Source organism: Schistocerca piceifrons, chromosome 6 (genome assembly GCF_021461385.2).
Source record: "Schistocerca piceifrons isolate TAMUIC-IGC-003096 chromosome 6, iqSchPice1.1, whole genome shotgun sequence".
NCBI lineage: Eukaryota > Metazoa > Arthropoda > Insecta > Orthoptera > Acrididae > Schistocerca > Schistocerca piceifrons.
In genome coordinates this window covers 352,714,749-353,003,106 of record NC_060143.1, presented here as the reverse complement: position 1 = coordinate 353,003,106, position 288,358 = coordinate 352,714,749, and positions in this window count along the sequence as shown.

Sequence of the window (288,358 nt, the reverse complement as noted above, 5' to 3'; positions counted from 1 at the left end):
TCAAATTATTTTCCACCGCAATGTGAAATTCAAGAATATTAAAATAGATTGAACGTTTTCTAGTCCCTAAGACCGCTACAAAGAGACGGTCGGGAAACTACCAATCCAGGTGAATTCATCGCTAAAGAACTCCATTCCCTGCCATTCACAATGTTTCGACATCAGTAGGTGCATGTACTGGTCAAACGCAAGTGTCATATTTATGATGCACGTTCTTTCCTGAAATATAGTCTTTAGTTTAAAATCTCGTGTCTACTGAGAATGGCGTATTTCACTGTCAAATCACGGTAGTTACAAGTATTTGGAAACGGTGTAATTGTGAATAAGGCCACCTAGTATTTTATGATCTCCCACGAACAAGGGTATTCTGGTTAAAATACTTCGTTGGCGTCACTGCGTCAGCGATTATATAATAAAACAGTTGCCGGCCACGCAGCACTGCAGATGTGGCCGACAGCTGAACACAAATAGTGAGCCGGCCGGCCGCTCTCCGGAAGATAAACATTGGACGCACGGCGTACTGGGTACGTGGTCAGTGGTGAAGCACTGAATGGTCTATGAGCACTATTTTGCTCGAAAACAAGAACAGCTTGTAACGCCAACATTGGGCGTGGCGTACTCGGAGTTGCTCGCATGCTGGGCGACAGCTGGTTGGTGTGACGTAGCAGCTCTTTCTAATTAATTTACTGGCCTAACGGTACGAAATCTGTTGTCCCATTTAAGGACGGACCGCGTAGGACACCACAATCTTGCGAGTAGATGCTGCGTACGGAGCGAGTATGGTACTGAAAGTTGGACTAAACTTAAGTCATCAGATAACCGACTTCAAAAATTGAGTGTTATTCGATGTAAGACGCATGGATCATACCATAGAAAATAAACAATAATTAAGAATTGCGAGTTCACTTGTCTCTAGTGTGGCTGTTCGATATCACAATATTCCTGCAACCTTGAGGCGCCACGCGGTATGGTCGCAGGTGTTTCACGAACGGATGTCACGTCGCCTCGGCAGAGACATAACATGTCATCGTTGCTCATTTGAATGTATGGTATCAGGATCTCAATTCTATTAAAAATGTAATGACTCAGATCAAAGCATAAGCTTCAACAGCCGACGACCGAAAGTCACTTCCTCCTCTTGGCGCTTACCCAGTCAGTGTACCTTGTGGTGGATCATCATGTAAAACAAATAATCGACGTTGGCACTGTGGGTCTTAAATGATGGCTCGTTGGCTAGTGATACATGACCCTCCACCGAACTTCTCGATGTTAATGGCAACTGAAGTATTTTGGACGTTATTCCAAGCTTAAACATCACAAAAATTGCTAATTGTTTCCATACAATTTATTATACCAGTACAGCGGGTGAACAAAAGTAAGGAGACACCACAAATACGACATATTATCATCTATACTAAGGTATATGAAAACCTTTGGAATCAAAAGCAGCTTCTTCCAGTCATCTCTGCGTGTACTACGTGCTGTGAACGCATGCCATTCTTCTTGCAAAGTAGTGGTTAGCTCAGATAACGGTGATGGAGTGGATAGCGATCACGAACACTTCTCCTCATAATAGGCCACAAAGACTATTTGAGATCTGATGACTGCAGTGTCGAGAGGAGGTACAGCAATTCATACTCTCGCTCACAAAACCGCTCCTGGACGATGCTAGCTCTGTCAACAGGCACCCTCTCGTCTTGATACACAGAATAGCAATCGGAGATCAAAAATTGTATGGCTTCAAATGGCTCTGAGCACTATGGGACTCAACTGCTGAGGTCATTAGTCCCCTAGAACTTAGAACTAGTTAAACCTAACTAACCTAAGGACATCACACACATCCATGCCCGAGGCAGGATTCGAACCTGCGACCGTAGCGGTCTCGCGGTTCCAGACTGCAGCGCCAGAACCGCGCGGCCACTTCGGCCGGCTCAAAAATTGTAGCATGGGATGGACGTGATCAGCCAAAATTGTCACATACTTTGCAAAGTAACCATGAGGCCCTTGGAATGCCACTATGTTGTTGTTGTGGTCTTCAGTCCAGAGACTGGTTTGATTCAGCTCTCCTTGCTACTCTGTCCTGGACATACTTTTTCATCTCCAAGTATCTATTGCAACCTACATCCTTCTGAATCTGTTTAGTGTATTCATCTCTTGGTCTCCCTCTACGAATTTTACCCTCTACAATGCCCTCCAGTACTAAATTAGTGATCCCTTCATACTTAAGAACATGTCCTACCAACTGATCACTTCTTCTAGTCAAGTTGTGCTACAAATTCCTCTTCTCCCCAGTTCTGTTCAGTACCTCCTCATTAGTTACGTCATCTATCATCTAATCTTCAGCACTCTTCTGTAGCACCACATTTCGAAAGCTTCTATTCTTTTCTTGTCTAAACTTTTTACCGTCCATGTTTCACTTCCGTGGAGGACTACACTCCATACAAATATTTTCAGAAAAGACTTCCTGACTCTTAAATCTACACTTGTTGTTAACTAATTTCTCTTCTTCAGAAACGCTTTCATTTCCATTGCTAGTCTACATTTTATATCCTCTCTACTTCGTCCATCATCAGTTATTCCGCTCCCCAAATAGCAAAACTCATCTACTACTTTGTCTCCCTAATCTAGTTCCCACCACTACAACTGATTTAATTCGACTACATTCCATTATAGTCGTTTTGCTTTTGTTGATGTTCGTCTTATATCCTCCTTATAAGACACTGTCCATTTCATTCAACTGTTCCTCCAGGTCTTTAGCTGTCTCTGACAGAATTATAATGTCATCGACAAAACCTCAGAGTTTTTACATCTTCTCCATGGATTTTAATTCCTACTCCAAATATTTTTGTTTCCTTACTGGTTGCTCAATATACAGATTGGAAAACATCGGGGATAGGCTACGAACCTGTCTAATTCCCTTACTACCAGTGCTTCCCTCTCATGCCCCTCGACTCTTATAAATGCCATTTGGTTTCTGTACAAATTGTAAATAAACTTTCGCTCCCTGTATTTCACCCCTGCCACCTTCAGAATTTGAAAGGGAGTATTCAGTCAGAATTGGAAAAAGCTTTCTCTAAGACTACAAATGCTAGAAACGTAGGTTTGCCTTTCCTTAATCTACCTTCTAAATTAAGTCGTAAGGTCAGCATTGCCTAACGTGTTCCAACATTTCCACAGAATCCAAACTGATCTTCCTCGGGGTCGGTTTCTACCAGTTTTTCCATCCGTCTGTAAAGAATTTGTGTTAGTATTTTACAGCCGTGATTTGTTAAAGTGATATGTCGGTAATTTTCACATCTGTCAGCACCTTATTACTTTGGGATTGGATTTATTATATTCTTCTTGAATTGCCTCTAAAAGGCTGGCAAAATCATCCACGAACCTCCGTCATGTTTCACTCTTCGGACGTAAACTCGGCCAGTATTTGAAAGCAGTGTTAAATAACACTCATCCGGCCACACGACTTGCTTCCATTGCTACAAATGCCAGGTTTCGTGACTCTGGTACCACGTCAGCACGTTACGGGCGTTTGCCTAACTAGTGAGTGGCTTTAGAATTCCAGATCGCTCAGCAGATCCCTATTTTTAGATCTCCCTTCGTGTTGTTATGGTGCTGACAGTGTTCGCAGCTGCGACGTTTGTTTCTGCAGTGGCTTTTGCAGCTGTCTTCCTCGAAAACTGTCACGATCCTCTTCAATGACCACCTGTCACGAATATTCAACATACACTTTCCTCCGAGTTGTGACTCGGCGGATGATGTCTTTCCGATTTCCCTGCAAGCAGTTTAAATCTTCGATACGGTGCCTCTTGAAACGACAGACACTCGCTTCTCTTGGTTACGGAAGCACCCACCATACAAGCACAAAAAAATATTGATCACTTTCGAACTCACTTAATTGCGACTTAATGGACTCATAACTACTCACAACAGTCTTCTGAGCACATCTGCAACGTAGTGACGACATTGCACAGGCGTAGGTAGTGGTGAAACACAGCAGGGCAAGCTGCAGGCTTGGGCAGCATATGCATTTATATTCAAATATAGGTTTCTCCCTATGTTTCTACATTTTTATCGCCACACGTCAAACTTACTCGATTTACGGTACTGAAAATAACAGGTCGTTTTTGTTACGATCGCAGTAATTCTTAACAGCACTCTCTGAAACGCAGTCAGAACAGCCACACGTCTCACAGATGGAGCGTATTCATTCGGAACCGCAGACGTAAACTTTTTACTCAAATGACTTCTGTATTTATACATGATCTCGTAATTTGCGTCATCTAAATAACACAATGGATACTTTAATTACAGCCTAACGTAAAGCATAAAGTAATTTATTACATTAGTGAGCGGAGACTCCATTAGAGTATCAGTTTCTTATGTCTACAAATCAGTAATGTCGTTGAGCTTATGACACAAACACACACAGAGCTAATCACTTGTTACACTTAAAAGAACTTTTCTTTACGAAAGGCATTCCGTAAGTAGTTAAAAACATTTTTCTTGGCCAGTTTCGCTTGAAACAATGCAATTTTTTGTGGGGCATCGTGGACTGTTCTCACTTCAGCCTTTCTAGTTTCATGTCTTTCTGATAGGTGGTCGCTCTATTTGAAGCCTTCAGAATTGCTTCTCTAAAAGAGGATTGTTCCAAGCAGAGAGTTGTCACTGAGTTTCTTTTGGCGGGAGACGAGAGCATCGATGATATTCGTAGCCTCTCGGAGAATGTTTTTTGCGGAGACCTGGCAGTGAACAAAATCCCCATGAGTCATAGGGCGAAGCGTCTGCCATCATCGCTCTACGGTCATGCATACCTATCCGATCTCCCGCATGGCGGCCGGCCAGAAGAGGAAATGACTTCAACGTGTTCGTCGCCACAGAAATGCAAACTTTCCCGTCTTCATTACAATGTAAGACCTCACACAAGCGAGCGCACTCGGAGGAGCTCACAGAACTTCATCAGATTCATCCTACAGCCCGGATCTCCAACCTTCCGAATTCATCTGTTCGGCCCAATGAACGATGCCCTCCGCGGGAAGCAGTACGTGGTTGATGGCAGGTTACTTGATGGAGCAAGACGTTGTCTCGACGTTGACCAGTATTGTGGTACCATTTGGGTATACAGGACCTCCCAGTAAAACGGAGGTTACGTTGAAAAATAGGGTTTTGTAGCGAACAGAATGGGGAATAGTACGGTGTACTGGAAATCTTAATAGAACCAATCCGATTTCAGAAAAAAAAAAAAATGTGTTGCGTTACTGATTCAACGCCCCTTATACGTAATAGTGTGATTGTCATGATTTCAAGTATTCGTGTACAGCATACAAAAATCATTTAAAGAGGAGAGCATTAGTGAGAATCACTGTTGATGTCTTCCTGTAATCAAATTGAACCGATATCAGTTTCGTTAACTAAACACCATCAAGTATAGTATTCTGAACAAACCCTCACAGACTGTACAATAATTTTCTCATATATTTTGGGTATGTATAGCTACACTGCCAACAGTTTTCTGAACAAGTCTGACGCTACATTGATTTTCTCATACATTTTGACTATATATGCCTACTCTGCCAACAGTATTCTGACCAAGTTCTCACAAATTGTTGACAGCGTAACGGAATGATGTTCACTGAACGAGACCTGTCGTGACCTTCTTATTGTGCCGTACGTTAATAGAGCTGTTCAAAAACGGCTCTGAGCACTATGGGACTTAACTTCTGAGGTTATCAGTCCTCTAGAACTTAGAACTATTTAAACCTAACTAACCTATGGACATCACACACATCCATGCCCGAGGCAGGATTCGAACCTGCGACCGTAGTGGCCGCGCAGTTCCAGACTGGAGCGCCTAGAACTGCTCGGCCACTCTGGCCGGCAATAGAGCTGTGGTGGTACATTGTAATATTAACTAGAATCAGCTGTGGTGCTCAAGATGATCAAGATTATTGACAGTGGAATCTCGTTTATCTGGACTAATTGGAACCACCGGTCATCTGAATAACAGAAAATTCGTACATCACATGATTCAGAAAATAGAAACTGAATGAAACGTGTTAAACGCCATTCACATGCACTGTGAGTTTCATACTTTGAAATAACCACTAAGTTTCTTTCATACCAGGTCCGTATGTCTTTTACGGGGAGCACCAACAGTCAGGTATTTCGCTAACATTAGTTCAGCCGGAGGTGTTATCTACTGACGTTTCAAATAAATCACTATTTGGCTCAACTGTGTTACTGTCTTCCTATGTATGAGAACACCCTCAAATCAAGTTTCAACCTCGTCAACTAATTTAACGAGTGTCGGAGTGCAATATTGTCATCTCAGAAGAGTTAAATAATGTACAGTTATTGAACTTATGATTTAAATGAAGATCCGGATTAATGAGGGGCCAGATGAATGAGATACCACTGGACTCTTGCATGCAAATCTTGTTCAAGGCTACAAAAGGTTAAAATTTTCATTGCCCCAGAGCGAAGCTGTCACGCTCGTATTACGGCGGTGTCGACATGACACATAGGCGAAGAATAACACCACCGAGAGTAAGCGAAAACCGCTTATACACTCCTGGAAATTGAAATAAGAACACCGTGAATTCATTGTCCCAGGAAGGGGAAACTTTATTGACACATTCCTGGGGTCAGATACATCACATGATCACACTGACAGAACCACAGGCACATAGACACAGGCAACAGAGCATGCACAATGTCGGCACTAGTACAGTGTATATCCACCTTTCGCAGCAATGCAGGCTGCTATTCTCCCTTGTAGACGATCGTAGAGACGCTGGATGTAGTCCTGTGGAACGGCTTGCCATGCCATTTCCACCTGGCGCCTCAGTTGGACCAGCGTTCGTGCTGGACGTGCAGACCGCGTGAGACGACGCTTCATCCAGTCCCAAACATGCTCAATGGGGGACAGATCCGGAGATCTTGTTGGCCAGGGTAGTTGACTTACACCTTCTAGAGCACGTTGGGTGGCACGGGATACATGCGGACGTGCATTGTCCTGTTGGAACAGCAAGTTCCCTTGCCGGTCTAGGAATGGTAGAACGATGGGTTCGATGACGGTTTGGATGTACCGTGCACTATTCAGTGTCCCCTCGACGATCACCAGTGGTGTACGGCCAGTGTAGGAGATCGCTCCCCACACCATGATGCCGGGTGTTGGCCCTGTGTGCCTCGGTCGTATGCAGTCCTGATTGTGGCGCTCACCTGCACGGCGCCAAACACGCATACGACCATCATTGGCACCAAGGCAGAAGCGACTCTCATCGCTGAAGACGACACGTCTCCATTCGTCCCTCCATTCACGTCTGTCGCGACACCACTGGAGGCGGGCTGCACAATGTTGGGGCGTGAGCGGAAGACGGCCTAAAGGTGTGCGGGACCGTAGCCCAGCTTCATGGAGACGGTTGCGAATGGTCCTCGCCGATACCCCAGGAGCAACAGTGTCCCTAATTTGCTGGGAAGTGGCGGTGCGGTCCCCTACGGCACTGCGTAGGATCCTACGGTCTTGGCGTGCATCCGTGCGTCGCTGCGGTCCGGTCCCAGGTCGACGGGCACGTGCACCTTCCGCCGACCACTGACGACAACATCGATGTACTGTGGAGACCTCACGCCCCACGTGTTGAGCAATTCGGCGGTACGTCCACCCGGCCTCCCGCATGCCCACTATACGCCATCGCTCAAAGTCCGTCAACTGCACATACGGTTCACGTCCACGCTGTCGCGGCATGCTACCAGTGTTAAAGACTGCGATGGAGCTCCGTATGCCACGGCAAACTGGCTGACACTGACGGCGGCGGTGCACAAATGCTGCGCAGCTAGCGCCATTCGACGGCCAACACCGCGGTTCCTGGTGTGTCCGCTGTGCCGTGCGTGTGATCATTGCTTGTACAGCCCTCTCGCAGTGTCCGGAGCAAGTATGGTGGGTCTGACACACCGGTGTCAATGTGTTCTTTTTTCCATTTCCAGGAGTGTACATTCATAACAGCAAGACGTATGTTGTTATGACGAGTGATGTCGAGTAAACGTTAGCCACTAATTCGTTCCACAAATACCCCAGCACTTTAGCTCTTAAGGCAGTCGGTTAGACTGATCGATGGCGTGCACAACGCTCGCACTAGATTCCCTGATTACGGTAAACTGACGTGTGGTAGAAGCCTGTTGTAAATTTCCAGCACGATACTGACCAACGACAACCACCATTCGGAGAGATGGTTACTTCGCCATGATCACCAGTCGCAGAATTCAACACCACAGTCTGACACTGTCGCAGATGGATGGACCTGGGGTACTCCCTATCGTCCCACGTTAGGACACCATCGTTCATGACACTTCGCCGTACTGACCAGGGTCAACCTGAACGGCAGGCTAGGATCGTTGTACTACATGGCTACGCGGTAACCGTCATCGCAGCTCAATTGATGAAGTAGGGCGGGGGTGAGCGGGAGGGATCAGTACACCCCCTAAAACGTCGTGCGTAATTACAACACACACGCCGCCCTTAGAGAGCCTATACACAGGGAGAGAGTGGCTACATGTGAAATCGCACGTGGTTGGCTGAGCCGTTGCTATGCCACGTTTATGCCACAGGTCTCTCTCGATTAGTATATTCGCGGTGTTTTTCGAAATCAGATTGTTGTTTAGAAGACTTTTGGAAACTATTAGAAGGTAATTGACTAATTTACAGATTTGTTACGGAGTCTATATGTGTTTTCACTTTACTTGGATTGCTTCTTGCACAAACTTTACACGTGCGATATTAATTAGGAATTCAAGTAAGAAAGTATTTTGTTATGAAATCAGTACTGTTTTGAAGTAAGCACGATAGCAGTGGTATAATATATATCTGAACATCTTTAATTCATTCTGCAGACATTCAGAAACGACACCAGGTTGTGCTTCTTTCAGATGCAGCGAAAGAGGCGAAGGTGGAATTCGTATGATAATATTTCGCGGAATGAGGAAAGAAGACAGAAGGCATGGGACTGTTGTAGTTAATAGGGGTGATGTAAATTACGTAGGAACCGTGTGGAAACCGATGAACTACTCTTATCTGTGCGATGTAAGTAGTTTTAACTTTCCAGCGGCATTCTGCATGAGGTGTAAGATAGATGTTATTGTAATATGTCATTTGGCGTGTCTATTGACTGTGTCCAATTTTCTATAGCACACATAATACTTATAAGCATAGAATTAAAATGTAGTTATGAAGCAGATGTGGACAGATTCTTCTAAGCTAAATAATGTCTCTTTGAATTTTGACTAATTTTTAACACTAAAGTTTCCACAAATGCCTTTTGGTCTACATATTTAGTCGTTCCAAAAGGCTTGACTCTGTATTTATTAATTTACCATTACTTCTCTTTGAGTAGGAAGCTGTACAAGTTTTTTCCAGACTACTGCGGCCTTGTGGCAGTAGTAACACTGGTTCATGTCAGATCACCAAAGTTAAGCGCTGTTGGGCTGGGATGGCACTTGGATGGCTGACCATCTGGTCTGCTGGGCACTGTTGGCAAGCGGGGTACACTCAGCCCAGGTGAGGCCAACTGAGGAACTACTTGATTGAAAAATAGCGGCTCCGGTCTCGTAAACTGACATACAGCCGGGAGAGCGGTGTGCTGACCAAATGCCCTTCCATATCCGCATCCAGTGACGCCAATGGTCATAGGATGACAAGGCGGCCATTCGGTACCGTTGGGCCTCCATAGCCTGTTCGGGCGGAGTTTAGTTTAGTTTACTTAAAATTTGTGTAAACATGATTAGACATCACTTTATCACCGGCCGCGGTGGCTCAGCCGTTCTAGGCGCTCCAGTCCGGAACCGCGCGACGGCTACAGTCGCAGGTTTGAATCCTGCCTCGTGCATGGATGTGTGTGATGTCCTTAGGCTAGTTAGATTTAAGTAGTTCTAATACAAGACTTCCTACCAGTTTGTTCTCCTATGTTAGAAGTATTCAGAAGGTTCCCACAGCTCTACAGTTCATGAACAATATGACATTTTTTGTGTTGCTCAGTATTTAACGGATGTAGGGAAAGGATCCTATGAGAAGAATAATTCTCTCTACCTTTCAAGTTTTCTCGATCAACATTCCATTGCACACCTCATGTCATTTGTAACTCAGCCATCATTTAACCTTCCAGAACGTCGCAAAAAGCATGAAATCAGTTCTGAGAATGAATAAGTACGATGAAAGAGGTTCGTTATATCATATAGCTTGTTTGTTATAGGGAGGCCAATGAAGTTTGATAAGGTATTTGAGAAGTGCCCGAATGTGGTTGCTTCATGTAGCAGACAAAGTAAAGATTATTTTTGTGTTCAGATTTACAAGGTAAGGTTTCTCTGTTGTGCAGAATTTCATTGCTTTCAGATTATGTATGTAGCTTTGTTATTTATTGCCTTTGTTTGTACGACCATAGGTACAATTATTACTGCAGTAGTTCTAGTAATAAGCAGTTATTAAAAAGTTTCTGTCATCTGTGAACAGTATTGTGTCTGCCAGTTTGGCATGTTATCTATAATCGTTAATGAAAACTTGAAACAGTGTTGTACGCAGTGCACAGTAAATTAAACAGCAGGGTAAAGATATCTGCTGTTAATTACCGACAAATAAAGGAATTGCATTCTAATTTACTTACTTGCCTTCATTACACACATTTTCAATGATGTACACAATGTTATATACCTTATTGTTATACTGAAAATAAAGTAAGTAGTTTGGGTCCTTCTGCATATTCTTAATAGGACGAGTTACTTGGGATTTTCAGAGGATTTCCTGTTGCCAGTAGTAACCCTACTCATGGACAATCCAACTGAATATTTGAGGAAGTGCTTCATCAACTATTTGCTTGAATAATGTCATGTACTTTCACACTTATACATTCAAGCATCATTAAGTTCTGCACTTCCTGTTCTTTCTGTGTTTGACTAAAAATTCTTTAAGATGACGTGGAGGCAGTGTTTGCTGTCTGCCCACAACATTAGATTGAATTATTTGCTAAATGAGTCTAAACCGGCCTCGCCTTATGAAAATGAGAACAGAGAAAGAAGCACTGAGCAGCTCACAGGCAATCGCGCGATCTCGCACACACACACACACATACACACACATGCACCTACACACACACACACACACACACACACACACACACACACATACACACACACACAGTTCATTCTGGGTTCCAGTCTGCCCAGAGTGCATTTTCTGTCTGGTGGACACTGATCTGTCTGCGTGTGCAGTTTTTCGTCATTGTGGGGTCTATCGACCAATGCTTCTAATGTAATTCAGTACTGTTGATGAAGACCATGTGGATTGGAAAGTACATAGGATGGCAATGAGAAAAACAGTTTATCAAAATTCCAGGCCAATTCAAAGCTATGCACTGCATATGTCAGTTGGGAGACGCAATTTTTCATTGATGGTTGCAACTTAAATATTAATATTCTGTGTCAAAGAGAGTGAATGCTCATGATTTGTACTAGACTCAATATAAGTTTGTATATATGAAACTCTTGTCTCTAATTTGTATCTACTTGTTGCATTCTGTAATATCCAGTCGAGGGGAAGTGACCTGAAACTTCACGTATTTGAATGCAGGACACAGCTCATCTAAGGCAAGTCCTGGAAGATATGAATTCTTTGTATGTTACAGGTGCCAACGGCCTTGCCGCAGTGGTAACATCGGTTCCCGTCATATCACCGAAGTTAAGTACTGTCGGGCTTGGCTCTTACTTTGACGATTCACCGTCTGGTCTGCTGAGTGCTGCTAGCTAGCAGGGTGTACTCAGCCATTGTGAGGCAAATTGAGGGAATACATGGTTGAGAAAACTGACACCGGCCATGAGAGCGGTGTGTTGGCCATGCACCGCTCCCTACCAGCATCCAATGTTGCCTATAGGCTGAGAATGACATGGCGGTCTGTGAGTGCCGCTAGGATATTTTGACACATGTTCAGGTGGAATTTGGGTTAGCAGAGTATTATACGTTTGTATGTAGTCTGACATTTTGAAAACACCTGGAAAGTTTGAGAATTACTTTAAGACTCTGCACACCTGAGCAATACTCATGCTTTACTATTGTCATCTTTGTGATGACAAATGATTGTAAATGTGTTCTGCATCATCCTACAGAAAAACCTAAAGTGGGAACAGGCTGGGGCATCATCACCAACGAAAAAAAAATTGGCAGTTCCAATCAATTGTAATACGAAAGGAACCTGTATATAACACACATTTGGATTGTTAGCGTATTATCTCTTACAAATTCTGATAATGCAGGGCAGTTATTAATTCCATAGTAGCACATCTTCATAGATATTTTTGGTACTGCCTGTAACCAAAATTATTTGCTTCGCTACTTCACTGAAGTAACTCTCAGTTTCCTTGTGAGCACCATCCCACCATCACCTATTGTGTCCACAGCTTGTAGTCACGCGGTCGCGTTCTCGTTTCCCGAGCACGGGGTGTAGGGTTCGATTCTCGGCAGGGTTAAAGATTTTCACCTGCCTTGAGATGACTGGGTGTTTGTGTTGTCCTCATCATTTCATCTTCTTTCATGAAAGTGGTGAGACTGGACTGTGCAAAGATTGGGAATTCTTACGGGTGCTGATAACCACGCAGTTGAGCTCCCCACAAAGCAAACATCATTATCATCATCAACTATTGCAATGTGCTGATTTCTTATGTACTGTATTTCTTTAAATTTTAGTGCTTATCACCACCAATTTGTATAAAGATTATATCTGCCAGTTCTTACTGACGACGGAAAGCTTCATCAAATGCTTTGCAGTGGTCGTGGTAGACCAAATTTATGACGTTCATTTCAGCTTTATTGCGACCCAGAACAAAAGGAGTTGTATAGGTTTAAATTATATTATCGCCTGACGTAAAAAGTAGCTGAAGACATTAATATATCATAGTTCAGCCAGTATGCACGAAATATCTATAAAATACATAATTGAAGCTTTCTCGAGGATGGGTCTGTCTATTAGTGAAAACCTAATCAAAATCCACACATTACTTCCTGAGATTAGTTTACACATACAGACAAAAAGAAGCTGTGAGAACTTTAATTTATAATACATATACATACTACAAACAGCACTACTGGATGTTTCCGTTCATTGACTTTCCATTCCCTTTAAATTCCATTGCGCGTGCACCTTTCTTGCATCAATTCGACCACCATCCGTTTAAATTTTCCCACGTAGTGACGTTGTGTACCGTAAATTTGTGCCGGCCACTGTGGCCAAGCGGTTCTAGGCCCTTCAGTCCGGAACCGCGCTGCTGCTACGGTCGCAGGTTCGAATCCTGCCTCGGGCATGGATGTGTGTGATGTCCTTAGGTTAGATAGGTTAAGTAGTTCGAAGTCTAGGGGACTGATGACCTCAGATGTTAAGTCCCATAGTGCTTAGAGCCATTTGAAGCATTTTTGTAAATTTGTAATTCGTAACACAGTTTACAACGACAGATGCCTATCTAACCGCACCATCTACGCAGTCTTTGAGAAATAAACGAAATTAGTTATGGTTCCTGTGTCAACAGCAAGTACCACACTGTGACCTTTTCGGCATAGATTTGCTGCCTTGGTATCTGACTTCCACTTCTTTTGCGTCCACTTCTCTTGCATCCACTTCTGTTGCGATTCCGACAAACTGCCTGTTTTGCTGTTTTCCCCTATCATGTGTGGATAATCCACAAGAACAAAAGCCTCCACTTCCAGAACTTCTTCCTCTGCTCTGAAACTTTCTTCACCAGTGGGTATTACATCGTTATCCACAAGCAATTCAGACACTTAGTCATCATTATCTCTCTTTCTCATGTCGACGCCCAAAATGGATTTTCCTGGGCTAACATCTAATTTTCACTTTCGCGGGACACTTGTGTTAATTTTCATTCCATAGCGAACATTTTGATGAATATCTTCAAAGGTCGAAGAATAGGCTTGTAAGGAATTGTTTTGACAATTATCTCCATCAGGCAATTTTTTGAGGACTCTTTCAGGATCAAGCGGAATTAATTTCACTGCACGGAACGCACTCCTTATATTGTCTTCTTCAGTTGCTGCCACTTTTGTAATCATTTCCTTCAAAAGTGAGGGGAATGCGTGGTTTGATATTGGCACACGGTACCTTTTCTTCCTTTGCGTAAGCACTGCCCGACAAGCAGCCTTTAAAAGTCTGAAGAAATCTGCGTCTAATGGCAGTAAAATATGTCTACTGTTTGGTGGCAATAGAATAAAAGAGATTTAATTTTTCTCACATTCTTCAATTACTCACAGAAAAATGTGACTTGAAAGGGTGTCTCCTGTCATAACTTTCTTCCCCTCCATTGACCTCAGGTAAGGCAGCACAATAGTAATACACCAGTCTTCGAATGTAGACAGATCAAATCATTCACTTTTATTGCGGTTTAGCGGTTCTCTTTGGGATCTCCTTGCCAGGCGTCCCATAAATGCTCCGATTTGTAGGCCACATAGGAAGGTAATAGTTTTCAATCCCCAGTAGCAGCCATCATTATTGAAATACTAATATTAGAAGAATCTCAGATCCTTTCAGGGTGTTTTGTTCCCCTTCTAACTATTACATGCATCCTTCCAGGGTCGTCATACAGACTGGTGTCGTCATAATTGATTAAATTTTTTAAGGTTGATATTTTCCGTTTTTTCACCAACATTCTGGACATATGATTTTATTATAACTCACTTCAACACGCTACCTTTTACTGTTCTCAGATAATCAGACGCTTAATGTGGCAGAGTGACGCTGTAAGAATGAACGCAACCCCTCAATCCCTGGTCTGTTGCAGGGAAAGCGTTCTTACATTCGCCCACAGTTTTCAAAATATCTTTTCTCTATGTTCCTAACATCATCAGAGGTAAAAGGAAAACCCCAGTGTGCAGCCCTTAAATATCACGGACAAGTGTGTTCTCTTCGGTGGTACTTAAGACAGAAGGCCCTGCAATCATTAGAACGTTTGTATTATTAACTTTATTCCCTAACGATGAACGTGGTATATTAAATTGGCTTGACGCCTTTGTGTAAGATAGTTTTCCTGATCTTAGAGCAGCAACGGCCTTTTCAAGATTTTCAGGATCATAATTGCGCTACGGAAGAGCATCAAGCCGCCTTTTGTAAGTTTGCGGCATTGACCGATCGTGTGTAGTTACCAGACATTAGCGAAAGTGAGATGTGGAGACAAACTGTATTCACATTTCCTTCTTAATTTTTAGGTATGTAAACTATAAGCAAATGAAGCTTACCAATTTTTACTCTTCTCGTACAACGACGAAATTATTCGCATAAAGATAACTAGTAACAATTGTACCCTGCACTGTAAGTCGCTACACACCACAATTTCAACTTCCAGCTGCAACAACGTGTGTTCGTATATGCTTGACAATACGTAAGATATAAACAGCCAAACGCGCGCGAAATAAAAGCTTGCATTCAGTGATACCAACGTAAGAACTGAATTGCGCTGTTCCCGCCCGAAATTACCCCTGTGTTGGATATTTCCCCATATTACGGTAGTGTCGCTTTCGAGGTGACACGAGAGCAACATGTCCTTGCTTTTCCGATAGTAGGGGGAATATCTTGGTCTCACTCTTTAGAAGGAGTATTTCCGCCAAGTCAACATATCGTATGCCTCGAAGTGCGTAGGTGGTGTGGTTTTCCTCTCTCGTTACTGCCTATCATCTCTTTTAGTTCCAGCTACCCATTGTGTGATTCTCCGTGATGAGAAATAATGAAGTATCTCATGCTCTATACAAGCCGTGTCGTCTGGACGTGACATGTTTCATCATTTGAGTGGCATCTGCCGAGGAACAGAATTTCATGCAAATTTTTTGAAAGGGAGCTGAGGAATATTCTGTCTCATTGCTGCACTGCATTCCTATTTCGAATAATAATAATTTCACGTCACAATGGTCGTTACTTGTCACGCAGGCAGTCACTGTCGTAGAGAAAATGTGCAGAAATAAGATATTCGCAAGTCTGTTCTATTTGCATAACAGTAGCTGGCATACACGGTCCGAACAGAAATATGGAAATACCGTGATACGACAGTAATTGGTTGTCCATTACGGTGCTTGACCACAACGAACATCAAGCTCTCCTAAAGAACGATAAATGAAAATCCTCAATGTTGTGTAGCGGAATTTAGTAACACGTATTCTACAGAATTTCATAGTCTTCAATAAATAAGAGGAACGTGTGATGAGGGAATGCCATTCTTCGAAACAGACCAAAAAATCATTTTTTGCTGCTACGACTTAGCCTTGAAAGAATTATTTCGGCATAAGATCTTATTCCTAATTTCAAAGAACATTAGAATCCTTCTCTACAGAAATAATACGATACACTTCTGCCTCTATATTTTTGTGCAACAATATTGAAAACTGTATGCTCTTCTACATCTACATCTACGTTGATACTCTGTAATCACCTTAAGGCACGTGGCGCATGTCACGTGGCGGAGCGTACCCGTACTTACGAATATAAAAAATACGTGAAACATACCAAGACAGATTCCTAGGAAACACATGTTATCAATGTAATCTGGTCAGGTTTCTGCACGAAGTGATATAAAATATTATCAAAGTTATTGACAGAAAAATTATTAAGTTATTTCTTACAAATTCCGCAAATAACAGTTGTTAGTTGTGAGATATTGCAGTCGTAAATAAGTACTGAAACGATAGGATAAGGAGGGAAGTTCCTGCAGACATGATACATAAGAATTTTGTAGGACAACACTAATTAGAAGTAGGGACAGACTGGTAGGTTTCAGCAATAAGCTACTATAGCACTAGAGGTAACTGTAAAGGGTATAAATTGCAGAGAAAGGTAGAGATGGGAATACAACAAATAATGAAGGACTTCCAGTACAAGTGGAACAGTAAGTCAATCCGTCTGACACAGGAGAGGTTGCTGTCACGGACTGCTACATAGCAGCAAGAAGACAGATTACTTACAAATAAAGCAAAAGAAAAAAAAGAGCATTAAAAATAAATAGAAGCTAACAACTTGAAAGAGTACTGTTAGCTGGGACCGTGTACTCCCCAAGAGCAAATCGGTTGTTGTGAGATTTTCTGTATTTAAAAACATTGCGCTGACACTCATTGACCTCTTTAATTTTCACAGACAATAATAATTACCCGGAATACACAAAAACACGAAATTTCTATTGCAACTCATGCCAGTTCATAATTATTTCACTACACTTGTATTACAGTACTAGACAGTTGACTTTACAAAGTTTTCATTTCGTCTCTAGCGCGTTTGTATCATCGTGCAACGCCATTTACTTTACTTTACAGTTGTATTTTGGCTTTTTTAATAAGTTTCGCTAGAAGTTATCCCTTATAAGCCTCGCTTATGACTAGTCAATTAATAGTTGATGATGATGTCCACTGCTGTCCTGTTATAGATTTCACCTGTAATAATACATGAATTCAACTGTGGGGCGAGATTAGATAAAATTATATAAATATCTATGACCGTGGAAGTAAATTTCAATCGAGATTTAATATTCCATTCCTTGGGTGAAGATAGGACAGATTATGGCTGTAGATCAATTATGCGTTCTTTGAGAAAGAAGAAACTGCAAGTTAGTTTTTTAAGCGCTACTTTTTAGACGAATTCGCAAGAGTACCGGAGGCGATTTCTTCGGTTGCAGCACACTAATTTGGTCTGCAAAAGCCTGTATTTTGCAGATTTCAGTTACTGTAATAGGTAAAAGTAAATACTATCAACAGAACAGAAGTATGCACACAACGGACGTGCAATGGACAGACAGGAAATGTCGCACATACAATTACATAAAATCGAATTCGGTAAATACATAACATAATTGAGTGAAAAATTAATGATCATCCAAAAATAGAACCTAAAATATTAACTTCATTTTACTTTCGTGTTATTCTTCATCAGTATTGGTACGTATAATTGTGGCCGTAAGATTAATTGGTGGAATTGACTGACTGATTTAGAAATACTAGTGAATTATTTATATATTTATTGAGAACCTAAATATACAGCACCATAGTAATATAAATTAGACTCGATCACGCCGACTGGCTACAATGACATTTACAAATGCAATGTTTCCAAGACCTAATACTAATACTGCACAAAATTATTAATAAAGACTCAGATTAAGTAAAATGTAAATGAATTTAGTGTCATAATTAAAACCACATCAGAATAACCGGCTACAACCCCAAGACTTGTGAATGGAATGCTTCCTAAAAAAAATTAACAAGCGCACAGATTATTAATAAAGACAGAGATTACACGAAATTTAACTAAATTTACATCATAATTAAAGCAATAACAATATATGAAAGTGAGCTGGTACAAGATAATTTCAGAAATATAGTGTCTAAAGGATCACACGTTTACCACAAGTGCCAAAACAATTAAGAACGTTAACTTCTCTTTTGAAGGACCATTGGCGTTTACCACTCTAGAAGTTTCTGGTAAACGATCCTTAGTCTACATCGGCATACGCAAGGCACGAGAGAGTACCACAGAAACTAACCCTGAAACGAATTCGTGTAGTAAACAGAAAACAAACATGTGTGGTTTTATCAATAACATTACCTACTTACGATGCGCATTAGCAGTATAACAAAATCGTTTATCTTAACATAAAAATATCTTACAAACTGACAGTCCAGATGATAATAAACAGTTGATACAAAAGCTGTATCCTATACAGCAAATGTAGCTAACTGCGGGCAGCTGTCTCACGTCATCGGTGAGCTCTGTACGGGCAGTTGCTAGATAATGTCAGTTTTAGCAAACACCAGATTGCAGTTCCTGTTAACCATATCCTGCTGCTTGGACAGTTAATCATAGTGAGGCAGTTCACGTGTTTGAAATGCAAGGAACACCAACACATTGCAACCAATATCCATAAGCCACATGTGAGAGTACCTGAAGTGTGTTCAGCTCACAATAACTGCCATGCATGTGGGAAACCTAATATAGACACGCCCAGTCTAAATTTGTGGCGAAATTTCTACCGGCTGTCAACGAGCACCATCAAAATTCGTCGCTTAGTTTACAGTCTGTTGCTGTAGATATACGCTCAGTCGTTAGTTATACTAATTACAATCCACTGCAGTTGATGTTATTTTCGTAATTCTTGTTGTCGGTTCTTCTACATCGCACATTCTTTTCTTACATGTCAACTCACCACAATCCCAACAAATTACTTTAGATGAGACCCTTTCCACATGTTTTGAATTAATTTTGCTTCCTTGTACTTTACTATTAAACTCCTACTCCTTCTAATTCCCAGCAAAATCCCTACTCTCCCGACCTCTTCCCGTTATGGCGTGGCTGTCAGTGCATAAATCCAGAAATTCCGCTGCCTGGATTTCCTGGACAAATTATCTAATCGAGCCAACGTTTAGGGACCTAACAAAACACTGCTGTTAGCCTATTCCAAGTGCTTAGCCAACCCAAAATACGACTTGGCACCTGTTCTTTGGTATAGATCAGTTCCAAGGCAAACACGCTCCTTTTAACTGGTTCTGAACGTAAATAAATATAACATACTGCTCAGAAAAGAAATACACTAATGTGCTACTAGACTGTTGATGAGAAACTGCTGGAAGCAATATCTACCATAAAATAACTAAGAATAACTATCCAGAGTTCCCTTAAGTAGAATGAGCACATAAGACCAGCTGTGACAAAAGGAGATGCCGCACTAAGCTTCATATAAAGAATTTTAAGGAAATGTAACTCATACAGGGAAGAAGTGGCTTACAAGGCAATTGTTCAACCGAGTCTTCAGTGCTGCTCGTCAATATGGGATCCTCACCAGGTAGGAGTGACAGTAGAGATATAGAAGATCCAACGGAGAACCGCGCGTTTCGTGATTAGATCATTTACTCAGAACAATAGCGTCACCGAGATGTTCAACAAACTCCGCTGGCAGACGTTACAAGACTGGCGATGTGCCACACGGAGAAGTTAACTCTTGACGTATCGAGAGAGCACAGCCTCCTACATACATCTCACGTGATGAGCTCGACGAGAAAAGTTAATTTGTAAGAACGAATTCAGTTGCTTACCGACAATCATTATTCCCACACGCCACGCGCGAGTGGAACTATGTAGGGACATCATATGAGATACCGTAGCACGATACTGCTGTTATTGTGGTAATACGCCCTGCAATCGTGCCAGTTCGTACCGAACTGCAAGCCAGAGGTAGGCCATAGATATTTCAGGAATAATTTGATTTACTTATAACTGTATGAAATTTATTCATATATGCAGCTGATACACCACACAAATAAACGAACTTCATTTGAACGTGTCACAAGTCACCGTATCTGTTATGGGCTGGTGCCCATTAAATAACTCACATTATTGACGATGCAACAACCACAGGATGCTCTTTCTATACGTAATAAGTTTGACCGCACTGAGCTCTCCGTTACATTTAACCGCAACCGAGGAGGATGGCACAGGGGTAAATACTGGGAACATATTCGGAAAGTGGAATGTTGAAATACCCCTCCCCCCTCCGGAAATACAGGTGTAGTTTTTCAGAGGTTTCTTTAAAGTTCTTGTGGCAAGTCTCAGTATGGTTGCTTGGGAGGGGAATGACCAATTTAGTTCCCCATTCTTCCACAATCTAACAATTTGTCCCATCTCTGACAACGTCGTTGTCAGTCCGTTAAACATTATTCTTCTTTCCACCGTTTATGGAAGTTAACCACAGTCTGCCGGCTGAACGTAATAATAATCCGCAGAAACGTCACAGCTTGACTACAGTAACCAATTCCAATTGGACGTAACGTTAAATTGTCATCAACAAATGACGGAGAATAGACAAGTTAGGAGAACACCAGTATGAGATTATAGGCATGCATAGCTCTTTGCGCTTGTATTCTAGCTTTTCATCCATATTTGTCTGAACGTACATTACATTAGCATAATTACCAACGAAAAACTCGTGAAATATATAAAATATTCAGTAACAACGAACAAATGTCTAGTTTCCACTTAACTGCGTCCACAGTCCTGTAATATTCTAGAAATTACATGAAATGCTACGTTATCTTTTTCCCGGTCTCTGTGATTTAGACGTACTTTCCCAGTAAGTTTTTGCCCACGTTAAGGTCTATAGCTAATATTAATTTTTTCCCTTGTGCTAGTCTGTTTCTTGTATCCTCCTAGTGTCTTACCTCATGTGTTAACTTGGTCGAAATGTATCAACTCCTTTACTTCAGTTACAAAATTTCTGCTCAACAAATGCCCCAATAATAAGTTTTATTTCAAAAGCATTTTTTCAAAAATTTAATTTTTATTGAACTAAAGATTTCGTTGCACTTCCCATTTCACTCCACTTTTTTTAAAGAAAAATTTCAGTAAAATCACAAAAAAAATGGAATATTATTATTTGCAATGCAGTTCCTCCAAGCCGTGCGCACGAAAAAGAGCAGAAATTTGACATCCAGTTATTCTGAGGTAAGACTTTAATTCTGATTGTTTTACACAGGGCCAAAGACCGATATTTCGGTGTAATTGAATTAACATTATCGGTGAGATTTTGTTGTCACTGAATTGACTTTAATTTTTGTGAAGAATTTACATTTGAGTTAGATTGCTAATTTTTGTTTAATTGTCATTGTCAGTAGATTTCATTGTGCGCAAGGTTACAATTAGCGCAATGGCCATTAGGATTTCTAAATAATATTGTCATTATATTTAAAATTATTGTGGGGAGGTTACACTCGGCTCCCATTTGTATTAAGTATTGTCTTTTTTCTTTTAAATTACGGTGGGGAGGTTACACTTGGCGACACCCAGTCCAGGATCGTATTTCGTTGAGAGTCTTTTGAAAAACAGTCAGATATCTGCTCTTATTTGCTTAGATATAATTAGGATTTGGCGCAACGCTTTTATTAACTTATGACTTTCTTTCTACAGGTCAACGGCAATTCGTTGCTCTGTTGTATTTGTGTGTTGCTTTTGCATTGTGCTTATTTGTTTTGTGAATAATTCTGACTACTGTAAAAATGCCGCGAAAGACTGTGAATAGTGTATCGCGAGGTATTGTGAACGAAATTACCGACTTAAGCAACTTTACCGATAGGACATGTGACACGCAGTGTAATGATGACAATCCTGCGTTCATTAACAATCAGTGCATTACAACCACTAATGATGACTTTTATCTTAATGAGGAACAAACGAACTCGATTGTGTCTTGTGTTGATTTGACGACAATTGATGACGCGGGACGCTCCATTGTAATGAGCGCTACCCAGCTTAACACAACCGGTTTGGAAAATTTAAGTAACATACAAACAAATTTTTCGAATGAAAATGGTCAGTGTAGTGAAAGTACGACGGATTTATTTAATTCCGAAATAGGGACTGACAGTGTATGTTTAACGGGCAAACCTTTTTGTAAATTACAGAATGACCAAATGGTCACGCAAAACGAGACAATTCCAGATCGACCATTGAATAGCACAGAGAATAGAAATGCTAATTTTGAATCGGATCCAATTATGGCATTTTTGCGGCAAAATTTCAAACAGTTTAATGAAAAATTTAATAAAATTGATGAAAATTTCAAACAACAGAACGAAAAACAAGACAAACTTAGTGAACATGTCAAACAACAGAACGAAAAACTTGACAATAATGCCGAAGATCTCAAACAACTTAGGGAACAGAACAAACAGCTTAATGAAAAATTAGACGACAATTCCAGACAGCTTAGTGAACAAATTAGAGCCGTTGCCGCGCAGTGTCATGACACTAAGTAACAGTTGCGCACGGAAATTGAGGCTTGTTCACAAAAAAATAGCGAAGAAATTAAGTCTGTTGCGCAAGAATTAAGGGAAATGCAAACAGCCGCAACAGAAACACTCAGAGACGAAATTAGCGGTCGCCAAACAGTGCTCTGAAAAAGCTATACAATTACGGGACGAGTTTAAAGCAATGACGGTAGAACTTTCGCGCACAGTGGACGCAAAGATAGACGCGAAATTCGAACAGCAGAACACTCAGATTGACGAACGCTTTAATCTTCACATACAAAACAGTGATACGCGTTTCCGCAAATTTATTCAGAATCAAAATAAAATCAAACGTCAGGTTATGGAAACAATCACTGCACAAAGACAAGAAGACAAACGTAAAATGTTCGCGAAAGCGAAGACGTATGTAGACAATAATATTACTACAGTGTCCGACAAAATTAATACCATAGAACAATTGAACGCGGAATTACGGGATGAAATTTCTGATCTTAAATCAAAAACATATACACACACAGTAAATATTCAAACAGTGACAGACAGATTCGAACAATTAGATCTAACACAGGATTGCGATGTCATCAAAGCTGATGTTAAAAAACTGAGCGAAACTACGCGTAAGTTGCAAAAACAGATTAATGCGTCTGATTCTAAAACCGATGATCAGGTTAAGATACTGACTGAAAAATGTGATGAATTGGCCAGTCGTATTGATGTTATCGAAATTACTAATGATAATAAATTAGACGATACTGCACCGATTTCATTTAACCAAACACCTGAATTTCAAAACTTACAACAGACAATTAATGAGATCGATTCATCTAACAACACGTTACGTAGGAAGTTGTCAAGTTTACAACAAGAAGTAACAGAAATGAAAAACACTTCAGTTAATAATATACAACAGACACCACTTTATGAACATTTGTCAGACTCACGCAGCGCGTATCATGTGAGCAATTTACAGAGACTACGAGACGTAAAATCCGAAAAGCTACGCAACTTCAAGTACGAAACGACACAGACAAACAGATTCACACACAAACCCGAACGTGTTTTCAAATTCAATGACGAGAACGTAGATTACGAGCAATTTTTATCTGCCAGAAAATGTAAAGAATTTAATAATGACAGAACACAGGTACACGCTTTGAGCTGTATACGACAATTTATTTTTGTGCTTTCACCGCTATTGCCTGTAATGCAGAAGCTAGCTTTGAAACAGATGCGACAATTTATTTTTGTATTTACAACAGCATTGCCTATAATGAAGAAACTAGAATTAGCATGCAGACAGCAATTTATTTCTGAATTTGTACCGCCATTGCCTATAACACAAAAGCTAAAAATTATTTGCAGTACGTAATTGACCTCAGGGGATTCATTACGCTTTAATGAATATGTGCCGTAGCGAGCATAGGGCCCCGAGCTGTAGTAGTGCTGTTTCATCTTTAGTTTTCTGCACTGCTGCCTTTTCTTCTACTATCCTTTATATCTATCAAAACTGCTCTTTAACTATTGCTCTTTGTAGTATTAAGAAACATGTAATGAATATCCGATGTGACAAACTTTTACCGAATGTGACAATTTTCACTAGGCACTCCCGTAATGACAACTACCAGCGTAATTTTAATTATAGATAAAATCGTAATCATCAGTATGTGTAAAATTAACAGCAAACGCATTTCTTTGATAACAATAGACCTTTTTCACCACAATAGCATGAAAGTCAACCGCTTAGCATACCTAACCAACAATGCAGTCTACAAGGTCAACCAAACTTTAATGTTTCGCCGCGTGCACGTATAGTCCCAGCTCCAACAAATAGTAACGCATGGCAGCAAAGAAATAACCACGTACAGACAACACTCTATTTCAACTCGTATCGCAATGCGCCGTATAGAAATTACTATCATGACAGACGTAAAAATGATGAGCACAATTTTCAGCGTACATTTAATAACAGTCGATCTTATGAGCAGCAATAACATCAGCAACAACAAATAATCATGAATGGAACAGACAATAGGTGTCATCCATAGCGTAACACGTCAGTAAGAGATAACAGAGCTGTTCAAATAGTCGAGATGCCACAGCATCCTCCCGTAAATAACAGCACCTACGATAGAATTTGGCCATATACAGCACAGATTGCATATTACAGTAACGCAAACATTACTTTTGACACGCAGAATTTTGTTCACGAAAATGTTATTAATTTTGACGCCATCCGACGCACGTTTGCATTAAGGACAGAATTACGACGTATGTAGACGACATTCTTATCGCAGAAGCTAACTGGTCTGAACACAATCTGATTCTTGAACAACTGTTACAAACTTTTCATGCACAAGGACTCACAGTTAACCTCAGTAAATCGCACTTTGGCAAAACTTCCATAAAATTTCTTGGACACGTAATTTCAGCAGAAAGCATTGCACCAGATCCGGAAAAACTTCAGGCTCTAAGTGACATTACTGTTCCTACGACGAAGAAACAATTACGCAGTTTTTTGGGCTTAATTAACTTTTTTCGTAAATTTATTCATCACTCTGCTTTAGACACACCCAGATTATGCCAATTAACAGGTAAAAACAGTATTTGGTCTTGGGATAAGCAAGCACATTCTGAATTCATGAACCTGAAAAATGCTCTGTTGAATGCTCCACTTTTATCGCACCCAGACCTTACTAGAAATTTTTCCATTGCTACCGACAGTTCCAATACCGCTTTAGGCGTACACATTTTCCAGGAAATAGAAGAAGATGGCTCTACAGTAATTAAAAACATCGCATTTGCAAGTCGCATTCTGTCACCTGCTGAACGAAATTATTCCGTTACAGAACTGGAAACATTATGTGTTGTATGGGCTTTCACGAGATTTAGGCACTTTCTTTATGGCAGACATACCACCGTTTACACAGACCATAGAGCGATACAATTTTTACTTTCGGCCAAATTCACTCACGATAGATTAAGTAGATGGAAACTTTACTTACAGGAATTTAATTTTACGATTGTTCACATTCCCGGCACGCAAAATGTTATAGCAGACGCACTATCGCGTTCTCTCAGCAACAATCAGCAAGACGTAGCAACCAACTTCTGCAAAGCAAATTTCAGTGTCATGTACATTCAGCAAGTTGCATTTGAAAATTTTATTTCATCGTCATTACAGGACATAGCACAAGAGCAAGATAAAGACAACGTGTGGAAAGAAATTAAACACCTTTGGCAAGACAGGAAAAATGTTACGATTAGAAACCATTACACTGTACGCAATGACATTCTGTTTCGCCGCTCTCATCCTGACAGCAACAATTGGTTATTATGCATTCCTGACGAACTGGTTAACAAATTAATTTCGTACACTCATTTAAGTTACGCACATTACGGAGCACGAAAATGTTTTCTTATACTGAGACAGAACTGTTACTTTACCAACATGGAGAAACGTATACGGCGAGTTATAGCGTCTTGTAAAATTTGCCAGAAAGCTAAATCAGACACCACTTCACATATTCCTCCATTATATCCCATTGTACCTGTTAAATTAAGACACATGGCCGCAGTAGATATTCTTGGTCCGATTCCGAGAACTAACAGAGGTTTTTGCTACATCTTTGTCGCTGTTGAGCTCACTTCAAAATTTGTTACTTTCACTCCATTACGCAAAGCTACTGCCAAAACTGTTTCGAAAGCATTTGTAAAACATTTTCTATTTCATGTAGGGCATGTGATGAGAGTAATTTCTGACAATGGATCTCAATTTCGTAGTACCGTATGGACACGCATGTTACGAGCCAGAAACATTTCTCCGATCTATATATCCAAGTACCACGCTTCTTCGAACCCCTGTGAAAGATTAATGAAAGAAATTGGTAAGCTGTGTAGAATATACTGCCACAAAAGACATATTGATTGGGATACACACATACTCTCATTCCAAGATGTAATTAATTCCATACCAAATGAATCCACTATGCTATCTCCGTCTGTTATACTGAAAAACGTTGAACCGCCAAACAAAATTAAAGAATTAGTAGAATTCTCCAAAAGTCGTCGCCTACGACACCACGTAATAATTAACATTGCGCTGAACAACATCAAACGTGCCGCAGAGCGCCGGATAAGACAGCAAAAATAGGTTTGTACACGCCGCGACTTTCACGTTGGACAGAAGATACTAATACGTACACACTATTTATCCAGCAAATTAAAAGGTAAGTGCAGTAAATTTGAACTTCTATACGCAGGTCCATATCGAATTCGCAGCATCCCTCACCCCAATGTTGTACACGTCGAAACTTTGAGAACCAGAAAATCGAAAGGCAATCACCATATCTCAAACATTAAACCGTTTATTGAATGAAGACACTGTATGATTCAACACACTATGATGCCATTTACTAATGCAATTATTTCACCTGACTAATTACTGATGATTATCGTATTTTTTCTTGGCAAGTGCCCGGCAAGGTAAGGTTAGCAGGTCGCTTTTCTTGTCGTTACACATCAGACCGTGCATACTTTTCCAGACGAACTTACGTATTTTATGACTAATTATGCAATGTTATCTAATGACATGTTAATTTCGTTACATTTTTTTCCATTAAAGTCTTTAATTCTCGCCTCTATTAACTACACTCTATACAAGCTGAACACAACGAACGTCACATTTTTGTCTTTTTATGTACGATTGTATTCCAGTTTTGTTTGTATGCACTGTGAAATAGTTAAGATATAACACACACCAGTCGACTTTGACATTTTTTTTTGCCCTATGACATCTCAAGATCGTGACTGTTTTACATTTTTTGCTGCTGCATTGTGATATTCTGTGTACATTTTTGCATCTGAACACTGTCAATGTCTTTGACATATTACGTTTTCTGTCATGTTATGCTGTATGCTTAATTGTGTCACCATAAACCAGTCGGCATTTAGTGGGTATAGGATTTAAATGCAAGACATTAATCTTTGTTCATCAATTTCAGAAAGAAATGTTGCGTGTAAGAGATAAATTCAACAGAAATGGGAATTTCACCTACGGAATAAACGAAAGAAGGTGCAATAACTTTATGAGGAAGAGTAAATGGATCAGGATTGGCAGGCATTAACAAGAATATACAATACTCATCATAGAATAGCAGTCTTAACTAATTTTTTCTTTCAGAATACAAGGTGATTGATGCAGGCTGTCAGAGAGAACTACACATCTTAGTTTTTAGTGATGAAATATGCTAGAGATAAGGAATAGTTGTATAATGAGTAATGAAGTGATATTTTGCAGATGATAATGAATACTGATGAATAATGATGAGGGAAATGGTATTATGAATAATGAAGTTTTTCTTTACAGATGATGATAATAGTGAAGTTATGATGATATGGATAATGAAGTTTTCTTTACAGATGAGGATAGTGTTGAAGTTATGTATTTATGCTACGTAGTTATTTAAGTATTTGTTGCAGTTTGCTTTGACAGCAGGTGTTACATTGCATAGTAGGATGACAGAAAGTTTTGGAAAGGACAGCTATGGAACACATTTTTTACACATTTCACTACCTGTTAATTCGAAGTTCACTACTTTTCAGCATAGTGTGCGTTTCTTCTTTCAGGTCAATAATCCATTTTGTATTATTTTTCAGGAAAAGTTTTTCATGATACTTACTAAACCTGTTACTAATTATACCTGTTCTAGTACTTGCATTTTTATTTTTTACCCATTTGTGTTTATCATTTATAAATGTGATCACATATAATGCCTTGTTCATAAGAAAATTCAATTAAACCGAAATATCGGTCTTTGGGCCTGTGTAAAACAATCAGAATTAAAGTCTTACCTCAGAATAACTGGATGTCAAATTTCTGCTCTTTTTCGTGCGCACGGCTTGGAGGAACGAACCTCCCCACAAAAATCTTAAAAGAAATTGACAGACAATACTTAATACAAATGGGAGCCGAGTGTAACCTCCCCACCGTAATTTAAAAGAATGGACAATATTATTTAGGGATGCTAATGGACATTGCGCTAAGCGTAACCTGCCCACAATGAAATGTACTGACAATGGCAACAAAAATGTGAAATTCGCAATCTGACTCAAATATAAGTTCTTCAAAAAAAATTAAAGTCCATTCAGTGATAAGAAAATTCAATTAAACCGAAATATCGGTCTTTGGCCCTGTGTAAAACAATCAGAATTAAAGTCTTACCTCAGAATAACTGGATGTCAAATTTCTGCTCTTTTTCGTGCGCACGGCTTGGAGGAACTGCATTGCAAATAATAAAATTCCTTTTTTTTTGTGATTTTACTGAAATTTTTCTTCAAAAGAAGTGGAATGAAATGGGAAGTGCAACGAAATTTTTAGTTCAATAAAAAATTAAATTTTTGAAAAAATGCTTTTGAAATAAAAATTATTATTGGGGCACTTGTTGGAGAATAATTACAATAAATAAATTTTTACATTATCTAATGATTATATTAATTAACAGTATACCTCATTCAGCATCTTGACCAGTGTTGCCGACCGCCTACATCACACAACCGCACTGGGCTGCTACTACTGACCGACGGCTCTGCATGACGACTATTAGCGTACTGCACTACATGACGACTAGTAGCGAACTGCACTTCACAACTACTACTGACCGACTGCTCTGCATGACGACTACTAGCGTACTGCACTACATGACGACTAGTAGCGAACTGCTCGCAACTAAATCGAGCTACAGACTGCCACGACTACAGACAGAGTACTGCTCGTAACACTCGCGCGGTCAAGCGCATACTCTCTGGTCAGAGACGCTGCAATGTCTCGTCATCGCTGCTACGTTACATACGTGTTTCATAACCCTCCACTGGGGGGGCAAAAATTTGGCAGCGATGGTGAGTCATTTGGACTTGCCAATCGCGGCAAAATTTTTCTTTAATTAATAAACTTCTACAATTTACAGAATATTTAGATGTAGTACATGAATTAAATGTTGTGCACACGCACTAAGTACAAAATATATAAGACAAAGACAAGATATGAGTACAAAACATAGTAGCAAATCAGAAAACTGTATATACAAATTATTTGACAGATAACAAAGTGCACACGCACTGAAGAAATGTCTTTAGCATTTTCACAACAAATAAACATAATGGCAAAACATCATGTCGACCAGTGACATAAGTGTACTCGCACTGGAGTTTATCGAATCGAAAAAATGTATAACCCACGAACATAAATGATGTTACCAAAAAAATTATTTTCCTTATGTGACAAGAATTAGGATAGGAAAGGGAAGGATTGCATCATGGTTGTAGCACTTTAGATTGCACACAGCTGTTCTGAAAGTCCATATCTTTCCACAGAAGTACAACACCAAGTGACACAACTTGAAGTTCTTTTCCCATCAGAATTTATCAGTGTAGCCAAGACACTGAACTGTCGTAGTAATGTTCCATGTTTTCATTTTGGCAGTACATTACGTACACCAAACAGTGGGACCATAATAAGCTCTTCATTGCTCACGGTGGTGGACAGCATGTCGTGTCAACACCACGCTCTTACAAGGCACACCTACGTAGAATTAGTGCAAAACCAAAGATAGTGCTCCATGATCACTGGGATAGACAGGACAAATGGATATTGCAGTAATTCAGGGTAGTTAGCTCATGAGGTGAAGGACATTAAGTCACATAATATTCACAATTACAGTCTTCGTTAGTAGTTTGTGGCATTCATAGCCCAGTTATTGAACATTTCTGTACCAAGTATGTAGTATTACAGAAAAATGTTCATTAATTGTTTTACATAGAATCAGTAGTCTTCTTTTTCTAGTTACAAAGTATAGCATGGTTAATTAATCATTTGTCATTCCAATATAGTAAGAATCATTAGTCTTCTCCTGATTACAAAGCATTATGAAACAATCACATTCTTTTCCAGTTACAGAGTATAATTAAGAATCATTAACCTTCTCCTAATTACAGTTAATTAATCATTTGTCATTCCAATAATAATCATTAGCCTTTTCCTAATTACAGTTAATTAATCATTTGTCATTAATTAATCATTTGTCATTCCAATAGTAAGAATCATTAGTCTTCTCCTAATTACAAAGCATTATTAAACAGTCACATTCATTTCCAATAACAAAGTATGGCATCGTTAATTAATCATTTGTCATTTCAATAGTAATAATCATTAGCCTTCTCCTGATTACAAAGCATTATGAAACAATCACATTCTTTTCCAGTTACAGAGTATAATTAAGAATCATTAACCTTCTCCTAATTACAGTTAATTAATCATTTGTCAGTTAATTAATCATCTGTCATTTGAATATAGTAAGAATTATTAGCCTTCTCCTAATTACAAAGCATTATTAAACAGTCACATTCATTTCCAATTACAAAGTATGAACATAGAAAACAAGAACTAATTAATGGCATAATTAATAACAATTCATCGACTGACATTAATTATTGGCACTCAGTGGCCAGCAAGTATTGAATAGAATAAAAATATAGTTCATCATTCAGTATTATTCAGATCATTACGAAGTCATTATTAAAAATCAGCTAATTACAGTCATAGCATTAATAATCACAGGCATTACAAGTAGTCTCATTACAATAAACAGTGGCAGTTATTAGCTAGTGACAAAGCATTATTTTAAATATATACTTTTTTTTTGTCTCATGAAGAAGTCATTACTCAAGTGACATACTATTCAGAGCTAATCAGCATTACTCAGAATTTTCTCAAACTGGTATCACTACTTGGGACTGGTAATACATTTTTTTTTTTTTTTGTTAGCAATGCATTGCGTTGGGATCGATAATTAATTGCTGAGACATAACACTATTTGTTTTTTACCTGTTGCTGCAAATGAGGATAGGTAACGTCATTCGTCATGAGTCAGCTGTAGCAAGATTATGTAACAAGGCAGTATATGTGATCACATTTATAAATGATAAACACAAATGGGTAAAAAAAAAATGCAAGTACTAGAACAGGTATAATAAGTAACTGGTTTAGTAAGTATCATGAAAAGCTTCTCCTGGAAAAAATACAAAATGGATTATTGACCTGAACGAAGAAACGCACACTATGCTGAAAAGTAGTGAACTTCGAATTAACAGGTAGTGAAATGTGTATAAAACGTGTTCCATAGCTGTCCTTTCCAAAACTTTCTGTCATCCTACTATGCAATGTAACACCTGCTGTCAAAGCAAACTGCAACAAATACTTAAATAACTACGTAGCATAAATACATAACTTCAACATTATCCTCATCTGTAAAGAAAAAAAAAACTTCATTATCCATATTATCATAACTTCATTATCATCATCACCTGTAAAGAAAAACTTCATTATTCATAATACCATTTCCTTCGTCATTATTCATCAATATTCATTATCATCTGCAAAATATCACTTCATTACTCATTATACAACTATTCCTTATCTCTAGCATATTTCATCACTAAAACTAAGATGTGTAGTTCTGTCTGACAGCCTGCATCAATCACCTTGTATTCTGAAAGAAAAAATTAGTTAAGACTGCTATTCTACGATGAGTATAGTATATTCTTGTTAATGTTTGTTAATCCTGATCCATTTACTCTTCCTTCTTTCGTTTATTCCGTAGGTGAAATTCCCATTTCTGTTGAATTTATCTCTTACACGCATCATTTCTTTCTGAAATTCATGAACAAAGATTAATGTCTTGCATTTAAATCATATACCCACTAAATAATGACTGGTTTATGGTGACACAATTAACCATACAGCATAACATGACAGAAAACGTAATATGTCAAAGACATTGACAGTGTTCAAAGCTAAAGATGTACAGAGAATATCACAATGCAGCAGCAAAAAATGTAAAACGGTCACGATGTTGAGATGTCATAAGGCAAAAAAAATAACGTCAAAGTCGACTGGTGTGTGTTATATCTTAACTATTTCACAGTGCATATAAACAAAATTGGAATACAATCGTACATAAAAAGACAAATGTGACGTTCGTTGTGTTCAGCTTGTATGTAGTGTAGTTAATAGAGGCGAGAATTAAAGCCTTTAATAAAAAAAATGTAATGAAATTACCATGTCATTAGCTAACATTGCATAATTAGTCATAAAATACGTAAGTGTGAAAAAATATGCACGGTCTGATGTGTAACGACAAGAAAAGCGACCTGCTAACCTTACCTTGCCGGGCACTTGCCAAAAAAAAAAAAACGATAATCATCAGTAATTAGTCAGGTGAAATAATTGCATTAGTAAATGACATCATAGTGTGTTGAATCATACAGTGGTTTCACTCAATAAACGGTTTAATGTTTGAGATATGGTGATTGCTTTTCGATTTTCTAGTTCTCAAAGTTTCGACGTGTACAACATTGGGGTGAGGGATGCTGCGAATCCGATATGGACCTGCGTATAGAAGTTCAAATTTACTGCACTTACCTTTTAATTTACTGGATAAATAGTGTGTACGTATTAATATCTTCTGTCCAACGTGAAAGTCGCGGCGTGTACAAACCTGTTTTTGCTGTCTTCTCCGGCGCTCTGCGCCACGTTTGATGTTGTTCAGCGCAATGTTAATTATTTCGTGGTGTCGTAGGCGACGACTTTTGGGAAATTTTACTAATTCTTTAATTTTGTTTGGTGGTTCAACGTTTTTCAGTATAACAGACGGAGATAGCATAGTGGATTCATTTGGAATGGAATTAATTACATCTTGGAATGAGAGTATGTGTGTATCCCAATCAATATGTCTTTTGTGGCAGTATATTCTACACAGTTTACCAATTTCTTTCATTAATCTTTCACAGGGGTTCGAAGAAGCGTGGTACTTGGATATATAAATCGGAGAAATGTTTCTGGCTCGTAACATGCGTGTCCATATGGTACTACGAAATTGAGATCCATTGTCAGAAAATACTTTCATTACATGCCCTACATGAAATAGAAAATGTTTTACAAATACTTTCGAAACAGTTTTGGCAGTAGCTTTGCGTAATGGAGTGAAAGTAACAAATTTTGAAGTGAGCTCAACAGCGACAAAAATGTAGCAAAAACCTCTGTTAGTTCTCGGAATCGGACCAAAAATATCTACTGCGGCCATATGTCTTAATTTAACAGGTACAATGGGATATAAAGGAGGAATATGTGAAGTGGTGTCTGATTTAGCTTTCTGGCAAATTTTACAAGACGCTAAAACTCGTCGTATACGTTTCTCCATGTTGGTAAAATAACAGTTCTGTCTCAGTATAAAAAAACATTTTCTTGCTCCGTAATGTGCGTAACTTAAATGAGTGTACCAAATTAGTTTGTTAACCAGTTCGTCAGGAATGCATAATAACCAATTGTTGCTGTCAGGATGAGAGCGGCGAAACAGAATGTCATTGCGTACAGTGTAGTGGTTCCTAATCGTAACATTATTCTTATCCTGCCAAAGGTGTTTAATTTCTTTCCACACATTGTCTTTATTTTGCTCTTGTGCTATGTCCTGTAATGACGATGAAATAAAATTTTCAAATGCAACTTGCTGAATGTACATGACACTGAAATTTGTTTTGCAGAAGTTGGTTGCTACGTCTTGCTGATTGTTGCCGAGAGAACGCGATAGTGCGTCTGCTATAACATTTTGTGTGCCGGGAATGTGAACTATTGTAAAATTAAATTCTTGTAAATATAGTTTCCATCTACTTAATCTATCGTGAGTGAATTTAGCCGAAAGTAAAAATTGTATCGCTCTGTGGTCTGTGTAGACGGTAGTATGTCTGCCATAAAGAAAGTGTCTAAACCTCGTGAAAGCCCATACAACACATAATGTTTCAAGTTCTGTAACAGAATAATTTCGTTCAGCAGGTGACAGAATGCGACTTGCAAATGCGATGTTTTTAATTACTGTAGAATCATCTTCTTCAATTTCCTGGAAAATATGTACGCCTAAAGCGGTGTTGGAACTGTCGGTAGCAATGGAAAAATTTCTAGTAAGATCTGGGTGCGATAAAAGTGGAGCATTCAACAGAGCATGTTTCAGGTTCATGAATTCAGAGTGTGCTTGCTTATCCCAAGACCAAATAGTGTTTTTACCTGTTAATTGGCATAGTCTAGGCGTGTCTAAAGCGGAGTGATGAATAAATTTACGAAAAAAGTTAATTAAGCCCAAAAAACTGCGTAATTGCTTCTTTGTCGTAGGAACAGTAATGTCACGTAGAGCTTGAAGTTTTTCCGGATCTGGTACAATGCCTTCTGCTGAAATCACGTGTCCAAGAAATTTTATAGAAGTTTTGCCAAAGTGCGATTTACTGAGGTTAACTGTAAGTCCTTGTGCATGGAAAGTTTGTAACAGTTGTTCAAGAATCAGATTGTGTTCAGACCAGTTAGCTTCTGCGATAAGAATGTCGTCTACATACGTCGTAATTCTGTCCTTAAGTTCTGTCGGAAGTATTGTGTTCAAACCGCGAATAAAAGCTGCAGAAGAAATAGTTAAGCCGAACGGTAATTTGCGAAATTGATAACAGTCGCCGAAACAGAGAAAAGCTGTATATTTTCTGCAATTTGGATGAAGTTGAATTTGCCAAAATCCCGATTTCAAATCTAATGTAGAATAAATAGCTGTACCATGAAATTTTTGTAGAAGTTCCTCTAATGTCTGTGGTCGGTCTGTTTCATTAATAATAATGTCATTAATGTGACGAGAATCAAGTACAAGGCGAAGTGAGCCATCTTTTTTCTTAACAATATGTAGCGGGTTTATGTACGGACTAACTGCTGGTTCAATAATTCCTTGATCAAGCATATCCTGCAATTCTTTTTTAACTTGTTCTCTGTGGATATATGGAATAGGATAATGTTTTGCTTTAAATGTGTCGTGCTGTTTCACTTGAAATTCATACATAAAGCCGGACATAGTACCAGGAATGTTGTCAAAAACTGGAGCTTGCTGTAAAAGAATTTTGTGTAATTGCGTTCGTTCGTCGTCTGTAGTTGCACTGCTCTCTTTAACCTTATCAGAAATCAATTGCATTACGTCGTAGTCAGTTTCGTCTGAAGTATTATAGTTGTGTACGTACGTATCAGTGAACAATGTGGGATTACAGTCTATGTTACGTGATACGGAAATGACCTCTGTGCGGTTAATTGTTTGCTCTTCCGCAGATAGTGACTGCTGAAATTCTAAAGCCAGTTGTACATTTTCATCCTTTAACATTAAATAAGAATTCTGAAAATCAATCACTGCGTCGTGTTGCACGAGAAAATTCGTACCTAAAATAACGTCTGTTGTCAATAAAGGAACAATCCAAAAATTAGAATGAAAAGTATGACCTCCAATACAAAATGATAAATGCGTCTGTAATTTAACGTCTACTCCTTTACTCGATACTGCTCCCTTCACTTTTGTTTTGCCTAAAGGTAATGTCGGATAGGTATTCTCTTTGTTGCACTCGTTGAAAGTCTCCTCATTTATTACTGATATTGGTGATCCGGAATCAATTACTGCTGAGAATTTCGATGAACCAATTTTAATTTCGATAACAGGATGTGAAATGGTTTTCTGAATAACTGGTCTTTCCTGTAAAAGAGTGTCTCTGATGTCGTCAAAAGTAATTACATTTTCGTGAACAACATTTTGCGTGTCTAAGGTAGTGCTTGTATTATTGCAAGATGCGTCCTGTACATTATCTAGTCAGATTCTATCTGACGTGTTATTATTATTAGGAGGATTCTGTGGCATTTCGACTATTTGAACTGTCCTATTACTTCTTCCAGACGTGTTACGCTCTGGATGGTACCTACCGTCGGGTTCATTCATGAGAATATGTTCTTGCGTATGATTTTGCTGTTGGTGAGACCGACTGTTATTATATGTACGCTGATAATTCTGCTCATCGTTTTTACGTCTGTCGTGATAGTCATTCCTATACGGTGCATTACGATAGGAATTGAAATACTGTCTTCTTTGTACGTAGCTGTTTCCTTGCTGCCGTACGTTACTATTTCTTGTATCAGGGACTATACGTGCACGCGGCGAAACATTAAAGCCTGGTTGACCTTGTGCATTACATTGTTGGTTACGTATTCCAACCGTCTGACTTTCATGCTGTTGCGGTGGAAAACTTCTATTATTACCAAAATGTGGTTCCTGTTGCTGAAAATTTTGACGATATCGATAATCTGAACTTTGTCTGTGATTTAAGTTCTGGTAGTTGTCGTTCCTAAAGCGTCTGTTACTTTTCCTATTGAAATTACGTCCCTGATCATAATTACCGTTAGTTTGTTGACCTTGGTTATTATACGAAAAGTTTTTGTTTACAAAAGAATAATCAGATTGTTGTACTTCCAAGAGCTGTAACAAATCTCTGAATGCTGAAATATTTTCTTTTTGCTGACCCGTTAGAAGTGACACTCGTAAAGACCGTGGTAATTTGGAAATGCATAATTGTATAAGTGCGGATTCACTGTACGGTTCACTCAGGTATTGGTTTTGTTGTACCATGTGCTCAAAAAATTGCGTCACACTGGGAAAATTTGAGTTCTCGTAATTCGGCAAACTAATTAACTGATCTTTGATTCCGCGCTGTGTCGTCTTCGACCAGTACGCTGATAGAAAAGCATTCTGAAATTCCTCTACCGAGTAGCACTGTCTCGCGATCGGTCTCATACGAGTTGCCGGTTCGCCTTCCAAAAAGCTGCAAATAAATTCAAGTTTATGCGTAACAGGCCATGTCGGTGGAAGAGCAAAGCTAAATTGTTGAATCCAATCCAGTGGGTGAATCTGCGTTCTATCGTTTTTAAAAATTTTAAACTTTCTCACTGACAGAAAATGTTTGTAATCGAAATTATCATCTCTGTGTGATGGAACAGGTTCAGGATCGTAAGAGTATCTATTGAACTGTGGTTGATCGGAATCTAAGTCCCGTACCCTCTGTAGATTACCCAAATTATACGCGCTGCGTGAGTCTGACACATGTTCATAAAGTGGCGTCTGTTGTGGTATGTTATTAACTGAAATGTTTTTCATTTCTGTTACTTCTTGTTGTAAATTTGACAACTTCCTACGTAACGTGTTGTTAGATGAATCGATCTCATTAATTGTCTGCTGTAAATTTTGAAATTCAGGTGTTTGGTTAAATGAAACCGGTGAAGTATCGTCTGATTTATTGTCATTAGCATTTTCGATAATATCAAAACGACTGGCCAATTCATCACATTTTTCAGTCAGTACTTTAACCTGATCATCGGTTTTAGAATCGGATGCATTAATCTGTTTTTGCAACTTACGCGTAGTTTCGCTCAGTTTTTTAACATCAGCTTTGACGACATCTGAATCATGTGCTAGTTCTAATTGTTCTAGTCTGTCGGTCACTGTTTGAAAATCGGTTATGTATGTGTTTGTATTCGACTTAAGATTGGAAATTTCGTCACGTAATTCTGTGTTGGACTGTTTGATGGTATTAATTTCGTCGGACACTGTAGTAATATTATTGTCTACATACGTCTTCGCTTTCGCGAACATTTTACGTTTGTTCTCTTGTCTTTGTGCAGTGATTGTTTCCATAACCTGACGTTTGACTTTATTTTGATCCTGAATAAATTTGCGGAAACGCGTATCACTGTTCTGTATGTGCTGATTAAAGCGCTCGTTAATCTGAGTGTTCTGCTGTTCGAATTTCGCGTCTATCTTTGCGTGCATTGTGCGCGAAAGTTCTACCGTCATTGCTTTAAACTCGTCCCGTAATTGTGTAGCTTTTTCAGAGCATTGTTTAGCGACTGTACTAATTTCCACTCTAAGTGTTTCTGTTGCGGCTGTTTGCATTTCTCTTAATTCTTGCGCAACATACTTAATTTCTTCGCTATTTTTTTGTGAACAAGCTTCAATTTCCACGCGCAACTGTTCCTTAGTGTCGTGGCACTGCGCGGCAACGGCTCTAATTTGTTCGCCAAGCTGTCTGGAATTGTCATCTAATTTTTCATTTAACTGTCTGGAATTGTCGTCTAATTTTTCATTAAGCTGTTTGTTCTGTTCCCTAAGTTGTTTGAGATCTTCGGCATTATTGTCAAGTTTTTCATTTAAGTGTTTGATATCTACACTAAGTTGTTTGTAATTGTTGTCCATTTTCTCACTTTGCCTTTCATTCTGTTCTATCAATATTGCCATAAATTGCTCCAAGGTGACATTACCTACTCTATTCTCAGTACTGTTTGATGGTGTATCTACAATTGTCGCGCTTTGTGTGACCATTTGGTCATTCTGCAATTTACAAAAAGGTTTGTCAGTCAAACATACACTGTCAGTCCCTATTTCGGAATTAAATAAATCCGTCGTACTTTCACTACATTGACCATTTTCATTCGAAAAATTTGTCTGTATGTTACTTGAATTTTCCAAACCGATTGTGTTAAGCTGGGTAGCGCTCATTACAATAGAGCGTCCCGCGTCATCGATTGTCGTCAAATCAACAGAGGACATAACCGAGTTCGTTTGTTCATCATTAAGACAAAAGTCATCATTAGTGGTTGGAATACACTGATTGTTAGTGAACGCAGGATTGTCATCATTACGCTGCGTATCACAATTACTATCGGTCACGTTGTTTAAGTCGGTAATTTCATTCATAATACTTCGCGATACACTATTCACAGTCTTTCGCGGCATTTTTACAATAGTCACAATTTTTCACAAAACAAATAATCACAAATGCAAAAGCAACACACAATTACAACAGAGCAAAGAATTGCCGTTGATCTGTGGAAAGAGAGTCACAAAATTAGTAAAAGCGTAGCGCCAAATCCTAATTATACTTAAGCAAATAAGAGCAGATATCTGACTGTTTTTCAAAAGATTCTCAACGAAATACGATCCTGGACTGGGTGTCGCCAAGTGTAAACTCCCCACAAAAATCTTAAAAGAAATTGACAGACAATACTTAATACAAATGGGAGCCGAGTGTAACCTCCCCACCGTAATTTAAAAGAATGGACAATATTATTTAGGGATGCTAATGGACATTGCGCTAAGCGTAACCTGCCCACAATGAAATGTACTGACAATGGCAACAAAAATGTGAAATTCGCAATCTGACTCAAATATAAATTCTTCAAAAAAAATTAAAGTCCATTCAGTGATAAGAAAATTCAATTAAACCGAAATATCGGTCTTTGGCCCTGTGTAAAACAATCAGAATTAAAGTCTTACCTCAGAATAACTGGATGTCAAATTTCTGCTCTTTTTCGTGCGCACGGCTTGGAGGAACTGCATTGCAAATAATAATATTCCTTTTTTTTGTGATTTTACTGAAATTTTTCTTCAAAAGAAGTGGAATGAAATGGGAAGTGCAACGAAATTTTTAGTTCAATAAAAAATTAAATTTTTGAAAAAATGCTTTTGAAATAAAAATTATTATTGGGGCACTTGTTGGAGAATAATTACAATAAATAAATTTTTACATTATCTAATGATTATATTAATTAACAGTATACCTCATTCAGCATCTTGACCAGTGTTGCCGACCGCCTACATCACACAACCGCACTGGGCTGCTACTACTGACCGACCGCTCTGCATGACGACTATTAGCGTACTGCACTACATGACGACTAGTAGCGAACTGCACTGCACAACTACTACTGACCGACTGCTCTGCATGACGACTACTAGCGTACTGCACTACATGACGACTAGTAGCGAACTGCTCGCAACTAAATCGATCTACAGACTGCCACGACTACAGACAGAGTACTGCTCGTAACACTCGCGCGGTCAAGCGCATACTCTCTGGTCAGAGACGCTGCAATGTCTCGCCATCGCTGCTACGTTACATACGTGTTTCACGCGTTAAGAATTTCCCCTTTCTTCGGTTTACTCTCAGTCCCTAGTCTTGTTACATTCAGCAGGTCCCGTAATTGTCCCTCATTCCAATCAGAATAATAGTGCCATAAGTGAATACTTTCGTGGTTCACGTTTATGTCACTTCTGACCTTCCTTTTATATTCTTGTTATTTCTCCTCGATCCACATGCTGAGCAACAGAACATTATTGTTGTCTCACACCGTCTTGAAAAGGCTGCATTGGAATTCTGCTAAAGTGCTTAGGATATCTTGGCCAGTGACTGGATTCAGTCACTTGTTCCATAGATCAAATTCATGACAAACGTTACGGCGTGGAACGTGTAAACAAACATACAACTTTTACGTACAAGTAAGTAAACTATAATACTTATATGTCAGTATACTCCCAATTATTTTTTAAATAAGTGATTAGTTATGTTCAAAAATTCTTCTAGGTATAGGTGTTCCTGTTAAGTACAAATCTTCTTAACCCCTATATGAAACATTTCTGCTCACTGTCAGACATCTTATTTCCATGGGTAGAAGGCCAGAGAATTTTATAGTCCTATATTTCACCCCTTTCCGCGCCAAATGTAGATACTTTAAAGGGTAATGCAGATCATTTTTCCTTCTTGCGTTTTTACTCATAGACATTACCTGTGGAATATATTACCCAAGAGGACGGCGTCATCACTTAACGATACATCAGAGTTCGGGAAAATTTATGGCTGTATTTTCACCTTGCCTTCAGCCATTCGCAGAACCTGCAAAGTAAGGCCGTTTTGGTTGATGTTATAAGAACAGATTAGTCAATCATCCAGATTGTTGCCCCTGCAACTACTGAAAAGGCCACCGCCCCTGTTCAGGAACCACACTTTTGTCTGGCTCCTCAGCAGTAACCATCCGTTGTGGTTGCACCTACGGTACGGCTCAGCTATCTGTATCGCTGAGGCTTGCAAGTCCGATCACCTTAACGGTTCCTAAATCAAACCTGCTGACAAACATAGTGTAAAGAAAAATCGAGAGAAAAACTAAGGAGTCTTAGATAATGATCAGATTGGCTTTATAAAAACTAGAGGCACTGGACAGACGGTTTGACGTCGCACGTGCTAACAGAGTTTCTTTTTTTCTGTGTTCATTAGCCTTCTGACTGGTTTGATGAGGCCCACCACGGCTTCCCATCCTGTGCCAATCTCTTACATTCAGATTAGCACTTCCACCCATTTACCTCAATTATTTGTCACATATATTGAAGGCACTATCATCCCTACAATATGTATCGATCACGGTTCCGTCTATAATCATAGAAGCTACTCCCTGACGTTTTAACAGACGTCCTGCAGTCCTGTCCCTTCTTATATGATGTATAAATGAAGGGAGTAGTAACGGCATGCCGGAACCAACTGCGGTTTCTCTGGGAGAAAGAGGTAGCTACGCGATGTCAGCATCCACCTGCTCCAACCTACAGCAGTCGTTACCATTGTTTTGATTGTTCTGCTGTCTGAGCTATGTGCTGAAAGAAATATTTCGTGGTTGTGGACGTAAATTATTAATATGGTTGTACAAATGTTCATATTGTAATTTTGTCTTATGAACTGTTTTTGAATTGAGAGGGAGGTGATTGTTTGAAACATTTTTGGTTTATGTAATTGCATAGGGAAAGCGCCCAGTGCACAGTTCTATTAGTGAATGTTCGTATCACAGACAAAGACGAAATAACACTGGAATTTCGTGGCGTGTGAGCTTCCTACATAACACTGAAGAAACACAGAAAAATGGATTGTAAAGTATTTTAACTAAAGTTCAGTCTTGATAACAACACTTATGTCTCAATAACATAGGTTCCCGGTTTCGGTTATATTTATATAACCATCTTCAGACTTATGGCTTCCTTGGAGGATGGTAGGCAGCTGAGGAGAGTTCCGCCTACCATCCTCCAAGGAAGCCATGAGTCTGAAGATGGTTATATAAATATAACCGAAACCGGTCGCCTATGTTATTGAGACATAAGTGTTGTGATCAAGACTGCACTTTAGTTAAAGTATAATACATTATTGATCACTGTTCCAAAAATGTTTACCAAGACTGTAAAATAGACTTACTGAGGGCGTTCAGTATGTCGCTGAACAGAAGTCTGGAGTCACTGTATAGTTCGAAAATAAATGGGCATGATCTGATAAAATCTGACCAACAAGAAACTTTAATTTAAAAATTGTTTCTGAAATAACTTACCAAAATCGCTTGTAATTTTGGAAGTACAAAGGTATTTGTGGTATATTAACTCATGCAAAAACGAATGAGATGTAGTGCACTGGGTTTAAAAGGAACTCGTTGTTCTCTTTCTATTATTTTCATATGTATAGAAGTTTGTGTTTTCTTTCTAGTGTTGGTCAAATGCAAAAGTATTCAATATTTGTAATGGGGTCTAAGAATTTGATAGTTTATCTGACATGTACTAGGTTAAGTTACTCACAGCTTACCTGAATGCGTTAAATGGTTCTCATTTTACATAATTAAAAGAACTGAAGTTGTGATGGAATAACAGAGAACAAAGAGAGATAGAGTTGACGGTGTTTTTTTGCAAGTACCTGTAATTTGACACACACTTCTAATCACTGCGTAAGGCATGTATGAGTGAACAGCGATGACAATGAGGAGGAGCTTTAACATAAAGTTTGTTGCTTTCATTAGCACTCCTCCATTAGCCGTGCTATATAGTTGCATATTGCAGAACCTATTCGTACTTAAAGGACATGTATAAATTCTCTAGCCGACTTCAAGTTTAGGAACAGTACTGCTCATTAACAGTTATACTACAAACTGTCATTGTACAGATTGTTACATAGTTTTATCTTCTACACTAAATGCATTTAAGTGCGAAGACCTTTTTTTGTTTGCGTTCACTTAGGTGTACGTCTCAACTATGTCGCTAAGTTTAGGGGCTGTGTGAGAAGATTGCTGACCTGCAGAAGTGCCAGTGATATGATACAAGATAATGTAAAACAGGTGTCATTACACATTTGTTAATCATATTACAACACATAATTATTGTTCTAATAGGTGCTTTTTTTAGTTATTGATGCTGGCTCTGTTATTCTTAAGGTGGTTCTAAATTCAGCTCACAAGAGCTTTATGTTGCATTTTGAGTGAATTTCTGGCACAAATTAAATGTACCACAATGCATAGTACTTAAGTACCCACTTAGAGGCATATATTTAATTTTTTAACCTTAACAACTACTATTATTAGCTAAGTACATTTTATGTAAAAATGGGATGGTAGACAAAATACTGTTTTTCTTTCCTCGCCAATTTTACAGATATTAACATCATTGAGTATCTTATCCGTCCACCTAATTTTGGATATTCAAGGCACTATCATCCCTACAATATTTATCCATCACAGCTCCCTATAAAATCCATTGATTCTCTTCTTTTCTTGTTTTCCCATGACTTGCTTCTATATAAGACTGTGTTCCAAAGATATATTGTCAATAAAACTGTGTTCCAAAGATATATTGTCACAACTTTCCTATTTAATTTAAGCCTGATGTTTGATAGTTTTTTTTTTTTTTTGCTTTTTCTAATGTGCTTCTTATGCCCTCCTTGCTTTGTCTGTCATGTGTCTTCTCTAAAAAAAGAGAGATCTTTCTCTTCATCCAGCACTTGGTCAGTAATTTTGATGATAATTTTTTCGGTAATATTATTTTTGCTAGACTTCATTACCTTGTCTTTTTTCACTTTACTCTCTATCCATGTTTTATAGTCATTAGACCATTCATTGCATCAACATGTTTTTTAAGTCTTCCTTACTTTCACTAACAACATCAAGTCGTCAGGAAATCTTATTATTAATATCCTTTCACCTTAGATTTTGCAGGTCGCCGAAGTGGCGTCAAATCGAAAGACCTGCACCAGGCGAACGGTCTACCCGACGGGAGGCCCTAGCCACACGACATTTCCATTTTTATACCTTAGATTTTAATTCCACTCCTAGAACTTTCTTTTATTTCCGTCAGAGCTCCTTCAGTGTATACACTGCACTGTAGTCGCAAAAGACAGCATACCTCTCTTACACCATTTTTAAGCCGGGCACTCCTTCTTGATTTTCTGTTCTTATGTTTCATTTTTGGTTATTGTACATATTGTACATTACTAGCTATAGTTTATCTCTGAGTACACTGCAGGAAATAGTGCAACCAGCCACATGTTCTCTTAGAAATGATTTTATTGAACCATTACTAGTTTTAGACCTGAGCTCGTTTTCACACGGTAGCGTTGATTTCTCGGCAAATTTTACATTTCTATCCTAAGATCTTCCAAAAGTTTTAGTGAATACGTAGTTTACAAAATGTTTTATTTTTATATCCTAAAATGTGAAATATATATATGAGTACATAGTGTACACAAGATTTTACATTGTATACAAACTTTATACATTGTCCTTACTTAATGTAAAACTTCCCTTTACGTATTATACGAGGGAGGTAGGATTCTCTTTTTCAATCCATACTGATACATGAGCTAAACTAAATAAAAGATGGCCGATACATTTGTTTAGATCGGTTGCTGATCTGATGTGCCAAAGTACGTGACTTGCGCACAGCAGTCTTCTGGAGACATCGCCATGATACATTTTAGAACAGATCATTGGACAACTACAATAAAATAGCTTTACGAATAGCTGTGAGGACTTTCCATACAGCTCACAAAAACATACTAATGCTTTTAAGGGGCTAGGACGTCAAACGGGCCGACTTGGAGCAGGAGAGGCACTACAGGACATTTTAATTTCCGCTGTCTATACTTTTACAAACAAATTCATAAAACTTTGTCAGCATGACCAGGAAGGATTCAGAATTCACACTCATAGCAGTGGAAGTTCTAAAACATAACGAAATAATTTTTTTTACATGTGAAATTTCATCATTTTTTCACTTACTAATGACAGCATTTGTTGCTATAGGTACACTTTTCTTCATAAGTAAGAGAGATGGTTCGATGAATTTTGCACAGCATACAAACCATACTTAAAGGTGTATGAAACTCTAGAATTTTCCAATTCTATTAAAAACTGTGGTAAAAATTGAGGTAATTAACTACAAAATTTGTGTTTTTTCTAAACATGAAGTTTAAAATACAACAGATCACTCGTTTTTTCATAAATTAAATAAATTCTAGAGTTTCATATAGCTATAAGTATGGTATGTATGCTGTGCAAAATTCATCGAACCATCTCTCTAACTTAAGAAGAAAAGTGTACCTATAGCAACGAATGCAGCCATTAGTAAGCGAAAAAGATGATGAAATTTCACACATAAAAAAATTTATTTTGTTATGTTTTTGAACTTCCACTGTAATGAGTGAGAATCCGGAATCCTTCCTGGTAATGCTGACAAAGTTTTATGAATTTATTTTTAAAAGTGTAGACACTTGGAAATTAAAATGTCCTGTGATGCCTCTCCTGATCGAAGTCGGCCCGTTTGATGTCCTACCCGCCTTAACCAATTTGATAGACCTAAAATAGCTAACCACATGTGTCTTGATAGATACAGACTAAGTAACATCCGAAATAGCCTAACTGCAATCTACACAGAAATCCATGATAAAGAAATGATTGATGTACTAGGACAATTTCAAATAAAATTACACGAATAAAAATCTCCTGAAACCATATTAAATGCACATCGGAGTTTAGCGGCTACAGTTTTTCAGTAATTTTAAAAGTTATTTTTTTTTCGTAAGGAAACAAATGTTTTCTTTTGCAACCATCTGATAACATATAACCAATTTGACATAGTCAACACATATTGGTACTAAAATGATTTGCGTGTATAATTAATAACATAACGGTGTTGTATCTATTTAGAAGTAATGACACCTATATATTGCTAGGTATGCAGCATTTTTACGTTTGAAATTCTTTGACTTGTTTTGACGTGTGTTTACAAGTGAGCTTTAGAGTGGTAAGTGCATATATAATCTGAAACAAATAAAAAGCGATCCATCACTAAGGAATTGTTCGAAATCTACGGAAATTGGTAGATGTTATGTGCATGTAAAGACGAACAGATGATTACAGTTACAGAAAAACTGTATTATTTATTCAAGAGGTTTCTCTCCTAAACTTCAGAAGTGGTTGCTTGCAGTGTTCAAAGATGACTCTGAAGTTGTGGTAGAGAGCATTTTATTAATTACACAAATTCACGATGACTTATCTCGAGAACAACTGAAAGCTCTTTCCTAATTTCTTAACATGATAAACACGAACTTTTGTAGCGTCATAACGGATCCGTGGAAGGAGTCATCCCGTATGGCTGCTCGGTGGCGTTCGATGAGGTACCGTGCAGCATCGAGTAGATTAGCAGCACGATGACGGTGCGAGCCTGAGAGGAGCTTCGAGGCTTGTTTCAGCGATTGCACTATGGGAAATGGAAGTCGAACTGGAATTAGCCTGCTGGAGGCTGTGCCTGACCTTGAGCCTATGAACACAGCAGGCGGAAACAAACCCATGCCCACGTGATGTGCGGACGTTGTTTGTTCTTCGACAGCAGCACCGTCTGTTTCCTGTTGTCCGCGCTCCTCGGAAGCGTTGCTTCTGCCCCTGTTGGAACCTGGAATAAAAGCCGTAAGAATATACTGTGTGTGTACAGTACTGGGTCGTGTTATGTGACGACCGTCTTGTTTGAATACACTGTCGCCCGAGAGACACTTCCGGGAAACGGGTAGGCAACTCCGCACGGTAGAGACGTCGGACTGGCAGCTGACATATGCGACCTACTGTCAATATACAACAAAGGCAAAGCGTTTTCCAAACTGAGCATGTCAATAACGTGATCGTCCACTTCCGGCCCTCATGCAGGCAGTTATTTGGCTTGACACGGATTGACAGAACTGTCGGATGTATTCCATATGTCGTGTCAGAGTCTGTCCAATCGGCGCGTTAGTTCGCAAAAATCCCTAGCTAGTTGGAGGGCCCTGCCCACAATTCCCCTAACCGTTCCAGTTGGGGTGCTGTACTGTGATCTTGTTGGCCAAGGTAGGGTTCAACAGTCACGAAGACAAGCAGTTGAGACTCTCGCCTTGTACGGGCGAGCATTATATTCTGAAATGTAAGCTCAGGATGGCTTGAATGGCAGGCCACAAAACGGAACGTAGAATATCGCCGACGTACCGCTGTGCTGTAGGGGTGTCGCGCATGACAACCAGAGGGGTTCCAATGCAAAATGAGCTGCCACCCCGGACCATCATTATTGGTTGGGCCGTATGGCGGATAACAGATCAGCTGGTATCTCAACGCTGCCTGGAATGCCCCCAGACACGCCTCTCCTGGTGATCGGGGCTCAGTTACATTCCGGGTCTCATCACTGAAGACAATTTGCTACAGTCGGTGAGGTTACAAGCCGAACGTCCGAGACACTACTGCAGATGGGCTTGTTGCTGTGCCATGAGTTCAGTCCCCTCTCTCTAAACTGCTTGTTAGTGGTCCTTGCTGTCACCGAATCAGCAGTTGCACGTCGCATCGACGATAATGTTGTAACCGGGGTTCTGAGTGTCTGTCTGGTGATTGCTCGTACCTCACATCCTGTCATTTCGCTAGGTCGGCCACTTCGGTCTTGATGCTATGTTCTGCCAGGTTTCAGCCTTGTTGAATAGTAGCATCGTCCCTACTCAATTGTCGAGCGATTTACCGATTATTCCAACTGGCTTCTATGAGCCCAACTAAAAGTCCTATCTCAAATATTGGCATTTGCGTTTACGGGTCATGCGACTGTCTGCGAGGCATAGTTACTGTTTGAGTACACGGATTGAAACTCGCAAAGACTTTATGTCCTGATGTCGACATATTCCCTTACAACACTCTCTTGCTATGACACAAACCAGTGTTACTCTCTGGGAGAATTTTGAGTTTTGACCGTGGATATAGGGAATCGGGCAGTAATTTTTAATATATTGCAATTTATAGAAAAATTAAGCAGGCTTTACTTTGGGGATAATGAAAGTAGAAAAGTTCATACGAATGAAAAAAATAAACGGTTGCCAACCCAATTAGGCTCATTAATTTTAAATATTATGTTTAAGAAAATAGAATATTAGTTGTTGAAGTGACTTTCATTAAGATTCCCTTTGAATAGCACACTGGATACACACGAATACAGGGCGATCGAAGTTGTGGGTAGCAGTAGTTACCATTGACGCAAAACCACTGTTCATAGAAAGCAAAATTATACCCAACTGATAATAATAACAGTTACAATCACGATCATTACGTGACTCGGTACTGAGATGTTAATGCAATAAGCACCGAACTAAAGTAGGACATGGAGGGGCTTCTGACTTGACTGACATATAGTACCACAAATAAAATTAAATAATACTACAATTACACCATTTATGTTTCCATTTATAAAAACGTATCACATTTCTTTAGTAGCAATAATACTCCAATTATCTTTCTAATATGAGAAGAATATAGTGGTGACCCATAAATTGATACTGTCTCACTAGCCAAACTCTATGATTATTTCAGTAACAAAATTCAATTCTTCTAAACTCAATTCCTAGTCTTAGTTCGAATAGTTTATGTTTTCACCATTCGAAGCAAATTACTCAACACTGAGCTCGATTAACTTCAAAAATAAATAAATAAATAAATCGTTCATGATGACAATCAAGGCTAAATTATGTTTCAAATAACTTTAAACTTATGTCCCCTTTTCATCACTTGTGAAGCAGGTAACGTAGACAGCAACACTTACACAGTCTGGCAATGAACTTCAGCACATTTAATACACAGAAGTAAATCACTAGCTTGTTAGAAACAGGATACTTGGTTTTCTGAACGCTTAGGAGGGGATTCTGCATCGGTTCATGATTAGGATAGAAGTTATCGTTCCAAACACAGGTTTATAGCGCTTGGATTATTATTAGAAACACTCACACAACTTAAATGGCCCATGCTCTGATACATATCTGTGTGCATGAAGTTGGTAGAGCGGTGGCGAAGTAGTGGTGGCAAGCGACGTGGCGGCTAACTGTACTCACGGCTCTAGATGTGTGAATGTTCTTTACAATTTCTTCTTGGTGACAGATTTTTAACGTGTTAGAGCCATTTCTTATTGCCGAGAGTACCATGCAACAGCCAATTCCACGTCCGAGGCAAAATCCCTTGCAAAACGGCTTCCAATTACCTCCCTCGGTACCGATGATGTGTACCGTACAACGGCTGTCCACTGACTGCGTACCGATCCCACCAAAGAGCCGCCCAGTTGGAGCGCCAAAACCACCTTTTACTTCGCGCCAAGCCACTTCCGTTGCGGAGGGGCTTCCGTTCATCTTTTTGTTGTACAATACAAGTGTCCTAAGCATGAACCAGCATCTTATAAACATATATATATTATAAAATTTCGTTATTTTAAACATTATTTATTTTTTTCCATACATACATTACAGACCTTAAGTAACAAAGAACAAACACTTCATGATCACAGACACACAGTTACACAGTACGAGGGCTATCCACAAAGTACATTAGTTTGGGAATTAAAAATAAATAAAGTATTGGAAATTTTTTTTATTATATACAGATGAAAGCCACACTTAAATTCTACTTTTCTACATAGTTGCCATTTAAATTAAGGCACTTATCGTAGCGATGGACGAGCTTGGAAATTCCTTCGTCGTAAAATTCGGCCCCCTGCGCCTTCAACCAGGTAGTTACCTCTTCTTGAAGCTGTGCGTCGTCATCAAAACGCTGCATAGCCAACCACTTCTTCATTGCTGGGAATAAGTGGAAGTCGCTCGGTGCCAGGTCGGGACTGTACGGCGGATGGGGAAACAACTCCCACTTAAAAGATTCGAGAACTTCACGAGTGGCATTTGCCGTGTGGGCCCGGGCGTTGTCGTGAATCAGCAAGATCTTTGAGCACAACTTTCCCCTGCGCTTGTTTTCTATTGCTCTTCTGAGGTTGTGCAGAGTTTGGCAATACCTTTGAGAGTTTATTGTAGTGCCTCTTTCCAGGAAATCCACAAAAATCACACATTTTCTGTCCCAAAAGACAATCGCCACGTGGTTGAAGGCGCAGGCGGCCGAATTTTACGACGAAGGAATTTCCAAGCTCGTCCATCGCTACGATAAGTGCCTTAATTGAAATGGCAACTATGTAGAAATGTAGTATTTAAGTGTGGCTGTCATCTGTATGTAATAAAAAAATTTTTCCAATACCTTATTTATTTTTAATTCCAAAACGTAATGTACTTTGTGGATAGCCCTCGTATAAACCAACTTCTAAACGATATAGGTAATACACCCTGTTTACCATCCTTTCCCGCTGCGTTGTGAAATTGCGCTGCAGCGTGACACATTTATCCATCGACTGACAAAGTTTACAGTTTTTCACTTTCCGCCGACACCTGCTTGAATATCAATTTGTGACCAATTGGCATAGTTCCTTCGTCGCGATTAGTTTTTTCTTTGTCTTAGTGCATGTGTACATAAACATGTCTATTCATACTGTACTTCTAAGCCATGTATCCACTACTGGATACAGTTAAGTTCTTTTCGATTTGTCTTAGTTTTGTGAACTTATACGCAAAATATGAAACTTTGTAATATATCAGTATAGTCAAATTTAAGCCAAAATTAACATAAAATTGGAAAAAACATTCAGGAAGGCTGTCAAAGCACCTGGAAATCGAAATGAATCGTGCAGTGAAATAAAATCACGAGTTTTGACTGGATCCGGTTGTTCTTCATTTTTCGTAAGCAGAAATGATTTCAATTCGTTTCTAAAATTGTAAGGAGCGATCAAGAAGTTTCTCTTCGAAGCCCGTACAGTCCTGAATCGGTATGCCAATCAGGAAATATCCGTGAGTATTGAGGCAATCATCATTCCACAATGCACCTGGCTGCACACATCCGTGTGGTAAAACACTATGTCCTGCTGCGTGAAGATGTCTTTAACTGCCTCCTGCACATCCTCTTCCTACCATTGAAGGCCTTTTCTAACGTACCGACGGGGTGGTAATCACATTGCGGTTGCTTGAGTTGTCATAACTTCTGTGTTACGAAATTTTCGATACGTAGATGAGTACGTAGATATGGGGACGTGCTTTATTGTGAACCAGCAGCACCCTTTGGCGTAGCATTACTCAACGGTGTTTTTCGACAGACATGCTGTTCCATAAAAAACAATAGCTCATTGGTCCCATTCGGATGGATCTGGTAAAAACGTCGCCGCAGATAACTTCATCGTGTTTACCGCGTGCACGTCGGAAAGACACAAATGCCGCACTAATGCCTCTTCTACATGTCGTTGCTTATATACCAGCATCGAAGTCGTGCTACCTTGCATACGTTCTGCAGCAACGCTGTCAGACGGAAAGTTTTTGATCGGCCCTTATATCATTATTTGCTAATGGTCGTTTCGTTACTCAGGTCCCTAAGAACCCCTTCCCTGATGTGTTCGTCAGGAGTAAGGTTGATGGAACTTCCAGACGCGTATCTTATTCGAACGAAACTATAGTTTGTATCTTCGGGTTGACAGCTGTTACGTGAAAGCGCACTTCGTACTTTGGTTTATAGTGCCCACGTCTTCACACACACTGACAATGTGTCAACTGAATTATCCTACCTCGAAGATACCTTTCGTCGGAATGGTTGTAGTGGAAGGGATATTAGACGGGGTTTGCACTGTCGACCAACCGTTAAAAGGAAAAGTGATATATAAAGATGCTGCATAACAAGACGATACCTACGTCTACGACCCTTTGGCATACACAGGTGGCAACAGGAAATGTGGTCTCCTTTTAGGTCTGTAAAGGAAGATGTAGGTTTTCTTTAGGATAGTACTTAACTGCATCCCGTGCACTTTCGGCACGTCATACCTTGCTCAGACTAACGGGAGGGTTCTGGATCTCTGTATAAACAGGATAACCGTCATTCTCAGTTACAGCAACCGAACAAATCTGCCATTGCAGTAAACCACGTTGATACATGTCATCCTGCGGAATACAACAACACAGAAATTCTGACGTGGTCTTCCAGCTGTTGTGATAGTGTTGTAAAGGGAGCAGTTTAGAGTAGATTAGCAAGTGAGCTTGTAAATAGAGGCGCAGGTAGTTTTCTTAAGTTCTGCTTGAAATCCGACTTTCTTCCTGATCAAACAGCAGAGGAATGCAGTAAACGTCCCTTGCTCACACGTTGGTTGTTAGTGGCGCTGATGGAGATGCCATATTTTGGTAGCTCCGCCTACACAATATTTATTTTTGTGCGTCCGGAGAAACTCAAATTTCACATGTGAAGTTGTCATTTATTTTTCTGGTTGTGTAACTTGTATCCTTCTGTACATTTAAACTTTCTTTTGTTTGTGCTGTTATGTTTATGCATGCTCCGACTAATTTCAGAGCGTTGCCAGCTCTTCGTACCGACGTCATTAAAGAGTCGGATGTCGTTAGCAGGCCTGATTAAATAGAAGCTGATCCCAGTTGCCGGCATGCCTGTGTGAAATGGGCTTCCTGAGACCCCATCTCTGCTTTCGTGGCGGCTCGTGCGGTTCACCTCAGCTTCTGCTGCCCCTAATGCAGGAAGGCACGACCGTAAGAGCAGCAGCAACCACATATCGCCATACCCAGAGGCTTTACATGAGATCACAGCGCAGCTCGAGAGGTCGCAAACCTGGCAACCTTTATTCTGGATGAAGAAAACCTCTTTCACATCCAATTGCGGAAAAAAAGTAATTTAATTTTCATCGAATAATTTATAGCAGCAAATTGCTTCGTATTGACGTATTGTTGAAGCTGTTGTAAACAAGTATCACTAAGGTGTTACACGATTCATCTCGTTCGTTGGAGTCACAATTTAGTTACTAAATCCTGCAACATTTTCTACGGTGCTCTGACACGAGTAGATGCGGATGGAGAGTCTTTACTTTCAAAATATTTCATTGGCATCAGTGAGATTTAATAATAAATGTCATGGAGAGAAGTAATATTCTCTTACTATCTTCACTCAGTGACGTTTATTGCCTTTTATTTTAGTTGCTATCGAGTTCGAAACAACTGCGACTTCATCTTTAGGCGCTTCTGTATGGCGGTCTGAGTAATAATCCTCTGCAAGTAAGTCCTGTTAACGGCCCACAGCATGCTCTGTTGTGGTAACTCCACGAAGGGCCACTTTTGTAGTTTACCTTGGAAAATTTACTAATAAAATAACCTAATGACGCCAGAAGACATGGACAGGAAATCGTAGCGGTGGAGTATGACGTGGATCACAGTGCTAATACACTGGAGATGAAGCCGTAGTTCCTTCTAACTTCATAACAAATAATGTAAAGAAACAATAAAAACATCCAAATAGAGGAAAAAAAGATACTGCAGAAACTTATGTTTGTAGTCTATTCGCAATTGAGAGGCATGATTCAACTGAAGAGTATGTCATTCTATTAATAAGTTAGAAAATAGCACTTATTCTCCGTAATATCATATATAATTGTCTCCAATCTCCACAACTATGGAAGCAACAATATTAATCCATCTATGCTTCAGCTATTCTGTATTCTGTGTTTCTAATTGTTTACGAATATTTACGATGTTAAAGCAAAGCAGTGCAGTGCTAAGGCTGATCGGAAGGCATCAGATAGTATAGTGTGACTACTGGGCGTATGAATAAAACGGAGGGTGTACTTTATACTCGACATTTTGAAGAAGATTTTCTGGTTCGCATGAATGAATCGAGTCGGAGAATAAACTACTTCACCCGAGAATTTCCTCAGCGTGATCAAAGTAGTGGGTAAGTTGCTCAAAATAAAGAACAATCCTCGATTTCGTAAAAATAAAACTAAAGGAGGTTATCACAAGCAGAGAACATTCTCCAATTTTTGAAGTGAGCTCTGTAGTATACTTCGAACTTAGTAGTTCTGTTTAAGTTTATTTTTATCAAAAATTATTGGAAAAATGCCACAATTTATTATGCTTGGAAGGCAAGAAAAGGTATTCGTAGCCCAGAGAAATACTGAATAGAGAGAAACGTAGAAGTCTGTAGTTATTTAACAATAAAAACATTATTTGTCTGGCGAGCTTCCTTCTCAAAAATCATGAAATAAGAAGGGAAAAATCAAAACAATTTTGCTGTTAATTATCAGACCCAACTTCCTGACTGATGTACGAGACTTACACAACAAACCACTGTATCACTGACTTTTTCAGATGACCATTATCATGTTTTGTCACTGCATTAAATCTTATATTTTGTTATGTTCGAAATAAGAAGACGGATCAGAAAAATTAATGACTGGTTTATTACAAACGTAGCTAATTGCTTATCGTTACGGGCGACCACTTACATACTTGACACGTCGGATTAAACCAAAGAATCTCCGGTTGGAAAACTCTGAGAGAGTTCTAGTTTGGAGTAGATGAAAATGTCATGCAATCTTAATATTTCGTTCTCCTAATGTGTTCACCTAACTTCAGTGGCAAAAATGTTTCCCACAGTCGACGATTCAGTAACACAGGAAGAAAATACATTTTCATACACTGTCAGTAATCGTCTTAATAATTAGTTGCCGCATATAAAAGTAAAATATGAACGTATGGCATGTTCCACAACACACTGATTTTAGTTGCATATTTATACACGGAATACTTCACCAATTTGAATGAGGTGAATAAAATGTAACATTATGAGTGAGCATTAACATCAGGTCATTTGTTGCAGTAGTAAGGAAAACTTCCATAATCCCCTCCTGCCTGATATATATATTAATGTTGAATGTTCTTTTCCTCTGAGAATTTTTTCCGGAGGATGTCCCCTTTCTAGTTCATACGACCCCATATCTTCGGAAACCTGTGTCTTCTCACATTTCACTGATTCAGTTTATTTAAGTAAATCTTTCGTGTACATAAAAGAATGATTAAATCCAGCGTGACTTCAGACGCATTTTAAGCAGCAGTTTGACGAGAGAAAGCATCGATAAGGAAAGAAAATTCCTTACAAGGATATTGTTCTCCTCGCAAATCGCGTCTAAAGATCTGGAGCAACCGCCGGAAATTGTAGCGTGCGACGCGGGGACGCGTAACTGGGAGATAAAGGCGGGGCCGTCAGTTTTCGGCGAAATCCCGCTCGTTCTCGTAAGCGAGAATGACCAGCGAGAATGGTGCCTGCTAGATTCTCGTATTCCGAGAGCACGGTCTTGGTAACGAGGCGACCCGATACTCTCGCCTAGCCATCTGCACCACAGCCTGTACTACGGAGCAGATCCGAACACCATGTCGTATTGCGTATGGATTTCCGACTTATACATGTACTAGTAAGGAACACGCACATGTGGCGCGTCGTAGATCTCGTGCTAGTGTGTATGAATGCGTTCTGGAAGACACATTTCGACACAACGATTCGGACTTGAGGTATTCTAATGAATCCAGTCCACGCAATTATAAATGTGAAACAGCTAAAGGTTTTCTATGTCACTCCAATTTGTCGACTCATCAATGGCGACATTGTGATAACTCAGAAAATGTCATGTAATAGCGATAAGGGAAATGGTGAAATCTTATGATACAGCGTGAAATGAAGATTGAAAACAATTTTCTACACGAGGATACGGCTATCTAAGCATTATTTAAGCATTAACATCAAGTCATTTGTTGCAGTAGTAAGGAAAATTTCCAATATCCCCTTCCTGCCTACCATAGATATTAATGTTGAATGTTGTGTGTATGTGTGTGTGTGTGTGTGTGTGTGTGTGTGTGTGTGTGCGTGTATGCGCACGTGTTGTGCTTACCGTTGTTTTAAAATCGACTCCCCGATTTTCAAATGTTTCCTGTTTCGTGTGTTACTGCTCATACATTTTGAAGCCTCTCCAACACTTCTGAAATAGGCAGTGTCATAATTGTTCTCCCAAACAGGAACTTAAGCCTTCTGCGGAATTAGTTTTGAAATTTATTTTCTATGTATTTGTTTTTATTTCTTTCTGTTGCTACAGACTTGTTGGAGTGTTTTTCCGTTCCTTCACGAGTTAATACGGCTCGTTGTATTCACTGCGCCCTCCGTCAGCATTGTCGTCAACGAAGGCCAAATTGTTGACATATTATGTATTTCAAAGCTGATTTTCAAACGTTTGTTATCCAAACTGATTGTGTGATTTTTTTTTGTTTTCTTTTTGTATTTTTGTAGTTCTGTAGAAGATTTCCCACTTCCGTAATGATCCTGTAACAGAATACTGTTCGAGTTGGCAAGGGCTATAGATATAGTCTTTTCGCATATACGGTAGCTATATACCGCAGACGACTGAAAGAATAGATAACTTTTTGAGTTGTTCCGTTCTGCAGGGCCTGGGTGCTTAGTGTATCAATCACTGCTCGTAAAATCCGGTTGGCGTAGATTATACCTAACTGTTCCACATTTAACAACAACAGACGAACTTAAAACTACAAAAAGATAGCTCGACCTGTTACTAAAGCTGGAAGAAAAAGAGAATTACCATGCTTTCACTCATTATAGCGAAATGATACGATACTGCAGAGTCTGTAGTGTTCAGAAGAACAATGCAATGTTCGTTTCTACGTGCATGCATGCCCGAACGAATATTGCATCGTTCTTCTGGACAACACAGGCGCTGCAATATCGTGTTTATCCTCCGGTACCAGGTAGTAACTTTCAATTACAACGTCCTCTCCTGTATGGGATTTACATAATGGTTGTGACGCAGGAACGACGACATGCGGAAGTTTGAGTGTGGCAGTGAATATTGCCGGATAGCCTGCTGTCACGTTAACTCAGCGTACTCGGTCGGTGTGCAGGGTGCCCCGTGTACTAGTAATAGAAATACTGACCCATGAATTCAACAGTGAAATTCAAGTGGAGTCGTGTGAAGTTCGACAGATCAAATGACGAAAACAATGACAAACAAAACGGAAGTAGAAAAAAAAGAGTGTGAGATTGTGAAGGATGGGTGGGGGGGGGGGGGGGAGGAGTCAAGGCGCTCGCGTGAAGCGAGAAATCCGGGTTCAACTCTCCATCGGGAACGAATTTCCATTGTTGTCCTTCCGCTATACAGCTGATGGTTGTCCATATTTGCAATTGTTAATACGGTTCATGTAAAGAGAAATCATTTATGTGAACAATCAAACACCGAATTGTTGTACCGATAGTCGAATGACAGTAAAACCCAAAAGGAAAACGTTTCAACCAGCAGAGGTATGACAGGCTTAAAAAGTTGTAACTTGAAATTAATCTAGTAAAGAAGCTGGCTCTTATGTATTTGCCGGCCGGTGTGGCCGTGCGGTTCTAGGCGCTTCAGTCTGGAACCGCGTGACTGCTACGGTCGCAGGTTCGAATCCTGCCTGGGGCATGGATGTGTGTGATGTCCTTAGGTAAGTTAGGTTTAAGTAGTTCTAAGTTCTAGGGGACTTATGACCTCAGATGTTGAGTCCTATAGTGCTCAGAGTCATTTGAACCATTTCTTATGTATTAACAAATTTTCCCCTAAGCAACCTAGGTAAACGGTTATACTACACAATGGTAAATCCTTTCAATTAAAAGGGAAAGTACATATTCAACAGAAATAAAGTAGAATATGGTTTGACAAAATTAATGTTTCACCACAGCTGATTCTGTTCTTCTGCTCGGACAATATTTATACAAGAAAACTCGTTACTTAATATATACTATGTGATATCCAGTGCATAAGTGTGCAATCATCACTTTTCTCTTCTCAACACTATATTTGATCACGTACACGCCTCAGGAAGCCAGTTGTCGTCTGCTGCCTTTCCATCTCCGCTTCAAATTTAGGCTGACTTAGTTCTCTTTTTGTTATGGATAATGAGAAAATCATTAATACTGCCGAATCTACATAACTTCTTTTCTGAGCCAATACAATCCCTGTCTTGCTAAAATTTCATCTACTAGAGACACCAACCAGAGGTATACAGAAAAACTCTTTCCTGAGTTTGTAAAGTTTCGACGAGACACAAGCATTTATTTTCCACCATGAAAAATAGTCTCTGAACTCATCGTTTGAACTCTCCATTTTCATACATTTCTTGAACTCATCTTACTATATGGAGTTGAATGCTCGCCAATTCTGAATTTTTTTTCTGGTAAGGGCCATGAAATCTTCGGTTACTTTCGTTCATATCAACCTTATTTAACATTTTCCGCACGTCTTGAAGAATTTTTTCTCACCTCTCTTCAGCAAAATCTATTAGTTCCTTCAAACAGTGGCGCAACAGCATTACCACATAATGAACGTCACGTAGTTCATTTAGAACGTTGTGTAATAAACAGTTCTGCCCTTTCTTTTAGCTTGCACACTGTCGCATCATCGGGTATAGCTTGGCAGAGATCTAAAGTTTCAAAATTCATGGCACGGAAAATTTCAGTGTTCACCTATTTTCGCCTTCCAAATCGTCCGTGGTCTGCTTGAAAACTTTCAGAGATTTGATAATGTTTCCGCAGTCGCGTTGTGACACGGCATCGTCTCGTATTTTTTTTTTTAATCGTGCGAAACAGTCTCTATTCGGTATATCTCTAAACGAAATGAGTCTAACGTCTTGTACAGACTGTTTCGACCAGTTTTTCACATCCTGGTGTGAGGTTTTCTCCAATGTCGCTACAAAGCCACATCGTTTCATAAAGCATACCCGTTTACGTGCGGTGGGAATGGAATCATATACTACAAGAATCTGATCCATTAAGAAAAACCATTCAACAACGAATAACGAAATATACCTGTTATTTAGAACTTAAATACTGGTATCGGGTTCAGTCGGTCGGTGTTGCCACCCCTGTCCGAGATGTACTGCGTCTAGGAAGTATGTGAAATTGTTTTTAAACGTATCACATGGAATGATGGGTGGTGGAAATCTGTATTTCCCAGTGCTTCCAAAGTGAAACCACCTCCTCTAAACAACTGATTATTTGCTTTATGCCAATTTATTCCTGTATTCGTTGCTTTTGTGAAAAGTTTTTAAATTATATTTCCTTTTCTTGAGGCTCACACGGATAAGAAAATTATCTAACTAGTTTCATTATAGTAAAAGTAATGAACAGAGTGAAATAGTGTGGTGCAATCAGTGATAAAGTTCTACGATGACAATGACTGCCAGAAAGAAATTGAAAGCAAAAAATCATAATTAATAGGAATAATGGTAGGTGTATTATTTCATTTAATCACTTACCGACGAACAACCGTCAAGGAAAGATCGACTCACACAAAACGAACTTAGCTTCGTCTTCAAGGTAACACAGAGAAGATTTTACGCTTGTGTATGAAAATACATCCTTAGAGTACAAGGTATAGCAGAACGCCGCTTAAGATAAAGATTCGAGAATTTTAAGGATCAACACTAATGTTAACGTGTCGTAGACCCCCTCACTAACATCTCTTTGCAGTCGGATTACGCCATATGAACAGATATGGAAACCATTGCATAAATAAACATTTCAAAATCAACACATAAAACTTCAAAAAAAGAAAGATGAGTGTACAGGTTATACTCGACTTCCCACGCCATGATTTTTACAGAACGAAGCAGTGTAAACAGTTATCACGAAATATCACGTTATAACGTGGTGGAAGGGGTGAAAATTTCTGATTACCTGACATTTTGTTAATCTCGTGATTTAATTACCAACACGTACTCTCTGTAGGGGTAGATTAACAGAGCACCACACAATATCAATTGATTTTTGGATGGAAGATGTGGAGCAAAGGAATTATTTTTCTGCGCCATGCGAGGAATATCAAATCCGTTTTGTTGAGATTTATGTCACTAAGCACCTCTAGCATTATTCTCATTTTCGAGGTTATCGTGTTCTGAACATTCACTCATCCTGTTTCTAAAAAATAATGTGTATCTGTACCTGCAATTTCACCCAAATTTATAATATTACAACAATGATATAATTTTCCTTACAATTCTTTAGGATGACAGGAAATTCAGAACTGGAAGAACAGTGAGACAAGAAGCGTCGATAACCGTGAACTACTCTCAAAAGACTGTGAAGAATATCTCAGTCTTCTAAGGAGAAAAAATACAAGGACTCCATGTTAATATAAAATAAATTCCCAACAGTTGGTCAAGTCACTCTCATGTAGCTGACGTTATTGTGCTCTTTGTCTTTAGTGAATACGAACTGCAATAAAGAATGGAAAGGAGGTCTGAGAATCAATTACGATAAGACAAAACTAATGTAAAACCAATATATTGAAAAACGCCGTGTAAATTACGAATGAAATCATGGAACAAGCTGAGTAATTTTTGTATTTGGGACTACTGAAGGACCACGTGATGAACAGTACAGTAAAAACACAAGATATTAAATCTCATTAGAGATCTACAGCCATTCTGTTTACCTCTTATATAGTTGCACAGAAGTCTTCTTCCCATAGCTATTTATTTATTATCGTCATATGTCTTCTCCAGGCCTTTAGGACTCATAAGAATGTGCCACTCCCTTACACAGAGGCGACCTCCTTCAGCAGACGTAGTGTAGTAACTCAACGTGTAATGGACTCAACAAGTCGTTGGAAGTCCCCTGCTGGCTGTGTCTACAGCCGTCCATAGTTGCGAAAATGTTACCGGTGCAGGATCTTGTGCACGAATTGACATCTCGGTTATGTGCCACAAACATTCGAGGGAATTCATGTCGAGCGATATGGGTGGTCAAATCATTCGCTCGAATTTCCAGAACGATCTTAGAACCAGTCGCGAACAGTTCAGGCTCGGTAACATGGCGTATTGTCATTCACAAAAATCCGGCCGTTGTTTGGGAACATCAGATCCATGAATGGCTGAGAATGGTCTCCAAATAGCCGAATATAACTTTTTCCAGTCAATAGTCGGTTCAGTTGGACCAGAGGACCCAGTCCATTCCGTGTAACACGGTCCACAGCATTATGGAGCCACCACCAGCTTTCACAGTGCCTTGTTGACAACATGGATCCATAGCTTCGTCGGGTGTGCACCACACTCGAACTCTACCATCATCTCTTAGCAATTGAAATCACGGCTCATCTGACTAGCCCACGGTTTTTCATTAGTCTAGGGTCCAACCGATGTCATCACGAGCCCAGGAGAACCGCTCTAAGCATTTTCGTGCTATTAGCAAATGTACTCGCGTTGGTCGTCTGCTGCCATAGCACATAGCGCCAAATTTCGCCGCACTGTCTTAACGGATACGTTCGTCGTATGTCCCACATTGGTTTATGCGTTACTGAAAAATGTACTCTGGCAGCTTATTAGTTACTGTACGATGACGATTATGGAGCACAAATTTTTCAGATTGTTTTTCGTAAGCTAAGATTGCTCGAAACTGCCTTTCTGAGGCGAAAAAATATAAAATTACTACGAGGTGCATTCAAGTTCTAAGGCCTCCGATTAATTTTCTCCGGACTGGAAAGAGATAGAAACATGCGCATTGTTTTAAAATGAGGCCGCATTCATTGTCAATACGTCCCAGAGATGGCAGCACCGAACGGCAGATGGAATGTTACCGCCAGCGGCGAGAATGGCAACTGTTTTAAATACTTAAAATGGCGACGTTTTCCTTACTTGAACATCGTGCACTAATTAGTTTTCTGAATTTACATGGTGTGAAACCAATTGAAATTCATCGACAGTTGAAGGAGACATGTGGTGATGGAGTTATGGATGTGTCGAAAGTACGTTTGTGGGTGCGACAGTTTAATGAAGGCAGAACATCGTGTGACAACAAACCGAAACAACCTCGGGCTCGCACAAGCCAGTCGGACGACATGATCGAGAAAGTGGAGAGAATTGTTTTGGGGGGTCGCCGAATGACTGTTGAACAGATCGCCTCTAGAGTTGGCATTTCTGTGGGTTCTGTGCACACAATCCTGCATGACGACCTGAAAATGCCAAAAGTGTCATCCAGGTGGGTGCCACGAATGCTGACGGACGACCACATGGCTGCCCGTGTGGCATGTTGCCAAGCAATGTTGACGCGCAACGACAGCATGAATGGGACTTTCTTTTCGTCGGTTGTGACAATGGATGGGACGTGGATGCCATTTTTGAATCCAGAAACAAAGCGCCAGTCAGCTCAATGGAAGCACACAGATTCACCGCCACCAAAAGATTTCGGGTAACCGCCAGTGCTGAAAAAATGATGGTGTCCATGTTCTGGTAGAGCGAGGGCGTAATCCTTATCCATTGCGTTCCAAAGGGCACTACGGTAACAGGTGCATCCTACGAAAATGTTTTGAAGAACAAATTCCTTCCTGCACTGCAACAAGAACGTTCGGAAAGGGCTGCGCGTGTGCTGTTTCACCAAGACAACGCACCCGCACATCGAGCTAACGTTACGCAACAGTTTCTTCGTGATAACAACTTTGAAGTGATTCCTCATGCTTCCTACTCACCTGACCTGACTTTTGGCTTTTGGCTTTTTCCAACAATGAAAGACACTCTCCGTGGCCGCACATTCACCAGCCGTGCTGCTATTGCCTCAGCGATTTTCCAGTGGTCAAAACAGACTCCTAAAGAAGTCTTCGCCGCTGCCATGGGATCATGGCGTCAGCGTTGTGAAAAATGTGTACGTCTGCAGGGCGATTACGTCGAGAATTAACGCCAGTTTCATCGATTTCGGGTGAGTAGTTAATCAGAAAAAAAATTGGAGGCCTTAGAACTTGAATGCACCTCGTATTTTAGCTCTGACAGGTTGTCGTAGACTTTTAATGCGAAAGCCAATCAAAACCTGATGACTGTTCAACGATCCATAGAAAAATTTATGTTAGGTATTACTAGGAGAGACAGAAAAGTAAAGGAGTCAGGGTAGATAATGGAGTGGAAGATGTAACTGTGACAGCACTGACAATGGAACTAGAAAGGACATATGTCGAAGCCGTTGGTGGGTAAATGAATCATGATGTAAAGAGTGGGCGAAGCGGCTTCGTAAAAGGTGTGGGGATGACATCAGAAAATATGTAAGACCGATATGGATTGGTGGTTGATGATTATAACACTTTGAAAAATTTGGAGGAAACATTCCAGCAGTCGATATCAAAATCATGATAATCGCGAGGATAAAGACGTATCCGCGGTGGTTAGGGTTTCTGATCCTTCACCGACATTTGGCTGAATTGTGTTTATCCGTTGAGGTTTTAAGAGGTACATGAACGAATCGGCATTTGTTTCTATATAGGGGAACATGTGCAAATGCACTCACACGCTGATCGATGCACGATATCTGACTAGGTTGTTAGCACGCATTTTAATTCCGAGCAGGTCAGTTTTCCTTCACTTACTTATTGGTGTATCACATCCCTTCGTAGACATGAAAAAAAGAATGTTACCATCCAGATTCAGAATTTTCAATGACTGAATTGCAAGATGAGAACGTTCTCGGGAATTCCTATGACAGAAAGTGAAAAGGAAAAAGGAAATTTTGTTTCATTTTTGTGCAGACATTAACAACAAAACTGTAGGAATGACTCAAGTTCCATACCATCACATTTTTCCGCGAGACAATTTGGGATATACCAATATCAGGAAATATCTCGATTTAAAAAATATTACTCAGGAACACATTACTGTCCTAGTAATGCCCTATTGGCATGTGTTACATCTGGGCTAAGGACGGAAAGAAAGTTAGAATCACAACAGCGAGACCATGAGAAATGGAGGTTCAGCTGTAGGAGAATGAAAGTAGGTGGGCTACATCCACATTCAAGGAAACGTCACAGTTTCTATTGAACTGTTTTAGAGAAATCGTAGTAAAACCTAAACCGACGTTGCAAAAAAGAGACTCACAGATAGTGCTTTTATAATACAAATATCTACAAGTGCTACATACAAATCATATATTTAATAATTCCATGATGAATTAGGAGGTGTTTTGCGCAGTGATTTGAACTATGTGTACCAGGCATCTCCCAACGGGTTAGTAGGCATGATTCCTCGATGGACCATCGTCGATAGGCAGCCCTCTCGTTTTGAGAAAGAAATGAAAGAAGATTGTATATTTACGTACCATCATCATCGAATTTATTAAAGTCACTATCCCAGGTTGCACAGTGATTACTGGGAATTTCTTTAAGGAACCATTTACGGATTTCAAGGCAAATATTACACGAAAAATGTACAATGAAGAGTCAAAGAAACTGGTACACCCGCCTAATTTCGTGAAGGCACCCGCGAGCACGCAGAAGTGCCGCAATACGACAAGGCATGGACTCGACTGGTGCCTGAAGTAGTGCTGGAGAGAACTGACACCATGAATCCTGCAGAAATATCCATAAATCCTTATAGGTACGAGGGACCGGATATCTCTTGGAACAGCACGTTGCAAGGCATCCCACATATGCACAATAATGTTCATGCCTGGGGATTTTGATAGCCCTAAGAAGTGTTTAAACCTAGAAGAGTGTTCCAGGGGCACTGTGTAGCAATTCTGGACGTGTGGGGTTTCGCGTTATCCTGCTGGAACTGCCCAAGTCCGTCGAAATGCACACTCGAAACGAATCGGTGTAGATGATCAGACAGGATGCATACGTACGTTTTACCTGTCAGAGTCATATCTAGACTATCAGGGGTCCCATTTCACTCCAACTGCATACGCCCCACACCATTACACAGCCTCATTCATCTTGAACAGCCCCTGTTGACATGCAGGCTCCTTGGATTCATGAGCGTTTCTCTATACCCATACACGTCCATACACTCGACAGAATTTGAAACGGGATTCGTCGAACAAGGCAACATGTTCTCAGTCCAACTTCGATGTTGACGGGCTCAGGCGAAGCTTAAGGCTTTGTGAAGTGCAGTCGTCAATGTTATACAAGTGGGCCTTCGTCTCTGAAAGCCCATATCGGTGATCTGTCGTAGAATGGTTCGCATGCTGACACTTGTTGATGGCCCAGCACTGAAATCTGCAGCAATTTGGGGAAGGGCTGCACCTCTGTGACGTTGAACGATTCTCTTCGGTAGTCGTTGGTCCCATTCTTGCACGATCATTTCCCGGCCGCAGCGATGCTGGAGATTTGGTCATTTACCGAATTCCTAATATTCACCGTAGACTCGTGAAATGGTCGTACGAGGAAAATCCCCATCCATCATGCACCGACTACAACACCACGTTCAAACTCGCTGAAATCCTGATAACCTGCTATTGTAGCAGCAATAACTGATATAGCAGCTGCGTCAGACATATGTAAAACTTCTTTATTTAAATGTGTGAATATGTACTTAAATAGCTGAATGACTGAGAAGATGAAACTTCTACGTTTTTTGATTCTGAAACAGCTGAGTAAAACTGAACGTACTGAACATACTTTCTCTTTACTTTTTCGTATCATGTCAACACTGATCCACAATATTCTAGCGCAACGCATTCTGAGTGCTCAAAAAAATTACAGCCTGACTTCAAATAATTAATATAAAAGAATGGCCTTGAATGAGAAGCAATCCTGACAGTAACCTACACATTTCATTAAGCACTTACCTCACAAAAGTATTCATTACGCGAACTACTGCAATACAGCGAGTGTCAATACTGCCAGCTAAATAAAAGATTCTAACTACTAAAGCCGCTAACTGCTAATAGGTATGTGGTTAGCTAAGGAAAGATTTTTTTTGCAAACAAAGTAATGTATTTTTTACCGTAATAATGTGACATCCCGTTCAAACAAGAATACAAATCGTCATTATCATCTAACTATATAATCTTGAATGATATTCAATCAGCCGTACGCAGTGGCCGAACGGGTATAGGTGGTTCAGTCTGGAACCGCGCGACCGCTACGGTCGCAGATTCGAATCCTGCCTCGGGCATGGATGTCTGTGATGTCCTTAGGTTAGTTAGGTTTAAGTAGTTCCAAGATTTAGGGGACTGATGACCTCAGATGTTTAGTCTCATAGCGCTCACAGCCATAATATTCATTCCAAGTCGAACATGTACAGATAATTTGCCTACGCGAAAACTTCAGGCCTCTACCCTCCATCAATGCTAACTTCTCACATCTAACATCCATCACTGCTGGCTGTTCACCTCCAACTGCCCAACAGTACTTCCCTCACTCCTGGCGACTGACTTCCAACTGCCCAACACTACCAGCGCTTAATATCCAACAACGAGTCCAACCAGCAACCGAATCTCTTACAATAAAAGCGCAGTCAGAGATCCAAAGCAAAGCGCTACACAGCGCTGCCAACACAGAAGCGGCGTACTTACACATGTTGTCTTATACAGGCGTTGCCAACCGCAGCGCCGTATTCTGCCCGTTTACAGATCTCTGTGATTGAATTCGCATGCATAGACGAGTTTCTTTGGCGCTTCAGTGTAAATGCATCAGTACTTCATTTTGTTGGCTGGAGAATTATTTGTAAATCATTTCAAATAGTTTTTGCAGGCCTTCCACGTGGTCAGGTACTCTGTTTTGACTGTTAGTATTTGTCCAATAGCATGGTCATTTCTCAGGGGTACGTCGACTACTGCCAGGTCGAATGAAAACCTGATGAAAGTCGACAGGGAGTCATATGACGACTGTAGTACCTCGCACCATTAATTGTAATATTCGCTCTAAGTAACTTTTGGCAAAAGGTCACTGCAATAAACGCGCTTTATCGTCTGGCTTATTAGGCCCTACTCATGTGACCGATCTGAAGCAAAAGCTGGTTCACCCTTGCTGCTGAATTCTCTGATAGAGAGAAACATAATTCACAGCAACAACGTTATTCGTTGCTAATAAAGCGCTTCAAGGTGATGGGGAAAATAACGGACGAATGCAAAGATATTCAGGAGGCCATGTCTCCATGCTTTTGCTGTTCGTAATTTTTGGTGTTGATGATATAAACTGGGGAGGGAGGATATGCTGGATTTGTGGATTTTAGGAATATAATGCTTCGGTGAAAGGGGGTATCTGGTAGGAGTGTAGCGTAGGATATGTTCTAGGAACGAAATGGTGTGGCATGACAGGCAAGAAGACTTCGAGCCACACACGGGGAGGGAAAGATCAAGTTTCACCTAGAAATGGGCATAGATTTCGAGGAAGTGTGACAGCACGTGGGCAGGGTGTCGGTTTGAATTTGGGGTGATGCAATGTCATCAACGGAGCAGAATATCACTGAAAATTAGAGATAAAAGGAATAACTCATTTCAAGGGAAATGTAGGGGTTATAAAGTTGACAAATAAAGGAGAGATGAAGATGAAATAGACTCCAGTTGATTTAGTACTTTATTAACGGATATCATGATAGAGTGGATCTTATAGGTTACTAAAGGGCATCGATATTTTGATGATATATGCGGGAGATTCATAAACAGTAAAGTGTGACTTACGTACAAATCTAGTAACCTAAAAATTAAATCAAATTTATTCAATCGAAATTGATCCATTCTGCCGGCAAATTTAATCTAACACCTACTTCGTAAATAGAGTAAGATTGTATAACGAGAAGTTAGAGGGAAATCTTATTACTTTTGGTCAAATGTTGAGTAGGGGAAAGAAGGCTCCCTAGATGTACAACCAAATTTAGAGTTTGCTGCCGGTAGTCGTATCGTTCACCGCGCGATATTTCTACTGGGCACCCGCCAGTCATCTGCATGTGAGACATCGAAGGCTGAGGAAGACTTGCTCCGTTCTGCCATGCCTAGCACGCAGCGAGTATTCCACGCATGCGTCAAAATTCAAGTTTATGAACGGGTCGTACTTGTCGGCGGCAGCGCCGTCGTTGGAGGAAGACTTGCTCCGTTCTTCCATGCCTAGCACGCAGCGAGTATTCCACGCATGCGTCAAAATTCAAGTTTATGAACGGGTCGTACTTGTCGGCAGCAGTGCCGTCGTTGGAGGAAAAGCAGAAGTCAGCTGTCGTCAGCGTTACTGTTCGCCACGGTCGTTGGCGCAATCTTTCGTCTTCGTTTGGACAAATAATGGAGTGATAGGGTTCCACGTAGTGTTCAACTAGTGGCCGCTTTGAAAGTTCATTAGATTTTCCACCAGTCGTATATCCACGGATTCTTTGATAATGGACTCCCAGAAAGATGTTGCTGTTGTTAGAACCTCAGTTCTAGCGTACTCGGTTCAATGCTCAATGGAAATACAGTGTTTGGCAATATCGGACTTGCTTCGTTGCAAAAGGCAAGTGCAACACTGATGTTCAGTGGAGCGCTCTTTCGCAGTGCGTGTGGTCTGTCCTATTAAGCTGACAAAGTATTTTGTAAATTTCGGACTTCCGCGATAACAAGTCGTCCTTTAATGATCTCTAAAGGCCTTCAATCTTAGATGGTAGACGGAAGATGACTGGTAGGCGTACAGTCGAATCATCGTGCGGTGAATTAGACGTTGGCAGACTGGAAGCTCGAACCTAGTTTGAACGTTCACTTCGCCGGGAAAATTTTAAAATTCACATAAGACTCCACTAAAATTACTGAGCTCAGTTCTTTCCGAATTTTCGTAGCCAAACAAAAAGTGGTAAATGCATCATCAAGATATGAAATGAACCGGCGTGATGTCTAGTTTTGCTAAAAAGTGTTTAATAGCTTTAAAGTAATCCAGGTAACTAATAAAAACCTGATAAATGATTTGAGGTAAAATTAGACAATGGAATTTTGACTGAATATTCATAACCAAGCCACGAGTAAGAAATAGAAAATTGGGTTATCAGATTGATATACATGAGGTATAATTTTGCCGAAAAGGATTTTAATTGCTTGGTAGTAATCAGGGCAATAAAGATAATCTTAATTATATACCACTTTGTGAGAAAATATCTGTCCGAAATATCATAGCCAAACGAAAATTGGGAAATTGGTTTGGTTTGGTTGTTTGGGGAAGGAGACCAGACAGCGTGGTCATCGGTCCCATCGGATTAGGGAAGGATAGGGAAGGACGTCGGTCGTGCCCTTTCACAGGAACCATCCCGGCATTTGCCTGGAGTGTTTAGGGAAATCACGGAAAACCTAAATCAGGATGGCCGGACGCGGGATTGAACCGTCGTACTCAAGAACGCGAGTCCAGTGTCTAACCACTGCGCCACCTCGCTCGGTAATTGGGAAATTGAAAAATGGGGTATCAGTTAGACCAAGGTGACACACAGTGTCGCAAAAAAGTTTAGCAGCAGCTAGACGACGGTGACATCTAGCTTCGCAACAGAGTTTAGTAGCTTGAAAGTAAACAGACCAGTTTGGAAATTTTTAATTAGTGATTTGAGAAAGAATAGAAAATTTGCCAAAAACCTCTGGTTTCTCTTGACTTATGCACTACTAACAATATCAGGGTAATGACAGAGATAGAAATATATAACAAGTCATGTCTTATGAACAAATGTGGAAGACGTTGGTTTAAGATTGGGATAATGTACTGGCACCTACGCAGTAAAGTGATGTAAATGTAAATCAGAGATGAAACGAATCAGTGGTCGGTGTTACTTTCGGGGCAATATAGAAGATATGCAGTTGGCAAACAAAGAACAGATGAAGATCTAATAGACTTCAGTTGATCAACTAGTTTATAAATAGATACCAAGCTACAGTACATCGTGTAAGTTACTAAAGAGTATCAGCGTTTTGACGGTATATACGGCAAGGCCGTATACAGTAAATGTGACTTATTTACAAATCTGGGATCCTAAACCGTATATCAAATACACTCCTGGAAATGGAAAAAAGAACACATTGACACCGGTGTGTCAGACCCACCATACTTGCTCTGGACACTGCGAGAGGGCTGTACAAGCAATGATCACACGCACGGCACAGCGGACACACCAGGAACCGCGGTGTTGGCCGTCGAATGGCGCTAGCTGCGCAGCATTTGTGCACCGCCGCCGTCAGTGTCAGCCAGTTTGCCGTGGCACACGGAGCTCCATCGCAGTCTTTAACACTGGTAGCATGCCGCGACAGCATGGACGTGAACCGTATGTGCAGTTGACGGACTTTGAGCGAGGGCGTATAGTGGGCATGCGGGAGGCCGGGTTGACGTACCGCCGAATTGCTCAACACGTGGGGCGTGAGGTCTCCACAGTACATCGATGTTGTCGCCAGTGGTCGGCGGAAGGTGCACGTGCCCGTCGACCTGGGACCGGACCGCAGCGACGCACGGATGCACACCAAGACCGTAGGATCCTACGCAGTGCCGTAGGGGACCGCACCGCCACTTCCCAGCAAATTAAGGACACTGTTGCTCCTGGGGTATCGGCGAGGACCATTCGCAACCGTCTCCATGAAGCTGGGCTACGGTCCCGCACACCGTTAGGCCGTCTTCCGCTCACGCCCCAACATCGTGCAGCCCGCCTCTAGTGGTGTCGCGACAGGCGTGAATGGAGGGACGAATGGAGACGTGTCGTCTTCAGCGATGAGAGTCGCTTCTGCCTTGGTGCCAATGATGGTCGTATGCGTGTTTGGCGCCGTGCAGGTGAGCGCCACAATCAGGACTGCATACGACCGAGGCACACAGGGCCAACACCCGGCATCATGGTGTGGGGAGCGATCTCCTACACTGGCCGTACACCACAGGTGATCGTCGAGGGGACACTGAATAGTGCACGGTACATCCAAACCGTCATCGAACCCATCGTTCTACCATTCCTAGACGGGCAAGGGAACTTGCTGTTCCAACAGGACAATGCACGTCCGCATGTATCCCGTGCCACCCAACGTGCTCTAGAAGGTGTAAGTCAACTACCCTGGCCAGCAAGATCTCCGGATCTGTCCCCCATTGAGCATGTTTGGGACTGGATGAAGCGTCGTCTCACGCGGTCTGCACGTCCAGCACGAACGCTGGTCCAACTGAGGCGCCAGGTGGAAATGGCATGGCAAGCCGTTCCACAGGACTACATCCAGCATCTCTACGATCGTCTCCATGGGAGAATAGCAGCCTGCATTGCTGCGAAAGGTGGATATACACTGTACTAGTGCCGACATTGTGCATGCTCTGTTGCCTGTGTCTATGTGCCTGTGGTTCTGTCAGTGTGATCATGTGATGTATCTGACCCCAGGAATGTGTCAATAAAGTTTCCCCTTCCTGGGACAATGAATTCACGGTGTTCTTATTTCAATTTCCAGGAGTGTATATTCAATTGAAACTGCTCTGTTATATGTGAAATTTTAATCAAACAGGTCTTTCGCAAAGAAAATAGGATTGTGTAACGAAAAGTTAATGAGAAATCTTTTAATTTTAAGTCGGCTGTTGAGTTGAGCGAAAATAAAAGTCCGTTGAAATTGCACAATATATTTTTATTCTAATTTTAACGGCCGGAAGAAGAGTGAGGTAATGACAAACGACGTATCGAATTGACCAGCAAGATCTCTAGTTTTGCAAAAAAAGTATTTAATACCGTCAGACTAGTCTAGGTAATTACGAAAAGCCAAATGAGTGATATGAGGGAAAATTACGTAATGGATTTTTTCTAATTTTCATAACCAAACAATGAGTGAGAAACAACGAGTGAAAATGTACAAATGGGGTATCAAACTGACCTACGTGACGTCTAGTTCTGCCGAAAAAGGTTTTAATTGCTTGGAGGTAATCAGGATAACTAAGAGAAGCTTAATTACTTACTAATTCGAAGGAAAATTTTTGTCCGAATTTTCATAGACAAAAGAAGATTGGAAAATGGACAAATAGGATATAAATTTGCCCCGAATGACATCTAGTTCCTCAAAAAAGATTTAACAGCTTGAAAATAATCAGACTAATTGAAATAAATTTATTGGTTGTTTGAAGGAAAGATGAAAATTAAGTGTCAAAACATATCAAATCACAGCATAAATTTGAACTCCTGCTTTCTGGTGATCTAAGTACTAATAGTAACAACATAGAACGATTGATATTCAAATGTATTATATCACGCTCTCAATAAAAGTGGGAAATGAGAAACTAAACAAAAACCAGCCTAATATTCCAGGGAAAGATTTGTCTAAATGTAACACATAAAACAGGTGAGAGAAACATTTTACGCGCATTTGAATGGAGCTCTAAATCGCGTACATCAGTTGAGATGCACATAACGACTGAGAATTTAATGTTCAATATTTATCTTATATTCTTAGAATTTTAAACATTACTTGCTGAAAATGATGTGAGGTGTCATTAAAAGGCTCGTCAAATGTTTCTCTAGTCTATTCTGTGTCTTCTCTTTAGATAAATCACTTCCTGAAACCGTTGGCCTTCAAAGGTTGGGCTCGTTGAGAACTCGAGGAGTAAGGATCAGGTGTAAAGATTGTTTCGAAACGGGAACATTAACTATTATCACACTGTACGCCATGGTGCAACACCTTCTCGATATACTCACCTGTAAAGGTAGACGAGGCATTTTTCCCGGCTATGGATGTCTTGTCGAATGTCTTGTTTGTAATGTCTCGTTCGCATTTTAGCTGCTTACGAAACGTTCGACTGTGAAAATCGGCTCGTTGTTGTTCTGGATCCTCCTGTCTCGCAATGATTTCTTTATACGAGGAAAGATTAAGAGGTCATTGGGTACCACGTATGGAGAATACAACGGTGATGCAAAGTCTGATAGACTAAAGAAGTAGCACCTGTGCCTGTGTCTAGGACAGAATGATCTGGGACCTTGTCGGGGAGCCGGTACACGCCCTTAGACAGGTTCCAGCAATGCTCCTGTACCCCTCTAAAGGGATGTAGGTAGTACGCTTCCACGACGGTGTGCCCCATACAGGTATAATCTGTGTCTATCATACCGTTGGCAACCCCAAACAACACTCAGCATCATAGTGCGCGATGATGGTTGTTGGGTCGTTGTCGTTTTACTGATGATGAATCCCTATATTTCAACCCATCGCTATTCTGTTTTGTCCCTGGATCGCAGCGGAAAACTCAGTGGTCGTCAGTACGATTAGAAGAGTAAAGATTTCGTCTGTATTGGCTTGACACGGCTACAATACTTCCTCTGCGGCAAGGGCTAGTCTGGCCTTTTCAATGAGTGTGAGCGGTAGGGGAACACAAAGGGCAGCAATCTACAGCTTATTCTAAATGCTGCCCTACATTTGCATCTACATCCATACTGCTCAAGTCACCGTACTGTGCGTGGCGGTGGGTGCCCAATACAATTACTAGTCATTTATTTTCCTCTTCCACCAGCAAACAGAGCGAGGGAAAAGCCACTGCCTAGATGCCTCTTTATGAGCCGTAATTTCTCGTGTCTTACCTTCGTGGTCCTTAGCGACATGTTTCTTGGCGGCAGTAGAATTGTTCGGCAGTAGGTTTTAAATGCTAGTTATCTAAACTTTCTCTGTGGAGTATGTTGAAATGAACGTCACTTTCCCTCTTGGGACTTCCATTTAAGATACCGAATCATCTCTGCAGAGCTTGCGTGTTCTTCGAACCTATCGATGACATATCTGACATCCCATCTTTGAACTGCTTCCAAGTCTTCCTTTAATCTGACCTGATCGCATCCCAAACACCCGAGCAATACTCATACCACACTCGCGTCCTATATGCGTTCCCCTATACAGATAAGCCCCACATTCCCAAAATTGACACAACAAACCAAATTCGGCCATTCATCTTCCCTACTAAATCCTCAAGTGCTCATTGCAGTTCATATCGCTTTGTAACGTGACGCCCGTATATTTAAATGACGTGATTGTGTGAAGCAGGACACTACTAATGCCGTACATTGCGAATTGGTTCTTCCTATTCATCCGCGAGGACTAACATTTTTCTACTTTCAGAGCTATCCGCCATTCGTCAGACCAACTAGAAATTTTGTCTAAGACATCTTGTATTCTCTTACAGTTACTCAACTTCGACACCTTAGCGTTCACCATACATCATCACCAAACAACCGGAGATTGGTGCCCACGCTGTCCGATGATGATGATGATGATTAGTGTTCTAGGGCGCACAACTACGAGGTTATCAGCGCCCGTTCCCAAAAGAAATGTTGACGAGTGCAGCCAAGATCTGTTGAACAAGGATCAATTCAGAGCCGATCTTTGCGAGAATTGGAAATGTTCAAATTTCAAGAGTCGACACGGCACATCAAAACACGTAGATAAAACTAAAAATAAAAGAGCAGTACAAAACAGGTAAAAATAATTAACGGTGGCTGAGTGACCACTGACAAAAAATGGGTGACCAAACCACTTTACAGCACATTAAGATCTCAGTCCCAATATTTTGTGAAGAAGTCCAGACATCACACAAAAACGTAAAACTCTAGGGACACTAGCCTCCTTATTAGTTCAAATAGAGGGCAGATCTGGTGGGAAACTGAAATCTTCCCTCAAACCCGCATATAAAACACACTCAGTTAAAATATGTCGTATCGACAGCTGTGTCCCACATGTCTGACACGTTGGTGGCTCATCACGACGTAACAGAAAACCATGTGTCAAAGGACAATGTCCTATTCAAGCCGTGTAAGGGCTACTTCCTCAGCTCGTCGTTGTCGGAAGGAGGTGAGCCACGGTCGGACAGAATCCTACACCGCTCGCTACTTATTATCCCTCACTTCCAGCCACTGAGCCTCACACCAACGCTTGACCTTCCGAGTCACGAATGATGTTATTGCCTGCAGGGGGACAGAACAGCGAGCAGGAGGTGGGATGGAGCAAGCCTCCTTGGCAGCCGCGTCTGCAAGTTCAATTCCGGGAATCCCTATGTGCCCTGGAACCCAGCAGAAAATTACGTCCTTATCCTGCTTTTGCAAGAGCAGGAGTGTGTCCTGAACTTCTTGCACCATCCGATCTGCTGGGTACATCTGTTCAAGATCGTGTAGAGCACTTTGGGAATCGGAGCAGATGATGAATTTCGTGGCATGATGTCTTCGCATATGCTCTAATGCTTGCAGAATGGCAAACAGTTCTGCATAGTAAACTGAGAACTGCTCTGGGAGCCCTATCCTACGGACAGTATCGGGAAACACAGCAGAGCAGCCCATAAAATCCCCCTGTTTAGACCCATCCGTGTAAACAGTAATAAAATCTGAATGGCGGTCTAAAATCTCAGTAAACTTAATTTTAAAAAGGTGGTCTAGGGGACAATACTTCTTGCAAGCAGCCAGATCAAGAAGTAATCTTGGCCTTTGTAGTAGCCAGGGAGATCCCCTACTACATCTTTGGTGGAGGACCTTAATACCCTCCAGGTGTACTGACTCGAGACTCTCCTTTGCACGGATGCCAAATGGCTTTGTTGCCTTCGGACGGTGGCGGAAGAGACGTTCCAGTGCCGGCTGTGAAATGGTGTTGGACGCCAACGAAAGAGGAGTGGACTTGGCCCTGTATGCTTGCCGTACCACAAGGAGAAGACGCCGAACGGACAGCGGAGGCTCTCCAGCCTCGACACATAGACTAGCAACTGGACTCGTGCGATAAGCCCCCGTTGAAAGCCTACGACCCTCATGGTGAATCACATTCAACATTTTGAGGTACGAAGATCTTGCAGATACATAAGCTTGACATCCGTATTCCAGTCGAGGTCGCACAAAGGCCTTATAAAGTTGGAGCAGACGTGCCATGTCAGCGCCCCAGGATCTATGACTGACGCATTTAAGGACGTTTAAAGGCTTGAAACAGCGGACTTTTAGATCCTTTAGGTGTGGCAACCAGGTGAGCTTCTCATTAAAAATAAGCCCGAGATATTTCACTTCTTCCATAAAGGTGAGAACAGTGTCTCCTAGTTTTAAAACAGGGAGGTTAAAAAGAGAACGGGAACGGTTAAAATCTACACAAACAGTCTTCTCCAAAGAGAATTTAAAGCCTGTGGTCTTAGACCATCCCTCCAATCGCAGGATCGTCAGCTGTAATCGGCGTGTAGCAGTTGTAAGGGAGGAAGACGCACAGAAAAATTGAGAAATCGTCCACAAACAAGGAGCACTGCACGGGCCGTCGTACCGTGGACGCAATACTATTGATTGCAATTGCGAAAGCTGTCACATTGAGGACATATCCTTGAGGGGCACCGTTCCTCTGCTTAAAACGGTCAGACAGGACATTCCCAACCTTATACCTAAAATATCTGCCCGACAGAAAGTATCTGATGACTGTGGGTAAACGCCCACGGAAACCCAACTCATAAAGTTGCCGCAAAATGTTATGCCTCCAGGTAGTATCGTACGCCTTCTCCATGTCGAAGAAAACCCCGATAAGGTATTACTTACGTAGGAAAGCATCTTGTATCGCTGTTTCGAGTAGGATAAGGTTATCTAGGTTATCTCGCCTCAGGAATCGGGAATGACAGGTTCAACCTTGCAAATACTGCAGATTCAGGTTTGCAGTCCTCACCGTTTTCTCAAATAAGTCAAGACACATTTTATGCTTGTCAAAATGTGAATGTTGCCGGTGCAAATTCACTGCCGAAAAGCACTGAGGAACATGTTTCAGACACCAGTGCTTTGTTATTACAAATAATACAACAAATGAGACAAAAGCTTCAAAAGTTAGACACAATGGAATAAAATATTCAAAAGTTCGACACTATGGAACAAATCAGAGACAAACACTGGCAGCGGGTAAGTAAGGATCTGGATTCGAGAACCCACACCAGGCGCCTATTGACCATACGCTCAAATGTCTTTCCTACGCAGCTCGTAAGCCTAACGCTACGATAACTACTGGAATCGGCCCGATCCTTACCTGGTTTTAAAAGTGGAATTAAAATCGATTCTCTCCATGAACTAGGAAAGTCACCTGTCTTCCAAATTCCATTAAAAGGTTGAATGAGGACTTCCTTTGACCGCAGATCCAACTGCTGCAGCATGCTATACGATGTCACGTCTGGACCAGGTGCAGTATCCCGAGATACTGACAGTGCAGAGTCCAACTCCCACAAAGAGAAAGGCTGGTTGTATTCCTCAGTGTCGTTTGAACGGAAATCAAAACCAGCCCGCTCCTGTGTACCCCGATAGCGATGAAATTCTGGGTCCTGGCTAGAATCGGCAGTAATAGTTTGGAATGATTATGCCACTGACCGGGCGATGTCTCTAGGAGATGTTACGAGACACCCCCGCTCACGTATAGCTGCTATTGGCGGTCGAGAGTATCGCCTTGAGATCCTCCTAATGGCTTCTCGTACTTTGCTTGAAGATGTAGACCTATTGTAAGTAGGCAGTTTAGGTTTTAATATTGGTAACGCCACGTAGTGCTCTGTATGAAAATCACTGGCTGTGCTGTGTGCAGTATGCGGCTGGTTAGCGTTGTTGTAATATTCGCTACTGTAGTGTTGGGCAATTGGATGTGAACAGGGCGTAGCATTGCGCAGTTGGAGGTGAGCCGCCAGCAGTGGTGGATGTGGGGAGAGAGATGGCGGAGTTTTGGGAGTGGATGATCTGGACGTGTGTCCATCAGAGACAGGAAATTTGTAAGACTAGATGTCATGAACTGATATATGTTATGACTTTTGAACTCTGTTAAGGTAAATACATTGTTTGTTCTTTATCAAAATCTTTCATTTGCTAACTATGCCTATCAGTATTTAGTGCCTTCAGTAGTTAGAATCTTTTATTTAGCTGGCAGTATTCGCGCTCGCTGTATTGCAGTAGTTTGAGTAACGAAGATTTTTGTGAGGTAAGTGATTCATGAAAGAAATGAGTTATTGTTAGTGAGGGCCATTCTTTTGTATGGATTAATAAAAGTCAGATTCCGTTGCGCTAAAAATATTGTGTGTCAATTTAAGCACAGTCATTTATAATTTTTCAAAGGGGACGTTTCATATGTCGACCCTTAGCCGACGATACCTCACTGGTTTCTTCTGATTTTTTCTTGTACTTTGTGTAATTAGTGTAGGTTTTGTTTATTGGTAGCGCGTAATTGTAGAGAGAATCTCCTTTGTAGTTGCAGTCTTTCATTGTTGTACAGTAAAACAGTTGTAACATGCATGTAGATTTGCACCAAGTATTTCGCAGCTGCGCTTGCAATTAACGAGATATTATTTTCAATGCTATGTTAATGTGTTTTCTTATTTTTGCTCTTCAAATTGTGCTTTTCAGTGTTATCGTGTGAAATATTGTGACAATTACGGCGTGTGAAAACCGTAATACTGGGCTCCAAAGTAAACTGAGAAATGACAGTGAAGACGAAAGCAGTGTGTTAGCGCCACCGTGTAATGAATTAACTAACGTTCAACATAGTAATTTGGTAATTGTGCACGGGGAAATGGAGCGGACGGCAAACAATGGTGTAGACAGTGAAACAATTAGTGAAGAGGGAAGCATTATCGATCCATCGGTCGGCAACAGCTCGCCTCAGGAATCGGGACTGACAGGTTCAACCTTGCAAATACTGCAGATTCAGGTTTTCAGTCCTCACCGTTTTCTCAAATAAGTCAAGACACATTTTATGCTTGTCAAAATGTGAATGTTGCCGGTGCAAATTCACTGCCGAAAAGCACTGAGGAACATGTTTCAGACACCAGTGCATTGTTATTACAAATAATACAACAAATGAGACAAAAGCTTCAAAAGTTAGACACAATGGAATAAAATCTTCAAAAGTTCGACACTATGGAACAAATCAGAGACAAACACAGCAAAAGCTTCAAAAGTTAGACACAATAGAACAAAATCTACGAAAGTTAGACACAATGGAACAAAATCTTCAAAAGTTACACTCAATGGAACAAACGCTTGAACAAACACGTGAAGATTTAACTGCAGAGTTACTTAAAATCGAATATAAATGTCGAAAAGTCTGTAATGACGTAAAAACACAAATTTGTGAGCATTTTCAACCTATTTTTTCGCGTCATGAAAATTCATTACAGAATCACGAAGCAGCCATAAAAGAACTACAAACTATTGTTCATGAAAATCACGACACCTTAAAGCTAAAATTGACTCAGTTGCATCTACCGATTCGGTTACACAACTTGCAAAAACTCAGGAAAACTTAAAGGACACAGTAGATACGATTTCAACAAAAATGGACACTCTGAAACTTGGTTCAGAAAAACACACTGAGGAAATCAGTTCACTATCGGAGAAAGTAGCCGAACTTCCGGATCAGTTCACTGACTTAATTACAAAGGTAGATGATGATCTGAATGACACAAGAGCCTTAGCCCTCACTGACACAGAAGTGTATGAACAAATTAGAAAATTCAAACAAAATCAAAATCAAATCAATACACAGCATAAAAGAGAAATCCGGGAAGTACAAGATCAGTTGACACAGCTAATACAAGAATTACATATTTCAGAGGAGACTAGCACTCCAACACGGGAAGAGGGACTTAGAAACACGGAAAAGCCACAAAATAATAACACAGGGTACTTCGGAAATTATGAAAGAAATTGGCTAGGTACACCGAATTTTGAGATGGAACCGCCGAAAAGAAGTAACAATGACCGATGTGCGAATCGCCGACATGATGATTTTGACTATAAGCTGTTCATTACTACATGTAAATTCAAAACATTTAAGAATTCTGGCAACGACATTCATCCACAAGCATGGCTCCATCAATTCTCTCATTGGTTTCCTCCCATCTGGTCATTGGAGCACAGGTTAGAATTTATGTGTGGCTACTTAGAGAATGAACCAACTGTAAGAATGCGATCGGTCATTCACGATTGTCACAGTGAAGGAGAATTTTATCATGCCTTCCTCTCAGCATATTGGTCTCAAGCTACTCAAGACCGCGTAAAACATAGCATCATGATGATGAAACACTTTGAACAATTAGAATTTTCCAGTCTTGTGAAATATTTTGAAGACATGTTACATAAGAATCAGTATCTTTCAAACCCATACAGCCCCTCAGAACTCATCCGCATTTGCTTATTCAAATTGCCTGAACATTTACGACATATTATTTTGACAGGACGTTGCAAAGACGACATTGAAGCTTTCAGGGACTGTTACAAGAACTGGAAATTGACACTGACAGTCGCGGGACGCGAAAACAGGAACACAACAGTTACAGGTCACGTCCGTCACAATTCCGCGATGACAGAAATAATAACTGGACGCGACAAGGCTATTCTTACAACGCAAATCGTGACCAAAACAGACACCATCCGTATGACAACCGTTGGCAGAATAACAGTTACAGAGGAAGTTTGCATTTCTGTAGTAATGAAGGAGACAGAGACAACCATAGAAACAGACAATATGGGAACCAAAACAATTATTATCAACGGAGACAGAATAACTTCAGACACAACGGTCCTCCGCGCAGTTACGACACAGGGAGAAGTTCTCCACCACGTGACCGACAAGAAATTAATTACAGAAATTACCGACATGAGGACAGACGATATAATCGTAACGACAGACCTGAATTGCATCAGAACTGGCGAGATACAAACAGGGCAGGGCCCTCTCGAGAAGGTGAATTTGAAGAAGCTAGACCTCCAAATCCCAATAACGACGCGTGCCAACAAAGAGACAACCAATGACTCGCACTTCAGGCAGCCACAGGGAGAAGTTCTCCACCACGTGACCGACAAGAAATTAATTACAGAAATTACCGACATGAGGACAGACGATATAATCGTAACGACAGACCTGAATTGCATCAGAACTCGCGAGATACAAACAGGGCAGGGCCCTCTCGAGAAGGTGAATTTGAAGAAGCTAGACCTCCAAATCCAATTAAGACGCGTGCAAACAAAGAGACAACCAATGACTCGCACCACAGGCAGCCACGTGCGCCGGCTGGCACAGAGAAAAATAACATAGACGCTAACCTTGAGACAAATTTCAGTATTCTTTACCGATGTATACCGCATGATAATTGCGTTCAAGTTGAAACTCTGAGTACTATGAAGAGTAAAGGTTTACACCATATTTCACATGTAAAATCGTTTATTGAGAGATAATCTGTTTTTTAACTTAGTCTTTGCCATAAAATTTTTCACTTCACGCTACTAGTACAATTTGTCAGACTGAGAAACTGTTAACATGCAACAATGTTTTAAAATTAACTAGCCAGTCTAGAACCTAGGGAACATATTTAGACAGTAATTATGAATGCATTGTTTTAGTGAATAGACGACACAGAGTTATTGTGTGTGTGTACATTCTTGCTTGTTAGTTGCACGATTACGTAACGACTATAAGGCTTACATACTTAGAACATATACCAGTACTGCTAATGAGATATTACTGCAACATTTTTGTTTACTTGAAAATACATTACGGATTTAAAGTGCTTTCTGAGAGATACCAGATGACACAGTGGTTAGTTTATTTGACAGCTACACGACTATATCACAACGTTACTAAAGTGTGACACAATTTACATGGTTGCTTTTGCGGTGTATCTGTTTTACATCTGCACAGTTTTTCTGATTTCTTCTGGAAAGGAATACATATTTTAGTAGTAACTTTTGTGGTATAGCTACAATGAGACAGCCTTTTCTGTAGCACAACAATACGTTACAGTACAGTACTTACTTCGCCACGGCAATAAGCGTAACAACTACCATATCTATACGCATTGCGATTCACTTAGTTTATTAGGAGGTAAGTGCATTGACTTCTACAGAACTTTGCTTACAGACGACGGTAATTACGACACTTGGCACATTTTTTACCCTTAAGGAATGACAGAGATTGTCTTACAACAAGACGCACAGTTTAGCGCTACAGTACACGTATTTGAGTGATTGAGTGATTTATGTTTAAAGATTTTTGAATTACAGTGATACAAAGGTTTTCCGTGATACATTTCATTTCATTGCTGTAATCTGTAACACCTGAGGGTATAATTACGTTTATCCTCAGGGGGGTACACTCTTACTTTGTGTACCGTGTGTTTGGCAACCACAAGGAGCCCTAGCTAATTTGGTATTTGCTAATACAACTTTGCATATCGGTACCATATTTCTCTAACACAGAATTACACAGCTATCTGATCATTTAACTGAGAGAGACAAAAAATTTTTTTACTACGTCAGCGACACATGTTACGCAATTACACAGTTGGATAACTTCATACTTATGAAATTGTATTTTGTCTGTACTTTGTGAACTGTTCATATGTTTTTCGGAACCATTACGATACTATGAGAGCTTTGAATGATATATTTGGTATGGGATCACGTAAAGTAAGTTTGAGGTAGATGATACTATTGAAATGAGAAGAGAATTTTTTTTAGGTCTTGAAATTATTGAAAGAAGCTGCGACGATTTTGATATGTGATTGATCTGTTATGATGTTATTATTACGATGACGATGTGTATTATGCTGTTGAGGTATGTTTATGATCAATAAGCTGATGCTATATGAGGAATTTGATTATGCTGTATATTTATTATTATGAAATATTGAAGAAATGTTGACGAATATGTATATGTGTAATAAAGTAGGGATTAGTGATTAGTGGTTAGGGACTCTGATATGTGAAAAAGGATGTTGGAAACCAAGAATCGTACTTTAAGAGTTATGAAATGTGTGTACATGCGTGAATGTATCACAATGCCGCCGAAAATATTTTGGATACTGGTATATTTATAGGATTTTGTTTCTACACATTTGTAACGCAAATTCTCAAACTTTGTACTTTTTTTCTATATGGGACTGTCACTGCTGTCGTAAATATTTCGGTAAGAAAGTTAGGTGCCCTTCACATAATACGTCGTGGGTGCCCAGCTGTGCCACCTGCCTGGAGAAAAAGGCATTAGGTGGCGAAAAAAAAGAGACCATTAACCTCGCTATTGACATTCCTTTGTAGAAAGCATCGCAAATACGACACGCTCATTACTTGGAAACATATCGTACTTTGTGCTACTTACTGAAATGTTTATGAATTGATGGGAAATATTGTTACATCTGCACACCTGATTATGACAAGTGCCTTTCTACGAGAGTTGGGAGAATTTCCACTGATTTATGAAATGCCACATGGCTATTGAATGATGTTTTCACGGTTTGCCTTGCATAGTTGCTTATTTCATTTGATATCTGTTTTCCAGCTGTGTTGCAGCATTGGTTTTATAAAATAAAATAAAAAGCATTTGATAATGTGAACACTTTCTGTCAACAGATTTATTAAATAATAGTTTTTTGATCCACATTCTTCGAAAAAGGAGCACTTGGAAAGGAAAGAACAATAAAAAGGGACTAATGACAGTAACTGCATACATAATTTTCTTTTCAACTACTAAGTAATTTTTTGGTAGAATAACTTGTTGTGGTGCACCACTTTAATTACATAGACATTAAGATGTGAATAGACATTTCCCTTATCTTCATTGTTGTCTTTAGTGTACTTTTTTTTTTTTTTTTTTTTTTTGCTTGTGGGTTTTTCATGATTGGATATAAGTTATTGCATTTGCTGCTGCTGTTTGCCAGGCATAGTGTTACTGAATTTTACTTTGTGTTATTCTGTTAAGCCAGTTTTAATACTGATGTATTTTTCTTGTTGCTGCACATTGGCTCATATTTGTTGTAATATTGCATTTGCTTTGCTAATTTAGATGTACTGCTGCTTGCTTTGCCAATTTCCATTTATATGTCATTGCTGTTTGCGTTAATTGTTTTGTGCTGCTGCATTGCCTCGTCCCTTAGTATATATATCTGAGCTCAGTAGATTTAAGTTCACTTAAGAGGAGGTAGGATATATAAGAGAATGAGTTGTGATGAATTGGAAGTAATGTATTGACAAGGTATAAAAAAAGTAAAATAAGAGGAAACGTTTATGAAATGAAGTTTTGGGTTGGACTGCAGTACCAAATGTTACACTGAAAACAAACCCTGTCCTGTCCTTTGGTGTTATTCCACTATGTGGCTGTGTAGCTTGTGTATTTTTGTTCTTCCTGTCTTTATGTGTTTAGCTGATAAGAGTTATGTTGTAGAATTTTCCTAATAATATGTTATTACTTTGTAAAGATGTTTAGACATTATTTATTCTGTTTTGTTGCTCATGTGTGAAGTTGATGTTTCGAAAACTATTCTGATCTTTTATTTACTTACTTATGTCATAATTCCTGTAACACTGATGTAAATGTTTATTTCAATTCTTTTGCAAAGCCTGTGTTACTACAAATGTTATCTGTACTGTTATGTTCTTTAATGATGTATTTTTACCTTTGTAATTGTATTCTCATGTCGTAAATTTATAATTGTATAGACACCAGTTCTTCAAATTAAGTATCATTTCACTGCACACGTTTCCATTGGTCATAATATATGCACAGTATGTGAGAAGTTGGGACTGTTAGTGCTTGCACGTGTGTTAATAATTCAGCAAGGGACTGGTTAACACTACAAAACAAATTTTGTGAGTGCACAAGTAGTGGTTTATGGACTTGCTATATTGTCCGCAAGACTCTTCGATGGTGATCGTGCACCTGCACAGTCACAACGGATGGCTGCTAGCCATCTCTACAAGGACTACTGTGGGTCTGCACCTCTGGTGGCCCACCAGTACCATAATCTCTACCAGGACTACAGTGGGTCTCCTTTGTGAAGACCTACCTACCGATATTCTTCAAAACTTTGACTGACTCTGAGATGGGTTTGCTCTGTTGTAGCCCATTACCTGTCTGCATGTCCAGAGTCAGCACTGTCTTTCTGTTGGAAGGACAACACTACTTCTTCAAGACTGCATGGATATCCATTACTTCTGTGTGCATTTTCTTTTACTGCTCAGACTTTGTGCCTAAAATTGTAATTAATACTGTGATGAATGATCAGAACTGTCTTTATGGACTGTGAGAAAATTTTAGCTTTTGACAAACAGTGTATCAATAAGTGTGTGCATTGGATATATTTGTTATTGTAATTATGAAAAGTTTCTTCAAGTCTGTATTGGCCACTGCTCAAAACAATTTGTAAAATTTTTTGTGAGTAGCATTGGGGCTTTGTAAGTAGGCTGTTTATGTTTTTATATTGGTAACGCCACGTATCGCTCTGTATGAAAATCACTGGCTGTGCTGTGTGCTGTCTGTGGCTGGTTAGCATTGTTGTAATATTCGCTATTGTAGTGTTGGGCAATTGGATGTGAACAGCACGTAGCATTGCGCAGTTGGAGGTGAGCCGCCAGCAGTGGTGGATGTGGGGAGAGAGATGGCGGAGTTTTGAGAGTGGATGATCTGGACGTGTGTCCATCAGAGACAGGAAATTTGTAAGACTGGATGTCATGAACTGATATATATTATGACATTTGAACACTGTTACGGTAAATACATTGTTTGTTCATTATCAAAATCTTTCATTTGCTAACTATGTCTATCAGTAGTTAGTGTCTTCAGTAGTTAGAATCTTTTATTTAGGTGGCAGTATTGGCGCTCGCTGTATTCCGGTAGTTTGAGTAACGAAGATTTTTGTGAGGTAAGTGATTCATGAAAGGTATAGGTTATTGTTAGTGAGGGCCATTCTTTTGTAGGGATTATTAAAAGTCAGATTGCGTTGCGGTAAAAATATTGTGTGTCAGTTTAAGCACAGTCATTGATAATTTCTCTAAGGGGACGTTTCATACTATTGGTGTAGTTCAGGAACTCTCGCCAAGACCTCCGTTTACTCTCTCTAACGATTCTTCTCGCCCGCGCCCGTGCTATTTGGAAAGTTTCCAGATTCGCATCAGTAGGGCACCGATGGAATTTTCTCAAAGCCGCCCTTCCGTCCCTGATTGCGGTACGACAGTTGTCATTCCACCGAGGGACAGGCTGCCTCACAGGTGTTCCCTTTGACTTTGGTATGGATACATCAGTGGCATGGTGCATCACCGCCGTAATGTGATCCACCCAATCCTGGACGCCTTCACACTGTTCAAAAACAGCCAACTGCCAGTAGAGCGTCCAGTTTCCCTTCCGGAACAACCATTTCGGCGGCTTTGCGACACGACCCATTTCAACTGGCAGATGGAGCCTGGTAGGGTAATAGTTGCTGCCATGAAGGTCGTCGCCTACGACCCACTGAGCAATGTCCGCAAGCACAGGCGAACAAATAGAGAGGTCTATGGCAGAGGACGAACCTGAAGCGGTGCTAAAATACGTGGCCTGACCTGCGTTCAGCAGTATTATGTCAGAAGTCGTGATCAACTGCTCAATGATCTGGCTTCTGGGGCAGGTTTTGTTTGAACCCCATAATGCATTATGAGCATTAAAATCGCCTAAAATGAGAAAGGGATGGGGCAGCTGATCAATGAGCTGTGCGAGGGCTTCACTGTCAATGAGCTCAGCAGGTGGTAAATACAAGGAGCACACTGTGACATTAACATGGGCCAGGATCCGAGCTGCAACCGCTTGTAGCGTTGTGGTTACGGGCACAGGTGAGGAGTGGAATGTGTCCTTAATGAACACTACCAACCCACCCTGCTCTCTGTTACCATTCAGGTCGTCTTTCCTGTACAAGTGATATCCTGTAAGTACAGGCGTGTCATTCTCTTTAAAATGTGTCTCTTGCAAAGAGATGCAAAAGGGGGTTACCTGTACTAACAGCCGCAATGCTTCAAAGCGAGTTCTGACTCCATTCAGATTCCATTGAAATATGGGAGCCATATCAGCGTTTCGGTTAAAATTTCCCCCTGTCTTTGCGCCGCGCTGGTGAGACACTTGTAGAGCGAGTGGCAGCAGAGGGGCTGCCAGGTTCTGGGGAAGAGGTATCAAACTCCATGACGATTTCCTCCTCATCAGTCAGGGATGCCATGACGACTTCCGATGGTGCCTTTGGCAGATTTGGCGGCAAACGTCGTGCCCATTTCCCTGGTCCCTTTTTCTTGGCGGAAGTCGGGGATGGAGGAAGTGGAGAGGCACTCGGGTTCTAGAGGGCCTGCACTGTAGCTTTCTCTGCAATAGCATTTGGTTCAGTCGGAGCAGGCTGAATAGCTATATCTTTATTGGTTGTGCCCTGGCAGGTACAAACTCAGGTACAGGTATTGGTGGAGGATACTGCTACGCTGGATATGGTCTGCGTCGATGCGTCTACTTTTGATACACTTTTTTGCACGAAGGAGGCATAGGATGTGGCAAAGACGGGGGGTTTTGTCACATTATACTCTTTTTTGGCTTTCACATAAGGTATCCTCTTTGTCACCTTTATCTCCTGAATATTTCTTTCCTCCGCAAAGATGGGGCAGTCTCTGCTCCAGACAGGATGGCTCCCAGAGCAATTGATACAGAGCACTGGAGATGTGCAGTTGTTCCCAGCTTCATAAGCTGCCATGCCACATATACCGCAGGTCGGTTCACCCCCACAACACATCGTTGTATGGCCAAATCGTAGACATTTGAAACATCGCATAGGGTTAGGTATATAAGGCCTAACCCTAAGTCGGAGGAAACCAGCAAGAACGTATTCAGGCAAGACAGGCGAATTGAAAGTCACAATGAAGGTGGCAGATTTCTCAACAACTCCATTATTCCTACGTGTCCGATGTTCCACGTCTACAATCCCCTGTATTGCCCATTCTTGCTTCAGCTCTTCTACCTCGATATATATTAAATCACGGCAGGTGACAACGCCTTTACTGGAGTTGAGAGAATTGTGCAACTCGACAGTAATATCATAACTAGGTTGACTTTCGAAGCAGCTCCACGTGCTTTGCCCTAGTAGTCGCAACTAACAGGGTACCATTCCTCAGGCGTTTGACAGATCTCAGTGTACCTGCGAGTCCTTCTAAACCTTTACGTATATAGAAAGGAGACACTTTTTAAAATGATCCCTCCTTCCTCTTAATCACGATGAAATCATTGTCATTTATGACTCCATGAGCCCTGTTACTCTGTTCTATCTGCTTATCTGGAGGACTAGCCTCCCTCATGCGCTTCACTGATTGCGAAGTTGCTGAAGGGAAATACGTGGTTGCCATGTGCGTCCCACGAACAGTTAGGGAACTAAACGTCCGCCCAGACAGAGCCCCGCATTCCTGGGTAAGCTTTATACAACTGAGGTGCGGCAGGTTCCTCAGAGGTCACCCGCTAGCGACTGTTCCACCTTAACAGCCATGCATCTTATCGGCGCGCAGCACACCTTAAGATTGAAGGTTTTTTTATAGAGGTATGTACCATCCTCGCGATCCAGGCAATCAAACCTAGATCCCCGGTCCCTGCGACACACAACGTTCCACCGTTGCGCTACACGGTGGTCGCTGAAGCATGTCCAGAGCTTACGGTGTCAGAGGACTGGCGGCGCACACCAGTCCACAGCTCGGGGACCCCGGTTTCGCCAAGCCCGTACCCAGCAAATGAATGCTGAGTCCCCTGAGGGGACGCTGTCCGAGAGATCATTCATGTATATCGAATATAATAGAAGTCCTTTCACACTTGTCTGAGGCCCTCTTGTCTCTGATGAACACTTGTTATCGAGGACAACTTACTGGGTTCTACTGCTTATGAAGCCAGCTTGGAACCCATTCTATACGTTCGTAACTCGTTAACAACCTGTAGTTGTACACCGCTAGATGTTGAATCAGTTCCGCTATGGACATTTTATTTTAAGACGTTGACACATCACCTTGCTTTTCATTTTATTTGTTACTCTGTCACATTTTAATGTGGTTTATGCTGGTTGATTGACAAAACCAACTTACTTGTTGAATTATTATTTCCATTTTACATATGGACTTCACGGCTGAGACAGTTGTGCCCGTACCTACTACTGTTGTGCAAAACCATTATTAGGGACGCCATAACATGTTACTTGTGGAATATATGACGTCTGCTTTACAACTTCGTGTGTGTTGTAGCTTAGCAACTCCCAAGGAGGTGAAATTAGCTGATCACTAAATTATGAACTAAAGTGCTTATTTCGAAATAAAACTGCTGCCTACACAGGATAACAAAAAACAGTTCAAATGGCTCTGAGCGCTATGGGACTCAACATCTGAGGTCATCAGGCCCCTAGAACTTAGAACTACTTAAACCTAACTAAACTAAGAACATCACACACATCCATGCCTGAGGCAGGATTCTAACGTGCGACCATAGCGGTAGCGCGATTCCAGACTGAAGCGCCTAGAACCGCTCGGCTACACCGGTCGGCCCAGGATAACAGCTTTCCTCAAGAAATCCACAGTGAAAGTGAACTCGTATACACAAAATACTTTATCAATGGGCTGTGTCTGTTTTGGGTCATCTGGTGCCATCATACAATGCCACGTGAGGGGTTCAATCAGAACCAGGACAGTAGTCATGTGTATTGGGCAGTCAATTGAAAACGAGACACGTGAAAAAAAGTAACTAAACCAATTATTATTTCAAAAGTAATAGACAGAATATTAATACATTTATCTCATTGGTAGACAGCCAATGTCTCAATGGAAAAGTGTTTGCGATTATCTGTGGACTCATGATTGTCTCCAGGCGTGCATCTTCTTGTCCGAAGCAAATCAACGGCGACAAAAGCAAACCCTCAGAGCTCAGAAAGTACGGAAATGATCTGGAGAGAGATCAGGACGGTGTGGAGGATGCGTAAGGCTTTCCCATCTCAGCTTCTACCCACTCAAAACTGGCCAAGGTGCTTTCCACTACTCTGCAGAAATATCGCTGGGACGCTCTTACACATCCTCCACGCAGACCGGATCTCTCACCATGCGATTACCGTGTTTTAGGCTTCCTGAAGAAAGATGTTCGTTGCCACCGATTTGCAACGGATGAAGAGGGACTCGAGTACGGACAGTCATTGTTACGTCGGCACTCGGAATGATTTTTTCAAGAAGGCATTGACCATCTTTTCTGACAGTGGGGTAAATGTATAAACAGTTATGGTAATTAGTTTTGAAATAATAGTTTGGGGACGTCCAGTAATTACGTTAGGGGGAGGGGTCTGGAAAAATCTGACCAGGCCTAATTTAAAGGACTTTTAATTAAGACAATGTACTTTCTTCTTATAGATAACATTCTGTTTTTTATAACTAATCCTGAACACAGACACTGTTAAAGTTCCCACCAGTGCTTAAGGCCATTCTGAACTGAACTGTATGCTTTACTCAATAGCAAACTCGGAACTCCCCGATTTGAAACGAATGCCGCACAAGTGTTATATTTCATTTGGAGACTTGTCTGCAACGCCAGTCGAAATCAGTGCTTGTCAGAAAGTCAGTCTTGATTTTTTGCAACGCATTTAAATCCAGTCTAACTGTGTTCAACACGATTTTGTATCAAAACTTTTACAATGTGTAAATTAAACGTCATACCGGCAAGTCGAAACACATGCGCTGTCAAGAAGTTAACAGTTTGTGGAAGGAAGCAAAGCTGAAGTTTAACAGCAGTTGTTCTCTTAGTGATCATATAAGTCAAGATAGTGAAAAGCTACATAGACGTACAGTTCAAGGGGAGGTACAAACAATGTTGTCTTTCATGTGCAAAGTAAGTAAAAAATGCATTTCTCGTATATATCAATGAAAATTAACTTTTTCGTGATCCGCAAGAACGGTTAGTAATATTTTCGTGAAGACTTCGTTAATGAAATCATACGACTTTTTCTAATTTTTTTCTCCTCTTTACCATGATGTATTAGGGTTTGCCATATATTCATATTTTCTTGGACATTTCATTCGATATACCTGGAACGGCGGAAGGGGTCAATTTCACTCCACTGTTACTTCTCTCAACAATAAATGTAAATAATCCAGCAATGAAGTGGCAATAGTCAGAACTCGTGGAGAGCAGTTGATGCTCTATGTTGCAAATTGGCACGTGTAAATTCCAATATACCACAGTTTATATCATTTAATTCAGGTAATAATCTTCGTCCGCGAAAAATGTTGTCGAACATGTGTCGCAGCATGGACTTTCTGATAGGAAGTTGAATTTACTAAAGAAGATGATGATTATGTACCTGAGACATGAGGAGATAAAGACATTGTGAACGAGGAGCGACTAGTGGAAGAGGATTCATATGCTGATCGGCGTCAGACATCAGCTCTTTAATCACAGCAGGCAACGTTGGAAGCGTGTACAAATATTTGTTTCTGCGAATGGAACTGTGCGGAAGTTTGCTAATTTTTCATCTTCTGGAAGAAGGTCGGCAGTGAACTTCCCGAAGGAGGGAGGAAGTTCCGCTGCTTACGCTTGCTACCGAGTAGACGACCCCGTCAGCAGTGCCCTCTGTCTTATTTTAGACGAAGCAATGCATTATCTCATTAAGAAATACACTACTGGCCATTAAAATTGCTACACCACGAAGATGACGTGCTACAGAAGCGAAATTTTACCGGCAGGAAAAAGATGCTGTGATATGCAAATGATTAGCTTTTCAGAGCATTCACACAAGGTTGGCACCGGTGGCGACACCTACAACGTGCTGACATGGGGAAAGTTTGCAACCGATTACTCATACACAAACAGCAGTGGACCGGCGTTGCCTGGTGAAACGTTGTTGTGATGCCCCGTGTAAGGAGGAGAAATGCGTACCATTATGTTTCCGACTTTGATAATGGTCGTATTGTAGCCTATCGCGATTGCGGTTTATCGTATCGCGACATTGCTGCTCGCATTGGTCGAGATCCAATCCCTGTTAGCAGAATATGGAATCGATGGGTTCATCAGGGGAATACGGAACGCCGTGCTGGATCCCAACGGCCTCGTATCACTAGCAGTCGAGCTGACAGCCATCTTATCCGCATGGCTGTAATGGATCGTGCAGCCACGTCTCGATCCCTGAGGATACGGACGTTTGCAAGGCAACAACCATCTGCATGAACAGTTCGACGACGTTTGCAGCAGCATGGACTATCAGCTCGGAGACCATGGATGCGGTTACCCTTGACGCTGCATCGCAGACAGGAGCGCCAGCGATGGTGTAGTCAACGACGAACCTGGGTGCACGAATGGCAAAACGTCATTTATTCGGATGAATCCAGGTTCTGTTTACAGCATCATGATGGTCGTATGCGTGTTTGGCTACATTTGGAAACGTGTATTCGTCATCACCCGGCGTGATGGTATGGGGTGCCATTGGTTACACGAGTCTGTCACCTCATGGTCGCATTGACGGCACTTTGAATAATGGACGTTACATTTCAGATGTGTTGCGACCCGTGGCTCTACCCTTGATTCGATCTCTGCGAAACCCTACATTTCAACAGGATAATGCACGACCGCATGTTGCAGGTCCTGTACGGGCCTTTCTGGATACAGAAAATGTTCGACTGCTGCCCTGGACTGCACATTCTCCAGATATCTCACCAATTGAAAACGTCTGGTCAACGGTGGCCGAGCAACTGGCTCGTCACAATACGCCAGTCACTATTCTTGATGAACTGTGGTATCGTGTTGAAGCTGCATGGGCAGCTCTGCTTGTACACGCCATCCAAGCACTGTTTGACTCAATACCCAGGCTTATCAAGGCCGTTATTACGGCCAGTGGTGATTGTTCTGGGTACTGTTCTGTTCTCAGGATCTCTGCACCCGAATTGTTTGAAAATGTAATCACATATCAGTTCTAGAATAATATATTTGTCCAATGAATACCGGTTTATTATCTGCATTTCTTCTTGGTGTAGCAATTTTAATGACCAGTAGTGTACACAGAACCAAATGATCGAAAACCACAAAAATAATGATTGCACTTTATCACTTGAGGAACTGGAGGAACTGCCAGCCACTATGTAGACTCGGGGTGTCATTTGTACAAAAGGTATCTCTGTGGATGATCCGTGTCTCACTCTTCGGGGCCTACTTTTGTCAATTACATTACGTCAAGGGACAGTTTCCAGGAGCTCCTCACATTTCTCTGTTTCGATGTAAAGTTACCAGAGTTGAACGCCTGGCACCCAACAAATTCGTTCTTGTATCATAAATTTTGTGGAAGTTAATTGAAAACAGCATTCGTTCTTACTGCCCTGGAAAAAGACCATTGAAGAGCAACTATAACCAATTGAAACAAGAGGCAGATCCACACAATGCAAGTCCAATAAACCTAGCAAATACGGTCTCAGATAATCGTTGGCTGTCGATGTAAGTCGAAGTACTTATGTACTGATTTCCCGTACCTCAGCGAAGAGGACACGCATAGTGCGAAGCAACCGCTTAGAGAGTACGTCGTTCTGCGTCTCATGGAGCCGTTTGTAAATCAAGAAAGAAATCTGACGGTAGACAACTTCTTTACGTCTCTTCAACTTGCATATAAACTTAAAGAAAAGGACCTATGTTGGTGCATACATTGCACAAGATCCGCAGTGAAATCCCTGATGAAGTAAAGACGTCCAGTGTTGGAATACGCTCCACCACCAGCCTGCTCTGTAGCGGCCAAACTGACTGCAACATGACTGTATACCAACGCAAGAAGAATAAATAATCTTTCTTCTGGGTACACTGCGTACTGAAGTAGCTATAAACATTGAAGGAAAAAAGAAGCCTCAGACCGTAAGACTGTACAATGCCACAAAGTATGGGGTGGACATGGTTAATCAAATGACCTGTAACTATACAACAAGGATTGCATGTGGGAGATGGCCAATGCATGTCTTCTAAAACGTCATGGACATGGAGGCAATAACTGCATGCATCATTTTCACCATAGTAACGAACAAGGAACTGGGAAGGAAGAAGTTCGTACTTCAGCTGGTGAACGAACTCAAGGGAACGAAAGAGCAAGAACATCAGGCAGAGGAAGAGAATATGGGACTGAACTCACCCAGAAACCGGAGGAAGAACCAAATTGACCTCTGCAAAGCAACAAGACCAGTGAAAACCGCGTAAAGTGCCACAAAACTGTGTTCATAAATACGCATGTAAAACAGAAATCACCTGTACTAAGGGCATTTAGCTGATTTCAGTGACTTGAGTGTAAAGTAATACAAAGCCCTGTGTAGAACACATGAACACATGAACCAAATATAGTAATTGCGTCCAGAGGGTTGTACAAGTGGTTAATAAATGAAATTCTACAGTTTAGGAAACTTATTATCACTAGCGACAATCAGTTTGTAAGATGTTTTCTTGTCAAAATGAATACCATTATTATTTATCGAGTTAAATAATAATTGTAATTACAAGAGAACAGTTGTGGATTAAAAAACTTTAAAACAAAGCACTTGTTTATGTGAAATATGGAATCATTTCACGTGGTGTCAGAAAGACCCCTTTCTGCCTTTTTAGGAATGTCACAAACTCCGCCATTCTAGTGTTAAAGACACTGTCTAATATAATTCATACATTAAACATGATTTTATTAAAGTCTTTTGATCAATATTTTAAACAAATGAAATTGATTCTTTTTATGTAATTTTATCCAACTATGGGTAAACCTCACAGAAGGAGGGGTTCGGGGGGGGGGGGGGGAATTCCCACCACATCTCAGCAAATCGCACCAGTGAGGGTGGGGAGATCCTAATTATGCAGAAAACGATCCTCATAATTAATGGACATCCCATTTACGTACTTTTTCCCATATGTGTCGTTTTCACTTGACTGCCCTTTATATTTGTAGATACATATGAAACAGAAATACTTTTTTCCGGCTAACAGTTAAAACTTCAAAACTGTTCCTTGTAGAATAAAAGGAGTTGTCAGTTAAAAGAGGGAATTTATGAATTTATATGGTTGGCAGATGGAGTAAGCGGTACGGATTATGTAGCATTCGAGGAACTGAAGGGGAGTGACAGAATTTTGCTGCAATTTGCATGGAGTTGTAGAGGGCAGTATAAGTTTGGTCAAGACCTCTAGGTGTAACGATTAGTGGAGAGAGGAATTTTGTCAGCTCTACACTGTAAAAAATATCCCGAGTACTTTCCAGGCAGTGTATACAAGAAGTCTAGGAATTTCTAGTTGTGAAATGTTTGAGTGCAACGATCTGAGGTGATGAGTTAGAGCCTGCACCTGTGATTAAGATTTTAGGAAGTGGTGCGTGCAGGGAACAGCAGCTGTGTGTATAAAGAGACTGCTGCCTCGGCTGTCAGCTAGAAGCCACCCAGCAATCTACTACCGTCAGAGCTCACGCCGCCACATAAGGGATCCCAGCTCAGGCAGGAACATTCCGCTGCCGCCGCCTGCTGATATTGCCCGTTCGCTGACGGGTATATACTGCCGCCCGCACACTCCGGCATGCAGAGTTACACACCCACGCCCCCTCGGCACTGTATCTGCGTTTTACTCTTCGGACAACAGAGAGGTTGTCCGACGAGCGTCGTTACAGTCCTCATTTCAGGAGGCAACTACAGTGTTCACTTCGGCGACATGAACACTTTTAGTGTGTTTTGATCCGTGTTGTTGTCGATCAAATGTCCCATAGTAATTACAGTGAGATCCAAAATTTGCACACATAAAAATAAATGCGTATCTAAACAAGAATGTCCACGTATTCGTTTTATCAGCCACCACAAAGTAGCTGCAGTTGCGTTATCTACATTTAACAAAGATACCAAAGTAACGAATACAAGTGACTTAACCACTAGGGATACAAACTTTAAATCTGTAGAGGGAGTTGATTTAATGCTGCAGATGTTGTTTATGAAAGGGTATTCGGAAATTCCCAGCCTAAGGAGGTGAAATAGGGTGTGAATTTTTATTTTTATCTTTTTTGAAAATATGCTGCTACTGAGGTAATTTTGAAGCTATACCTGCGAAACTTGGTATTCAGTTTCTTGGTAAGGAATACAAAAATACACTTTTTAGCATTTTTGGAAATTTTACCATTACGATGTTGAAAGTTTTTCCAAAATAAATTAATATTAAGGAACTTTCATTTACGTTCTTCAATGCTTCTTCGATATATAAATTGAAGAACAATGGCGAAAGACTGCATTCCTGTCTTACACCCTTCTTCATCCGATCACTTGCCTTGGAATTTTATTTCTTCCTCTAAGTTCTTGAACATACAGTTTATTACCGGTCTTTCCCTCTAGCTTACACCCACTTTTCTCAGCATTTGGAAAATCTGGCACCATTTCACAATGTAGAATGACTTTTGTAGATCAAGAAATTCCTGATTTTCGTAAGTCGCAAATCTCATAGGTGATAAACACCAACTTGTAACGTCTTTTCTCCCAATGATTTTAAAAGTTCCGATCGAATGTTATGTGTCACTTCTGCTTCATGTTACGTCCAGTCTATGACGTATTTCGAGACATCTAGTCCCCACATGCAGAGGAAACGAAGACTTCAGATAGAACATATAAGGAAATGTTTGATTTGTAAGAACTGTGATACTAACCGAAAGGTTTCTGTTCCTGCAGGTTAACTGACATGACAGAAGATTCAAATTCTTGGTCTTTGACATAACGTCCCACAGTTAAATTAAATAATTACTTAAATAAAAACTTTTAAGTAATGGGTTTATAATATGACTAAAAAGTATAAAACAGTTTCTCCCCACCCCACACAAGTTCAAAGAAACGTTCAAATGTGTGTGAATTCCTAAGGGATCAAACTGCTCAGTTCATCGGTCCCTACACTTAATCACTGCTTAAACTAACTTACGCTAAGAACAATACACACACACCCTTGCCTGAGGGAGGACTCGAACCTTCGGCGAGAGGCCACGCAATCCGTCTCATGGCGCCTCAAACTGCGCGGCCACTCTGCGCGGCCACACAGGTTCCTACCCCCATACAGACAGTCAAGAAAATCTGTGCATGTGGATTTTTTATAGATATGAAAATAGTTGTAGAATTTAAAATGAGAAACGTCGGTCAAATGCAACAGATAATATCACAGAGGTGAATATTTGGTGCATCAATTATGTACTGCCTACGGAGCAAATACAGAAGAAATAAGAGGCAAGGTGAATAGGTCATCTGATGTCATGTTTGATGTTCCATATGTATTTAAATCAGGAACTAACAGAAGGGCACTTCACGTGCGGTGAAATACTCGGCAAGGCTGCGATGACCTGCTATTTCCATCAGGAGATGTACCCACACCAAAGATGACCCAATCAGAAGACATTTGAGAGTATATTTCCGTCTGTGTGCTCACCGAATGTTTACATTTCCTGAATCGGGGAAGATGAAGTTGTGGATTTTGAGCACCTGTGTACCATTAGCTAATGAAGGTTTGAGTTGTTAGTGAAAGTTCCTCATATGGTTGTATGAAGATTGTTGGGAGAGTAACAGTTGCTTCCTCATCATTTGCAACGTGAACACACGCACCTAATTTGAAGCCCGTCTTTTCTGACATGGAGGACCTCTTAAATTCATTGAGTGGAAAGTGTTTGGGGATGTTGCGGCTGTAAATTCGTAACAACATTTAAATATATTAATTTTTTAATTTTAACAACTCTGAGGGCATATACGAAATGACAGATGCGAGGTATTCAGCACTCAAATACTAAAATGAAAAACTTAACTTCTAACACGACAGATTAAGTAATCTTTCCACTGGATTTTAACACTTTTACAGCAAGAAATGTTCCACCAAAAATAAAAAAACGACAGAACATGAAATCACACAAAAATTAACATTAGCTTAATATTCCAAACCTAAAACATACGCAACCAAAAGCCGATACTATTAGTAAACTAAACAAGCAATTAACAAGAGCGTGAAAATCAGCAGTAGGATACAGTAGTCCAAGCTACACTCTGCTGGTCAAAATAAATGAAGGCATCCAAAAAGAAAAAAGCAGCAAAAAGGAGTTACTAAAATATCAGTGAACACAACAACAATAAAAAAAAACATTTCCAATCTTAATACACTATGCCCCATGGTGGTCTTGTCAAAGTGGAACTGTGATCTTTTGGTAACTTAATTTGGCCAGGTCTGCCACACTTTTATGCAGTATAAGACTGCACCGATAAACCGTGATACGGTTTCCTTTATGTGCCGTATCCAAAAAAATTCTGCAGATACGAGCGATAGACTACTCACTGTGTTGAATTCCCTGGATCCACGAAGCCAAGCTCTGTCATCTGCCGCTGACCAGAACGATGCCCTGTGTCGGCATCATGCCAACGCCAACCCGAACTGAAAGTCAAACAGGTTCCCTCACTGCTTTGATCTACAAAATTCTGCTTCACCATGTTCAACCAGTTGCTCTCCTCGGACGTTTGCTAGCTGCATTACGTTTATGTGATTTGTCTGTTGCTTCTCCCCATTCTTGGCAAGAGTGGACACATTGTCTTGCATGCATGGATCTGCTATGACGGCCTGCTCCCTCACAGAGGGACATAAACAAGTTTGGCCGGCATGCCATTCATGGCCTGGCACCACACAAGAAGACTCGTCTGCTGTTGTCCACGGTGCACAGCGCTGGCTGAATGTTGTTGATGCCAGTTGATCTCTAGTATGCCACACTCCTGCTTTCTGTGGTAGCATGCCGCTCAATGGCACTGCGAGCAGCAGTTGCAGTTGTTCTCTGCCAAGACAGAAGGAAATTGCAGTACTGGCAACCAAAAGCCTTGTGAGGCAGGAGTATGGATTACTAATCCATGGTACAGCCTTTGGCAGAGAATTATGGCAGTACGTGATGAAATACGTATTACTGCTGGGATTTGTGATTGTGATCAAGGGGGCCATGAGACATTAATGTAAAACTTGTATTCAAGCAGATGGACTTTCGAAGATCTTCTGTGAAGACTACTATCTGCTGTAGTAAAACGTTCCATAGGGTGCAAACCAGCCATTTCTAGACAAACGCTCTCATTAGATTTATATGATTTGCATGTGGGAAATACATATCTGAAATTACTGCCCCTGTTTTTGAAACACCCTGTGTACTGTTAGATGCTCTCTTCGGAGACTGAGTAGATGCATACTAACTCCGAGCCATCAGCTAAGAGGTAATATGGGCTATAGACAATGGCAGGTTAAGCCAATAATCCGTCCATGTGAGCATCGACTGACAACCTGTATATTCTAATTTAGTGAGCTCTCTGATGTTCTATGACAGCAACATGACAAATGCAATTTCCGCATCAAATCTAATACATGATAGATTATTTAGTTCGTCTCTGCCACACTGCATTCTTTGGTCACGTAAGACTGACTGCCATTGCAGCAACAGCGATTTTTTCACTCCTCCTAATGCCAAAGAAAATGCAGTGACAGCTCGGAAACCACACCATTTCTTACTGTCGCAACTGTGATACCCAGCCTCAAGATGTACCTACACAGTGTGCAGTTGCGCCAGAAACCATTAAGCTTCAAAGAAAACAGTCAAAGAAATAACGAGAGTGTGAACAAGGAAGCGAGTGAGTGGGAGGGGAAGAGCAAAATTATAGCTACCTGTCTCGGAGAAGCCTCTTTGCGGTACTAGTCAGCAAATCATGATACAGTCCAAAGTGATTGTATTTCACAGGAGGGAGAGTTATGTTATCTGAGTGACGTTACTGGTCCATCACATGTGACCACCTTCCCACTCCGATATGTGGCAGCTGCTATAGCCTGTGGCAGTTGTGACTTTATGATATCTACTACGCTGTCCGAAAACAGAGATACAGTACGTTACTCTGTGGCTGATTTGGCTGTTTGTTCCAGGTAGTAGTTCCTTTTGTGTTCGGCTACGCTGGTATTGGTACTATGTTTTATGATTGCAATATACTTATCCGCAACAACATGGAATTTATTGCATCGCAAGTGTCGCTAATGGGTTCCGTACATATTTTGCAGTTCTCACGATTTCTATTTCTTTAGTTGTGGGTTCTAAAGATCATTTAGACATTTAGACGCCTACTTGGTCAGCGCCTCTCCAATCACTGAGTGGACTACGCCTGTCAGTATAGACTAACCGTGCTACCACACTTCACACTTGCCCTGCTGCCCAGGGAACTTGAACTTGGAGGTACTAACCAACCGAAAATCGTACTACTCCCAAGGTGTATAACTATTACTCTACAAAGTAAATACTGATATAATATTGTTCAGTACACTATACGTAGTCGCCATTAGTAGCATCTGCAGTTACATCCCTAACACCCTGTATTCAAAGGATATAAAGTGTTAATAATAATTAGCTTTCCGAGAGGTATGGATCGAAACAAGACCAAAACGTTCGCTAAGCGTGGGCTCTAAAGCGCTTAAGATCTGCGAGAACTTGTTCATCTTATCAAATGTGACACACATGTGATCCTCGGAAGCTGTTTTTGTTACGAACGACCAACACAATGCAGTAGACAGATGAGGACGAACTCCTCTGTTATTCTCGTTCTGCTAGACGTACTATTCCAACAATGGCTGCACATGTGGTTCGCGCATGACGGAATTTTGTTTGAAATGTCCGAGAACACATTACACAGACATTTAATTGACAGATAATCGATCGAGAGTGTTCAGTACGTTCACCAGCTCGTTCCATATATCTTATGTCTACTGTTCAATCTGTACATCGAAGAAGAAATGATGGAAGTAAAAGAAACGTCAGGAGTGGAATTAAAATTCAACGGGAAGGGATATCAATGATGCAATTCACTGATGACATTGCTATCTCCAGTGAAAGTGAAGAAAAATTTCGTGATCTGATGAATCGAATGAACTGTCTAAGAGTGCAGAATATGGATTGAGAGTAAATTGAAGAAAGACGTAATTAATAAGAAGTAGCAGAAATCAGAACAGCAACAAACATAACATCAGGATTGATGGTGGCGAAGTAGATGGAGTTGAGTAATTCTACTACCTGGCCAGCAAAATAACCAATGACGGACGGAGCACGGAGGACATCAAAAGCAGGCTAGCACTTGCAAAAACGGTATTCCTGGCCAAGAGAAATCTACTAGTACCAAACATAGGCCTTAATTTGAGGAAGAAATTTCTGAGAATTTACTTTCGAGCACAGCCCTATATGGTAGTGAAACATGGACTGTGGTAAAACTGGAAAAGAAGAGAATCGAAGCATTTAATATGGTTATTTTTAAAGATATCTTGAAGCCTTGGCTGCCATTTACTTTATTTCCTGTTCGATTGTACAATTTCAGCCTTAAGCGATTTTCAAGTATTTTACGGATGATTTTTTGGTAACAGATTATGTCATGTACGTCTTTGCTCTTATGACATCATGTCATGCTCATAAATTAGTTCAAGGTATTCACGCTATTTTAGGAACACGTTACTTTCGAGCAGTGGTTGCAAAGATTTTACGGTTGAAATAGTCCGCTGAAGGTGGAAATACTACGGTAAAGCATGCCGATGATCGTAGATGACTACTACACAGCAAGAGGACCGGTACGTAGCTCTAGTGCCGAAAAGGGAGAGACATGTCACTTCTAGGCAGATCGCTGTAAACGTTGCAACCGCTAGCGGTACACGTTCAGCCAGATCAATTTCTGGGCGATTAAATCACTCTGGTTTCTACGCTCGAAAGTTTGTTAAATGCACCTCACTTCTACCGCACCGTCGTCGAGAAAGAATTCGTTGGTGCAGGGAGTATGTTGGTTGGTTTCGACAACAGTGATACAGTGTAATGTTGTCCAACGAATGCCGTTTTACTGAGGAAGTTAGTGTGTAGAGAGAGGGGAACGCATTATACACCACAGAGCGATCATGAGCGTCATTGGTGTGGTCGAGACGGTATGGTGTGGGCAGACGATATGCATAATGGTGGAAGATCATCGCGGATCTTTCGGCGGTGTGCCGTCACAGCGCTGGGTCATGTCCATCTATTTACGGTTGTTGTAGACCCCGGCTTTCTGTTTGTGGAAGAAAATGCCCGCACAAGCAGAACCGGTAAGATGTGGAACACATTGGAAAATGGAGATATTGAATGTATGGAATGGCTTGCGTACACCCGGAACTAAAGCCTATAGAGCATGCCTGGGATGCTCTTGGCACCCACTCCCCGAACCGTGCAAGAACTGGAAATGGCCTTGGGACAGGAGAGAGACAATATCCAAAAAATGGGACTCCTCAACTGTTTGGTAACCAGCATGAATAAGAGGTGCCAAATGTGCGTTGGTACCCGGGGATGACATACTCTTTACTGAGAATCCCATATCGACGTTTATGTTGGGAGTCTGAACTGTGGCTAAGATGAAGGTTATTTACGTCTTTTATTGTGCTTCCCCATGTGGTGTAATCGGCATAATTTTTGTTATGAATGTATCACCACACCTCTGTTACGTATGTACTTGGGTATCCTGTCGTCCGTGATTACGCGTCATTATTCCTGTCCAACCGTCTCTCTGTTTCTTACCATTGTCAAGCAGTCAAACGTCCCCTCTTTGAACAATTCTACACGAGACTGTGCTTAAACTGACACACAATATTTTGTTAGCGCAACGCAATCTGACTTTCAAAATTCCCTACAAAAGAATGGCCCTGACTAACATTAAACTATACCTTTCACAAATCACTTACCTCACAAAAATCTTCGCTGCTCAAGCTACTGCAATACAGCGAGCGCCACTACTGCCAGCTAAATAAAAGATTCAAACTATGGAAGGCACTAACTACTGATAGGGATAGTTAGCAAATGAAAGATATTAATAGAGAACAAACAATGTATTTACCTTGATATCATCACATATAAATATAGCAGTTCATGACAAATTTCAAAACTCCGCCATCTCTCTCCCCACATCCACCACTGCTGGCGGCTCACCTCCAACTGCGCAACGCTACGCGCTGTTCACAGCCAGCTGCCTAACACTACAATGGCGAGTATTACAACAATGCAAAGCAGACACAGACTGCCCACAGCACAGCCAGTGATTTTCATACAGAGGTGGCGTTACCAATAAAAAAACCTAAACAGCCTACTTACATAGAGAAAACATAAACAGCCTACTTACATAGAGAAGACATAAACAGCCTACTTACAGCAGTATAGCACCATTACAAGTGCCAGTGTGTTACTTTTTGTTCAGGGTATTTCTCAGTCTTTCTATGTGTCTTATATTGTGTACATTCTCAGCACCAGTGTTTGCAGTTATTTCAAATACGGTGTACTTGATACGTTGAACGTGACGTCGCCATATCTCTTTGTGTGACATCCAGTACATTCGTGTTTCTTGTCCATGTATTGCGTCTTCTCATATACGAGTTGCTGGATCGTTTTCACAGTGACCTCATGAAGCGTATCTACGACTTTGTAACGTTTCTGGTAATTATTTACCTGATGAATGTGTGTAACTTCTTCCTCAGGGACATGCAAAGAGAGAAAGAGTGCGTTATTGTCAAGTCTGCATTTTCTTTTGTAAAACTGCTACCTCATAAACCTGGTATTGGCAGGGTATACATTTTGCCAGCTTTCTGTTACAAACGAAAACAAAAAATTTACTGAGTTTCTTTAAAGCAGAGAACAAATTTCATTTCCATGTATTCGTGACAACGCCATTGAAACTGTGAAGCAGTAGTACAACGAAATTTGCGTGCGGCACAAGTATATAAGTATAGTATTCAGTTTAGGAAAAATGCATCTGGACATCTTCTGTACGCTGGGTGTCGCTGCTTCCCGTGTCTCTAATGCAGCTCCAACTTCATAGCTCTGTTCACGCCTGCTGTTGCCACGCTCAGCCGTTTGCGTTTCGCTGCCAGCTGTCATGGGTTTCCTTAATATGACTTTACTGTTCAAGTGCCTAAGTATTAATAATTGAATGAATTAGAATTAATGCATTATACAGCATTATACACCCAAATGTCACTCAATATCTGAAGAACGATGATAGCTATCGTTCTGCTCTCAACTTTAAAAACAATTTCGAAATGTTGGATAAATTTCATATTCTCAATGAATTACCTAAAATGGGCTATACGTAAAGTCTACCTTTGCACAATCAATTTCCATTTTGTGCCAATCTCCTACACCCTTACCGTTTAATAGAGGACTTGTAGACGAAGAACGATGAGTTAAATAGAGAATTAAATATCGATGGAGGCACTCTGCTCAACATAAGAAATTATAAATGCGAATGGTAATTAGTTTTCTGAAGATTTCATGAAAGCGTGTTTTCCAGATCCACTAACGAACTTGTTATTGTAGTAGATGCACATATAATGTCATACTATGAATATGATAGTTATCATAACGATCTATCATTTATGCGAAATTTAAAGGTATTATGGACCTTGACTCTTGGACAAGAAAACCAGACTTCATTTACATTGAAAAAACAAGTAAAACAAATGGAGAACAATAACACATCAATTTCACTGTCTTTGAGAGGTAGTGATGAGGTAACAATATCATAAAGCTACAGGGTAGTAGGAGTTCATAACTCATTACTCCTGAGAAACACACTAGCTACTTGTAGCAATCTTAAATACGGCATTACTACATTTACTTACTTTTGCCATTCCCCTCATCAGTAGTATCAGACAAATGAAATGATGTACTCGACTGTCTTCATAACAGACCCTTTTAAACTTTAATGCATGTAATTAGAGTGAAACATGTAGCCTGTTAAGCAGTTTTGAATCACTATGTGACTTCAAACTGAAATTCACTTCCTCATATTAACGTCTTCTCTTTGCTTTCACATTGTTCCAGTACCACGCTTCAGAATTGTGCACAAAATAATAAAAGTGAAACAAGGCAACAGTGCCAACATCGCGCTAGCCACTTTGTTGAGTACACACTGAACAATGTACCCATGATAATGTCTTCACACATGCAACACTTGAAAATAATTCATTAAATGCAATTTCGAAATAACTTTCTTAAAATTTTTAAACCCATCTGCAAGAAAATTACAAAGTCCTCTTTGGTTCTCAGCCTTTACTGTTGGGGTGTATAAAATCGTTTACTTTACTGCACTGTGCTTAAGCTTCTATAGAAAATGGTTGCGTGTGATGATCGGGAAAATTTGACACTCCATTTAAATACGCATTTCTATCATCATAACTAGTTCATTGTAGCAATACTAATGTTCAGATCTGAGGATGCGAACCTGATACACATGTGAGGTGACGTGGGCTAGACGGTGTCTGATCCACATTTTGATATACCATTGGTTATCTATTGTATGTTAAGCATTCATTCATATCTTCACAAGTCCAGTTGGTATTTTATCGAAAGGTAATGACTTACGGCACCTAGTACAATGCAGACTAAATATCAGTTTCACTAACTCTCTTTACATTTATAGCTGCCGCAAGACACATTCAGTGCACGAAGTACTAGTTATTTTTGTCTAGTTAAATACCTTTCAGAGTAACATGGAGGTCAGATTCTCTATCCCTTGAAACCTAAGCCAAAAGGAAGCACCCATCTGAACCTGTTCCAGAAACGATATTGCTTTGCAATAACTCGATAATTTTCACGTCCCATACGAGTTTACAGACTGGTAGTGCAGAATACAACTTTACTGACTGATGGATAGCACTTAACGGTACTGTGGTAGCCATTACTCTACTGTTCTGGACAGGCTTTAACCCTCACTAGCCGTCCTCAAGTGTTAGTTTGGCACCACTGCGCCTACCTAACATAGAGGTTTACCCAAACCATTTATGTCTCCTTTCTCTAATATTACATCGCTTATGCTGCCTAAGAACCGTATGTACGAGACAGTAAGCTAACATTAGTGTTTATATTAAACTACTATAACCGTACATAATTAATTCACAATAAGTAATTCAAATCAAAAAATTACTGAACATATTTCAGTTAAAAGAATAACGAAAACACGAACTTCTACATGTTCGTAGGGAAAATGTGGCATATGTGTTAGTGCTACAAGAGCCTAAACCCCAACAAGTTGGCAACATCAACAAAGAAAAAATGTGTTTCTATAACAATGCGTCTTTTATGTGTTTCACTTCAGATTCAGAAATGACTTCCATGTATAGCAATGGACATAAAACTGTGAAAGAACAGACTACAGAGTTAAGCCTCTACTGAAGATACGGAGCAGAACAATTCATCTGAGAAGATCATGCTGCTCTCAAGGTCTGTCGCTGTTAGTCACTCATGACTGTCTCAAGTCCCAGGGCTAGTGGTTAGCCACCAGATTGATCGTATCGTTTTGACTCTTTGACATTTTACAAATGAGTCTCTCGACATCTGCTCAGGACAAAATACTGTGCTGTTTAAGGGGGTCGGAAGGCCCTTTCCCAACAATGTTAAATTTAGTGACTTGGCTTCTCTGTATTTCAGGAACCACTGTAGCCATTGACATGTAACTTTTACAGGAGATTAAACTGTATGTTCTGAGTCTACTGAACTACAATAATTGCATTTCAGCCACTGTTTTCGGAAATACAATTTTTAATTACATGGTTAAAATTTTGTGTACTTTTTGTGGCTTATCCTACATAATTTTAACTATACATAACATTAAGTTCTTCTTTTAGTTCATTAGACTCAGGATGTATGTGTTATTACTCTCTGAAAATTTTAATACTCTACTCGAAGTGGTTTCTGATGTAAATTTTCAGGAACGACTTCTAAAATTTCAGAATACCGTAACTCACGTAATATATGCTTAATTTTTTATTTTTAGTCAGTGAGAAACACCCTGCACAATACTGTATAACATCCTCTTGATCGTTTTCCAAGTTCTTTCTTCTTCTGTTCTTTCTGGACATTTTAGTGGCTAACTGTGCTGTATACGCTGCCATATCAATGCGAACCTTGTCCACCCGTTCATGTTCTCTGATGCGGTTTGCGCCAGGATTAATTCCCATATGCTGTAGCTCGTTCGCCCTACTAATGTTACAATCACTGAAAGGAATAACAGAATCACCGACTCCCCACTTCAGTGTCTTCATTCCAACAAAAACATTTTTTAAGCGGGACCATATAAGATTATTGAACGACTCATTGGGATTTTGAGTCTGACCATGCAGACACTTCTTCAGTAATTCAGGATTTGCCAGGTCTCTGTAAATGGATTTTATGATGTCCATGACTGCTGCTGGGATAGAGTGTTTATGGCTGCATGAACTGTTTGAGTACTGGGCATTGCGGTAATTGCCCCATGAGTCAGGTCCAGGAGGGCAAAGACTGTGTACTGCTTTTTTTCATCAGTTAACAGTCTGAGGAAGAAGGTAGCCCATACTGTCTGCTTTATTTTCAACAAATCCTCAGTATTATTTCCAATGGCCATCCCATAATAGTGCTGTAGTTCATCAATCATTTTCTCTGTTAGCCTGATTCTTATGGCTTTACCACCAGAAAGTTTCTTGTCTCTCAGACTTTGTTTCAACTTCCTCAGCCTGCTGCCCATCCTATTCTGGACATGACCAATAGAAACACGTAATTTAATCTTTATAACACAGCAATCCACCCCCATCACATGTAAAAAATTACCGATTTTGTTAGATCTTGAAGCAATGCACGTAAAAAATTTAATATTTTCAACTGGTGTGGACTATATTTAAAAATAAAATATTTCCCATGTGGGTTTATAAGTTATATATCGTTTCATTCGGAAAATTGCAAATTTTATAATGAGATAAAAATCCGAAAATGTGAAAAAAAATTTCCGTTCTAACTCGGCAAAAGTGACCGTATTTTTCTGTGAGCCTGTGCCTCTACATTTAGCGAGTGTTTGACATTGAGAAGCTTCTAAGACTTTGAATTATTTATGGAGACATAAACTATAGATAATTAAAGTTATGCTTTCCTTGTATTAATTTTAAAATATTGCTTAGAGACATTATAGTCTATGTAGATTGTTAGGCTCTAGTAAAGCTATGGTGCTTTGCGACTTTGCATTTACGTGCCACTTAGCTGTTTAAGAGAATCTACCAATACATAATCCTATACACACAAAACTCAACAACTGCGCTGGGTGATCTTATTAATTAGTGCTTCCTTCTAAGTAACGTCACTATTCATACGTTTAATTGCTCTGTATGGAAAACTAATGTCTGTTTTAAAACACCAATACTTTTCCAGCGTTGGTTACCATCATTGGACCTTCTATATTACGACCATTCAAGTGCCAATCAGATTCACAAATTTGTTTGACTAAAGATTAATTTGGCCACTTAGTCATTTGGGATGCCCCTTGTACTTTGAATTACTAGAAATGTTGGAAATGTTTGTTAGAGCATGCCACCACCTTCACCACAAAATATACTAATTAATATAATGTAGATTTACACACAAAGCAACACCTTTTAACTAATTAAGAGGAGGCGACCTGATAGGTACAATAAATGGGTGGAACCTGGCACACATTTCAGGAAATTTGATGCTGGTATTGTGGCCATGTAAAGAAAGGCAGTTTGCACGGGGACTCGATTAGTTGGAAGGATCGCGACGCGACCCCTATGGCGGAAAGTGAATCAGCCTCTGGTAAATCAGGATGGCGTGCAATTTCTCTTGCGTGACATGGACTGTGGAGAGAGTGGTGACTGAAAGTGTACGAGGAGGAGCCAGTAAAAGATCCCTGGTTACAATAGTCCTTCATTCCTGTCAGTAAAATGCATGGATTAGGTGCTGTGTGTGTGTGTGTATGTGTGGTTTTGGAACTTATGGGCGCCCAACGGCCAGGTTACCAGCGCCCTGACATCGATTAAAACAAACTAATGTGGATAAAAACGAAAACTGTCGTACACACAGGCACACGAAACGACCACACAATGACTCTATAGCACAGGCACTCTCACATGCATTAAAACCAATGAGGAGGCAAGGTAGCTAATTAAGAAATTAAAACAGAGGGAAAACAAACCACAAAAGAGGTAAAAGAACAGCAACCGGAAATGTGACTAGCTGACCACTTACAACAAAAGTTGGGTGAGCCAGCCATCCCGTTGACACATTAAAAATATCTCCCCAAAATCTTGTTAAAAATGTGGGACAATTCACAGAACCTTTAACCGCGACCCACATTCGTTTGAGCATTACATAAAATACACTGCAGATCCGTCGGCAAATCCGATGCAGTCCGCTGGTCAGCAAATAAAATGCAGTCCAATAAAATGTGGTGCACCGTGATCTGCACGCCACAAGCGCCACACGTAGGAGGTAGGTGATGGGGAGCAGGTTCCTGGCCCCTGTGACGTACGTGGACTGATGTGTGCAGTGTGCTTGCGTCAGCACATCGCCCACCAGACAGGCAATACATGCGGAAACGGCAGCTACTGATATCTGGATGACAGTAGAGGGCTGATGCAAGGCGCCAGCCATTGCCCCCCGTTACTCAGCCGCTCTGTAGACGCGACGTCTCTGTAATACACAGTGTTCGAGCCATAGTCCCATCATTAACGAAGTTATTGGTGTCCGACTTTCTCAGATGCACAGGTCGCATGACAGGGACGATGTACCAGATCGGGTAGCTAGCCCAGGCTCCTACTGGAGGTCGTCAACAGAGGGTAGTCACACAGCAGTTCTAGATATATCAATAGTGACTAATATCTTAAACCTATAAACTGCGTGTCGTCTGCTACTTTAAATCTCTGTAAAAGTCATAATACATGTTTCGTACGTTGCATGTAAAAGAAATTTACGCCTTTTACAACCGCAGTTGTGGTGACAGAAAACACAATGATTAGAAAAAACTGCTTACGTGCAATCTTAGGCAATAATGTGAAACGAGTTATAATGACATTCATGTGTGTATTGTTTCCATCGTACAGTAACATCTATAAAACAGGCAGTAAAGATACTTAAAATGTACACCTAGCCGAATTGTCTCAATATATAGTAGTATAACAGATGTAACACGCTCAGTTTCATAGGTACTGACATCAGCATCTCACACAAAACATTAAAGCGGTAGTCGCGTGTAATGAAATTAAGGATTTTTTCACAGAGACAGAGATGTATGTTGGCCTAAAATCATATTGTATGAAGCGTTCAGTGAATGTAGGTTTACTAATTGTTCACATTCTGACATACAGATGTTCTTACGTAGACAAGCTTGGCGCTAGAATGATCATGTCAACTGAACATCAGGCACAATAAGCCTCTAAACTTGTACTTAACTCCTGTACAACGAAGTAACAGCGTGATAAATACAGTAGCTACGTTTGCAGACGTATGAAAAGAATATAAACAAGAATATAAACAAGACCATCACCTATTTACAGACGTTGCAACGTAAAGAAACACACACCGCACACACACACACACACACACACACAAACACACACAGGCCACTGAACATACCGGATGGAAAAATCGTTCGGTAATGTGGTACTAATATTTTATTACATCCAAACGTATTGATATTTATATTGCAGCAGTTACATGGTCTGGAGAAGGTCTAAAATTTTCTATGAAATTTCTATTTTTCCGAGCACTTTCGTGACTGAAACAGCATATGTTTACGTAGTTCTTAGAATCTGAAACTACTCTGGCCTTGCTTAGATACAAAAGCACTTACGTCTGAACGCACGATGAGCTTCTGTCTGTGCGTTTGGTGAGAGGTGATCTATAGCGTGCAGCCGGCAGGAGTGACCGAGCGGTTCTAGGCGCTACAGTCTGGAACCGCGTGACCGCTACGGTCGCAGGTTCGAATCCTGCCTCGGGCATGGATGTGTGTTATGTCCTTAGGTTAGTTAGGTTTAAGTAGTTCTTAGTTCTAGGGGACTGATGACCTCAGATGTTAAGTACCATAGTGCTCAGACCCATTTGAACCATTTGAACCATCTAGCGTGTGCTGGTGACAGTGCTACATTTGCCAAGAGACTTCTGTAAGAGTAATGTGCTGAAAAACAATATAACGTGTAATAATTCACGTGGCGTTGTGAAATGGGCAAACAGTCCTCTTTTATAGGTCATGGAATCACAGAGTGGCCTGTTGCAGGATGTGAGCGTATATAAGCACATGGTAGCAGAACAAACAAAGGAAGATTCGAAGAGACGGGTACGTGGCACCAATTTTGTGTTTCTAATTGAAAACCACTACTTTTACAGAGTAAAGAGTAGTGTATTGGCGCTCATTAATCAACATTCTAATTCATATTAAGTGAAAAATTGGTCAGGTGCGAGTAGGACCCACGCACTGAGGTTTCCATACACACTTAATTATTTGTATATAGATTTTTGCCTGATATCGACTCTGATTACGGTCCCAGGGATTCCTAGACTTTCGAGGATGTTTTAATTTCAAGTCTGAGTGTGATATAATTACAAATTAACCATTTTCAGATATTTTGCTCAGTCGTACTGTGAAACCTTGCTTCTTGGCAAATTTTCTGATTGTACCCCAACTAAAAGTACTGTGTAGTTTTTGAAGACTGACACCAAGTATTTAACATAAATGGCCGTATCTTTTGATTGCATCGACTTGTAAGCTTCACTTTTTACGTAGCAAACACACATCGACCTTAACATGTGGCACAAAATTCAATTTCATACATCTATACGTTCCTGAGAAAAAGTGGTTTGAAAAGTGTGACTGACAGACGGACAGCAAAGTGATCCCAGAAGAGTTCCGTTTTTACAGATTGAGGTACGAACCCTAAAACGAAATATATCACATAATAAAATAATGATATCAAAGAACCGAACTGACCTGTTACTAAATGAGGGAGGTATTTAGTGTCTGCTATGAAAATGGATGCCAGTAGACTGCATGGATATTCTGGTCCATTTGGGCACATGACTTGGATATATACACAAAAAACTAAGGTCTCTGTTGAACCAGAAAACCAAATAACAATGAAAGCTATACCTTGACTTACCGCGACATCATAAAAACAAACTCCACTTGTACGACTGCAGCCGAGTATATTTGTAATGCGTTGCTTAAGTGGAGAGCATGTAGTTCATTCATTAACAGATATGCTGTAGAATAATGCGAAACACCAACCTGAACCAAGAACAGATCAAGGGCAAATGGGCCCACATCAAAACGCCAGGTTCGAAACGAAATCAGCGTGTTTACGTGTGTGTCTCCTTGCGTAAGATAGGACAGTACCATTTCAACGTATCAATTAAACGAATCTAGACTAATAACAGAACTTTTCTCAGGTGCTTTTCTTATCACAAAAGTTCATTTCAGTTTCTTGAAAGGGTGACATTGTCATTGGGATGTAGCTGTCGCAGTACCGTTGATAATATAAAAGAAAAAAAATTCTGTACGCATCACGAATTATTTTTATTAACATATGACTAGTTTTAGCACTTCTTGTACGATTATCAGATATATAATGCTGGGCTAAGAATACCATTTAATGTAAACTGCAGTATCATATACAGTTGACCATTTACTATAGGTAAAATCCTTTTTTCCCACAATCCTGCAGCATTGTACAGCATTTCATTTTCCCTGTAACAGTTACTGCTTTGCGACTTTGCACTTTGTGTCAATCTAAATATTTATACGTTTGCATTCCCTTTTGCTCGTATCATTTGCTGCATTCTCATATTTTGTTCTTTCGTCAATTAAGTTAAAGATCTCCTGTGCTACAAAAAGAATTACACACGACCATCTTATTTTGACTATTTTTGATCCCCTACGGCCTTCCCTATTTCCTCCTAAAAGTTACCCAGTCGTCTCCTGTTTTACTCCTTTCTACCATTTCACTAAATCGATGTCTCATGTTCCCTTTGAAACTCTCAACAACATACGGCTACTAGCTCTCCATCTCCTTCATTTCCTACCTTTCTGCAATTTCTTCAGCCGTAATCTACAGTTAATAATAATTCATAGTTAAAATCTACATCTATCCGTGAGACTGTTTTGCAGTTTATATTATGGTTTCAAAATATCTTCCCATCACGCAATCTATTGGAAACCTTCCTATGCCTCCCGGACTCGTGCACGTATACATTCTTCTTTCACTATTTTTAAACCAATTATTAGCACTTATTAAATTGTGCTCGGTGTAAAATTCAACCAGGCAGCTTCGGCTGTTTTTCTCTTCCCCATTCCATATCTTCCGATCATTTTCCCCTCTCTGCCTGTTCTTACTACAAATATCCAGATCCCTATCACAAATAAATTTTCGTCTTCCTTAATGATTTGAGTAGCACCTTTCGTCTCATTATACATTTCTCTATTTACACTTTCCCTTCAGCAGAGCTAGACCGTATATAAACTTGTTCTGATATGCTGAAAGATAACTGTATCTGTCTCGGTTACTATAAAGCGTTTATTGTGCTGTTCATAGCAGCTTACCCTCTGTCTCGTTTCCTGTTAATTATTCGATTCTCTCCATCATTAATCCTATTTCAGTGTTGATAGCCCTCAATATATACGTAACGAAAAATATGTCAGTGCTCGGAGAGAGTGAAATCAGAATTTGAAAGAAGAGTCTGGCAAGGATATCCCTATCGTAAAAAGCAACCTCTGAAGTTGCCAGATCTGCAACAAGTGAAACGAACAGGAAACATATGTTAATCGAACATATGTAAATCATGTTCGTTTTCTCGGCTGAGACTGTACTGTTGGCCAGTAGTGCAAGGACAGGGGTAAGACTAAAATAATATATCACGAACGTATCGAAAAAGAGAGTGATTCAAATATTGAAGCAAGAAATCATTTTTGTGTATGTCTGTATCGTAGGACTGTTGAAGGCAATGACTGGAAGTGTTAATGAGATGTGACCTCAATATTTTACAGCTAAAATCTTTGCCCTCATATGGGATATACATGAGTTAAGTGAAATCTAGTGAGAATTTGGGTGTGCGCATAGCAGCTCCGTCTGAGGACGGAAACCAATTCTCCATGCTATTGAGCCGGCCAAGACTCGCTGTGGAGGCGTCGAGAGAGCCCAATATTTGTCAGGCTGTAACGTCTCCAGTGTCCATCTACGTTCGCCGGGAACGGATAGGCCCAGTTGAGAGCGAGTGCTCGCGAACCAGAGAACTCGGAATTGCGTACGTGAGCAGCAACTGGGAGCGTAGGCAGCGAATGAGGAACACGCCGTGGCCGGCGAACATCCCGAGATGAGATCTCGCGTCCCACCCACAGCCGCTGGAATGCATTATGGGGTACGAGGCCACCAGATGAAGAGGCACGACCGTGTCTGAGAGGCTGACGGATCTGGCTTGCCGGTCACATACTGCGAATGTATGAAGTGATTCTCCGAAATCCACTGATTTATGTATAACACGGTACGATCAAGTTGAACACGGGAAAATGTTTGCGCGCAGAATGCTCCTGGTAAAAGGATGGACGCACAGTTCACTTCCTATTTTCGCTCAGTGCTCTACCGTTTTTATTGCTCTTGTTTAGTAAAAAATTGATACAGTTTCACTTCTAGTTTCCAGTTTCACATGGGCTACATTCGTTAAGGACATATTACTATTAATTTCATTTGGCAATCTTCTCCATACTTAAAAGGAATTATTCTGACTGATGTAGTGAGTCATCATCGCCCAGCACACACCGATAAGGTCAGAAACTTGAAGTCTGGAGATAGTGTTGATCTATTGCAGGCATCTTTTACGAAGGGACTTTTCGAAATTTTGACTCTAAGGGGATGAAATACGGGATGAAAAGTTTATTTGAAAACATATTACTATTAACTTGTTCAGAAATAAAAAAATATACTGTTCTCAGCATTTTTGGAGATTCCACATCTCATCGGATGAAATAGTGGGTGAAAGATTATTTTATAATAAATCGTTATTAAAGTACTGCTAAATCATTTTTTAATCTACGTCTATGAAAACTGGTATTTGATTTCTCCATCGGAAATAAAAGAAATACGTGTTCAATTGTTTTTGTGAACTAAATGCCTAAGGTGTGAAATAGAGGATGTAAGCATCATAGAAATATTTCATTATGAAAGAATTTTTAAAGTTAAATTAATGAAAATTTGTGTTTCTTTTCCGAGTTAGAAATAAAAAGAGAAATATGTGTTTCTTTGCTTTCAAAAAAAAAAAAAAAATGGTTCAAATGGTTCTGAGCACTATGGGACTTAACATCTGAGGTTATCAGTCCCCTAGAACTTAGAACTACTTAAACCTAACTAACCTAAGGACATCACACACATCCATGCCCGAGGCAGGATTCGAACCTGCGACCGTAGCAGTCGCGCGGTTCCGGACTGAGCGCCTAGAACCGCTAGACCACCGCGGGCGGCTCTTTGCTTTCAACCGCTAAGAGAGTGAAATGTGGGATGACGATTTTTATGAAAGAATTCTGTTATATTAAAACATTTTTATAGCTAAATCTATGATATTTAGTGTTTGACTTCTCGGTCACAAATATAGGTTACTTCTGAATATGAATGGCCTGTGTGTTCTTTGTGGCCGTATTCCTGTTTGGAATTTTTTCTGATTTTTCAAGTACTGTATTGTGTTACTCTGGATACTGCCCAGTTGCTGTGTGTTTTTTGTTGTTGTTTCAGTCATATAATCAGCGGTGCGTGTCGTACGATGTAGCTGATCGTTTAACTGGGGGACGACGCCTTAGCGGCGGCCAGTTTGAATTGTAACCGATAGTGAGGTCGCTCTGTTTATCAGTAGACTGCCGTTCTTCATAGAATTTGAGTATCTTATTATTTCTTCCTAGTGACGTTGAGGCGTCCGTCTTTCCTTCTTCACCGTTCCTTTGAGCTTCCATTCAGGCTCGATCTGAGATGTAGTTTCCGCGCATCTCTGTCGCGCCATTACTTGTCACTGAAATTTTGTGGTACCTGAAAGACACCTTTTATTGTACTGGGTTTTTAATACCTTATTCAGAAACAGAAATTGTCAATTGTTTTCGCCGGCCGGGGTGGGCGAGCGGTTCGCGGCGCTGCAGTCTGGAATCGCGCGACCGGTACGGTCGCAAGTTCGAATCCTGCCTCGGGCATGGATGTGTGTGATGTCCTTAGGTTGGTTAGGTTTAAGTAGTTCTCAGTTCTAGGGGACTGATGGCCTCACAGGTTAAGTCTCATAGTGCTCAGAGCCATTTGAACCATTTTGTGAGTTGTTTCTCCTGTTGTATCTTAAAATCTGTCCTGCTTCTGTGGAGGTTTTTCTCAGTGAACCATTTATTGTTTGTATGTTTCTTAAGATTTATGTAAAGAGGGTTTTGAAATTATTAATTGTTTGGGGTGGGCTTTGACGCCCGTAAACATTTTGTCTCTTTAGTAATGTGTCAGATTTTATCGCAATTATGTATATTTTCCAGGGCTAACAGCAGTTTGCTGTAGGCATCCAACTGATAAATAAAATATTTTGGAAATTACAAGCCAGAGCTTGTGTTTGATCGGAAGTTATTGTCTTGCCTTTATTGAGTTGAAGTATCCTTGAGCGTGCCGGCCGCTGTGGTCTAGCGGTTCTAGGCGCTCAGTCCGGAACCGCGCGACTGCTACGGTCGCAGGTTCGAATCCTGCCTCGGGCATGGATGTGTGTGATGTCCTTAGGTTAGTTAGGTTTAAGTAGTTCTAAGTTCTAGGGGACTGATGACCACAGCAGTTAAGTCCCATAGTGCTCAGAGCCATTTTTTTATCCTTGAGCGTGTGTCCCACGTCGCATTAAATTTGATAAAGTCAGCATTATCACCAGAGGGTGAACCTCTAAGTATTTTTCTTGATCGAATTCATGAATATTATTTACAGGTACGAAGCGGGACTTCCACTTCAGAACAATACACAATGAGGATGAAAAAGAAGTTTTACTATTAACAAGTCTGGCGACTGCGCCAAGAAAGCAATATATACGTACCGAAACAATTGTTTACGTAACTAGTGAGCTACTACACGGAGTCTCGAACTGCAAATCCACACAGGCTGAGCACTCGTCTGAGACATGTTCCAACTATCGTCTACCATGTGTCTACAACCCGCTCTCGTACATTCAGTGTGTATATTCCTGTACAGGGCGGGGGGGGGGGGGAGGGGGCACATTAATTGAGAGTTGCTTCCAGGTGTCGGCGCATAAGTACGGTGCCTGAGTTGTTCAGCAGCACATGGCAAACTTCATTGGAATATGCACTCATATCCGAAGAAACAGGCACTTCGGAAATACATCAAAGGAATTCGCATTTACGAATATGGTACCATCAGCTGTATAATGGAATGACGAGAATGAAAATTTGTGCCAGATCAGTAAGCGAATCCGGGTTTTCCGCTTATCAAGAGAGGTTGCCTTACCGTTATGCTACCCGTATACGCCTCAAAGCCAGGTACAAACTGTATGGGATCTTGACGAGAGGCAACACAAAGTCTTGACGACTTTCCGTCCACGCTGACGCCAGTAGGGGAAGAAATGTGCGGTAAAACGCAAGTGGAAGCCCATCAAGGCCGGGCGATTTGTTCGTAGAACCCGCCGTAGTAGCATCATGCGCTTCGTTCTCGGTGACACCGGCTTCCAAATCCATTACTGCATCCCCAGGAACCGAGCTAAAGGAGAGTCGGAAGATCGCCGCAGTGTTGAAGGATTGGTGACGTTGTGCTTATAGCATCCCTATGCCAATACGTAATAACATTTTTCGCAAGTGGAGTCAGACGTAGAAAAACTGTAAAAAAACTCGTGACTATGAAATGCATAAAGACAGTGTTTTATGAGAACAATTACAAAAATTACAATTTAAAAAACAAAGCGTTAATGACATATTGAAAAAATGTACGGTATCGTTTTACTGGTAAGTGTTCGTCAATTGTCTTCAGCCGATTTACATAAGCAAAGATTCTGTCTCTTGCCGTCTCACAATCTGGTTGTCTTCCGAAGCGTTATTACATATACTGCATGCCCAAGTCTGTAATGTAATTTACTGAGATGACCTCAAATAGATAATAAGTTAAAGTTTGAGTTGAGTTTTATTTGCAGAAATATTAAACCTGCGTCATATAATCCCAGTTTTTAGAAGCACGGGATTGTCTGGAAAGGAGAGAAAACAGTATCGCTGGAGTGCTGTTGTCCGCCGCCATTACGTGGGACATTTAAAAATTAAAAGTATTGTTTTACTGGAGCTTCATTATCAGCGCAGATTATTTAAGAAGTTCTCCTCGAGCAAAGCTGTAGACCAGGACGAGGTAGTTATTTGCCAGTCATCTGAAGGTAATTTGTGGAATTAGGCCGTGGCTTTCGTTACGAAAAGTGAAATTGGCACGTAGAAGAGCAAAGCTACAGCTAAAACCATATTTATTTTCTCGATTAATTATCAAGATTTATTTTGGTGTGTTTAAATGTGTTTGTAGCGTATCGATTTAAGTAGGTTAGAATTCGCATGGCTTGACATATTGTCATTACTGTTTTGTCAATTGTAGCAATAATACTCCATAAATAGATAATTTCACTTAAATAGTAGCATTCTTTAATTAACGTAACAAGCTGAAACATTAAAACAGTTTCAAAGAATATGTAAAACATAATTTTATCTGAGTATGGGCACATTAAACGCAAAGCACAGCGTAACATAACGTGCCTGTAGGAAAGACCCTATAGCGCTCCGGGTATGTAAACCCTGTCCATCATCAGTCGTAAGAACATTAATTAAAGTCCTCCAACGGTGGCATCTTCCCACAATTACGTGCAACATAGACGGACAAGGCTATGCTAACCGATCGTGCGTGTGCTCCCTGACTTCAAGATAGCATCGAGAGAGGGCAGTCAGCTGTGCCTTGGGAAGATCCACAACCGTCTGACGCTCTGCCGAATACGGCATGGTAGGACATTTCCTAAGAATGATCAATTAGAAATCCTGGGTTGGTAGCCACTTCCGTATGTCATCAACCAAATGTCGACACTCTGCACTTCTAGATCCATTGTGCATATTGCCGTACAGGAAAGACGTTGTAATTGAATGTACCCTGACTAGTGTCAGAAGATAAATATGTTATTGCAAAGCCTATGTTGTTCAGAAATACGATACAAAGCTCCTTCAGACTTGCGTACACGCCCGAACGAACGAACACTTCATCAACTACAGCTGTTTCATAATATATGAACTATATTCACAGCTGCGAATATGGACAAACGTCAGCTGTATAATGGAATGATGAGCATGAATATTTCTTACGCATCAGAACATGAACCCTGATTACTCACTCACCACCAGTCGTCACCTTACCTTGCTCATTTCACAGGCAGATACTAACTTCTTTATGTCATCAGCCATATGTCAGCAACTTGCATTGTGTATATTCCAGTGGGGAGGGAGACATTTTGATTGAAAGTCGTTTGCCTGTTGTCGGTAGATAAATATCTGTGTTCTTCAGAAGTATGATGCACAGTTCCTTCAGACATGCATTCGTGTTCGAGGGTGGCTTTTCTAGGCACTTGTGACTCGTGAAGGGAACTTGAAAGCAACTTGATGAAAATATGATTCTCTAACACCGGTTACTCATGTGGTGCTGAAGCACGTGATACAGATTAGGAATTTAAAAACATTCAGAACAATGAAAATATATGTTATCGCAACACTGGGAGTGCGTTGATTTTTCAGGAGAATATGTATTGTGATAGTAGCACATTATGTGTAGTTACCTAAGTCATATGTGCACTTGATGTGATAAGTTTTTATTCACTGCCAAGTGGTACTACTCTTAACGATTAAAAAATAATGCCATGATGTGGGTGACCTATCACGAAAGGAAATTCATCGTAATTGATAAAAATTTACAGTAAACCAACATCTGCAGTACTGTGGTCAAATAACGGGTGCCTGAAATCAAATGCGGCCGCTCATCTCTTGAATATTATTTTTAACATCGTTGCAAATGCAGCAAGAAAGACTACAGGGCGATCGTGTTTGGAAGACTTTATACCACAGAGATACCAGTAGAAAGAGTCTGGTAGAGTGTTGTGCGGAATTATCTGTGGCCAGGTTTTACAATACGCAGTTAATGTATTTGTTAAACTCTTCCTAAATGTAAAGCGAACATCATTATGTCGGGCGGGTGGGCACACTAGTGTTTCTGAAAGACCAACAGAGACTTTAATTTGCTAGCCACTGGTCATGAGACTTCATCAGTACTGCACCCAGAGAGCCTACGCTGCTAAAGCGGTAAACGTCGTGCCAAGTTATGAGAAAAGATAACTCCAACACTGGAGAAAGTTAATTTCACAAATCTGAAAGTGCATCTATAGAAATTCGGAAAGATATAGCTGGTATTTCGACAGCAAAAACTAAGCAAGCTGTAAATAAATCAGTACTTAAGCCAAATACATACAAAAATTAACAGCTATCACGTGAAAATAGCTATCATCAAAAACAAATTGGCAAACGAAGGCTGGCGTCGGTTATCATCACTGATTACCATAATCATATTTAGAATTGAGTGACACTTCTTACTGTCCGAGCATGGTACGAAAAATTTCAGAGAAATTCCGCCTTATGCAAAATTATATTTCATTGTTTTATTTAACACCGCAAGAGTAAATACTTTCCTTACTGTCTTCAGTCGCTTTTATTTATTGTTCTTCCTGAAACGTCTTATCGAGCATTACTTTATTGTGGAGTTATCAGTTCTGCAAACAGTTATTTATACGTATAAAGGGTTGGCAATTACTAGTTAAATTTTACTTTAAATATAAGCCTATAGAAACATGTCACCGAATTGAACCAGAAAATGACGTATGTTAATGTTATGCTGAAGTAGGTCTAGCTAAATAATTTCGGAATGAGATAGTGACAGTTATTCATGTACCTCACATGACGCTGCTATTTACTTGGTAATTTTTATAATTTGTTACTTTTGTATCAACCATGCATTCAGCAACTTGTCACCTGCAGACACAGAATGTTTTCTATATTTCTGCTTTTCATCCATTTCAGACTGAGTGTCACTATATTGCATCATGTTACTTAACGTCGTCCTTACCGTTTCCGAGGTTGTAGTCGTGCTTACCTTGTTATAGGCATTTTAAAACACTTACTACTTTAGCTACTAAAGTTTACTACGGTTTTTGGTTGTTACATACGCATTTCATGAAATCTATTCATCTGAAAAGCACTAGGCTTCTATCGCCATTTCACTTGTAATTATAGCTATATTATAATGGCGTGTTGCGTTATGAATATGTTTGAGAAGTGGCGCCCGATTTGAAAGTTATGTTGCCATGTCAGATGTTTACCTTTGTCTGCCTGTGTGTGTGTGTGTGTGTGTGTGTGTGTGTGACGGAGAGGCAGGAGGCAGATGGACTGAGTGATTTGGAGAAGTGGGGAAGAGAGGCAGATTTTAGAATAGACAGTAATCATACGTTGCTTGGTGGGGTCATCATTTATACAGTTCTTGTAGTTTAGCAAACAGGGTTGTATTGCGGAGTGACGTGTACTTCTGTAGTACAGTTATTACTTTGGCTGTTGATTTTTGTGTATGATACTAATCTTCAAGTGTTAATTTTTTGAAAAAGCGGTTGCTAATTTTAGAAACTTAAAAGTCAGTGGATTTATCTATTGTAACAAATAAACCAAACTGTAGCTATCACAGAATGTCCTGTAGTATGCTTGGATAAGATAAAAGTATTCGAACGGTGTGTTGCGTGGGGAGAAATTTCTCTCCATTTTTACTGATTATCTTTCGTCGCGATCTCAACTACGGTCACTTTTACTGCATACCTTTATTACACCTTGCTATGCAAATGTGCCGTAACTCCTTATACTCCACTCGTAAACACAGCATGAATACAGCACTGTGCAGCCCTGACCAATCCCATTCTACCATTCTACCAGAGATGTACAGATAAGAAGTATTTAGCAGTTAATCAAGTAATGATACAATTGGACTACATAAAGAGGCACACCATTCAAATGTGGAACAATTATAATTACTTATTTATGATCCCTTAATATAAAGTAATAAATATGTATGTACGACACATGTACTCAATTAATTTGGTGAATCACTTCTTGCTTTTGTATCTTTGTCCCAAGTCATTATACTATCGTTGTAGATGGCAACACATTATTTTGAACAACCTCTGTTGTCAAGAAGTGGAGTGACTATTGAGCTGTAGACATGTGACTGGAATGACGACATTTCTGTAACACAATTGCCGTTTCCGATCGCGCTTTCTAACGATATAAATTTCATACTGGTAACCCACAATGAGAGGCAACAATGGTGATGTCTGCCAATTCTGACATTGTTCGTTTTACTACCATCAATGGCTTCGTTCCTAACAGGATGACCACTCTCAGCGGCATAACAATAAAAAGGAAGAAGACTTATTAAAGCAAAGTTCTGGTCAAGATTCTCAGCACGTAGCACCTATATATTTTCTCTGCCTGCACTGAGGTCGTACTGTTCGCCAAAGACAATCTGTCTTGAAGATAGCTACGTCTGTCATATGATATAATTCTATCATAAAGAGACCCTTGAGAACTGAAGGAGGAAATCAACAAAGCGAAGACTGAAATTGTAGTACAGGCGTTCGCTACAGCTCACCACAAACTGAAATGGCGAATAATGTCATGAAAACAAAGAGAGATTTAAGACTATTTTGAAAAACCATGTCAAGGTATCCAAACGTTCCTCAGATGTGCGACAAGTGCACTTCTTTTCATATCGTGAATTTGATAAGTAGACCTTACAAAGTATTTTTGAGATATTATCCTAAGCACTGATTATTAAAAAGATTTCAGTCTCGGAAACGTGTTATGCTGAATGTAACTGCGACTGTGGAAAAGAAATGATCAAGGTTTGAAGTGATATTTATCCCTCAAACTTAAAGAATATTAAATTGTCACACAGATGGAAAGGTGCAGTAAAACCCTGGGAAATTAATTCGTGAACGCACATTAAAGAGACAGGTAGAGTGTGCAGCAGACAAAAATAAATACACCATTTGCAAAAACCACAGACGGAAGGAAATAAAGGAAGCAGAATAAATGTTTCATGAGCGGAATAATCTCTTTAACGCAACTAATTTAAAATGATTAATTTAACAAATATACAGATTTCCACATTGAAGTACCTTTTTCCATAATTTGTGGTTAAGTGCATAGCTGTAATAGACTAGAAGCCCCATGTAACGCAACTGACGGAGGATATGCTTTACCCTCGCGCTATAATATAACCCTGGAACATGAAAACTGAAGTTGGTTGAGGGGCTGGGTTGTTTGCGGGAAGAGAACAAACAGCGAGGTCTTCGGTGTCATGGGATTAGGGAAGGACGGGGAAAACTGAAATATGGAATGGTGAACCACGCATGGAAAGTTTGGAAAAGAAGATAATGCAATATTGTACTATACTATGTGTTGTACAGTATTTCAATTTAAATAACATTTGAAGAAAAACATTAAAAAATGCTACCACATACAGCTATCAGATATATATCATTCATGCGCTGACCAAATATCAACACTACAATAGTTTCACATAATATATGCATCGGAATATAAAATGCACTAAAAATACTCGAAAATTTACAAAACAGTCTAAAACGTACAGTGGGTCTAGCTTTCTATTGCTTTAAAAAAGTCAGTTTGCATTTTTCCGTTGGTCACTTCACGCGTAGTTCCACGTACATGAGGTTGCAACAACTGAATATAATACGGTTCGCTTTGTCTCCTAGTCCATGTCATCACATTGTTAATATGTTGTTTATATTACACAGTTTATCCATTATTTCTCTTGTACTGGAAATATTCCCTAAGCAATCGTCGTCTTCTCCTTCTTCATTGTCATCTTCGACTGATTAATCACTCTAATTTCGTAGAGCATCAGTAATCTCTTTGTCAGCTATGATATCTGAATTCGATTTATCGTTGGCGTCAATTACCAGGAGTTGTTACGTTGTCACTCTGTTGACTACGTTACAGAGATAACCGTGAGACGTGTATTCAGGTTTCCGTCTAGTAGTAGTCTTGATACAGTAACAGTGACAGTGACAGTAATAATAGTAAGACAAATTCAAAGGTGAATTTACTTAATACTACCTCTTTCGGTTATTGTTTACAATGCTAGAATGTTTCAACGATAAATGACACTACAGAAACGCTTCATGGAGACTGCAATAAGGTCTTTGCATCATGTTACATCCGAATTGGATTTATAAAGAGGTCTTATTGTGTACGTGTATCCTACACCTGCTTCGCTAACGTAATTAACACTTTAATACAAGCGAAGTATTTGAAAGTAGAACAGTTTATTGTGCAACCTTTCACGAACAACAGTATTGCAGCATACATCACGGCAAAGAAAGCGTTCACTTGTCCCACTTGTCAAGAGGGAACGGCTGGCATGAGGGGCAGGAATGCGCATAAGAGATTCTTGGACCGGATCGTTGTATGGAAAGAGAAAAAAGCGCACTGAGTTTCAGAGCACTCAGGGAAGTATCAGCCTGAAAGGAAACAAGACTCACAGCTCCAGAAATATTTTATTTACCTGCAGATGTTCGGCGTAAACAAAAGTTTCGAGCAAAGAGAGCCTGAAGCACTCAATCAGGGAACTCTAGCGAGTTCCCCGTGAGATATGAGATGGATAAGAACTGCGCATACATTTGATTCCTAAGTTCATTTGTGTTGCATTATACGGTATAACTATTCGATGATATGATGGGTGTAAATTGTGCAAGCCAAGATAAGTTGTGCTAACATAAGTGATTTACACTTATTCCGGCTGATAATGATGATCAGAATTGGTGGCAGGAAACTGGCAACTTATTGAATGAGTATTATTTCAGCATTCTTCATAAATTATGTTCAGATGTCGAATGACGATAGCAGTTATGAATCGAGAGGGGATCTATGAGTATTACTTTCGGAACTGAAAATGTAAACGCCCTGACACTTACTGCTCTGTTAATTTTTACTGCATTTCGAAGGATGATAGTAGTTGTATAAGTTGCCGTAGTATTAGTGGAAGTAGTAATAGTAACGCTAATATTACTGACATTAATTTTAATCAGTACTGTTGAGTAAGTTCTCATTTCAAAAATTCAAAACTTTCTGCACTTCATTTTTAATTCTGTTACTATCATTTCATTACCATTTATCACAAAACGCTTATCATCAATTTTATGAGTGTGTGATATGTAGAATGTACTGTGTAGCTTTTAGGTCCGATGAAGGAGAGAGCTTGAATGCCCTCACTTAACTAGTTAAAATAAATAAAATAAAGTAAATCACTATAAGGGTTATAATATTATGTGAACTGTTGTTAAATAGAAATGTCATACTGGAAGTCAGACTGATCAATATGAGATAACAATACTAGATGCCAGCATACGTGAAGAACACCCCCTCTGATGTGTGAAGTTCCATGAATGTTGATCTGATTATCGAAAAAAATGGGACACCATGGTTCAGCGATATATCATTTACGAGGATATCAACGACGAAAAAAAGACCTCGAATTGAACAAATTTAGTATAGAAACTCAGCTCTGTCCCGAAATGAAGGAGCCAGTCATTCACTTTCACCGAGATAGAAAGGTAAGGGATAAACCATAATGCCGTCGGACTAGGTTTCGATTCCTGCTGCTCTCAAATTAGCAGAGAATTGTGTCTCCTGACGAAGTGTGACCTTCTGTCTGTTGGAAAATAACACAAAGTTTGCAACCGAACAACGAGTATTAAAATGGGAGCCTCCATCGGTTCGTTGCAGAAACGATATTAATCACATCTACTTCGAAAAAAAATTAGAATTAAAAAAAAAATCCTTGCTTTTACGGGAGACACATCTTGCTAAATATCTTAGATTTGAATCTACTATACTGATAATATATGCCAGATCGTGCGTGCATGTTTCTAACAATATTGTGAACGTAGTAATTAAAAGCTGCTATTAATTCAGCTCAAACGTCTACGACAGCATAAACGCGTTTCCCTGCTTTAGTTCCTTAAAAGTGTCTGCTTCACGCTTGCTAATTAAACATGAAAGACAGCAGTTTTGTTTGAAATCGTTGCCATTTTAAGAGTCTTTGGATGCTTGATTATATGTGTGATACTAGAGGTTACAGTTAGAGTTGACGACAGAGAGGGAGAGAGAGCGTCTATGGAGAGTGTGTATGGTGAGCCGTCGGTGAATGAGGAGCTTTGATGGCAGATGTTCTGAATAAAGAATGAATTTCATCTGAGATTCTCCCTGGTCTGTTTCATGACAGGGAATGATTGTGATATGATTTCATCGAGAGCAGACTCATTCGAAAAACGGCAATGTTAATGGAGTCCTTATATGCCGTAAACATTAACCGCAAAGTACTGGAGTGTAAAGATATCCACGGCACATTATTGGTTATGTGTTCAGGATCTTAATTATTATTCGCCACTGCCCACTTTTAGTTAGAAGTGTTTTGGAAGATAAAGAAAGAATGATTAAGTACTGTTTATCTATACTAGTTTTCACTGTATATGATAATCCAAAGGAAGAGCACAGTTTCATGTTAACGAAACTCATTTCTGTATTGTTAAAGAGTAGTGAATACGACTTTAATTTTAAATGGTTCAAATGGCTCTGAGCACTATGGGACTTAACTTCTGAGGTCATCAGTCCCCTAGAGCTTAGAACTACTTAAACCTAACTAACCTAGGGACTATACACACATCCATGCCCGAGGCAGGATTGGAACCTGCGACTGTAGCGGACGCGCGGTTCCAGACTGTAGCGCCTAGAACCGCTCGGCCACTCCGGCCGGCAATGAAAAGCAATTTGATAGCGTAGTACATAAGAAAACTTACGGATTTTCAAGGGAAGACAAGGCGTACTTGTTACAAAAACTAGCGTTTCCGCATTTCAAGCAAACACAAGTTACAAGATGTGCATGATAGTGACCTACTATGTTACGCACACCAAGTTGCATGCAACATAGATTACAGTGATTTCAAGGGAAGAAGTGGATGCTTGCATAACTTCACACAGAGCTACAGAACTGAAAGACGTAAATAACGAAATTTCAAGTAAGGCAGCACAGCAAACAGCGGAAACTACTCGAAAATTTGCAGATGAGTAATCAAAAGTATCCTATCGTTCAGAAAAGATTTTTTTTTCAACTTCGACCAGTCGGGATTTAAAGACGAAATGCATATGAATGGATCCCTGAAATAATAGGTTATATCTAGATCGCAACATCAATGCCTTAACGCATTCATATATAATTATGGCGACTGTTAATCAGGATGGTATATTGGCTGGAACATTATTTATTGGCTGCGATAAGTTGAAAGTACTCTGCCCCTTACAATTCTCTCTCATGTGCGTGAGTTTCCAAGACAGTAAGGAATATTTACGTCACTAAAAGCAAGAGTGGGAAAATGGGCCTAACAGTGATACAACTAGGGTATTGGCGCTGATTTTGGCTAATAACTGGTCAAAATAACTTTCTTTTGTCTAATTTCTGGTCTGCGTATAAAAATAATATTCCTTTTAACTATCCCTCCAGAAAAGCGTGTATCATTGCACTTCATAATTCCTGGAACCACTCGACAAATTCAGCCTCTGGACGTTTGTTTGTTCCGTGCCTTTAAAACATATTATCGCACTATGAGAAGCTACTTGCTAAATGACAGTCTGTTTCACGATAAGCTGCAGAGACAGATTGTTTCGCATTCGATGGCAAACCGTCACATGCCATCACTTGTCATCCACCAGCTACACAAATGTGATTCGGTATGTGCATTCTTTAGAGTGGATTTCTAGCTGAATGTCCTGTCCGCTTTGTAACTCCCAATGACATTGTCTTCAACCTTGATGGTGCGAATCTTTGTGATCACTGCGGTGCACAAGTTTTCATTCAGTGTTCATGGTGCAAGTCACTGATTTGTTTTGAACATTTCTTGAATGTTGACGATGTCCGTTTAGTGAAGTGTAATAAATCATCCCCATCGAAGGTTTATCTCTATATATCCCTGATATTTATTTTTTGTCAACCTCTTGAGGCACATGGTTAGTCATTAGCAGTTAAAATTCCTCCTGTCGTAATTATTAACACTACACTTTCAAATCAGCCTTACTAAAGATTGAACTTGAGATCTCGCAGTCAAGGAATTCCTCGTGAGTATCCACCGCGTGTCAAGTTTTACGCCTCTCGTGGAAAAAATTCCATGTCCACCAGGACAAGGCACAATCATTGTAATATGCAGTTGATGGTGCCCCCTACAGTAGCTGTCCACAATATCGGCTGATGTATATGACGTGCTGAGGGGGGATGTACAGAAACAGCAAGATATCTGAGACCATGAACGCCATATGGAGAATGCTGCATAGAACTGAGAGGCGGCAGGCGAATAGTTATGTGTGTATGGTGTGGCCTCTCGTGGTATTTCCTGTGCAACTCTTGCTTGGTACACAACCTATTTGGGGCAATTACACCGAGGTGACAAAAGCCATGGGGTAGCAATATGCTCATACGTAGATGGTGGTAATCCCGTACACAAGGTATGAAAGGGCAGTGCACTGGTTGACCTGTCTTTGTTACTCAGTTGATTCATGCGAAGAGGTTTCCGACGGCCGCACGACGGGAATTATCATGCTTTGAACGTGGAGTGGTAGTTGGACCAAGATGCATGGGAATTCCATTTCGAAAATCGTTAGGAAATTCAGTATTCCGAGATTCACGGTGTCAGGAGCGCGCCGATAATATCAAGTTTCAAGGTTTATCTCTCACCACAGAAAACACAGTGGCCGATGGCTTTCACTTAACAACCGGGAGCAGCGCCTTTTGCGTGCTAACAGATACGCAACACTGCGTGAAATGACTGGAGAAATCAATATGAGGCGGACGACGAATGTAACCTTTAGGACACTGCAGCGAAATTTGGCGTTAATGGACTATGGGAGCAGACGACAGGCGCGAATGCCTTTGTTAACACCACGACACCTCCTGCAGCGCGTCTACTGTGTTTGTGACCAAATGGGTTTGACCATAGGAGGCCGGAAAACCGTGGCCTCTCAGATGAGACAGATTTCACTTTGTAACAGGTGATGGTAGCGTTCGAGTGTGGCACAGGCCGCACGATACTATGGACCAAAGTTGTCAATAGGGAAAGGTGCAAGCTGGTGGTGGCCCCATAATGGCGTCGCCTGCGTTTACATGGAATGGACTGCGTCTTCTGATCCAACTGAGGCGATCATTGATTGCAAATCGTTATCCTGGGCTACTTGGAGACCATTTGCCGCCATTGATGATCTTCATGTTCCTAATGAACGACGAAATTTTTCTCAATGACAATACAACATGTCAGCGGGCCACAGTGGTTTGCAGTTGGTTTGAAGAACGTGCCAGTCACACCGACATGAATCCCATCGTACTTTTATGAGACATCATCGAGGGAACAGTTCGTGCACAAAATCCTTCACCAGCAACGTGCCCGCAATTATAGATGCTATGCAGAGTGCTCTATTGATAGTGACCGGGCCAAATATCTCACGAAATAAGCGTCAAACGAAAAAAGTACAAAGAACGAAACTCGTCTAGCTTGAAGGGTGAAACCGGATGGCGCTATGATTGGCCCGCTAGATGGCGCTGTCATAGGTCAAACGGATATCAACTGCGGTTCTTTAAATAGGAACCCCCATTTTTATTACATAGTCGTGTAGTAAGAAAAAAATATGAATGTTCAAGTTGGACCACTTATTTCGCTTTGTGATAGATGGCGCTGTAATAGTCACAAACGTATAAGTACGTGGTATGGCGTATTATTCTGCTAGTGCGGACGGTATTCGCTTCGTCATATATTACCCGTGTTAAAATGGACCGTTTACCAACTGCGGAAAAGGTTGATATCGTGTTGATGTATGGCTGTTGTGATCAAAATGCCCAACGGGCGTGTGCTATGTATGCTGCTCGGTATCCTGGACATCATCCAAGTGTCCGGACCGATCGCCAGATAGTTACGTTACTTAAGGAAACAGGAAGTGTTCAGCCACATGTGAAACGTCAACCACGATCTGCAAAAAATGATGATGCCCAAGTAGGTGTTTTAGCTGCTGCCGCGGCTAAACCGCACATCAATAGCAGACAAATTGCGTGAGAATCGGAAATCTCAAAAACGTCGGTGTTGAGAATGGTACATCAACATCGATTACACCTATAACATATTTGTATGCACCAGGAATTGCGTGGCGACGACTTTGAACGTCGTGTACAGTTGTGCCACTGGGAACAAGAGAAATTACGGGACGATGACGGATTTTTTGCACGCCTTCGATCTAGCGACGAAGCGTCATTCCCAACAGCGGTAGCGTAAAACGGCGTAATATGCACTATTGGCAACGGAAAATCCACGATGGCAGCGACAAGTGGAACATCAGCGACCTTGGCGGCTTAATATATGGTGCGGTATTATGGGAGGAAGGATAATTGGCCCCCATTTTATCGATGGCAATCTAAATGGTGCAGTGTATGCTGATTTCCTACGTAATGTTGAGCCGATGTTACTACAAGATGTTTCACTGCATGGCAGAATGACGATGTGCTTCCAACATGATGGATGTCCGGCACGTAGCTCGCGTGCGGTTGAATGGGCATTGAATAGCATATTTCATGACAGGTGGATAGGTCGTCGAAACTCCATACCGTGGCCGGCACGTTCACCGGATCTGACGTCCCCCGATTTCTTTCTGTGGGGAAAGTTGAAGGATATTTGCTATCGTGGTCCACCGACAACGCCTAACAATATGCGTCAGCGCATTGCCAATGCATGTGCGAACATTACGGAAGGCAAACTACTTGCTGTTGAGAGGAATGTCGTTACACGTATTGCCAAATGCACTGAAGTTGGCAGACATCATTTTGACCATTTATTGCGTTTATGTGGTATTTACAGGTAATCACGCTGTAACAACATGCGTTCTCAGAGATGCTAAATTCACAAAGGTACATGTATCACATTGAAACAACCGAAACAAAATGGTTAAACGTTCCTACGTTCTGTACATTGATTTAAAAAACCTACCTGTTACCAACTGTTCGCCTAGAGTTGTGAGCCATTTGTTTGTGACTAATATAGCGCCATCTATTTCAAAGGGAAAAAAGTGGTCCAACTAAAACATTCATATTTCTTTACGTACTACACGAATATGTAAAAAAAAGGGGGTTGCTATTTAAAAAAAACGCACTCGATGTTCGTTTGACCTATTGCAGCGCCATCTAGCGGGTCTACCATAGCGCCATCTGGTTTCCCCCTTCAAGGTAGACATGTTTCGTTCTTTATAGTTTTATCGTTTGACGCTTAGTTAGTGAGATATTTGGCCCGGTCGCGATCAATGGACCACCCTGTATAGGCAGCATGGCTCAACATTTCTGCAGGGGACTTCAAACGACTTATTGAATTCTTGCCATGTCGAGCTGCTGCACTATGCCAGACAAAAGGAGTTGCGACACGATATTAACAGGCATCGCATGACTGTTGCCACGTCAGTGTACTACTCTACGTACAATTGCGCCCGTCTTCTCTCGAGGACCCCATTTCTCTGTTCTCCACACACTGAGTGGAGTGGACGTTGAAGCATGCAGGTGCTCGTTCTGTCTGCACATGGGTGCACGCCTGCTTCTGCTTGTCGAACAGCTCGGGGCCTCAGCGCCCTTACAGGGCCACTGACCCTTCTGTAACTTCAGCGGATTTCATTTGGCAGCGTCCGTCCCGTTTCTTTCTAAACGTGCCTGACCCATATGTGTGTGTGTGTGTGTGTGTGTGTGTGTGTGTGTGTGTGTCTGTGTGAATAAGTGTGCAGTTTCAGTTAGGAAACGCGACAGCGTCTCGGAGATGCTCAACCAACTCCAGTGGCCGACGTTCCTGGAGCGGTACTCTGTAACTCGACATTATCTGCTGTTAAATTTCTGAGAGCGCGCGTTCGCAGAAGTATGAGGCAACCTATAGCCTCCTGCTATGAATATCTCGCGAAAATACCATTTCGAGAAACTCAAAGAGCTTCGAGCCATGTGGAGGGTTACCAGTTATAGTTCTTCCCACGAACCATGCGAGACTGGAAAATGAAACGCGGAAAGTGACACTGTCATACAAAGTTCCCACGGCCACATACCGTAAGATGGCTTGCGGCATGTGGATGTTGACGAAAGCGTACGTGTTGATGGAGGGAAGGAGATACAGGGGGTCATTAAGTAACGGTCCTGTTTTATTTCCGTTTGATCCTGCAATAACTGTACTACCAGACCGCCTACACCTTTACACAGTGTGTTCATTTTAACTGAAGACGCTGAAATATCTCGCAATTTGTTTGCCTGGGAGGGGGACATCCAGTGATACCACACTCCACGCCGCACTTCAACTCCCCCTTCACCCCTCCCCGCCGGCCGGTGTGGCCGTGCGGTTAAAGGCGCTTCAGTCTGGAACCGCGTGACCGCTACGGTCGCAGGTTCGAATCCTGCCTCGGGCATGGATGTGTGTGATGTCCTTGGGTTAGTTAGGTTTAATTAGTTCTAAGTTCTAGGCGACTGATAACCTCAGAAGTTAAGTCGCATAGTGGTCAGAGCCATTTGAACCATTTTTTTCACCCCTCCCCCACCTCACCCAGTGCGGTGGTGGCATGAGGGGCCGGAGGGGGGGGGGCAAATTTGAAAACTTCAGCGTGAACCAATGTTTTTTTTATTACAGATTAAGACACTACCGCAAAATCTATAAACGTTTTATCTGAAACATTTTCTTAGTTTCGCCACAGATGGCGCTGTTATCGGAGGAATAGAAATGGATGCTCAATCGTAATTTATGACATGCTACCCTGAATTTCCAATTGCAAGTGGGATCCCACCTCCATGCTGCTAGGGTAGGATGAACTAAGACACATCATAACAGGTGAACGCTACTCTACCTTTCCAATTAGAGATAATGTTCAAACGTAGTACCGCCAACTTCAAAAACTTAGTGATCCGCTTTTAAAATGACGGTACACATAACAGAACCATATCTGCGGAATATCAGCACAGTCGTTTCTGATCCAGTCGACCATGTCTTCATGGCGTGTTGGCTCTTGGTGGTACACCTTATCTGTTAAATATCGCCAAAGAAAGAATTCCGGCAACGTCGAATCTGGCGACCTAGCGGGCCAATTAGTATGGCCTATCCTGCTGACTCATCGATCACTATAAACACTGGTAAATACGCCCCGTGCTTCAATTGCGTAACGCGCTGGGCAACCATCATACTGTCGAACGTCCAGGGTAATATCCCGCAGCAGTACTGGTAATTCCTGTTCCAGAAACGTTTGATATTTGTGTCCATTCAACGTGTTGCCGATAAAATACGAACCAGTGGGTTTGTTCCCTGTGGTGCTACACCATACGTTAACCCACCAAAGACGTTTTTGGTCAACTTGCCTTAACCAGTACGGATTTTGTATACTCCAGTAATGAATGCATGTTGTACTGGTTAACGTTACGATGATTGATGAATGTAGACACATCGGAAAATAGTACCTCGGAAAAGAACATGGGTATCTTTTGCATTTGTTGACGTGCCGATTGAGAAACCGTTACCCAGTTATTGAACTCAGCACCATGGAGTCCTTGATGCAGTGACACATTGTGTAGACGATACCTACGACGATGCAGTATTGTGACAATACTACCTACGGACGTACGGGAATCACGGTGTAATAGCCGTGTGCTTATCTGTGGGTTGTGGTGCACTGCTGCTAGTACAGCTGTTTCATCGTTTCCTTTTGCCGGTCTGTACGTTGCTATCACACATAAAAGCATTCGCAGCATTGTAATAGAAAGAACAAGAGTGAGCTTTCTCTGGGAAACGCTCGGCATACAAGACAACAGCCGCCTCTGCATTTCCCCTACATTCTCTGTAAATCAGGATCGTATCAGAACGAGGTTTTCACTCCGCAGTGGAGTGTGCGCTGAAATGAAACTTCCTGTTCTTCTGTCTGAGCTACCCATGCACGGCGCACGTCTCCTCCTCATACCTTTACTTGTGCCAGTGTCTTGTTTCTCCTGCGTACCTTGCAGAGCTAGCACTCCTTGAAGAAAGGATATTGCGGAGACGTGGCTTAGCCACTGCCTGGCGGATGTTTCCAGAATGAGGTTTTCACTTTGCAGCGGGTCTCGAGTTCGACTCTCGGTCTAGCGCAGAGTTTTAATCTTCCAGAAAGTTTCAGGATCATAGTTTTTTTCTGTTGTTACAGCAGTCATCGTCCACTTGCACGGCTGTTCTCCAAATGACAGGTAGGTGTGCAGGCAATAAACAGTGCGTGGTTATTGTAATGTTTGTAGCCGCTACCTGTTCTACTTCTGCACGATACGTGAGGTCTTGACGCAGTGTACTGCCCGTTATGATGCGTCGTAGTTCGCTACGAGGTCACGGTGGCTCGTCGAGTAGTTTCCTGTTCGGTATGTCGCAGGAATGCAACGTTGCGAATGGGGTTTCCATTTAAAAGTTATGAAATACTGGCCTGTCCTACCCTAGGAGCATGTAGGTGGGGTCTCACGTGCCACTGGATATTTAAGGGTCGTTGAGAAGCATGTCGTCAATAAAGATTGTGTAGCAATTTCTATTCCTCCGATTAGTGTCATCTGTAACGGAACAAAGAAAATGCTTCATGCCAAACGTATGCGGATTTTGCAGAAGAATCGTAATAAGAAACGAGGGATTCCACTGAACATTTCAAAGTTGCCCACCACCATGGCTGGTCGAGTATACTATCCCCCTCCAAGACAAAAAAAAAAAAAAAAGGAAAAAAAGAAAAAAAACGGAATTATAACTTTTTTTGATCTGATGTATAGTTTTGCAGATATTTCAATGTCTTCAGTGAAAATGATATTGGAGAGTTAGTTATTAGTTGTTACAAACGGATATTTAAGTAATACTGAATTATTTGCCTACAGCATTCACAAAGGTGGCGGAATAGTGACACTACGCTTCAATTTTGTTGTTAGCTAAGATACTTAATAATCAATGTCGAGGTTACCATTGATTCTATTGTTTATTATAAAACATGACAAAACGAGTGCGGTAGCTGCACTGATCTGCAGTGCAAACATGTATAATTCTCTTACTCATTGACAAAGATTTTCATAAGCAAGTGAAACAATTACAAGGAACTATGGATGGCGGATAGTCAAGATAAGGAACTCACAGATAAAGTTACTACATTGCTAATATGACTAATCCGTTTCCGTGATCTGCCGGAAGTGATCGCCAAAAATCTGAGTGTTTAATATTTCATATGTCAGAAGGATGTATTCCTCCTACACATGAAAACCTCCAACGTTCACTGAACACGTTGTGAGATATACTCGCCGACGCCGATGGCAGACCATACTGTTTATAACTGCGTCGTTGTGTTGACCGCCAGTACTGCTGTTGACTCGATTGGCGCGGCTGCGTAAACACAGCCAATGCATTACTGGAGGATTGGAGGTCTGCTGCGGGCTGTGAGTATATTGAATACGACGCGCGTAAACCTGAAAAGCCACCTAGCCCAAACTTAACATCTTGCTCTGATTTGTGCTGCAATTTGTAAAATTACCCTCCCACAAATCACTATTAAAATTCTCTGTCTTTGCACGAATTTTGAAAGCTTCTAGGGGCATAAGATATACAGAAGAACACTTTTCGTTTGTCTTGACTCTCTCTTCTTGTTGTTGGCTCTAATTCTTGTTGTGTCTAGGAGTACATTCTGGAGGCTGTGATTTTTATGAGGTTGCGGGTGCCTGACGACTAAGTAACTGATAAAGATTTGCCTGTTGCTATGAATATCATTGCATTTTATCCTATTCTTGTAAATCAGTCTGGAACCGCGCGATCGCTACGGTCGCAGGTTCGAATCCTGCCACGGTCATGGATGTGTGTGATGTCCTGACCTCAGAAGCAAAGTCCCATAGTGCTCACAGCCATTTGAACCATATTCTTGTGAATCACACCGACTTTGCAATTTTCACTTCTATCACTCCATAAATTAATGTACGTCTGACCACATCAGAGGCGTGCCCACTACCACCAACTTCGTGCAGTACTAACAACATTTCAAAGAATTTACAAAGAAAATTGTTTACAAACTTTCCTCACACAAAAAGACTCTTTAATGATTTATAACATTATTTTATAAATGGGTCCAGATTTAAAATTAATAATTAGTGTTCGATTGTGCAATTAATAATATGAATTTTAAGTATACCCGAAATTTCGTAATTTCAATAATTTTTTTAAAAAAAGTGTAGTTTTAACCATATATACAGAGTGTAACAAACTAACTTCTTTTTACGACTTTTTTCCTGAAATATAACACATCGTATAAAAAATCATATGGAGGTCATTCAGTTAAATAGCTGAGAATGTTCACCTATACAAGAATCGATAGTGTAAGTGGTATCGGTTATACCTATAAAGAAGGTAATGTTAGAAGAGGGTGACCCATAATAAAATGAAGTAATGATAATTTACTCTGAATTGAGAAACCGAAGGCTGTTAGCCGAATTACAGGTGTTCTTCCTGCAAACAGTCGCCGAATCTCTCTTTAGCGACTCCTGTCCTCCCCCGTAACATACGCCGCTTCTTGATGAGTCAATAAGAAAAGTCTTACAAGCACACATCCAGTGATAAGGATTAGTTTTGCTGGAGCGTTGTCAAGCACAATTGGAATAAAAGCTTCCCGAAAATACGGCTGGAGAGCATCCCCCAGGCCGGCCGTGGTGGCCGTGCGGTTCTAGGCGCTTTAGTCTGGAACCGCGGGACTGCTACGGTCGCAGGTTCGAATCCTGCCTCGGGCATGGATGTGTGTGATGTCCTTAGGTGTGTGATGTCCTTAGGTTAGTTAGGTATAAGTAGTTCTAAGTTCTAGGGGACTGATGACCTAAGATGTTAAGTCCCATAGTGCTCAGAGCCATTCGAACATTTGAGCATCCCCCACTTCTCAATAATTTTCCAAAGAAGTAGTACGTCAGAGCGTCCTATTCAATGAAATTCCCATATTGTCGTGCCTATCTGATTTCAGCTAAAGCCAGGATATCGTTTTGGCTCTGTCCTATCGGTGGCTCAAAGTTCCCGTTGAATGTTTCCCAAAATCTCCAAAAATTCCTATCAGCTTTTTAGGGTTCTCTGCCTCAATCTGTTAAAGCGAAACCCTTATAGCGTCTGTCTCTCTGTCTGCTTTTTCGCCGGAAAGGGTAGATGTGACTCGTTCTAACTTGTGTAACTTACTGAAGTCTATGGTCCCTTGAAGGCGTACAAATATTAGGCTTCTAAGTCACTTCAATCGAAAGGTACGGCTGTTTACGTCAAATATTTTCATACTCGAAAACCGCTCTCATCAAAACCTATTGGGTGCTCCCCTTTGACATAGAATCATTGAATTCGACAAGAAGCAACGCTTTACGGTACAAGTAATGACACGCGTACGTATTCATTACCAGCGATAGCGAGGCATGACAGAATCTCTGACCAGAGAGGTATTTATCGTTGCTAGTATGCGCTTGACCGCGCGAGTGTTCAGTTGCGAGTAGTCAGTTGCGAGCGGCCCTCAGTAGGCAGTAGTTGTAGCGAGTGGACGGTTGTACTGAGCGGGCGTCGGCATGCGTCGGCGGCGTGCTCTCCTTGCATCTCTGGTCACGATTCAGGACGAGGTATATTGTTTTAGAAGGTAATGAAGCAGCATTGCGCTCAGCTAATGACATATGTTAATTGTAATTAATTTGTTCAAGAATTGCCCCAATAATAATTTTCTTATAAAGTAACTGTTTTAAAGATAAAGACTCATTTCAAGTTAAATAATATTTCCCATGCATTCCCTCCAAGAATCAAAATTAAATATGGGCCAGCATTGCACGGAGCTGTACCATAAAATAAGAGCAGATATTGATGCAGTTTACTGAGGTAACAATTTTGCTTTTTGTGTTCAGGTTTAATTATTTCACAGGGCTGAAGGTCAGAGCAGCTGCCCTTATAAGATTTATCAGGTTTAATTATTTCTGTTCACATGTTACATTCAGTTCATGCTTTATTATTTAATTAATATTATTGTGAGTTTAATGAGCAATCTTCATTAGTTAATGTTGGTGGGGAGTTTACATTTGGGCCATTATTATTCTTTAATTTTGCAAGGAGGTTACGCTTGGCACATTTTTATTATTCACTTTTGTGGGAAGACAACATTTGGCTCATTTTCATTAACATTGACCTTTCGAATTTGTCGGTGGGGAGGTTACACTCAGCTATGGAACACAATTTTATACACATTTCATTACCTGTTAATTCGAAGTTCACTACTTTTCAGCATGAAATGCGTTTCTTCTTTCAGTTTAATAATCCATTTTTGTATATTTTGCAGGAGAAATTATTTATGAAATTAATGTGCTATAAGCAGTTGTTCATTAAGTCTACGTCATATATGAAGGTGATTACATATACTCTACTTGTTTCATAATCTTGCTACAGCTGACTCATGACGAAGGACGTTACACAATTTCATTTACAGCTACAACACACAAGCAATTTTTTTTCTTTCCCCTGTAATTACCCAACGCAATGCATTGCTAACACACAAAAAAAGGAAAGTATTACCAGCCCCAAATAATGCTACCAATTTAAAAGAGTTATGAGTAATACTAAATGATGTTTTCCAACCACAGACTTTGAGTAATGGTTACAGTATAATAATAATGCATTTTACCTGGGAAATGAATGCTACTGATTACTGTATTGAGATGACCAATGATTAATTACGAACATTATTCTGTGATACTATGTTATTGACTACCTCCTGTTTTATGCTTTGTAACTGGGAAATGAATGCTACTGATTACTGTATTGAGATGAGCAATGATTAATTATGAACATTATTCTGTAATACTATGTTATTGACTACCTCCTGTTTTATGCTTTGTAACTGGGAAATGAATGCTACTGATTACTGTATTGAGATTACCAATGATTAATTATGAACATTATTCTGTAATACTATGTTATTGACTACCTCCTGTTTTATGCTATGTAACTGGGAAATGAATGCTACTGATTACTGTATTGAGATGACCAATGATTAATTATGAACATTATTCTGTAATACTAAGTTATTGACTACCTTCTGTTTTATGCTTTGTAACTGGGAGATGTATGCTACTGATTACTGTATTGAGATGAGCAATGATTAATTACGAACATTATTCTGTAATACTAAGTTATTGACTACCTCCTGTTTTCAGTAATGAGTTCTGATGATTTGTAATTAGGAAATGAGTGCCAATTTTCTCTGTAAAACACCACATAAATATAATTATCTAATGACTTCTGATGATTTGTAATTAGGCAATGAGTGCCAATGTTCTCTGTAATATGCCACATGAATATTATTATAAAATATAATTAGGCAATGAGTGCCAATGTTCTCTGTAAAACGCCAATCTATGAACATTATTCTGTAATACTACATACATGGTACAGAAATGTTCAATAACTGGGCAATGAATGCCGCAAACTACTAATGCAATTCTCAGTGAAGACTAGTATGTGGCTTAACGTCCTTCACCTTCTGACCTAACTACCTTGAATTACTGCAATATCCGTTTGTCCTGTATATCCTCTTGATCATGGAGCACTATATTTGGTTTTTGCACTAATTCTACGTTGGTGTACCTTACAAGAAGGTGGTGTTGACACGACATGCTGTCCACCACTGTAAGCGAGGGAGATGTTATTATGGTCCCACTGTCTGGTGTACCTGATGGACTGCCAAAATGATAACATGGAATATTACTACGACATTTCAGTGTCTTGGCTACGCTGATAAATACTTCTGGGAAAAGAACTTCAGATTATTTCACTTGGTGTTGTGCTCCAGTAGAAAGATTTGGACTTTCAGTGCAGCTGCGTGCTACCTAAAGTGCTACAACCATGATGCAATCCTTCCTATTTCTTGTAACGTAGTGAAAATCATTTTTTTGCTAAAATGATTTGTATTCATGACCAATACATTTTTTTTTTGATTTGCTGATATATTCTGAATTATAGTGCGTGTGCACTGTTGTCATTTTTCTAACATGATTTCTACTCATTGTATGTATATTTTTTTTTTGATTTGCTGATATGTTCACTACTTCAGTACATGTGTAGCGAGTGGACGGTTGTACTGAGCGGGCGTCGGCATGCGTCGGCGGCGTGCTCTCCTTGCATCTCTGGTCACGATTCAGGACGAGGTATATTGTTTTAGAAGGTAATGAAGCAGCATTGCGCTCAGCTAATGACATATGTTAATTGTAATTAATTTGTTCAAGAATTGCTCCAATAATAATTTTCTTATAAAGTAACTGTTTTAAAGAAAAAGATTTATTTCAAGTTAAATAATATTTCCCATGCATTCCCTCCAAGAATCAAGATTAAATATGGGCCTGCATTGCACGGAGCTGTGCCATAAAACAAGAGCAGATATTGATGCAGTTTACTGAGGTAACAATTTTGCTTTTTGTGTTCAGGTTTAATTATTTCACAGGGCCGAAGGTCAGCGCAGCTGCCCTTATAAGATTTATCAGATTTAATTATTTCTGTTCACATGTTACATTCAGTTCATGCTTTATTATTTAATTAATATTATTGTGAGTTTAATGAGCAATCTTCATTAGTTAATGTTGGTGGGGAGTTTACATTTGGGCCAATGTTATTCTTTAATTTTGCAAGCAGGTTACGCTTGGCTCACTTTTAATTATTCAGTTTTGTGGGAAGATAACATTTGGCACCATTCTTTTATAATCATTGACCATAAAATTTCTGCGGGGAGGTTACACTTTCACTATTATTGACTTTTATTATTTTTGCTGGGAGGTTACAAGAAGTAAAAAAAATCCGAAAATTGCTAATTTGCAATTAAATCACATGTAAAAGTATTTTTTTGAATTTTTTTTTATCCATCATTCTCTGTGTTCGTCTTTTAAAACCTTTTATGTGTGGGACACTCTGGCGTATCAAGTTCAAATTTATGACACATTCAAAAATTTACAGTCCTTGGCCGTTATAATAAATTTAATCTTGTAAGTCAATGCAATCGAAAGATTCGGCATTTATGTCATACATGTTGATATTTGCAAACTCGATCATTACAGCCTACAGCGTACCATCCGCTGACCTAGAATCATGAAATTCGGCAACAAGTAATGTTTCGCAGTGTAAGTAAACTAATAAATCTAAAATTGTCGGACCCTGGTAGCTCACGCCCCATCTCAGTTTCGCCTGCTGTTGCAGGTTTCGATTGAATGCATTGGGTTATGTACCTGCCCACCACAAGAGATAGTCCCCTTTAGTCAAATACAGTTGTCCACGGCTCGATGTTGCTGTCTGAGACAACAGTCTTCATAAGAGAAGGGTGCTAACTGAGAATTTCAGGATTATGACACTTTCGCCTCTTCGGTAAAATAGTGGATATAAATCCACACTGGACATAAAACTTGGTAACCTCAATTATGTCTGCACCTGGTAGCTGACTGTTCAGTGAGACGGAATGTCATACCTAATGGCCTGGGTTCCATTCCCGGCTGGGTCGGAGATTTTCTCCGCTCAGGGACTGGGTTTTGTGTTGTCCTTGTCATCATCATTTCATCCCCATCGACACTTAAGTCGCCGAAGTGGCTTCAACTCGAAAGAATTGCACGAGGCGACCGGTCTACCCGACGAGAGGCCCTAACCACACGGCATTCCCGTTTTAGTCTAAAATTGTTCAATCCTTATAGTATCATACGAAAATGTCATTTGTCATTTTAAGATACGATGCATTCATCATCCGTTACAGCATAACACACAACACGTTTCTGCATGCAAAAACAAAATTTGACTGATAACTAAATAAAAAATGTTTTATTAAATCTGTTATTTATATAAAGTGAAGTCCCTTCCTCCCTTCACTTTATATGTTCGGGCTTGTCTGAGGAACTACTGTACAGATTTTGGTACGGTCTTGGAATTCCTGGGACCAATATGTTGCTGATATCAATATCGATAGCAGGCAAAAGTCATTGAGGTTCTCGTTTCCCAGGATGGATGATATACCAGGTCTGTTCAACAACTTCTGTCCACAATATTTTTCTGCACTTACCTTTTCTTGATTGTGAATGTTCTCCTTCGAAATACCCTTCTCCGCAATTGATACACGGCTCGCAGTGTCTTTTCCACTTCCGGAAGCAGCCCTGTTACGCCTCTTGCTGGATCGCGCGAAGCGCTGTCTGCGAATTTTCTTTTGTCTCATCTATCGTTGCAGATCATCTTCCTTCAACGGGGTTTCTAATTTGGGACATAAGAAAAATTCGCAGGGGCCAGATCTGGAGAGGACGGATGATGAAGTAGCACAAAAAATGGTTCAAATGGCTCTGAGCACTATGGGACTCAACTTCTGTGTCATCAGTCCCCTAGAACTTAAAACTACTTAAGCCTAACTAACCTAAGGACATCACACACATCCATGCCCGAGGCCGGATTTGAACCTGCGACCGTAGCGGTCTCGCGGTTCCAGACTGTAGCGCCTAGAACCGCACGGCCACTCCGGCCGGCGAAGTAGCAGAGTGATTTCGTTTTTTGTGCAATAGTCACGCATCGACAGGGATGATTGTGCGGGTACGTTGTCTTGAAGTAAGAGCCGTGAATTTTCTCGGTACTTTTCAGGCCGTTTCCTTCTGACATTTTATCGCAAGCGTCGTAACATGTCCCGATAGTACCGTTTTCCCTGTGGCACGAAATCATGATGAACTGTCCTTCAAAGTCAAAGAAAACTATCAGCATCGCTTTAACATTTGACCTGAGCTGACTAAATTTTTTGAGCTTTGGGAACCTTTTCTGACCCGTTGTGAAGACTGAACCCTGGTATCAGCATCATAACCGTAGGTCCACTTCTCATCATCAGGTACGTCTCATTCTCTGTCTCATTTGAGCGATCCAAAGGGGTTGGGAGGCGAAGATCTTTCTGGTCTTGACTCATGAGCAGTGGGACGAACATGCTACCAACACAACGCATTCCGAGACGCTGAGTCAGAATTTCATGACTTGATCCAATCGATGTGTTACGTTCTTCTACAATATCTCTGACAGTCAGTCTTCCATTGGCACGGACAATTTCGTGACTTCCCTGACATGATCGTCGTTGGTAGACGTCGAAGAGCGTCCTGAACGAGGATCGCCTTCCGTCCGGCCATTTTTAAGGCGTGTGAACCATTCGTAACACCGAGTGCGGCCTAAGCACTCATCACCGTAGGATTCCTGCATCATTTGATGTGCTTCTGTAAAGATTTTCTTGAGTTTCACGGAAAATTTGTTGCTAAGGCGTTGCTCCTCTAACTCAACTGTCTCTAAATTCGCAAACTGTGCGACGCAGCGTTCTACTCAATACATCAATGAACGATAAGTAACAGACATACAGCTTGAAACTTCCAGCAGTTACACATCAAACGCAGACGTTTGCAGGGATGCAACAGCCTGTGGCTCAAAGACACCATTGGCGCGAAATTATGAATTGTCCAGAATTTTTTGAACAGACCTCGTATATAGGATTAAGTTTGTGCGGAACCCCCAGTGCGTGAGGAGTAAACTTGCACTTCGACAATTTTTTCACGAGGGTGTTCGTGCATTTTGGGACGAGAAAGCTGCGGTGACACACTTGATGAAATCCTCACGTCTCCCCTGCCGTGTTCTCCTGAGAGCGTGGGGACGTAAATGCCTTACCATTTATTCCTGTTGCTGAGGTCTTGGTGTCCAGCGCTGCTTTGCTCTGCTGTGTGTACGTAAAATTTTCAGCCCAGCGAAATGCAGTTCTCAAAACACGGAACAGCTACAGTTACTTAAGTATTAGTAGTCACTGTTGGTAAGACAACTGTATGAAGTGAATGCGTCTACAATCTTTGATAAAATAAGGGAATACGTTACTCGCAAATCAAATTAATTCGATTTACATAGCTAATGTTGATAACGTGAAAGTCGATGAAACCGCAAATTTCGACGTCTTTCACTACCTCCAGCTTGCATTTAAATACCTCATTTGTTTGTTCCACTCTCAGGCCGCTTCTTATTTAGTTAAAGCCTAAAGTCGACAATGATTGATCTTCCTGTTTTCATCGATTGCAGTTCCAGCTCATTCACGTGAGCAGTTTTGCAGATTCAGATGTGCCCTTCATACACCGAAAAGTACTGTCACACTTCGACTTTTGTATGTTCGCGAGATGATGTGATCGTACCAATACTGTCTGTCCCTTCTCACATCCCTGATCCATTGAATAATCTAAATAACATAAAAAATCCAAAACAAATCATTGTAATGGAAAAAATTCTGTTATAGCTCCATGCTGAAGAACATCTGATGTTGACGATGGTGCGTCTTTATTATTCTCTTAAACTTCTTTCCCTAATCTGACAGTCCACCTTATATAAAGATTTCGGCCCTTTATCCGCGTACCACGCTTTATACGGTCAGATTTATTTTACGCTCAACGCTTCCTTACATTCTGCGACAAATTTGCTATGCCCCTTTTCTTACGATACGTTTCGTAACTGATACACATCTCCAATACGCACTCCAATACTTAGCTCTAAACACAAAAATATTTGAAAGTTTAATACAGCAAAATAGTAGAAGAAAAGGTTCCTGGGAACAAGCTAGCGTACTTAAAAGTAATTTTCTTAGTACATAATATTGCCATTCCTTAGTGATTGACTAAGGCTTCTGCCCTAAATTGTTACACAATATTCTTACATATCACTTTATAGCTGCCATCTAACGACCAAAACATGCACTCTATAAACCTACTTGCTTTAACTTGACCTAATACATTCCTATGCTATAACCATCTCTCACATTAGTATCTACACGTCTTCACGGCATTCCATTTGGCTCGTCGTGTACACCACTGAGGATTAGGATTACAATATCTAGTGCTTCCTCTAGTTTTCTCCTCACGTATCGTATAATGATACCTGCAGTGTCCACTGTACTGTGGTATTAAGTGTCTCTTATCCCACGCTCTTATAATGTGCATTTCTCCCATAACTGTCTTCTCTTGCTAGCTGCTCGACCTTTGACATAATTGCCGGCCGAAGTGGCCGTGCGGTTAAAGGCGCTGCAGTCTGGAACAGCAAGACCGCTACGGTCGCAGGTTCGAATCCTGCCTCGGGCATGGATGTTTGTGATGTCCTTAGGTTAGTTAGGTTTAACTAGTTCTAAGTTATAGGGGACTAATGACCTCAGCAGTTGAGTCCCATAGTGCTCAGAGCCATTTGACATAATTACGGAATCTATTTCATCGTCCTCGTCTGCTTCACACTGTTCAGTGGCTGTTCTAATAATTGATCCCACTACTGAGACTTTTCATTGATTCCCGGACGTGACCTCTGACGCGAGAATTTGCTTGTCTAATTTCCTCTTGCTGCACCATTGGTTCAAATGGCTCTGAGCACTATGGGAATTAACTTCTGAGGCCATCAGTCCCCTAGAACTTAGAACTACTTAAACCTAACTAACGTAATGAAATTACACACATCCATGCCCGTGGCAGGATTCGAACCTGCGACCGTAGCGGTCGCGCCGTTCCAGACGGTAGCACCTAGAACCGCTCGGCCACCACGGCCGGCGCTGCACCATTCCGTTAGGTTGTGGGCACGTTGCTACCAATTGTGGCTAACTGTTCAGGTGGAAATAGTTCCTTGTGCTCCTGTGTCTGGTGGTCTTTCCCTGTTATTTCTTCTCATATTCCCCCATCCTGGCGGTCCAAGAAAATTATTTGGAATCCTCCTATTATTCTTTACTCCCCTCCTTCTTTTCTTCACCTGATTCTTATTGAAAGCAAACCCTAACTCCCGCAATATGTTCTTCAATGTTTCTATCTCTCTTCTACAATTGCCGGCTAATATTTTATGATACCTGATAGACACAGGAAACGCATATGATTTCGCCCGCGCTATATGGTGTGTTGCTTAGGAGACTGACAAAGAACGTCACCGGACTCCTCCGTTTTGACCATCTATGTGTTTGGGCATCGTAATTTCTTACTTGATGCGGTCTTGGGTTCCTTTCGTCTAAGACAGTCGAAACCACAAAAGAAAGAAAAAAAACACGAAAAATTTATCCGAATTGGTCGGGTGGGTCGGAAATTGGTTGATGTGATATGCATGTACAGAGAAACAAGTGATCACAATTTCAGAAACTTGAAATGATTTATTCAAGAGAAACAGCATAGCAATTTAAGCAAGTCAGTAATGCACTAGGACATCTCTGGTATTTATGCAGCAGCTATACGAGTCCGCACTGATTGAGTTTTCGAATGTCGCGCTGAGGACGTAGTGCCGAACTCTGTCCAACTGGCGTCTGAGATTGTGAAAATCCAGAGATACCTTGAGGACCCTGCCCTCAGTGCAGCAAGGGTTCCCAACTGAGGTGAACTCGCTGATGAGTGTAGTGTTTGGCAAGAACGAAGACAAGCCGCAGAAACACTCACAGTGTGCGGCCGGGCGGTATCTAGCAGAGGTGTCAGGCCAGTACGGCTTGCCATGAAGGGCAACCATACGGTGTGTGTCAATGCCAGCTGGACTTACATGTAGAAAAATGTTACTTAATGCCGATGAATTGGGAAAACAAAGATGTAATGTTTGGATACACCATTAGTTGTGTCCCGCTTGACGAAGTCACGTCATTTAAATATCTGGGCGTAACACTGAAAAGCGATATGAAATGGAATGAGTATGTGAGGATTGTTGCAGGAAAGATGAATGGTCTGTCGACTTCGGTTTATTTCGAAAATTATAAGAAAGTGTGGTTCATCTGTAAAGGAGTGCGCACATGGGATGACAGGGCGACCTATTCTTGACTGCTGCTTGAGTATTTGGGATCTGCACCAGGTCTTACTAAAGGAGACATCGAAACAATTAAGAGGCGGGCTACCTAGTTTGCTACCGATGGGTTCGAACTACACGCAAATGATACAGAGATGCTTCGGGAACTCAAATGGGAATCACTGGAGATGAGGGGACGTACTTTTTGAGAAACGCTGTTGACAAAATTTAGAGGACTCAATTTTGAAGCTATCTGCTAAACGAGTCTACCGCCACCGACATACATTTCGGGTAAGGACCACGAAGTTGAGATATGAGAAATTAGGGTTCATACAGAGGCATGTTAGAGAGTCGTTTTTCCCTCGCTCTATCTGCGAGTGAAGCAGGAAGGGAATGACTAGTAGTGATTCAGGATACCCTCCGCCACGCACCGTACAGTGACTTTCGGGGTATGTATGAAGTTTTACACTTAGAGGTAGATATCGGTGGCGTACCACTGTGCTGTAAGGGTGCAGCGGATGACAACCGGATGTATCCTGACTCTTAGGCCTTATGGCTGGCGACAGTCAGGTTGATATCCCACAGCTGTTCAGGATATGTCCAAACGTGTCTTCGCTGGTAATCTGGGCGGATTTCTCACTGGAGACAATTCTGCTAAACACCGAGGTCTCAGGTCGTCACATTCGGAGTCTTTCATAATTACGAACAACTTGAGGCGCACCTGCGTAACCTGGCCTGTAACTGAAAACACACATCGTTATTTCGACGTGCTATGTTATCTCTGTCTACTGTGAGTCGTCCTATTACTTACGTGTATATTACCTGTTTGATAAATTTGTGAGATAGGAATTAATGTCAACAACACCTCCAAATGTATGAGATGATAGTTTAATAGTAGCAACACAACGGAGTTTAACAATGTCAGGACCACTAATTAGTTCATATAACTAACTTCCCACAGCGTAGATGGCTCTCCTTACCCACATCACGCACATTAGAATTTAAAATAAGAATGGATGGTGTAATGTAATGTTCTCACTGTATTTCCAGCAGGTACAAAGTAGGCGCATACAAATTGAATGTGCTAGAAGACATACGTCACCATAATCTTATCAAAGTTTTCAAGAGTGTTGTGGTAGATTTGCATTGGCTTACAAAACAGTGGCAAGGTGCTTAAAACCTGTCAACGAAGGTACTATACTATAGCAGACATTCGTCGGCTCAGTCTGCTTCGTGTTAGTGAAGAAATAATGTCACCGCAATGCTGCAAAGTGAGCGACGCCAAATTATTCGTGAACTGTCCTAAAGACAGTATTAGCACATAAGGCTGTGCTTCATGTTCTGAAGGAATGAAGGATTTGACAAAAATTATGTCACATGATTGTAGAAATGTAGAAATGTAGAAATAGCCGCGATGGGAAACTGCTTGTTACCTCTGGGGACACCTTGAACGCGAAGGAGAGACTTTCGTAAGCTATGCCATTACGCTGTATAGAACATGGGTGAAATCGTACAAGCAACACATGAAACCCCAATCTAATGAGTGGTGTTACTACGAGTCACCGCGGCAGTTGAAATTTCACCAGAAACTGAACAGTGTGAGAGTTATGGTGATTCCCATGCTTCATTGTAATGTGTTATCTTAAAGCATACCGCTCTCCAACGACAGGCCGTTAAAGCGCTACTTTACTGTTCGGTTTGGGAAGACCATCTGCGACCAGCTTTGCTAAAATATCAGCGACTCTTTCTGCTGATCCCACCCATTATTTCACAATACTCAGCAGCGAACAGCAAAAACTGTGATCGTTTTCATCGTCTGATGGGACTGGATGTACAGAACCAACCAACATACTCCGAGTCAATCCCTCATCATTTCGACTTGATTTGTTGCACTTACTTGAGAATTGTTGCGGAGATTGGCCAGGCAACAGACCGCTGCTTTACAACTTCCATCACAGCTGTCGCTGCTGAATGTAGGAGGAACTGTCTCATCGCTGGCAAAGGAATGTACTCAATGGTATCGACTACTCTCACCAACATTACAACTTTGGAACCTTTATCAATTCTGTATCACTTGAAAACGAATGACTGCCACTATTAAAGCTCAATCTGTCCTACGTCTCTAATCTTATTGTAGAACTAAACCTGATCATACCTCATACAACGAAAAGGAAAGGTTTAAAAAACCTGCCATCGCCAACAGTTAAAGGGAACACCCAAAGTAACTTTAAATACTATATCCCAGAAAGATACTCTGAACATGGACTAACCAACTGCGTCAACTACACTGCCTGTCAGCTTCATCACATGACCAGCTGAGTTTTAGAAATTCGGTTTCCGACGGTTCAAATGAGCTCAATGTATCGCTCGTCACGAATTTCTTTTTTAACCAATGCTCTAGTTGTTTCCCTTTTAATCATCACTAAATTTTGGTCTTTTTCTGACAAAATGGAATATTATGAAGGATACTGTTACTCCCACTTGGCTTTCTTTTTAGAAATATTATTTCATTACCACTAATAATGTCTTAAAAAAACGTGTCTGAATTCCTAAAGGACCAAAGTGCCGAGGTCATCGGTCCTTAGATTACAAAATGATTAAACTAACTTACGCTATGAAGTACACCCACACCCATTCCCGAGGCAGGACTCGAACCTCCGGCGGGAGGAGCCCCGTAATCCGTGACATGGGGCCTCAAACCGCGCGACCACTCCGCGCGGCCTATAATGCCTTTTATCGTTCCAGTTAAATATGTAGAATTGTCAGTTAACTGTACATGGTACCGCTGGAAATATTACTTTGCTCTCTAAGTGTAATTGGGGCTATGTGTCATTACATCGTTTGCAGTAGTGACCCCCACACCCCCATTACAGAATATTTTACAGGCTGGGTCTAATTATCCCTGCAAGTAAGAACGATGTCTGGAACTGTTTGTTGTCAGCATAGCAGTTTTCTGAGAAACGCCAGGAATCCAAGATGATTGGCTGACAGTATTAGAAGATCTTTTCAAGATTGCTGCAAAGACAAATATTTTGTGCATTTAATTTTAAAGAGCGATTTTCGAACGATAGACTCATTTCGTAACTCTGTTACTTTCCCAGTAACATCAATGTTCGTAATGTCTAATGTGGTTTTGTCACACTAACTTCAAATGGTTCAAATGGCTCTGAGCACTATGGGACTTAGCATCTCAGGTCATTAGTCCCCTAGAACTTAGAACTACTTAAACCTAAATAACCTAAGGACATCACACACATCCACGCCCGAGGCAGGATTCGAACCTACGACCGTAGCGGTCTCGCGGTTCCAGACTGAAGCGCCTAGAACCACTCGGCCACCAGCGGCCAGCTGTCACACTAACTGTATAAAATTTAAAACAAGAGCTGATCTGTTGATAGGAAGTAGACTGTAGTTGAGTAGAAGCGACGGTTAAGCAGAAACACTTGCAAATCTCATCTTTTTCGGATTCGGCCGTGATCGTGGCTCATACTGTTGATCAGCGGTTATGACCTCTTGTAATATTACTAAAACACCTTTTTACTTTAGGAAAAATAGCTGAATTTTGATTCTTTCTTTACTATCTGAAATTGTTTCCTTTGTTTCGTTTATTTTAATAACTACTGGTAATTCACTGAGGTACAGAGAGTAAACGCTTTACCCGCTGCTCCATAATATATAAACTACAAATAATTAACGTGCCCCGATGAACGACATCTGAATAAAGTGTTGTGTTAGTTTCGAGGATTAATTTTCTGTTTTACGGTCTGCATGGCACGATTAATTGCCGTAATTAATACGGATAGCGCAAAGTTGGAACTACTATCAATAAATTCAGCAGAAGCAATTTTCGATTAAATGCATTTTTAGCTAATGAAAATGTATAATCCTACTGCATTAAGTCTAACATGCAACGATAACTCTTTCGGTGGGATCCTATAAAGTGCTGAAATAGGTTCACCTGTTAACAAGACCGCAACAAAGAATTTCCTTACGTATTATTTGCACAGTTTTTGTTTCTCTCTGGGATTAATGTATTCGTTTTCAATAAATTTTGTAGCTTCGTTTGGTAATAAGTAATCAAATGAGTTAGTTAATCTGCTATACATATTGGTGATAAAGTAACCATCGCGTTCAAGCAATAAGGGAAGACCAACTCTTAAGAATTTTCCCGTTACCTCACTCTAAAAAACGATGGTATAAACGCTCTGTATTCAATATCTTCCCAAGCAGAAAATTATGACTGTAAATTCATGTGTGATTTCATTTTGCAGTTCATGTTTATCCACTTCTTCCCACGTTGTGATGTTTATTCTAAGTACTCAGTGTACTGAGAACCGTTAAAATATTTTTCCACCAATTACCTTTAAGACTAAGGAGATAAAGAGATTTCTAATAGAAACAGAGAGATAGCCGACAATCGAAACTTCATATTGGTCTACGAAACCTTCTCCCTACTACTTCAACTCCAAAAGGAGTAAGTAGCTTACACATCTGAGAGGACTTCGTCCAGATGTCTGCAACTTGGCTTTCCGTTTCGTAAATGTAACAAGGTGAATCGTGTACTGTTCTCTTTATGTTCTCGTTTTTTGGTACTACCCGGTACGGCTCATAGAGTTATGAGCAGCTCTAAAGCATCCTCCAAATGAGATTTATGTGCACTAATTTTTAAGCGTATGGATTCCCAAGAGTTGATTCCCAAGAATTGATTCCATGAATCTCAGTCCAAAATCTAATTCTCCTTCAGCTGGCTTGAGTAGCGATTCCGCCCCAAGTGAATAAAAGCGCATTTTTCTATCTCCGTCCAAGCACAGTTTGAGGCTGTTTACAGCATTTATCACAGGAAATACACTACCTAGAGATCTCGGAATAAATATTTTACTGTGTATCGGACAATAAGCTGCTGCAGAACTGACGTTTCATTTCCGTCACATTACTTTTTCTTATTTTGTTTGTTTGTTTATAAGCTTCCATTATTTTTGGTGTCCCAAGAGGCTGTGGTTACAGGAGAGCTTGCGAGAAGCAGATGGATCTGAAGTGTGTTATGAGTCATGACTAAATAGTGCAGTCGGGATCCGGTAGACTGTTTTAATCCGTGAGGAAGGTTCATTGGATTGATTTCCCGTGTCAGTTGGCGTCCCAAGAGGCTGTGGTACCGACGTGTAACTCCGTGGTGAACAGGTCACACCACGCATGTAAAATATCTCTGTTTTAATGAAACCCGTCTATCCATGTCATCCTGGGGGAGGGGCGACTGCCCGCACGGCCTGTCTACTGTGCAGGGGAATCGACTGCCAGGCTGATACATCAGTCTTCTTTTAGGTAAATAGAATTTATTTTACTTTTTTAGCATCATGCACCTGTTTCACTAATTATACCCACTGCTGTCCAGTCAACATGTCAATGGAAGGAGCAAACTAGGCATCCACCAAACAATATTTTACTGCCAATCTTATATGAATGCTCCTCCTGGGTGATTATCAGTAAAAGCAATTTCAAACTGCTTAAAATCTTACTTTTTAAGCTATGATTCAGTTTCGGTCCTTCATATGGCCTTGATGTTCAGGAAATGTCACAACTGTGTACACTCCTCCACAAGATGAATATTTCAGTTGTTTTATGCGATGCCGGAAATGAAATATGCAAGTGAATATAAACATACGGGACACATGCAGTAAACTCCTGGCGGGATGAGTTCTTCTCACGCATTGTGTTTAGAACTCTATAAAAAACGTCCATTGACCTTGTATTGTATGTTAACCGGGGACCTAGAAACGACAGAGAGGCTTCATCCACGCCTCAGCCGCAGTGATCCTTAACCCCACGACGACTACCGCAGTCCACTTCACCCCTCCACCGCCCCACACCGAACGCAGGGTTATTGTGCGGTTCGGCCCCCGTTGAACATCCCCCCCGCCGAGAACGTCTCACACCAGACAAGTGTAACCCCTATGTTTACGTTGTAGAGTAATGGTGGTGTACGCGTACGTGGAGAATTTGTTTGCGCAGCAATTGCCGACATAGTGTAGCTGAGGCGGAATAAGGGGAACCAGCCCGTCGAGGCAGATAACCGCCTAAAAACCATGCACAGACTGCCCGACTCACCGGACCTCGACACAAGTCCGCTGGGCGGATTCGTGCCGGGGACCACGCGCTCCTTCCCACTCTGGAAAGCCGTGCGTTAGACCGCTCGGCTAACCAGGCGGGCTCTATTAACCTTACTGAATCATGTGTACTAAGATGCTGGGAAATACTACACAATATGTCCTAGTAGCTGGTTTTTGTAACCTTTCTCTTTCTTACAAAACCAATGCCTACATTTAATCTCTGGAACCCCTAGATGGACAAGGATCAGGGATCTTCAAGTCAACAACTCAATGCGAGGAGCACACTACGCCTCTACCGTCAACCTTGTAGGATGTTCCTACTGGGCGATCACCTGTGACAGCAGTTTCAAACCACAGCAGATCTTAGAAAACCGATGCTTATCGTTATTCTTTGGTGCACCTAGATGGACAACGATCAGGGATTTTCACAGGAACTGCGCATGGAGACCACAAGAGAAGTAAACATATCATCCACTAAAAAAGAGCTCGCCACCATTGAAGCACTAAGGCCTTACTATGAGACATCTTCATTATGTGGGAAAATCGTCCCTAACAGGTGGCATCGAATGAGAATCTTCCACGCCGGCATCGAAACACCAACCTGTGCGACAGGCAGCGTGCTTTCGCAGCAGAGAGCGCTGTCGGCAGGACACTATTTCTCTACGCCGGGCCACGTGCCCTCGCAGCACCATGCGGATGTCCATCCGCTCCTGACAAGTTAGACCACCTCCGGAGGGTGCGGACTGAGTTACACCCTACGCCTCAAGCTGGCAGTACCAGCAGTTCCGTCCGGCAGCGTCTCCGGTCTTCAAACCTCTGCCTACCAATACTCAGGAATTTGTCCTGTGGGTGGATTGCAGAGAACATGACAGGAGAGAAATTTGTGTTGCATGTAGTTGTATGGGTATTCATCCAAGGAAGCTATAATTAGGTTTGATTTTGTGAACAAAGTTATTCTTATAAAGTGTCTTCGACCACTCTTCAGTAAGTGGATACTTCAGCAACTTTGTCCGAAATTAGATACAGAGCTGCACTTGAAGTAACGCTTTGAAATTGCAGAGTAGATGAGATTTCACCGCGGTATTTATTGACATTGAAAATACCATGAACTCAACAGCACAATCTAAAAGTATGTTAGTGCAGTAGTTGTTACCATTGCTTAAGACTGATTGACACTGTGTGTGTGTGTGTGTGTGTGTGTGTGTGTGTGTGTGTGTGTGTGCGTGTGTGTGGACTTACGGGCGCTGAACGTCGAGGTCATCAGCGCCCTGACACTCATTAAAAGGAACGAATCTGGACAAACTTAGTAAAATGGAACATACACGCAAAGAAAGCGGGAAAAGAAGAAAAATGCTGCGTCACAAAATAAAAACGTAAGGAAAGCGTGAAAGAATCGTAGTTGTTACGGAAGAACGATTTAAATTTAATTAATTTGCTGTTGTCTCCAACCCGATACGAGACTGTAGAACAATATCAAAGAGCTTGTTTATTACAGAATATTGCAATAAACGACTGATTTATACACAAATGTGAAGTTAAAAGGGCTCCTCATTTTGAATGAAATTATATAATCGTTCTTTACCGTAGGTGTTATATACCACGTTGTGAGCTAACGTACACACAGACTGATGCAGCGTTTGTTAAGACGCAGTAGCGAAACAGTCTATACAATGAATCAGGAAAAATATCAGGACTTGATTTCTGACAGGAAAAGGAGCAAAAATCGTTCATACCAACACATATCTGAAAATGGAAGTGGATCCTACATATAAGTTACTAATGTTTCATTACATTACATTACATGCCATTACCGTATTGTTTTGTAAATAATACACTCCTGGAAATGGAAAAAAGAACACATTGACACCGGTGTGTCAGACCCACCATACTTGCTCCGGACACTGCGAGAGGGCTGTACAAGCAATGATCACACGCACGGCACAGCGGACACACCAGGAACCGCGGTGTTGGTCGTCGAATGGCGCTAGCTGCGCAGCATTTGTGCACCGCCGCCGTCAGTGTCAGCCAGTTTGCCGTGGCATACGGAGCTCCATCGCAGTCTTTAACACTGGTAGCATGCCGCGACAGCGTGGACGTGAACCGTATGTGCAGTTGACGGACTTTGAGCGAGGGCGTATAGTGGGCATGCGGGAGGCCGGGTGGACGTACCGCCGAATTGCTCAACACGTGGGGCGTGAGGTCTCCACAGTACATCGATGTTGTCGCCAGTGGTCGGCGGAAGGTGCACGTGCCCGTCGACCTGGGACCGGACCGCAGCGACGCACGGATGCACGCCAAGACCGTAGGATCCTACGCAGTGCCGTAGGGGACCGCACCGCCACTTCCCAGCAAATTAGGGACACTGTTGCTCCTGGGGTATCGGCGAGGACCATTCGCAACCGTCTCCATGAAGCTGGGCTACGGTCCCGCACACCGTTAGGCCGTCTTCCGCTCACGCCCCAACATCGTGCAGCCCGCCTCCAGTGGTGTCGCGACAGGCGTGAATGGAGGGACGAATGGAGACGTGTCGTCTTCAGCGATGAGAGTCGCTTCTGCCTTGGTGCCAATGATGGTCGTATGCGTGTTTGGCGCCGTGCAGGTGAGCGCCACAATCAGGACTGCATACGACCGAGGCACACAGGGCCAACACCCGGCATCATGGTGTCGGGAGCGATCTCCTACACTGACCGTACACCACTGGTGATCGTCGAGGGGACACTGAATAGTGCACGGTACATCCAAACCGTCATCGAACCCATCGTTCTACCATTCCTAGACCGGCAAGGGAACTTGCTGTTCCAACAGGACAATGCACGTCCGCATGTATCCCGTGCCACCCAACGTGCTCTAGAAGGTGTAAGTCAACTACCCTGGCCAGCAAGATCTCCGGATCTGTCCCCCATTGAGCATGTTTGGGACTGGATGAAGCGTCGTCTCACGCGGTCTGCACGTCCAGCACGAACGCTGGTCTAACTGAGGCGCCAGGTGGAAATGGCATGGCAAGCCGTTCCACAGGACTACATCCAGCATCTCTACGATCGTCTCCATGGGAGAATAGCAGCCTGCATTGCTGCGAAAGGTGGATATACACTGTACTAGTGCCGACATTGTGCATGCTCTGTTGCCTGTGTCTATGTGCCTGTGGTTCTGTCAGTGTGATCATGTGATGTATCTGACCCCAGGAATGTGTCAATAAAGTTTCCCCTTCCTGGGACAATGAATTCACGGTGTTCTTATTTCAATTTCCAGGAGTGTATAATTGGCAACGTAGAAGGTACTGACGTACATTTTTCTCTCTATAACTATTACTGTGATTTTAACAAAATCGAAGCACAATGGTCCGTTATTTATTTTAAGAGACAGTCGAAAATATTTCCTTCTGAAGTGAAATCGAATGACTGTGTGGCAGTATTGAGAATGATATGGAAACTGTGTAGATGACGCGCGTATTTACCGAGCCACGTGCGGTTATAGACTGCACATCTAAACTCTGTAAGTCTTTGCAACTAATTTACAGCATTTTTGAGAGAATGAGTTCTTTTAAAGAGTTAAGTAACATGGACGGCCGCGGAATGTACGTACCATAGCTCTGGAACGTATGATTCTTCACTATTTTGAGGCTAGTCACACTATTAGCTCTAGTCGCGTGTTCTGCCAGGATGGAGGATACCAATAGATGGTGCTAGAATGTATAAAATCCGTGACTACTCACTGCATTCATATGAAACCCAGTATTTGAACACTTTGCTCATTAACTAGACTACTTAATTCAAAGTGTGGAATATGTATTACTTCGGGATGATAATGTATTTATCGCTACAACAATGTTATTGTTAGTAAAGGCGTGCTTCATCTCATGCTCATGTCCCTTAAGCATAATTTTGAGAGAGAGAGAGAGAGAGAGAGGGAGAGCGAATATGTTTTTCCTCTTTGCACATTATGAAGTAAATTTTCTAGATTATTCGATAATGCAGCGACTGCAGAGTCTTCATTTAATACGTTTCTACTCAAACTGCACAAACATTTGACGAGAGGGACTAAGCGAAGACTCGCATTCTGGAGGACGACGGATCAAATTCCTGTCGAGCCATCCAGATATACGTTCTCCGTAAATTCCCTAAATTGTTCCAGGCAAATCCTGGGATATTTCCTTTAGAAAGGTCACGGCCGAGTTCCTTCGTCTTCTTTACACTTCCACAAACAATGATTCGCATTGTCTGCTTAAGTGTGTGGCTTTTGAGCAGCTGCGAGGGCACTGTACACCATGATCTTTAACACCCAAGTATTAGTCACTCGACTTCTGGTATCGCTTTGGAGTGTCGACTAGTGATTCATCGAATTTTAACAACCGCCCCCCACGATGCTCGATGATCCCTCATCAAGTCTTCCTGGTGTTGGTTTAGCTTAATTGTTCATTCGCGTTTCTGCTCCATAATCTCATCTTTAATTATCCACTTGAACAGATTTAGAGGGCGAATACGTAATAGCAGTGCCTGTGTTATTAAGAAGTACGATTCACCATTTCCTCAGAATTGCATGCATGCCGGAAGGGACATTCCATCGTACTTCTTAATAACACAAGCACTAGTATTTCGTGTTTCTTTGGCAATACCAGGCCCTCGACTGTCAGTGAAGATGTTCTTTCTGCCAGGAATATACGAAACGTATGAGCGCAGTTGATGTCATATGAACGACGACATTTGGAAGTTTGTGGCATCCCGTGGTTCGCGCAGGGACGGCTAAACCCGTTAAGGACACCGCACGGGGAAAGCAGGATATCCGGGTTCAAGTTCCAGTCCGACCCAAATTTTCATTGTTGTCATTTCAATCTACAGACAATGGTGGTTCGTATTCGCAATTGCGAATACATTTCCTTTTGGCTTTACAAGGGTTTAAATGACCCGACAGTTCTTTTACTTAGGTAGCATTGAATGACTAGTCACCGTGAGAGTTCACTAGCCTCTCCTGGCCAACCAATTCGGCTGATTCTGCTTCTTTACTGACTACGCAAAACAACTCCCCTCAGGCTTTTACACTGTCGGGTCCGCCTCTCGTGACATCTAGCGGTCAATTCCGCATTACACGAAAGTGTCCGTAAGCTTTTAATCAGGTAGTGTAGTTATAGGATATGAAAGTCATTTCCTGGACATAAATTTCCTGCAGCAGTGCCACTCAATTCTTAAAAAACTCAAAAAGTATACCTTTAAAGGTTAGAAGAGTTCCGATCACTGTTAAGCATAAAACCATTTAATTAATGAAATCGTTAATTGTAACTGAGTGAAATTAAAAGAAGTGAGTGGCTAAAAGTCCTGTAATCGTAAAGTTACTGCAGTGTTATTCGTAAAGAGTGGCCAGAAACAGTCTCAGAAGCTTGTAAGGGTGTTGCAGTGGAGATGCGGCAGAGAAATAACTGATAAGAAACAAATACGATGTTTTGCGCAGTGTGTGAGTGATTTAGCAGTTACTGAAACTGGTCATTGCGGACATAGATTTATGCAACAGCATGCGTTAAAATGCGCTACTGCACGGACGACTTTGGGTTCGTGAGTTACCACTTGTTCAGTTACTCAATACCAATTAAGATGTGTCTTTTCCCAAGTTGGTAAGTTGAAGCTACGTGACAAAATCAAATGGAAAACAAGTTTGGCGACACTCTCTAGCAGGCTGCTCGAATTTTGCAGTGCGACGACCTGATTGGATAACTTTAGTGATGCCAGTTATTATAACTCGGAAACCGCGCAGCGTATCGAATATTTTTCTGAACAATTATTTCTCCATGCAACTTGCACATGAACACCCTCACAGGTTTTTCAGACTTTATCTCGAATACATTCTGTTTAATATGTACACAATGCATGACAACACCACTACTCAACAACCGGCGGACAGAACCCCTTGAGTGGATCGAACCCGCAGAGCCAATTGAAGTGCGGTAAGCGGAGGGTCAGAACCGTCGTAGATACGCGCACCGCAACAGCATCATGTAACGAAGCTCATGGGATAACCATATCATATACAGACATGGCCATACTATAGCGTACACAAGGTATAAAAGAGCAGTAGGCTAGCGGAGCTGTCATTTGCACTCATAAGAATCATGTGAAAAGGCATCCGAGGTGATTATGGCTGCCCGGCGGGAATTAATGAACATTGAACGCGGAATTGCAGTTGGAGCTAGGCGCATGGGAGATTCCATTTCGGAAAGCGGCATGGAATTCAATATTGCGAGACTCATAGTGTCAAGGGTGTGCCGAGAATACCACATTTCAGGCATTACCTCTCACCACGGAAAACACAGTAGCAATGCCCTGCAATTAGCGAGAGAGAACAGCGGCGTTTGTGTAGAATTGTCTGTGCCAACAGACAAGCAACACTGCGTGACATGACGACAGAGATCAATGTGGGGCACGCGACGATCGTATCCGGTAGGACAGTACGGCGAAATCTGGCGTTAACTGACTATGGCTTTAACGACGGTGTTTTATGGGTGACATTGCGCCATGTCATCAGGCCTTAACTGTTTGCGACCAATTTGACGAATATTCTGATACATTCTTGCGAATGCTCTGGCCAAGCAAAATGGTTCAAATGGCTCTGAGCACTTATGCGACTTAACTTCTGAGGTCATCAGTCGCCTAGAACTTAGAACTAATTAAACCTAACTAACCGAAGGACATCACACACATCCATGCCCGAGGCAGGATTCGAACCTGCGACCGTAGTGGTCGCTCAGTTCCAGACTGTAGCGCCTAGAACCTCACGGCCACTTCGGCCGGTGCCAAGCAAAATGCCCAACATCAATCACACTGAAAATTGATGAGACATAACTGAGGGGTCAGTTTGTGCACACAGTTTTGTACTGGGAACACTTTCGGAACAGTGTACGGCTACACAGGCAGTATGGTCAATTGTTCTTCACGGAATTTCCAACGATATCTTGACTCCATGCCACGTCGAGCTGCTGTAATAAGCTGGAAAAATGGAACTCCGGAACTATGTTAGGAGATAGCCCATGACACTTATCACCTCAGTGTTTATTCGATATTACCAATCGTCTCCATCTCAGAAATTATTTTGTTGTCATTAACGGTCTCCGTTTTATACTATATTGCTGTTGGCCACAGTTAATTTCCTTGCAGTCGAAATAACAATCTTCATCTTATACTTCTCAGCTAATTCCTAGGTATCTACTGATTTATTGCAGTTACGTTACGCTTGTTGCTCATCCTCTTGTAAACTCAATTCTCTTCAACTGCTCTTCTAATCTCTTTGGAGCCGTCTCTGACGGAAATCTAATGTCATCGGCAAACCATAAAATTTTAATTTCCTGCACTCTGAGGAATCGAAATACCCAGCTTTACCTTGTGCCCACAATTGCTCCGAGAACAAAGTTGCCCGGTTTTATGATGTATCGATTCGAACTTTCGAACAGTGAAAGCCAGCCATGTGACATGACGTAAAGAACAGTGAGCCCAAAGAGCAGGTAGTCGCGAAACATCCATTACAATTGGTGTGAGACCAGCAGAAGCTGTTGTCATTGGTTAATTCAGGCAATCTTAACATGTTTACAAAAGGGAGTTGCTAAGAAGATCCATACTTCGCAAAAGGCCATTTCTCACATGGCACGTAAGGCTGCAACGATTTCAGTGAGCTCACAACACAGGTCCTAAGTATCAACTGACTGTAGGTGTTCAGTGACGACTTAGGAATCACAGGTTCCCCTATTTTCAAATCATGGAAGCCTACGAGGGTACCGACGAACCAAGTTGTCGTTTAACATGCGGTAGTGGAGGTTTCAGTTCAGACCATTCTGTGATTTTTTAGGGGGAAAATTTCGACCTAGACATTTTTCTTCATTTAAATTGTAATGAATGCGAACCAGAAAGCATCTTTCAGCACTCTCGGTGTCGGAGTGTCACCCTCTCCTCTTTATATTCATGCCGAGATTGCTGTGGACACTCCCGCTTTGTTAACAGGCCTAAACATGTTCGTAGTTGGTTAAACGAACAGTGAGACATTCCGTGACGCCACTGCTGGCAAGCTAACACTCTCTATCTTAATTCTATATAAAACTTCTGCTATAATTAGTGGTTTGAACTGTGGGTGAATCAGAGGAATCAAGCTTGCCGTATTTTGTTAGCTACACAGGAGGTAACCATCAATGATTGCTTAAGCTTGAAATTCTGTACCAAAGACCCTTGTGGATTGTCTTCCTCGTCGAACTGAACTCAATATTCAGGACAGATTCAAAGTTACGTTCTGTTACTTCGAGAGTGACAAATTTTTATGTGCAATGCGGTTATAACCAGTATTTTAGACTAATGAAAATAAGGAAAAAACCCAAGCTTCAAGTTGTCAGTGAGGTCCCTACGCTTAACTAGGCTGCTATCTCTGGCAGTGTCATCGAATCGCACACTGTTACTTCTTACAGAAGGCGACAATCCCTTTCGATGACGAAATTCACTCTCCATTACTTAAGCCTCTGCCTGCAGCAAAACCTGCAATAATAGGCGAAGCTGAGATGCGGCGTGAGGCGTTACGTAGCAACAGTCTGAGGCAAATATCGATCGATGTAAAGTGCTTGTCACCAGAACTCTTTCTGTTGGCCTATGAAGATTGGTTTCGAGTTAGTGAGGTGGGTACTAACTGCTTTTACTTCATTGTCTGCTTGTCCTGTCGCTCATTTTCAATTCTCTGTAGGCTGAGATCACGCAGAATTGTAAATTCGTGACATATGGTTGCATTTCACACCTCGGTAATGCTAAGGGCTTATGTAAGTTATGACGAGACAGTTTTCATGTAGAGATTGAAGATTAATTCAGTGAATGTAGAGGAATGTGTAATTTGTGTGCTCTCTGAAGGGCCGATTGAACATTTTTGCAGGGGTACACGATACACTCTCAGACTCACATCCTTGTAATGTGGCATCAGAGCCATGGATTGGTGTATTTTCAGTCAATGTCGGTTTAGCATGTATCAGTCAAGTCAAACGAGATATCGCTAGCGGCTCTGTCTCAAATGCGTGAATTTACACATTTCGGTATCAGCTGCGGTGCGTGCTTCATAGTGCTACGTTTAAATCTCACTTGTGTAAATCAAGGTTCAAATTTAAGGCGTTTGTTCAGATGCTTGTCAACCATTTTGAATCAAACTACATTGTACATACTGTGTGTACCCTAAGAAATTTTAAAGTTTAAGATTAGATGTTTTTGTTTGATTTGCATTACGTTGGGCTGATTTAGTCCGTAACTGCAACTCGTTTTAACTTCCACATTTATTGATTAAGTAGCGTATATTGTTGCTGTAGAAAGGTCAGAATATGGTATGCGAATATCGAGGCACAAATGTCCTCAGTAAGCAAGAGACCCGCGTTAGAATACTGGTCCGGCACTGATTTCCAGCTTGCCTCATTCATACGAGGCGTATTCGGAAATTGACGTCCGATAGGTCGCGAAATGGAAATCACGTTGATTTCTAACAATGTTTTCCTATCGAAGCCGCGGGCTCCAAACGATAGATATTGAACGTGCGATTCTAAATCGATCACGCGATTGTGGTGGCGGGAGTTATGAGCATGTTTATAGTGGCCATTACAGCAACGACAAAAGAAGAGCGTTACTAAATTACTTGTAATTACAAAAGAAACGGCTTACACCACTAGTCGTCGATGTTATCGTCATGAGAAAGTGCCCTTGATGTGTATGCTACGGGAAGCATTCCCTTTTGGCCGTAACCTGGGTAGACCCTGCCAATGTCACGCAAAAATATGGGTAGAGTGTCACATTCGTCTACTTTCCCCTGCAACTGTAAGTTATGGAAATACAAATACTGAAACAAGTAGAGTCGATCTCTTTCTGCTGGACGCCCTTCTCGTTTAATGGGAGATTTCACTGATTTTCACAGCCGCTCGATGTTCTGCAAGTGCACACTATGGTCATCGGAAGACACGAACTCTATAGAGTGGTTGACGAACTCGTGGTCGAATCCTTCTGCCTTCAGTGTCTTGTAGGACTGAAAGCCGTCTGTAATCACTTTGCTACCGGGCAGTATAAAGTGTTCTATGAAAAGGGAAATGAGCGTTTGGCGTCATTGGCCTGGAGGCTCCTTACGGGTCAGGTCCGGCCGCCTTGGTGCAGGTCTCATTACATTCGACGCCACATTGGGCGACCTGCGCGCCGGATTGGGATTAAATGATGATGAAGACAGCACAACACCCAGGACCTGAGCGGAGAAAATCCCCGACCCAGCCCGTTATCGAATCCGAGCCCCTTAGGACGGCAGTCCGTCAGGCTGACCATTTAGCTAAGGTGGCGGACATAAAGTGCTCTATCAAACTGACTACAGTTATCTAGTCTCTGGAGAACCCTCTTAACACAAAACACTTCGGGAACTCTCATTCCGTACCACCAAATACCCAAATATGTTTGATTTCATTCTTTAAAGGTCACCCTCTCGGGTTTTTGCTTCTTGCTATGTGCGAGTCGTCCATTTCAACAGCTTTATTTGGTCCACTGATAGGTAAACTGTCGTTGGTCACTATTACATAACGCACTTGTCTACAAAACCAGAAATAGTAACACAGGGTATTGGTAGATAAGTCAGTTTCCGATGTTGTTGCTTGCTGGGTGTAGTCCCTAATCCAGCAAGATACAAGAATTATGCCGGTCTGGATCGATACTTTGGATAGTCAGACCATGTATTCTTCCTGGTAGTCGTTCGGTTACCACATTTTCCGCATTGAAACTGTAAAGGTGTTTCACTATCAGAACTCATCTTACAAACTTTTACAGACTTCGATCCACTGCGGTCTACACAGTCCCTCCTTTCGTCATCCGGTATTAGTCCATATTTCCGACAGTAATTCAAACAAGTTTTTACTTCGCATAAGCATGGAATTAGATTCTTCCACGTGAGGCAGTCGGCCGAAGAAACGCCCACAGTACCAGACATCCCACTAACTGCCGACATGAATCGTTTGGGTTCCCGTAGCAACTCACAAATACGAGGGTAGTTAAATAAGTAATGCAACACATTTTTTTGCTCGGCCAATTTTGGTTGAAAAAACCGGAAATTTCTTGTGGAATATTTTCAAACATTCCCGCTTCGTTTCGTATAGTTTCATTGACTTCCGACAGGTGGCAGCGCTATACGGAACTGTTAAAATGGCGTCTGTAACGGATGTGCGTTGCAAACAACGGGCAGTGATCAAGTTTCTTTTGGCGGAAAACCAGGGCATCTCAGATATTCATAGGCACTTGCAGAATGTCTACGGTGATCTGGCAGCGGACAAAAGCACGGTGAGTTGTTGGGTAAAGCGTGTGTCATTATCGCCGCAAGGTCAAGCAAGACTGTCTGATCTCCCGCGTGCGGGCCGGCCGTGCACAGCTGTGACTCCTGCAATGGCGAAGCGTGCGAACACACTCGTTCGAGATGATCGACGGATCACCATCAAACAACTCAGTGCTCAACTTGACATCTCTGTTGGTAGTGCTGTCACAATTGTTCACCAGTTGGGATATTCAAAGGTTTGTTCCCGCTGGGTCCCTCGTTGTCTAACCGAACACCATAAAGAGCAAAGGAGAACCATCTGTGCGGAATTGCTTGCTCGTCATGTGGCTGAGGGTGACAATTTCTTGTCAAAGATTGTTACAGGCGATGAAACATGGGTTCATCACTTCGAACCTGAAACAAAACGGCAATCAATGGTGTGGCGCCACACCCACTGCCCTACCAAGAAAATGTTTAAAGCCATACCCTCAGCCGGTAAAGTCATGGTTAGTCTTCTGGGACGCTGAAGGGGTTATTCTGTTCGATGTCCTTCCCCATGGTCAAACGATCAACTCTGAAGTGTATTGTGCTACTCTTCAGAAATTGAAGAAACGACTTCAGCGTGTTCGTAGGCACAAAAATCTGAACGAACTTCTCCTTCTTCATGACAACGCAAGACCTCACACAAGTCTTCGCACCCGAGAGGAGCTCACAAAACTTCAGTGGACTGTTCTTCCTCATGCACCCTACAGCCCCGATCTCGCACCGTCGGATTTCCATATGTTTGGCCCAATGAAGGACGCAATCCGTGGGAGGCACTACGCGGATGATGAAGAAGTTATTGATGCAGTACGACGTTGGCTCCGACATCGACCAGTGGAAAGGTACCGTGCAGGCATACAGGCCCTCATTTCAAGGTGGCGTAAGGCCATAGCATTGAATGGAGATTACGTTGAAAAATAGTGTTGTGTAGCTAAAAGATTAGGGAATAACCTGGTGTATTGCAATGCTGAATAAAACAACCCCTGTTTCAGAAAAAAAATGTGTTGCATTACTTATTGAACTGCCCTCGTAATACATCATAACAACCGCCATCACAGTCGCGTGATCGATTTAGAATCGTCGTTCGATATCTATCATCTGAAACCCGCGGCTTCGATAGGCAAAAATTCTTGGAAATTACCACTGTGAAAATTCGACGAAGCCTTGCGCAGATGTGTTGGGCAGAGTCTCAAGTACACCCGACGATCGCATCACGTCACTCTCTTAAGTTCTGAACGCACAGTGAGCACCCAGGGATATCCAGAAAACAGTGACTCCCACCAAGTACGAGGACCTGGTGAGAAATTTCGCCTGAAGCTATACAGCAAACATCACATAACTGTAATGGGTTTCACCTTCAAGACATTTCTCTGCCAAACTTTGCAGTGGCAATGAAGAAGCTCCTGCAGCATTTTAAGTTGGAAGTGTTTGATTACCCACAATACACTCCGTAATTGGCTTGCTCTGAGTTTCATCTCTGCTCACAAGAACTGATGGCTATGAAGACAACATTTTCGCTGTAGGCCAGCGTAGAGAATTGGCGGAAGGCACTAGCGGCTGCCTTCTATAACGCGGGTATTGGAAAGTTGGCACAACGCTACGACAAACTTGTCAGTTGAATCGGTGACTCTCTAGGTATGGAGCTACTTTTGCTCAACAATATTTATGCACCTCTACATTATTTAAGCTCTTACATGTTTCACCATTATTTTTCCGACTACACACAGTTCTTCTCCTATATTCTGTTGTCTAAGAATTTTAGAATGAATGGAAATTTTTAACCTTACTGTAACGCACTGATTATTTATCTGAAGCTTACTATATGTCACCCTCATATGAGCTCATAGATCTTGTTTTTTGCAACTCTTTGTATCGGCTTTATAGCAATCTACTCCTTTGGTAGGCAGTATATGTGCATTAGTGACCATGTATCGGTTTGTTGGTATCTCATAAGCTACTTTTATACTTAAGGCAATGAAGCATGGGAGCTAGTGTTACCTATTGTCAAATACCACCTTTTAGCCAGTTTCTCTTTAGACTCAAACTGACAGATTCCCCCATTTACTTGTGGGAATTCGGTATGTTTTGACTACACCTGATGACTAAGATTAGGACCTGGTTAATTTATCAGTGTCTGACTCTTATACTTACTTCCCCATACAGTTTAAGGAAAATGTTATGATGTTTTTACTAGAGACGAGTCTTGGTGTTCATGGAGATAGATGATGAAACTCGCTTTATGGGCTTCAACCTTGAAAATACGATGGTCCTCGCACACTCATTTATAATTTTGTCCGTACCCAAGTTCCCTACCGCGACCAACCATGTTACGTCTTTGTACCTAGATGGTCTGGCATCTATATTGTTAGGTAGTGCCTTATACTCTCAGTCGAACTGTATGAAGTTGTCGGCTGTGAACTTAGGACTCGCCTTGCTTAAGTAAGATTTAATTTTGTGGTTGATTTGTTTCACTGTGGTAATTCCGACCTGTTAAGTGATATAAAGGAAACCAAATCATATATTTGATTCCGATTTACTGTGTAACCTAAGCCACAAGATGTTTATGAATATTCTTAGTGTTCGTTATGCACTCTATTTTCCCTTAATATGTCGACTGCCGTTGGGTTTTGCGTTAAGTCATTTCTGATGCTGTGACAGATACTTGTTTACCATACGTGATATTGCCAAGGGTGTAAACATGTATACTGTTGTATTTCGTAGCTTACTGTATGACTTCCTCTAAACGAAGATTGGTACTCATATTATAATAGGCGGTTTCTCATCTAAAAGAATTTTATAGTATTTTATTATTAAAAAAAATAAAAAAAAGACTAGCTTTAATTCAATGGAGCTCTTGATTGGACACTGTCTAGTGCTGACCTTTTTAATGAATTTACATGGTCCCTTGTAAATCTGTGATGTTAAATAGTTTTATGACTAAGAAGTATGTACACATGTTTTAGTTTATTGTGCTGAATGTATACTTAGATTTGATTTAACGCCAGTACTTTTATTTTGAAGCTTAAGTGGCATTATGATTACCAGTCACTTCCTGTAAGCTTGAGTTGTGTACACTTACATTACCACATGTATACTCTTTTATTACGCACGGGCTTGAAGATGGCAAAATGAATTGCCGAAACTGGTTGCTTTCAGAATAAAATAAAATATCTTAATGCGTACAGTTGTTGGTAAAGTTTATTGACATTGAAAATATCTAGATGAGTAGCTGGAAATTGTAGCTATCTGTTGCAAATAAAGCGTTTTTGATTATCACCGTGGTTTACATTTCGTGACCTATCGGGCCTTACTTTCGGAATACATTTGTGTCTTGATTTATAGTGTCGGCAGTATCAAAATGACATCTGTTCTTTCAGGCATATCAGCAAGAACTTTCCATATATATTCACTCTATTGACATATTTCAATTTTGTCACTTTCTTTCATGAAGTTCGCGTCAGAGGGAACAGATAATCTGTTTGGCCTACTGCTACGAATTTAATTGTACTACTGTAAATATAACGTAGTCACTGTCAATGTCATCTCATAGTCGGTTTTGAAATTGATTCCATTGAATTAAAAGTAACATAAAGATTGAGTTTTCGCACTACTAACAGTGTTTCCATAGTGATCAGGATACTGTAACACTGATCTAGGAATTACAATTACGAGCAACTTACTTTGGAAAGACCACATAGATGATATTGTGGGGAAGGCGGAACAAAGACTCCGCTTTGTTGGCAGAACACTTAGAAGATGCGAGAAACCCACTAAAGAGACAGCCTACATTACAATTTTCCGTCCTCTTGGAATATTGCTGCGCGGTGTGGGATCCTTACCAGGTAGGGTTGACGGAGGACATCGAAATAGTGCAAAAAAGGGCAGCCCGTTTCGTGTTATCGCTCAATAGGGCTGAGAGTATCACTGATATCATACGAGAGTTGGGGTGACAGTCACTGAAACAAAGGCGGTTTTCTTTGCGGCGACATCTATTTACGAAATTTAGATCACCAGCTTTCTTTTCCGAATGCCAAAATATTTTGTTGACACCCACCTACGTAGGGAGAAATGATCATCATAATAAAATAAGAGAAATCAGAGCTCTAACGGAAAGATTTAGGTGTTCCTTTTTCCCACGTGCCATTCGAGAGTGGAATGGTGGAGAAGTAGTATGAAAATGGTTCGATGAACCCTCTGTCAGGCACTTAAATGTGAATTGCAGAGCAACCACGTAAATGTAGATGTAGATGTAGACCTGCCGTGCAAGCGATACTTCCGGAAATCAGTACACATGATTTATTACTAATCAGGTTAAAACGTTGAGCATGAACAAAGTAGTGAAACGTACCTTATGTATAGTTCACTGCAAACAGCTTAAATCTATGACACTTGATGAAGAAATATTGAGATATTTAGCAAGTCTAGCAATATGCATCGGAAATACCGACTACAGGCCATAGGAGGAGGAATTTTCATTGCAGTTGACAAAAATATTGTCTGTATTGAGGTCGAAGTTGAGTGTGACATGGGAGTCGTCTTGTCGCGTATAGTAGTATGTCAATTGTTAAAAGTTTCTACCGGCCAGCCGATTCCATTGTGGCCGTTCTAGAGTCATTCAAAGAGATTCTGTGGTCAATAGCAGGTTAACACCCAGATTATGCAATACTACTTGGAGGCGACTTTAACCTGCCGAGTATAGACTGGAAGGAGGTCTATGGATTCATTGCGGGGAGTACAGAGAGACAGTCATGCGAAATACTTTTGATCACGTTATCTGAAAATTGTCTTGAGCTCGTCAGCACACACACATTCGAATTATCTTAGACCTTGTAGCTACAAATAGGCCGGAATATATCGACAATATCAGTCTATGAACGCGGTTTAGCGATCATGATGCCTTTATAGCAACTATGATTATGAAAGCCAATAAATCAGTATAGAAGTCTAGGAGAATATTTCTGGTAGATAGAGCAGATAATCAGTTATTAACATCTTATTTAGACAATGAGTTGGTGTCATTTAGTACCAGTAAGGTGGATGTAGAGCAATTATGGGTAAAGTTTAAGCAGACTGAAAATCGTGGTTCTGGAGAGTTACGTGCCTAGTAAATGGATAAAGGATGGAAAAGGCCCACCATGGTTTAATAACGAAATTGGTAAAATGCCGAGGAAGCAGAGGCTGTTGAACTCTAGGTTCAAAAGGGGATGCACAAACGACGACAAGAGGAGATTAGCAAAGATTCTTACGTTTATGAAGAGATCTACGCGCGAAGTTTACAACACCTACCACCGTCACACCTTAGGAAAAGATCTTGCAGACCACCCGAGAAAATTCTGGTTGTATATAAAATCAATAAGCGGGTGTAAGGTTTCCGTTCGGTACCTTGTTGACCAGTCTGGTGTGGCAGCTGAAGGTAGCAAAACGAAAGCCGAAGTTTAAAATTTCGCGCTCAAGGAATAGTTCACGCAGGAGAACTGTACAAACATGACGTCATTTGGCCATCGGAATGACACCCGTATGGATGACATAGAAATCAGCATTCCTGGCGTAGAGAACAACTTAAAGATTATATATATATATATATATATATATATATATATATATATATATATAACCAGGTCCGAATAGAATCCCAGCCCGCTTTTACAAAGAGTATAGTACTGAATCGTCCCTTACCTGGCTTGCTTTTACCGTGAATCTCTCGCCCAGCACAATGTCTCAAGCGACTGGAAAAAACACAAGTGACTGCCGTATGTAAGAAAGGTAAGAGAACTGACCTACAAAATTACAGACCAATATCCCCAACTTCTGTTTGCTGCAGACTCCTTGGACAAATTCTTTGTTCGTATATAATAAACTCTCATGAGGCTAAGCAGCTTATGTCCATGAATCAGCATGGTTTTAGAAAGCATCACTCGTAGAAGCTCCGCTTGTCCTTTCCTCACGTGATATACTGAGAACTGTGGATGAAGGACAACAGGTTGATTCCATGTTGTTAGATTCCCGGAAACCATTTGACACCAAGCCCCAGTGCAGGCTGTTAACGAAGGTACGACCATTTGGAATAGGTTCACAGATGTGTGAGTGTCTCGAATACTTCTTAAATAATAAAACCTAGTATTCTGTCCACGACGGCGAGTTTTCATGAGAGACAAGGGTATCGTCAGCAGTACTACTGGGACGTGTGGTAAGACCGCTGTTTTCCTTTATATGCATAAATGATTTGGCGTACAGGGTGGGAAACTGTCTGCGGTTGTTTACTGATGATGCCGTGGCTTTAAAGTTGAGTAACTGTAGGAAGATACAAGGCGACTTGGACCAAATTTCCAGTTGCTGTGATGAATGGTAGTTAGCTTTATATCTGAAAAAATGTAAGTTAACACCGATGAATAGGAAGAACAAACCTGTAACTTTCGGATATAGCATTACTTGTGTCCAGCTTGACACAGTAAAGTCGTTTAAATGTCTGGGTGTAACGTTGCAAAGCGATATGAGATGGAATGAGCATGTGAAACCTGTGGTAGGGAAGGCAAATGATCGACTTGAGCAGTTTGGAAGAATGTTAGGAAAGAGTGGTTCACCTGTAAAGGAGACCGCGTATCGGACGCTGGTGCGACCTATTCTTGAATACTGCTCGACTGAAGGTCGGACTGAAGGAAGATTTCGAAGCAGTTCAGAGGAGGGCAACTAGGCTTGTTAACTGCAGTTTCGAACAAAACTCAATTGTTATGGAGATGCTTTGGGAACTCAAATGGGAATCCCTGGAGGAAAGGAGGCGTTCTTTTCGGGAAATGCTACTGAAAAAAATTGAAGAGCCAAGATTTGAAGCTGACGGGCGAACGACTCTGCTCCCGCCAACATACACCAAGCGCAAGGACCAGGAAGATAAGATTACAGAAATTACGAGTCATACGGAGGCTTACAGACAATCGTTTTTCCCTCGCTTTATTTACACGTGGAACAGGAGGAGAAAAGACATGTAGTGCTACAGGGTACCCTCCGCCACGCACCTTACGGTGGCTTGCGGAGTATCTATGTTGATGTAGATGTAGATGTAAATTTGTTGTCGGAAACTGAGTCCAAACTGGAAATACGTGGTGGCAAGCGCACGCAGGAACAGTTTCACTGTGAGGGTACCAGAACACTTCCCCGTCAGTCTCAGGTTCTCTCCCTCTGATCCTGCTTCGTTCTTTACTTTGTGAAAGGTGGAATGATGCTGGGATAGTGGGGCAGGGGAGGGGGAGGGGAAGTTTCACATCATACGTGTAGTTTAGGGTGCATGTCCATATATCGGTGGCAGCGTTACCCTTTTGGAGACTACAGAACCTCTGCGACACCGGTGCCTTGGGTCCGAACCATAATAATCCCCTTCTAGGTCCGAGCTGATGACCAGAGACATTGTGTCCCGAGACACTATCGGTGTACAAATTTTGTTCACTTCTCTAAACGTCGTATCTTCTAGCAATCATTCGAAATTCCACTAGCAGTACCTCAATAAAGCGAAACGCATCTAGTGAAAAAAAACACACATTTTTGTAGTTGCAACTACAGAACAAAAATACCCTCAAAATTGTAAAGTTACTACGGACAATATGGCCACAGAAAGAAAGAATTTAAAATGGGCGGCGTTGTTTGATAATACGACCTCCGAACGTAAGGTAAACGATAATGGTAGTAAAGTAAGCAAATCAACTTTTCGCAGTAACCAAGTTTTGCTGCTGGTAGCACTAGCACAATGAGGCACAACGTACAACAGTCACTGATCTATTTTAAAGAGAATGCACACACTCTTCGTGGCGTTACGCTACGAATACCGTTTCTTAACGCAGCTCTCTGCGACATCTGGATTAATATAATCAAAATTTGACTATCTTCTTCAGGTCCACTATCCCTTCACCATTGTTAACTCAGTTACCGAACTAGCGATTCCTTGATGCCCAACAAGTGTCCAATCACAGGATTCCAAATTTCGTAACTCTTCCTTAGCTATCAAAATTTGCAGAATTTTGCTGAAGTACCACAAGCGTCAGTTTTTTTTGTTGCACTGTTTATTATTTACTTATATATATATATATATATATATATATATATATATATATATATATATATATATATATATATATGGGTAAACTGTAAACAAATAACTCCAGAAAACATTTCTTAACATTGAAATTATTTTGGAAGTTAGCAATTCCTCTTTCTCACAAACTATTTTCTTGCTGTTACAGTCTGCACTCTATGTCGTCTCGGTGTCAGCGGCCATTACGTTTTTGCACACGAAGTGACAAACTTCATCTAACACTTACAATTAAATTATCTTGACTTTATGTATGTTGCTGATCTTCTTATAACTTATTTTGCTAATGACATACATTATTTTCGCCTGTTCTTCCAATGTCTTTGCAATGTGTGACAGAATTACAGTGTGGCAGGGAAATCTCAAAATTGTTATTGCCTCTCGCTGAACTAATATCCCTTCTAAAGTTCTCCTTGGTTTCCTTCACAGCTCGCTGAATGAACAGATCGAACAACATCGGGGTAAACTACAGAGTGTTTCATTCCGTTGTCAAACATTTCTTCCATTTCATAACTTTCAACTCAATCTCTAGTATCAAATTCAGACGCATCTACTTGTCTTGTAGAAACACACAATTCATGCGAATAAAATGTTAGGATGGATCCACACAGACCAAATTGAGCAAGTATTACCACATATCCTGTTTCATAATACTACATGTAAATACAAATGCTTTTCCACATCTGAATAATGTATAGGAGTTGGGGAACTCACATGGCTTACGGTTTGTCAGAAAGCTACGTACGGCTTGAGCATTATATCAAATATTACGTTGTATCACTTAACGGTTTCGCAAAAGAAACTACAGAAAGTGCTGCAAGCCTCAGGTCACAGAATATGTAGCAACGATAGGACGTAGACACGAAGCTTTCTGGAAACTGAATCAGAGTTCGTCAACTTCTGCTTTTATTACAAGAATGGAAGAGGATGACCCACTTTGAACTGATATGCGTAGTGGTTACTTTATTCCAGGGCACATGAATCGCATGGAGATAAATGCGAAGGTGTAAATTAAAACATTATTACAAGAGTCATCTTTTTACTGTACGTACTCGTAACTCTCAAATCATGATTGTGAATGACGTCACCCATGTTTTCACAATGCACGTAACAAGTAACACGACGCGTGCATTTTTTAAATATGAGTTACTGTTAATGACTGAGGAATCGTATTATCCAACTTGCAAGTGGAACTCGACGTAAAGCGCTTAAATGGGCCATACCGAACATACATAATGGTTGTCAAAAACCAACGCTGCAGAAGTACTTACCACTCTTCGATGTATCCACGACTGTTTCGTGAGTAAAGTTCCCCGATTATTCGGTATATAGCTGCGAACTTTGCAACATGTTACACCGAATGACGTATTTTCAGTCATGTAACGCGGCGTGAGAAAGTGACCGTACAAGAAGCTACCTGTTAGGAGCCAGAGACGAATGCCACGAAAAATCAACGACAATCGATATAAAAAAGACGGAAATTTAGGGCAGTCTTAACAGGTTCACAAGTGAAAATTCCTAAGAAAATAGCATGCAGTGGACATTTGTAGAAACCCAGCAAAATGTGATTTTTCAAAGTTGCTCATAAGGCTGTACGATTTCGATGTCCCTAACAACTCAGCTACCTACAGTAGACGACTGTAGGTATTTAGTGAGAACGAGTCACCGGTTTGGTTATTTCCAAGATGATGAGTGCACCGACAAAGCAAGGAGTCTTCCAGCTAGCAGTGTGTTGAGGTTTCAGTTTAGGCCAGATTCGGTGCTGTTATGTCTTTCAAGCAAGTTTAGAAATAGGCTTTTGCTCTCATTCAGATAATAATGAAGAACCAGTTGCTTATTTCAGCATACTCGGTGTACAAGTGTTGCCCACTGTTCTTTATTTTCGCGCCGACATTGTTATCGACATTATTCACAGGGCTGAACGCTTACGTAGATGGTTGGGTGGCATTCTGTCACGCCACGACAGCTCTCGGTCTTCATTCTACAAAAAAAAGATTTGTAACTATATGGAAGGGCTGGTGTAACGTAGCAGTACACAGTCCTGCTGTTTGGTAGCTACACGGGATCTAATAATCCATGACTGGCTTCTCTGGAGATGGCATAATGAAGAAACTTACGGACTGCCTTCCTCGCCGGACTGAGCCAGTTTTTGAGGCTAGATGCGCTGTTAAGAAGTGTTAGCGTGAGTTCTTGTTCAACTGCATAATTGTTATGTCTAGTTTGGTAAATATGGAACTGACCAAATCTTGCGATTATCAGTTAGCACGCTGCTGTAATCTAGATGTCCTCTCAGAAAGTAAAATCTAGTCGCACACTGTTATGTTTTCTAGAAGGTGAATGTCTTCTCAGTCGTGGAAGTGCACACCCCACTGCATCAGGCTCTGCCTCCAACGGAAACTGCAACAAAAGGTGAATCTCAGATACGGCGTGTACCGTTGCGTAGCAACAGTCTGAGGCAAACATTGAATCGGTTTGAGTGTGTATTACAAAAACCCCTTCTTTCAGCCGGTGAAGACTGGTTTCGTGTTTGCGAGGTAGGCACTAAAACGTTTTTATCTCACTGTCTGCTTGAAGTGTCTGTTATTTTCGAGGTTCTGTAGGCAGACGTGATGCTCAATAGTAATTTATTGACAAACAGTGGCATTTCACATATCGCAAATTCTAAGGGTGTATTTCAGTTATCAGAAGATCGCTTTAGTGTACAAATTGGAAACTTACTCAGTGCAATATCAATAAACGCATTGTTATAGTTGTTTTGGGTAGAAGCCTTCATTTTTTTTTCTTTAATTTTCGTTTTCTTCGCTTTAGTTCGTTGCATCTGCTCGGGGCGGACGTCGTAAGACATCCATTTAAATTCGTTGTTGATCTGTTAACTCCGTTTTTTTATTACAGAGGGCACATTACCATCTGACCGAACACGCTGAGCTACCGTTCCGGCACATTAGAGTCAGTGGCGTACTTAACTGTTTCGTGCAGAAATTTGGTCAGCGTTTGAGGTATGATGGGAACAAAAGGTAGTGTGTTCGCTGATGTGTTACGCAGCCAACGAGAGTGCAGTAAGCAGATGACTGAATGAAAATACACTGATTAGCCACTCAGAATGGCGGCTTTTGACGCGCTTTCAGACGATTCCATCCACACAAACCTTACACTCCTTACGAGTTATTTCTTCGCCACATTTCATACATTTTCGTTCCTTCGCAATTAATGCATGAGACATGAACCAAAGGACGACCTTACCGTGTAGAACGCAATCACTTAAGTCAGTCCACTTACTATCACTTGCTGTCAGAATCATAAAATATTTCACTGGAAACTCAAATACACCGAAAAACAATAAAATAAACAATTGTTTCAATTTCGTTGCTAGAAATACATTACGTCTGCTCTCGCTCCTCTTTGGTTATGTCAGAGAATGATCCAACAGGCTACACGAAAATGACGTGTTGTCGACCCGTAGATAAGCACTATCTTGACTGCCGCGGGACCTGATTTTGACTTCAGCCGTATTTCCAGTCGAGATCGGTTTACAGTGAATTAGCCGAGTGAAATGAATCGTAACAACTACCTGTCGAGATCTCGCTAGTGTCTCTGTCTAAAATGTGTGAATTCACACATATATGTAGCAAGTGCGGTGCATCCTTTACAGCACTTAGTTTAAATCTGATTCGGGTTAATTTTGTTTTAAATTTGAGACATTCAATTTGCCAGCTTTCCATCCGTTCTGAATAAAGTATTAGTATCTGCTTAGTACCTTCTAAGAGTTTTAAAATTTTGGATTTGATGTTTTTTGTTTAATTTGTACTAAAATGTGCTCATACAGTTAGTATCTACCACGCCTTTTGATTTGCATGTTTCTTGAACACGTAGGGTATCTGGAAGCGGTGAACAGGTCATTGTAGGTTTTCGCAGGTTTATTTTGTTCTTTCCATTTATGTTCGTTCTTGTAACATATTTTATGTTACTTCTGTAATGTTTTTTCATGCAGTTAGCGTAAGAGGAAACGCACTTTTATTTGAATTATTCCTCCGTATTTATATCTGCTCTTTTAAATTCGACATAACCACTGTAAATATTCTTCCCGTAGTTTGTTTTTAAACCGAACTACCATTGAATTAAAAATAACGTAAGAAATGAATTTTGTGCTACTACCAGAGGTTCCATGATACTGCGTACCTGACATAGTAGAAACAGCACTTATGGAAAATAGTGCATAACATTTCAAGACCAAACTTTGAGAACTAATTGAATGGTGAATCAAACTTTACATTTAATTGACTGTAAACAGCTGGAACCTACATCACATGGTAAAGGAGTAAAGGCTATAGTATCATTCGAAAGACATCTCAAAACTGAATCAGCTTTATCTGCAAGCTATTTGGTACGTTGCTTCGATTTTCCAATCTCCTTACGAACACATGCCAGCTCTGACGACATATTTCATGTTTCCGTGAAGGTTAAGAAACCTCTATTGATAACTGATATGCAATTAAAACTAATTTAATGTTATGGTCTTCATAATAAAGTAACGAAATTTTTTACTGTTTTAGGAGAAAAACACTTTTATATATACTTTAATTTTCCTTTTGATTGTTTTTGTCGAGATACGAGCAGATCATTCAGCCGTATCTGGCCGAAAATATGTCGGACCTAACCCACTATGAGGATTGCCTTACTTTCACCAATTAATGCAAAAGGTAAAGTGTTGTAGTCATCTTACAAGGAAAGATGAAAATAAAGTTAGATTTGTGTGAATATGCAGACCGTGGAAAAGTACAGAAACACAAGGGAGTTCCTAAATCTAGTCTGCATGGCCAGAAATCGGTGGTAGCGTCACCCTTGGCGAGACCAGAGAACCTCTTCGATGCCGCTGCCCTTTGGTGCGGCATTATTATGAGCCCATCTTCTTACTGACCAGACACATTGTTCGGTGGCACTTCAGTTGTAAAATTTTTGTTCACTTCTTTATACGTCGTGCTTCTAGAAATCACAAGGAACATGAGTTACATGTAGACGTAACTAAAGTAAGCAAATTACCTTTCTGCAGTAAACAAGTTTTGAAGCTGGTATTATTGGTACAATGAGGCACAAAGTACAAAAGTCTATGGTCTAACCTAAAGAGAATGCACGCACCCTCATTGTGGTGTTACGCTCCCAATATTGATTAAATAAAGCTCTCAACAATATCCTGCTAATAATAGGCAATCCATGGCTACCTTCTACAAAACTCACTTCTCCTTCACCTTACTTAGCTCCATTACTAATATGGCGATTCCTTGATGCCTTACCATGTGCCCTATCATGGCTTCTCTCACACCTCGCTCAGTGTGCAGACCGAATAACGTTCGGGATAGGCTACAACTCTGTTTCACTTCTTTCTCAACCATTTCCTCACTTTCATATCCTTCAAATTTACATGTTTCTGCTTGTCTCGTAAAAATACACAACTCTTGAGATAAAAATGCTATGACTAACCCAGGCAGATCAAATTTATCACACATTAGCATATACTTTTAACTCGTAGTACAACATGTAAATATAAATGTTTTCCATTAACTAAGTACTGTATACGCTGGTGCACATGTTCTGGCCATTTAATGCCAGTTGGGGAACTCAAATGACTTGTGGCCTATCCGAATGCTTTGTAAGGGATGAGTATCATATCAGACGTTGCATGGTCTCACTTTACGGTTTCGCAAAAGAAATTACAGAAAATGCTGGAAGCCCCAGGTCTCATTACGACATATTATTCGCAGCCCTGTAACACAGCATGAGAGTTGTGATCGTTAAGGACACCAACCGAAGGAGCCACACATGAGTCTCATGAAATTCAATGACCATCGATCATCAGACAGAAAACTGGTAGGACGCTGACATGAAACCTTTTGCAAAGAAGTGTTTGCTTTTACACTTACTAAGGCAATAGAAGACATTGAGGCACTCAAAATTGATAAGAGTAGAGGTTGCACTGACGATGTTGGTCGGTGAGGCCTGGCACTAAGTCGGCGTTCCTAGACATTCCAAAGGTGTTCTATAGTATTCAGGTTAGGATTCTGTGCAGGTCAGTCCATTACAGGGATGTTATTGTCGTGTAACCACTCCGCCACAGGCCGTCCATTATGAACAGGTGTTCGTTCGAGGTGCAAGATGCAATCGCCATCCCCGAATTGCTCTTCAACAGTGGGAAGCTAGCAGGTGCTTAAAACATCAATGTAAGCTTGTGCTGTGATAGTGCCACTCAAAGCAACAAGGACTGCAAGCCCCCTCCATAAAAAACACGCCCACACCATAACACCACCGCCTCTGAATTTTACTGTTGGCACTACACACGCTGGCAGATGACGTTCACCGGGCATTCGCCATACCCACACCCTGCCATCGGATCGCCACATTGTGTACCGTAATTCTTCACTCCACACAGTGTTTTCCCACTGTTCAATCGTCGAATGTTTACGCTCCTTGTACCAAGCGAGGCGTCGTTTGGTATTTACCGGCGTGATGTGTGGCTTATGAGCAGCCGCTCCACCATGAAATCCAAGTTTTGTCACCTCCCGCCCAACTGTCATAGGACTTGCAGTGGATCCTGGTGCAGTTTGTAGCTCCTGTGTGATGGTCTGGATAGATGTTTGTCTGTTACACATTACGACCCTCTTCAACTGCCAGCGGTCTCTGTCAGTCCACAGACGAGGTCAGCCTGTACGCATTTGTGCTCCACACGTCCCTTCACGTTTCCACTTCACTAACACATCGGAAACAGTGGACCTAGAGATGTTTAGTAGTGTGGAAATCTCACGTACTGACGTATGATACAAATTACACCAAATCACCTGACCACGTTCGAAGTCCATGAGTTCCGCAGAGCGCCCCATTCTGCTCTCCCACAATGTGTAATGACCACCCGCCGAAACTCGCGCCCCGCCCGCCACCGAAAGCAAGGGAGCGGCTGGCGACGTTCGAAAGCTTGGCACGAAAGCGCAAAAGCAGCTCGAGTCACGCCGGCTAATCACCAAACTTTTCGGGGCGGACGTCTCACCAACAAAAACAGCGACACTTAACATCACACTACATTCCCCTGTCGCTGGACAGTCATGCACCATTTTCCCACCGACGCCGCAGCCTCAAGAGATCGAGGCAGCGGCGGCGGAAGAGGACCCAGAAAACCACTACACATAGCCCTGGCAGGTGGAGGGCCCTAGACGCAAACCAAGAAGAACAACACAAACTCGCTAGGCAACCGAAAGGCGCTGTTGCCTACACAAACTAGCACATCTAAGGCTAGCAACAATAACACGAAACAAAACACAAACACGGCTGTGGCGAATAACAATAACGCACACAAAGCTGCAGCTGTACCCACATAACACAAGACTAGTTTCCCCCCAGTCGTTATACAAAACTATGGGAACCTTAGTGCCCTTAATACTGCATTCGCGGAACGGCACGTTAACAGCACATTACGCGCAAAGTACTCGGGGGATAGGGCCTCACTGTACGTTGCCACAGACAACGAATACAAAGATCTTCTGACCTTTCGCAAAGATCGAACCCCTTTCGTACAGAACGCTGGACGAGAGAACCCAGCAGTACGTGATCAAGCGAGTGGATCCCAGTACCCCTTACGAGACAGTACAGGCGGCGCTCTGTTATCTGGGATTCGACTGCAAAAGTGCCTCCCGGATGACGGGGATCCGCACACACGCACCGCTACGACACTACATGGTTGAGTTAGCCGACACGGCTGATTCCCGCGCTATCCTGTAGATAAAGAGGTTTCTGCGGATGGCCGTACGTGTAGAACACTACGAACCACCCATGGTCCCCCAACAATGTAACAACTGCCAGTGATTCGGCCACTCGGCCCTTCGTTGTGGCACGGCAACTCGTTGCTCGGATATGCTGGCAATCACAAATCCAACACCTGTACACAAACACAGCCAAACCAGCGACGCTGTGCCAACTGCAGTGGGTCCCACGCGGCCAATTTCAGGCAGTGCAGTGCATACAAACAGGCGCTCAAGCGAAAGCAAGACAAGCACAGTGTACAGCACGACATCCCACGCCAATGCCAGCGCTGAACCCAGTAAGGAACGGCGTAACGTTTGCCACGGTTGCACGCCCTGGCGGAACGGCACAGGCCGCGGAACCTCAGCGCCCTTCACACGCACGCAAAACAACCGCTGCAACAGCTACACAATAGCCACTGACAACACCAGAAAGCATCGGTGCCAACACCTTGTCCCCAAACAACACGAACCCACTCCCGGCAGTCACGTGCTGCGAAGAAACGCACACCATACAGGAAAACGCACCCACACAAGAACCCCGAGAACCGCAAGCCCAGAGGAGGAATAGACGCACACGTAAGCACGGCGCAGGGAATACCAAATCACCACAGCAGGCCACCCAGCAACAACAGACCAATAACATACAGGTAAACAGTCAACAAGACATCGAGACTGTAATCCACACCACCATCTCCCTCACCACAGAAGTAACACAGACGCCACAACCTCTGCCACAAAACATAAACACAATGCCACTCGTAACAACACACCAATACCCGCACAAGCGGCCACTAACTCTACAACAGCACCTCAGGCTGCCACACCCAACACCAACACATCACTTGGGGGAATATTGGAAACACTATTCCCTCGACACACGACCGTTCAAAGCCTTACCAAGGTGCTGACAGCCGTTGCTACACTCATCACCCAGCTCATGGGTGCCGAACCCGGGCAATACTGGGCTGTCATACACACTGCCATCACGACACTTTTTGACACTCTTACATGAATAACATACCACACCCGACCCGTAACGCAAACCCGCACACACTATCGCAGATCCTGTTCTGGAAAGCAGACTCGATCTACAACAAAAGGGCAGAATTTGCCGCGTTCATGGAGTGCAAGGGAATCCTTGTCGCACTACTGAGCGAGACTACGCTTAAACCGCACAAACAATTAAACTGTACTGGCTACTGCGTCTATCGTTCTGACCGTCCAGGCGACGCCGTGGCAGATGGAACTGCAATCGTCATACACAAAGACATTGAGCACACAAACATAGAGCTCCCTGAACTGGAAAAAATCGAGGCCACGGCAGTCAGGGTCAAGTTCAACGGAGCCTAAGCTACACTGATATCGGTATACAACAGTCCTGAAGGCATTTCAACACGTGATATCAGCACACTACTCAACATCTCACCGCGAGTAATAGTCGCTGGAGATCTGAACGCAAAACCCCCAGAATATAATTAACGCATACGAAACCCCAACGGCAAAAAAATATACGAACATTCACTAGGCGGAAACTACATTATACTAGTGCTGACTGAACCGACGCACATTCCCTATCAGAGGGGACACAGGCCAGACGTTTCAGACATGGCCCTCATCAAGGGCATTACATCGACACTCAACGTTGGCGTTGAAAACAATTTGCCCTCAAACCACCAACCTGTAATACTATACACTGAGGAAACACTGCAGCACATGGAGCAACGTAGGATGTTGGACTACGGGCGTGCGAATTGGACATTGTTCAAGGAAACGCTCGATAGCCACATCCCACACATACACGAAATCAACGAAACAGCACAAATTGTGCGAGGCAGTAGAAACTCTCACTAAAGCCGTCCAGGACGCAATGGCGGGCACCATACCTGATCGGTTCAAAAATGGTTCAGATAGCTCTGAGCACTATGGGACTTAACAGCTGAGGTCATCAGTCCCCTAGGACTTAGAACTACTTAAACCTAACTAATCTAAGGACACCACACACATTCATGCCCGAGGCAGGATTCGAACCCTCGACCGTAGCGGTCGCGCGGCTCCAGACTGTAGCGCCTAGAACCGCTCGGCCACTCCGGCCGGCATACCTGATCGCACCTCACAACAACACAGTGCGGCCCTGCCACAGGAAATCCTGGGCCTAATCTCAATGAGGAATGGTCTCAGGAGACAATGACAGCGTACTAGGCGTCGTACTTGAAACGACACATTAACAGGCTACAGGGCATCTTACACGACAAAATACAAGCACATGGAACACAACAGTGGAACCAAACACTCGAAGGGCTGGAAACTGCGCGACCTGGCGTGTGGGAACTAGCCAGACACTTCACCAGGGAGAAAATGTACACCCCAACGCTCCAAGGGCCTGACAGACGTGCATACTCAGTGGAAGAGAAGGCAGAACTAATGGCCCGCACACTCGCAGCGTCATTCACACCGAACACGGTACCATCAGATCTAGTGTTCACACTTGCTACTAACCAGGAGATTACACGCATTTTAGCCCAACCATCGCGCGATGACATTCGACATGCTAGTACAGCGGGAGTTTCCTGAGCTATAATACGTACATTCCGCTGCTAGGAAAGCCCCCGGTCATGACGGCATTCAAAACCGTGTCCTCCAGGAGTTCACGGATAAAGCCACTGAATACCTAACACACGTAACGAATGCCATACTAAAACACCAACACTTCCCCGCCTTTTGGAAGACGGTCAAGGTCCAAATGTTCAGGAAGCCGGGGAAAGACCACAGCCTTTTACAAAATTACCGACCGATTAGTCCCTGAGCTCGCTCAGCAAGATTGTTGAGAAGGTGATCCTCAAACATATCACTAGGCACTGCATAACAAATGATATCCTGAGACGGGAGCAATGCGTCTTCAGCAATCACCACTCCACAATACAACAACTGTTACGGGTCGTGAAACATATAACATATGGCTACAACACAAACAAAGCAACAGGGGCGGTGTTCCTGGGCATCGAAAAGGCTTTCGAATGTCTCATACACTCATACTTCACAGTCAGGAATTTCAACACTGACGTGCAGGGAAAAAAATCAACACGACACGGTATACACGCAGGAATACCCCAGGGAAGCATCCTAGGGCCCCTACTGTTTAACCTCTACATAAACGATCTCCCAATCACTCACAACACAACGATGGAAATCTATGCGAATGACACCGCCATCCTCGCGCAAGATTGGAAACGATCAAACATTACGTCACGCTTACAGACAGGACTCAGAGTGGCTGAGCCTTGGTTAGAGAAATGGTGTGTTAGAGTAAACGTCGACAAGTGCGAAGCCGTTCTGTCCACTAAAAGACCGAAGCAACTGCGCAAACACCGGTACTGTAGACCAATTACTCTATATGCACGCCCAATACGTTTCCGCGAGATAGTCAAATACCTCGGTGTCTGGCTGGACCGGAAATTACTCTGGGGGGACCACATACAACACATGACCAACCGAGAAATCGCGAGGCTCAAACAGCTCTATCCTATGCTCAACAGGCGTAGCACACTGAACAGAAGGGTGTCGAGGTCCATGTACATGACACTTATCCGACCCATGATGACGTACACAGCTCCTGTCTGGGGATACGCTGCACCTACACGCCTGCGCCGTCTGCAGCTCATACAAAACAAAGTACTCAAAATCACAAGCAATGCTCCACGATACACACGCATCGCGGACCTCTACAGGGAATACCGACTTGAGACTCTCACAGAGGTAATCCACAAACTCACCACAAGACTATACAGAAACTCCAGACATTCGGAGAACCCGTTTATACTGAATCTGCGGAACTACGACCACAATCATAGATGGAAACATAAAAGACCAAAAGACATAATTGTAAGGACCTAACATCTATGGCCAAGTACACGCAAACACAACGGTACAGGTGAGCCTCTGTTAATCAGCCATCATTACTGGATATTCAGTTGGAACACACTTGTCGAATAACTGGCACCACACAGGGAAGCCATACCGTACACTGCATGCACACAAACTCCGCCCCCCCCCCCATCCCACACACACAGTGAGATGATCTATGGCCGAGCTCCCACTACTGGATAACGATGTTGGTTGTTCCAGGAATGCAGCGGCTGCAGCAAACTCGGATACATCTCCATCGCCTGCGACGGTAATGATGCATGATACACATACTAACAAACCCAACATTGCATGAACTATGGCAGCTAGTAAGCCACTACTGCTCTTTACAACCATCCCACTGCCGCAGAGGTCTTTTTCCCACGGCACGAGCCTTGGCACTTTTTCCCTCTGCTCTTCAAATCGCTACCCTCATTCGCGTTTTGTGCACTATCTATCACCTGATGGACCGTGTTAATGCGTAGTCTTACCCAGACGCACGGATAACGTCACAGCCCAGCATTATGTGATCCACCTATTAGATAACTAACATGTTGACGGATGTGTCAGTAGAACGTTTGGTTTGATCACCACGTTGCTGCGGGCGTGGAGGGGCCCCATCTCTATAAAAACAAATCTCGGTGTCCAAGTGTTTCCCACTGCTCTTTATATGCATTATGAGATTGCTGTGGATACTGAACACATAGGTAGTAGCTTTTTCGAACACTGAAACAATCTTTCGCGCCAAGACCTGCCAGATAAATCTCTCTACCTTAGTTCAGTAGAAAATATCTTGTACTATTTTGAACCGTGTGTGAAACGAAGCAGTCAACAATTCCATATTTTGGTAGCTACTCGGGACCTAATTATCAATGAGTGGCTCATGGTGAATATACCACACGGAAAGTTCTTTCAGTCTTCCTCGCCGAACTGAAGGCGTTATTGAGGTTAGATGCGGTATTACATGGTGTTAGCTTGAGTTATGTGTTGGTAGTGTCTAAAACAGGTAAACACATACACAAATAATAACTTAAAACTGTTTTGTTATAACATTTTATAAGAAGTGAATCGGCGTGTTCCTTTGGCAACGATACATTTTACAGCTCTCAAAAATAGTACAGTCTTCTTTTGTCTCTTGTGATATCACAGAATATGTAACTCTGAAGCCAACCTTGTCGATGTCAAACACTCACTAACACACCAATACACTATATGGAACAGCAACCTACTACCACATCACCCCCTTCTCAGTAAGTGGGTCACATTTCACTGTACCATGTCCTCTTGTCTTGCGGGAAATCGAATTACGTTACCCGATCTTGATGTTCGTGGTTTTTTTATCTTCATGTTGTTTGTCCTAGGGTGGTGGTGAAGCTGGAGTATCTTCCGGCAATCTAACGTCTTCGTTCAGGAAATTTTCAGGTTTCAATGGGTCGATGGAAATGTTTTTTACTTCGTCTTCGAGTCCAAAAAATTTTGGTGTTCTTTCCACGACTTCGTATGGTCCTTCATATGGAGGTTCTAACGATTTCGTAACTCTGTCAATCCTTACAAATACGTGTGTTGAAGTTCTGAGAGCCTTGTATACAAATGGTGTCTCTTTTACTTCCTGAGCTACTTGCACAAATTTCAACCGGTTCATATATTCTTTTAGTTGCGACACAAGTTGGGGTAAGTCTGAAACCCTTTCTGTTCCGACTTCTTGAAAACAGTCACCAGGTATCCTGATAGGTGAACCATAAACCTTTTCTGCTATCGTAGCATTCGAATTTTCTCTAATTGAGCAACGAACACCAAGAAGGATTACACGTATTGTTTGAGTCCATTTTGTAATTGATTGTGAACGGATTGCAGCTTTAAGTGTGCGATGAAATCTTTCTATTTTTCCATTGGATTGAGGTTGATATGCAGTAGTTTGGGTTTGATTACAACCACATATTTTTGGTAATGCTTGACATAGCTCAGAATTAAATTGTCTTCCATGATCGTTTACTACTTGATAAGGTGTGCCCAATCTAGTTAGCCAATAACTGAAGAAAGCTTGAGCTACAGCTTCTGCTTGTACATCCCGAAGTGGTATTAACTCTGTCAAATTCACACCTCTATCGATGCATGTTAAGCAATAAGTATATTCAACAAAAGGAGGCATTAGCCCTATCAAATCCAGATCAAATACTTTAAAACGTTCATCAGTGTCGGGAAAGTGTCCTATTGGTGAATGCACATGTCGTGATGCTTTGTTTTTTTGATAAGCATTACATACTCGTGACCAATTTGCAATGTCCATTTTTCATATTCATCCAGACACATCTTGATGTAATCATTTTTACAGCTGTTTTGATACCTGGATAAGCCAAATTATGATAATGTTGAAAAATAACATAAAGGAATTGTTCAGGAATATAAGGTCGAATAGTTTGTGTTGAGACATCACATCCACAATTGCTTTCCTGTCTGAGTCCAATAGTATTTTAATTCAAGCAAGTATTATTGTCAGATTGCAGTTCATGAAACGCTTCGTCCTTTTCTTGTGCTTGGGGTAACTCTTCATAGTTAATTGGAATTAATTCTTCAAGCCTTGCAAAGCTATCAGCCACAATATTTGCTTTACGAGAAATATGTCGCAAATCTGTTGTAAAATGTGAAATATATTGGAGATAACGTCATTGGATTGAGTTGCTTTCTCATTCTTCTGCTTGAATGCGTATGTCAAAGGGGCATGATCAGTATAATTGAGAGAGTCTCTACCTTCTAACAGATATCTGTAATACTTGACAGCCAATACTGTACATACTACGTAGTTCTCTCTCATATGTTGAATACTTTTTCTGAGCATTGGTGAACTTTTTTGAAAAGAATCCAATAGCTTTCCATTGTTCATGTTGCCAGTGTTGCAACACAGCACCGGCTGCAAAATCTGATGCATCCACAAATAATGCGAGTTGGCTGTGCAAACCCAGAAATGTTAAAAATTTTGCATTTGCGGGAACTTCTTTAAATTTTTTGAACTGAACAATTGCTTCTTCTGTCCAGTCAATATGTCTGCCTTAGTTGTTCCTTTTAGGTAATCATTTAACAAGGCTTGGTTTTCTGCAACATGTTCTAAATGCCTGCGATAAAAATTGATGATTCCTAAAAATTTTCGAGGATCGCTAATAGTTTCAGGTCGCTTGTAGTTCACCAGCGCAGACACTTGTTCTGGATCTGGCTTCGTTAATGCAGGTGTGATTAATTGTCCTAAGAAAGTCTGTTCTTGCACTCCAAATACGGATTTTCCAATATTTATTACCAGACCATACTGTTTCAATTGTTTAAAGAGCAAATTTAGATGCTTAAATTGTTGTTCGGGAGATTCTGATACTATTAAAATATCATCCATATATATGGAAAGCAAAAATCCAGCTCTCTCCCAACTTCGTGTATAAACCTCTGAAGTATGCTATGTGAATTTCGATGTCTGAAGGGCATAAAATTAAATCATATATACGAAAAAGAATAATAACCGCTGACTTTGCTTTGTCTTCTTCGGCCAAAAGAATTTGATAATATACTTTTAGTAGATCAATCTTGGAGAATATTTTCTTATTCTGAAGCATCAGATTTACGTCATCTCGTCGACGGACTGGATACCGTTCTGGGAGAGTCCTGTCATTAAGACGACGATTATCTCCACAAACTAGCCTCTGACTATTGGACTCCACAACAAGGTAAAGTGATTGTGATGGTCGTATAATATCATTACTCAACATATACTGAAATTCTTTCTTAGCTATTTGCAATTTATGTGAGTCCAACCTATGAGCTTTACTATACACCGGTCGCCTACTAGAAGTAGTGATATAATGCTCTACCTTATGCTTTAGCAACTATGGTCTTATATATGGTTTTGTTAGCTAAGGAAATTTCTCTAACAGCTTTGAATACTGACATTTTGCATAGAGTGAGTTTACTGAATCGTTAGCATCCACACCGGTTACCTCTGCGGAAATTTTTAACTTAGTAATGTTATCTATAAGCTTTTAATTTATCAGATCTATGAGTAAGAGGGGCTTCAGCCTTTTCAGTAATTGCAGGGGCAACAGTCCCCCATTTGGATCTCCGGGCAGGGACTGCTCAGGAGGACGTTGTTACCAGGAGAAAGAAAACCGACGTTCTACGAGCCTGAGCGTGGAATGTCAGATCCCATTAGTCGGGCAGATAGATTACAAGATTTAAAAAGGAAAATGGATAGGTTAAAGTTAGATATAGTGGGAATTAGTGAAGTTCGGTGGCAGAAGGAACAAGCCTTCTGGTAGGTGAATACAGGGTTATAAATACAAAATCAAATAGGGGTAATTCTGGAGTAGCTTTGATAATGAATAAAAAATTAGTATTGCAGGTAAGCTTCTACAAACAGCACAGTGAACGCATTATTGTGGCCAAGACAGATACGAATCCCACGCCTACCACAGTAGTACAAGTTTATAAGCCAGCTAGCTGTGCAGATGACAAAGAGATTGATGAAATGTATGATGAGATAAAAGAAGGAAGTGCAAAATGGTTAAGCAGGGATGGATGGAGGACAAATGTAAGGATGTAGAAGCGTATCTAACTAGGGGTAAGATAGATGCTACCTACAGGAAAATTAAAGAGACCTTTGGAGAAAAGGGAACCACTTGCATAAATATCAGGAGCTCAGATGGAAACCCAGTTCAATGCAAAGAAGGAAGAGCAGAAAGGTTGAAAGAATATATAGAGCGTCTATACAAGAGCGATATTCTTGAGGACAATATTATGGACATGGAAGAGGATGGAGATGAAGATGAAATTGGAGATACGATTCTGCGTGAAGAGTCTGACAAAGCACTGAAAGACCTAAGTCGAAACATGTCCCTGGGACTAGACAACATTCCATTAGAACTACTCATATCCTTGGGAGAGCCAGCCCTGGAAAAAATCTACCTTTTGGTGAGCAAGAAATATGAGACAGGCGAGATACCCTCAGACTTCAAGAAGAATATAATAGTTCCATTCCCAAGGAAAGCAGGTGTTGACAGATGTGAAAATTACCGAACTATCAGTATAATAAGCCATGGCTGCAAAATACTAACACGAATTCTTTACAGACGAATGGAAGAACTTGTAGAAGCTGACCTCGGGGAGGATCAGATGGTATTTCGTAGAAATGTTGGAACACGTGAGGCAATACTGACCCTGCGACTTATCTTAGGAAGTAGATTAAGGAAAGGCAAACCTAAGTTCCTATCATTTGTAGACTTAGAGAAAGCTTTTGACAATGTTGACTGGAATACTCTCTTTCAAATTCTGAATGTGGCAGGGGTAAAATACAGGGAGCGAAAGGCTATTTACAATTTCTACAGAAGCCAAATGGCAGTTATAGTGTCGGGAAGCCGTGGTTGGGAAGAGAGTGAGACAGGGTTGTAGCCAATCCCTAATGTTATTCAATCTGTATATTGAGCAAGCAGTAAAGGAAATAAAAGAAAAATTCGGAGTAGGAATTAAAATCCATGGAGAAGAAATAAAAACTTTGAGGTTCGCCGATGACATTGTAATTCTGTCAGAGACAGCAAAGGACCTGGAAGAGCAGCTGAACGGAATGGACAGTGTCTTGAAAGGAGGATATAAAATGAACATCAACAAAGCAAAACGAGGATAATGGAATGTAGTCGAATTAAATCGGCTGATGCGGATGGAATTAGATTAGGAAATAAGACGCTTAAAGTAGTAAATGAGTTTTGCTATTTAGGGAGAAAATTAACTGATAGTGGTCGAAGTAGAAAGTATATAAAATGTAGACTGGCAATGGCAAGGAAAGCGTTTCTGAAGAAGAGAAATTTGTTATCATCGAGTATAGATGTAAGTTCAAAATGGCTCTGAGCACTATGGAACTTAACTTCTGAGGCATCAGTCCAGTGGAACTTAGAACTACTTAAACCTAACTAACCTAAGGACATCACACACATCCATGCCCGAGGCAGGATTCGAACCTGCAACCGTAGCGGTCGCGCGGTTCCAGACTCTAGCGTCTAGAACCGCTCGGCCACCTCGGCCGGCTGGATTTAAGTGTCATCAAGTCGTTTCTGAAAGTATTTGTATTGAGTGTAGCTGAACGGAATCGACAGTGTCTTGAAAGGAGGATATAAGAAGAACATCAAGGGAAATATGGACGATAAATAGTTTAGACAAGAGGATAGACGCTTTCGAAATGTGGTGCTACAGAAGAATGCTGAAGATTAAATGGGTAGATAACATAACTAATAAGGAGGTACTGAATAGAATTGGGGAGAAGAAAATTTTATGGCACAACGTGACTAGAAGGCTTTCCGGTGTGGTTTATATCGACTGTTTTAACGAAGACACGAAAGTGACTTAAACTTGAAATTCTCTGTTAGCTCCCTGCTCGTATCTAGACTGCTGTCTCAGACAGCAACATTGAGAAGTGGACAACTGTATTTGATAAAATGGGACTATCTCTGGCGATGGGCAGGTGCATAACCCCTTGCATTCATCGAAACCTGCAACAAGAGGTGAAACTGAGATGCGGCGTAAGCTTTTACGTAGCAACAATGAGAGACAAACACTGAGTAAGTTTGGGTGCCTAGTACGAAAACTCTTTTTTTCTCAGCCGGTGCAGACTGGTTCCAGAGTTTGCGAGGTAGGCTCTCACTGCCTTTAATTTCGACGTCTGCTTGTACTGTCGCTCATTTTCGATGCTCTTTAGGTTCAAATGGCTCTGAGCACTATGGGACTTAACTTCTGAGGTCATCAGTCCCCTAGATCTTAGAACTACTTAAACGTAACTAACCTAAGGACATCACAGACTGTAGCGCCTAGAACCGCTAGGCCAATTCGGCCGGCGATGCTTTTTAGGCCGAGGTGACACACGCAACAGTAATTTCGTGACAAATAGTTTTACTTCACATCTCCGTAATACTGACGACGTATGTAACTTATGAAGAGTTCGATTTAATATAAAAATCGAAAATATACTCATAGAAGAGGAAAATAACGTTTAATGCAGTAGCTTCTGACACGGCAAGCAAAATTTTTGTCCAAGGACACACGACAGGCGCTATCTCACATACGCAGAAATTAGTACCAATGCTACCATCTAGTTCTCAGTCAAAATCGGTGTAGGACGTATTAGTCCAGTGAAGGGAACCGTAGGTAGTGCTAGCTCTTCTGTGGAAAATGCTTGAATGTACACATCTCGGTTTCAGTTGCGTTGCATCCTGCATATCGAGTGGCTATAATTAAAGCGCAGATGCCCACTGATGTCCATTGTGGACTGTAATTATCGTATGATAGCGAAACTTAGTATGCGCGGGACCCATTTATGCTGAAGATAAATAAATCCAAGTTTGGCCAGTTTAGTGCAAATCTGGTGCTGTGAATGCAAGAATGATGGGTTAGGAACCGGGAATGGGCAGGAAAGTGGAACAAGTGAGTAAGACATAATGTTCATTCTATTACTAACCACTGCTCACACAGTTTCTTAAACGTAGGTATCGACGTGATGCTGTATCCGTATAAGAGATCATGAACAATAATAAATGAAAAGCACCGGTTTTCGGCTTACAAGGCCATCTGTCGAGGTTGTGCTAGCTCTTCTGTGGAAAATGCTTGAATGTACACATCTCGGTTTCAGTTGCGTTGCATCCTGCATACCGAGTAGCTATAACCAAAGTGCAGATACCCACTGATGAGTGAAGATGGCCTTGTAAGCCGAAAACCGGTTTACAATAAAAGTAATATTGTAGAACAAAAGCAAATTCGTGCTTTTCATTTATTATAATGTTGTTCTACCATGAACTAACGGAAGATTCTGTTAAGATCATGAACAGTTACTCGTAACACTTCCGGTGCCAGTTGAGTGACGTGCTCCTGTATACTGGCCTTCAGATCTGGAGGAGACCGAACTTATCCCTGGCAACCGCGTTCTCTTTGATATCCCCTGAACCAAAGGTCACATGGATTCAGATCACGTAATCTCGCAAGTCATGGAACCGAAAAGCCTGTGGAGATAAAACATACGTTGTAAGTTGCATCAAGCACGTCTTTCACTGGGTGTTTTCCACTCTTACATTAAAACAGTGGTTTCCTCACAACTGTGCTGTTCTATACCCGGAATCACATGCTGTGAAAAGAGGTCTTAATAACTTGCAAACGTCGCTGTACACTTGACAGGCCCTCTGGGAGTTTTGTCTTGAAAGAAGAACGGACCGAGTGTCAAGGTGCTAGTGAAACCACTCGACGCAGTCACATACGGCGAGTGCAATGTATTTTCGCGCACAACGCGTGATTTAGCGGTACCACAAATTCAGCAACTTCATGTGTTCACTGCATACCATAGTGTAAAATGTGCCTCGACATCCCATAGAATGTTTCCCAACCACATGTCATCAACTTCGATCCGTGCCAGAAACCGAAGAGCAAGTTCAAAAAGGTGTAGAAAATCACGAGGTTTCAGTTGCAGCACCATCTGGATCTGGTACGAGTAACAGTCTAAAGCAGACATTAAAACTTTCCGTACTGTTGACTATGGGATGGACAATTCTTGGGACACTGCACGGGTACTAGCGCAACCTGCGGCACGCGTTGCATGGTCAGTTACACCAACAGGAACCTCGTCTACGACTTCCAACGGGATGTGACGCTTATCTTTTTCCAGATGCCTCACCAAAGTCACCCGTGTTTTCGAATATCAGGGTCATCTTCTTTAAACCATGTAATGACATCAGATCTCTCCTCAGACATTTCAGTCGATGACATTCTCTCAGTGCTGCGATGCATTTGCTAACGTTCACATAGAACAGTTTTACTAGGAGCGCACAGTCTCTCTTCTGTATAGTCGTGCTGTTCACTCACGTTACAGCTTGTCAAACGACAGAGTGGATTTCATACCTTCATACAAACAGCGTGTAGCGCCAGGTTTGGACCTGGTGGCCAAAATTTGAACTAATATTTTTCCAGCGTAAATCGGTTCCGCACTAATACATTGGCATATCCACAAAGTTTCGCCGTCATACGATAGATACAGCCCACTTTCGACTCCGTGTGTAGTTGAACTTTAAGCATAACTATACGGTAGCACTGCTTTTAAATAATTCATGAGAAAGGAGATTTCAAGCTGAGAAATTCGATTAGGTGGCTTGCCAAACATTTTTAACGAACTGTATTATGTATATATAAGGTCTCCTGGCGGTTCTTATGTCACGACTCAGTGCTTTTGTTTGATTTGCCCCAAACGTGGCTCATTTACTCCGACCACCTTCACGTCCTTTAGCTTGCACATTCGTTGAACACAAAGCGTATCTGGAATCTGTGGACAGATCAGGATGTGGTATGTGAATATCAAATTATATATGTTTGGGGGCGTATTCTGTCATTTCAGTAGATGTTCATGCTGCTGATATATTTAGATTTTTTCCGGCATTTTCTTCCATATCTTTCTCTTTAGGGGGCATATACTAATCTATTTAAGTTATTTATAAACATTTAAAGGAACTATGCCCTGACCTACAGTACAAGCAGCAGTTACAGAAAATAGTGTACAGCATTTACTAACACTCAGGGTGAGGACGAATGGAATGGTGTGAGATACTTTACATTTAACTATCAGCAAACACGAGGAACCTTTGTCAGGTGGTGAAGTAATGCGGCACTAGCATCGTTCAAAACATATCCCAAAACTAAATCAGGTTTATTTGGAATGACTCTGGTATGTTTCTTTGTTTCTCCACTCTCATTACGAATACGTACACGCTAGGAAGATCTGATTTATGCTTACAGGAGGTTTAACAGATCTTTCAAGGTAATCGAATAACGTAACGAACCTTTTACAGTTTTAGAAAAAGAAACACTTGTTGTATCTTTCGAAGTTTCTCTAAGGTTTCACCTTTTCTTGTTTTTGTCAAGTTACGAACGCATTGTACATGCATGCCATTTTATCTGGCGAGCCTACCTGAATGAGATATTTCGACTTCTATGGGCGAAAAGATTGAGCCGGACTTAACCCACCATGAGGGTTACTCTTTCTAGCCGATTATTGCAGGACGTAGTGTGCTGTAGCTGTCCTACAAGGAGAGTTGATCTGAAAGTTCGGTTCCGGTAAGAGCGCTGACTGTGGAAAACTGTAGAAACACGTGGGATTAACTGAACAGCCGAAAGGCAGTAACTAATGGACCTGATGAAAGTCGGAAAGGTGTGTGTGTGAGTTTTGGAATCTTATGTGCGCCCAACGGCGACCTTATCAACGCCCTGACATTGATTAATACAAATGAATGTGGATAAGAACTAAAACTGTCGTACATACATGCGCACGAAATGACCACACAATGACTCTATCACACAGGCACTCTCACATGCACTAAAACCAATGAGGAGGCAAGGTAGCTAATCAAGAAATTAAAACCCCTAGCAGTGAATTGGAAAGAAAATAAGCAAAAGTTCTCTGCTACAATAATCAGTAAACAGAATTACTTTTGTAGATAATGAAATGAACTTTTTTATATGGTAAACATGACAAAAAACTTTAATTCAGGCAAACAGATCCGCTAAAGTGATTGTGTAATGTAAGACAATATTGAACTGGAATGTTTCAACACATTTATTAAATTACAAGTCCTCACTAACGCCAGGGACATTCTTGTATGCTTTGATCAAGACATGTTCACTTCTAAAATTACAAAAAGCTATACAGGTTGCCCAAGCTATCTTGTCCACCCAAAATATCTCTGGAACAATAACAGCTATTGGAAAACGACTTTCACCGGTATCAATGTAGGGCTGTGGCCCATGAATGTACATGTTTGGAAACATTCTAAAACGAAAGCATATGTGATTTATAACACAAACTTATGTTTTTTTAAATGGACCTCCTATATTTTTTCTTCAGCAATCCATAGCATGACAAAGCACATACACAATGGCGTTGATTGCATCGCAATATTCCCATTACATCCCGAGATATTAAGACGCGAAGTTGACGCTTGAAACACCCGACATGCGCTGCTAGCGCACGTCCTGAAGCTCAGGTGTGAACCCCATGCTGCCCGTAATCGCGATGTGATTGAGATGCGTAATCACACTTTCATACTTATCAAGAGGTCCGAAACGAATAATACGGTCTGCTACCATCCTGCAACATGGGGTTCACGCCTGAGCCTCAGGACGTGCGCTAGCAGCGCATGTCGGGTGTTTCAAGCGTCAACTTCGCGTCTCAGTATCTCGGGAGGTAATGGGAATATTGCGATGCAATCAACGCCATTGTGTATGTGCTTCGTCATGCTATGGATTGCTGTAGAATAAATATAGGAGGTCCATTTAAAAAAACATTAGTATGTATTAAAAAACACATATGCTTTCGTTTTAGAATGTTTCCAAATATGTACATTCATGGGCCCCAGCCCTACATTGATACCGGTGAAAGTCGTTTTCCAATGGCTGTTATTGTTCCAGAGATATTTTGGGTGGACAAGATAGCTGGGACACCCTGTATATCTCTATGTCCCTACAATTGAAATGCCTTGTATATGCTTCCATCAGATACTTTCAAGTTTACTTCTTCCTTTTAGTTATTAGCAATTTCGAGCCACTAGAATGTTCGCCATTGATTCGTTATTTGACGTGGGGCTAGGATATCCAACAACGACCAATAAACTACTTCTTGAGCAGAGATCAGTTATTTAAAATATTCGACACGGAATTTACTATGTTCGCCAGCAGAAACGTGATGTCAGTTATTCCGATAGTGGTGGTGGTGGTGGTGGGTAGTGTTTAACGTCCCGTCGACAACGAGGTCATTAGAGACGGAGCGCAAGCTCGGGTTAGGGAAGGATTGGGAAGGAAATCGGCCGTGCCCTTTCAAAGAAACCATCCCGGCATTTGCCTGAAACGATTTAGGGAAATCACGGAAAACCTAAATCAGGGTGGCCGGAGACGGGATTGAACCGTCGTCCTCCCGAATGCGAGTCCAGTGTGCTAAACACTGCGCCACCTCGCTCGGTATTTCGATACAATATCGAAAGATTATATAAATATCTGAATCTCCATGTATTAAGAAGGCTTCGCGGACGGAAATAAAGCAGTATTATGAGGAAGTGCGGTAGTGTAATTACTTCTGACTGTCTATTTTAGCTATCCAGAGTACCTACAGCTCATACTTCACTCGCTGATACCGGCCTTGACCTATTTTCCACTTCATAACACTCAACTGATGTGATGGAACGGAACCCACAGCACATACACTTTGAGAATACACTGCAGTGAAGGTAGTCAAGTGTGATATGTGCTATTCTCACTGAAGCGGCCACTGTTATGTCGGACATGACTGTCTGATACCGTGTTTCACTTACAGAAAATACACATGATAGCACTAAGTTTTAACTGATATGAAATTTCAACGCTAATATTGCACCAGTAAAAACCATAGTTCAAAAACATTTCGTAGGTCTTTGGTAACTGTAAGGCACTGTGACATTTTATTTAGTTCTGTAGATGTGATACAGATAACTCTGCTTTGTAGTCAACTAGGGCAGTTATGTTCCACGAACAAATAGACAGAACGTGTGATAGGGTGTTGTTGTTTGCTACAAGATGTGGAGGAGAATTGTCCGGAGCTGGTTTCCTGGAGGCCTCGGCTGTTGCTTTCGTCACTGTTCGACCAGAGGAAACTAGTGGAAGACGCTGATGCACAAGGTCTATGCACTCACGTGATCGTCAACGGAGAGCCAGAGGTGCCTAGCGCCAAACTACCCAATGAGACACAGTACACCACCGTACAATAGGACAGACCGTATCTGCAACCACACGCCATTCACGAAGTCAGATTAAAGTTTGGAGTGAGGTGCTCGAACTGCTGTCGGTAATACTAGGTTTTCAAATAGGAACTATATAAAACTGTCGACGTAATTATTAATAATTTCAGTTTCTCTCTCCCACTGTATGACAGTGCTTCTTGTAAATGTTAATATCATAGTGACTGCCCATATACAACACCAAATTTAAGCAATATACCTATTACAATAAGGCTCCCACGCTACGTGACACAGACTATGTCGAAGAATATTTCGTAACATAACACTACTTGGGATGTATCTCTAAACGTACACACGTAATTCGAAAACCAATTTAAGGCGTGCGACAAACATTGTCCAACAAATGTGACTGTGGCACCTGACATCCTCATGTGTATGGTCTTTGTGGTCGTTAGAGGTGAAATCACTCTGGCTCGAAACAGCTAGCTCCTTGAGGATGTTACCTCCCTGTCGGAGATTACCTGTCTACGAATACCTTCATAGGGCCAAAGGCGTTATTCGTCAGCTCATTGTTACGTATCTGTATCGCTCCAAGTTGAGACACACGGTTCGCCAACCACGCTCCTTAAAATCGTCGCCTGCAACGTAAGCAACACGCTAATCAGTTTACCTTCCATAAGGAACGTGGGTACACTTAACGACTGTGATATGACATTCAAATGATGGAGAACAGCGATCGGAAGTCATTTTCTTGCAGGTTTTATTCGGAAAATCTAGTTTTCGTCCAGTGCCTAGTGCCTGATGCCTTGATAATGGCTAGGCACTAGTTAAATCTAGATTTGCCGAATAAAACCCGCAAGAAAAATACGACTGATTGCTGTGCTCCATCATTTGAAAGTCAACAAGATAATACAAGTACACTCCACACGCACATCTAAACGAAATAGTTACATTTCTGAAAGAAGTATCTCAGTTGGAAAGACTGAAGCCAAATACATTTTGTAATTATAGTATGCATGTTCTGCCAGCTGCGAAGATCGTTTATCTACAAATCTCTCCATCTGTGTGCCATTAGTGAATGAAAGTTAACAAACCTAAAGACAACTCAAGTAGAAGAAACGATGTTGTGTACCAGTGTACACGAGCTGATAGGTATGGGATTTTCTATGATCCAGAGTGTCTTATTCGTTGATATTTTTGTTTAGTGATCTGTCGTCCACATGTATCTGCTATAGTTTTTTAATAATTTGTTATCGATAACTCTTTTTCAATTTTTTGGGTTATTTTCAAGAACTGATACTAGCAAGCTTCTATTGAGTGTGTGTTTCGAAAAGTAATCGGCAGGAAATATTTTATGTTTCCACAATATTAACGTATTTAACATTCATCTCAACCATATTCGTCCCACCTGACTTAGTACAGGCAATAGGGACCTCAACGTAGTGCATCCAAACAATTCTGTCATCCTCAATCTACCATCATTAATGGCCTGCACATCACAAGAGTCGTAAATGATGTACAATTGGGGAAAAGCCAAAATGCTTATTGGTAACAGTACACAATAACACATGGCCTATACTTCACCATTGGTCTTCAAAACTGTACAATCTTCGCTGCAAACGAATTCTCAAACAAATCAAAAATTTCGATTGATACTCTGTACAATTCAATTTTTATTAGTAGTATTTGCTTTCGGGTTTCTGACTTTAATGTTATCGAAAATTAAGAAATACTGCATTTATCTGACTCTCTTGATACATGGCTTTGACGATGACATGTGAGTGAAAAACGGTATGGATTTCGTATGACCAGTGTTTTCGGTATATCGTGGTTGGCATGGAGGAGGTCGTTCTGTTTGTTTGGTATCTTCTTTTATCATATCATTTTCATTTCCCATTTGTTGATTCGTATTCAATGCCACTTTTATTCCAAAAGGAATAATACATACATATATGAAATGAAAATCGTACCAAGATATGCAGTACCTCGCCAGTACCCCCACCGCAGTGGGAGCTTACATTGGGCGACGCATCTCAAATGTATATATTACATAGAAAGATAAACATAACAAATATACAAAATAGCAGAAGAACATGAGAATAGGAATAAAGACGTTATTCCACCTGTGACAGACCTCAGGAATCAGGGAGGGAGAAGCCAGCAATCTACCCAACGCCAGCCTTGAGCATCGGGCGCTGTGCCGTCATTCGCTCAAAGATCCTGAATGTTGCGCAGCACGTCACCACCCTGTACGGGATAACAGAGAACTCCCGCACCTTGAAGCCCAGCTTCAGGAGGTCGCTCGTGGACTGTGGGGACCATGTTCCCCTCCAATTCAAAGTGGCTGACGAATAGGTGACGCTCTGGACGCCAGGACGCAGGTCGAGGATGGCACGCTTGATGGACGGCGTGTTGTACCTCGCCGCCCTCTGCAGGTGGTAGCAGTCAAGCCGGAGGTGGTCGCCGACTATCTGGGCGTCGACAACACGAGCCCTGCCATCTTTGACTGCGACGACGTCAGGCTTACGGGGTCCTTCTGGTGTTCGAAGGTGGGGTTCCACCAAGATGTTGAAGCCCCTTTGCGCGAATACAAGAGCGAGGTACTTCACAACAGCGTCATAACGTTTCAAGTGGGACCCGTGCGTCTGTCCGTAAGTCTGGATGACGTGGTTGGCGGTCTTGACGGCCCTGCAGCCCGCTTGGCATCGGTTGTCAGCTGCGTGCCCGCGATTGCGTCGCGCCATGGAGGGCAATTCGTTTATGCGGGCGCCGATGGCGTTGATGAAGTCGCGCCCAGAGAGGAGGCGACTGGTGTCGGCGACCCACTGTTGCTGCCCCTGGAAGGCGGCAGACTCGGAGGGGGCCACACCGTCGAAGGCGACGTGCAGCCGGGTCGCCCGCATCTCCCCGACCTGCTCCGACGTCTTGAGGAGATGGCCTTCCCACATCATATGTCACTCCAGCGTCGCGACCTCACGTTGCAGCTCGTGCAGGCATGTGTCGCCCGCAGCTGGCCGCATCTTCTGCAGCATTGGAAATCGGGCCCGCCGTAGGGTGGGGCTCATCCAGCGGGCTGATGGAATGCCGAGGCCACAATGGGCTGCAGGAGAGTGGAAGTAGCCCAAGGGGGTATCCTCCGGGAGGCGGAACCATCTTCTGACAGCTGCTCGCACCGCGGTGTCCGTTGCATTCAGGGCACCAAACCAGGTGTGATTGAGGGCCAGCCCATGATACAGGCCCGGCAGCAGCACATGGTCGAGGGCAAACAGGCGATGTTGCGGCTTCAGGGGAGCCCTGGTGCTGATGTCCAACTGCACCTGCAGATGGCGGCGAGGATGGAACAAGCACGGACCAGAAGAGAACTGCAGCCACATGTAGACGAAGGTCTCACCCACACGTAAGGCCGGCATGTTGGCATTGCTTGCTGTGAAGCTGATGGAGTCGTTCACCTTCACCTTCTTCTCGCGGCCGGAGGCCACTAAGGCGAGGGTGAAACACTTCAGCGCATTGATGTGCAGCCCCAGATGGGCGAGGGCTCCATGACTGCGTCGATGAGGGACTGCAGTTCTCCTCTTCTGATCAAGTAACTATGCTCCTGACCTACAGTACAAGCAGTAGTTAAAGACAATAGTGTATAGCATCTGCTACCATTCAGGGTGAAATCTGGAGGACGAATGGAATGGTGTGAGATACTTTATATTTAACTACCAGTAATCAGGAGGAACCTTTGGCAGATGGTGAAACTTTACGGCACTAGTAAAGTTCAAAACATATCCCAAAACTAAATCAGCTTTATCTGGAATGACTCTCGTACGTTTCTTCGTTTCTCCACTCTCATTACATGTACGTACACGCTAGGATGACCTGATTTCTGCTTGCAGGCGGTTTAACAGATCTTTCAAGGCGATAGAATAACTTAGCGAAGCTTTTACAGTTTTAGAAAAAAAAACACTTGTTGTATCTTTCGAAGTTACTATAAGGTTTCACTTGTCTTGCTTTTGTGAAGGTACGAACGAATTGTCCATGAACGAATTGTCCATTCACGCCATTTCAGCACGCCTCTCTTCGTCGATGCGAACCTCAGGACATTATCAGGGAAGACCGCAGTGCTGACCCTGCTATCTATAATCCAGGCTCCTTGTGGGAAGGCAAGGTGTTAAGCATTATATTGACGAGAAGGTTGAAAAGGAGAGGAGAGAGACGGTCCCCTTGACGGCTGCATGGACACGCTCAGGCCGCCGCCGCACGATATCACCGTCGTGCTGTCCCTGTAGCTGCTCTCAACATAGTTGGCAAATTCGGTCGGAAGGCCATGTACTTTCAGCACGGAGCCTAGACATGTCTAGAGACGCAACAAAGACAGAATGGCAGGAGCAGACTGCGTCGACGAGAGCCTGGTCCAAGATGAACGTGTTTTGCAGTGTCCCATCCCGAGGGATGAAGGCACGGTGACGTTCGTCCACAGCACACAGACGCATTATGCGCGAAACCAAAACCTTATGAAAGGTCATGGCCAGCACTGAGCATACAGTGATGGGGCGAAAGTCAGTGGTTGATGCTCGTGCAACCAAATTGGGGAGTAAGTTGGTCTGGGCAGGGAGGAGACCAGGAGGGAGTGCTAGGGCAAGGAGGGTGATATTCATAATTTTCACCACCACATCGCGCGGCAGGCGGCGCAGCTTGGTGGGAGTTAGGCCGTCAGGGCAGAGCTCCTGGGCGCAAAGAAGCAGTGACCTCTTCTGCTGTGACAGGACTCCACAGGCAATCGAAGTCGACAGGCTGCGAGTGTGGCAAGAGGCACTAGAGGCCTTCAGGAACATGCCCAAGATGGAGGCGGGCTGCATCCCCAGCTCCAAACTGATGGTGCGGTCTAGGGCCGAGAAATACTGCACGGACGCGGGAAACCCTGGGAGTTGCTCTGGCGGCAGCGTACGTCGTGGTGTCGCGCTGTCCTCTTCACCGTCATGTGGCGGTCACCTCGCCGGCCCCAGGCTCGACGCCGGTGCCTCCTCGTCCCTCTCCTGCAGGACGGCCAGAATGTCCTGCAGGCACTGGTGGTGTACAGGCTTCCGTGTCTGGCCCTTAATGGCATCGACTGTCGTCTCAGGAAAGACACGAAGAAGAACCGGTAGTCCCTCTCATGGGAGAGCTCGGCCTCTGCCTGGGCGAGCGAAAGGGCCTCCTCCTCGATCCACATCATGAGTTTTCGGTCCGTGTTGATGGCCGCATTGGCTGCCACCTGGTGTTGTCAGCGGCGGTGGACTCCCAAGCTGGGCTTGGTAACAAAGGTGTGGGCACATTCAGGGCATTCGTGTGCTGCGTCTCGTACAGGACCGTTAGCAGGGTCTGTTGGATGGATAGACGTGGGGGTAGTTGGGTTGACACCTTCAGCGAGGGGGTCAATTACCCTGTTTTCTGTATTGCTCCCCCCAACTAGAAAGGGTATAGGGCAAGAGGGGAGATCTGGTAACCCCGATCCCAAGCCACCAGTGTGGTCTTCGACTCGGCGAGATCAGCAGGCCCACGTGAAGGGGAGAAGACCCCTGGTGAGGAGAGGTTAAGATGGCTAGGCCCCTGTATTACACGTCATTCACCCTGTAATTACAACTCAAAGAAGGAGCCTCACAGCAATGGCCCGGCCGCAGCAAGACTTAGCTTAGGAGAGCAAACTCCGGTGGTAGACGAGTCACCGCTATTTGGCTACCTTAAGAGAGTCATAGTTAATTAGTCAGTAGTGTACCCACGCGGCCACCCTTTTCTGCAGAAGAGACGATTCAGGCGAAGACTCTTTTGCAATATCAATATTACAATCCATCCTTTGCATTTTGACAGTATATCTACACTCACGCACTTAATCGTTTCGTCCCCACGTAATCGCAGTGCCTTATTCCCTGTCTTCATGATACAACAAAACTTCTAATTTCATGTGTCATTTTCTTTACACCATTTGTAGCAAAGCCGAAACGGAACTAATTTAAGCATACCAAACACAGTATTTCGGATGCAAATGTTTTTTCGATCACCACTATTGTTGTACGAGTGACAACCACTTCATTTCGGGTTACCAACACGAGTTTTTACTTAACTATAGAGCTAAGCCTTTAATTGATACGTGTCAATAAAATGTGCGCGCTGCACTATATTTTTATTTTCTCATTCTTGTTATTTTTTCAACCACAGATGATTAACATCGCAACAGTCCGGATAAGGCCTATTTGTGTCAAGGAGAACGATTACCAAAGATTCTTAAAAGTCTCAGAGAACATCGTATATTTTGAGGAGAAAGTCGTCCGTATTGAAGATGTTGACAACAGATAAATCGTGAAATCGAAACATAAAGCACGAACGCTCATAATCACATGCTACAAAGGAGTTTCTCCAGCAGCTACAGGTAATTCAAGCACTCTGTCATTTTAAGTGGTAGTGCTATTGGGATGTGAAGCAGCAAATGTGTGTGTGTGTGTGTGTGTGTGTGTGTGTGTGTGTGTGTGTGTGTGTCTCACTTACGCAAACGTCGGTAATTTTCAAGAATGTTTGACTGTCGAAGCTGCAGGCCCCAAACAATAGATATCGAACGTGCGATTCTATATCGATCACGCGACTGTGGTCGCGGAAGTTATGATAAATAATTAGTGAGCTGCTATGGAAACCCATACCATTTATATTGGTAGTGAGTTGGGATGCCGGTGACGTAGACGTCTCTTCGGCCGATTGCCTGATGTGGAAAACTCTAATTCCATGCTTATATAATGTAGAGAATTGTTTGAATATTTGTTGGAAATATGTACTAATATAGGATGAGATTGTGTAGACTACAGTTTGGCGATGACGTTTAAGGAATGAAATCGAACATATTTGTGTATTCGGTGGCACGGGACAGGGGTCCCAGATGTTCTTTGTTATAAGAGTGTTATCGAGAGACGAGGTAACTTTAGTCGGTTTGAAAAAGCACTTTATACTGCCCGGTAACAAAGTAATTACAGATGTCTTTCAACCCCAGAAGTTATTAAAAGCAGAAGGATTCAACCACTAGTTCGTGAACCACTGTGCAGAGTTCGTGTCTACCGATGATCGCAGTGTGCACACGCAGAACATGGAGCGGCTGTGGAAATCAGTGAAATTTTCCATGAAAGAGAAGGAGTTCCAGGAGAAAGAGACCAGCTCTACTTGTTTCAGTATCTGTATTTCCATAACTTGCGGTTGCGAGGAGAAGTTGACGCATGTGACGCTCTACCCACATTTTTGGGTGACATAGGCAAGAGTCTATCCAGGTCATAGCGTACATATCAAGTGGACTTTTTCATGATGACAACGTCGATGACGAGTGAGGTAAGTCAAGTCATTTCCTTTGTAATTACAATTATTTCAGTCAACATACTTTGGCCTTTGCTGTACTGACCGCTGTAAACACTACTCATAATCCCCACCACCACAGTCACCAGGTCGATTTAGGATCACACTTTCGATGTCTACCGTTTGGTGCCCGCGGCTTCGATAGACGAACATTCTTGAAAATTACCCGAACTCTCATTCTTATTTATAGTTCCTGTATTTTTATCATAAATGTTTGATAAGTTTGTGAAGAGTTGACAAAGAGAATCTGTGTTGATGTACAGCAATTATCAAGATTATTCTCTTAGAGATATGTTGTCTGTGCCGTCGAATTTAGATGTGAAACTGGATTTTATCTTCTGTAGGGACGTATATTGTAAGCTAAACTAAACTCCACCCGAACAGGTCACGAAGGCCCAATTGCGCAGCATAATGATGTGTTCTTATAACTAGCCAAACTAATATTTGGAAAGTATAGGTATCCAGAACTACTCGCCACGCGCACGAAATCCTATGTACAAACTTCTCAGTGATTTACGTCAGCCGTTACTGGGTCGCGTTATAGTGCAGAAAATGTGGTATCACATGTCAAGAAATTTGGGATATTTCTGCGGCAGGTCTACTACATGAACGAGAGAATAAAGCTCTCTTTAGTATTCAACAAAGAGATTTATTGATAAATTAGATAAACGCCGTTGTTACAATTTTGAACTCAACAGATCTCCCTGAAGAAACTAAAACTCAAACTGCCTTGGCCCTGTAGTGCCGGTAATCATTTTTAAGCGCAATGAAATACATTACGTAAAGGACTCAAATACATATAAAAATGGAGTAAACACTAGAATCTCTAGTGGGAGATACCAAAGGGCATGGAAGGTCGTCCTCACTACCGTAATCATTTTTCAATTAGCCTGAAACGTTCACCGTGTGTGGCCTCTTATGCCCAGAATATCTCGTAGTATAAGTTATGGAGGATTTTCGTAATCATACTGACAACATTATGGAGGCCCAATCGTATGTGGTGAACAGTGGCCACTTACGCCATCTGAAACGGTCGCTAGGTTTCTACAACACTTATTAGTTAATCTGCTAATTTTTTGATGTTTTTTGATGTTATTCAGGCACAATCAGAATATATTATTTCACTGATCGGTAATTATTGTCACAATGTAAGGGCAGTATCTTGTCACATACAATTCTTCATTTTAATTTATATCTCGACTTCGTTTTCATTCTTGAAGCTACTTCTTCATCATGCTACGTACAGTATACAAGAAACTGATGGCAGTTTCTGTGGTCATTATTTAAAACCAAGTTTAACTCTTTTGTTTCTCTTCTGTGCAAGCTTCGTACTAAGGACGTATTGCCAGTTATGTCTAGACAAAGACGTCTATGTACGACAGGATTCTGTCGGAAAAGTAGCAGAGTTTGCGAAATGTCTTGAAGTGGATGCCTATTCTAGTGACATTATTCTCCAAATTGAAGCAATGTCTTACGTTTTTTTGGACGACACGAGACAGCGTGGTCCTGGGGTGCAAAACTCAAATGTCTCTCGCAGTTGACTTACGTATTGTGTGCAGCCGATATAGGGGATTACTGGAATTTATTAAGCTACTTCTCTATTCTTGAAATAATTTGTGTACTCGTGGAACACGTTCAGTTCATTCTTGGTATATTTTCATCTCTCAACACAAAGCAACAGTTACTTTTTCACATAGTTAAGTAAACTCTGGCAAGCCAATTGCTGTCTTTAAATGTCAGACTCCATAGAACACAAGTACAATATCATAGTAGTAATTCAATAATTTATGGACATCACATGCGTCCTGCCTCATGCAGAGCTAAGACATGATGTAAGATAAAAGTCTCTAGTCTCAAGCAAGTCCAATACATGAATCTGCATAGAACTCTATATTCAATGCTCATAAGTCTTTTTTACAATCAACACAGACACTAACTCACCAAAGAATACTACATATTTATTTCTTGAGTTTTCATCACGTCTTCTGTGGCGCTGGCGGCAAACACTTGTCGTCGTCAGTGACTTGCCCTTCTTACAATCTTCCAATAACAAACTTCCGACCTCCACATAGAAACAGGTGGATCGGTAGAAACTTTCTCATTCTCCCGCACTCGTAACTAAAATATCGAGTGTTCGAGACGATGGAAGGCCGAGTGTTTCTAGAATTTACCCTGAAATTCTTGGGGCACTACATATCCCTCCCTTTAGCTCGAATACGCAATATTTTATACATATTGAATATGTACAATAATATCCCACAAGATAACTCTTTATCTTTTAACAGTAAATATCTTTCTACTAATAACCGTGCATATTTTACCACAATTGTAAAACTTGAACCTTTCAATCTGTGTTGGAGTTAGCTCTTTTCACTCTCGAAAAATTCGTGAGTGCCAAACTTTTGTTTTCTATTCCTCTTCAAATCGTAAATTACAGGTATACAAAACTCATGAATACTCTATTGCTTTGTTCTTAGTTCCCGTACTACTTTTCCTAAGTATGTAATTATTCATTACTTATTGTAATCTGAAGGAACTCTGGCTAGAATGAAAGTGTTCCCTTCTTCTGACACTTGTTAATCTAACACGTGAAAGTGCTAGTGCTGCATAGAATTCAACCCTTCCAGACTCATCCCTTTAAACGTGTGACTTCTGTCACGATACTGCCTTTTTCCCTATAGGAACAGTACCTATGTCTTACATGGGTTGATCCTAGGAGTATCCTTTCTCCTTCCGTTTTGGTGGGTACGCCCCTGCCTTATTCCTGTCCTCCTATGGTACAGGTCACTCCCATTCTTGGTACTACCGTCCGCGCAGGATAGGTCAGCCTTTCATAGGTCTGCCTATCCACCCTTTTTTTCATCAAATAAATGTCGAGTACGCCCTCTGTATCCTTTTTAATTAGGCCTCCTGGTTCATTGTCCTAGCATAAATCTTTATGTATACTATTGTTATATATCCTCTGGTAAAATTACAACTCTACTCTGCACCTTAACTCCACTTTCCAATACTCCATCTAATACCCTAGAGTCCTCTTTCTCTCCTCACTCCTACTATATAACCAGAAATCATGCCTACATATAGTAGATGCTGTGTCTACCTGCATTTACCAGCTCCCAGTAGATACCATGTCTTTTCTCAAAGGACTAGCTCGGCACATGCTTTGATTGTTATTCTCCTGTCTTTATATACATGTAAATATATATACGAGAGCGACATAAAAGGAACGATGCAGTACCATCACGTGTAATATGTGCATCTATTCAGTTTTACAATCATCAATTATTCGCACAAGTCGTCTATAGCCTTGTTGGTATCATTGAGGTTGGAAAAAGCAACAGTCGCAACGTTTCCGGAGACTACACTCTCGGTCATTTCTCGATCTATAATTAGCTCAAATGGTTCCGCCACACTACTTACATTTATCATGTCAAAGTTGACTATTTTTTTTTAATTCGCTTTACATTATTTACTCGTGAACTGACAGCTCTTGTAACGACAGCTCGTATACTAATTCCTGGAGTTTTTGATTTAATAATCGATATTAATTCCTAAGGTCGATCTGTGCTCTCTTTCAAGATTTTCATTTCCTGTCTTACGGAATTAAATTTAACATTACACATCTTTTTACAATTTTTTTTACTAAGTTCAGATCCTACATTACTATCATTATATTTGACGTCGCATTCAGTATCCGAAGTAACTATGCCTTCGCATCCATTTCTAGATTCTTTGCTTTGCGCGTCTACTTTGACTGGCAACAAACTTGTTTTTGTCATTTGAATATTTAAAGCTTCATTCTGACTCTGATTAAAGTCAGTGAACAGTTGATTTACAAGAGTATTCAAAGGACTACTGCGTTCATACTTTAAATATAGTTCAGATTTTCTACCTTATTATTTAAAGAGTCAAATTCAGTATATAATAAAACTATATTTGCTGCTTGGCTGTTCAAAGTTTCACTTTGAGCATCTAATTTTTCACTTAGAGTGGCCGAATCAGCCTTCTGGTCGTCCAACTTATCACTTTGGTCACCTAACCTAGCATTTAACTGAGTATTTACTGAGTCTAACTTTAGACTTAGTCCTTTGATTAAATTTGCCACTACAGTCCAGTGTGGCGTGTCCCTATTCACTGTCATGGACGTGACTGGTCCTGAAGTTTGTTGCTGTTCTTGATCAATAATTTTATTGATCTTAGACTTCGTAATCATCTAAAAGAAATTCACCACTGAGTACAACAACTATAGTAACAGTTTGTCATTCAACCGTCCCCTCAACTTTTACCAAACAGTTATTAGTTTTCGCTCACCCGGCGTAGAGTACTAGCTGCGTTGGTGAGCGAATGCGTAATCAGCGCCATTGGAAAGCACCGGTGAGCAGCAGCTGGTGCAGTCAGCGTCTGTGGTTGGTTACCGCGTCGGCTTCAGCGCGATGTACGTGACTGAAGACTGCCTACTCTCCACACCCAATCCTCTTGGTCTAAAAGTTGAGGTCTTCTCTCTAGTTTTCTACGCTATTACTTTCTCACGTCTTTTACTGCGTTGCAATCGCAACTGCCTTTCATCGGTTTATTCATTATTGGATTCAATACGATTACTGGAGACAGTTCTCGTATTTTGTTAGGCATGGTTGCTATGGTAACGGCTAATATCTTCTTTTCATTTCTGTCTTTAAAGTCCCGTTTTCTTCGGGCCCTGTCTTTTAGGTCGCCACGTTCTGACGGTTTTCGGCGACAGAAAATAATATCTTCTTATTTATGTTATCTATTGATCACATATATCAATATAAATGAACAGACACACACACACACACACACACACACACACACACACATTCATATGCTGAAGTGGTTCCTTTTGTATTACGTAATGAAGTTCCTGTTCATGTGTATCATAAAATCTGAAACAAAAGTATCCATTTCGAAAGAACTGTAAAAATGGAAATTGCAGTTATTCTCAGAATTTACTGTAAATATGGTTTATTCTTTACTTTAAACAGAATGAAGTTCATTGGTTTTACCAGCTTTAATGAAATCTTAACTCAGACCAAAATGCTTAGTAGTTGTTAACGGCGCGGCTGTTGACGAATGAGCACGTAGTTAATGTTCATACAAAATTGATTATTTTGGAAAACATCAGTCGTACTTCTAATTGAGATACAGGATCGATTCTTTTGTAATGAAATAATTAACCACAGATCGCTTATGGCACTCGATTGTTGCGACACCAAGCGAGTCATCTCCAACTTAAAATAAACGGCCAGAAATTACTTGCATTGTATCATTAAAACTGGAGAACAGAGAAGATGGTAACACCCAATACTAAACCAAGTTTTATGTATAATGGTCCAACTATTATTAGCAAAATATTACAGTGAAGAAACGTACAACCGTGTATTGGCACTGGTAGAAAATGAAGAAGGAAACAATGTAATGTTGCTCTTTACAACTTCCTAGAACAAAAGTTAGCATCACACGGAGAGCTTACAGAGGTAAATTCTGAAGACTTTGGGATTGCAATTGAAGGAAACGTTACTGTTCATTCAATATAGTTGGCATAACCGCGCAAACAACTCAGCTAAAATAACTTACGGAAATGTTACACAGGAGTTCATAAGCAAAAATGTGTGTCGTCATAATCATCATCATCATGTCCTTTAAGGACTATTCAATCTGGCACGAGAGCTCATCTTTGTGGTTTTATGAAAAGGAATATTATAACCGAGACACTTGTGTATCGTTCTTAGAGCTCAGTCTATAATGGGAGAGCAAATTTTACACTTGAAATGAGTTCTGCAAAGAACACTTCAGCTGTAGTAGTTTTAATATCTACATTGAAGCCAGTAGCGAATATTATATGTGCTAAAATGATTAAGTCAAGTGTGCGAATTATTCTGGCAGTTGTTAATGCTTCCACATGCACAGAACTCAGATGCTGTCTATAAAAATAAAATGTATTTTTTCCTAGTACTGTCTTGCAGAAAATATGACAAGCTTTATTTTTGAGATTTAATGAATGTATGTTTTTCCGCTATCTTCCGTGTCTTTTCACTGAATATTGCATATGCTATTTCTGTGGAACTGGCGGAGAAAATATGATGCTACTGATAGAACCCGACGTATGGCCGAAAATGGAAGGCGAAAACAGAAATATCGTAAGTTTAAACGCTTTATATAAATGTATCTACGAACTAAGGTCGACCTCATTCATAATTGCAAAAAAATAATGAAGATGACTAGCAAAACAAATTACACGTATTGCGATTAAAAACATATTTCCGCGTTTCGTGTTCCATCTGTTAGCTTAAGCTAACTTAACTGTTATTTCCTTGAAATAAAAAAACGTTTATAATGTGTGTGTCAAGGAGAAAAATGTGTATCCTACGCAGCGTAACAGCAGCTATTATGTAAGAAACTTATGGCTATGGTTACTTTGAGGACATTGAGGTATAAATTCAGTAAGAGATAGAGGAACGTCGTGGCACGCAAGATTTGTAGTCAGTGATGAACACCCAAACCATGCTGTACGTCAACGGAATCGAAACTTTCGGCTAAGGAAAGAGTAATGCCACATGTTTATTGAATCAGTTAACTGTTTGTGATCGGGCCACCATATAATCATGGTTGACATGTCCTTCGAGTACCAATTGTAATTTTACGTATAATGCAATTGTTCTTACTCACTGCGATGTTAATTTAAAAATCTTAACTATTTCTATGAATCTGGCAATGATCTAGTTAACTGCTAATTTTCTTGTACATTGCACCACCCTTTAGATACCATTAACGCCAACTTTGTATATCTTTCAGTCGTAGGACGTATACTGCATGAACAAGCTCTAATAGCACTAGATTACATAGTTGAAAAGCAACGTCAGCCGATGTAGCTCACTCTCGTAATATTACAATTATTTGTCCTGACAAGATTTTGCCTACACTCAACTAGGTTGTCTGTGTGACTTGATATAATCGTATGTACTAACACAGCCACGTCACGTAAGATTTTGTATCCAATTTCTCACTCTATAAATTACACATAATGGGGTCAGTGATAGCTATCTATATATTAAGTATAATAACGCATCTGAATGTCAGGAAGATAAACTACTGTACCACCAAAGCTAGTATCAGTCACCAGAAAAATACTAAATGCGAGAGTCCACGGGGAGTAGGAACGATGTACATACTTCATCAATAATAGAAACGTATATTGGAGAGTACGTTCACAAGGCAAAGATATAATTTTATACTCTTTATGTCTCGTTGTCAATAAACGATAAACTCTATAAATAAGGCCTTACTACAACAATATCCATGACTTTATTGAAATTTTATCTTAATAAAATTATTCTGTGAATCTCAACCCTTCAGAATTACACGGACTAACTTTTAGTTTATAATTTATCACTTTTCCATAACACGCAAACGTGCTTTCCCTGTCTAAAAATTAATTATGTTTGTTTCCGCGACAGGTCGTTCACTGAAAAATTCTGTTCCTTTTCTTTGACTTTTTTGAACTTTATTGGCCTTTGGATTTACTTTTTTCCGACAAGACATATTCGAATATTAGTCTGCTTTCGAATGGGCCTTTGCTTATTTTTTCTTGTTATAGTTTTGGAGATATAAGGATAAGTCGGGTTCTGAATTTTTCGGTTTAAAACCGTTTCTTTTATTTCCTGCAATCAAATCCACTACATGTACAAGTCAGCGTTTTATTTTTCGATTGCTGGTTACCTATGGAAACGTAATACAAAATGAAACAAAAATCCTGAGTGTCACGGTCACTTTTCAGCTACCTGATCTTCAAATAATTTCACAAAACTCCACCACTTTAGACTCTGACTTCGGTGACCCACTAAAAGTTTACAACTCAAAACACAGCACTCGATGATCTCATTCAGAGAGAAATAGCGTCTTTTCTTTTAAATGGTTCTTGATTTGTCGTTTAGGACCAAAGGGAAATGCTGTCACATTCTCAATAAACTTCCAACTGTTTCCCAGTTAATAACTGTTGCGTAGGACGACCATTCTCTTTTATGTAGTCTACACATCCAGTGCATCCAACGAGATTTATGCAGTTTCATATGTTGCGACGCTCATGCTGAAGTCACACAATAAATCCCAACCCAAATGTCGCTATGTCACTGCTCCTTAGTGCTTGCGCAGAACTATACAACCTCAATAATACAATGCAACGCTAATATCCCTCAATGCGTGCTTTAACCTTCAATAACAAAACAACTAAATGACTTCGCGTGAACACGTCTCTTCGCATACACCATACAACGGACAATCTCACAAAACTATTGAAATACGGTTCGCCTACCATCGCGTGGCTATTAAACAACACAACGCACTTTTACTCACTAGTAAGAGAAATTAATCTCACTGTTCAATGAATCGGAGCTTTTCCTTTACGTAGTGAGTCTACACAGTACCAAAATTCAGCGAAAGAATCATTTTCTACATAAGCCGATAATTTTCTCAAAATACGTTTCTGAACGACTTAGAACTGCTCTGAACACATTTGTGTTCTATCTCCATTCCAGATTCGTTCATGCATCGTACGTTTGAGCCGATCTCATCATTGTATTGTATTGTATGTGAACCGGGGGCCCAGAAACGACGGAGAGGCTCCTTCCCCGCCGCAGCCGCAGTGGTCGACAACCCCACGACGATTAACTCCCCCGCCCCCCCGGGAACGTCAAACACGAGACGAGTGTAGTAGAGTAATGATGATGTTCGCGTACGTGACGCAATCGCCGACATAGTGTAGCTGAGGCGGAATAAGGGGAACCAGCCCGCATTCGCCGAGGCGGATGGAAAACCGCCTAAAAACCATCTACAGACTGGCCGGGTCACCAGACCTCGACACAAGTCCGCCGAGCGGATTCGTGCCGGGGACCAGGCGCTCCTTCCCAATCCGGAAAGCCGTGCGTTAGACCGGACGGCTTACCGCGCGGGCCGATCTCATCATATTCGAGATAATCTATCTCGACACTCCCTACACGAACGATACTCGGATACTGCCCGAATACTACTACTAAAATTCTCGAATGACAAGCTAAGAACCATTTCCAGCGAACAAACGTACCAGGCTAGTTCTGTATTTAACAATTAAATATTTCTTCTTTGCAGTCACCGGCAAACGTTGATAGTGGCCCGCTGCACCCTAGTTGTTATCTTTGCCACAACCGTGATTCAGCAATCGGCTAGGCGTTGCAAATTCGCTGACTTGATATGACATAGCTTTTCTCGACCATTATGTGTCACATGTGTACAACATTTTAACACAAAAATTTAAGAAAACTATATAAACAACTTAATCTCTTCATTCTTCTAGCACATGAAAATCAATGATAAGTTGAGGCGATATAAACAAGTGATAAGGTTCTTTCGGGCTGAAGACGGTTTGGCGGACTACACTTGTGATAGAATTGTTATTAAATAAATATATTTGCTTGGGAATGACAAATGACGCATCAAGTATAGCCACAATTCCACGTGTTTTCCTTAAATTAATGCCATCGACTGAAACGATGTGACCGAAAAACGAAATCTGAGCCTGGCGAGGGTAACCCAGTTACAACATGGCATTCGAACTGAATCAAGGCTATTAGCAGATTCCCTTTGACCGAAGAATCTAAGGATGTCACTGCCCCTTATACTGTCTGGAATCTGTATGAGTTTAATAGAGCGCCTTTCGGGTTGACAACTGGAGCCGCTGTTCTTTCTCGTTTATTGGATCATGTCTTGGGGACTTTATGATTTGTGTGTGTTTACAACTACCTTGATGATATGGCTGCCTATAGTCGTTCGTTCGAGGAACAACTTTGTCACATTGGTCATGTTTTGTCGAGACTTCGTTCTGCTGTGTTAACATTGGAGCCGTACAAAAATATAGTAGCCAGGCGTCGGATCTCAGTTTTGGGTCACTTCCCTTCAGGCGATGGCATTAGCATCGACCAGGAACGAACAGTTGACCTCAAAAACTTTCTACGCTTAGGAGCGAAAAGGAGGTGGCGAGGTTTACAGGAATGGCTAATTATTTTCGTAATGAGTAACATACTACCGCTTGTCCACCAGCGTTCTCATACAGTGCCTAGGGGAACTAGTCGCACTGACACAGTGGCAAATCGGCAAGCGTATCATGCAAACTAATAGGGCCTGCTAGGTCTGCCTCCACAACATACCCTACATGAGACTCGCCTGTCACACCACCTTTTTTAAACATCTCACCTAAGCCTTGAGACTGAAACCCGCCAATCGGCAGTGATTGCTGCGTGGCGAGCCCTTGTAAGTTATTCACATCAACTACATGATATAACTATACTCATAGGATGCGTTGAACATCTCAGCCATCTGCGGGTTAATTGCTTTGACGTGCCTAAGGACATATTGTCAAAGTGCCCGATGGACCACTTGCCCAAAGAAAAGAATCACATCAGGCAATAGCTCTACGGTTTTGTTCGTTTTCTTGAGTACTGCATCCCAAGACAACGCTGTTGCAATGTAATAATAGGTAGGGTAGATTCATACAGTCCATAATATCTCGAAAACGTCCACAAGCAAACATACGTCCTTGTCCATGTACAGATTTGCGTCGTGGCACAGAGTTGGGATATTAAATTCCTGCCAGACATTCACAGCGTGCTCATATTCTGCGTCCATTATGGCATTGCCTGTGGGATTGCTTGAGAATGCAGACGTGTCAGTCTTGTTTTGTCGAGTTCTGCCATACTGTACAGATACTCATGTGGGAAAACCTCTTCCTACCTACAAGTTGGAACTTTCCCTCTTCGCTAATGCAGATCGGTTGATACGTACATCCTTTGGAGGTATAGATTCAGCAACTTTCTGAAAATGTGTATGCATAAAAAATAGCTAGTCGAGGAAGCGGAGCATAAGTCTAGGCATCATTCGTTTGGAGAATAAAATGTATTTCTCAATGCTTGAGCTGTGGCGGCTTCTGTAAGGGCGTGTGCGTGATTCCGCTGGCACCACCTGTGCGCGCGTTCCATCCATTCTGGTGCTCGTCGCACCATCTTTGCTCGGTGATGCGTTCCCTCTGGAGCTGTTTGGTACAGAGTGACGTGTGGAATACGGAGCTGTACGAGTGCGCTTGAATACTCCGTCTCCTGGCGATTGCAGAAAGTTGAAACCATTGATCGCTGGGCCATGGGGACCCGCCATTTCCTGCAGCGTTGAACGTTGCTGCCGACGTCTTTAGCGTGCAAGGTGCGGCTCTCGTCACGTGCAACCTGTTACGAAGTGCGTCAGATCTTTGAGGTTTGTTTAATAAGGCGAGATATACTGAGTAAAATGTTAGTAGCTACGACTGGAGTGCTGCAGCTACTGGTCTCCTTTGCTTTATTTGAAAATGTGTATGACGACTGCTCACTAAGTATTGTACTTAAAGATTGTTCATTCTGCCCCGTGTGAGTTGACCAGGAATCCGGTTCCTTTATGCTTTCCATTGACCAATTTTGGGGCTGTGTGTGTCAAGATGGAGGTTTCTGTGAGTGCCAAGCTAGTATTTTACACTGTTAATCTGATACTTGGAATCAGTACAAGAAATCATTGTTTGGTATCATTGAGTATTTAATACTACTGATTGCAATATCTGTTTGTTATAGACCTTACTGCCCTTAATGGGGTGACTTACTGGTTTCGGCCCATGACTAAAGTTGTGAGCACTCAGTCTAAAGGTACGCACATGTGAGTCATGTGTGTTTGTGTGTGCTTGTACTTGCACACTCTCGTATCCATGTTGCAGACCCACAGGGTTATGGGGGTGTATTTTAACAAGTTATTTGCCATTTAGTGCCTATTAGTCCCTAAAAGGCCCCATCAGAGGTATGCCTAGTCTTATTTGATCTTGTTTGAATTTACATGCAATTATTCCCCTAAATGGCTTTTGTTATTGATAGGAAGATTAATTTGAAATGTTTATGAATGGGCCGATCCTATACTGAAGTTCTAATACTTTGTTTCCTTGAAAATAACTTTAATTGCCCGTTTAAGAATTGCTGTGTATGTTAATTTCTATCAAACTTGTTTAATGTTTGTTGTCTGGTATATGTTGACAGCCTTGTATCGGCAGCTGTGGAGGTGTTGCTGATGGGCTGGTCCGGGCCAGGGACGCGTTTTCCTTCTGCTTCGGCGGCTTTCCCATCGTCGCACGAGGGCTAGATGCTGGCAGATCATATGTGCAGGTTTCCCGCTCCAGCCAGAAGGTGAATACTTTAATGTCGTTCTTTTCGTATCATGCCGCGGTGCGGGTGTCGCCACATTAGGACTTGGCTTTAATGATTTTGGGGAGGTAATTTACTCAGTGTTTCTATCACTGTAACGTCTTTGTGGGAGTGTGATGAAAGCCTTTGGGCAAACTGAGAACTGAACTTCCCGAATTATTTAAAAATTAAGGGTTTAATCATGACAGTCATTTTAATAAAATCTTAGGAGCCCGGTTGTTTATTTAAGTACTTGATTTATGTGGAACAGCCTTGTGGGTAATGAGTGAAATATCACCGTTTTTTTCGGTTTTTAGATGTGGGTACCATTTAGCCAGCTAGGACGCATTTTGTGTATAGGGGACCGCAACAACATTGTCTTATGACACCAAAATGTCTTCATTTGCCTTAGGCTCCCTAGTATTGTTACTAAAAGGAAAACTTACCGTGATTGTGTACCTCCTAGAGGTGAGGTGACATGGACTTTGGATACCAACACTATATGTACTTGCGTCTGATTTATTGCCTTGGAGTTGGCCTGGAGCTTACTGTTGCAGTAGAGATGTATGCATTTAATGTCCTTCATTTAACGTTTGTTGAACTTGTATTCAAGTCTTATTCGTGATTAGCCCACAGTTGTGATGCTAGTTGCATGGACAGATTGTCGTCGCAGCTTTATTTGATCAGTTAACTGTTTGTAATCAGGCCACCATTGTATTGCACAGTTGACAAGTTCTTCGAATATCATTTATAATTTTACGCATAATGCAAATGTTATTACGCATTGTCATATTAAGTGAAAATACTTAACTATTTGTATGAATCTGGCAAGAATCTTGGTAACTATTAGTTGGGTGGTGATAAAATAGTTGTTAAATGAAAATATGTGTTTGGGAATGATAAATGACGCATCAAGTTGGGCCATCCTCCCACGTATTTTTTTTTTTTTAATTAACGCCGTTCCTTGTTCTGAGTCTCAATGTTCTCAGGCGGGATACTGGTCTGATCATTCTTCGTAATCACTTTAGCCAAGTATATTATTTTATTCTGGACATTAATACATGCCATCTTGTCAGCTATATCTTTCGGTAGGTAGAGGAACTGTTGAATTACACACACAGGCACAAAAAGATTACGTAGCTAATACAGTGAAATATTTCTTTCCTATACTTACACGACTGTCGCTTCTGTGTATTTTCTGCTGAAGTGTGTCCCACAGCATGTTGCTGTTGCAACTGTTTTTTACAGCCTCCAGCGTTACCTCAAACTCAGCCTGCATTCCTGGCATGTACACTGTAACAGGCATGAAACAAAACTTTTAACGTCAAACCTTCGCTACTGCTACTGCTACTAGTACGAGAACAAATTACAGAAATTTTTTGTGCTTACAAGGAAGTCCAAGCTGTCGAAAACCTACAGGAGGCTGGACCACAACAGTAACACCGAAGCGTCTGCCACAGTCCAGCCCCTTATCTTCATGACTCTCCTCGCACTCCAGAATAAAATCCTGGAGCTGTGCTGCAACGAGCAAATAGAAAAGGAATTACTGATGAGAGATTGACTGTAGAATTTAACTCACGGAATTTTTCCGATTTCTGTACCATAGCCAAAAAGCAATATAAAAATATATTTACGTAGAAGGTAGTTCGTCTTCTACCAATCCATGGCGCTATGTTCGACTTGTTGCTGCGTTTTATTTTTAGAGACGCACATGCACAGGCAGAAAAAACAGACAAATAACTACGGCCACCGTAGCGGACAGGAGCAAAGTGAGGATGAGGGAGGCGGGTTTGGGGCTTATATAGACTCACCACATTCCACAGGCAGCCATAAGAGGGCCTCATTTTTAAAGGACACCAAAACAGAATGTGACATTGATGGGAAGATCCGAAACAGTATTTTCAGGAACCAATGAAATTCAAACTTTGACCGAAAGTTTCAGAAATTCTCTATTCGACTATCAGGTGGTGCGATCCATGATTCACACTTGTTTGTTACTTGTCAGCCGGCCGGAGTGTCCCAGCGGTTCTAGGCGCTACAGTCTGCAACCGTGCGACCGCTATGGTCGCTGGTTCGAAACCTGTCTCGGGCATGGATGTGTGTGATGTCCTTAGGTTAGTTACGTTTAAGTAGTTCTAAGTTCTTGTGGACAGATGACCAAAGAAGTTAAGTCCCATAGTGCTCAGAGCCATTTGAACCATTTTTGTTATTTGTCAACGTGGGACGAGTCTCTCTTTCTCTCTCTCGCATCTCTCTCTCTCTCTCTCTCTCTTCTTCCAGCTGGTCTTTGTACTGTACTCGTGGCCCGTTACAAGGCATCCCATTCAGCAGCGGACAGCGTCGACAACCGCTCACACAGTGTATAGCGGTCGTGTTTCATTTCATAAAGGCATGGGCGATAGTGGGATGCAGTATTTGATGGTCTCCTTGATAGTGAGGTACTTTTCATGAGTATTATTACGATGGGTGCGGTTTTTTTTCTCCCAAGTAGGACAGTGCATTGCAGTTATTAGACATCGCTTCCTTTCACAGTCTGCAGGACATTTGAAACAAATTGCCTAACTGTGGTGATCTTGAAATTTGTGATCATGGAACAGGCAGCTCTCCCACTTCAAGGTATTTGTTTAAAGAAGAATTCTAGTGTTTCTGCTATACAGCATACACTAAACTTCTCGATTGATGTGATTCACTAGTTTGAGAGGTGCTCAGGTACTCAGGTGTTTTTTGTTGTGTGACATAACAGATGGTTTTTAATGGCTGAGACAATACTTAGACAAAACGTAGCCTATAACATAATGTTGCACTCGATCTTCACGATACTTTAGCGATGTCAAAATATGTTTTCTCAGATGCTATGAATACAGGGCCGTATATTAGGAAGTGGTGGTCAGCAGACAGGTATTTTGCTATTGTTCACAAGGCTGGCTTGTATAGGTTTGCAGAAAGCATTTCCCTCAGTGCCTATTTTTTTAAACATATGACCTAACAGTGGTGATCATGTAATTCTTAATCACCGAGTATGGAGCTCTCCCACTATAAGATATTTGTTTAAATGAGAATGCCCAGAAATGTCTGTGAAGCCAGAATGCTTAACGGTTCAGGAGATATTCTAGACCGGAATTTGGTTTACAAAGAACTGTTTGGTTTCTGGTCCCTCTGCTGCAAGAGAATAGAAAGGACTCCTAGCTGCATACTACACATATACACACACAAGTGTTGTGAAAGTATGCTATTATTGTAGAGTAGTGACAGCTTCTATTTGCTCTCTTCCATCTATACACATGATGCTGAGAGCATATTTGTCTGTGGATCCTGCAGAATGGACCACGTCACTCTTGTGAAATCATAACAGGACTCCTCACACCACCTTACATGACAGCTTCTTGGAGCAGCAAGCCAGCAACAGCTATAGTTCCGTCGGCATCGCAGGTATAGTGACGAAGAGCGGCATGCGTAGCAGCTCTGCTGCAAGTCACAGACGCTACCCTCCCCCCTCCCCCTGCCCGTCCCAACTAGCCTGTGCATTAAATACACATTACATAATTATAACCGTTTTGTGTGTAGTAGTTTTTAACCACGGCTGCTCTTGCAACTACTAATTTACGAAGCTTTTTCATGTTGTTTTTATATCCTGTGGGATAGGCTGTAATTTACAGTTGAGGTAGTGTTACTCTTTGATCAGTCATTTCTTCAGCACCGTGTTATTACTAGTAAGAGGTATTTTTAGTTCGATTTTTTTTTGTCCATGCAGTTCTCATTTTTTTCACACCCTGTAATATCTGTGCTTATACCAGTTTAGTGGGTTGTTTCAGTCATCGTTTTAGACTGAGTCTTCTTCCTACCAATTCACAAGTGGAGCAAAAAGATATATTTTGTCGTGTAGGTGAAGAGAGCGGCCTATGTTGTGTTACTATTTATTCTATGTCCGCCAGCAACTAGTTTCGAGTGGTATTGTGACCTGTTTCCCAGCAGGATAACAGCAGTTTTAAGTGACATAGTCAATTCTTAACCATACAGTGACTTGGGGCACTCATTGTGTAGCACTGTGCATGTAGATGTGTATTAGAAACGATATTTACTTCAGTTTCCCACAAAAAACTAATTATTATTATTTATTCGTGTCAGAAGTACCAGGACACAGACTGTACTGATTTAAAAATATACGTATTTGTATAAAATGAACACATAAGGAAAGACGAGTAAAAAATTAATATTTACATAATGCACACAATAGTAAAAAATCAGTATTTACTTAATACTCACAGGAGTAAGAAATAAATTTTTACATAATAAACACATTTACACTAGTTGTGTCCAGTATTTGGCAAGACTGACTGCACTCCTATAAGCCAAGGCCAGTTCCAGTCCTGTACAAGAGTATGGGCACTGAAGACACTTCAGGAGATGGCTTGTGGTTTGTTCATATCCACATTTACACAAAGTGTCTTCACCTTGTGCGATGCCCCATTTCTTCAAGTTGTCCTTCGTGCTTGCAACACCAGGGTGCAGTCTGTTCAAGGACTTTCAAGTGCACTATTCTTCTTGGTGACCAGGGGGCAGAGTTTCTTCAATAACGTCTCGCTCTGGATGGACAGGATGTCTTTTTCTTATACAGTTCAACCCTGGCTAACATTCAGGGTGCTGTCCACTGTTTTTACATGTGCAGAATTGTACCACACTGGAGCGGCATATTCGGCAGCGGAGTAGCAGAGTGCCAAGGCAGTTATTCTCACTGTCTGGGGGTGGGCACCCCATCCAGAACCAGTCACCTTGCGCAGTAGGCAAATTTCGCGATGAAACCTTGGCTTTAAGCTTGGTGCAGTGTGCCTTGAAGGTCAGGGAGCGGTCCATGGTAACACCAAGGTAAACTGGAGCACTGCAGTGTTCCAACTCCTTTCCATTACAGTTCACATGAAGCTGTCGAAAAGCTTTCCGGTTCTTCGGATGAAAAGAACATGTTTTAGTTTTTGTTGCGTTTGGCTTGAGATGATTTTCCTCATAATATTCTGAGAGAATCTTCAGTGCATCAGTGAGATTTTCTTCCACTGTCTCAAAATTCTTACTCTGAGTTGCCAATGCCAGGTCGTCTGCATACAGGAAGCTTCTTATTTGGAGAGGTAGTGGTTGGTCATTGGTGTAGATGTTAAACAGCATTGGTGCTATGGCACTGTCTTGCGGGAGCCCGTCCTTTTGTATTCTTCATTGCTCCGCCTGGCTTGAAATTCTACAAAGAAACGTCGATTCTGCAGCAGGGTGGCAACGATTTGAGTACGCCTTGTAAAGATGACAGAGAAGTGATATTGGCCTGAAGTTCTCTGGGTCTGTTGGCTGCTTTCCAGGTTTCAGAACAGTAAAACTTAAGTCTTCCTCCTGATTTTAGGGATTTGGCATCATTCCAGGCAGTTATTTGAGAGCTTTAGAATCCATTGCTTGGTAAGTTTCCGAAGTGATGAATCTGCTCCATAGGCATATCAACTCGTCCGGCTGTCTTGCCTGTCTTACTCTTTTCTATGGCGTCTTCCAACTCTTTGATAGTGAATGGGTTGGGCTAGTTAGATGTTTCTTGTTCGACATTTCTTTAAACCTTAGATGGTCTTCTTGTTTTATTTGTTTTGCCATTTGTCAAGGGTTGATAAGCAATCTCGTTTGGTGTAATGTTGGAGTGTAGGGGGCCTGGGGTAGTTGTTCAGAGATCTTACTAACTTCCAGGCCTCTCTGCTGGTTATTGCTATGTCCAGTTCTTCCATCAGCTTAATCCAGCGTTCTCTCTTTATTTCACCCACAGAATTAATTTTTTGTCAGCCAGTTTTAATTGTGTCCTCGCTAGATGAGTTGTCTTCATAGAGGGAGATACATTCTTTTAACTTATCTGCTGTACTGGGGTCTAATCCCTACAGGCTCGTGGAATTGACTTACGAGAGCATTCCCTCACAGCAGTAGTAAAAACATCAAACTTCTCTGGGACAGGTTGGATGTCTGCTATCATTTCATCCAAGCATTTTGTGAATTTTGTTCACTACGCTTTTTTGAAGTTATATCTTCTCCTAAATACGACAGATTGTGGGCGTACTGTTGATACAACTTGGCACATGGTGGGTCTGAGCTGTGTATTGGGTAAAGGTTCGCAGACATTCTTCACACACTGCCGTGATGTAGCCGCACTGACAAAGATTAAGTCCGGACTATATCTGCGTCTCCATCGGCCGCTATTAAAAGATGCAGGTAGTTTGCTGTCGTGTATTAGAGATAGTTCATAAGATTCTGCCCATGAAATCACGGCTTCAACATCTTCCTTGTCTTCACTGTATCCCCATTGGTAGCTATGGCTGTTGAAGTCGCCTGCAATAACACGGATCTTCTCCTCTCATCCCGCGTCTGATTCGAGAAATAAAGTACAGTAACAATAACCTGATCTTCCTCTCTTACAGCTCAGCACAGATTGACCATTTCCAACCATTTCCAGGGGTAGGGCTGTGGTGTAGGGTGGGTGATGACCTAGGTTTGGTGGAAGGGGGGGGGATGGTGGTGGGAATGAGATTGGTGGAGGTAGCCCAATCGCCCTATTTGCCGCTAAAATTTTAATTTCCTACTATGGCGTCATAGCGACAGGACACATCTCTGGCCGCCATTTTCATTCGCCGTCTTACATAAATTTGACAACAATGCAAGCTGCCATAGAAACAACCTAGCTACACTGATAACATAAACAAACTGATGCTTTCTCTCCAATATGTGTGTCACATGAAACATGTTATGTGCACTATTTGTTTTGGACTGATTCTATATATACAATGCAGAAACGAAATTGCAAATATCTGCTGAATTATTAGAGACTATGCACCTGATGACTCATAGCGGAGACAACCTGTTAATGTGTGTTGAGTATATTGTTATCTCTGTGTTACAATACTATTTACTGATTATGAATTTTCTTTCAGGAAGAAGTTCATTGAATAAGAATAAGCCTAGTTTCTTGATCGGCTTGTTTCATGAGTGGTACCTTTCTGTACGTATACTTATTCCTCTTCTTCTTCTTCCTCAAACGTTTCTGATAATCAGGTCTCCACAGAGCTGCTTTCTAGATTCTCTTTTCTCCCAAAGTCTATCATTCAGCATCTCTGCCCATTGCAGTCCTCTTCAGTTCACATCATTCTTCACCTTGTTTCTCCGTAGTTTCTTTGAGCAGATAGATCTGATTGATGTTTGCTATTGCTTTTATCCATATCCTGCTCCTTCTCGTCTCCTTCAGGAACACTTGTAAAAAGTACATCCCTGTTGCTAGTCTTAAGCTCAGGTCTTTACTTTTCTAAGTCCAACATTGGTATCCATAGGACAAAACTGGACGATAATACGATTTTGTATTATGATCTTTTCTTTGGCATGTATCTTACAATTTTGATACACAATAATAAAATTTTGAACAGTTTTCTATTCCCTCTGAAATATCATATTGATGTTTCCTTTATTGGTTAATTTACTTCTTAGATACTTGAAAGCATCTACTTCTTTTAATGTTTTTTTCATTGCTGTTTACAGCCTTTAATTTTTTCATCTGCCCTCATAGTTACCATTGCTTAAATTTTTGTTAAACTAATTTCCTTGACCGCTTCATCAGTCTCCGCGAAGTATTTAGTTGTTTTTCCAGTATGTACTCATTTTCTTCCGAAATCACCACATTGCCTGCATTTTCTATGATTTTCATATGATCTGCTTTTGACCATTGGCGAAATTTACTTATGATATTGCACATGACCATCTCAAAGAACACTGATGAGAACACACTTCCACTCTAAACAATTTTGATTGTTTGGCATCTATTATAACAAAATTCAGGTGTTCCTTGTACATATTTCAGAGTGTCAGTTGTTTCTCTTTTGACAATTAACGTCTCTTGAGAAGTTGCCATATCACCTCCCTTCTAATACTTGACTGACCTTTTTTTATACCTATGAATGCAACTATGATGTCTTTCCCAAATTCCCATTTCCTTTCTACAACCTGTCCGACTATAAATATGACATCTTACCGGTCAAAACCCTTGTTGTGCTTCTCTTAATTGTGTGTCTATCTTATGTCTGATTTTCTTTATAATTATTTTTTCGTGAATCTTCAAGCAGTGGCATAGTAGTGCTATTCCTCTGTAATAGTCTAACTAAGAAATGTACTACAGCCCAGAATTCGGCTACCATCCGGTGATCAACTACTTAGCCGACAGATGATCTGCTCTCTGGCTTGCACTGCTTCCTAAATTTGCAAATATATGCAAGGATAGAAACACCATGGTTACTGACAAGACTGGGGCGTCCTAACTACAGTTTTGTTGGCTTCCAGTCAACTCAGGCTAATGTCGGCAGATAAGTGGACCCAGCCTGAATATACCACAGGCATCCAATCCACGTCTGATATGAGTGATTAAAAAAAAAATTGTGGTAAGATCTTATGGGACCAAACTACTTAGGTCATCGGTCCCTAAGCTTACACACTACTTAATCTAACTTACGCTATGTACAACACACACACTCGAACCTCCAACGGGGGGAGCCGCACGGACCGTGACAAGACGCCCTAGACCGCGCGGCTACTCAGCGCTGCAGTAATTTAAATAGTAATTTCCAAGTCACCTAGAACAAATTAGGTAAGAACTAAGAATTAGACCACGTTTCCTAAATGATGTAAGAGTGCCTTAGCATTGATACTGAGAAAAATGAATTACTTTCTAGTAACAACTGATGTAATGTACGTGTGTGTGTGTGTGTGTGTGTGTGTGTGTGTGTGTGTGTGTGTATTACATTAGCCCATCAAATAGGTAGACTTTAATTGTATGCGATTGCCACATAGCCAATCACTTGTGTGAAGTCTCTGGTTTTGCTGTGCGACATAAGTTGTAAAAATAGTTGTTTATACAATTCCATTACTGAGAGAAGATTTTATTAAGTTAATGTGAACTATCATGTATCGTTTTTCATTAGGTAGTTGTGAACCTAAGCCTTTTGTATGTTTAAATCCTGGAAAAGCACCAACGTGTAATTTAGTGTAGCTTTTCTGGACCACATTATCATTCACAACTACAAGAGAGTAAGTATGTTGCACAGATCCAGACTAATTTTTCATCCTAGCACAGTGCTGTGGTTGTTGTCCATGCAAAGATACTGCAGTACACCACTGAAGGTGTATTCAGAAGCGATATTACTACAATGATTCTCATTCATTACTTTAATTAATATTTCTCTGCACTACGTGAAACCACTAACGATTTGAATGCTAATTACTCGTATAAGTGTAAAGAACTATTAACTTACTTTTTTTCACTTACATTTGTAGGTACTAACAGTTTCTACTGTCTGATTACAAATGAGTTTTACTGTTAAATATTTGACATTAACCATGTAAGTGAAAAAGTTAAGTAAAGGTTTGAAATCGCGCTTAAAGTTTGTTCGCAAGTGCCATCATTATGAAACACCGAATACGTATATTCTGGATAATTTGTGCTTCATTTTAAGCAAAAATTAGCTTTTAGTGCATTTCATTATATATGATGCCATATATCCTGAATTATGTATCGTGTAACGACATCAATTTGCAAGTACATTCAGTTGTATGTAGTTACCGTCAGTAAAGTGTGCTGTGAATACAACTGCTGGCAAACAAATAATAAATAAAAATATCGTGCTTGATATTGGTGTTTTACTGCATGCCGTTTTAACAGAAACTACTTTTTCAAGTATCTAAATGTCCTTGACATCGTATCACCTGGAATATGTGTCATTTAATGATTTAATTTTGCAGGTGCGTTAAGTGCTATATATGAATACTATATGTAAACTGTGCTGGGAGCACAGTTGGTAGTGAAGAAGTAACAGATAAAAATACCGCGTCTGATGCTGAATTTTCGCTGCATTAACAGCGAAAATGTAGAAACCGATGAACTTCATTTCCTTTTTTATTTTTGGGGATATCAGCGAGAAAACTTTCGTAAATATTTGAAATTATGTGTACACCTTTTTGAAAGCGGTAAAGAGCTCTCATTCTCAAATATTTGATATATAAACTCCGGGTATTTTCGCGCCTTCAGTTACGCTACCTCAAAATAAACACATACTTTCCAACTGCAGTACTTGTCTCATTCTGTTAAACGCTTAGTGTAGTATTATACCTCTTAGCGTGTAGATTGTGACAGTGTATAGAACTCGCGATACATTCATAATCACGATTTTGTGGCCCCTGGAAACCGTCAGAGAGGCAACCTGTATTGGTTTTTGAGTCCGGGTTTCAGGTTCAGAGATTATCACGTAATACAGATATTCGCGGACGCTACATCACGATATTAATTTCTTTCCTCAAACCTAACGGGGCGTGTTTATGTTCTCATAGTTGTTATACTCGAAAATACACGCTTCTAATTTCATTTCTATGAAAAACGTACATTATAATAATGAATTAAAAATCTACTAGTCTACATTTTTCCCTTGACTCCGTGTTACACGTTTCGGAAAGGTCATATTCTCTTCCGATATTTTAGAACCTCCCAGAAGACATGTCACAACCCCTATCTTACACCTCGTGAACTTATCGCAATCAGTGAAACTCAAGAGTTTTAAGGTAGTTGTCATTTAGTTCATCTAATGTGTTGTTACTGAACTAAATGGAAACGAAAGAAAATAAATCGGACATGATGGTCAGAGAAACCAGAAATGTGATAAAAGAAAAACTAACTGATTTAGCGAAGCAACGAACTGGAGATCTAGAAATACTAAGCTTGGCTGCTTTGTAGCCCAGGGAAGGACGATCCGAAGACTGTATCTCCGTCGACATTGTGTAATTAATTAGGCGTCCGCCGCTGCTGTGTTGTGGTGTTGTGGCTATTTAGATTGCGGCGTGAGGGCTAGCAAACTCCTGCAGGAATCCAATATATGAGGCTATGTAATTAACACTGGCCGCACGAGCAACACATTGATACTGTAACATACATGCTCTTCTCGCTTATGGAGGAAATTGTAGTTATCACATCTTTGGAGTACAACATATCACACTGAAAAAGTTAGTTCCTTGCACAAAATTATGTTTCATACGTATTTTACATAAAAGGTGATGGGGTCGCTAATGAAATGGAGTGATTCTAATTATTCGGATCCATTAGAGGGTAGTTGAGAATAGTATGTGCTTGAGAAGTTCTTCTAACTTCGTATAACTTGGTCTAATCAATACTTCACTGATTCTGAATCCTAGAGTTTGTACATGGAAGTGTGACTTCCAATAACATACTTTATAAATTACGGAATTCCGATTGTGATAACACCGTACTTGTTAATTTCCAGTTTTCGGATACCGTGAAACCAAGCATTAAGAACACACTGACTGGTAAGTGAGTATACTCCTGTGCCAACCTTTTCATCTCAGAGCAGCACCTACACCCAACGTTCTCAATTATTTTTTGGGGTATATTTCTGTCTCTGTCTTCTCGTACTGTTTTTACCCTCTACGACTCCCTCTAGCATCACGGAAGCTGTTCCCCGTTGACTTAAAACAGGTCACAGGTCTTGTCAGCCTCTCCACCCTTCTCGTATTTCCCACATATTTCTTTCTCCGCTTATTCTGCGAAGTTACTACTCATTCCAGCTACTTTGAACATTCTTCTGTAGCTCCACATCTCAGATGCTTCTACTCTCTTCCTTTCCGGTTTCCCCATAGTCCATGTTTCACTACCATACAATATAGTGCTCCAAATGTACATTCTCAGAAAACTGTCCTCAAATTGAGGCAATATTTGATACTTGAGTACTTACTTTGACCAAAAATGCCCTCGTCTTGCGTGTTAGGCTGCTTTTTATGCCCCCCACACCCCCCACACCCTTGTTCCGTATCTAATATGTTATTACTTATATGATACCATCACTTTGATTACTTTGCAGCTCTCACTTTTGATGTTAGATTTCTCACTAAGCTTATTTCTGCTATTCGTCATTTCATTCGACTATCTCTTGTTTATATTCACTCTACATTCCATATTTATTAGACTGTCCAGTTTATTCAGTATGTCGAGTAATTGTTCCTCAGATTGTCACAAGTTGTTACTCACCTTTATATTCTTTCGCAGTGCGCTTTAGCCTCACTCCTGAAACAATCTTTTGTCCCTGTCATCGCATCTTTTGTAATCTTAGCACTTTGCTCTTAGTCTTCCATTTCTGTTTTTCTTCCTTGTTTCTTGTGAATTTTACATGCTATGTTTCATTCTAACTTCCACTTAGTTTCTGATAATTTCCTACATGTTGCTTCATTTTACGCTGTCGAACACTTTTTTCTAGCTTGACAAACCTACGAGCTTGTCTTGACGTTTCTTGTCTTGCTAGTACTACCAAACGTACCGTTAGAATTGTCTCTCTAGTGGCTTTACAAATCAAAAAGCAAATTAATTGTCACCGAAATATATCTTCAATTCCCCCCTGCCGCGTTCTCTATTTAACATAAGTTAATTTGGATTTCTTGTAGTCCTCCTCGCCCCTGAGAAGTTCTCATGCAATATTAGCGACCCAGCAAATGTAACATATGATCCGTTACTATTTCCTATCGGTAATTATGTTTTTGTTGGAGCCATTGTGATCGGCCTTATGGTAAATTTATGTACAGTAGATATGTTAAGTCTTGCTATAAATTTAAGGACTTACAGATTATTTACTCGGGTCTTTCAACTGCTGTTTAAAACTGATTCTTTCAGGAGTCACTATGCTCGAATTTTATTGCAAATTCATGTGTAGTAGATGTCAAACCTTGCCTTAAATGTAAAGTACTTGAAGGTAATTTATTCTGATCATTTAGCTGCAGATTGCCGGCCGGAGTGGCCGAGCGGTTCTAGGCGCTACAGCCTGGAACCGTGTGACCGCTACGGTCGCAGGTTCGAATCCTGCCTCGGGCATGGATGTGTTTGATGTCCTTAGGTTAGTTAGGTTTAAGTAGTTCTAAGTTCTAGGGGACTGCTGACCTCACCAGTTAAGTCCAATAGCGCTCAGAGCCATTTGAACCATTTTTAGCTGATGATTAAAACGCATTCTTCTCGGAGCCGTGGTGTTCGGGCTTTATTGTGAGTATTATATTCACAGATACCAAGGGTGGGTATAAGTGTAAAGGATTCGATATTAAATATTCTGGCCATTGAACTCCTAGTTGAAATTGAATCTTTTTGTGGCTTTTGTGCTCTGCTCTTAGTTATACCAACTGCTTGTATATAATAGAACAATTTACTGAGTATTTCTAAATTCATACTGTCGTCTAATGTGTTATTGTTCAAATGCATGTAAGTGAAACAGCTTGTACAAATTGTAATCAGAGACCGAAAACTTCCGATCCGTTAGGTCCTCACCTTCTGTTAGCTTCCCTTGGGTATTCGTAAGAATAATTGTCCCGGCAGCGCACTATTGACAACATGACAAATTTTGTTATTGGTATCCAATACTTACAACAAAAAAATATTTGAGGTGACACCGCCATAGCACTAAACAGATTTGAGAATGCACAGTAATTGCATTGTGCATAATGGACGGTAGTCACTTGACTGTATACTCTGCATTTGGTCCCTGCTTGTACCTTAACAAGATCACCATACTTAACTGCACTACGGCTGAGGCATCGGCACCACCTGGGTGAAATTATATCATACAGTGGTGCTCTGCTTTAGACATTTCACTATATGATGTGGTGTAAATCAAACACATTTATGTTGTATCTTGATGAATAAGGGCTATGACATCGACTTCGCCGGGGATTGAAGACTACGTCGTCACCGTTTTGGCAAGTGGAACGACTAATTTGCGTCTGCATTTGCCAAACCGCTGTGCGTACAGTCGGTCAACAGGTAACTAAATGAGAGGTGATGTCAGCATCAAATGGTTCTTTGCGTTGACAAGTGACTCCCCTCCAGATAGCGTGCCAACGTTACGCCTCACCGGTAGCAGTAGACATGTGAAATGCGGCTTGCGCGTGTAGCGGCACGGCTCACTGCAAGCCTGTTTCCGTGGCACAGCTAGCCAACGTAGCAGCTCTCCATCAGTAACGACCCGGGTGTGTGCGTATCCGGACGGGTCACCAAGATGTGAGTAAAAAAAAGGTTCTCATGGCAGTGGTGCAATAACAGTGAAGTTGCACACACATTGCCTAGCCTTCTCAGCAGCCCCTACTGGCAAAACACTCGCATCACGTGACACGAACATCGTCTGCTGCAAGGTTGTTCAGTTTACGAAAACTCATGACGTTAACATTTGCTTAAACCTAACTCACTGTAGGAAACCTCTTCCGTGTTTTAATCGTCACAATAGCTGCCGACATATTTCCGTTCCTATAATTCCATAATAAGGGTTGCAGGTATGCCTACAAGGCTGGTACAGCAACATTCTAATTCCCTTATTGAAGTATCTGCGCCAGCAGAACAGAAATTAGGAAAACACAAGTCCAAAAACAATTTATTAGTCTCCCCAAAACGAAACGATAATACATTGTCCAAAAGAACAACAGACAGAATCCAAACGGCGGATCGTCAGAAATATACAATAGCAAAGAATAATAGTGAAGACCCGACTGTTCACAAGGAAAGATCTCAATAAAACAATTCTACAATGTCAAGATGTTTGTCAACTGTACCAAGTCCATCTGCAAGAGATCGGCCAGCTAGAAGAGGCGTCTGGCCGTGGCTGCCCAAGTGGCAGCTCCGTTTACCCCCAAGCGGTGCGTTGAACTGCCCTTTGTCGGCAGTGCGCCGCTCTATAAAATCCATTTGGCGGATGTATCTGCCGGAACTATTTGCAATCACGTGTCTGGCGTATCAGAGTAGTTTCTGGGCTAATTACGACCTCTGATGAAGCTGTTCTGCTGACTCTGCGAACGGGTAGCGGTCCCTGGCAGCCGTTGGTGGAGACCTAGTGTTGTGTTGTGTTGAGTCCGCCCGTAAATAAACTACTGGCCATTAAAATTGCTACACTAAGAAGAAATGCAGATGATAAAGGGGTATTCATTGGACAAATATAATATACTACAACTGACATGAAATTACATTTTCACGCAATTTGGGTGCATAGATCATGAGAAATCAGTACCCAGAACAACCACCTCCGGTCGTAATAACGGCCTTGATACGCCTGGGCATTGAGTCAAACAGAGCTTGGATGGCGTGTACAGCTACAGCTGCCCATGCAGCTTCAACACGATACCATAGTTCATCAAGAGTAGTGACTAGCGTATTGTGACGAGCTAGTTGCTTGGCCACTATTGACCAGACGTTTTCAATTGGTGAGAGATCTGGAGAATGTGTTGTGTGTCCACTGTTCAAAGTGCCGTCAATGCGATGAAGAGGTGACCGAAACGTGTAGCCAATGGCACCTCATACCATCACGCCGGGTGATACGCCAGTATGGCGATGACGAATAAACGCTTCCAATGTGCTTTCACCGCGATGTCACCTAACACGGATGCGACCATCATGATGCTGTAAACAGAACCTGGATTCATCCGAAAAAATTACGTTCCGCCATTCGTGCATCCAGGTTCGTCGTTGAGTGCACCATCGCAGGCGCTCCTGTCTGTGATGCAGCGTCAAGGGTAAACCCAGCCATGGTCTCCGAGCTGATAGTCCATATGCTGGAAATGTAAACGAACTGTTCGTGCAGACGTCCCCATCTGTTGACTCGGGGATCGAGACGTGGCTGCAAGATCCGTTACAGCCATGCGAATTACATGCCTGTCATGTCGACTGCTACTGATACGAGGCCGTTGGGATCCAGCACGGCTTCGGAAACGTGAGGGTAATCATTTCTCCTCCTTACACGAGGCATCATAATAACGTTTCACCAGGCAACGCTGGTCAAACTGCTGTTTGTGTATGAGAAATCGGTTGGAAACTTTCCTCATGTCAGCACGTTGTGGTATCGCCACCGGCGCCAACCTTGTGTGAATCCTCTGAAAAGCTAATCATTTGCAAATCACACCGTCGTCTTCCTGTCGTTTAAATTTCGCGTCTGTAGCACATCATCTTCGTAGTGTAGCAATTTTAATGGCCAGTAGTGTATTTCTGTTGACAACATCGACGATGTAGCTTTTCGTGGCTCATTATACACCCTGTGGTGCTGGCATCCCACGTCGGTTGGACGTTAAGCGGGTTGCCGATGCAGAAGGCGCTACGACGTATGAAGTGGGCGGCCACAGCACTCATCATGCATAAAATCTTTCCACGTATGTGAATGGCGCTGTGGGCCGTTATCACATAGAATGTATTCGCAAATTCTTCTTCTTTCCGTTTCTTGAGTATAAAATTGCCATTGGCTTTTATCAGTGGATAAAGACGCATAAATTTTGAGAAAGAGTGCACTACAGCTAAAATTTGAGTAGAAGTTCCTTTAGATCGAGGCAGGAATCAGTAGATGTCAAGGCCCGAGCTTTCTCGCGGTTTTTTGGTATTATCTACATCTACATCTACATGATTACTCTGCATTTCACATTTAAGTGCTTGGCAGAGGGTTCATCGAACCACAATCATACTATCTCCCTACCATTCCACTCCCGAACAGAGCGCGGGAAAAACGAACACCTAAACCTTTCTGTTCGAGCTCTGATTTCTCTTATTTATTTTTATGATCATTCCTACCTATGTAAGTTGGGCTCAACAAAATATTTTCGCATTCGGAAGAGAAAGTTGGTGACTGAAATTTCGCAAATAGATCGCGCCGCGACGAAAAAGTCTTTGCTTTAATGACTTCCATCTCAACTCGCGTATCGTATCTGCCACACTCTCTCCCCTATTACGTGATAATACAAAACGAGCTGCCCTTTTTTGCACCCTTTCGATGTCCTCTGTGAATCCCACCTGGTAAGGATCCCACACCGCAGAGCAATATTCTAACAGAGGACGAACGAGTGTAGTGTAAACTGTCTCTTTAGTGGACTTGCATCTTTTAAGTGTCCTGCCAATGAAACACAACCTTTGGCTCACCTCCCCCACAATATTGTCTATGTGGTCTTTCCAACTGAAGTTAGCACCCAGGTACTTAGTTGGATTGACAGCCTTGAGAATTGTACTATTTACCGAGTAATCGAATTCCAACGGATATCTTTTGGAACTCATGTGGATCACCTCACACATTTCGTTATTTAGCGTCAACTGCCACATGCCACACCATACAGCAATCTTTTCTAAATCGCTTTGCAACTGATACTGGTCTTCGAATGACCTTACTAGACAGTAAATTACAGAATCATCTGCGAACAACCTAAGAGAACTGCTCAGATTGTCACCCAGGTCATTTATATAGATCAGGAACAGCAGAGGTCCCAGGACGCTTCCCTCGGGAACACCTGATATCACTTCAGTTTTGCTCGGTGATTTACCGTCTATTACTACGAACTGCGACCTTCCAGATAGGAAATCACGAATCCAGTCGCACAACTGAGACGATACCCCATAGGCCCGCAGCTTCATTAGGTGTCGCTTGTGAGAAACGGTGTCAAAAGCTTTCCGGAAATCTAGAAATACGGAATCAACTTGAGATCCCCTGTCGATAGCGGCCATTACTTCGTGCGAATAAAGAGCTAGCTGCGTTGCGCAAGAACGATGTTTTCTGAAACAATGCTGATTACGTATCAATAGATCGTTCCCTTCGAGATGATTCACAATGTTTGAATAGAGTATGTGCTCCAAAACCCTACTGCAAACCGACGTCAATGATATAGGTCTGTAGTTCGACGGATTACTCCTACTACCCTTCTTAAACACTGGTGCGACCTGCGCAATTTTCCAATCTGTAGGTACAGATCCATCCTGCTGCACAGGAGACACTTTAGTACTTTACTGAGTGGCGTTTCCTAGCCCTATAGTCGAAAATAAGATTTTCCTGTAACTTCAACATGCACTTACGTGGTCGAAAATTAGCGTAGCTCGTATGCACACATTTTATTATCGTTTACAACATGTGTAGGTATTGCAGAACCTCTATTGATCTGAGTTAACATTTTTATGTTTGCACAAAATTCCGCCCTGTTTTAAATAACACTAATGAATGTTATCCTAACCTATAGCATTCAGATCATCACATTTCTCCTTTACCATATGTGTTTTGTCGGTGTCCTTTTCATGTTTTATGTTTCTGAGTATTTTCAGTATGGAACGTTCACATTCCACGTCTCTCATAAAGTGGATCCTCACTTCTTTCTGCCGCGGTTGTGCAGCATTAAGAGATTCATGTTCTTCGGATAACCTAGACAGCGCATGTGGTACTTATGTTTTGCTTCCCTGGTATGTACTGCATTTCGAAGCTGTGTTGTTGAATAGTCAACGCTCAGCACCGGCCGTGCGTCAATTTGCAGCTAAGTAAGAACGACAACGCTTTGTGATATATTACTACTCCTGTGTGTTTTCTAACTACACATGATAGAGCGTGCTTCTTTTTCTGTGACAGTATATTTTGTTTCACAATGATTGAGAGTACGGCTAGTGAATGCCGTTGTATGACCCGAAATTCCTCCGTTAATTTCCATTCCCTGATGTAATTCTTCGACTATACCATAAACATTTAAATCAGTTCCGAGGTAAAATTTCTTATTTTGATCAGGGTGGTGCAACATTACTGCTTCCTATAGTCGTCTTTTAATCAATTCGAACGCGTCTTGGTGTAACTTACACCATTTCTGAACGGTATCTTTCTTTAATAGTTCCATTAATACTGGAGGAAGTAAACAAAATCTGTGCAGAAATCGGCGACATAAATTACAGAAACCGATAAAAGATTTCAGCTGCTAGCGGCATTTCGGTAGCGGGATATTCGTGGCTCTGTCCATTTTGGCTGTATCCGTTTCAATTCCTCACGACGAAACAACACCCCCATATGTGATTTTGCGAATTCTGATTATTGCACGTTAATGGCAACTCCAGTTCTCCTAAAAGTGTCAAGTGTTCGACAAAGAATATCTAGATGTTCCTTCCAGGAGGCAGTACTAATTAAAATTCCATAAGCGGAGAGCGTCACCTGCTTTAATATACACTCCTGGAAATGGAAAAAAAGAACACATTGACACCGGTGTGTCAGACCCACCACACTTGCTCCGGACACTGCGAGAGGGCTGTACAAGCAATGATCACACGCACGGCACAGCGGACACACCAGGAACCGCGGTGTTGGCCGTCGAATGGCGCTGGCTGCGCAGCATTTGTGCACCGCCGCCGTCAGTGTCAGCCAGTTTGCCGTGGCATACGGAGCTCCATCGCAGTCTTTAACACTGATAGCATGCCGCGACAGCGTGGACGTGAACCGTATGTGCAGTTGACGGACTTTGAGCGAGGGCGTATAGTGGGCATGCGGGAGGCCGGGTGGACGTACCGCCGAATTGCTCAACACGTGGGGCGTGAGGTCTCCACAGTACATCGATGTTGTCGCCAGTGGTCGGCGGAAGGTGCACGTGCCCGTCGACCTGGGACCGGACCGCAGCGACGCACGGATGCACGCCAAGACCGTTGGATCGTACGCAGTGACGTAGGGGACCGCACCGCCACTTCCCAGCAAATTAGGGACACTGTTGCTCCTGGGGTATCGGCGAGGACCATTCGCAACCGTCTCCATGAAGCTGGGCTACGGTCCCGCACACCGTTAGGCCGTCTTCCGCTCACGCCCAAACATCGTGCAGCCCGCCTCCAGTGGTGTCGCGACAGGCGTGAATGGAGGGACGAATGGAGACGTGTCGTCTTCAGCGATGAGAGTCGCTTCTGCCTTGGTGCCAATGATGGTCGTATGCGTGTTTGGCGCCGTGCAGGTGAGCGCCACAATCAGGACTGCATACGACCGAGGCACACAGGGCCAACACCCGGCATCATGGTGTGGGGAGCGATCTCCTACACTGGCCGTACACCACTGGTGATCGTCGAGGGGACACTGAATAGTGCACGGTACATCCAAACCGTCATCGAACCCATCGTTCTACCATTCCTAGACCGGCAAGGGAACTTGCTGTTCCAACAGGACAATGCACGTCCGCATGTATCCCGTGCCACCCAACGTGCTCTAGAAGGTGTAAGTCAACTACCCTGGCCAGCAAGATCTCCGGATCTGTCCCCCATTGAGCATGTTTGGGACTGGATGAAGCGTCGTCTCACGCGGTCTACACGTCCAGCATGAACGCTGGTCCAACTGAGGCGCCAGGTGGAAATGGCATGGCAAGCCGTTCCACAGGACTACATCCAGCATCTCTACGATCGTCTCCATGGGAGAATAGCAGCCTGCATTGCTGCGAAAGGTGGATATACACTGTACTAGTGCCGACATTGTGCATGCTCTGTTGCCTGTGTCTATGTGCCTGTGGTTCTGTCAGTGTGATCATGTAATGTATCTGACCCCAGGAATGTGTCAATAAAGTTTCCCCTTCCTGGGACAATGAATTCACGGTGTTCTTATTTCAATTTCCAGGAGTGTATATTCTCCTAAAACTGTATCAAGTGTTCGTATAAAAACTGTGAAGGTATGGGCATCCCGAACGGCATCCTCTGAAGCTGATAACATCTTTCATTATACCGGAAGGCAGTATATATTCTATTACCTTCGACTAGGATTAGCAGTCAAGACTACTTAAATATTTGACTCTTCTGAAGTTTTGTAGTAAACACCGTAAGTTTTCAAGTTAATAACATTGTGTCAGAATTATGCGATTCATCGCATGGGCGTACAGGACAAACTAACGCTACCGTATTTCTTAGACAGCCTATACTGGGTTGGAGTGTTCACTGTCTAAGACCTTAATTACTTGGTTATTCGGCATAATCGTTATTCCTTTATTAACGGCTTCCTACTGGTTAATGTTACTGCATATGATTTACCTCGGAACGACCCATGGCCGCTCACTTCAGTTCTGCGAACACATTCTTTAATTAATCCAGGTAATTTAGAAAATAAGTTGGTATGAAATTTCAACACTTACTTCAAATGCTATTACTTCGCTTCAAACAATTTTATAAACTATCGAATCTGATTTCCATACTATTTAGAGCGTCCTCATCATAATATTCTAATGTAGTTCAACATCGTACTCAGAATGACTGATATTTACCATTTCATTTTCTCCTCAAAATCGCACTAATCGTGTCCTGACGCACGCAGCTCTATTATTATCTCCAGTTATTATTTCTCTAAACAAAATATTCCTTTCTCCATTACTTGTCTTAATCCGCAGGCAACTTTCCTCAAAATCAATACTGCACTACATTTCTGTTAGCCAATCTATTCCGACAAGCAGTCCACTCTAAGAGAGCCAACAATTAGTACATTCAGTTTGAATTTATTATAACTCTTCTCCTTTAATGGGTTTGCTTCTATTACCGAGTGCACTGACAATAGTAAGCTGTTGACAGGGAACGTTGCGAATGACATCCCATTATTTTACTGTGTAAATAAGCTTTCAGAAATTACGCTCGTTTCACTCGTTGAATCTATCCGAGCATTTTTAATTATACCGCTTTTTAGATTTCAACAAAAGGCATTAAAATTACTCTTTCTGTTTCTTCATTTTCCCAGTACAAATCTTCTTCTACCGCATCAACGCGTTCACATTGAATAGTATTCATTATAATTTCTGATCCTTCCGTTTCTAATTTAGTTCGGGACGCTTTCGAAACTTGGCTTAGTTTAGCGGTTCATTATTCCACTGATTACGGCCACGCCTTTTAGCACGTTCCGGTGATCGATATTGTGTTCGTTCTCCGTTGTAAGGGGGCCGGTTCGGCGAACCGTTGTGGTTGAATCAGAAACTACAGCGTGTGTCATAATTATTTCTTCTATGCTGCCCGTCATCTCGGCGATGAAATCTGCTTGTTCGTCTCTGCCCTTGGAATTGCTCTTGCAGCGGGTCATTATTTCGACTCCGTTAATTACTGCTTTTAATACGTTCTCGCTGTTATTGTCTCGTCTTACGTGCTTGTATACGGTCAATTAAAAACACACTTGGTCCATTTTTAACTGTGACGTAAGTGCTACCTTCTCGCGAACTCCGAACGGTAATTTCTGGATTAAAACAAACATCAGTTCTTCCTTCTTAACCCGATCGTCTGAATACTTACTGTTGTTCCACTGTTTTTGTATACACTCGCGCATGGTACCGTGATGTCTTGCATAACTGGGCGCCGTAAGAATTTTTTATTTAACGTCTCACTGCTTGTCTGTATACCAACATTTATTTAAAAAAACGGACTCAAATTGTTCATACTTGTGGTGACTTTCTAACTTTCTGACACCCCACACATACACTTTCCCTTTCATGTGACTGACGGAAGTGTAAATTTTAGTACTTTCACTATATGACTTCGTAAATGAGTGTTCAAATTGCTTAACAAAGGCAACAGCATGAATATCTAGTTTCGGATCACTTCTGTAAATTTCAGGTGCTCAGTCCATTGCCAGCAATTACAAGCACCCTGCCAACATTGTTGCTATCTGCTTTGCGTAACACAGCTTTAATTTCGTCAGGCAAATTCTCTTTACCAAATGCGATCGACTTCTCGTCACTGCCAGTAATTATGTTATTTAGTCTACTACATTGTTCAATTCTTTGCACTGTGTCCGTGCGCCTTTAACCAGCACACTCAGCTGTTCTTTGTCCTTCTTTCACGTGTTATTGATTTCAAAGGTTTCGTCACATTGCTCCCGTATTTTCTCACGGACTTTACTAACTAATTGAATGTTTTTCATGAACTTGAGTCAGAAACACTTGTACTTCCGTTTCGATTTCTTCGTGTTTGACTTCCTCTCCGAGTTGACCATGTTTTTCATCGAACATCTTAGTAAGCTCGGTCCGCATATTATTAACAGTGTCTGTTGATGAGTTAAACTTATTTTCAATTTTCTCCTGAATTTGTTTGTTTCCTCCCGCATTGTTTTGCTTTCCTCTCGAATAGATTCTAATTCCCTTTGCGATTCTTTGCCTTTGTCGTCCGTAATCAATTCTATTTTCTCTGTTAAACGACTGAAGTAGTCATTGTTAACAATCGTAGCTTCCGTTTGTTGAGTGGCCAATGGCCCTGAAAGCGGCCTGAGATCATGGCTAACAATGCCGCTATCTTCTGTTATTCGGCTGTGGTATTTTCTAGTACATTACTCTGTTCTCCGTTCACCGAGTCGCTAAACTTTCCTTCCTCGTTTACAACACTACCGATTTGATTTCTATTGGCCGTGCTAATGTTATCAACAGTCACTGGTGTAATTGAAAAGCTCTCCCACGTGATTAAATGCTATTAACACCGTTACTCTTCTTTTCCCAAGCACGTTGAGCAACGTTGAATCGAGTTCCATTCTAAGCGCTGCTATGCTGAACTGCTGATGACTCACCAGCTGATGTGACGTCTTCTCCGTCGCATCCAAAGTTGCATTAGAATCGAAGTCCTAACAAGTGTCGTCACATGTAAGGCTACTACTCGCGTCTGCTCACCGAATAATCGAACACATTCGTTTTTTTTTGTCAAAGTTTGACTTGCATTTTAACCGATTTACATCGGTTTTCTACTGTTAAATTTACTCATTAATGTAAGTGATTCTGGGCGACGTACTACTGAAATTAGCAATTCACGGATTTTACTATACAACATTTATATCGTTAAACACACGAGCATTGATACTAACAGACACAATTAAAGAACACTTAAAAGAAATTGTGTGCCATTACACAACAAGGGTATACACGACCGACCATGAGCTCTGCCTGAACGCTACTGCCTCCCACTCAATCGCTCCGCCATAATTGCAATTGTACTCTCTGTTGCCTTTGTATAATCGATCGAAAGGTCATATGTAAAGAGTGTTCTACTTGTACAGTACTTGCACTCTCGAAGTTGAGTATGATAGTATAGCTGCAGAAAGCCACACAAAATTACACATAAAACATTAACACACAGAAAATATTAGTACTAAGTAAGTGGCCGTAATTTGAAAACTACCAACTGAAACACCATACGTCACTGTTTATTTTAATTTAATGAAATCTTCTCTCAGCAGTGAACTTACTTAAATGACCATTCCTGAAGCATACCTCATACTTCCACGGTTTGGCGGCTGTTTGATGCCACTGATCAACTCCTTACTTTTATAATGTGTCTCTGCGCTATACCCTCTATCGCAAATTTCGATCTGATCAGTCCCATTCCACTGTTCATTGTCACACTAAACACCTGCTGTAATTAATGTAACAATTCCATTCCCTTTTGAAGTTCCATTTCACTGTTGCTTCCATTCTGTGTTTTCTATGATTGAATGATTAAGAACACTCTCAATATGCCAGCCAATCTCGCAATTTTTTCCGGATTCTGTCACATGTAGTTTATAACATCTTTCCAATTTTCAATCACCTGCTCACTTAATTCTCAATGAATATCTGTATCTTTGAAATTCAGCTGTTTGCATATCGAGCTTTGCCTTACATATACACTAGTATGCAAAACTCTAGGGCAAGTTAATTAAACTAACGTAACATTTCACCTACTCATTGGAAATCAATAAAAGTGCTGGAGCATGTTGCCAGAGGTCTCCTAGTGGTGCACAGGAAGTTAGTGTCTCTTGGCACCACGATGCAGTTGAAGGAACGGAAAAGGCAGGTCGTGTCAATCGGCGAGCGTTTACCGTGTACTGCGTTGTTGTTCATCATTACAGCATGGCCCGGAGACAACATACAGATGTCTTCACTTGGGAAGAACTATCGGGAAACTGGTAGAACGACGAATTGTTACGAGCTAAGCCCAGGAGATTAATATTGCTCACAGCAATGTTTCACGTACTTGGTTAGCGTTTCGAACCACAAATACTGCTGCCAGGCAGAGAAGAAATGGTCCACAACAGTCAACTACAGCAGCAGAAGACTACTGTATCGAGAATTAGGGGAACATCATGATTCGAGGTGACTTATGTGTTATTATGGTCTCTGAATAAAAGTGTCAAGTATGTTTGTCTCATCCGGTATATATTTCAGTTATCTTCTGTAATATACTGGAGCCGTCCAGTGTATATATGGTAAAATTTTATCGAGCTTTGGTACATGGTAATGACACGTCATCCTTAAGTTTTCTTCACCAGTGTAAATATCCGTATTTCGCTTATATTTCGGCTACATGTACCTGTTTATCATATCATCGTTTTTATTCTGTATACCTTTGTATTACTATTCTATATCTTGAATTCTGGGCTTAACAGTATGATAAATGATATAAAAACTTCATCTGTTTTCACATTTACGCTGAGCATTCATGTGGTCTATAAACAATACTCTTGACAGTTTTATTGGGCATAAAATAATCAGTTCCGTAATCCTTCAAAGGCCAAACCTATCAATCAGTGACCGTTAACCGTATACCATCTTTTATTACCGTAATGAGGTGGTAGTATGCATTAATTTCTGGTATTCGCTTTACGGGTTGTGCGAATGATTCCAACTTCCTGCGAGATAGTCCAGTAGGAAAAAATGTACTAGCAAAATGGTCACAGAGAGTCAATTATCATTTGGAATAACCGACAAAACTTATCTTCTCTATCAGAGGAGACGCATTTATGTCTATTTTTTGTGGTTGTTGTACTGACCCTGCACAGTTCTCATCCCCTCGCAATGAAGAGCCTCTCGATCAAATCATCTGTACTGATCGGCGGATAACGACTAGAGAATTGTATGCAAAGTTGAATTTCCGCTGTAATGCTGTGCAATCCATGTTTTTACATCTTGGTTATCACAAAGTCTGTGCTTGATGGGACTCGCGGATCCTTACAGAAGAACCAAAATCTCGTCGAATAGAAATTAGTCGGGGCCTGCTGGACCAATATGAAGCAAAAGGTGACAATTTTCTGAAGAGCATTGTCACCGAAGTTGAGACGTGATGTCACCACCTCGAGCCGAAATCCAAAACACAGTTATATTGCTTGTCGTTAGTAATGTTTTTCCGTTCGTTGGCAGGTTGTGTCCTGATGACACAACTTCCTGCATAAGGTTACTGACTTTTGAAGTCTTTTCCGGGGAACCGCATAATATGTGGTTCTCGTATTCTTCGAGGCTGTAAGCACCTGACGGAGCTTCTCGTGATTTATTCGACAGATATTCCCACATTAAAGTTTCTACATGAATTATGTTTTCTATGCTTGGCTGGAATCAAGAGCTTTGCTCCTTAATCACTCCCATCACTTCATTGTGACGGATGTAGTTTATTCTAGGACTGAGGGAGCTGTAAGACAGTGTTTGTCCGATATCACTAAATCGGTGTTCACTACTTCCTCTGCCCGAGCATCGACTTCATCGCCTTTTATTCCACTGGACCCTCATCTGGTACAAGAATTTCTTCGGTTACGAAAGGTCCTACACTGCTTTTAAGACTCAGTACATAAGATTACTACTGTTGTTAGTGTGGAGCTTTAACACCATCAGCGACAATCGTTAGCCTGATAGTTTTAATATATTCTTTCTTCGAGAGTCTGTTTGCGTAATCGAGTCCGTCCTAGATTGCTGTGAGTTCATCTGTAAGGATGAATATTGCTCCCAGAAACATAAACCTTTCACCCCTCGATTCACATTGTCAAAGTAGGCACTATCTCCTGCATCGTGGGTGTTAAAGTTATCAGTATATTGATCTAGCAGTAAACTACTTGCATTAATGTTTGGATACAGCATTCGTTTGCAGCGCTACGCCTTCTACAAGCGTGGTCGGCATCCCACCTTACTTGTGACCCTTGCGGGCTGCGGCTCGTCGTGGCGGCAGCGCTGCAACAGAAAAACGCAATCCGCATACAGTCCTACACATCATCAGCCAATTCAGTATGAGGCACTCTGATCTCAGATGCCCTGCGCAGTTTCAAGAATAAGTAACGATTATCTCCGACAACTCGAACAGAGAATATTTTTGTTCCGAGATCGTAAACTGTTTTAAGCACTAAATAAACCTGCTCTGTGTAACATAGCATATTCCATTTTCTTTTTGTGCGATGGAGTCTGCAAGGGGGCAAAAGGTGGCGTGATCTATTATTGTACGTCCCTGGGAGAACCGTAGTATAATGGCTTATTATACGGTGAACTCTGAAGTAGTATTACGCTTAGCCGTCGATGAAGAAGGTAGTCTTCATGTCTTCGTAAAATTCACTGACAGATTTCCTTGTGCGATAACTTGGCACAAGAAAGTTACTGGGATCAGGATTGTTACCTATTATGTTGTACAGAATATGGAACTGAATATCATGGTTTAATGTCAGGACAGGTTATTTCAAATCATAAGAAATTACGTGTACCGCGATTTTTATAGATAGCATATATGTACATAGTGTTTCATAGTTACTTGATAAAAATGCAGAACTTTATCGTCAACAGTCTAAAGGGATTTTGAGCAGAGGGAAGTTCTCTGAAACGAGTTTCCTTAAATCAGGTTATTTTAACCACAAATAAGGAACTGATAAAGTAAAGAAAATCAGTATATAGGCTAACAACCAAAAGACTATAAAAAATCTGATCTTTAAAATCGTTTCATATATTATGCAGATGCCGGAACCCTGAAGTTTCGAAGCCCTTTGTAACTATGTAGTTGAAGCAAATATAAGCGACGTTTTTGCATATGCAGAATGCTCTGAAGAAGATTACAATCGTGGCAGGTACTAACGCTTGGCTTAAACATATCAATCATTTATTTTGTAAAGAAAATCAATATCGTTCATGTAGTATCCCCGATATGGCTGTTTGTATTATAGCCCCTTAAGAATCACAACCACGTTACGAAAGGGTGTTGCAAGAGTCGATGAAAAAGATACCATCCTGGAACACAGCGTGCAGTCATGTGTACATTTCACTGAAGTAAATGCGATGCACGAGAACTGGATACTAGCACAGTGGCACACATCTCTCTAGTCGATCCTGTAACAGACATCTCGACTCTCATTAAAATCTTCTAGCATCTGTAGTGTCTATGGATATTTTTTTAAACATCCCAATACACCATTGGAAAGCCGCCGTTAACAGCTGCTCGTGAGGAAACTGGATAAGGATAAATCAAGGGGAAAGAGAATATGCGAGTTTTCCTTTCTTGTACGCAGTGAATGGGAAGCAGTGGTGGAGCCGGTGAGAAGGGAATCATTAAAAATTGTATTACAACCACTGGTAATCCGGGAGTCATTTGCGCCTTGGTGCAACAAGTGCCGGAATCCGAGAGCCATTGAGTAAACGACGCACATATATGGGCGTAATGAACGACTGAAGGGAGATAGTTGTTTTTCTGGTTTTTCTCTCAGGACCTACTGTATACATGTACGGACGTTTGAATGTACTAAAGAGAGTGGTATTACCGTAGCAATTGTTAGTTGTGTTGTGAAAAGTATTAGTGAAAAATATTGGGCAAAATATACCTCCAATTGTGAGAAGTGTGGCTCTTTATTTAGTAGGAATCTTCACCGCAGTTGGGTCGGCAGGGAGGTGGCACGGAAGGATCTAGACCACTAAAAGTCTATTCTGAGAAGAGAGGATAAAGGTAATACTACTTTCATCTGGCGGTTTATTGGGATCGGCAAAATATTGGCCTGTTATATCGGCCAGGGACGCAACTTCCCATTAGTGCTCGTATAAGGTCCACCACAAATCTTACAAACAACAGCAGGGAAAGAAGAAAAAATACATCTCACATTCCAGAGGCACAGTGGACGATATTGTAGGGCTTATTACGATCACACAGACAAGGCGAACTTCCTGTGTAGTGTATGGTCCTCTTAGTAATAACTGGATAATCAATAGTAGCGTGCAACTTGGAAAACAAAATGGCTTCTAATTACAACGTAATTTCGATGATGTTGTCCATTCCGCGTGCTCACTAACATAAAGGTTTGACCTTAGTGACTCTTCTTATTGCCATTATGATTCATTTGACAGCTCTTTGTTACTAAAGATTAGTTTTAGAAGTCCGACATGAGACACCAATAGTGGACCTAAATATTGGTTGGCCCCCTACCTATAGACCAGGTTCGGTCACAGCGTAGTAAAATGCAGGTGAGCACAGTTTGTGGAACGTAGGTCGTGGTTTGGCCTGTCTCGTTTTTGCTCGGCACTTCTCGGAAGCAGTCGATTCAGTGTAACATACATTTAGGAATTCGGTGCGGCATTCCTGGCTTTAACGGCTTTATTCATTTCAGCAGAATCGTGTTGTCAGCACTGTTTACCTTTCGCCACTGGTTCTTGCTATAAAACAAGTTCACAGGCGCACTGGTGGATTGCATAAAATGAGACAGTCTAGCGATATATTGTCACAAGCTTTTAAAATGGAATGGGAATGTTCGAAGGATATGAATTCTTAATACCTATTATGAAATATACAGTTACATTATCGACAGGTTCCGAAAGTCTGCTACGGAAAGACTTTACAACACCAGGCAGAAAGAAATTAAAGATTTAGTTGACGATGATAGAGAAAAAACTAAGAAGCTCAACATACAGGATTCATTATTCTTTCCATCAAGAAGCACTTTGTGCTATATTTCCAGTCAAGGAGAACTTGATGAAATCGGTGATACGAACATTAAATTTTCTGAAGTTGCTCGCGTTATTTGGCTGCTACTTGCTCCGCTTTCTATGGAATTGAACGAAGAGTGTGGACATCTTGTATATTCACGTGTAGCGTCTCGGTGTTCAGTGGCACCAGATATCGAGCGTCAGTGACACAATGAGCAAAGATCACTCTTTTGTCAGGGATGGCGGAAGGGAAAACGACACTTTGTGGGCGGTCTATTGGGCTCTTCTTTGGCTCAGAGGGTCGGGTGTAAGAGAAACATTGGTGGTTCCACTTATAGTCATTTAGTGAGACATGAGACCCCTTATAGAAAAAGAGAGATGAATGTGTTTTAACTCGCTCAATTCCTGGCGGCAGCGGATCGGCGGAGTCGTAGCGTGCAGATTCCAGTGACAGCTGATACGGCGACGCCTCGTGTCCCAGCGTCACGCCGACGGCGTGTTATTCCATTCAGTACGGTGCCCCCGACTCACTGCGACGACGGAGCGGTCTTCTCCTTGTGAACTCGCTCGTTTCGTTATTAAGAAGTGGGTACGGGGAGGCACAGGGTGCTCCGTCCCAGAATCGAACCAGCGACCGTCAGGTTCGGCGTCATCTCGCGGAGTTCATCAACCCCTAGGCTCACATGTGAGGTCGCAGTCCCTTCATCCTCACCAGCCACCTGGTTAATTACCACACGAACTTCTTTCTGGCAGCATGTGGAACGGCGTCTTCTGCGTTGACCTATTGGCGCGCTACCGACATCTTCTGTCGAGCGGCGTAGTGCCTAAGTCGTTGCAGCGTAGTATGACGTCTGCTGACTAACCATTTGTCCGTCCGTACAGGCGACGTTTCTTCGTGTCTTCTTTCTCCTCTAGAAGCATCATCCAAAGGACCACCTCAAAGTACCACCTCACGGCCGTCTGTTGGAGGTATTTATTCGGTGTTTCTGCCAGTGTCGCTAAGTTTCTAGGGCGGCGACTAGCTCTTCGGTCGTTGATCTATGCTTCACACACTGGTCCGAAACGTGATCAATGTCAACACACGTGCAGGCTTTCCATACTTTTACCTCTATGCGTGGTCGGGCATTGTCCTTTCGTCCTCCTCCGCATCGCCATATACGTCACACACGTGAGTTCACTATGCTGACAGTTCCTGGAGTATTGATCACTGATGGACGAAGAGCGCTGGTTGTTGTTCTCCATGGAAGCATTGCTCGGTCGTTGATCTGTGGAAGTGCTGACTGCTGCTGCGCAAACTCCGCTGGTCATCAGTCTGCTCATATTGGGCAGAAAAGCGATCAATGTCACACGCGTGCCGGCTTTCCTTGTTCGAGTGCTCCCGCGTCCGAATTGTGGCTTAACGTGTCAAAGTCGCTAAAATGCTCACTTAACCTACAATAAGTCTTCCTGCTTTGATCAACCATAAATTACATATAACTATTATTCACCCTAAATTGCTTCCCAGTTCAGAAAAATTCGTCCTCGAACCTCCTCTTATGTCCATCTACAAATGGCTAACAAACAACAAACAAAAACTCAGTTGCAATCTTAGTCTGTCACGGAAAATACATAATACACTCATTCCGCAATAGTTTTAAATACATCAGCATTAAGAAAACTTCTGAAAGTAATGTTATAAATATGATAGAATGTCGGTCAGTAACAATAAATGAAGTAGCAGGCAACTATTATCTCCACATACATTTTAGCAGTACTTGCATATGCTCAGAATTTTTCTAGCCTTTCTAGTGGATTTAGATGTAGCGATATGTTATTGTTTGCCTTGGGTCTTCGTCTGATACACAGGAGAGCTGTACTAAGTATAATTACGAACGAGAAACTTACAGAAATACCTGCGCCCAATGTCATCAGTAGCATTTTATGTTTCACTTTCAACTGTATAGTGTGCTGCACCACAGCGTTGGCATAAATGTGCTGTGATAACAAAAAAATGGTTCAAATAGCTCTAAGCACTATGGGACTTAAAATCTGAGGTCATCAGCCCCCTAGACTTAGAACTACTAAAACCTAACTAACCTAAGGACATCACACACATCCATACCCGAGGCAGGATTCGAACCTGCGACCGTAGCAGCAGTGCGGTTCGGGACTGACGCACCTAGAACCGCCCGGTCACAGCGGCCGGCGCTGTAATAACAACATCCAATGACTGAAGGAAGGAGAAATCAAGGGTGTTGTTCAGATAAGACAAATTATGAGGACTCAATATTTGCTAGGGTGCTTCTGGCCAGTAAATTAACGGGTACGTTAAATTTCACGCCTCAGAGAGAACATAACGTGCCTGTAATATGGAAAGTAGTACTGCTAAGCGCATCTTCCATAATTGTAACTTTATGGCAAAGGAAAAATGATTTTGCACATTGTGCGACCTAGATACCCTTATCAGTACATTCTACTGAAGTAATTATTTAAGCACACGGTGTCTAGTCATATGTTGGTACTGCCTATTATTTAAAACCCATAATTCGACTTCGCATATTTTGCTAATACTTTTCTGTACCTGATTTCCTTTTAGTGCATTATGGCTAGAATCTGTAGTATACAAAGCTTATTTACATTTGCCTTACAATGGTAGATATTGTATTGTGGATGCTTAATTGACTGCGCGCGGCCGACGTTTATGTGGGGCCGAGTGCGTGTTTTGCATTGGAAAATCAGTGGTCGGCCGTTTCCGCTGTCCAGCTCGCCTCGGAACAGTATTTGCTACCGTCGGTGGCTTCACATCTATTATTCCCTAAAGGAGGTTTCAACCGGCTTGCATGAACAATAGTTGTTTTGTGGGCAACTGTAACTTGACGTTAACTGGTGATGTGATTTCGACAACTTGGTAAGGAGCCTGGTAACTTGTCACAGATTATTTGTCTTTCCTTTAGTAACATAGGGAATGAATAGGAAAACATACGCCGGCCGCGGTGGTCTAGCGGTTCTAGGCGCGCAGTCCGGAACCGCGCGACTGCTACGGTCGCAGGTTCGAATCCTGCCTCGGGCATGGATGTGTGTGATGTCCTTAGGTTAGTTAGCTTTAAGTAGTTCTAAGTTCTAGGGGACTGGTGACCACAGTAGTTAAGTCCCATAGTGCTCAGAGCCATTTGAACCATTTAGGAAAACACACTGGACAATCCTGAAATCCGGATACTTAGCGTATACATTGCCTAATTTCTCTTCCCGTTCTACTTCTCTGATATTTGCTTCCTGTACCTTCTTCCATACGTCTTTAATGATTCGAGCAGATTTCCTAACTGCTTCTCCATTCTTTCCTTGTTTGGGCTTAATAACATCGAATGGCGACGGCATCTTCCATCCATAAATACACTACTGGCCATTAAAATTGCTACACCAAGAAGAAATGCAGATGATAAACATGTATTCATTGGACAAATATAGTATACTAGAACTGACATGTTGTTACATTTTCACGCAATTTGGGTGCATAGATCCTGAGACATCAGTACCCAGAACACCCACCTCTGGCAGTAATAACGGCCTTGATACGCCTTGGCATTCAGTCAAACAGAGCTTGGATGGCGTGTACAGGTACAGCTGTCCATGCAGCTTCAATACGTTACCACAGTTCATCAAGAGTAGTGACTGGCGTATTGTGACGAGCCAGTTGCTCGGCCACCATTGACCAGACGTTTTCAATTGGTGAGAGATCTAGAGAATGTACTGGCCAGGGCAGCAGTCAAACATTTTCTGTATTCAGAAAGGCCCGTACAGGACCTGCAACATGCGGTCGTGCGTTATCCTACTGAAATGTAGGTTTTCGCAGGGATCGAATGAAGGTTAGAGCAACGGGTCGTAACACATCTGAAATGTAACGTCCACTGTTCAAAGTGCCGTCAATGCGAAGAAGAGGTGACCGAAACGTGTAACCAATGGCGCCCCATACTATCACGCCGGATGATACGCCAGTATGGCGATGACGAATACACGGTTCCAATTTGCGTTCTCTGCGATGTCGCGAAACACGAATGCGACCATCATGGTGCTGTAAAGAGAACCTGGATTCATCCGAAAAAATGATGTTTTGCCATTCGTGCACCCAGGTTCGTCGTTGAGTACACCATCGCAGGCGCTCCAGTCTGTGATGCAGCGCCAAGGGTAACCGCAGCCATGGTCTCCGAGCTGATACTCCATGCTGCTGAAAACGTCGTCGAACTGTTCGTGCAGATGGTTGTTGTCTTGCAAATGTCTATATCTGTTGACTCAGGGATCGAGACGTGGCTGCAGGATATGTTACAGGCATGCGGATAATATGCTTCTTACCTCGACTGCTAGTGATACGAGGCCGTTGGGATCCAGCATGGCGTTCCGTATTACCCTCCTGAAACCACCGATTCCATATTCTGCTAACAGTCATTGGATCTCGACCAACACGAGCAGCAATCTCGTGATACGATAAACCGCAATCGCTATAGGCAACAATCCGACATTTATCAAAGTCGGAAACGTGATGGTACGCAATTCTTCTCCTTACACAAGGCATGACAACGACGTTTCACCAGGCAACGCCGGTCAACTGCTGTTTTGTGTATGAGAAATCGGTTGGAAGCATTCCTCATGTCAGCACGTTGTAGGTGTCGCCACCGGCGCCAACCTTGTATGAATGCTCTGAAAAGGTAATCACTTGCATCTTCTTCCTGTCGGTTAAATTTCGCGTCTGTAGCACGTCATGTTCGTGGTGTAGCAATTTTAATGACTAGTAGTGTAACTTCATAAGGCGACATGTACATTGCTTCGTATTTTGGCGTTGTATGCACTTACACAGTATGGAATACAAATTGTTCTGTTGATCGTTGATAAAATAACTAAGCATTTTCGGGTTTTTTCTGTCCGTTTGCTTGTGGTTGTCAGGGGGTTCTGTGTAATTTACGTGCTTTCAGCAAACGGCACAGTTTTCTCATGAGGTCGGAGATGAAGGTACTACTTTGGTCGGTTATAAGTGCTTCTGGTGCGCCAAATTTTCAATTCATGTTATTGACCATAGCCTGTGCATTGCTGATTGCTTGTTGATCAGGGAGACTTATCACGGTTACATATCTTGAAAAATGGTCTATAATCATTAGTATAGTACCTACACCTGGTTGGTATTTTAATAAAAGGACCATGTACGTCCAGTCTGGCGATTTGAAATGGATGTGACGCTTCCGGCAGTCTCTGTAATGGTATACGATGACGTCAAGAGTCTGTCCACTGTACGCACGTTAGTGCGCTAGTTCGTGCTTTCTTGTCTCCCCCGCCGGCCGGTGTGGCCGAGCGGTTCTAGGCGCTACAGTCCGGACCGCGCGACTGCTACGGTCGCAGGTTCGAACCTCCCTCGGGCATGGATATGTGTGATGTCTTTAGGTTAGTTAGGTTTAAGTAGTTCTACGTTCTAGGGGACTGATGACCTTAGCAGTTAAGTCCCATAGGGCTCAGAGCCATTTGAACCATTTTGAACCTTGTCTCCCACCAGAAACGTTTAGCAACGCGTCTTTCAGTACTTCTTTGACCACTGTGACCTGAAAGAATTTGATCACGGGCTTGCTGCATGACTTCCTGTCGGAGGTGTTTGGAAACGACGATACTCTGTCCGTGTCGAGTTGCTCGACAGAAGATCACATTGTGTAGCAAAACTGCCGTTGTTTCTCATATCTTCTGTAATCTACATCTGAGACCTGTGCCTTTTGCCATTCGTCTGCATCGCGACCTACTTCCTCTAATACCGCTACCTTTCTACTAAGACAATCTGCGTTGGAATGCTGCTCACGGCAGCCGCGCTGTCTGAGGAGGCATGGTCAAGGCTCGCGCGGCTGCCCCCGTCGAAGATTCGAGTCCTCTCTCGGGCACGGGTGTGTGTGTGTTGTCCTTAGCGTAAGTTAGTTTAAGTTACATTAGGTAGTGTGTAAACCTAGGGACCGATGGGCTAAGCAGTTTCGTCCCAGAGGAACTTACCCCAAATTTTCAATTTTGCGTTGGAATGTTTCTTTCCTGGTTTATGGCTCTGAGCACTATGCGACATAACTTATGAGGTCATCAGTCGCCTAGAACTTAGAACCAATTAAACCTAACTAACCTAAGGACATCACACACATCCATGCCCGAGGCAGGATTCGAACCTGCGACCGTAGGGGTCGCTCGGTTCCAGACTTTCCTGGTTTATGAATGACTTCAAAGTCAATTTCTGAGAGGCATAGGGACCAAGACGTCAAATGACTTGATGGGTCTTTTAGCCCAAGTAACCACTTAAGGGCAGGATGTTCGGTGATTGTCTTGAATTTATTCCCATACACATAGCATCTGAAATATTTTATACCGTAGATGACACTCAGTAATCCTTTTCCGTTGTTGAGTGATTCTTTTCTGCTGTATTTAATTTTCTGGACGTGTAGGCTACTATACCTCCAGCACCATTAATGTTTTGACCCTAAACTACTCCGATAGCATGTCCAAATGCATCACAGGACAGGATGAATTCTTTGCTGAAATCTGGATAGATTAATACAGGACTATGTGTTAATTTATATTTCAATGTTTCAAATGGTGTGTCGCATTCTGTTCTCCAGTGAAGTTAGTACCTTTTTACAATAACTGCGTGAGAGGTCGCGCTATTCCTGCCTAGACTTTTACAAATTATCCCATAATAATTTGAGAATCCTAGAAGCTACTGTACGTCTTTCGTATATTGCGGTATTGGAAAATCTTTACCTGTGCTTATTAGCCGTGGACCGGTTTTGATTCCGTGTTCGCTGATAACATGACATAAGTAGGTTACTTACTTTAATGTGAAGAGACAATTTTCCAAATTTAATGTTAATTTAGCTTCCCTAAGACGTTAGAAAAATTCTCACAAGCAAATCGCATGCTCTTTGATGTCGTTTGAAAATAGGATTACGTCATCGAGATAGCTCACGCATTATCGAGGTTTTGTTCCATGTAACACAACATCTAGCAATATTTGGAATTAGCAAGGCCATTCTATAATCCGAAAGGCATCCTTAAGAATTGCCCATGACCTGAAGGGATGGAGAAATCAATTTTATGCCTGTCCTCTGATGTAACATCTACCCACTCCTCAAGTCAGTTATGGAGAAATATTTACTGTTGCCGAGATGGTCAATGCTACCCACGATATTCGATAATGGATATACGCCCGAGATTGTTTTGCTGTTTAAATGCCTTTAATTACAACAGACTCTATGACGTTTTGCACCGTCAGCAGATTTCTTTGGTGTAATTACGACATTTTCACTGTTTGGCGATTCGGAAGTCTCTGTTATACCATGCTTTAATTGCTGATCTATGAATTCGTCAGGTAATGGTTGTAACTGGTGAGGGACTCTGTATGGTCTCCTATATACTAGGGGGTTATCTTTTGTTGGAATCCTATATTGCGTGATGTTCGTTGCTCGTAGCGGTCCCTGTGAACTGAACAGATCCTGAAACTCATCCAACTCTGCTTCTATCATATCCCGCTCGTTTCTGTTAAGTGTGATATCTTCTGGCTCAGTGAAGTTGTAAGTAGGGTGTTTATGTTTTCTTATTGGCAACGTTACGTAGCGGTCTGTGTGAGAATCACTGGCAGTGCTGTGTGCAGTCTGTGGCTGGTTTGCATTGTTGTCTGCCATTGTAGTGTTGGGCAGCGGCAGCTGGATGTGAACAGCGCGTAGCGTTGCGCAGTAGGAGGTGACCCGCCAGCAGTGGTGGATGTGGGGAGAGAGATGGCGGAGTTTTGTAATTTGTCATGAACTGCTATATATATTACGACTATTAAGGTAAATACATTGTTTGTTCTCTATTAATATCTTTCATTTGCTAACTATCCCTATCAGTAGTTAGTGCCTTCCGTAGTTTGAATCTTTTATTTAGCTGGCAGTAGTGGCGCTCGCTGTATTGCAATAGTTCGAGTAATGAAGATTTTTGTGAGGGAAGTGATTTCTGAAAGGTATAGTTTAATGTTAGTCAGGGCCATTCTTTTGTAGGGATTTTTGAAAGTCAGATTGCGTTGCGCTAAAAAATATTGTGTATCAGTTTAAGCACAGTCATGTATAATTCTTCAAAGGGGACGTTTCATATGTCGACCCTTAGCCGAGGATACCTCACTGGAATCTTCTGATTTTTTCTTGTAGTTTGTGTAATTAGTGTAGATTTTGTTTATTGCTAGCGCGTAATTGTAGAGAGAATCTCCTTTGTAGTTGCAGCCTTTCATTGTTGTACAGTAAAACAGTTGTGGCATGCATGTAGATTTGCACCAAATATTTCGCAGCTGCAATTAACTAGATATTATTTTCAGTGCTATGTTAATGTGTTCTCGTATTTTTGCTCTTCAAATTGTGCTTTTCTGTGTTATCGTGTGAAATATTGTGATAATAATGGCGTGTGAAAAACGTAACACTAGGCTCCAAAGTAAACTGAGAAATGACAGTGAAGACGAAAGCAGTGTGTTAGCGCCACCATGTAATGAATTAACTAATATTCAAAGTAGTAATTTGGTAACTGTGCATAGGGAAATGGAGCGGGCGTCGAATAATGGTGTAGACAGTGAAACAGGCAGCGAACAGGGAAGCATTATCGATCGATCGGTCGGCAACAGCTCGCCTCAGGAATCGGGAATGACAGAACACAATACTGCAAATACTGTAGACTCAGGTTTTGGGTTCTCATCGTTTTCTCAAATGAGTCAAGACACATTTTCCGCTTGGCAAAATGTGAATGTTGCCGGTGCAAATTCACTGCCGAAAAGCACTGAGGAACATGTTTCAGACACCTGTGCATTGTTATTACAATTAGTGCAACAAATGGAACAAAAGCTTCAAAAGTAAGACACAATGGAACAAAATCTTCAAAAGTTAGACACAATGGAACAACACCAGAGACAAACACAGCAACAGTTAGACACAATGGAACAAAATCTTCAAAAGTTAGACACAATGGAACAACACCAGAGACAAACACAGCAACAGTTAGACGCAATGGAACAAAATCTTCAAAAGCTAGACACCACGCTTGAACAAACACGGGAAGATTTAAGTACTGAGTTACATAACATTGAATCGAAATGTCAAAAAGTCTGTAATGACGTAAAAACACAAATCTGTGAGCATTTTCAACCTATTTTTTCGCGGCATGAAAATGCATTACAGAATCACGAAGCAGCCATAAAAGAACTGCAAACTATTGTTCATGAAAATCATGAGACCTTGCAAGCTAAAATTGACTCAGTTGCGTCTACCGATTTGGTTACGCAACTTGCAAAAACTCAGGAAAACTTAAAGGACACAGTAGATACTCTGAAAATTGGTTCAGAAAGACACATGGAGGAAATTAGTTCATTATCAGAGAAAGTAGTTGAACTTTCAGATCAGCTAAATAATTTATCTACGAAGGTAGATGATAATCTGAATGACACAAAACCGGTAGTCTTCAATGACACAGAAGAGTGCGAACAAATTAGGAAACTGAAACAAATTCTGAATCAAATTAATACGCAACACCAAAGAGAAATCCGGGAAGTACAAGATCAGCTGACACAGGTAATACAAGAATTACGTATTTCAGAGGACACTCGCGCTCCAATACGGGAAGAGGGACATAGAAATGCGGAACTGCCACAAAACAATAACACAGGGCACTTCGGAAATTATGAAAGAAATTGGCAAGGTACACCGAATTTTGAGATGGAACCGCCGAAACGACGTAACAGTGACCGACATGCGACTCGCCGACATGATGATTTTGACTATAATCTGTTCATTACTACACGTAAATTCAAAACATTTAAGAATTCTGACAACGACATTCATCCACAAGCATGGCTTCATCAATTTTCTCATTGTTTTCCTCCCAACTGGTCATTGGAGCACAGTTTAGAATTTATGTGTGGCTACTTGGAGAATGAACCAGCTGTAGGAATGAGATCGGTCATTCACGATTGTCACAGTGAAGGAGATTTTTATCATGCCTTCCTCTCTGCATATTGGTCTCAAACTACACAAGACCGAGTAAAACATAGCATCATAATGATGAAACGTTTCGAACAATCTGAATTTTCCAGTCTTATGAAATATTTTGAAGACATGTTGCATAAGAATCAGCATCTTTCAAACCCATACAACCCATACAACCCCTCAGAACTCATCCGCATTTGCTTAATCAAACTGCCTGAACATTTACGACATATTAATTTAGCAGGACGTTGCAAAGACGACATTGAAGCTGTTCAGGGACTGTTACAAGAATTAGAAATTGACACAGACAGTTGCGGGATGCGAAAACAGGAAAACAATCACTACAGGTCACATCCGTCACAATTCCGTGACGACAGAAACAATAACTGGACACGACAAGTCTATTCTTACAACGCAAATCGTGACCAAAACAGACACCACCCATATGATAACCACTGGCAGAGTAATAATAGTTACAGAGAAAGATCGTATTTCCGTAGTAATGACTATCACAGAGACAATCAGAGAAACAGACAATATGGGAACCAAAACAATCATTATCAAGGGAGACAGAATAACTTCAGACGCAACAGTTCAGCGCGCAGTTACGATTCAGGAAGAAATTCTCCACCACATGACCGACAAAAAAGAAATTATGAAATCTACCGACATGACAACAGACGAGATAATCATAACGACAGACCTGAATTTCATCAGAACTGGCGGGATTCAAACAGAGCAGGGCACTTTCGACAACGTAAATTTGTAGAAGCTAGGTCCGCTAATCCCAATAACGACGCGCGCCAACAAAGGGACAGACAATGTCTCGCACCGAAGGCAGCCGCTTGTGCCGGCTGGCTCAGAGAAAAATGACATAGACGCTAACCTTAAGAAAAATTCCAGTATTGTTTAACGACGTATACCGCATGATAATTCCGTTCAAGTTGAAACTCTGAGTACTAGGAAGAGTAAAGGATTGCACCACGTTTCTCATGTAAAACCGTTTATTGAAAGATAATCTGCTTTTTAACTTAGTCTTTGCTATAAAATTTTTCACTTTACATTACTAGTATGCTTAGTCAGACTTAGAATCTGTTAACATGCACCAATGTTTGAAGTTAAATATCCAGTCGAGAACCAAGAGAACTTATTTAAACAGAAATTACGAATGCATTGTTATTGTAAACAGACGACACAGTGTTATTGTGTGTGTGCATTCTTGCTTGTTAGTTGCACGATTGCGTAACGACTATAAGGCTCACATACTTAGAACATTTACCAGTAATTCTAATGAGATTGTAATGCAACAGTTTGGTTTACCTGAAAATACATTCTGGATTTAAAGTACTTTCTGCGAGATACCAGATGAGACAGTGGTTAGTTTATGTGACGGCTACACGATTTTACCACGACGCTACTAATGAGTAACAATTTACAATGTTGCTTTTGCGGTGTATCTGTTTTATATCTGCACGGTTTTTCTGAATTCTTTTGGAAAGTAAAACATGTTTTAGTAGTCACTTTTGTGGTATAGCTACAATGAGACTGCCTTTTCCGTAGCACAACAATACGTTACAGCACAGTACTTTCTTCATCACGGCAATAAGCGTAATAACTAAGATATCTATACGCAAAGCATTTCACTTTTGTTTATCATGAGGTAAGTACATTGACTTCGGCAGAACTTTGCTTACAGAGGACGATAACTACGACAGTTCCACAGAATTATCTTACAGCAAGACGCACATTTAGCGCTACAGGACACGCATTTGAGTGATTAATTTTGTACTTAAAACATTTTTTTTAAAGATATTTGAAGTACAATGATACAAAGGTTTTCCGTGATACATTTCATTCCGTTGCTGTAATCTATAACACCTGAGGGTATAATTACATTAATCCTCAGGGGGGTACACGCCTACTTTGTGTACCATGTGTTTGGCAAGCACAAGGAGCCCTAGCTATTATGGTATTTGCTTATACAACTTTACACATCTGTACCATATTTCTCTAACACAGAATTACACAGCTATCTGATTATTTGACAGAAAAACAAACATTCTTTTTACTACGTCAGTGAGAGATGTTTACGCAATTACACAGTTGGATAACTTCACATTTACAAAATTGTATTTTGTCTGTACTTTGTGAACTGTTCATATTTTTTCAGACCCATTGTGATATTATGAGAACTTTGAATGATATATTTGGTATGGGATCACGATTTTTAAAGTATGTTTGAGGCAGATGATACTTTTGACATGAGCAGAGAATTTTTTTAGTTTTTGAAATTATTGGAAGAAGCTACGACGATTTTGAGAGTTGACTGAGGTGTTGTGATGTTATTATTACGATGACTATGTGTATTATGCTGTTGCCATATGTTTATGATCAATAATTTGATGCTATATAAGGAATTTGATTATGCTATGTATTTATTACGATGAAATATTGACGTGTCGACGAATATGTATATGTGTAATAGGGTAAGTAGTAACTTGGAAAGTCATATATCCTGACCTCAGTGCAATATTTACTTATGACGGACACGTGAGCCCCAGCGTCGACTAATAATTACGTGTATTACCATTAAAAGTGACTGGTAACCGGCACTCGTCCTTTGCATGCGTTCTAGTAGCATAGAATTTTAATGGGAACGAGTGGCGTTGATTCCTGGGTTTCCATTCCTATTTCACTGGCCCCTGTTTGCAAATTTCCCTATACTGCTACAATCATGACATGTATGGCCCACCCTTTGGAAATTTGTACACAGTGGTTGGCGACCGTTTTTTGCGATGTCTCCATGCCGATCGCTTCTGAAACAACGAACCTCTGTGAATAATACATTTTTTTCCTCGTACCGTGTCGCGGCATCTATTTTCTCTAGCGTTGTAGCAATGTTCACTGCATCAGTTAAATTCTTCGGAAATTCTGCCCTAACTCGGCGCGATGTTTCGGGTGGCAATCCTACCAAAAATGCATCAAGGTCCTATTCTTCACTTCTTGTAGAATAGACTTATTGGCTTAACACTAGCTGACAATTGGTACGTGTTACTATTAACTTTTCTTATTCCATCCACAAAGCTTTCTGTTGTTTCGTTGTGCCCTTGAGACATGTTGTTCATTTCCTCCCTATAGAAACACTGTTCTGCTTTTTAAACCTCTTCAGCAAATCTTCTTTCACTTCTTCATAAGTCAATGCATTTCGTAACTCATCGTAATATAGTACGTGCGCCTTAGCTTCCCGATTAACCGTAACTTTCTCATTTGGAGCATCTGTTCATCTGACTAGGAACCAAGTTAAGCGACTGCTAACATATCAGCAAAATATGGTTCTTCATCCTCGCTTGGCTTGCCAGAGTAGGGAGTCACAAGGGTGGCTGCTGATGAATGTGGTATTGGAGGGGTTGAACTAGATGTCGAACTATAACCGGATAATCGATACAAGAATTGATTATTGTCAGACCTCAATTGTGCTACCTGATTAAATAGGCTCTGAATAGCGTAGTGGGTGGAAATTCCTTGTGTCTTACTGTCTTTGTAATGCTTTCCTATTTAACAAACACGTATTCCCACAAATATACTTCCTATAACCACAAGAACATAGACCCAGCTATATAATAAGTAATATTAGAAATTTGATTACAATAGCGATCAAAAGAACATTTAACGCCATTTGAAGAGAAATTGTCTTGTATCCATTTGATTTGAAAGAATGAGAGCTTCACAACATTTGTTTTTTACACCGCGAAAGGGTTCATGAAAAAGAAAAAAGCATTTGGAACCGGTGTGCACTCAACAATGCACTGAAATACTGTCCGTTGGGTGCAGGTTGTCGTCTGCTGTCTGTGGTTGTTTGCGGCCCGTCGCTGGCGTTGCCGTTATGATTGTCTTATACGACAAATTCACTGCCATGTATACCTCAAAACAGAGCCAAGGTTATCTGGCACCAAATGTAGCAGGTCCGGGTTTAGTGACACCAGATATCGAACGTCAGTGGCATTGGGGAGCAAAGGTCATTATATTGTCAGGGATGATAGGAGGGAAAACGACACTTTGTGGGCGGTAGATTGGGCTCTTTCTTTGGCTCAGAGGGTGAGGTGTGAGAGAAACATTGGTGGTTCCACTAAAAGTCATTTATTGAGACAAAAGAAATTTTAAACAAACAGAGTGATCAATGTGTTTTAACTTGCCCAATTCCTCGCGGCAGTGGATCGGTGGGGTCGTAGCGTGCAGATTCCGGTGACAGCTGATAGGCGACGCCTCGTGTTGCAGTGGACGGCGTATTCTTTGATTCAGTACGGCGCCCGTGACTCACTGCGGCGACGGCGCAGCCTTCTCCTTGTGAATTCGCTCGTTACGTTATTAAGTAGCGGCTACGGGGTGGCGCGGAGTGCTCCGTTCCGGAATCGAACCAGCGAACCTCAGGTTCGGCGTCATCTGGCGGAGTTCATCAACCCCACATTGCAGATAGCGGTAGCATCGCGTATACAACGTCTAGAAGGTCAGTGTATGGGCGGAGCTGTTATGTGTTCTCAGGTGATTCACGTGGAAAGCTTCCCGACGTGATTATGACCGCACGATGGGCATTAACAGACTCTTAACGAGGAATGATAATTGGAGCTAGACACATGGAATATTTCAATTTAGAAATCGTTAGAGAATTCAGTGTCAAATATCCACAGTGTCAAGAGTCTTGTGAGAATCCCCAATTCCAGGCATTAGCTATCACCGCAGACAACCGCAGTAGCCGACCGGCTTCACTTAGATTACCGACAGCAGCGGCGTTTGCGTGCAGTTGTCAATACAGGCAAAGAAGACTGTGTGAAATAACCGCTGAAATCAAAGAGAGACGTACGATGAGCTCATCCGTTAGGACAGTACTATGAAAATTGGCGTCAAATGGCTATGGCAGCGCACGACCGAAGCGGGTGCCTTCCCTAACAGCAAGACATAGCCTGCCGCGCCTTCAGTGCGCTCGTGACCAGATCTTTTGGTCTGTAGACCGTAGCCATGTCAGATGAGTCCAGATTTAAGTTGGTATGAGCTGATGATAGGGTCATGGGGTGGCGATTATCCCACGAAACCGTGGACGCATGTTGTCAACAAGGCACTGTGCAAGCTGTTTGTGGTTCCGTAATGCTATGTACTGTGTTTACATGGAATGGATTGGGTCCACTGGTACTACTGAACCGATAACTGACTCGAAATAGTTACTTTCTGGTACTTGGAGACCATTTCCAGCCATTCATGGACTTCATGACCCAACATAACGATGCAATTTTTGTTGACGGCAATTCGCGGCGCCACCGGGATACAGTCGTTCGCGATTGATCTGATGAACATTCTGGACAGTTAGAGGGAATGATTTAGCCGCCCAGATCGCCCGAAGTGAATCCTATTGAAAATGTATAGGATGTATTTGAGAGGTCAATTCGTGGACGAAATCCTGCACCTTGAGCACCTTCGCAAATATGGACGCCTATAGAGGCAGCTTGGCTCAGTGTTTTTTCAGGGAACATGTTGAGTCCCTACCACTTCCAGTTGATGCTCTACGCCGGCAAAAGGAAGCCCGACGCAATTTCAAGAGTATCCCATTACTTGTGTCAGTTCAGTGGATACACATCAGCCAGCCAGGAAAGAAATTTCTGTGAAGTAAGTCCATGTTTTGCATCAGCTGTCTGAGGCCGTCTGGGATACGTTTATACGAGGGTAATCCCAAAAGTAATGTCTCCTATTTTTTTATAAGTACATAGACTTGTTTATATCTACAATGGTTTACATCAGTTTACAGCTGGAACATTTAGCTATTTTTCGACATACCATCTCGCCGCCATGCTGTTCAGAAAGTTATGAAACTCTTCTTTCACCTCGTCGTCGGAGCGGAATCGCTGGGACCACAATTAACGCTGACAGGTACTGTGAGACTACGAAAAAACTCAAACAAGCAATTCAGAACCGGAGAAGAGAAATGTTGAGTAAGGGCGTACACATTCTCCATGACAAGGCTAGCCCACACATCGCTCGGCAAACCGTTGCTCTTTTGCAACAGTTTCAGTGGAACATATTCACCCACCCACCCTATAGTCCTGGCTTGGCGCCCAGTTCCCTAGGTTAAAAGAACATTTGGCCGGAAAGCGATTCAGCTCCGACGACAAGGTGAAAGAAGAGGTTCATAACTTTCCGAACAGCATGGTGGAGAGCTGGTATGACATGGGCATACAGAAATTGCCACAGCGTCTACAAAAATGCATCGACAGAAATGGTGATTATGTCGAAAAATAGCTAAATGTACCATCTGTAAACTGATGTAAACCATTGTAGAAATAAACAGGTCTACGTGCTTATAAAAATAGGATATCTTACTTTTGTGATTACCCTCGTAATATAGGAGGGTATGGTACTAACAAGTGATAGTATAAATCAGGAAATCAGAATGAGTAACATAATAAAATATGAAGAACTGGACTTGGCTCAAAAACCAAAAGACTTAAGAGGAAACGTTAGTAATTTGTTTCTACCAGTTGCATCTGAAATGGGTCAATTGTGTAAAATGATTGACGTAACTGCAAATGAGGGGCAAATAACGGCTCAAGAGAGTATGAGCCATGGAGATTATGTGGCGGAGACCAATTTTCAGGAGACTGTAGCGAGAATTTAGCCAGAAGAAATGAAAATGTGATTGCTGTGTGATGTATTGCAGAAGTAAGTGCTCGCGTTATTAGTAATGAGGAAGAAGTTCATAAATATGAAATGGGGAATGTATTTCATGGACAATGGATGAAGGAAATAAGGAATCTTTTGGGCGGAATTTGCTAAAATAAAATAAATGAGTGAGACCACTAACAAATTTGTTAGGAAGACTCACGTTAAAATAAAAAAGTTCATCGAGGCAACGTAACAAAATTTTGCAAAAGCAAACATAATGTCTTACGGGATAACAGCAATCTGTGATTTTAAGTAACATTATAATGTAACAAAAATTTGATGAACCAACGAAAACCTTTCAGGAAACTAGGAGAGATAAGACAGATTTGACGCTCATGTTAAGGATACTAACCAAATGTTCTAAAAGGCATATGAAACAATAGAGGAAACTCTGAAAGAACGGAATAAAGTAACAATGAATTATTTCACAGAATAAGAGTGAGTGAAGCGACATTAGTGGAACACAGTCAATGTATTAATCGTCTCACTGTCACAGTAAAATATTAGGATAGTAATTTTGGTAAAGAAATTGGGCGACATGATGCGGCAGTTCATGAATTGAATGATAAAATAGGTGAAAATGAACATATATTATCTAACAGTATATAAAAATTCTAAAATTGAAAATATTACCGACATATATGTGTTTTCCATTGTTTTTTATGTCTAATTATTATAAATTATATGTAATATTAAGTTAGAAAAAGCAGTGTGCCCTGATAGGTTAGAAATTATCTTTATATTTCATTTCAAGGAGAGGCAGTATTAGGGAGACAGCATTAGGAAGGCGAACAGAATCAACATTGTTTCTTAGGGAGGAATGAGTTGTATTCTATGGATGGAAGAACTATGAGGGAAGGAGTATTCTGTGGTAAACGAAAGACCGCGAAATTGTAAGAGGAGAGGTGAAGATTAGGAGAGTGTGAGAGAATGAGTTTTGAGAGAATCTGATTTACGGCGCTTCGCGTTCGATAATTAAGAGAAGAGTAAGTTTCTCAGAGCTAATTTCGGACTGTGACGTGTGGCGGGAAATCAAAAGGAGGGACTATGTAGAGAAGCAATTCAAGTGAAACAGTTCTTAGATCAGCATGAGTATAACGAGGAATATGTCAGAGACTGGTCATGGTAAAGTTCTCGAACGCATAATTTTTGCTTGGATAAACTGTTCAGTCCATGAAAGGGTGAAAGAGGAACAAAAAGACAATGTGAAGAATAGAATACAGAAGGATAAACTGTAGTCGACGCAAATGATAATCTAGTAACAAGAAAGAAGACATTAGAAGGGAAAAATCTGTTCTGGACTTCATTAAATACGTGTAAATGTTCAGAACAGAGGCAAAGATTGGAGAGTATAATAGTTGTTTACTCCAGTAGTAGCAGTAGGTTCCCCCTTCGGAATCAATTTCTATCATTTTTGTATATTTTTATACAACTTGGTTCATTATTAAAAGAGAGTAGTCATTACAAAAAAAAAAAATTAATAAATTCCTCGTAAAATTCTACACATAAAGGTTTTCTTCGCGTTTTAAGTCAGCCGAAGGACTTCAGAGATTTAAGTGTTAAGATTATCTTAAAGCTAAATTCTTGCAGATTTTGTTGTTCTGTTAGTCATGTAAATGAAAAGAGTCATTACACCTACGGAAAAATTTAGCATATTTTCACTTTATGAAATTTCTTGTGTGCTGAGTGTTGTTGAATTCAGGATTAGGTGCCCAAAAATCAAAATGGCAAGTTACCTTTCCCATCCACTCATCCTTTCCCTACCACTGTTGCTGGTATTTTTGGATAGACGAGTCCAGTCTAGTTCAGGTTATGTCTTGAACTTACTGAAACCCTGCAGGACGATTAAGTTTTTTGTACCCTGTATTCTTTCTTCTTAATCTGTTTTCTTTTCTGTGGACTGAGAGAAGGATAATAATACGTGATTCTAGTACCTATTTTATTTTTGGTGAATCTATTCCTTAAGAAGGGATATTAAAAAAGGACAAAGGGAATGGGAATTTTGAAATGTGTTAGCAAGGAACGAAAGCATCCTCCTATAAAACGTTAGAATGACTGAAGTGCGTATGGTATGTCGATGTGAATATATTAAGCAACGTGGTGAAAGGAAATTAATTAACAAGAATGCTGCCCAAGAAGATAATAGAACTTTAAGGTCATCCTCGTCTTATCCATTTAATTTTTAGAAAGTCTGTTTCAGACGTGCTGAAAAAAAAAGACTTAGATTGAAAGAAAAAAAGAAAACACTCTTAAAATATATGGAAATGGTTTAATTTCGTTCATTCACTTTGAAAAAGACACTGCATCAGAAGTGATCCAACTGCGTTTCTGGTGTCATTGCAAAAGTAGGCGAAAAATTCATCCTCTCTTCCTAAGGAAAAACACAATAGGCTGTTGGTTATGCCACCTTAAATACCACCCATTACGTTGCAGCATGCCTGCACTCCTACGGAGTGTATCTTCAAGTCTAAGTGGCAGGGGATTAGCCTGGTCTCCAGATACTGTGGTTGAAGGAAATAAAGCTTATCTATCTCTGTCTCGCTCTCTGCAGTTTACGTGAAATGTCTACCATCTTCAAACAAGATATCACTGCTGATTTCACGCGACTGCCAGTCATCAAAAAGGAAGATATTGGAAGTGTGTGAAGACTTGCTTAGGAGCGGAACATCTGTCAAAGACAAAGCAGCACTAATGCGGCACGCAGTCATTTGAGACATTTTGAGGCAAATTTTCTACAACGAATATAAGCAACAACTTACTTGTTCAACATATTATGTATTATTTTACTTGTAGAGGCATTGTAAATATGATGATCGTAAATGCTACATGAAGGTAGTAGTTGTTGATTAACTCTACAATAATTCTTAATATGAAGCACCAAAGAAACTAGTATAGACATGTGTGTTCAAACGCAGAGATATGTAAGCAGGCGAAATATGGCGCTGCGGGCGGTAAAGCCTATGTAAAACAACAAGTGTCTGGAGCAGTTGTTAGATCGGTTACTGTTGGTACAGCGGCAGGTTAACAAGATTTAAGTGAGTGTGAACGTGGTGTTATAGTCGCCGCACGAACGATTGGACACAGAATCTCCGAGGTAGCGATGAAGTGGGGATTTTCCCGTACTGCCATTTCGCGAGTGTACCGTGAATATCAGGAGTCAGGTCAAACATCAGATCTCTGACATCGCTGCGGCCGGAAAAATATCCTGCAAGGACGGGACCAATGAAGAATGGAGAGAATCGTTAGACTTTACAGAAATGCAACCCTTACGCAAATTGCTGCACATTTCAGTGCTGGGCCAAAACAAGTGTCAGCGTGCGAAAAATTCAACGAAACACCATCGATCTGAGCTTTCAGAGCCGAAAGCCCACTCGTTTACCCTTGACGACAGCACGACACAAAGCTTTACGCCTCGCCTGCGCCCGTCAACACCGACATTGGACTGCTGATGACTGGAAACATGTTGCCTGGTCGGACGAGTCTCCTTTCAAATTGTATACAGCGGATGAATGTGTACGAGCATGGAGACAACCTCACGAATACATGGAACCTGCATGTCAGCAGGCGACTGTTCAAGGTGCTGGAGGCTCTGTAATGACGTGGATCGTGTGCTGTTCGAGTGATATGAGTCCCCTGATACGCCTAGATACGAGTCTGACAGGTGACACGCACTTAAGCATCCTATCTGATCACCTGCATCCATTCATGTCCATTGTGCATTCAGACGAACTTGGGCAACTCCAACAGGACAATGTCACACCCCACACGTCCACAATTTCTGCAGAGAGGTGTCAGGAACACTCTTCTGAGTTTAATAGCTTCCGCTGGCCACCATACTCTCCAGAAATGAACATTATTGAGCGTACCTGGGATGCCTTGCAACGTGCTGTTCAGAAGAGATCTCCAGCCCTTCGTACTGATTTACTTCAGTCATTAGTCGAATCTATGCCACGTCGTGCTGCGGCTCTAATGCGTGCTTGCAGGGGCCCTACCCGATATTAGGCATGTTTAACAGTTTCTATGGCTTTTTCTATGGAGTATATAGTTGCATAATGCTAATTATAAATCTCTGTAACAGAAATTTTCTGAATCGACATAAGTCTGTTTTAGAAAGAATTTCACTCTGCCGTTATTACTTCAGCTTTTACTACTAACATACATGTGCTGCACTTGCTTTAAAATGTGTAAAAGAAAAGGGTTTGTGGAAAGACAAAAGAGAGATTTAACTTAATAAAAATAGGAGGGGAAAATTATGCCAAGAACATAACGTAATGAATTTTTGATCCTCCAGATAGAATGTTTTGAAAAGTGATTGCTTGAAACATGTACTCGTATATGACCTTCTGAGCACAGTTTTACTACAAATATTTTAGTCTATAAAAATTGAAAACAGGTTAGAACCTGAATTAAACGGATGGGAGTGTGTGTGAGTGGGGGGGGGGGGGGGGGGGGAGGTGGTCCTTTTTCCTGTTATATCCTGTGCCAGTGTTTTCTCAAAGTGCCAAAACCTTGTAAATTATTTCCCCATTTCTCCTAATGCTTTATATCTCCATAAACCTACCAACAAACAGTCGGATCCGTGAAATACAGAATCAGTGACGTATTTCGCTCTAAAGACAGACAAACAAGCTCTTACGGAAGGAGTCATAATGTTTTGGCTCGTCAGTGTAGGTAAATATTGCACAGTTATTTTCGTACGCAGGCAAGTAAAATACGAAATCGCAGACGTCATAACAGGTGTAGTATCGATCTCAAGAAGACAGAAGGCACTGCTAGTAGTATTTCCTGAAAAACTTATTGAAATACGACAGAGTCTGCGCTGTTATCTTTACAAGCTATTTGATTACACTTCGGCTATCGATACGCACACGAATGGATGCGCTACCAGTACATTTATAAACACCGCGCATAAAAAAAACGATTTTTTCCGGGGCTCATACCTCGGTTTCTGTTGGTGACAGAAAGGTAACGTCAAGTAGCTTCTGACAATCTGCATAGATAACAGCAGGACTGCGGGAAACGATCAAAATTTGAATATTACACACTTCCTCCAATTTAAGCAAACTGAGGAAATCGGATTGTTCTTTTTGGTTTCAGTATAGTCTACAGAGTGCCTTAAAGAGCCGATGGAGGCAACATTTAATTCAAGGGTGGTTGGTAACGAACCAGAAAAAGGCACTATTCACCATTTTTTTCTCCTTCAGTAGCGGATATCTAAATAACTAACCCCAAAAGAATTGTTCAAATTTTAATGGTAAATTCTCTAGGCATTTATCTACACGTATGTTCGTCCCGTTTTCAGTAATCTTTACCGGTTATCGATAACTATCCGGAAGACATAGTTTTCATTACCAAAACAGAGCCGCGGATTCCGAGATGGCTACGTACAAAAAATGGGTGTAATTTTTACGATATGTTCAGAAGATCACTATCTCGAAAAAACTGGTATGTTTTCTTCATGTATTTATCCATTTCTGAGATATACAGTTTCAAAGTTACCCTACTTATAGACGTAAAACACGTACATGAGGTGAAAACGTAGTTTATAAAGCGTCGCAGCACGGATAAATATCTTATAACGTGTTCCGTCATCATAAAAAGGATTCTGGGAAACCAGTTTTGTATTACTGCAGCACAAGTAAAATATTTGGGCTCGTAGAACCCGATGTCATGTGTAATACTAGTTTTGAGTTAGTTTAGTTTCAAATAAGTAAACCATCGTAATTTTACTGAACCATGAAGTTCCTTTCATATGAATGACAAGCTTTGTTGTAGCAGGGAAAAAACGGGAACTAACGGAAAAAAGCTCCGATAGGAGCTCAAAAAGGGTGATTATCGTCCTGTTTAAAGGACCGACTGGGAAGATTTTAATATGTGAACATATTCGACTTTTTTGTGCTGTGGGAGAAGGAAACAATTGCAGTGGGGAAAAGGCGGGAAAGCAATAGATGTTGGAAGATAGTAGACAGTGGTTGTAGTATGAAATAGCAATAGAGATAACTGCAATATGAGGGAAAGATAGGGACACAGTGGTAGTGCAACATAGTTGACAGTGACAGAACAGTGCTATGGAAAGGGTGAAGGAGATAGTGGCAATAGGAGAGGAATAAAGAGATGGTGAGACTGCATGTGGGCGAGAGCCAGTAATAATGAGAGTCATAACAATGACAACGAGGAAGAGACACGTATTGAAGAGAGACAGCAGAAGTGGCAAAGAATGATTGAGATAGTAGCAGTAAGACAGAGCAAGAGGGAGACAGTGAAAGTGAGAGGAGATGGTAATAGTAGGACAGAACGGAAGATTATGGCTTTGAGAAAGCAGAGAGTGACAGTTAGAAGAAACAAAGAGAAAACGACATTAAGTTGGGTTGAATGAGTGAGTGGGAACAGGCAACTGAGAACGGATGGGGACAGACGACTTACAGCGATGGAGTTGTTGAGTGATGTGTGGCTGGCAAGTTGCCATTTAGAGTGTGCCCCAGGTAAGTGAGAGTGGACGTTGGGCCGCACACCCAGGGTAGTGCAGTGAGTTTGAGGGAATGTGAGAGGGGGCGGGGGGGGGGGGGGGTTAGGGGGCGACATTTCGCACGCTGCAGTGGTCTAGCAGCTTGGGAAGTCCCAGAGTGACAAGAGACTGTATGCTGCGACCTGCTTAATAAGGCGAGGCAAAATGGACAAGAACTGACGAGCTTAAAACTGAAAACTACACGATTCAGTCACATTAATGTGACCTGTGTTCGACATCAACGTGCTATAATCAATCACAGACGACAGGTGGGAACACTAGCAGTTAAGGGAGCACGAGGAACCAGTAAAGTTGATGTCGCAAAGCAGAAAGGGGACGATTTATGTGACATTCAAAATCACATGATCATTGGCTTTCGGACTCAGGTTGGAAGCACTTCCGATAGGCTAACTTTGTGAACTGTACACGTTCCACCATTGTTAAGTTTTACCGTATATGGCAAAATAGCGCTATCCAAAAACAGCGCCGAAGCAACTGCAATGCACCACGGGCCAAAGTTGACACGGGTGAAGGACGGTGCAACCGTTTTAGCAACTGAGCGCCTAGATGAACCAAGGGTATGCCAACATGCTCTCCTCAATGGCCGTTCAGCCAACATTGCTACGTCCTACAGGCGTCCGCAGGAGTTACCTGGTTCATGCACCCATTCTGACTGCAGTCCATCGGCGATTACGGCCGGAATTTGCACTCCAGTACCACAGCTGGAGATCCACTGCGTGACAGAGCGTGGCCTTTAAAGTTAATCACTTTTTATGCTCCATCGGACGGATGGCCGTTTGCATGTACGGCGTGAAAAGTCTGAAAGTAAATACCCTGCAAGGATAGTCGGAAGGGTCTAGGCTGGAGGAAATTCCGTGCGTGATCTCGTCATTATGGAAGGCACACTGGACCACCATGACTATTCATCTGTCCTCCGGAACAATATCCATCTCTGCAGTTTATTTCTCCTCAACGCGATGGTATCTGCCAGGAGGACAATACAAGGTCTCGCACCGAGCGAGGTGGCGCAGTGGTAGCACACTGGACCCGCATTCGGGAGGACGACGGTTCAATCCCGCGTCCGGCCATCCTGATTTAGGTTTTCCGTGATTTCCCTAAATCGCTCCAGGCAAATGCTGGGATGGTTCCTTTCAAAGGGCACGGCCGACTTCCTTCCCCATCCTTCCCTAATCCGATGAGACTGATGACCTCGCTGTTTGGTCTCTTCCCCCAAAACAACCCAACCCCCAACCCGAAGGTCTCGCACAGCTAGTAGTGTACATGCATAGTCCGAAGAGCACCAGAATGAGTTTACCATACATCCCTGGCCACAAAAGCCTTCGTTTTTAAACCCAATCGAGAATCTGTGGGACCATCTCGATCGGGCTCTTCGGGTCATATGTACTCAACCGAGAAATCTAACGTAGCTGCCCAAGGCGCTGGAGATGGTATTGCTTCACATGCCAGTCGGTACCGTCCAGACTCTCACTGACACCCTTTCTGCATGTCTCGTAATGGTTCCTCCAGGAAAATTAGGTTATTATGTCTTTGGACAGCTGGTCACATTAAAGTGACTGGACAGAGTAAAATAGTCACTGAAAACGCTAAAATTATTTCCTGACAAGCTACGAAAATTATAAAGACAGCGTAGTAGTCGTGGTACTGACAAGAGTTCACTACAATTATTACTGTGCGTACGAAGTCATTACGAGCAAAGTTGTTAGTGTTTGTACCAAAAATGTTTATAAAATCAATAACAAATGATACAGACGTGAAATACGTTCTTACATCACACAGTTAGATAGACCTTATTTTCAGTTATGGAATGAAGAAATCTGTAATATTATAAAACGAATACAAAAATAGATATAAATCTTTTATTGAATAACTTAAACAAAGACGCCAAAACGAAGTTTTCTCCACGTGTACGCTAATAATTATCGCCAGCATCAGACAGTTGTGACATTAGTCCATTACCCATATAAATATTTAACGATATTTTAGTAATATAACCCACGTAACATTGTCATTTAATTAACATAAGACAGCAGCGTCAAGATGAATAAAGTGTCAATTTGACTAGGGTCCTGCAGTTCTGTTTCGGATGTGAAAATTGGAATAAAGTTAGTTATTTAGCTATGTACGTAAATAAGTGATGGAAGAATTATAATCAAAAAGGGTATATGTTACATATGTCTAAAATGTATACATAATATAATACGTTCAGCCCTGCAAATTGAAATCAACTTCTAAGGTGCTGCATTGACTCAGGCAGGGGCTCACAAGAAGTCGTTCATAAATGGGCAGCCAGAGCAGAGTTCGTGGTCTTTGGTCTTTGTTTCTTGGTTGGTTATTTTGGTTTTGGTAACATCTGTCCAGTTAGAGGTTCTTAGGCTTATTTGCTGTACATGACTGTACACCACTTTGGGTCGTAGGAATCATTTGACAATCTACGTGTCACCGAGTATAGACTCGTAGATGGGCTTACACTGATCGAACATTCAACCACAGCTTACTTTTTACTATACAATGACTTCTATACACCACTTGAACTTTAAAATTTCTTGCTCTTTAACCCTAGCAGTACAATTTAGTAGGTCCACTGATTCCAAATTTATACACTGTATCCACGTTCTTCGATATCTGAACTTTAAATCAAAGCTAATTCGTTACTGTAATGACAACTGAGTGATTATTGAATTTGTTGGTTAAAATTAATAAGAATTTCACTTATTTTATTCTCTATCAGACTTAGAAGCCCGCCTACCCACCTCCCCCCCCCCCCTCTCCCCGTTTCGGTCTCTAACATCAAATAAACATGACAGGTGGTTAAGACTTTAGTTTTAAATATTTAAAACAAAACGTACTTTTTAATTTGTCTTCAGATATATTTTTATAAGTGGACCGTTTATATTTTCATCGTATTTGCAGTTTTGAACAAGTAACTATTGAAAGAATGCTCGAAGTAGTCTTGAACGAATCAAATTTGGATGATAGTTAAGTGGAGGATGATGCGGAAGAACTATTAACCCATTTTCCGGCTGAAAATAATGATGAGGCTCATCCGAACCCATAAAGTGCTAAAGATACCAACTGCGGTAAATTCATTGCCAAAAGTGGACGGGAGAATGTTACGGAGCCATCTCGAGAATACCGCTGTCCTGTACAAAATATAGTGCGGGAAAAAACTGGGCTAGGACAAAATAGAAAAATTGACTATCCAAAATAAGCTATAGAGCTCTTTTTTACATCTCATGTTATGAATCTAATAAAAACTACACTCAAATGAAGAGGCTTCTCGTCTAAGCATTCAACTCACCCATGAACATGAGTTATTTTGTTAAATAGAGATCTTACTTATCAAGTTATAGAGCTCATTTTTACATCTCATGTTATGAATCTAATAAAAACTACACTTAAATGAAGAGGCTTCTCGTCTAAGTATTCAACTCACCCATGAACATGAGTTATTTAGTTAAATAGCGATCTTACTTATCAAGGTTTCAAACCATGACAATATGAAAGCCGTCCAAGACATATGGACTATGGTGAGGGTCGACAAGTGTGCTATGGATCAATGAGTCAATTTTTCAAATTGACTAAAATGTTGATGTTTGACGATAAGCATACAAGAGAAATCCGTCACCAGACTGAGTAGTTTTCTCCAATGAAGGAAATTTTGTAAAGCTGTAATTCTTCATTTCCACTGTATTTGATTTCTGCCTACATACCACAGTGGATGGGATGTTGCGTTTGGTCCGTGGCCGCTGCCGATTCAAAATATTTCTAAAGGAAAAACCTGAAAAATACAGCATTCTGACTAGAATGCTGTCTTATTCTCAGTCTAGATATGTGATCAACAAGGACGCCTACACAGAAAATTCTGGAAAAGCAGATCATCAAAATGCACCAATGGATATTGTAAACAGATTAATACAACCTATTGAGATATCAGGCTGCAATGTTACCAAAGATCAGTAGTACACTTCAGTTTATCTTGGTGAGACGGTATGAAATAATTTTCACCTCACACTTGTTGGCACCCTGCACTCGAACAGACGACATATACCTGAAGAACTGAAGACTACAACCGGCTGGTCTGAAAACTTCAAGTGGCCGTAGTGTATGCTCATCCATCTTTGCATATACTGATCTTTAGACACCGAAGCCTCCAGTTAGTCTCGCATAAAGTCTGTTCCGTCATGTTGTCGACTAATCGCTCAGAAAGAGTGATTAGCGAACACTCAAAAAAGACTAATATAAATATTTTGCATAATTGTGCAAAGACCAGCGTGGACACCCAGACCACATATCGAGACATTACAGCATGAGTAGAGGAACAAGAAGATGGCCCATATCCCTCTTCTACTCACTCATTGATATAGCAATAAAAGCATAATCAATCTTCCTTACCAGCTTCCCCAAATTGGAAAAAGAATTTGCAAAATCACAGAAGAGTTTTCTCAGTAACGTAAGCCTTGAACTAATGAGGCTACATGTAGATAAACGGGCCCAAAATTTGTACGGGCTTCAGAAGCCAGTAATAATGGCAATAGAAAGCATCACACGACGGAAGCTTAGCTCAACTGTGGGACCTTCACCATAACATCAGAATCAGGAACACGTGGACAGGTCTACCTGCGCTGCCAAAAAGCTGCAGCTAAAAAGATCAGGTGCAAAATCTTGAGAAAATCAGTTGTTGCCTACTCTCAGTGCCGCAAACTGCATACTAATGATATGCCTGCAGTGAAAAATTAAGCATTTCCGGTTCTTATATCTATACTATGTGCGGTAGCAATCTGTGTGAGGCCACCATCCGGAATAAATTTAATGTGGAATTTGAATAACCGAATAATGAAAATGAATCCATTGGTTGTTGCCCATATTATTGTCCTTCAGTATTCTCTACTGACTTACTAACTCGTTCAATAATTTAACTGATTTATTTCCGATAAATTAATGTTGTTGTTGTTGTGGTCTTCAGTCCTGAGACTGGTTTGATGCAGCTCTCCATGCTACTCTATCCTGTGCAAGCTTCTTCATCTCTCAGTGCCTACTGCAGCCTACATCCTTCTGAATCTGCTTATTGTATTCATCTCTTGGTCTCCATCTACGATTTTTACCCTCCACGCTGCCCTCCAGTACTAAACTGGTGATCCCTTGATGTCTCAGAGCATGTCCTACCAACCGATCCCTTCTTCCGGTCAAGTTGTGCCACAAACTCCTCTTCTCCCCAATTCTATTCAATACCTCCTCATAAGTTATGTGATCTACCAATCTAATCTTCAGCATTCTTCTGTATCACCACATTTCGAAAGCTTCTATTCTTTTCTTGTCCAAACTAGTTATCGTCCATGTTTCTCTTCCATACATGGCTACGCTCCATACAAGTACTTTCAGAAACGACTTCCTGACACTTAAATCAATACTCGATGTTAACAAATTTCTCTTCTTCAGAAACGCTTTCCTCGCCATTGCCAGTCTAGCCATCCAAAACTACGGAAGTGTTGTCAGCGCAGGTCTTAGGGCATGAACTGACCTCCCTATTATGTGCCACAAATGTCCGACGGCATTCACGTGGGGCAATCTGGATAGCCAAATCACTCGCTCGAATTGGCCATGCTGTTCTTCAAACCAATAGCGAAGAACTGTGACCCTGTGACAGGGCGCATTCCGTACACACAAATTCCTCGTTGTCTGGGAACATTAAATCCATGAATGGCTTAAAATTGTCTCTGACTAGCCTAGAGTAACCTTTTCCAGCCAATGATAGGTTCAGTTTGACCGGAGGACGCAGTCTATTCCAGGTAAACATAGCCTACGGTATTATGGAGCCATTAAAAGTTTGCAGAGTGCCTTCTTGATAACTGGGGTCCATGGTTTCGTGGAATCCGGACCATACTCGAGCCCTATCATCAGCTCTTACCCACTGAAATTGGGACTCATCTACCAAGGCCACAGTTTTTCAGTTGTCTAGGGTCCAATCGATATGGTCACGAGCTTAAGAGAGGCGCTGCGGGCTATGTCATGCTTCTAGCAAAGGCACTAGCGTCGGTTGTCTGCTGCCATAGCCAATTAACGCTAAAATTCGCCTTACTGTCCTAACGGATACGTCCGTCGAATGTCCCGCATAAATTCCTGTGGTTATTTCACGCATTGTTGCTTGCCCATTAGCACTGCCAGCTTTAAGCAAACGTCGCTGTTCTCTGCCGTTAAGTTGTGGTAGGTAACGCCTGAAATTTAGTGTTCTCGGCACCCCATTGATAGAGTGGGTTTCCGAAAACTGAATTACTTAACGATTTCCGAAATGAAATGTCCCACAAGTTTAGCTCCACCCACCAATCCTCACTCAAAGTCTCTTAATTCCCATCGTGAGACTATAATCCTATTCACATAATTTACCAGAGTATAAATGGCAGCTCCGACAATGCAATGCTCTCTTATACTTTGTGTACGCGATACTACTACCATCTAAATATGTGCATATCGCTGTCATATGACTTTTGTCACCTGAGTCTAAGTTCACATGCTAGTCAAGCCTGAAGGTTGCCCTTTTCCAGCTGACTATCTCATTAAGTTGCAACTGTTAGTAACGGTCACTACAGTGGTACGTATATTTGTAGGAGCATTATGTCGGTGGTAAGTGAATTCGAATATGGGAAAGCTGTTGATGCTCCTATAAAGGTGCTTTCATAACAAATACAGCCTAAGTGTTTGGTGTTTCAAGAGATACAGTATCGAAGATTTCTGTCGCATACAGGAAAACATCATACGTTATGTCACGATGTGGGCCAAAATGTGAGCTGAATAATCGTTACAGACGTGGATTCTGACGAAAAATATGAGGAAGATCGCTGCAGAGTTTACCGCCGGACTGAAAGTCGCTTATACGAACCCTGTCAGTACCACAACAACAAAAAGGAAACTCCAAAATTAAGGAACTGCAGTGCGAGCTGGAATTACAAAACTACTCATCAGCGATGAAAATGCCCTTAATAGGAAACTATGGTGGTGTCAGCCATAAAACGTGGACTGTAGAGCAATGGAAGAATCTCATTTGGTCGGATGAGTCTTGGTCCATGTTGTTTCTACCTTGTGTCCGACTCTATATCCGAAGAGTGAAATATGGCGGGGGTTCAGTGATGGTGGGTAGCCATATAGTGGTACTGTATGAGCCCCATGGTTACTCTGGATCACAGCATTATTGCCAAGTATTACGGGACCATTTTGTTGACCAGGTCCACACCACGATACAACGTTTTCCGCCCCAAAGGTGATGCTGTGAACCAAGACGATAGGGCCTGTGTTCACACAGCATGTATCGTCGATGAGTGGTTATGTGAGCACGAGGAGAAAAGCTACAGCAGTCGTACCCACTACAGTCACCAGATCTCAGACAATGTACTGTGTCTTTGTGATCTACTTCTGAGAGAAGAGTGTGTGACTGCTGTCCATCTACATCACCGTAACCTAAACTATTTTGCAGTTTAGGTAGCACAAGATTCCCTTGACAGCCATACACGACGATGGAAGCTGTGTTGACTGCCACAGTACATATTAGGCACGGCAATATGCTATGTTTGTTGTGTTTCCATATTCTTTTCGCCTCCTGTATGGGAACAGAATTTGGCGTTCAGTGTCAGATTCAACAAAATGTTTCCGGAACACCAACTCTGTCACACTGGAAATAAATCAATGTAAAGAGTATAACATTTCTCGAATAAAAGTGGCTAGCAATAGTGGCCAAAATATTAATTTGTTTTATAGTGTGATAAAATATACAGGTCATAATAAATTTCTCTGGCCACGGTGGCCGAGCGGTTCTAGGCGCTTCAGTCCGGAACCGCGCGACTGCTGGAGAAAAGAGACCCACTTGCAATGTCGGGAATAATCCGTATACCATGCACATGCGGAAAAGTTTATGTCGGAATGACTGGACGATCCATCAACACCAGGATCAACGAGCATAAGCGACATTGTAGGTTGGGGCAGGTGGAGAAATCGGCCGTGGCAGAGCACGCACTCAATGAGACCGACCACATAATAAAATTCGCCGACACGGAAGTTCTGGCTGTAGAGAAGCACTATGACACGCGCTTGTTCAGAGAAGCTGTAGAAATACAAAAACACGCGAACAGTTTGAACAAGAAAGAGGAAAGCCTTAAGGTCAACGGATCCTGGCTTCCCGTACTGCAGCGAACGACCGTCGCAGGTAGCAAGAGGAGAACCGCACCGGAAATGACCGCGGAGAAGCCCTCGGACTTTGGCGTACCAGGTACATGTAGTCTGCGCCCGCGAGCTCGGCTCCAGCTCACCACCGGCATGCCTCTGGCATGGGTGTGTGTGGTGTCCTTAGGTTAGTTAGGTTTAATTAGTTCTAAGTTCTAGGGGACTGATGACCTCCGATGTTAAGTCCCATAGTATTCAGAGCCATTTGAGCCATAATAAATTTCTTTGAAACTATGCGTTATCTTTATTTATCAATTTGGTCTTGAAAATGTAACTACAAAAATTCAGTACGCTGCCTATTACAATTTATAACATCACCTGTGGTCTCAGAAACGCCTGGTATGGTACATATTAGTGTCCATCACCCCCAAAAATCACACACGGATACAACTCTTAGCTTTCATACTGTACGTGTTTTCGGAGGTTTTAATTTAGACGGGGTTAACAATTAAGCTTATCAACAAAAGTGAAACCTAGCCGTATCACTTCTCTCGTATTTGGCGTCGTATCCCCAGTGTTACCTCAGATAAACGTGGTGACGAATGATCGAGAGAGATATCTTCTCAATCTATCTCTTGAAGGTGAACTACATTAAACCCTTTTATCAGTTCTTTCTTACTGTATTTTAAGAGACACCTGTAAACGGCAAGGTGATGATATGCACTGACATTATTTGTCCACAAGTGCGCTATGTCAGGCGGACCGGGAAGATACGTTGGTCCAGAGATTGGCACAGGATACTCCACTTCTTAGCTACGATTATTTCTAGGTTTCATGATTTTCCTCTAAACGATTCTTCGAATCATACAACTTTCCTTCATATTTAATTCCCAAACACTCTTCGATTCTTCGAATCATACAACTCTCCTTCATATTTAATTCCCAAACACTCGGTATTTTCCTACGATTCTCCTTCAGCGACACAGGTAGTGAATCTTTACCAAATACACTTAGCAGCAGGAGTTACATCAAATGACTAAAATCTGGAAATCTGCACCTCCGTAAGCAAATCAATTTGGTACGAAAGAAAAATATATAAATCGTAAGAATACCGTAAATTCCCATGTTTAGAGCTGAGCAGATATTTCGCATTACTGTGACTTCTAGGCAACACGTATGAACATCACAAATGACTTCTTCAAAATAAGCGTCAGTAATACAACGTTTTATTAAATCTTAACAACCTCAGCATTGAAAGTATACTTCAGATCATAAGACATACACTTCATGGGTTGCATTTAGTAAATAACCCTCAAGTTAAATCACGTGTCTAAAAACGGAGGTGTTAATAACACAACAAAAGAAAAGATAAAAACTCAAATCTTTATCATACTTTGTATTACGTCATAAACTCTGGGTATCTATGTGTCACTAGAAGGAAGTGATAAGCTGTCACACGCAGAAGACCACAAACCTGTCATCAGTTGTCCGGTGAACAGATACGTTATCCTATCAGCTGCAGTGGACACTGGCAGTCAGTTCGAGTATTCAGAGGGAAACCCCAGATAATTACCATATTTCAGTATGCGGTGAATATTCTTGACAATAGAGACATGAGCTTAAGAAAAACGACCTGTCAGAAAGTCCGACCATGCTTGAGGAAGTTCTGTTTGACATGGAACTGAACTTTCCCGACTTACAAGGAATAAGGGAAGGTCATTGCTAACCCTCCAGTGACTTTTAAGGAAATGGAAAACACAAACGTGGAAAACAATTATCAGATTGACAAACTGCCTATTGGCTTTTGTCTCGGGTTCTTCGGCCGACGTTCATCTAATGATTTTTCTGACGTTTCGCCAGCACGAGTGGCTGGCATTGTCAAAGCTTCACCCTCCACTGCCGGTGGTGAGCTGGAGCCGAGCTCGCGGGCGCAGACTATATGTACCTGGTACGCCAAAGTCCGAGGGCTTCTCCGCGGTCATTTCCGGTGCGGTTCTCCTCTTGCTACCTGCGACGGTCGTTCGCTGCAGTACGGGAAGCCAGGATCCGTTGACCTTAAGGCTTTCCTCTTTCTTGTTCAAACTGTTCGCGTGTTTTTGTATTTCTACAGCTTCTCTGAACAAGCGCGTGTGATAGTGCTTCTCTACAACCAGAACTTCCGTGTCGGCGAATTTTATTACGTGGTCGGTCTCATTGAGTGCGTGCTCTGCCACGGCCGATTTCTCCACCTGCCCCAACCTACAATGTCGCTTATGCTCGTTGATCCTGGTGTTGATGGATCGTCCAGTCATTCCGACATAAACTTTTCCGCATGTGCATGGTATACGGAATATTCCCGACATTGCAAGTGGGTCTCTTTTCTCCTTCGCCGATCTAAGACACCCTTTGATCTTCCTTGTCGGTTTGAAAACCGTCTTTACGCCATGTTTGCGCAATATACGGCCGATTCTGTCCGTCACTCTAGGAATGTATGGCAGAAAGGCCGTACTCGACATTTCTTTTTCTGGTTCCTTACTTCGCCGAGTGTTTGGCTCTGTTACACTTCTTATATAATTTTTGGAGTACTCATTGTTCCTCAGGACAGTTTCCACGTGTTGCATTTCTCGTTTGAGGTGTTGCGGCTCACATATTCGTTCAGCTCTCGTTACGAGCGTACTAATTATGCCTCTTTTCTGGCTCGGGTGGTGGTTTGACAGTTTGTGCAGCTATCGGTCCGTGTGTGTCGGTTTTCGATACACGCTGTGTCCTAGGTTTTCGCCGTCCCTTGTAACCAGCACATCTAGAAATGGCAGTTTCTTGTCCTTTTCTACTTCGATGGTAAATGTTATGTTGGCATGGAGGCTGTTCAGGTGTCTTAGGAAGTCACCGAGCTGTTCTTCACCATGGCTCCACACCACGAAAGTATCATCGACGTAACTGTACCACACCTTAGGTTTGCAAGTCGCCGAGTCCAGTGCCTTAGATGCAACGTAGTCTATACATTATACGCAAAAGGAAGAAGGAATTCCTCTTTAGAATACGCGATGATCCAAATTAAAGGAGAAAAAACCATGAGCAGAATCAGTAATTATTATATTTCACTGTCTAAAGACGCGTTATTTCGAAAATTAATTCAAGTGCGGACACGAATATGCCGACATCAAGTAAGTACTTTCACTTTGTAATGAATAAGCGTCAGCTTTGTGGATGGATGTTGATACCGCTACTTCATTTCTACACTTTCCACGTAAGTAGACTCATATCCTGCCAAGTTCACGACTCTGTTCGCATCCACCACCGCATTTTTACTTTTTTTAAAGCCTTCTGTAATTCCTGTGGAGTACATGTTACTTATTTCACAGCACTGCTAACAACGGTCAGCAGAGGTATTTTAATTGAGGATACCCATCGTGCTAAAAATTAGGAATGCCGAAAACAGGAATTGAGTAACTTTTTTACTTTTTATTTGCGGTTTAATACCTCTGTTTTACACAAAATGCTCCAGTTTATAGTAGGTAGGCCGAAGGACCTATAATGAAATCAGTAAGTCTCTTATAAAGCAATGTGGTAAAAGGGACGTTCTGTAAGTAACGTAACACCTTTTTTTCTGGAAGAGGGTTTGTTATATTCAGTATTCCAATACACAATAATATTCTCCAGTCTTTTAGCTACAAAACTGTGTTTTTTTGTTTTAATCTTATGTGACATCTGCTAAGGTCATCAGTCCCTTATCTTACACACTACTTAACCTAAATTATCCTAAGGACAAGCACCCACACCCATGCCCGAGTGAGGACTCGAACCTCCACCAGGACCAGCCATACAGTCCATGACTGCAGCGCCCCAGACCGCTCGGCTAATCCCGCTCGGCAAAACCGTGGTTTCCAACTTAAATTCGGTTCAATGCGACAACCTTACGCCACATTACTGTGAGGGCCCGCATGCCTGTATCGTACCAGTCTACTAATCGACGTCGGTGCCCACGTCTTGCTGCATCAGTAAGCTCCCCCTCATCCGCGTACTGCTTCCCGTGAAGTGCATACTTCCTTGGCAAAACAAATTGATGTCGGATGATGCTAGATACGGACTGTAGGATGGATAAGGGAGAAATGTCCGATGACGTTTTGTGAGCTCCTCTCGGTTGCGCGGACTTGGGTGAGGACTTGCGTTATCATGAGAAGGAGAAGTTCGTTTGCATTTTTGTGGCGACGAACACGGTTAAGTAGCTTCTTCAATTTCCTGAGGTCAGCACAATACACTTCGCTCGCCGTGGCTTTACCCGTTGAAGGTGCGGCTTTGAACTTTTCCTTCGGAGCAGAGATGGTGTGGCACCACTCCATGAATCGCCGATATGTTTCCTGTTCGAAATGATGTACCCACATCACCTGTGCCGACAAAAGATTCTCACGATAAGCCTCGTGAGACACAAGCAATTCCGCGCAGATGGTCTATTCCTCTTTTCCGTCTTCTGTTAGGTGGCGAGGAACCCAGTTACCAGACACATTTGAGCACCCCACCTCATGTACGTGTGTGTCGGCACTACCAACAGAGGCGTCCAGTTATGCAGTGATGGTGTTTTGATTGTGATCCGACGACCACCTCGGGTGAGACTGTCCGCACGTTCCTATATTGCAGGAGTCACAGCTGTGAGCGGCCAGACAGCGCGAGGGAGTGGAACACGTTTGTGCGACCCTGATGCTGTGGTAACGGATGCCTCGACCCACCACTCGCTCTTCTTTTGTTCATTGGCAGGTCTCCGTAGATACTCTGCAAGCGCTGTGAATATACACGATGCTCTGGTTTCCGCCTAAAGGAAGTCAATGACAACTCTCAGTTCGGAACTCACTTCCGTTACAGAAGCCATTTTGTACGCTACGTATATATGCGGATCAACAACAAATCCCAAATTTTTTCAATCAAAATTGGTCGAGAAGAAAAATGTATGGCATTACTTATTCAACTCCCCTCGTAGAATCACGAAACTTTGACTTGGGCAATTGTTAAATGTAGGTAGAAAGTACATCGACTTTTGCTTCACGGTGGATGTTGCAGATGAAGCAGGTTCACTGGTTGGTGCAACAGCACTTGACTGTCGCTAATATATCGTTTTAACTACTTAAATGTCCTGTAAAGTTAAAATTATGTTCCGGACAGTGCTGCAAATCAGAACCTCCCTCGCCTCCGGCGGGCTGATGATCTACGAGCAGAGGTAAGCAGGCAGGACTTACAAGTCAGCCTCACAGCTTTAGTTCCACCAACAGCTCCCTCATTCATTACTATTTATCATTTTTGACACGTATTTGTCATCAACATCATCAGGAGAAGAAACACTATTTAATTTTTTTTGGCATTTAAGTGTTTATCCGAATATCTTTTCTTCGGTCATTCTGATTTATTTTTATCCGCTTTCTAGTTTACAATTTAACATTATTTGTGGAACTACACATCCTCATATAGGTTCATCAGTAACTGCGTTAGCGATAGTTGGTCCAGTACACTGAAAAATCGTTTAAAGCGGTGCTCATATACATCTCAGAACATGCAGGGTTGGGTTTTTCAAGTACATCTCATAAATATGACATTAAGAGCACCTATATCTGTAGTTGTCAAACTGCAGCCGAATAAAGTATCCCTGTGCCCTGTACTTCTCAGTCGTATTTTTATAAAAATATGCATCAAGCTAATAACAGTTGAATACAGTAACGCAAACCACGGGTGATAGCTTCTTAAGAGTATAGTTTCCCCACTCAGAAACAAAAATACATACTGAGACATTATTAATTATGTCACAGCTAAGTGAATTAGAACGTAAACAAATTGTTGGTGCTCGGATGGTGAGTGCTTCCGTAACCAAGGTAGTAGATATCTTTGGCGTTCAAAGAGGAACCATATCGAAGGTTTATATTGCGTATAGGAAAAGCGCAAATACATCATCCTCTAACCTACAACGCGGAAACAGAGTGCTGATTGCTTATGGCGGGCACTCATTGAAGAAGGACGAGGACGATAGCTCCACAAGTCACAGGAGAACTGTCAACACCAAAACAAGAATGAGGGAACTTCAGGAACCGACACAAGGGGTGAGCTGGAAATTCAAAACCGCTCATTAGTGATACAACCTCCAGTAACGGGGAAACGTGGTGCTCAACCCGTAAAACCTGGACTTCAGAGCAGGGAAATAAAGTAATTTAAACGGATGAGTCTTGCTGCTGGCCGTTTTCGCGCCAAGAATGAAACACTCTGGGGGTCGGCGATTACTCCATGGGCTCCATGGTTTCTCTGCAATGTCGCATTACTGTTAAGGACTATGTGACCCTGTTGGGTCGTCAGGTTCTTCTCACTGTGGATTGTTTGTCCTAGAATAGTGATGTTGTGCTCCAAGATGACAGAACCACTGTTCACATAGCTTTTACTGCCCAGGAGTGGGCTTATAATCACAAGGATTAGGCGTCGCATTTCCCATGGCCAATCAGTCGCCAGTGTTCCATATTGTTCAGTCTTTGTCGTCTGTTTTGGAGATAAGACTGCGTCATCGCTATCCATCTACATTATCTGTAACTGAACTTCCCACTATTTTGCTGTAATAAAGGTATACGTTTCCTTGAAAACAATACGGGCCCTGTATTTATCTATTCTAAGACGACTGGAAACTGCTTTGAATGCTGACAGTTTTACTACGGCGTATTAGGCACGTGATGTGTTGTATTTGTGGTGTTTCCGTATTTTCGTTCACCTACTGTGAGTGGAATTTCGGGTATATTTTCATAATACTGTTGTATCTTCGATGAACCTGCTGCTACTCAGTGATAACGAGTCAACAATAAGCACTATACATGGAGGTGACGTCAAAGCTACTAGAAAAAGAGAGTTGCCTAGTTTCATAGTTGTTAAATTACTTATGAAACCCCAGATGCGATCCCGAAATGTCATGGAATGAAAAAGTTCTTCTGTACCACTGATCTGCCTCAAACACAGTTTGTATAGTTACCACTGTGAGTAAACAAATACTTACTTGGTGTCGGCTGTTATGAAAGGTATTGTAATGTTTTGTAAGAAATTTAATGAATGGTCCGTTTCACTCATGAAGTTAGAAATAAGTACGTGTTCTCTAATGGAGAGCGGAGGGAAAATTTAATGAAGCTGTGTCGACACGCGGCAACGCGCTCTGTGGTGTGTTTGCTGCAGATCGTTTGTCAGACTGTTGCTTGGCTCTTACTACCTCAGTTTTGGGGCGGAGAGATGGAAGGCTCAATGGCGCGGCAAAGAAGGCGGAACCGACAGCAGAACGTGATCTGCAGGCGGATACTCCCCTCCCGCCGGGTAGCAGGCTGTGGCTTCTCCACAGCGAGTCTACTCCCACATATGAAATCCTGCCGCACGGGTGTAAGCTCTGGATACAGCCCGATCTCGTCTCACGAATAAGCAGCAGAAGTCAGTACAGAGAATGCGTATAAAAACCTCAGTGCTCAGAATAGGTTGCCTCCATGCGTCATGGACGTATAATGCATTTTTGTAGAATACACTCTGAGATTTTGTAAGGGGGTGTAACTGAGAATACGTGCCCTCCATCCGGCACGGAGGTATAATACTCCTTTGTGGAATTCACCCCTAGATTATAATATAATCACGGCTATGTCTTTTTCTTGTTTTTAATGATATTTGTTTGCACCTCTTAACTAATTTAGAGCGTGTAACCACCCTTCACAAAACAAGCGGAACATGCATTTTCAGTTATGTCTATTTAAACGCCTCATACTAACAAAAATCGCATTGCCATAAAGTGTGGAGTAAACATTACTTTTTGTGAAGGTTAAATACTCTTGGTTGTGAGGGACAAATATACTTAGAAATGTATTCGAGTAACATTTTGTCGATAATGTTAAAGAGCACGGCAAAAAGAAGCTTACCGTCTAGATCTACCAGAAACAGCGATGGTGAACAACAGTTTTCACATAAACTTACTGAAACATTTTCTCTAAGCTATACTGCCCAAGAACCCAAATGAGTACTACGTATAGCAATCAACAAGAACTTGGCACCATATTTGCTTTTGGAATCGAATGTAAGGTATATGGAAAGGATACAGTGCTAAATTTTTGAAAGTCGCAGCGCTCAAACTAAGGACCCAGCTTCCAAAGGCAGATCATGACGAACACAATTGATGCTGGATACCTCTCAACACCATGAGATAATTTTTCTGGTTAATGAACTGTTAATGACTCACGTAAATTTATGAAAGTGAGACCGAAAATCCCAAGTTTACGGTCCAGTTATAATGACATCCATCTACCTGTACCAGTTTCACATGCTGTTACATTCATAACAGTTGTTCAGAATAATGCCCCCCAGCGTCATTGCAGGCAAGGCATCATCGTAGAAAGCCATGCCGCAACCAGTTCTGATAGTCCCGGAGTCGTCTGAAGAATGTCACAGGCAACCAGAATTCTTGCCAGAATTTTCTCTTTAGTCTTTCCACGTGGCTCCAGAAGAAGAAACCAAGTGTGGTGAGATCAAATGAATGTGCTGGCCGGGAACTCCTCTGCCTATCCACTTTTCAGGGATTGTCTGATCCAGGTGTTCACGAACCCACAGTCCGAAGGCAGATTAAACTTCATCACTTTGGAACCACATCCGTTGACAAATAAAAACTGAGATAGTCACCAGGAAGTTAAGTAGTATGTCTATGTTAACCACATTGTACGTAAGTGTGGAGCAAGAAGAAACGGACGTAGTAAGTAATCATCGACTATGCCTGTCCACTCGTTGACTGATAATCTATGTTCATGTTGCTCAAAAGCATGGCGTGGGAAATGTCATTCTCCCAATTATGACTGTTGCAAGTATTTTAGCTTTCGGTCTCCGTTGAAACACGCTTCATCCGTGGAAACCGCACACACAGGTAAGTGAGTAGCGGTTGTAAGGATCTGCAAGAACCAGTGGCTGAACACGAAGTCAGCAGGAGTGAAAGCATCCCTTTTCTGTGGATGGTAGAGCTGTAGCTGCGTTACCCGTAATACCATTCAGTACTCTGTGGAACATTCATTTCACGTGCAACTGATCGAGTGTTAGTTGCGGGCGCCTCATCTACTACAGCAAACACTGCATCTTCTACGTCGGGAGTCCGCGTACTGCGTGGTCCTCTTCAGTCGTTTTACTGTTGTGCCTACTGCCGTATTTCAGATAATAGTTGGAACAGCCTTGTAAACATGACGTCGGCCGCATGTCATATACGTGTATATGTGGTCCTCTACGACCTTACGCTTCTCAGCAGCTTCCACTTGCTTGCCTCTAAAATAAAATAATCTGCACGAGCTCCGCCGCCAGGTGTACTGCCATTTGGATAGCGCTGCTTGACGTTAGTACTTGTAAACACAGTACAGAGGTTGTACACAAGGATGGCTCATATTCTTACACAGTACGCTATCGTCGCTGTAAAGTATCTACTTTCTATTGGGAGTAAGTTGCCTAACGCTGTATATATGTTATAGGCAGATACGTCGATGATATTTGAGAACACAAAATAGGTAATCTGTTTGTCCTCCTCTTTATTATCACCACCATCTTTTCGACTGTGTCCACAGCTCATTTCGTAGCGTAGTAGGCCAAAATAATTTGCTGACTTTTGCAATGCAATGCAGTGTGCCTTGCACAGTAACAAATTCGTTTGTCTTTGGAATGTATGGTACAAGCGTTGTGTCCTCTCTGAAAGCATGGTGAAGAGTAATTACGAATCCCCCTGGTCAGTAATGGTTTTAGTGGGATGGGAAGCTTGTTTTTCGAGCAATTCCAATCATTGTGATATTTCTTTTCATCAGCATTGGTCCTAACTCGTAGACAATTTTTTGTTCTTTCAAGGTGTAAGACAATCCATTTACCACCCTTACACCTTTGTTCTTTTCAGGGCAAATACGGCTCATTTATCAGTATATGGCTGAATATTCCATACATAACTTCTTTCATTGCTACCAAGTACCGAAGGGTTGAGACCATACATTGCTGGTTTACTAGGCATATACTGGCGGAAAGGGCAGTTTCACACCAAATGCAACAAATTGTTTTTCTACTGTAACAACTGTATTGAGATTGTATAATTTAGGTCTCCCATAAATCCCTTATAGCCGCGAACTTGTCTTGTTCACACCATTGTAGTCTTGCCTCACGGTCCTAAGATCGAATAACCTTTGATATCTTTTTGAACAGTTCCAATGACGTAGTAACTCTGGAAACTGGGCGACCTTTGTACTCAGTAGACAGGTTATGTTACTTATAATCTCCTGATAATAAAAAAAATATTCAAATGTGTGTGGAATCTTCTGGGACTTAACTGCTAAGGTCATCAGTCCCTAAGCTTACACACTGCTTAACCTAAATTATCCTAAGGACAAACACACACACACCCATGCCCGAGGGAGGACTCGAACCTCCGCCGGGACCACCCGCATAGTCCATGACTGCAGCGTCCTAGACCGCTCGGCTAATCACTCGCGGCTCCTGATAATTAAAACAGATCTATGTATCTGGGTGAACAATATCAGATTTTTTACACTTATCTCCATATAAACTCATTTTTCACCACTAGCATGGGTGAGTACAATGTTTCCAATTCATGAAGAAAGAAATAATTTGAAAGTTGCGTATTTATTTGTAACGCCCGAAGTGGTACACTTTGCTGGTCCTAGGGTCAGGTGAACTATATTACATGCTGCACACAGCCCAGATAAGTAGGGGTTCTGTCTTCCACTCAACTGGTTTAACTTTCGACATCATAATTTCACTGCTTACAATTTGCAACAATAGTTCAGGTGCACATCCAGACGTCGCAAGTTGAAGATGAAGAGATAGAGAAAGTCCATACGGATATTGAAAGGGTAATACAGTACGTAAAGGGGGATGAAAATCTAATAGTCAAGGGATACTGGAACGCAGTTGTAGGGGAAGGAGTGTAAAAAAGGTTACAGGAGAATATGGACTTGGGACAAGGAATGAGAGAGGAGACAGACTAATTAAGTTCTGTAACAAGTTTCAGCTAGTAATAGCGAATACCCTGTTCAAGAATCACAAGAGAGGAGGTATACTTGGGTTGGGTTGATTTGGGGGAAGAGACCAAACAGCGAGGTCATCTGTCTCATCGGATTAGGGAAGGAAGTCGGCCGTGCCCGTTCAAAGGAACCATCTCAGCATTTGCCTGGAGCGATTTAGGGAAATCACGGAAAACCTAAATCAGGATGGTCGGACGCGGGATTGAACCGTCGTTCTCCCGAATGCGAGACAATGGTGCTAACCACTGCGC